This window comes from Carettochelys insculpta, chromosome 18 (genome assembly GCF_033958435.1).
Source record: "Carettochelys insculpta isolate YL-2023 chromosome 18, ASM3395843v1, whole genome shotgun sequence".
NCBI classification, from domain to species: domain Eukaryota; kingdom Metazoa; phylum Chordata; order Testudines; family Carettochelyidae; genus Carettochelys; species Carettochelys insculpta.
This window is the reverse complement of record NC_134154.1, coordinates 4,745,967-5,030,694: the sequence shown is the minus strand read 5'-3', so window position 1 is coordinate 5,030,694 and position 284,728 is coordinate 4,745,967. Positions and strand designations below refer to the sequence as shown.

Here is a 284,728-nt window from a genome sequence, read left to right as displayed (position 1 = left end):
CCACCACCTCTCCAGCCACACAGCTCTGAAACCAGTACCACTGACTGCAGCAGCACAGAAGGCAGTTCTACCACAACCCCCACTGCAATAACCTTGTGACCCTCCCCTCCCCAACTCTTTTTTGGGTCAGGAGTCCTACAATTACAAAGTGTGAAATTTCTAATCTAAATAGATGAATTAAAATCATATGACCATGAAATAGACCAAAATGGACCATGAATTTGATAGGGCCCTGTTCATCTGCGCTGGTTCTTGTACAGAAGGCAGCACAGAGAGTTGCCAGCCAGCTGTGAAGAAGCTAGGCAGGCACTGGGAGACAGGTACGAGATGCTGTGCTCCGTTTCACAGGCATCAGCGAAGTCCTGGAAACCAGCCAGCCCTTGGGCTGTATCAAACCGTGGCAGGACCTATTTCCATGTTTGAAGACGGGGGGGCAAAGGAAAACCTCCTCTTCTTGTCTCAAACTCCGGGAATGAGAAGTGGTGCTGAGGAATGCCCCTCGTGAGTGGCTAAATAAGGTCCTTTTCCCCCCCCACCCTTCCTCCTTCATAGGACTGTAGGGCTGGAAGGGACCTCAGGAGTCATGAATTCCAGCCCCCTGCCCAAAGCAGGATCAACCCCAACTAGATCATCTCAGCCAGGACCTTGTCAAACCAGGACTTAAAAACCTCCAGGGATGGAGATTCCACCACCTCTCTAAGTAACATATTCCAGTGCTTCACCACCCTCCTGCTGACATAGGTTTTTCTTACTCTCCAGCCTAGACCTCCCACTCTGTAACTTGAGACCATTGCTCCCTCTTCTGCCAGCCTGTCACTACTGCGAACAGCCTCGCTCCATCCTCTTTGGAGCCCCACCCCTCTCTGTGGAAGTTGAAGGCTGCTATCAAATCACCCCTCAGTCGTCTCTTCTGCAAACTAAATAAGCCCAAATCCCTCAGCCTCTCCTCATAGGTCATGTGCTCCAGTCCTCTAATCGCTTTCATTGCCCTCCATTGGACCATCTCCCATGCATCCATATCCTTTCTGTACCTTGGGGAGGGGAGGGGGGTGCAGAACTGGACACAATACATCATGGTCACTCTCTAATTCCATTTTCACCATGTTCATGAGCAAACTCTGCTGGCTCCCAGTCTGTGGCTCTGACCGCATCTTCCTTTTTCAATCTATTACAGGATGACATGCACAGGGTCATTGACCAGCAGCTGATGGACAAACATCTGAAGGAATGGAGCCAGCCTGCTTATTCCTTCTCCAATGGCTACAGAGCAAAGCGGTGTGCAAGACCCTCCCCGGGGGTCAGGCCGGAGCAGCAGGGGGATGAGCCCATTGGGGCAGAAAGGAACCGTCTCTTCTCCTTTTTCAAGAAAAATTAACATGAAAGGAGAAACCTTTCCAACTAACTTGCTTAGAGCTGGGAAGTTGGGGGGCAAGTGCCCAGCTTCCTACTAGACCTTGAATCTGATCCAAAAGGAAAATAGAAAGGGTGAACGAATTAACCCTTGAGACTGCACTATTTACAATCCACCTGGTCTGAACAAAATGTTTACATGGATATTTGCAACTTGACAATATGATACCAACCGAGAGCGACTTTTGTTATTCCTTAAGCAAAGTGATAAACTTCAGGGTACGTTTAGGCGCTTTGACAAAGGCCACTCGGTTTCTGCTGTGAAGAATAATCCAATTGTCTTAAACTCAGTCTCTCATGCTGGAGAAGGAAATAAGCAACCCCAGGACAAGGCAATACAGAGGACTGATTACTAGTGTCACAGTAAGTAGTGGAAAGGTGTGGCCTTCATGCACTTTCCAGTTCTGGCAGCTGGGCTGTCCCTCAGATTGCACAGGCTGTAGTTGCACTGGTCCAGGGAACATAACATGTTTACATGGCTGTATCTTATTCTACGGAGGAAGTCCTTATTGTCCTCTGCTTATGACTGGTAGTCAGCACCAGGCGCCTAGATCCCTGCAGCTCAGGGCAGTTGTAAGTATGCTAATGCTGTGAGCTGAATCTAGCTCCCTGTTGCACAATTCCAATCCCCTGAATATGGAGGGCTTGCTCACCAGGGAGGCTGAGCACATACAACTCAACTTGCAGTGAATTGGAATTGTGGATGTTCAGTACTTCTCTGGTACCAGCTCATCCCTTAGCCTTAAGGCTAGCTGTAGAAAGGCAGCGTAGCTCAGACATAGGCCCAAAGGCCTTGTGCATCTTCCCAGTGAAATCAATAGCCAGAAAGCCAAGACACTTCCGTGGGATGACAGGTTTGAAATGATCTGCCATGTCAAGGTCCTGAACACCTAAAACTGATGCATTTGGAGAGGAGGGGGTTGTTCAGTATGTCTCAAAATCAGGTCCTCCATGTAGCTCTTCCACTGCTCAGCACTGCTGCAATAGCTTCAGTTACAGGGCTGATCTTCAGGCCGACCCTTTAGCTCCTGTGTAGACACAAGCGTTGATGGTAGAAAGTTGGATCTGCTTATGCTCAGTATGATTGTAGCCACTACCAACTGGTTAGAAGGCTTTGATCAGCCTGTGGGGAGGAGAAAGGACATGCTGCCACTTTGCATATATGCACTCACTTTGGTGCTACAAATCCTGATTAATGTCTGAAATTATCAGAGGGTAGGTACCTTCTGCAGCCCCTATAACCACTTGGCGCTCTTCCTTTACAACTACTCTACCACCAATAAAATAAGTACTTCCTCTTTAGAGAAAGATCTTGCTGGGATGTTTAAGCAACAGCCTGTTCTAGAAGGGTTTTATGCTGCTATCACCTTTTCTGTTCCCCTGAGTTCCTGCCAGTCTCCTACAGTCCTCTTCAAGCTACATACCCAGCACCCATGTGGGTTAGGAAGGGAAATCTATAGCCATGATGTAGTCTATGTATGTCGTCCTAAGGAAGGAGGCTTAGGATATGCAATGAAAATGCAGCAATAAGAAAGGTGCCTTTTGTTGCATTTTCGCTGGGCAGGAGAGTGGAAGTGAGTCTTAGTTGCTTAGGGCTGTGATTGAAATTCACAGCATGTCTCATCATTTGAGGAAGAAGCTCGTCCTTAAGCCCTTTGCAATATTTTTGTTCAGTGGGAAGGCTGAGCAGATGATAGGGGTATAGTTTCTCTTGGACTTGAAAGAGAAACTCCATTTGGGCATGGGAGCTAGTAAACCCAGAAAACAGGGAGAATGAGTCTATGAACAAGGCAGAAAAATTGTCCTTATATTGAGCTGCTGCTACTCAACAGCAACAAAAACTACCTTAACACCAGATTGGTTTATGCAATCAGTTCAATCCCCTCAGCAGGGTGTTCCCAAACTGTCACCTAGTTAATGCTGTGCTTTAATTGTCCTAAATGTTTCGTCTTCCCTTTAACTGCCATTGAGCGGTCACCATCAAAGACCTAGCTCATAGTGGATTAATTCCAGGCCCCTTTTGCTGCCTACGTGTGGGTTGAAATTGCCAGTGTCCCCCATTGCCAGGGCTCTAACACTTAAAACCTATTTGAAAAAGACCAGTGGGAGGAAGCACGGAAACAGAGAACATTCGGTATTCCAGGCAATCATCAGCACACAGATTATACCACTGCCTAGGAAAGACTAGTACAAAGCATTTATATCCTTCAGTACTTAAGGGGTTGTTCCAGGCAATATGGCAGGGATCAGATATGCACCTTGTACAACAGTTGCACATCTAAAGAATAGAGGCTGCACCTTTTACAATTACAAAGCAATCACACTGCCTCTGTTGGGAAACAAGCTTTGCTGTTTTTTTTAATGTTAGCTAGGGCAAACTCCAGAGCTGGGGCCTACTGTTGTATGTGAGACTCTCACATAGTACAGAAAACATTAATACAAATAACTGTAGGTACAAGTCAAGTCACTAGCACTTTGCTATCTTAACACACACAGATCAGCAAGTCACCTTAACAAGAAAATGAGATTTAAGAAAAGAAACCAAGGAGTGACGTCTAAGGCACAGTTTGTACCAAGAAGCAATAAAGTGGGCTTACAGGTAACAGTGCGTGTACAAGGACTTCAGGGTGATGTGTAGGCTTTATCCTGTCTAGGATTGATGGTGGATTCTGGACATACAGCAAAACCTCTTACCAGTTCCGCTGCAACCATTACAAAGCATGATTGCTCTAACCAAAAAGCTCAAGGTATATGGGATGTGTCTGGGTCCGGCAGTGAAGTGACAGTCCCCTTAGACTGAAAGGGAAAAAGCACACAGTAAGGACAAGCAGAAAGAATGTATCTGTAGATATGTACATACCAGTGCTGTAATTTTTGTACGTGGCAGTAATGTAAATACGTGTATGGTTTTTATAAAATACATATAGAAAATCTATAAAGGCATATTTTTAGTAAAAAAAAACAATGCTCCACAGCTTCTTTTGTAAATAGTTATCTTCAGAATAAAATGGATCATTTCTATTGTACTGTCTCTGGGCTTTGATCATCATTCCGTGAGCCTAGAGAGCCACCTCATCCTGACTGCGTACTCAGGACATCTCAATCTCAAGCAATTCAGCCACTTATGCTCTTCCAGGTAAATAGAGCAGATAAGCAGTAGTAGCCACTCTATTTGGAGCATTCACATCTTCAGCTGCCTGGGAAACTAAGGGAAGATCTATACTTAAAACACTGCATTGGCACAGTTGCAGTGTTTAAGCCGCTCCTATGCCAACAGGAGAGCGCATATCAGCATAGTTAATCCACTTCCCTAAGGCTACACCCACACTTACTGCAGAAGATCTATGTTTGGGTTTGATCTTCCAGGTTAAACAGGGCAGCGCGTTCCAAAGTCAATGTCGACCCCAGAACACCTTGTTAGCGATGAGAATTAAGGAATGTCGATGGGAGGAGCTGTGAAGACAGCCACCAAAGTCGACAGCTGAAAAGTCAATTTTAGATATGCAACTGGCATACCTAAACTTGCGTTATCAGCCATCGACTGTCCATGCGAGTATAGCTCTAACCTAAGAAGCAGATGCTATGTTCACAGACAAGCTCTCCCATCAACAGAGGCTGCCCTTAAGGGGGCAGGAGATGAGGGGGTGAAGGCTTAGATCAGTACAGTATAACAATGTTGCTCAGAGTTGTGGATTTTTCACACCCCTGAAAGACTGTTATACCTAGGCAGGTCTGTAGGGTAGCTCTGGACTTAAAGCAGCACCAGCTGTCCAGGCACTAGCATCAAGTTAAGGTGCTGTTGTAATTAAGCCAAATTAACAGCAGTAGACCCAGTCACTGCCAAATAATGTACCTGGAAAAACTTGTTCAAGCAACAGTCAGTTCAGACACAACACAAGGCAACATTGAATTATGAAATACCTATACCTTGCACTACTGTAAGTAAAAGACCTTTTAATATTTCACTTCAGGTTTCCCCATTTTACATGAGAAATCACATCTGACTCCAGATTAGTATTCACAGGAGGAAAAATACCCTCCAGGGCCGAGTTTTTGTTCTGCTTCTCCAGAGGAAACAGACACAGATGCCTGCCGAAGTCCTCAAGTTTGCATGAAGGAGAAACTAAAAACCAGGCAAAAGTACAGCCATGGCCGTGAATCAGTCAGTCAATGTAAAAAAAATTACAGTAAAGAAAACAAAAACAGTTTCTCATTCTATTACTTAATATTTGTCCTTTCCAACCTCTAAGAAAGAGCTCCAAACTGCTGGAGCCACCAGCTTTATCTTGTGTAATTACAAGTGAAGTCTTCAAAGCTTAACCTTGGGACAGGAATGACGGAGTAAAGCACAAATCACCAATTTTCAACCCAGACTGTAAGAATTAATACACAGTTCTACTAAACAGACTGAAAAAATCCCAGGGCAGCAAGATGATTGAAGGCAGCCATTGTTGCTTGCTAACAACCCTCTGCAGAATAGCTCCGCATATAATAAGAGGATGGAGCAAAACCAGGGAGAAAACCCAACTCCAGATGCTGGACAGCAGAGGAAACAGACCTTTCAAAAGGAAGATTTGGCAGCTTGTAACCTTTATTTTTAGTTTTTTAAAATTATTTAAAAAGCATAATTAGAAACTGTCAATACAGAAATAATCCTAGCAAACCAGTTAGACATTCCATCGTTTAACATTAGGAAACCACATCAGCACCACTAGAGACGCAGTCCCCACTCCCCACCATCTTATTGTTTAATACTCAGTGACAGCAGCAGGTAGACAGCTGCTCCTCTACAGCCAGTAGAGTCAGAAGTAAAAAAATCCCACTTCAAGCCAGGAAGTTGGACTGCTGGATTGGCAAAGCTCACGCCTGTGCCACTAAGTCCTGGACCCAACGAGGACTAATCTTTCCACATCAAAACACTCCAGACCAGGTGCACCATTTCCTCATTTTATTGCATCAGTTCCAACAAATTCAGATTTTTCCTTTACCTTTGCCTCTCTCCCCTTCACCCTACCTACATGTGCAAACTCCTCAGCACGAGCCCCATCAATGTAATTCCAGTCGCACCCACAGAGCGGTTAACGGTGGCACATCAGCTCCATTTCAACTGGAAGGTTGACAGAGCTCCTTCCAGGTACATATACTATAATCCACACTGAAAGCACATAGGCTGGATGTCTGGTATAATTTCTGCTGTCACCTCCAGAAGCACCCGATGCATGTCTTGTCATTCATGCAGTGCTCACTCTAGCAGTATCACCCCACTACTCGCAGCTTGTTTTTTCTCTTGGGTTACCAGTGAAACACGTGGATATGCACAGAAGGGAGAATGGGGATGGGAAAAGGCAGCCGCTACACACTCCCAAACTTTGCTCTGGTTAAAAATCTGTCACACATTCATGGTTTGCATTGGGGGAAAAAACCTTTCAAGTCAGACTGACCTGTGGTGTGATTGTATGGTCAGGCTTTTACTGCAAGCCAGAAGAATCTAAAAAGACAGGTTAAAAAATAGCAGATTTCAATTTAGCCTTTCTTGGGTGTGGAAGGGAAGTTTCTGAGCCCATGGATGTGAGTGGGACGTGCTCTACTAACCCTCCGACCAGTGATTCTGGAGGACCACGTGCTGACACCCGAGTGCTGTGCCATCTTAAGGGGCAGGAATGAGCCAACAACCACAACACCCACCTATTTTGAGGCAGTATTTCAGGAGAATCTCTTATTTGCTTAGCGACACTGTTGATGAATGTGAGTTACTCAGTAGCCCAAAGCCCTCCTGCTCCTGCTAGGAGACAGGCTGAGCCTCTGAGCATATCTATTTCAGGGACTGATAAACTGAGCCCTTATTCCCCCACAAAAGTAAGTGAAGGGCAGGAGAATGCTGTTTGTTCAGCCTGGTGAGATCACAGTATATTACCAGAAAGATAACCCCTACCCACAACCATCACCACATCATGCACACAATAACTTTCCATTTATGTTAGAGAGAGCTGTTCTCCACTGACAAGCGGCTCCTGGGAATGACAGTGCAGTAACAATTGCATCCAGGTGCCAACCCAAAGAGCTGGATTCACTAGCACACATTTCATCTTTCTTGAAAGCAACACTTTGCCACTGACAACCACATCAGAGTTCAGGTCTACCTGCAGACACAGCAACATGAGCAGCTTTTTTTTTTTTTGGCAGATTCACTGTTTTGTTGCTCTCAAGAGTCTGGACGCTAGCCTGGAACAACCAGCAGACCCAGAAGTAGATGTCACAGGAGTTTAGTTTCATTTTGGTTTGTTTGGGTTTTTTTTTTTAAGCTTAAATCCACATCCCATTTTTGCAGGTTTGTTTTTAAATATCTTAATACAAAGTAAAGAGCACAGGTACAGCTAGGCTGTACCACAACGTAAAGGTGAAAACCAAGGCCCTGACCACAAACCTGGAGCATGGCAAAGTGAAACCCAGCACCAGCCGCTAGCCCAGGGGTTGTTAAAGTGAAACCCCAGGCTCCAGCAGCAACCTTGAAACCCAGAAAAACGAAGCCAAAGCCCAGTAACAGCCAGGCTGTGACTGGAACTCAAAGTGAAGCCAAAGGCCCCCGGGGCACCAGTTGCCAGCCTGGAGCACAACCAAAATGAAGTCCAGGTCCACAGCAGCAATGGCTGCCAGTCTGGAAACTACTAGAGTTAAGAACTCTGTATTCTATCTTTGAAAAGATACTCTGCAGTTCATGATTGGTTGACATCAAGAAGGCATAAGCCAAAGTGACAAGAGAAGAGCGACTGGTTAAAGCAATATACATTATGTACAAACTCTTGGGTTAAATCAGTCCACTTGGTAGGCAACGTCCTTTCGCGTCCACAAGGCGCACTGGAATGAGCAGGGGAGGAGAGAGGGGGCGAGAGTCCATCCAATACTTTCTTGGCACTAACATGGCAATGTGCCAGCGCCTCTTGATAGAAAACATGGAGGAAAATCTTTAAATAACGGCACAAAACTGAGAAAGTCCTCCCAAAGCCTGCCCCAATGAAGTAGCCCAAGTCTAGGAGGGGCTGATCTATCAGAGCAGAGTCTCTGCAACAGGGAAAGGGCATTAGCAGCACCGCTTCTTCCTTTTACTGTTCTTAGTTAGCTTCACCACGTCATTCTGTTGCTGCTGTTGCTGCTTTGCTAAGTTTTCTTTCTTTGCTCGGAGAACCAGCTCTGTAATGCAATTGAACATCTGCAAGAGAAACACAAGCAAGTTCAGGCTGTCGGGGAGTGCAGGATGGCTGCAGGAAAGTAGATGAAACAAAGCAGGACCCATAATGCCATTAAAGCCAGCGAGTCCAATTTCAGAGCGTTCTCTCTCAGCCCCACCACAGGCCAGCAAACCGGGGCCCACCATCCTCCAGCCCCACATTTCACTCCCTCCCATTAAAGCTAGTGAATGAGGGTCTAGCCCCGCCATGCCATGAACAGCAAGCCAGGGTTTGCCCGCATGTCCACCAAGGCCAATGATTCAGAGTCCAGCATGTCCTTCCAATGAGGTTGGCACCTCAGTGAGATTAAGATCTCTTGGGGAAAAGATCTAATAGGCTGATGCATTTTTACTAGTTTAGTCATCCACCTTTAACCTTTACTGCACTTGAAGAAAAGTCATCTTACATGCAGCACATCCCCTCCTAAGCCCACCTTTCTCCCTCCCACTGCAAGTGCTCATCTGCTGTTTGCATACTCAGAGGGATTTTACTCCTCCTTCCATGGCATAATAAACACTAATAGCAATGATTCCGGCTCCTGCTTTTGTTGGAATGTGGCCTCCAAATAGCAAAATTTACATCTCCCTTTAACAGCTGCAATATTTTGCTACTCCTAACCCATTACAGCTGAACAGTAACAATATCCCTGTGCCTCTCAGGGTATTACCTCTTCCACATTAATGTTTTCTTTGGCACTGGTCTCAAACAGTTGGATCCCCATCTGCCCAGCAAATTTATAGGCATCTTCCGTCTCCACTACTTTCCGCTCTGGGTCATCATTCTTATTTCCCACTAAAAAGGGGAAAAAGATCAGTCAGAAAAAACTCCTTCACTGCCAAGCTGCTGTAGCAAAGGCTCCACAGAACAAGCAGCAGCAGAACAGGAGCTTACCCAATATCCGGCAGACATCATCGCAGTTTTGGTTAATTTCATGTAACCACCGTTTTACATTCACAAAGGATTCTGCACTGGTGACATCATAGACAACAATGACCCCATGCGTCCCCCTGTAATACCTAGGGAATGGGAAAAGGACACAGGTGGTAATTCAAACTTCAGGGAGGTTGGCCTTATTGTAACACACTCCTTTGGAAGGGGTCTCTTGATAATTTAAATATAAATCCCCAAACCTGAACAAGAAGTCCCCACCCCCACTTGCCCCATTGGGAGTCATTTAATGTTGGCAAGTATGAGAGAGGTAGTCATGTTAGTCTATGTTCAAAAACAGCAAGTCCTATGGCACCTCACAGACTAACATATTTTGGAGCATAAACTTTCATGGGTAAAGACCCACTTCATCAGACTCATGCATCTGACGAAGCGGGTCTTTGCCCACAAAAGCTTAGGCTCCAAAATATCTGGTAGTCTATAAGGTGCAGTTTAATGTTGGGCAACTCTCAGCCTATGCTCTGCCCCTAAACATGCACAGTTCTCTGCTAAATGATAAACCTGTTCCTACAGTTACTGTTCTGGCTGCCTGGGACACAAACAAGGATAAGCATCTTCCAGCTGTGGGAGCAGCCAGTTGCAGGCCATCCTCCATTGCCTCCTATTTCACGTGAATCTTAGTTCCTGCAGAAATTAAAGACTAATCAATGGCTGCAGTCAGGAGAGGAATTTTGCAAGCTCCCCTCCATTCCTCCCACACCATTAGGTACCTCCAAGTCCTTTCTAGCAATACCACCCACTATTCCAGCCATAGGCCTTCCAGCAGAGAGTTAAATCATCCCAAATTCTGCAGTGGTTTTGGAATGTGAAATATGCTCATTAGGGACTAACATCTGAATCAATCTAATTTGTGATCAGACCCCCAGACAGAAACTATTCGGAAGTCTGTTTTGCAATTTAGCCCCCCACTTACTCCCTTTGCTTTTAAGTCCCATTCTACTCTGAAAAGCAACTGTGTACTGGTGACACCTTCCTACTCAACAGATCTGCTCCATATGTACATTCAGAGTCATATCTGCTACCTTTAGTGATTAAAAATAAGTAAAATGCAATGCATTTAAAGCTAGTCAGCCCTAGAGAACCAACACTGCTAAGAGAAGAAGATGGATTCAATTTCTTTTTGTGCAACAGAATTGTTCATTATATTCTAATTTGTTTCACCTGGGCAAACACTGAAAAAACCAGAGCAGTGCAGGCATCACTGAAGACTTTTTCTGACACACACAACTTTTAATCTAATGATATGCATGAAGGAAAGAATCTTTAATGGTCAGCTTAAAATTCAGATCCCATTTGAGTTTGCAGGACTGACAGTTCAGAAAGAAAATTTTTTTAAAAATGATTTTTCTGCACAGAAACATTCCAGTAATTATTTTACTGGATACACTTTTCACATTTTCTTGTCTTTCCCCTTCTCCTCCTCTTCTTGTGTGTCTGACTAGTATTAGCTTTTAATAGTGCGGACGCTGACATTCACAGCAGCCAAATTGAGGCACTTCCCTTAGAAATGTTTCAAGCTTTCCAGAGACTAATCTCTTGCTAATAATATTTCCACAAGAGCTCTTCCTCCCTCTGCTCTTCAGAGAACACAGCTGGAACCAAGGCTTTGACTCTAGCGCTCCCTTTGCTGACTTAATCCTTCTCCAGAGCAGAAGACACAGCAATCTGTGCACTGTGACACTGAGCAAGAGCAACTGGGCTACACTTCAGATTAGTTCTGATTTCTATTTCCATTTCCGCCAGGAACTGTAGCAGCTTCAGCAACTCACTTAACATCTCTGCCTCAGTCTCCTCATCTGTAAGACTAGAATCAATGATACTATCCATTTGCAACACACAGTGCTTCTCGCCCAATGAAATTCAAAGTACCTCTATTGGCACTTTTTAAGCCCTGCTTCTCTCCCCTCCGTCTTGGCCTTTCTTCCACATTGCCAACTGGTAGCAAGTGGATCCTGTGCCACTCTAAGCATCGGATCGCTGCACTTCACACGTTTGCCTATGTGTTCTCATCTCCACTCTAACATCTCCAGAAAGAAACCTGGGCAATTTCTTGCATTGCTTTCTCAGACACATATGCCATGTGTTCAATTTCCCTAGCATCAAACAGCTCAGACCAAGAATAGTCAGTCCCAGACACTTTTCTAGACTGTGGTGTACTTCTAAACCATTTAACCAGTTCTTCCAACCAATCCTTTCATGATTTTGAAGCTTGTTAGTGCAATTTAAGTTAATTTTTTCTTCACAGAAGACAAATAAAAAGAAATTTCCTTCAACTTAGATTCTTTCGACTGCAAAACATCTTTACCCTCAGATGCTGCAGTCTACATCAAAAGTAATCTTACATGGGAAACGGTGACTTGGTCTACAAGTGCTGCTCCAGATGGGGGCCTAACTTGTAGAGGCACAGCACTCTGTTTTGTACTCACTCGTCCTGCTAGCAAATCTAATACAGTACCTGGCTTGGTTTCACTGCTGCTGAGCAATGAACAGGTGACTTGCATTTAAATCTTCTCCTTGATCCTGTTTTGAAACACTTTGGTATAACAGATATTCTTCAGGTTGTCCCATTTCTTCCCCCATGATGCCACATTAGTCTATGCTAAATTGCAATTTTCTTCCTTGTCTGAGATTTGACTCAACATTTTATTAACCTGATGGCTTAATCCAGGGGTGAACAAACTTTTTACATTGGGCCCCACTTTTTGTCCCTGCAATTAGCAGGGCCCCCCACAAACCTGTCTAATGTCATCCAAACAGATGGAAGTTTTGGTTATGCTAAAAGGGCTTTTATATGAACATGTGCAAGAAAATAAGTATATAGAATATAAAAACTAAGATTGGTATATAAATGTGAATACACATCCCTAAAAACAGTAACATAGTTCAATATTTTTAATTAGATGGATGAGCCTGAGACCCAGCAGCTGATCACACTGCATCCCGCTTACAAAATTTCACGCCCTCTACTTTGCACACCCCTGGTTTAATCTCTGATTACCTTTATTTCCTGATATTAATCCCTTTTTTCAGGTTAGTCATCCAGTTTAACACTATCCCTTAATTTTATCTAAGACCTTTTGTTTTAAGCAGCATGCTAGACACAACTGATGCAGCACAGGTCCTACAGCCCTTCTGAACCCAGGCCACTTTGTCACTATATGAGCTCATCTTTACCTTATGCATGGCCATACTTTCAATTTTCTGCATGCTTCACTAAACACACAACCGCTTTATAGAAATTGCCTAGGAAAAGTTGTAGACTTTGGCAGCTGGTATCGGGCAAATGGGGGTTTTCACACCTGTGAAGGAGTGGGAGTCAGTTTTGTGCTTTTGACAATCAAGAGTCAACTGAGGCTTTTGATAGCAAGGAGCAGATGCATCTCCTTTTCCCTCTACTTATCTTGCATAGGATGGAGGCCATTTTAAATTTGAAGAACAGGAGGAAAGTAATTTTCATTCTCCATCCCTACCAACATTGACAACTAGCTACCCCTCCCCCCGCAACTCAGTATTTGCCACTACATCCAGCAACATAGAAGCATACTAACTTGATGTTTTCCTTAATCAGAATAGTCATAAAAAACCTGTTGATATTTAAAGTGTGTCTGGTTTTTAGGGTCAATGTGCTATTGAGACGAATAGGGCTACTCACACCTCCAAATTATTATTTCAGGATGCCTGCAGAACAAAGATTATTGAGTGAGTTTACCCTCTACAGGTTACTTTTCAACCACAAAACGAGACACTTTAAATTTACAAAAGCTTAAATTCTGGAGTAAGAAATTCAAATAAAAGAATGAGAATCCTACAGTTTATAGAGCTTCATAAATGCATTATCCTGATCTTTTCTACAAAAATATTCTAAAATCTTAAGCTGTAAATACAGTACATTATTATGGAATCATTATACAATAGTGTGGGAAATCTTCACAAAACTCCCCACCTGGTTGCTTAAACAATAGTATCTTTAAATCAACCTGCTAAACCTTCCCAATACATCTCCTCTAAGGCTACTCCTATAACAAAAAGGTAACATTTTAGAATTAGTACGCGGGACTCCCTGATACAGGATATGATTGAGTCAGAAAGCTTAAAACTTTTCAAAAGGGCTTAAGCATTTATCAATGGCACCTGCAATTTCAGCAGTCTGTTTTATATTACAAGGGCAAACAGAGCTCACGTTTCAGGACATGAGCTGATCACCACTTGAGACCAGGAAAAACCCTCTCTAATTGCTGACAAGTATCAGAGGGGTAGCTATGCTTATCTGCATCTTCAAAAACAAGAAAAAGTCCTGTAGCATCTTATAGATTAACAGATATTTTGGAGCATAAGCTTTCATGGGCAAAGACCTGCTTCATGCATCTGACAAAGCGGGTCTTTGCCCACAAAAGCTTATGCTCCAAAATATCTATTAGTCTAAAAGGTGCCACAGGACTTCTTGTTCTCTAAGTGGTGGTTCTTTATCACAGGGGTATGCAAAGTGGGGGGAAGAGTGGGCCCCCTAGCAGGGGGAGAAGACACTTCCTATGCGGGCAGGGCTGCAGCATGATCAGCGGCTGGGTGTCTGGCTTATCCAACACATTAGAAAGATTTAAATATTTTGCTGTTTTCACATTTTATGCAGATGAATAAAAGTTTTTACATTCTACAGACTTATTTTCTTACATGTGCTGAAGAGCATTTCTGTCATATGAACATAACCGAAATTTCCATAGGTTTGAATTACATTAGACACGTTGGAGTGCCCTGCTAATTGGGCAAATGAGAAGTGGGGAACAACAATAAAAAGTTTGCTCACCTCTGCTTTATCATAGTTAGATACAGTCTAGAGTTTAATGCCTTTCTGCGGCATCCATAACTCACCACTGTCAAAGACAGGACACCCAATAAGATGGGCCACTGGTCTAGTCCAATACAGCAGCTCTAAAGCCTTTATTGTCAGGTCACTAGTTTACATATGTCTCTTTCAGTCTTTTCAAGTCTCACTTGATTGTTAAAGTTAACCATTTCCTTGCTTATTTCTTAGTCAGATCCATGAATGCATATTATCTGAAATCAGAACTTCGTTGCTTAAGTACACCTAACCTTTTCAAAGCTGTATCTGTTGCTCAGTACACCGTAGCTCTATTTCTGTTCTCCTGGACATTTCCCTGATCCAGACGGAATATAAACTACCAACCCTATTAAAACAAACCATTCTATGTTCACAAATGTACATGAGCAGACAGAGCACAGAAACATGCAGCACAGACTACATGTAATCTTTTTTGTGATCTGCAATGTCCCCAAAAGATGTGCCGTGTGCACATATGGGATTATTAAATCAAAATTAAAAATTCTGTTTGATTTTAGGAGAAGTCAACCCAGTTCTCTACCTTCAACTGACTAGCACCAGTAGTCACTGCCCCAGCTAGACACCAATATCTTCAAGACCACTCCTTATTTTCTAAGTACATGGTCTTGCTTCTTTTGACATTTTGCTATTTACTGTTGGAATTTTTTTTTCAGTTTATTTTACTTTTCCTGGCTTTATAAAAAAATTCGTCTGCTCATCTTCCTTGACATTCCTAACAGCTTCTGTCATTTTCAGCTACTGTAACTTAAATATGTTGGGATGTTGCACAGAGATGATATGACTGCAGCTTCTTACCTCTTCCATTTTATACTACTGACTTCCACTCATTTCAGTCATGTTGCAATTCTAAGTCTTCCTAGCAGCAGACAAGCTCGCTACTATTACAACCAAAGTGCTCTCTGATAATGTGCATGGTGGTTCGTGTGGATGTGCACCACCCACAGAAACATGTTTCTGGCTGGGAGCTCTCTGCTGATCAGTGGGGCAGCACCTGCATCTCTCCTGGATGGCTGCCAAGCACAAGGCTTACAGAGAACACTGAATGCAACCAGATCCTCCTGGACTTCAAGCTTATTTACCATGCTTGACCTGATATCTAACTGAAGACTAACTGCAAAAAACGTGTTGGTCTATAGAAATAGCCAAGGATCACTTTTCCCCCATAGCAGGGGCAGTTGCAACTGTGGCTAAAGATATAAAAAGGGGAAAAAGTGAGAGAAAGGAGTCATCTCAGGGGGTAGGGGGGCAGGTTTGGTTTTCTGCTTCTCACTTGTGTGGCCCCCACTTGTTTTTTCTGGGGGTCAATGGCCCCAATTCAAAGAAGGTTTCCTAGCAATATGATCAGCTACTCAATGTCTTGGTCAAAGCAAATTAGTTACTCCCTGACAATAAAATTCTGAATCTACCTTCTTATTGTTCATTATCTATATCAGGAATATGGTCCAGCCCAGAAGAGTCTGCCTGATGCCTACTGGCCAACTAAACAGGAAGCAGCAGTGTACTCAAGGAGCCACAGCCAGCCCATCTAGCTGGAGGAAAAAGTTTCTCTACTACAGTGCAAGGCATTGGAGCAGCTTATTCACTTCTTCCCTAAATCAAAAACCAAGAAGGGCTGAAAGCAAAAACGTGTACAGGGCTGGAAATTTGTATTGCTTCTCCATGGAAGGCAGGTGGGTAACTACCCCCCAAATTCTGCAATATGGGAAAGTTTGGGAGCTTGTTACTCCCCAATTTGCCTTCCATGCTCTCAGAGAAGTTGTAACCACAGCAATACTATATACATCAGGAAGTCCAAAAGCATTCATGTAGAAAGCATCTTCTATGACTCTCAAAAGCTCTTATTTTTAAATGATTATGAGTGGATGGAGAATCTTTGCATTAGACAGTCACTTCTGCAGCTATTCCTGTCCTCAAAAGTTAAATCTCATTTCCTGGTATTCCCCTTTAATTACTGGTTACTGTGGTTTTCGGATCTAGCAGACATCTACCCCCGCCCCCGCAGCAACCAAAGCTCTAACTCTGAGGTGAAGTGTGGCTGGGAATTCTGAAAACAGGAAGATGCCCTGCTGACTCAGCACAAATTCAGCCTCACTGAGTGGCCCATAAGCACAGCTGATAAGAACTTCAGCAGCGCCTTACTGCCTCCCCCTCACCACTTCCTTTCTGCACAGGCCACAGCATTGAAACAAGAAGTGATGTCATGCACAGCAACACCATGAGAGGTAACAAAGTCTGTAAATGTTTTTATGAGATAGATCTCAAAGCAGTATCAGTGAAGAAATGTAAAGGAAAGAACTGGAGCACGGTTCACCAATTTCTAAACATCTAAACCTCCCACTACGCTTTTTATTTTGGAGATAATTACCAGATGTTTGTTTGTTTGTTTGTTTTTAAATTACCTGTCACAGTTAATTGACAGATGCCTTTGGAGAAGTCAGTTGTGAATGACTAACTAAATGAAGGAGGCAGGGAGATAGGATTGCCTTCTATAAATACATCAGAGGCATAAATACCAGGGAAGGAAAGGGGTTATTTAAGTTAAGTGCCAATGTTGACGGAAGAAGAAATGAATATACACTAGCCAACAAGCAGCTTGGGCTTGAAATACGATGAATGTTTCTACCATCAAAGTTCTGAAACAGCCTTTGCAGGGAAGCAGCAGAGGCTAAAAGAAAAAAATCTAACTGGCTTCAAGACTGAGCTTGGTAAATTCTGTGAACAGAATTGATGTGACAAGACTACCTACAATGGCATGTGGTTTATCTGTGATTGTTAGTAGTACATATCCTCAACTGCCAGAGATGGGATGCTAGTTGTGGAGGACAAAATTCTTTTTCACGCGTCTGGCTGGTGGGTCTCACCTTTTCAGAGTACAACTGATTACCATATTGGGGGTTGAGAAGGCATTTCTCCTAAGGTCAGATTGGCAGAAACCTGGGGGCGGGATGGAGAGTGTGTTTGACCATACTCAGGAGCCTAGGGCATGGGCCACTTGCAGATTTAAGCTTGAGTAAATTGTGGATGCTCTGTAATGTGAAGTCTTTAAATCACGATTTGAGGACTTCAATAACCCAACCAGTGATTATGGGACTACTACAGAAGTGGACGGGTGAACTTCTGCAGCCTGCTATGCACAGGACGACAACACTAGATGATCATGATAATCTTTTCTGGCCTTAAAGAGTTTAGGAACAAACCGGCACGTAGGTCCTCTCCACTACAAATCTATTTTATACAGAAAGGAAACAAAGGATCCACTTCCAAAGGTCTTCCTTCAACACCACTCTGAGCAGCCCCAAATCTTCTGCAACCAGTTAGAATAAAAACACTTCATTCTCCGGAGCACTTAGTGCTACAGCTGCAACTCACGGGTGTGGTTTCTTCAGGAACAGGAAAAGCACTGCAGTTGTTCAGAGGACAATGAGTGTGAACTGACCTCAGATTAAGAAGAAGGTTAACTTTCTGTTGGTGTCTGTTTCAACAGCACACTATGTACTTTAATCAGAATATCCCCTCACAATTAAGCAAAACAGCAGTCATTTAGCGCTTTAAAAGGCACAAAATGATTTATTAGGTGATGAGCTTTCCTGGGACAGGCCCACTTCATCAGATCTAAATCTGATGAAGTGGGCCTGTCCCAGGAAAGCTCATCACCTAATAAATCATTGTTAGTTTTTAAAGTGCTACAGGACCGCTGTTTTGTTTTGTTAGAATACAGACTAACACGGCTACCTCTCTGTTACCCTTCACAATTAGCAATTCTAAAAAGAATCCATGTATTTGAAACTGAATTCTTAAACCTCGAATGCCTCATTAAAGCTACAAAACTGACAGATGATTAATACTTTGGATTTCTATAGCACATTTTAGAGAATGTTGAGAGGCTAGGTGTGTAAAATAAATATTCCCATACAATTGGGAAGCTAGAGGCAGAGGAGTCCTTGCCCAAGAACATACATAAAATCTGTTTGCATAGCCAAGAATCCAGGAGTCCTGCCTCCCAGTCCTATGCTGTAACCACAAAACCTTCATCCATAACCAACAAGACAGAGCTTGGAAAAGAGCCCCTGCAAACACAGATAGATCACGTGGCTGAGAAAGTCCAGTGCTAAAATAGCCAAGCACCATTCCAATAACACCATACATCTAAGCTTGGCACTTCATTCAAAAGAGCCCGCTATACTCACGTTGATGTGATAGTCCGGAAACGCTCTTGTCCAGCTGTGTCCCATATCTGTAACTTTACCTTCTCTCCATTAATCTCAACTGTCCGGATTTTAAAATCCACTCCAATTGTGGTAATGTAGCTGCCTACAGAGAGAAAAAATGTGCATGCAAGTTGAACACAAAACCTTTTTCCCTCATCAACATTCACTAGGACACATGTCTAGGCTGCAGCTGGCAATAGCCTTAGGAACACTGTCACTTTGCCCAATCTATTTGGGCTCCTTTTAGATTTGAGTCTCAGGCCACATTTTTATTTGTATAATAATTATCAATGACTCAAGGCCATTTTCCACCACTGATGCCAAAAATCAAATCCAGCGGCAAAAGAAAACAGAAAAAAAATCCAAGAAAGCTCTTCTTGCAGCATACCAGTGACAGAATAAGCACCAAATGCATCAAAAGAGGGGTACCAAACACACAAATATTTCACTCGAGAGCTTATAATGGCAATATTTATCTCAAGGGCTAGCAGAATCAGTCTTCTCTTTAACTACAATTACCTATTAATCTCCTGATAACTCTGCAGCATGTAACAAAGAATGAAATAACGATTTAACTATTAGTATTCAATCAATCCTAATCCCATAAAATCATTGGAATTTTTACAATGGGCAGAAGTTTGCATGGTATAGCAGACATTTTAGAAAAGGAACTCTTCCACAGTATTTACACTAATCTAGACATCATGGGATTTTCACAAAGTGCATGGATTTTGTGTAGGTGTGCCAAAAGAAATGGAACTGGAAGACAACAGATTTCTAATATGGCTAGCGATGCCAGGTGACGTGAGCTCTTTAGATGACAATTCTCAAATGATGGGGCAGTACTAGACCAGCCCTCAGAAAATTCACCATGGGAGGAAAGGGAGCACTCACCTGAGAAAGTATTATCTGCGAATCGTAACAGCAAACTGCTTTTGCCAACACCTGAGAGAGAAAAAAATATGCTCAGTTCTATTGAAACAGAAGTAACAGATGGTGGTGTTTTGTCTTTTATTTGCTATATTTTCTGAATCCCATTTAATTCCTTTTTCAGACAGATAATTAGTTCTAGCCATTCCTAATCAAAGCCTCCGAGGAGAACACTGGCACAAACAGAACTGCAGGTTAGAGCTCATGTGATTCACTGCAAATGCCACCAACTATCAGTTCCTGGACCAGTACTGCTACTCCAGGCAGCCCCAAGAGAACCCCTAAAACAATCCCACCTGTGATCTTTTGTGCCAGGCAGCAGTGCTCGTGTATATATCCAATTCAGTGATATGCACTTGAACCCACAATGAAATTTGGGCTGGGCCTTGAGACCAGTGGTTGATGTTGCGAAGCTGGAGTTAGCATGGACATTATTTAATGGAAGACAGCAAGCACTGACTAACACAGCCAAGGTAAACTGGTACAGCTTCTCAAGGAGGTGGGAAATAGTTATAATAATTATATAGTCATGTGACAGGAAGCAGCAAGTATTCCATATCGCAGGATCACTCCGGAGTTGCAGCATTTGCACAAGAGGTTTCATGTAACAATTGTAAATGCTTTGAACAGTATTTCTTTTGGGTTTTCCTTAATCTGCAGTCACATTCCAGCATTTCCAGTTTCATTGGAATATGCTGCACACTTTCTTCCAATAACATTCATCATAAAGAAGTGGGTTGGATTTTGGTGTGAGAATACCGCAGTAGTCATATTTGTGTACCAGCTTCTTGGAAAAAGATCCTTAGCTCCAGTTCGCTCATCTGACTAACTGAACGATTTTCCTACTTAAAACTAGGATCTGGCTGGTCAGCATAAGTAGCACTAAGTTCCCTGTTCACTGAAAAACTGGAAAACACAATCATTATGAACAAGTCTGCAAAGGATTGCTGTTCTTCACTGTCTTTTCAGATTCCTCCAACCTTCCATATCACTAAAGTGACTATTGTCTCCATATCCAAAAAAGCCAATCTCCTATCCCAAAAGCATTAGCCTAGACAGAACTTGCCTGAACATTAAGGAACAGAAAAAGTAGCCTCTCACTGTAGATGAATGTCACATAAAAGTCAATATTGAAAAGCAAAGTTACACTAGTCTGATGCTGAATATCCCAGAGCTCCATGAAAGAGATAAATAGTTGCCCAAACTTTGGAGAGGGCTGCACCAGCAACATGCTGAGAGTCCAAAGGCTTCACACAACAAAAGATGTCAACTTTCACAAAGACTCTGTGAGCTGCATCTACAAATCCTAGCAAGCAGCATGTCCCCATTTTGATCCACATGGCCTCAGCACTGCATGTTGGGTCTTACAGTCTTATCAGATAGCATCTCTATGTTTAAGATAAACCAGCTGCAAACTACATCATAGAACTCCACAGAGAGTATGATTTGCATATTGTCAGGAGGATCTTTTCAATTACTGTCTTTGGCCAAGACATTGTTCAGTCACAGAATGGCTTGTAAAGAAAAGCCAACAAGCTGCTAGAATTCAGGAAATTCTAGCTGTTCCAGAAGACAAATATCACTGAATGAGCACTGCTCATATGCAAGGAAACCACACTCACCAAGGCTCCACCTCTTATGCACATACATTTTACATTCAGGAGCAGGGAGGAGGAAGAGTTAGCAGAGCTTCTTCCACTCGTGGAAATAAGCAAATTTATGCAGTACTAGATTTCACAAAATTAGTAGGCAGTGCTTTTGAATTTTTATCACAGTTTTCAAAACAAACCAGCTTTAGCTCAATAAAAGAACACACACAAGCATACAAGTGGAAGGTGATACTCTACAACAATCTGTGTAATTAATTTTTTCTAAATTTTGACACAACTTGGACAGCAGAGTCCACAATCATCTTTTCAAAACCACCTGTTTCAAAACACAAAAACCTACTGTCACTTAAACTCTGTCACAATTCCACATCAGGAAAAGCAAAGGAAATGTATCCATATATCCAACAACACTGCATTTCCTAATACTAGGCTTTTCTGAAAGGATCAATAAACGATGCAAGTGAAATGTTTCTGGAAATTGGGACAAAGCTTTCCTCTTGGGACTACAGAGAAAACATTAATGATCAATATTTGTAGCTCTATGGTGCATTTAACTGTTAAAACCCAGAACTGCAGGCATCTGCTGTCTTTCCACAATCAGATCATGCATTTTCTGACACTGGACACTCTCTAGCGATTAGGGACCTTGCCCAAGTTAAGAAATCCCAGCAAAGGGAATTAACAGATCATAAGAAAAAAAATCTTCCCCTCTAATTCCCCATATTATTGATCTGCCTAAATGACTTAGAAACATACCACCAGGCAAGGAAGATACTAACTAGACATCTCTAGTCTAGTTTAATTAAGTCAGTACGTTACCACGTGACCCCCTCTCCTGTGGTTTTAGGATAATTCTCCTTTTGTGGAAAATAAGACCCCTGACCTTTAAAATACATCCTCTGTAAACACAAACCCTATCCTGGCATGTGGCCACAGGACCAATAATGAGATGGCCACAGTGTGGCATACATTCAACCACACTTGATAGAAAGCTGCAAGCCTGATAAGGTAACAGTTCTTGGGATCATACAGTACTCCATTTTTATCTAAATGTCCATGCCACACTGTAGTTTGGGACCTGCTGTCTTTACAGGTCACACCCCTGTTAAAAGATGATGGTGATACCCTATTCTCCATTTTAATTACATTAAGCTTCAGGTACTTGAATGGTTGCTACCATGGAACTCCAACAGGTGAAGTCTGAGAACCCCTTGTTTACAAGCAGAAACCTCTGATCACTCCTAGGGGGCTGCAAAACAGAACAACTGACAAGACAGATGGTAAATTCAATTATTTTCCCTTCAAAAGTGTTTCAAATGCTGCAAAGCCTTTTAAATTCAAGGATCAGACATTTTCCCTATCTTTAACTAAACAGGTTAAGTGTTTGGGTCTCCATGTTTAGTAAATGAAATATATACATCCAGCATACAAGTCTCCATTTTAAAGATCTAAACAAGGCCCAAAACTTATTTTTAAGTTGATAAACACATACACAACACTTCAGTAGGGCATATTTTAATAAACACTAAAGAAAAACTAAGTGTTAGAAGCATAGGAATTAATACCTTACGGCTTTCTGAGCGCAGACAAAACCCTCTAGATGGCACTTAATTGTATGTTATATTATGAGTGAATTCCTTCCTGGTTCTAGCTAGACACCAGCATATGCCCTGAAAACATGAGGTTTGATTGCCCTTGTGAAGTCCATCCTAGCTGCTCTAAATGCTTGCGCTATTCTTACTTGTTATGTCTAATTTTTTTGACTCTTATTAAAACTACTAGCCTCAACATTTTGCAGCTGCAAGTTACACAAGTTAAACAGATACTCTGCAAAAACAAATGAGGCGCCCATTTCATTCTAGCAGCGGTTGGCCCCTTCATGGGCCAGTGGTGAGAAACGAATAGCCCCCCTGGGTTAAGGCAACCAGGCAAACGCCCACCAGGAAGGCAGCCTGCCAGAGGACGTTTGACTTGGGCTGGTGGATAAGAAGCCGCAACGACAGCAGAGGCAGGCGTAGGAAGCGGCAGACACTCAGCCTACAGAGGTTTCTGCATCAGACTTGCCCTTTCTACAGGCCGCCCTACTAGCCACCACCTGGACACAGATTAAACCCGGTCAGTGCATTACAACCGGAACAGACTTTCCACCCCAGCCGCCAATGCCCCTATCTAGGCCGCCACGCCCCCACAGATAACCCCGAGGTACCTCCGCCCGGCGGCATCCCGCCCTGCACAGACCTGACCCACCCCCTCCTCCCAGACGTCCCCAGCCCCCCGCGCACAAACGACCCCCCCGCTACCCGCCAAACGCCCCCCGCACGAGGCACCACAGTCCCCTCTCCCCTCAGGCTGATCCCCGCGAGCCGCGGCCCCTGCCCCGGGGAGAGGCCTAACCCCGCCGCCCTCTAGGCCCGGCCTCGCTCCCCTCCTCACCGCTGTCGCCGATGATGAGCAGCTTGAAGAGGTGATCGTAGTCCCTGGCCATGGCCGGTGGGGAGCGGAGGCTCCGGGCAGCGGGAGAGGTGGGGGGTCTCCTCAGACTGCGGCAGCGGCTCCGGGCCGGATCCACTTCCCGAACAAACAGCCGGAACTGACAGCGGCAGCAACACCCCAAGCGCCCACAATGCGCACGCGCACCGCCTCAGCCGCGCTCTGCAGCTGGAGAGCGGCGACGGCCCGCCGCTCGGCTGCCACACTGCGCGTGCGCCGTACTTCGCCGCCCTCTCGCTCCCTCGGACCTACCGCTCGCTTCCTCTCCCTCGCCGACCCGTGCGTGCGCGCTTGGCTCCCGTGTCACTCCGAGGCTAGCCAGGGATTTGCGGACGCATGCGCTTTCTGAGTCGCGCCTGGGGTTCCGGCGCATGCGTAGAGAGGAGCGCAAGGGAGTTCCTCCCCTCCCTCAGCGGCGTTGGCGTCCGTTTCAGTCAGCCGCCAGTGCCCCTCCCCCTCGGGAATCCCACCGTCTGCCTTAAGTCACCGGCCCAGCCAGTGCCACCGCCCCGCCTTTGCCAAAGGCCCCTTCCGCTCTGCTGCTGCGCTGCCAGCTGCCTTTCCTGCCCCGGCCTCGAGCCAGGGCCCCAGCCAGAGGCGAACACAGTCGCGGGAGCGGTGACGTGCCGCTGAACGCGGGGCTCGATTCGCGCCTGGCCGCTGGGCGGGAGCGGCGGGCACGTTCTCGGGACGCCCTGCAAAGGAGCACGCGCCCTTGTGTGTCACACGGTGAAGGGATCCCCCGGCAGCTCGGGAGTGAAGTTCTCATTCCCTCTGCAGCCGGGACGGCGCCTGGCTCCTGCGTAGCTCTGCAGCTGTACCACCCGCTACCTCGTTCTGGGCAAACTGGAAGCTGCTGCTGCTGAAATCCACTGAGCGCCAAGACAAGACCCATCTGCAATAGTCCAATGTGTGGATGGAGACTGGACTTCTTGCTAACCCGCGTCGTCTACGTGATAAAAGTACAAAGCTGTGCCGGCTCTTACATGGCGATTTGGTCCATGTAAGATTTTGTATGCAACTGCATCTGATGAAACGGTACAAGTCATGCATCCATCTGGAGTTTTATATGAGAGAGAGAGAGAGAGAGTTATAACGCAGAGGTCCATTCATTAGCCCAGCAGCCACCTTTTTTCTTTTTGAGGGGGGGCCACAGATGCAGGTGACTGGGATATTTTATCTTTTCTGCTAGTGTAGCTCATACTGAGGCTTCTGTCTGAGCACACTTGCAGTGCTTATTGAAATTGCAAAGCAAGATTCACTAAAACATTCAGGTAGAGCTGGGACAGAAGACAGACAAAGACTGCCAGAATTTAAGAAAATACTTGGTTTTGTTGGTGTTACACCCAAAACTAGTGCTAATGGTGGATTTTCTGTAACTTGAAGTCTCCAAATTGGGTTAGCAACCTATGGCACACAAGTGCCAATATAAGGTGCCACAGGACCCTTCACTGCTGTTACAGATCCAGACTAACATGGCTACCTCTCCAATAAGTGCCAATAATGACACACGGGCCGATTTTCATTGGCCCACGAGGCAGGAACTCAGCCCTGTTTCTCTCCCATGCAGCCGGGAGCGTGCTCAGAGCTATGCTGCCCGTGAGTCAACAGAAAGATCAGCTAACAGGTATGGCCTAAGTGATAAAAGTACAAAGCTACCAACCACCAGCTAAATGGTAAAGCTCTGCATCTTTATTAATGAAGCCATTGTAAGTGGCAGTATTACTTTAAAAACAGCAACGAAGGGTCTAGTGGCACCTTATAGACTAACAAAAGTTTTGAGCATGAGCTTTCATGAGCACAGACTCACTTCATCAGATGAGGAAGTGAAGTGGGTCTGTGCTCATGAAAGCTCATGCTCAGAACTTTTCTGTTTAGTCTATAAGGTGCCCCAGGACCCTTCGTTGCTGTTAGAGATCCAGAATAACACAGCTACCCCTCTGATACTATTACTTCAAAAAGTATCACTAGCACTTGGAATGGTAGACAGAGGTCAAAAAGTCAAATTTCAGCAGTCTGCCTTGGAAAGGTTGCTGACCCCTGCTTTAAATTATGATTTGAGGACATCAGTAACCCAGCCAAAGTTTAGAGTTTTTATGGAAATGGGTGAGTGAGGTTCTGTGGCCTGCAATGTGCAGGGGGACAAAACTAGATAACTATGGTGGTTCCTTCTGACCTTAAAGCCTATCAGTCTGTCTTAGCTTAGCATTTATTCAGAATTTTTTTCACTTACAGATTTTTAGGTATATACTGAAAAGATGCACTAGCAGGAAGTGGGGAAAAAAGAGCTACAACCGATATTCTACATACTGTATGCTGTAATCGCTTTGAATATACAATGTCAAATTGTTTCACAAAGATTCAAGCCAAAATATTTACACTAGTATTTCAATAAACTGAGCTGATCCCTGGATTTAATTATATGGTCACAATTTATTAACTCCCAAATGCATTATCTGCATATGCTATTTAAAACTGGTGCAAATATAATTAACACTGAAAGACCATGTCTATACTACAGCAGTTTTCCGGAAGACGAGCTTCTGGCCAGTATCTTCCAGAAGATTGTGTCTACACACAAAAAGCAGCCCAAAAGAGCCATCCTTTCTTCCAGAAAAGCACTTCCACACAGCCGTGTGTGGTTGTTCGAGAGAAGGGGCCAGGAAATGCTGTGGACAGGGTTGCATGGCTGGAAAGCCCTTCTGGGAGCACCAGCCATGTGCTGTCTTAAAGGGCCCCTCCCTGCACATGCTGCTGAGCTGTGTACAGTGTGCCTGCTGGCAGCCATCCTCCATCTCTTACAGTGCTGGAGCCCCAACCCACCATGGCTTGTGCCGTGCCCCTCTACCTCTGGGCCACCCAGCACGTCTGGGTCCACCCTGCAAGCACAGACTGGTGGGACTGGGTGGTCCTGGCTGTGTAGGACGACATGCGCTGGCTGCAGAACTTCAGGATGAAGAGGGACACTTCCTTGGAGCTCTGCAGCTAGCTTGCCCCATCCTCCAATGCCAGGACACCTAGATGTGGCCAGCCCTCTTGGTGGAGACGTACGTGGCCATCACCATATGGAAGTTGGCCACCCTAGACAGCGACCACTTCATGGGGCAGCAGTTTGGGGTGGGCAAGTCCACCACTGGGCTCATTGTACTCGAGATAAGGCATGCTCCATACCCTGGCTTGGCAGGGGGAGGTGAAGAAACTGTCAGGTGAGGGGGACCACCAGAGACAGGCATGTGAGGAGTAGAAGCCCAGCCCTGGGGGGATGTGAAGTCCCACCCATACGCAGGCCAGCTGCCCCCATGAGTGGAAGGAACAGAGGACCCAGCAGTGGGGGAGGGTGGCCCTGGAGGGGACCTGGGGACCCCAATGGACACCCACAAGCGTGCCCATTCTCTGTCCCCTGCAGGTCATGAGAGCCATAAACCAGGTGCAGCTCCAGAGGCTCATGCACATTGGGGACCTGGATGTGGCTATCACAGAGTTCACCGCCCTCTGCTTCCCCCAGTGCTTCAGTGTAATCGATGGGACACACATCGCCATCAGGGCCCCAGAGCACAGTGGCCACCAATGCATGAACCACAAGGGATACCACTCATCATTCTCAGGCATCGGTGGACCACTGGGGCTGGTTCATGGATATTTACATGAACCCATCCTGATGGGTGCACAACACACACATCTTCAGGAACTCTGCCCAGTACCACAGAATGGAGGCTGGCACATCTTCCAGCAGGAGCACACCATCAGGGTTGTCGCCATGCCTCTATGCATGGTGGGCAACTTGGCATACCCCTGCAGCCCTGGCTTATGTGGCCATACATGGGCCACCTCACACCCTCCCAGGACCTCTTCACCAGCAGGCTCACTTGGGCACACTCCCCCACTGAGTGCACCTTCATCCACTTGAAGGTGAGATTTAGGTCCTCCTGACATGCCAGAACACCAAATGCAGAAAGAGTTGGCAGCAGTGCAAACTGCTGTTGCTGGAATAGCCTCCACCCCAGGCAAGCCCCATCAGAGCCTACTCCTGCCCTTCTCCCTCACACAGCATGGCACCCAACAGCTTCTGAAATGCCCCTATGCGTCATATGGTGAAGGGATCCAAAAATTGCAATGTTATGTACATAACTAAACGTTGGGTACTCCATGTATCTAGAAAATATGGATCAAAAAGTAAACACCTCAAGAAACCTTTTTCCATATATCTAGCATAAGATGGCTCAACATACAGACAATATGCTTTTGTACAAAGAAAAGCAATTTTCATCATCAGGATTAAATTCAAAGCCTTTATTAAACATTCCATCTTCAAACAATCTGCATTTAATCCCCCTTTTGCATTTGAAATTTCTCAGGCTATTTTAAATAGTTGTTTTACAGGGATTTTCAGTCTTCAGAACCATCACAAGCCGCAAGTTAATACACAAAAACATGACGTTTTAACTTTCACAGATTTCTATTTCCACTGCTCAAGATCTGTGGTAAAGATGAGTGTTGGCTCCTTTATTACAGCTTTCTCATACTTCTGAGAAGAAATAGGTTTTACATGTAGGTTTGATGCTCGAGACACACCTCACAATCAGTTACAATTAATACTGATTGATATGACTGTCTCTTGCATTGAGTTTCAAAAAAGGGACCAAATTTTCAATTTTCAGTGAATATGGGTCTAATTAAGGCTATTCTGGTATATTTTTGATATTAAAATACTCCCTGGGAGCCCTTTTCATCAGCCCCCCCAATCAGAATTAACATATTTTCAAAAATGAAAACATTTAACATTGGTTTTTGAGTTGAAATGCTGATGCAGCTGTTGGTTCAGTGTTTTCTTCAGGATCTTAAATATCACGTCAGTATAGTGTCATCAATCTGTTCCACAGAATCAGCCTGGCTAGCAAGCTTCTTCAGAGATCTTCTGCAGCTCTCATTCAGAAGCTCAAGACTGGCAGCATCTAGGATCTTAGAGACAGACTGTGGCAAGAGAAAGAAGGATAATACCAATAAAAATGTGTACTACTAATACTAAATTAACATTTGCCTACTTTATTTTTAAAAAAGCAATATGAATTCAAAATATTATAAGGTGTGTGTCAGTAAATAAAAGAGCAGCACTAGCCAGATTTGCAGCTGTATTGTAATAAAAATTCCTCCCAATAGATCTAGTGAATAAAATTCAATTATGAATCAAACAAAAATCCTCCTTTTCATACATAACTGATTTGTCTAGATTCTAGCATTCAATGCTTTTCCTCTGTTACTAAAGGCAGGTATCCATTTTTAACTTTTCTATATTTAGGACCAGAGTACAGAGTTTAACAATATCTTTAATACGGAGAACAAGATTCAGTTTTCAGACTAAACAACACCTGGTTTGGCAATACTCAGCATTGCCACAAATTCTTCTAGGTGTGTCTAATACGAATAGATGAGTAAACAATTTAACACAAATTGCTCTGCAATTTTATTTAATTGTATAATTTAAGAAAGAACAAAAACATGCTCTGGGAAACTGTGCCCATTAAATTGACAACAATTGTATGCAAGATCTTAAATTTTGAAACAGAAATTAGCTAAGGACATAGAGGTAAGTGGTAATTAGGATAAAATACAACATGGTTTTACAAACAGTAGATTGTACCAGTCCAACCTGCTTTCTCTTTTTGATAACCAGTTTTCTAGACAAAGGGAATACTGTAGATCTAATTGACCTGGATTTCAGTAAGGCATTTGATACAGCACATGAGAAATTATTAGTTAAGTTGAAGAAGATAGAAAGTAAAAACAAGAAAGGTGGGTAAAGAACTGGTTAATGAGAAGATGACAGTGGGTCATACTGAAAGGTGAATTTTCAGACTGGAGTGAGATTACCCATGGAGATTCTCAGGAAGGAGTCTCAGTATCAGTCTTGCTTCACATTTTAATGACCTTGGCACAAAAAGTGGGAGTGTACTAATAAATCCGCAGTAGACACAAAGTTGGAACATCGTCAATACAGAGGGCTGGAATATTACACAAGATTTGGATTACTGAAAACTGGAGGAATAGATACAGGATTAAATTTAACAGTGCCAAGTCATGCATTTAGGGGCCAACAAGAATAATTTTTGCTATAAACTGGGGATGCACTGGAAATGACAGAGGAAGATGTGGGTGTACTGGTTAATCAAAAGAGGACTATGAGCTGCCAGTGGGATGCAGCCACAAGAAAGGCCAATGCAATCCCATAATGTATCAAACATAGTATTTCCAGCAGAGAGAAAACGGTAACATACCTTCTCATAACTATTTTTCTCTGACATGTTTTGTTCGTGTCTATTCCAATTAGATGTGAGTGTGCCCAGTGGCCAGAAGATTTTCCCCTAGCAGTGCCTATAGGGAAGAGTCGTGTTTTGGTGCCAAAATAGAAGAAAGCACTGGGGCATTCTGCCCTGATGAGAGGTGCTTGGCACCAAGTCTCCCAGTACTGGGTCTAACTGTGGGCACAGACCTGCCTCCATTATGAGCCCTTTCGGCCGCTGTTCCCTGTCTTTTAAAGTTCTGGGTGGAATTCATGGCAAACGTGGCAATGATCTCATTGGTGATCCTCACCCAAGCACCTTAGGCGGGAATGAGAGCTGCTGTTTGGAATGTGCTTCGCACAGATCACACAGTTTTTAAGCCTTGAAGGCTGCAGTATGCCATTACTCTGGGGAGTCTAAAGAAAGGAGGAGGAAAACCCTGCCCCACCACTATCTGTAACTATTAACACTACGACTAACTTGAAAACTCTAACTTCTACTGAGGAAACTGCATACGCTGGTTAACTAGACAAGATAGCACAATAGCAAAGGAAAGAGCTAAGGAATGTTCCAGCTTACTGTCACTGGCAGTAAGAAGGAACTGAAGAGGGGTCAGGTTGCCAGGGCTGTATGTTGGGTGCCATGAAGATGCGACTCCAGGGTGCGCCTGGATCGATCCTGAAGGTGTTGCTATGGGAAAATCTTCCAGCCACCAGGCACAAACACTAACCTAATTGGAATACACATGAACAAGCACTCAAAGGAGAAGGTCCCTTTATGATGAAACAAGGGTATGTGTTAAAGAGACCTCAACTGGAATACTGTGTGCAATTCTGGTCTCCCATGTTTCAGAAGGATCAAACTGGAACAGAGGCAGAGTAGGGTTATTGGGATGATCACAGAAAAGGAAAACCTACCTAATAAGAAGAGACTTAAGGATCTGGGCTTGTTTAGTCAACCAAATGAGGCTGAAGGAAAGCTCTAACTACAGCAGAGGAAGAAACACGAGGGACATAAGGGAGTTATTTAAGTGCCAATGGTGACACAAAAACAAACGGATATAAACTGGTCACCAACAAATTTAGGCTAGGAATTAATGTTTTTAACTGTCAGAGGAGTGAAGGTCTGGAACAGCCTCCTAAGGTGAGGGGGGTGGGGGGCAACCCTGACTTGTTTCAACACTGAGCTCGATACATTCATGGAGGAGATGGTATGATGAGACTGCCTATAGTTGTATGGCTCATCTTTGACTGCTAGTAGCAAATAGTCTCAACTGCCAGAAATGGGACACTAGATGGAAAAGGCTCTGACTGGGGTTAGGAAAGGATTCCTCACTGACACACACTCTGGAGCTGTGTCTACATGGCCCCTCCATTTTGGAAGGGGCATGCAAATGAGAGTGGAAATGCAAATGAGGCATGAGTTTAAATATTATTCATTTGCATATTCCTGGGTGATCTGGCTTCCAGAAGAGCCATTTCCAGAAGCCAAAGCAGCTGTCAGGAAAGGGTTCCTTCGAAAGGAAATCCCCCTTTCGAAAGCACCCTTCTTCCTTGGCACAACTCAGCTCCCAGCCACATGCCACCTTCCAGCCTTAATTCTACTCCCAAATCCAGACATACCCATAGCTGCAGTCCCTGCCTCAGCACCTCCCTCCACAGCCAAGGTCCCATCCCAAGGAGGGAAAACACAACCCTCAAACGTTTGGGGAACACAGGACTAAATCATCATGACAGTCCCTCCTATCTTAAATTATATAAATTTCAAAAGAAGAAAAATCCTTACACACTTGCAAACACATCAAAGCATTTCAGCTAGTTCCAAAAATTCAGACACAAGCACTAAATAAAAAGATTTTAGAGCTGGAAAAGAATTCGGGGCACTGGCCTGCAAAGGAATATTTCACCCATCCTACAACTGCAGAAATGTGTTTTGTGACAGACCCAGGCCAGTGGGGTAACAGTGGAATAGTAGAAGACAGATATACTGGCCACTGGTTTAGCAGATTTTCTGTTCCAGGAATAATCCAGAACAAAGGTTACTCCAGGCTAATGTTGTCACCTGACTCTAACTAACCTGCAGATAATCATTTGGGACTCTGAGGCGAATGTGGACACCAGGTTCCAGTTAAGGTCCCACCTATACATATACTGTTCAATAGCTCTCCCTCTAGTCAGTCTCAGGGACAGGAAGCACTGCTGAAAGACTAGATAATAAACACGAGGCTAGCCACAGAGAAGGGAGCTCAGAGGTAAGGGAGAAGGCGGCACTGAGGAAGAGATGGACAGGCCAAGGGGATGTGGCCCAGGGAACTGTAGCAGCTTCTATAGTGAAGGAAAAGCTGCCAATATGGTCCCTGGCCTGGAACTCAAAGTAGAGGATGGGCCCGTGTTCCCTCCAAACCTCCCCGATAAACTACAGCAACACCCTCTAAGAGGGGAAGACAGATCCTTGTTAGGACAGGAGGCTAAACTGTTCTTATTAACCCCAAGAGAATAACAAAGGAAGCAGAGGTTCTCCCACCTCCCCACTTTGCTAGCATTTGATAGAAGTGACTCACGAGGCTATGACCCTAACCTCTAGCAAGGGAAAGGCTATGCTGAGGGTCACAGTGACCCTTCCAAGGCATACATAATCCTCCAGGAAGTATGGAACCCATGGAAAGCAAGGTCAGAGCTTTGCTAGTTTATATAGTGATGACCTTCATTATAATTAACAGCATGACAAGGGCTCCTAGCATTCTGAAAGTGTGGCTATTAATTATTGGGTACAGGAGAAAAGGTAGCATGATAAATTTTAGTAATTCATATTACCGCACTGTAATCATGAGCGGCCACAAGATAGCCAAGTGGAGAAATACAAAAGTCTGGCATAAGCATATTGGTCTTGGATGAAGAATTAGGTGCTAACCCAAGAAACATTCTCCATATTCACACACCTATCATTTATAATATTTTATACTGCAAGAGATTCCAGTACATACACTCAAAAATAGGAGGCCCCACCCCACAATGATTTCAAGGTTACTCATATACAACAAGGCAATATATGACATGACCTTCCATTAGACAGCAAAGTGTTTCTTGTTCCTACCTGAAGCACTTCTTCACTTTCTCTCATCTTCAGGAGGTTAACAATGGCTTGGTCACTGTAGGCCCTCACACTGGTGTTTTTGTCTTTCGTATTGTCCAGGAGTGCTTTGAGAATTGGTTTAATTGTCTGAGAATCCATGGAAGGGAGATGGTTTTTATTTGCCCACCAGATCATCTTTTCCGCAATTAACTTGATGTCACTGGATGGATTCTGGAGACACTGGATAAGAACAAAACACATCCTTAATTTCAGATACATCACAGGCAAAATTTTCAGAGTGCCAATTTACCTTTTTAAAAGGAAAACTAACAAGCACAAGCACCGCTAGAACTACAGATGTTCCTCATTTTCACCACAGTACATTTCTGTTTTTTACTGTGCATCAACAAATTTAGGCAAACTGTTACATGGGAATAAGTTGGGACTGTAACTTGACAATAATACATCTTTTTTAAAAGAATAGTTTTGCAGCTTATGGTTGTCTGCAGGTCATGTGGTTTCTCCTCAGCTACCTAAGAAAACAATGGTCACTCATACAGCAACAGTGACTATCAGACACCTTTGCCTTTTTAAAATAAGTTGTACAGACAAGGTTTAAATGGGAACTTGGCCCTTCTGTTTGTTTTAACCTTAGACAAGTTCTGAGTTACTAAACACACACCACACTACTTTTATCACAATGTTCATGTATACTATGAACATTACATTTATACCATAGTACATCGTAACATGTCTCACAAATTAAATATAAGGTCTTCAGATGTTGGATGCCTATAATTTTATTATATGCTTTTACATGACAGGAGCTGCTTTGAAGCAATTATAGTCTATTTGCAGTTCAGAGTTTTTAAAAAGAAAAAATTAAACCCTGAAAACAAAAATGAACACTTTTATTGCCAAATAAAGGTGACTAGAAAGAAAACAATTGGTCTTGTGTCTTTTTAAATTCCTTTATGATGTATAAAGAAGTCCTCAGAGGCTTTCTTCAATGAAAAATGGGACAAGAGGGTTTTCTGTTTAGTTTTCACATTAGAAATTCAGCTCCTGTCTACCCTCATAAAAAAGTGGCACATCACTAGACTGAAACTAGAACAAATGAGAGGAAAAGAGATTTTTAGACTTTTTCAAACTCTGGTTTGCCTGAAAGTTTTTGTTAACAGCTATGTAACTTCAGTGACTAATATTACAGAGAAAAGGCATCTTTGCTAGCATCCCAGCTATTTTAATAAGAAAGAGGTAAGAGCTGCAAAATTCTGGGAATTGCTGCAGCAAAACCAAGGAAGGTTGGTGTTAACATTCTGTATTTCCAAGGTTAAAAAGACAGAGCTATTAAAAGGGAAAACAGCACTTTCAAGTCTTCCTTATACAATAAGTAGCAGCAAAAATGACAAGCTCCATTTTTCTTTTACTTATTTCTTTTTAAATCACCATTATTGCAACATGTATACACCATTTTATGTTACAACTAGTACTGAGATTTTACTGACCAAACCATCAAGTGGCCAATGACCCTCTGCAGCTGACCCAAATACAGGTCACATTTCATTGGTTAAAGTTACTGTAGAATAGTTCAGGTAGCAAAAATGTTGGAGGACACATTCCTGGGCTTACCTTAATAAAAAGGTTGATGAGTTTGGGAGGCAGATTTCCTGCTTCTGTTTCTATGTGGTATTTCATAAGAAACCCCATCCCTCTGATACCACTAACTGCAATGGGGATCTGCAGCACAGAGACAACCAAGGCACATTCATTATTACAGGACTGTGTAGAAGCCACAATGTACTAGATTCAGCATATGCGCAGAGTAAGAGAAAATCCCTGCCTTTAAGAGCTTACAGAGAAGACAGATAAATGAAAGGAGCTAAAACAGAGGCACAGAGAGGGCCTTAGAAAAGCAAAGAACAGAAACTATATATCCAGAGTCCCATTGCTAAGGATTACTCCGCCCCCTCAAAGCTAAATACCCACAACAATTATTTTTCCTAAATATTAATTAGCCACACTATGATGGTCAGGCATTCTTCATAAGATGAAAGAGCCCCTAGTACTTACTCTACTAAGTAACCCAAACCTGAGCCATTATCCTAGGAGCATCAGTTATTTGTTCACACTGAAAAGTGCTTCAGCAACTTAAAACACTTTCACTAAACTAAGCATGGAGGAAAGAGGAATGTATATAATGTACTTTCCAAACATTTTCTGGGTTGCTCAATACATAAACTGCAGTAGTGTGAAATCAAAATTTAGACAAACCCTTTCAAAACTTGCACACAATCACATACCAACCACATCCACGGACAGTTGAAATCAAAAGAGAATTGGAATAATCACAGAGCCCTAGGCCAGAATTGTGTGTGTGTTTAGGGTACATGCTTCAGAGTGTGCTTGAGGATTATCCCTGTTTTACTGCAGAGCACTGTGAGCATGCAAAGCTTTTAATTGTTTACAATGCAGCAGAATTTTTGGGAAATGTTCTGGATGGCCTTCAAATAGCACTTACCCTGTCTGCTGTGGCATTGCTGAGGATCCTCTCCTGAACGCTGTCATAGTATTTTGGAGCACAAAGTCTGCTAGGAGCTACATTTATAGCCACAGAGAGTGCCACGCTCTGTCCATGCCTCACCATCCAGTCAATCCCAGAGACATCCGCTACAAGACAGAGAAAGCACTATTGAGCCTTGCTACTCAGTATAACAGATATAAATTAATTTTGTCAGGCTGATATTCATCTCCATTTCATAAAAATAAACATCAGTAACACCTTCCTTAGAAAGTGCTATGCAAACATTAATACTAAACCTCAAACCCTATGATGGAAGACCCATTTTGCACCAAGGAAAGTAGAACAAATAAGTGACTTATCTAAGGTTACAAAATGAGTCTGTGGCATAACTGGGATCAAGTTCAAAAGTTCCTGGTTCCCAGTCCCAGGCTCATCCCATTGTCTTGGATTATCTCAATCAGGTATCATTCTCTGACATGTAACAACTTTAAAATATGAAGGATTTCGTCATCATTACTGAAGCTATGTCTCTTGAATGAAATAAAAACACATTCGCTGGCAATTCATAGATTCACAGCAACCAATCACTAAATTCCCATTTCAACATGCTACTGTCGTGTCCCCAGATTGCTAACCATTCCTGGAGAATTAACATTTTTGCTAGAAAACAAGACAATGGAGTTAATTCTCCAAAAGCAATTACAAGCATCAGGGCATAAGTATGTTGCTATCTTTCAATGTTACAGCCAAAAGTCATAGAAAATGAAAGCTGCTTCAAAACTGCCTATAAACGGTTTGGGTGGTTTTTTTTTAGTATACTCAATTTTGATCTACTGGACCAGTATGCTAGACCCCAAAAGAGGTACTAGAACAGTGGCTTACAATTAAGAATCTAGAATACAAGTCATTAAAGCCTCTGGAAACAGTGCTGTTCTATCATATTCGGGTGTCTTTTCCAGTTTAAGATTTCATACTTAATAAAACTTGCTATTTATTTCAGACCACAGTTATAACTATCTGCTAGATATACCCAATAAGTGTTGCTGGAGAAGAACACTGAGCTCCTCTTCTGACAGAAATGCACACAGCTCTGCTAGACAGCCAGCTGATGCCATGCGGGTAGCATCCTAAAAATGAAAGGAGGAGAAAGGCAAAGATTAGGAGACTTTGATACACAGACAATTTTCACTGAGAAGGCCAAGTGACAAAAGAAGCTGTGAAACAAAACACAAAGAAAATTAAGATTCCACGATCAGCTGCCCACCCCTACTATTCGTTGATTTCAGTCAACCCCAAGTTTTCCTGTTTACTGCAGTGGAATTTAAAAACGAAACCCATAATCAAAATGGTCGGTACCACTGCTGACTTGATGTAGGCAGAGTTATACATGGAAAACATCTGTTTTCAGCTTTTTGATTTAAGAGGATCTTTTACAGACGTGGAAAGGACAAATTCTTGATTAACAGGCTGGGAAATGCAGCAGTAGCACCTGCTATCTGCCTCCAAAATACCATCTTGCTAGTGAATACAGCTTGTTTCAAAACTTTTAGCACCCCTTGTTGTCTTAGCTTGCCAAAATGAGTTTGCCATTACAGTTCTCTGCACATTTATATTTACAACACAATGAGATTTCTTCCTTCTCTGACACGACAGCAACCTATGTTTTAAAGATGTAGAATGAGGATGCAGTTATTACTGAATGTGAATTTTGATCTTGTGGTGCAATATTGAGTTGGTTCAAGAGCAAGCGTTGCAATCTGTCAGATGCAGAACATGCCTCCCTAAAACAGGACAATTTCTTTGTCAGTGAGAATGGAACCCTTCCAGAGAAAGAGAAACGTATTACCACATTGAGGTTCTCTCTACCAATTGAGATGTTAAGACTATACATATGCTTTTACAGTGCAGATGGTACATTTCCTACTTTCACCTGATGGTAAATTTTAGCGGCCTCAACAAACGTGTTGGTGAGGATCAGAAGGTCAAACACATGAAGAAGCTCATAAAACACTAATTTAACAGAATTTAAGTCACAATAGACCAATGAGGGAAATATCTTATTCTTGGATAAAATTTGCTTCTCAATCAACATGCTGGAAGGTGTCATAGCAATTTCAGTTTCATGGATTAAATTCAGTTCAGTGAGCAATGCATAACCTCAGCCTTTATATAAGCTCTCTTTCCAACGTATTATTAGTTACTCCCCCACAAAGTTATTTTAGGAAACTTCTGTAAGAAAGCTCACAGTCTCAGTTAAAAAACAGTGTGCACAAGACAACCCCCCAGTGGCCCTTTCCTGCAATACCTCATCATGGCCCAGCATTCCCAGAAGCGCTAGGGTGATGTTCTTCCGAATTGTTGGATCCACTTTGGCACCAGCTCCTTGCGTTACAAATCGCAGGGCCTGCAGCATGGTGTCTCTGCAGCGAGCAACAATAAGTTACAATTCAAGGCTGCAGTTTTGCCCTCCCCACCGCCCGCAAAACAAAACAAAACAAAAAAAAAACCAGAACATCAACGAAGAACCAGGAGCTGTCTGCCAAGAACAGACTCACAAAAATGATTAGTACAAGGGTGGGTGTGCCTATATTTCAAGGTGCTGGGGCTTCTCTAATGGCGGGAACCATCAGCACCAAGCAGCGCCTGTAATGGTTCACATCTGGTTGTCATTCTTACTGCTGGGAAGGATTCTGCACCCTTCACAAAGGGAAGATCTCCAGGAGGACACTCATTTCTTAAGGAGCTGCAGGTTTCACTGATATGTTGGCTTATTCTTGGAACTAGAAAAAAATACCATGTTCATAGGGCCTGAAACAAATGCTACATAAAGGAACAAATTATTGGAGTTTTTCCATAGTATTCATATAACTCAGATAATATCTATTGATTGTTTTTTAAAAAAATAGACTTGTCTTTCTTCCCACTAGCGCCAAGTATTTCACATCCTGCCTGTCTTCTACAGCTTACCTGATGCCAGAATCCGCACTAGAACGGATTCCATTCAACAGCTCAGTAAAAAGGGGATCCACCTTAATATGGATGGCAATCAATTTACCGAGAGCATCGGCAGCCTTAAGGCGGACAGCACGGTTTGAATCTTGTAGCGCTTTGGTGAAGGTAGTCTGTAGCTGAGGTAGGAATGGTTTCAGGGCAATCCCAACCTGTGCAGGAAGAGATTTCAGAGGTGAGAGGGAATCACACATACTCAAATGTAAAACAAAATCTAGAAAGACAAGATCTGGGGAAAAAAAAAAAAAAAAAAAAAGGTGCGGTGGTGTTATAGCACTCAGCTAGAATGATAAAATCAGCAATTGCTCAAATGTCCCTAATACAGGTGAAAAATGGGAGAACCATGCAAGAACTGAATTCAGTTGTCACAAAACAGAGCATGAAGCACTTAGTCTGTGTTTGGTTTACTTTCATGGCTTCCTCATCAAGTTTTTACAGTTACAAGGAGACATCACTGAAGATTTTCACACCCATGACATGAGTGTTCTTTCTAATTAAACACGGTACACAAAAGCCCAGGGCAACTTGGTTACATAGACAAGGTTAGCAAATCTGGAGAGTTCAGAGCTGACAAAAAGGAAATACAAAGCAGTTTACCAGTGAGTTGGAATCTTACCTTGGCCAACAGAAGACTTAATGTTTCAAGCAAAGCCACCTTGACATTCCAGCTGAACCGATCTCCCAAGATTCGAATAAGGGGTCCAGTAATGCTCACAACAGAGGGCTTCAGGGCTTCAGCAGAGGTCAGTTTGATAACTAGTCCTAAGGCCTTTGAAGCCTCCTCTTTCTGCTCTGGATTACCAGTCAGAACACCTTCCCTCAGCACCGGAAGAATAGAAGTCACTCCCTGTCACAGGAATAACACAAGAATAGACCCAACAATGCAGACAACACCAAACCTATTTCCTCCACACACTTCTCACTGGAAGTGCAAGCTAAGTCTCTACATCTGAAAGTCTGGAATACCCCAGGATTACAGTATTTTGATAGCTACAAAAAAAAAAATCACATCAACTAGTTTACTGGGAAGACATGACAATTATTGTGGTAAATCACAGCATCACACTATATACTAATCACTTACCTTCTTTGGAATACAGAATCCTGGCACGTGTTCTCCTTTGGCCTCATTTCCCACCATACGAATATCCCTGTGCAGGTCCTCAATGAGGGCCAGCTGGCTTCCAGCATCTAATTTCTGTAAGAGTGACAAAGCGGGCAAAGACTGTGTAACAACATTAATCACCACAATTCCTGAATTCTTATCATGTTTATCAAGCGATAAGTCACTAATACAACTGGTATTCATTTCCTTCGGCTACAGTTACACTACAGCACTCTGTCAACAGAAGTCACTGTCGGAAGAGATTTCCAGACAAAAACTTCTGTTGACAGAGTGCAGCCACACACAAAAGCCAATCTTGAGAGCACTGCGCTCTGTCAACCGAGCAGCCGGACTGCACAACTTCTCTCTTGACAAAACAGGCACCTGGAAACACAGCAGACAGGGCTGTCCTTTGTTGTAGATGCTCTGTCTGTTGAGAGAACGCCCTTGCAGAGCATCCACGCAGCTTTTTTATAGACAGACTCTCATGGCTGAGAGGCACAATGCTGCTGGCTAACGTGCTGAGTTTTGTTGACAAGCTGTCGACAAAATGTATTTTGTGTGTGGACGTTCCACCGGTTTTGTCAGCAAAACTTGCTAGTGTAACAGCAGCCTTTCTGAATGTTTGGCCTTTCACCCCTACTACTGAAGTCTAGTTCAGTTCTGAATATACTACAACCTTTGCAACAAAGACCTCATTTCCACTGAAAACAGAGGGCTCTCCTGGAGAAGTATTTGACCCAGTCCATTCCCTCCCAGACTGTATTGCTATAACAGCCCCGCCCCACATCTCACCTTGGCGATGGAATTCAAAGCATCCCAGCTTTCATTCAGAACCACAGGATTGGTATCATTAAAAAGTCTGATCAAGCCTGAGACCAAGTTCCTGAGATGGGCGCTACAATCCGCTTTCGATTTAGAGCAGTAGATGTTTAGAATGACAGCTGCTGCCTGCCTCATTCCCACCTCAGAACTGCGAGTGGCTTCTAATAGATCTTCAATGATAATTCTCTGCCCAGCGTCATCTTCCACAGATAAGATCACAGCCTGGCAGTTAGCCATCTCCTAAAATGGCAAAATAAACTTCAGGCTAACTTTCAACCAGAATAAAAGCCACACATGCCTCAAGGTTTCATGGTATTGTGCTACAGACCATTATCATCCAGGATAGAGTGTACAACTGTTCATTACATTCACGGAAATCAGTCACATCAACAGGGTCTCTGTTGTTGCAGTTCATCTTGAGCCTAAAATCAATTTTACTGTTTAGCAACTATTTTTAACCATGGATTGTCCTTATTTAATGACAAATTCAGTGCATAAACTAAAGATGGAACACCATTTATGAAGGATGGACATGAGAGCACCTGGTAGGTTCACTCTAAAACTAAGAATTGCCCAAACTTTCCCCAACTAAGAAGCTGCATAAGTAGTTTGCAAAAAGCCAAAAGGCAGCCATTAATTTACCCTAAATGACCGTGGCTGCATTTTGATCCATCTTCAGCCCAGAGATCACAGACCCCAATACTTCAGCTTAATCCAAGCAGTTCCAGAGTCTGTGTCCGCATACTGAAGGAAATGCCGGCTACGGATAACTTTGGAGACAATTTCTGCACTAGGAGATCAGTTAACAGACATCTAATAGTAAACAATGAATCCATCATTTTAACTTGGTGTAACTAGTTATTAGACAGTGAAAACCAATCAAATGTAGCTGACAGAAACATTCTGGACTCTGTATATTAGATATTTTTGAAACGAAGAGCTATTGCAGTCTCTGCATACATGCTGATGATGCTTCGACCAGCACGAAATGCAGCGTCTCACACTAATTCATTCTCATCAACCAGAGGCTAGAACAAAGAGACAAACCGGAATAAAGTGCAGCTTTCAAAGCGGAAAAAATACCTAATAGATGGCACAAGCAACAGTGTACGAACAGAGCCACAACATATTTTTTAATCTCTGATCTAATAGCCCAGTGTTCTAATATTTACAAATAGAGCCTGTAAAATGGACACACTGATGGCCAAACCCACTGAGACTCAGGTAGTCTACATTTCCCAGCTCCTGATCAATCACCAGCAAAAAGATGATTCAATTGAGGAGCTAATGGATTGACTTAAGTTAAAAACTCTTATTTAAAAACACTGAAACATTGTTTATAACTGAACACTAGTTTTCTTTACTTACCAAAGCATGAACTAAGCTACTTACCAGTGGCTCATCGGCAGTGCCCAGCTTCTCTTTCAGTGCAGACATCATAGCAGGTAGGATTACACCTAGATGCCGTGTCAGAGCATCACCTGCCACAGATGAGAGGAATGCTAGCACTCTGGTGTTTACAGGAGGAGAAATTAGCTAAAAGGAAACAAGGAGAAGCAACAGGATTTTACTCCAATAAGACTTTTCAGAAAGTAGCACACGTAATACGCACGCATGAACAACTCTCAATCATGGGTCCATCGTAACTCAGATTAAAATTAGCGCTTCTGGCAAGTAGTCTGTTCATAGTCTGAAAATTTGTTCCCAATTTTTTTAAAACATCTGCACAGAGAATGAATGAGGCCAAAAGAAATAAAACATCCTCCAAAGTTTCGATTTGTTCTGAAACGTACCTTTGGCACCAAGTAAGGCAGCACCACACGGCTCTTAACAGCCATAACCTGCTTAAGACCATCCAGAGCAAAGTCAGATGTCTCTTCAGTATCCTGCAGAGAGAGGCTGGGGAGTTAGCCAGCTCGCCTGAAAGATTCTCTCTTTCCACAGCAAAAGAGACTTTGTTTCAAGTGACAAACTGTAGAACAATCATATAACCAACTCCTATGTGAGACCTCCCACCTGGGACTCTCAAAACCCTCTTCAGACACATAATCAATACTCATCAGTTTGGAAAGAATCTCCATAATGAGGCACTGTAGCAAAGTGGGGGACTTTTGGGGAGTTCAAAGGGTTTTGCATGAAGAAGGGTGTGGCACTCAGTGTCCCCAGGTGTTACTGGTTTAACAAGGTGAGGGGAGAGGGAGTTTGCTGTTGCAGGGACCAGCACAGAATGAAGACCCTCATGACTGGTGACCAGGTCAGATGGCACAGCTAGTTCTGGCCAGTGAAAGAACAATGGGCTGTGGAGGAACCACTGGAAGGAGCTATCAGAAGCTCAGCTGGAAAGAGGGGACTTCTTGACTGGGAGGAGGAGAGATCAGGGAGAGCCCACCTGGATGCAGGGGAGACTCAGACATGCTGTGCTACAGAGGCCAAGCCTATAAGCCTGAGATTTCCTATCCTGTGTTCAAAGCTCAATGAACCTTCCTGTTTTATGCTTGCTGAGACTCACTCTGGTCTGGAGAACAGGGTGCATTATTCCCTCTGGGAGAAGAGGCCCCAAGACTCCAGAGTGTGGAGTCTCCCCGAAGGGACCCACAAAGTGCTGAAGACTCTGAGAGGTGTGGTCCCAGGAGACAAAGGGGCTACCCTGGTGACAGTGAACACCCCAAGAAGGGGCTGTCACACTGAAGGGGGAACAAGGACTGTAAGTCAAATTTGTGCACAACCTGGGAGTCTGACAGGTACATAGGGTGAGTGATTTCCCAAATAACAGTGGAGACCTGTAGAGGGGACAGAAGAGTACCCAGATGGTCCAACTCGTAATCCTACACTTTACCTACAAGACCACTTCCTTCTCTTCTTACAGAAGAGATTAATCCAGAGATGAAATGAAATCATTAGACTGGTGGCCCTCTCCTAGTATTAGATCAGCTCCTCCTTCAGCCCACAGCAAGAATTTCAAAACTTTTCCTACAACCAGATTATTAAAAAATGTGTTTGGTCATTTCTGAAATGCTTACCAGCTGCTTCAACAAAAATGGCAGGATGTCCTCAAGAGCCTGGTATCCAATTGTTGAGTGAAGCTGTTCAAAGGTTTTAGCTGCAGCTTCCCTGACTTCTTCCAGAGGATCACACAGAGCTTTTCTCACTGTAGGAACTAGGGACTCTGAGAAGAACAGCACCTGTAAGATACATAGATACAGGTACAGGGCATCTGTTTATTGCAGCTGGAACACAGCTATAGCTAAACACAGCAAGCAGGAACTCACAAATTACATGTTAGACACAAATTTCTCTTTACCTGATGGAAGATCTAAACAGATTGATTTGTGTAAAAAATGTAACCTCCACAATGAGATAGATTAATTTAAAACAAGTTTTCAACTCTTACACCTCATAATCTGAAGACAGGTTGTAGTTTTAAGACTGTCAATTGCAAGCATACGTACAAACAAAAATAAATTGTGTGTGCTTTCATCTGGACAGCAAAATCAATTAGTTACAAGATGTGAAATTCAGATCCTTTTATAGCAAGTTTGCTGCATCTTTTCCCCTTAACTGCAAGGCATAGGCTAAGGAGTTTTAAATTTCCCCTCTGGAATTTAACTTACTGCATCCCTGCTGGTGGACTTCATGATCTCACTCAAACCAATGCAGACACCTTGCCTTTCGTCACTCTTCTCTGACCTCAAGCCCTCCTCCAGGATAGGGATGATTTCTGGAAGGATTTTCTCTCCCAACTTTCGAACAAGATCTCCCAGCGTCCGTGCTGCAACCTGTCCCCAACAATTGTGCAACAGAGTCACTCTGAACAGTTACCTCAAACAACTTGGTAGAATGTGCCAACCTCAACTGAATTGGAATATTCTATTCTAACTAGGAAGAGATCTAAGGTAGTTAACATTATGTACCTCAGACCACGAGAGAGTTTCAGACAGATACGGACATAGTACATCCAGACCTGGTACATTCTCATTAAATACAGCCCCATACTACCAACTCCATAAAATATAACCATGTGCATATTTTCGCTTCCTTTTAAACTTTAAAGAGTAAGAGCATCTGAAACCCATCACTTCCATTTCTAAGCTGCATGAAACTTAATGACTGAGGCAATTTTTTAAAATCTCTACTTATTGTATTTTATCCATAAGCAAGTGTTCACAGCAGAGTTAGTGATCAATGAAGGTGAGAACACAGCTGTGGAAAGGGAGGTTTAAAAGAATGGTTATTTTGCTGTAACAGCTTTGAATAAACAGGGTCTGTGTCGAGAAGACGCCTCTGTGTGTGTTTAAGGCGGCTAGGTTAATGGTAGCTTTGGGGCAGAGCTTATTCAAAAATTAATCACATTCCTCAAACACCAGTCATGAGCACTTTGTTAGAGTACCACATGTGCAGAACCCTTACCGTTCTCTTGTCTGCACAAGTACTGGCCAAGAACCCCAACAGAAGACTAAAGAGAGTGGGCAAAATTTCACGTAGTGTGCGAGGTGTGTTTGAAACCACAATTTTCCAGACGTGCAAGGATGCCTGGCGAACTACAAGCTGGGTGTCTGATCGACCCATGTACAGACCTGCCAGAACTCTATTCCGCCGTTCTACACCAAGAGCAGTAATAATGGCCTGAAATCATAAAAGGAAACCAGTGAAGCCAACATTGGACTTTTCATTATAAGAAACTTGAAGTAGTATTGCCATCATAAAAAGTATCCCCACCAGTTCTTGCTACAAATGGGATCACAGCAACAGATAACAGCACTTACTTTGTTTGACTGGGCTGTTCCAAAATTGTCATCCTCTGAGGCAGTTTCTGTTGTCATTTTTCCAGTGACTCCTGAGATATGGAATAGAAGATCCCCAAGGAGCTGAACTGAGCTAAACCTGACAAAAGGAGTAAGAGAAGAGTTACATGCAGAAAAAAGAAAACAAGTGCAACCTGTTATCCTAGACACTACCACAGGAGCAAATGGGGAGGAAGAGAGCCAGGTCACTGAACTTTCATATGAAATGCATAAAGATCATCCTGTCAATCTGTCCAAGAAAGATCGCTAGAGAGCTGATGGAATAGTAGGAATTCCACACTAAAGTGGAGATACGCCTTGATCTGAACTAAGATGAGCAAAATAGCCCACGGATACAATCATTTGCACACTGTCTATGTCCACTGGCTTCTAAGATATGAAGGCAGAGTTAAGCTGTCACATGACTGCATGCATCACTAGCCATTTTATTATTAACTTTTAGACATTAACAGCTCAGACCAATGCTCTTTCTACTTCACGTTTCCACACAAGGGCGAATGACTGTTTAGAAACCACACTGAAAAAAGAAACGCAGTATGTGTATCTGAGCACTAAATATTGCTACAGAAACTGCTGGGGAAAAATATTTTGAAATTGTCAGCTGACTAAGTCATCTACCAGGAGTGCTTTGCAATATCACATGGGAGAAATTACATTCAGTATTCCACTCCGAAGTCTTAGTCTGAGAGTACTACTACAAAGACACCAAACTTTGTCCCTATGTAAAAAGGAGAGTCTGTTATTTCAATACAGCCCCTATGATTTATTAAATAGCAACACTGGGAGGCTTTCAACCCACCCAATCTTCCACCCATGGGAGCATATTTACTGCAGAGTAAAAAACTTGTTCCCTACCTTATTCGCCAAAGATCATCAAACAGGCCTTGCTCCAGCTGAGGCAGGAGAAGAGCTATTGCAGTCTCTGCGTACATGCTGATGATTCTTTGACCAGCACGAAGTGCAGTGTCTCGCACAAATTCATTCTCATCTGCCAGAGCCTAGAACCAAGAGACAAACCAGAATAAAGTGGAGCTTTCAACATGGAAGAAAATAGCTAATAGATGGCACTTGATTTCCACACAGAGACATGGTGAATTCCTCCCTGTCATCCATTACAAGAAATGAGTTACAAAGCAATGAAGCCCTAGTGAAGGCCTCTTCTCATTTCCCATACTCTTCAAAGTTAAGCATTTACTAAAAGCCATACACAAAACCCAGCACACAATGCTATCAAGGACCTGAGAAGAGGAAGGAATAGAACCCGCTATGGACAATACCATCCTCAGTTGCTCTCTTAGGCATTTAGAAATTCCTGAGGGCTTTTCTTCCCTAAAACATGAACCTCCTGCCATATGCCTCCTACCTTAAGGATACATGGTATGATTGGCCCAACATAGGGGGTGAACTTGTCTCCAAAGGTGATGGGTAGATAGTTGAACATCATGATATAACCATCTCGGACATGGGGTGCAATGTCCACTTTGCTGGCTGTAGCTACAATTTCTGGCATAAGTTTCTCCAGTTTTTCTACCCCCAACCCTGCCATGACTTCAGCCAGACCTGAAAAAACAACACTTGGATTCAGAAATAGTAAATACAGGATGATACACCCAAATTACTGTTTCAGCCAAGCCACGAAACTATGCCACCATTGCTCGGCACCTGTAATATTACCTTGAGCTGCACCAGATCGATCCACTGAACTCTGCTCATACGTCAGTGTCTCCATCAGCCATGGCAGCAAATCCTCAAAGCATGACTCCCCCATACCCTTCACCATAGCTCCTAATGCCTTTGCTGATACTGTACGCACCTGTCAATAGAGAGAAGTGCAGAGTTGCAAAACCTTTAGTCCAGTGTTTCCCAAATGGGGTTCCATAGAGTGAAAATAAGGGTCCCGCAAGAAAATTCCTCTATGGCTCCTTGCCCTGCTGCCACTGAAACAGTAGAACTGAATTCAATTGGTTTAACGGTCAACAGGATGGCAGAGGGGTCCTGCTGTTAAACTAACTGAATTTAGTTCAATTATTTCAGCGGCAGCAGGAAGCTGCAGAGAGCCACTCACTCACCCAGCTAACCAAGTGGTCACACCCCTCCAGTGGAACACCTCCACACTAGCCTTCCTTCCTCTGCACGTATGCAGCCACCTGGCATAGGCTCACCAGCCAGAGCCATGGAAGGGTTAGTGCTGGGGTCCAGTTTGGGACTAAGGTAGGTTACTCATGGGAATGGAGTGGCAGGTTTGGGGATCAGAGGGGTTAAGCCCAGGGATAGGAAGGGCAGATTTGGCTTGGAAATAGGGGGGCAGATTTGGGGGCAGAGGTGGGTAAAGTCTGGAGATAGGGTGGCAGGTTTGGGGACAAAGTGTGGTAGAGCCTGGGAATGGCGTTCCACAAACTTCCTTCAAGTTTAAAAGGGTACTGTAGCCAAAATAAACTTGGGAAACACTTATCTAGTTGTAAAAAAGTCATCAGGACAGAACAATATGGAGATCTTACTGCCCCTCCCTACTCTCTTTCCACTGCTTCTCACTAATCTCACTGCAAATTAGTGCTCAGAAAGATTAGAACTATTCCTAATTTATCAAGTAGAAGGATTCTTCACATGAGTAAAACTGTAGTTCCACCAAGACTCACCTCAGGCACAGGGTCCAACAGAGACGTTTTCAGTCCAGGGGTCACACTGGGTAGGTAAGGAGACAAATCCTGAAACAAAGAACCCAGTGTTCAAGTGCTGAATTCAAAAACAAAACAAGACCCCTCAGAATCTCTTCTTTGTCTGGTACCACACTTAGACAAAGCTCAACCCCAGGATCTTAATACACTGCCTCCCCAGCACAGACAATACACAAACTGACTCCATTTTCCCACATGTTCCTTACAGAGTACTATCATATTAAACCTCAAAAGCCTTTCACGATAATTCATAAAAATAACTTTTTGTTTACTAAATTAAATCCAGCTCTTCCCCCCACAATGCAAGGTTTAATTTTAGAGAGTGACCAGCAATAAAGGAACCAAAGGGATCTTATGCTACAGTCAGTTCAACTTTTCCTTCTGAGAGCCAACACTGAAAGTCCCTAAATTCATTCAGGAGAAGCAGATTTACAGGAATATTCCTCTCAGCATAGAAATATTCAACTATTCTTCTACAACACTTGGTTGAGGAATGTATATGGCACCAGCATTATACTGTAGATCACTCGTGTCCCAAAGAAATATAATGGATCACCACAGGCCTCTCCCTTCCCACTGAGCCAGGTGCTGCACACACTCCCAGATTACTCACTAAATCCTCGCTGAAGTTGGAGCCACTGCTGCACAAGCCACCCTGGGCTGGAGGTGTGCCGCAGCTGAAGCCTGCTGGGGCTGGAGGAGCTGCCTCCACCACGGCCACCATGTGTTTGTCCCACCACATGATGGGGTGTATGCATGGAGCAGTCAGAAGGCGCCCCACATGTGCATCTCTCCTGAGCCACATTTCACCACTCTCCACTGCCCCATTCTCCACATGTGGCCAATGGGGAGCACATTGGACACTGCAGCTGGAGCTCAAAGGGGAAGGTTTAAAAGTTGATGGTCTCAACCACTCTAGAATTTTCACTTTGCAGAAGTCACTTGGCTCACTTAATATCTGTGTTTATTCAGTGGAACTACTCAGAGTTCTCATACTACCCATATCGTGAATGCAAACCCAGACACCAATAAAATATTCCTAGTCTCTTGCTCTGTTAGTCTATGTCTCCTCTCCAAAGTAAGCAAAGCCTCTGGCTGGAAAGATCTCCCCAGCATTATACCTTCTGGTCAGTCAGGGAGTACATGTTTCCAATGATCTGAGCAGCCATTTTTCTGGTATCTGTGGAACGATCTTGAAAGGCTCTCTGAACAATGGGCATAATGAGAGCTAGAGATGGAGCATCGATGAAATGGACAAACTTGGTATCCAGCAAGGTCTGCAGGCACTCCTGGGTCTTCCTGGACGGGTCAGTGAGTGCATCCAGCAGTACTGGAGCAATTGCTACACATTTCAAAATGGGAAAGAAAAGGGCATGTTTGTACAGGGCATGGACAAGGAAGACTGCTTCAGCCACAGCTGGTGTCCTCGCGCCCACCCAAAAACGTGCTAATCCTCCTAAAGACTGGCAAAGTGAGAAATGCCAAAGACAACCTTGTTAACATGGATTGAGACTATTCAGGCTATGTCTACACAATAGGCTTATTTAGAAATACCTTCTTTCCAAATAACAGGTCTAAACGCAAAAAGCGCGTCGAAATAGTGATTGGCTGTTTCAAAATAGAGCATCCACAGGGACTGTCTCAAATAAAAGGGCACCCAGAAGCAGTTCAGGCAGGGCATCAGATCAGCAGTTGCTTCCCATGGCTGTTGCTTGATGCTGTCTGAGGCTCATGTCTTAAGTAAAACCCCAGGCAACTGTTTTTCTTGGGTTTCCCCTGCTTGCTTGCCTACTGCTGTGAGAGACAGCAAAGCATTCTCACTGTGTGCTCCAGCTGCCCTGATTCAGGACACCAGTGGAATCCCCGCTATGGAGCCGGAGTCAGAGCTTCCCCTGTGCTGTCTGGAGCCCCTGCTCTGCTCCCGCTGCAAGTTATGCAGCACTCTGTATAGGCTGGCCCCTAACCCCTGGACCCCAGCTGGCAGCCCCTCTTCTGGTATTTAGGGGACAGAGGCCAGCAGCTGGAGCCCACCAGCCACAGACCGGACCCCGTGCCCCACGGCATTTGGACACCAGTACAGACTGGTTGGACCATGTTGTTCTGGAGTGATGGGGGGACCAGCAACCCTAAAAGTTTGAGGTTTACTGGTTTCAGAATAACACGCCCATAATTCAGTTATTTTGAAATAGTGCATGCATCATTTAGACAATGTTAGAGTTATTTTGAAATAACTCATCAGTGTAGCTATAGCCTCAGAAAACATTTAGAAAGTGTAAAAACAGGCACTTGTGTTGCAGTTTTCAGGTTATACCTTTCTAAAAGCGGATTTTGTTTCAAGTTTATATGATTCAATGTGAACATAAACTAAAAGGGACCTGTTCTATGATACTGTTATAAAACTGGACTCATATCAGAATGCAATGAGCAATCAAACAACTAGCATGCACAGGATTCTTACCCAGGATCTCCGGATTCCTAATAACAGAGCCAATTTGCCTAAGAGCCTGCTGTCCTGCCTTCTGCACTTTTACATGGGAGTCTGTGAGCACTTCAGTGAGCTTTGGCACAATATTTGGCAGGCAGGAAGAGAGCTGTTTTGGGGCACAGTATGCCATAGCCCCCAGCAACTCCACAGACCCTGAACATAGAGGAAGAGAAAATTAACAGAAGAAACTGGCAATGGCACCATTCAACACAAATTGAGCCTCGCACAGAGAAACAGTCCAGAAACACATCCATTGCTGAGGTGTTCAATTAATGGGAACTCTTGGGGGAGGGGGAGAAAGATTCCTGCACTTCAGCTAGCTCTATAGTTGCAAGAGAATTTTTCTTAGAATCCAGCCACAAGAAAATGCTGCTTATATATGTTCTGAGACACATGCTAAAAGAAGAATTAATTCTAAAAACTATATGCTCCACTATAGCGAAACAAAAAGAACAAAACCTGGCAGCATTCACAAGGATGAAAAAATAAGCCAGACGAGTAGCGTTCCAGTGAACTTCAAGCTCCTCTGAACTACAGCAGAGCCAAGCACTAGTCCATACCAGCTTTTGTTCTCCAAGACTCCTCCTCAAGTGCTGCCAAAAGCGATGGTAACACCAGCTTCACCCCATGAGCGCTGAGGTTGCTCATCACTGCCTTGGCACAGTCGTCTGCAGCCTTGAGGGAGGAAAGAGGACATTTATAATCTGCCACACTGCTGGTTCCTCCCACTCCTTTAAACAGCCAGTGGAACCGTGGTCCTGGTGTACAATAGTCTGCATGTCCAACAGTACAGCTAATTGAAAGAACCCCATTCCCCCAATGGAATACAGAGCTATTGGTTATCAATGAAATCAAGTTCTACTAGTCTGTGGTTTGTCCAAGGGTTTGTTGGTTTTTTAAACAAACTGTTAAGCAGAACAAGAATTGTTTTTGCTACCAGCTCCCATATTCCTGGTTCTCAGGAACCTCTTACCTCTCGTACGTACTGGTTTCCATCTCCAAAACAAAGCAGCAAATGGGGTAACACGTGAACCACATACGGCTCAAAGAGCTTCCCTAGCATGGTGCAGAGCATCTCAAAGGCAAATAGAGCCCCTGGAGGAAAAGACAGGATAATCAGGAAATAATACAGCCCACTAAGTGGAGTCAGAAACAACGACCATATTTGCACAAGAAGCTCATAAATAATTTTTGTGGGAAACTCTGATCTGGAAGCTTGGGGACATCCCTTTTCCTTGAACCAGAGGGGAGTATTGTGTCAGGGTCTCACGCTCTCCAGAGACAGTGCAGTGGCTGATAGCATTAAAAATGCACCATAGTAGCCTTCTGAGTTCCAGCGTAAGTTAGGATCAGGGTGAAGAAAAGAGAACTGAAGATGGAAAAACATGCAGCAGCATATGTAAGTTTTAAAAACCCACTGTCACCTCAGGGCCATCTAGCACTCCTATACGTAATACCCTGAGGGAAACAAAAGCCTCCTTAGATAACACCCAGAGATGTGAGACAGGATGCCAGAGACTAGTGAGGCAGTGTTGCGGGAGTGGGGGAGGCATTTCAAATATACTGTAAAAGAGAAATCAAGGATTCAGAAGACCCACATAATAGTATCTACTCAGGGAACAAAGAGTCACAAAGCACAGGATTTCCTAAGCAAATCAGACAGTGCTAAGTAAATGGGTGAAATACAGGTATCAGTATGTCTGGTACCAGTGTCAGCAGATCAAATATACAAAACTTGAAAGAGATGGAGAGCAAAGTGCCTACCACTCACCCTCTCGCCGGCGGAAGTTCTTCTTATCTTGAATGGCATCAGTCAGTGTGGTCATCATCTTCTGTTGCTTGAGAGAGAGGATGCCAAGGCCTTTCACCAGGCCTGCCAGGCCATACGCTGCACCTTTGCGCTCAGCATACTTATCAGACTCTAAAAGCAGCTGCATTAGCTTCTGTATCATTCCTCCTGCATCATCTTTAATGGCAGGCACAAGAGGTGGTAAACAGCCGGCCACAGACTCCTGGACCTACAGAATAACCCACCAGTTATAGAACAGCTCACAAGATGTAATGTCACTAAACCAATAACTGGTTCCTCCTCCACGCTGCACTCACCTTGCTGATCCACTGGTGTGTGCCCCCAGAGACAGGTTTCTGCCTTCTCAGGTTAAAAACCTGAACCCATACATGAGACTCAGGAGTAGGAAATCTTTTTTTCCCCTCAGGGTCCATTGACCCACGGGGGGGTGGGGGGGGAGTCAGGGGCCACATGCAATAAAAAGTGCAAAAAAAATGTGAGAAGCAAAATAAATAAATAAACCTTATTCGTACTCAACTCAGTGCAGCAGGACCTGCCCCATCCCAGACAGTCAGAGCTCATGCTCTAGTCCCTTGGAGGAAGAAGGGGAGGCTAGGGGCTACTCCCTGCAATGGGTCGAGGTGGTGACCATGCTCCAGCCCCACAGGGATAGGTGAGGCTCAGGGCTTCCAGGCCATAGCATGGACACTTTCTGGCTGTTTCTACACATGCAACATTCGAAAGTGGCATGCTAATAAACGGCCTGCAATATGCTAATGAGGCGTGCATGCAAATTCCCCACACCTCATTACATAAGGTCACGTGGTTTGGAGTCCGAAAGACGTTCTCCCGGACTCTAAAACGCCGTTTAGAAGCACGGCCCCCAGGGGGTCTTCTGGAAGGAAGTCCTTCTTCCGGAGGCCTCTACTTCCTGAAAATTTTTGGGAAGAAAAGGACTTCCCTTCCAGAAGACCCCCTGGGGGCTGTGCTTCTAAACAGTGTTTTGGAGTCCGGAAGAATATCTTCCAGACTCCAAACCACGTGACCTTATGCTAACGAGGCACGGGGAATTTGCATCCCTGCCTTATTAGCATATTTTTGGCCATTTATTAGCATGCCACTTTCAAATAAAGTGGCCTGTATAGAAACGGTCTCTGTGAGCCAGATCAAATTAAGTGGGTGGTGAATCCAGCTTATAGGCCAGGAGCTTCCCACTCATCGTAGAGCTGTGTAAACAGTGTTTTCCAACATTTTTCCACATTTGGACTCCTAAAAAATTTCAAATGGAGACGCATACCCTTTAGAAATCTCAGCTGTAGTCTACAGACTCCAAGCTTAGAGAACATGCTCCCCCTGTAACTCTCTGAAGACACTGCTCTAACTCACTAACGCCTTGAGTCAATATTTCCACACACATGGATGGCAACAAATCATGAAATCCCTGGAAGTGTCAGAGAATTAACCTGGCTCCTGAGAGATTCCAAAAGGAGGTACCTGTTGGGATGGAGTAGACAGGGCTGCTATCAGTTTTGCAACAATTGGTTTCACTTTAGGGTCACTCTTGTCCAGATGTTTTGCCAGAGAGCCCATCAGAATGACCACACTCTGTCTGACAGCATCATAGTTAGCATCATTTGGAGCATTTTTCAGGAATTCTTCGAACACCGGCAAGAGAGAGTTAACATTGTCCTGAAAAAACAGAGGTATATCTTGTCACCTGCTACTATAGCCACTTTCAGAACATGGTTTGCTTTACTCTGCAGGACCTGGTTACCTTTATAAGAGGCAAAAACTATGCAAAATATGCAATCAATGTACACTTCATATTCCATGCATTGACTACAGCATTTAGAACTATGTGGCATCCTACAAGCTAGGACAGGCATTGGCAACCTGCACCTCTGGAGCCACATACAACTCTTCAAGCATTTCTCTGTGGCTTTTGATAAATAGTGAATGTCTAAAAGCCCAACAATGAACAACCCATATCTAAACAACATAGAATATGTGATCTCAACACATTGGATAACTTCCCATTTAATATGTGCTGTGCACTGTGGGATATGATCCTGTGTCTGTGTTTTGATCATACTGCTAATAAAGTCTTGATTTTAAAAAGAAAAGGAAGCTTGAGGCATTCGTGCTGCGAAGGGCAACGTGCTTTTTAAGAAAGAAAACTGAAATTAAACATGAAGTAAAACTGGCATAATTAAAGTATCAGAGAGGTAGCCAGGTTAGTCTGTAGCTTCAAGAACAAAAAGAAGTCTTGGATTCGGGAGTCTAAGTCAGGAAGACCATAGTAGAAAAGCACACACACGCGTGAAGTGTGAGGAACTTGAATATGTAAAAAGTTTGTGCACACCCAGCAGTAAATATGAACTTGCACGACTGTGCCCTAAAGGTATGGTTTGACATTATTAAGGAACGCCTCATATTCACATGCATTGCAGTTCCTGAATTACTGAGTTTTGACCAAATTTGAAAAAATTACTTGTTGCTATTTTGGTTGCTGACCACTGAGAGCTAGAGCTAGTTCCCGGTAAAGAGCAATTAGTTCTTAAGTATTTAAAAAAAAAAAAAAAAAAAAAAAACAGCCTGCCAGCCCAGTGATCTGGTGAAAACAGTGTTCATTAGCCCTGTGGATTTCAGCACTCTTTCCTTTGCGTTCCCTGAATTAGTAGAAATTTGGAACACAAGAAAGTACACCGTATATTGCTCCTCTGGAGACAAAGGAGGAGCATGAACTAGTGGTGACAATACTGTACTCAAGTTCTTTCTAACTCCTGGAAGGAGTCACAAGCAGACCCCGAAGGATTACTGAGGGACCTCCAACTCTTTCTCCTTCACCCCGCCTCCACAATCTAAGCAGGATGCAAGAGCATTGAGTTTGACAACTCATCTTTTCTTGACAGCTCCATACTCCCCATGTGTGAAATACCCATATAGTTTTACTACAACAAACATGCATTTTCAATTCATTTCAAAATGTCAAAGGGTCTGAAGTTGTACACAAGGCTCCCTACATTTTGTACAGAGATGTAAATATCAATATAATGTCAAGGGAGGTTGTGGAATCTCCATCGCTGGAGATATTTAAGAACAGGTTAGACAGATGTCTATCAGGGATGCTTTAGATAGTACTTGGTCCTGCCTTTGGGGCAGGGGGCTGGACTGGATGGCCTCTCGAGGTCCCTTCCAGTCCTAGTGTTCTATGATTCTATGATAAATATTGGCTGCTGTATATGCAGTTCTTGAGTGCTTGCGTCATGAGATTAAAAATAAGTTACTTTGGTTCGAAAGATATATAGTCCAATTCTCCTTTTATTAGACCAGTTTTACACTATTTCAATTCCAGACACGTCAGTTGAAGGATTCCTGCTTTACAATGGTGTAAGTTAAAGGAGAATCTTAGGTTCTTAGTTCGTCCTTGCCACTACTGGAATAATTTTAAAAAAATACATTAGAGAAAGAAATTCTCATTAGAAGAAAGTTTTTAATGGTAGCTTTGAACCATTGGTTTACCTAACATATAGGCTTCAAAACAGTATCCAGTATCCACATCCTTACATTTACTCCCATCTGTAAGGGAAGAAGAATCTGAGCTTACCTTGCCATGGGTATTGAGCGTAGAAAGAGCAGCATCTAGCATGCACTTCCGGACCTCAGGATTGCGGTCATTAAGGGCATCAGGTACAAAGAACTGAAAAAGGGGCTTCACCTGAGAACTATCCAGATACTGAGAGAGTTTGTTCAAGGCCAAGGCTATGCCACATCTGTATAAAAAATGTGTTTGTGTGAATTGGACTTTCAGGATTTGTACCAGAGATTTTCGTGAACACTCTTTTTTTTGTAGCTATCACACTTCCAGTTTCAATAGTTAAACAGAGAAAACACAATGGAACCGTAACACTTCACATAGTTCAGAAGCTGTGCCAATTTCCACAAAGTGATGGTCCTAGCGCAGCAACAACCATTTTGCTTTCAGCTCCGGGCTGCAAGTTCCCAAAGGAACAATAATCTGCCACCCATACAGCAGCTTGCATGTGAAGGATCTCGAGCACTTTACAAAATCACTGAACATAAGGATCGCTTATCCTACCATTGACATGTGTAGCAGTGCACATCAGCACTGAAAAACAAAATTTAGGAGGAAGCAATGAACAACCCGCTGTCCAATTAAAACTAGAGAAAGCATTTAAGTGGGCAGAATGTAATTATCCAAGTTGGAATTTCTTTAGTTCCCTAAGGCCAGAATGGCTATTCTTGAAACAACTAACTGAGCACAGAGCAGAGACTGCAAATCTGTTGACATAAGCCACAAATTAGACTGGGAAAGATTCTGCTCTTATGAGACTGACAGATAAAATTCTGCAGCCCAGCAGTAATGAATCTGGAAATGTTCCTGTAGAACATGTAAAGTTGTATTGGCCTGCAAAGGCTGGTCCAGGACAAGTGTCCCACAACACGGGCAACTATGTAATCACCAGCTGGGACAAATGTGAAGGGTTTACTCTTCAAACACTTCCCTGAACCAAGCAATGCCTTCTCACTTACCATAAGATGGGCAAAAGCCTGAAGCATGTCATTTATGAAGCACCAAAAGTGAACAGAAGAATTTGAAGAGAGACTGTACCTTGCTTCCCACTGGTCAGGTGGAGACTCAGATATCACCCGTCCCAGAGCATCCAAAACTGGAGGTGGCCTCTGTGAGTGGGGAGATGCATCCATTTAATAAGTATGTTTTTCCAACAACACACACAAAGCAAGAAGGGACAAAAACCAAAGTTCTACAGCATTAGTTTTAGCAGCTCAGGTTAGCTTCCTCTCCTCAGCCTACAAAACTTAGATCCACGATGCCTCCCCCATCTACGATGCCTCATATAACAAAACAGAAGACATATCAAAACACCAACAGAAGAATGTAATGTGTGTGCAAACTGAGTAAGAAAGGGACATAACACTGAGTACATACAGCTTGTCCCTATAACTTCATGCAACAGTAGTATCTACTTACATAGAGCTTCTCCTGGTAAATCTCCATAAGTTTACTTAAGACTTCAGGGGCTTGGTTTCGATACTGCTCTACAGCTTTGGAGAGTGCCTCAGCTCCAGCTTGACGCACAGCTTCTTCATAATAGATTACATCTTTGATCAGCAGGGAACAGAGATCAGGCTGCAACTCCAGGCCCATAGATTCCCACAGCCTGCAGGTTACACAAAAGGATCATTATACAGACAGCTAGAGATCCTCCTACACATAGAACACCAGAAAGGTCCAAAATTGCACCCCTTTGGGGAAAGGGCCCACCCAGATCCATGTGAGAAGGTGAATAAGCATCACTATTACAATCCACTAAATATAGCTCTCACCTCTCTGCAAGTTTTCTAATCTCATCTTCCACATCAAACTTTACCACCCAGAGCCGGCGCAGCAGATTTAATCCATTCTTTTCATCACTGTCAGGTGTTGGTAGTACCATCTGCAGCTCCATTAGTCCCTGAATGAAATGATAGGCCCGTCAGTACAAACATCTGGTCTCTATAGACATTCTTAGCAGAAATATAATACAAGAAATTTTACATGCAAAGGAAAATTAGGGGTGGATTAAATAAACTCTCTGCTGAAAGATGTCTTGACGCTTCATTGGTTTTGCAAAAAGCTGTTGCAAATTGCACAAAATGAGTGCCAGAGACTGTGTAATTGGTGGAAGCAGGGAGTGGTGGGTCAGGGAGGACTATTTCGTTTTACTGCGCATGCCCTCTCACAGCTGCACAAAGAGACTAAGATCGATAAAAGAACCATTTCAGGACTCTCTCATAAAACAAGTGTTCCATGCACCTTTCTGAAGAACAGATTTTGAAATTTAATGGGAAAGCCATATTGCCAGAAGTTGCTCAATAATCAACAGTAAAATAGTGACTGATGACTAAGAAGGAGCAGGTGAGTGAACATCAAACCAATATAGTTAGGTACTGCAGCCGAGCAATAGCTCTCAGCTGCTTAGAAGTCCAGGTAACTGCCTAGAAGAGGAGCTCAACAGAAATGACACCTACATCGAACAGGACAATATACTCTAATTTACAATTGTTGCCTTTGTGAGAAATACCATAAAAGGAGAAAGAATGATCTCTGTATTGCTGTGCACACATGGAGGAAAATGCTTGCCTGACCTTGCTTTTCAACCATCAGCCAGTTTCCACCTCTCTCCTTGTCTAGGTGCCCCGGGAAGCAAAGGTGTTACCTGGTTGCCCAGGTTACAAACCGATAGACCTGGTCGCCTAGGTTACAAATGGCCAGTCACAGCTAGCAGGGACCTGGTCACCTTGGTTACAGATGGCCAGGCCCAGATCACAGCTAGCAGAGGCCTCACACCCCATGTGAGCTACTCATACACACACAGCCCACTTCGTCACAGGCCTGCTTGGCTCCTGCAGCCCTGGGATACAGGATGCCCCCCATGCAAAGAGGGACATCAGAAAATCTGGCTGGCAAAATGCTAACCTGTTTCTATCAAGCATATGGAAAGTTTTTTCCAAGGCTTATAACTTGGACAATTTTTTTTTTAAATGTGAACAGTAAGAGACATCCCTGATACCAGAAGGACCCCCTCTTGCCAAATTTCAATCTTCAGTTCATGGCATGGAAAATAACCTCTTGCCCTGCTCTTCCATTCTCAGAAACGGCTGACCTACTTTCTCTGAAATTCTCTAAAAACATTCAGCTTGAGGCAGATGTGGAAGATTTCAGCCCAAATGGCCCAAAGTTTGGCAAAGATATGAGCAACCAGAAGTAAGGTCTTGTTATGTTAAGCATCAGGTGGTGCTACCAGCTCCTCCTATGATGATTAATGGCAACCACAATGTTAAAGATTCACACCGTTGTAGGGAAAGGAGTCAGGGACAAGCTAAAACTGATATTTGAAGCACAAACCCAGTGCAGACCCTTTAATGTAATTAATAATGTTCTGACTGTCCACAGTGGAACACTTAGTAATCACTGTCTCCTCTTGCAGAGTTTAGCCCAGAGATCCATTTACCACATATTGGGAACTATCCCAGTCAGAAGGCTTGTTGCCTCCACAAAGGACTGGAGAACTGAGAGTTTAAGTGGGATTTCAGAACAAATGTTTCACACCTACCCTGAGAGCTGCATCTCGAACATTCATACATGGAGACTGCAAGGCCTGGAGTAACACATCGATCTCCTCCTGTTCTGCATAGGCACAGCCATCCTCTCCGCTGCTGCTGGTGCACAGAGCTGTCAGTGTATTAGATGCCAGAACCTGAAACACAATACAAAGCATTAGAGAGCCTATTGCTAACCTTCCATCCCACTGTACTTGTCATAAATAAAATGTAGGTAAGTCTACATTGCAACAAAAAAAAAATTAAGACTATCCAGTGGCAATGAAACATGCATCAGACAGAAATCTGTTTGCTTTCTAGCTAAGAAAGGCACTTCTACTTCTTCTCATCAGCATCCTGACTAGTACAGAATGGCCACTTCTACACTTCTTTGCTGAAGGGACAAGGACCAATACACAAGGTCTCAGAGAATAAATAAAAGGTACAAACTCAGGAGGAAATGAGGAAGAAATAGTTGGTGCAACAGAGGAAGAACAAAGGCTTGTTCTCCTCAGATACCAGTTCCACAGAAACAACTGGTGGTATGTGAACAACAAGCATCAGAAGTTTAGAACTGATGGATATTTTGCCTAGATTCAGTTGCTGATGTAACTTTGCCTGGGGCCATATTGCTAGACCAAGTGGACAGCTCACCTGTAACCGTGGAGAACCTGTTCCAATCACCCTGGTCAGCAGGCGCAGCATATCTGTGCGAGGCAGTAACTCAGGGCCATTCTATGAAGGAGGGTGTGGGAGGGAGAAGAAAGTAACATCTTGTCACTCTAAAAAATTAATTTGTTCAAATGTAACCTGAAAAGCTAACATACAGAGAAAAGTCCATGCCTAGCAAGTTGCTGGGCAGAAAGGAAACCCACTCCAATGCCAGCTGCATTATTCCTATACTGGTGAGAAAAAAAGACCTTGAATCCTTACAGCTGACACACAAATTCGCTTTACCCATTCCAGAATTTAACATTTCTAGGAATTAATTCAAATTAAATTAATCTATATATGAATTAGCTATCTGGCAGGTGCTGATAGTGACCTCACTGAGGCAAATCAGTACCAAGAGGACAGGCACTTGAAAAATGTCAGAGGCTCTGAAGGACTTCAGAAGGGAAAATAGTATTTGACTAAGCTATTTGCAAGTTGTGTCGATTAGATCTTCTAACATCAAATGAAGACTGGGAAAAGTTTATGAACAAAGAGAAATCAGATTTGTGTAGTTACTGGACAAACTTCTGTTAGAGAGAGAAGCTTATGAGCTGCATAGAGCTCTTCTTCAGGTCTGGGCAAGGTACTCCACGTCACAGCTAAATATAGAAAGAGATGTGCTAACTGCTTAAGCGAAACTATCTGTTCTATCATGTATTTAGCTGTGACTCTAAATAGTTTTCCCAGGCTGAAGGAAGAACTCTGTATAAGCTTGTAAGGATGTCTCTCCCACCAACTGAAGTTAGTCCAATAAAGATATTACCTAGTAGATGCATAAAAAACTCTTCATCCCCAGGATTCTCACTATCAGTGCACCCATTAGCCACCCCTCCACAACTCTCTAATCTTTAATGCCAGTATCTTCACAGTGAGATCTTTACAATTCTCCAGTTCCCACCCGAGGGAACATATGAACACTGACCTCATCCACCAGTGAGGTTTTGCCACTCGCCGATGATCTCAGCTGAGCGTGGACTGTAAGGATCTGCAGAATCTTGACCATGAGTGCTTCCTTCTCTTCACTATCGTTTGGCATCTCAGTGAGCACTGTCTTTAGGAGAGGAAAGACTAAGGAAAATGCTGGGGCTGATAACGATGCAGCGCCTGCACAGGACAGAAGGGAAGATGAAATCCTGTGAGCACAGCAAAATCTCTTGGGCCTTCATTTACTCTGCAGATATGCAAGAAATTAATGCAGTATGCTTTGACTCTTAAGCAATACCACAATAGAGAGACCACAACCAGGCTGGGGCCCACTGTGCTACATGTTGTACAAACATACACAATAAATGCCCCAAAGAGCTTACAGGCTAAAATAGGCAAGATGTAACAAGCAGACCTGGGCAACAGAGTAAGAAAGGTAGCAGGATGTACACAGTTCTTACCTAGCCTAAGCAACAATCACCACTTGCCTAACCACTGTCACACTGCAGTTTCATTTTAATGACACTGGCACTCAGCCCATAGTATTCTGCAGGGGTGAGATTCCTGTTCTCAGTGCTTGTGCATTTTATTTTAGTGTGTTGGGCTCTCAACTAAGTGACATGAGAAGCTCATATAACATCAATCACTTAAGAATGTGCAGGAAAAGCACAGAATAAGAAGAATCACTGAAATTCAGTGGTCAAAACAGATGAGCATCAACAGCTACACTGTTTTTATGCAGTACCCAGCATCCTACCCAGACCATCCTCCCAAAACCATCATGTGGACTGCAGGGGACAGGACCCTTTAACACTAGTTTGAGGCTCAGAAACAAAGAAAGCATTCTGAATGCCATTTATCTGTCAGCTGGGCTTTTTCCTCTCATTGTGAACCAGCTTTCGAAGGGTGTGAAACACACTCATCCCAGCTAGTCCAAACAGTGAGGCATTAGACGATAAAGCACTAGAGAGACTAGCAAAATAATGGCCCTAATCCCCAGTTTCAGCCTATACTGCCTAGTGTTGTTTACTGCAAGGTACAGCATGAATACAGTCACTGGATCAGTATTCACAAGAATCCTCCCATGGGACCACAGTTACCATGTTTTTCCAAATACTGCTAAAAATAGAGAGTGGTTTGAAAGCACGAACACCCAGGAAAAACGTATGCCTTCTAGCTGCTCTGTGGGTGAATACATTTATTCATTTTAAATGGAAGCACGAAGTGCTCTGCAGAGACAGCACTGCAGTGTTATAGTCAGCTTCTCCCATATAGGGCATAGAAGTGGTCACGGCATGTCACGGAAGAATTATTAATGATCCTTTTGCAAAGCTGCTGATTATTTAATACCACTACAGAGGGAGCATCGATGAACAAGCCACATCTATGGAATCTGGTCCCTCAAGAACCAGAATATGGTTATTTAACAGCAAATCTCATCATGGCTCAAACATTGCCTTGACTATAGATTTAACCAAGGAAGGTTCTTGATTTCTTTAGTTAAAAGGAAAGAGCTTTATCAGAGATGAAAGCTATTTAGCATTCATTGCAAATAATACCAATTGCTGTATTTAAATATGTAAAAATGTGCTCAGATGCTTCAGAAATAGATGATTGTGTCACATTTTGAAGGGAGCAATTTCAAGGTAAAGCAAGGAATAAACCTTAATTAAAAAGATTAAAAATATTTTGGCTATTAAGGGACATTAAGCATGTAAAAATCGTAAATACAGTAAGACAAGCAGTTAAATTAAATTTCAAACAGAAAAGCTGGGAAAGCATTTAGCAGTGAAATAGAATTTGTACATCACTTTACTAATGAGCAAGTTCTCAAAATACTTATTAAAGTAACTGCTGAGGGGAGGAAAAATGCTTACTGAGGTTGCATCCAGCAATGGCTATATATGTCTAGCAATGTATCCAGGAAGTTTGAAAATGGGTTTAAATATAATTGAGACAGTAAAGTTGAAGCACAGTCATAGTATAACTGAGATGTTAAACAATGTATTGAAGTGGAAAGCATCGTGGTCAATTGCTTGCTGTGAAGAACAAGTTTGCTACAACCACAGAGTAAGGACTATAGCACTGGGGTACTAGGTGTTTTTAAAAATATGAATAATGCTGTATCCTAGATTCCCTCCAGACACCTGTTATTGCTCTATCCCAAGTTATTCTGGTGGTCATAATGGGACAGAAACTGAGAGGATAACTAGGTGAACAACCCTAGAAGCCAGGATGACCCACAGCTCACATGACAAGCAAGCAGGCCCAATAACACTGATTTTTTTCTCTGTACTCTTAGTCTAATATTTGCCACACTTAGACAACACTTACAGTATTCAGCACGGCTTAATAAGAATTACTGTGCGTTTGCACACATTTAAAAGCAGTACTCACAGATTCCTCTGCAGGATGTGGGCCTTAGTCTAAATTCTAGGGTAGCATTACTTGTTTGCATTACGGGGTTTTGTTTTAATTTAAAAAATGAAAAAAGAATAATTGATAGCAATTGTACCTGTGTGCTTACTGTACCTATGACAATATGTATTACTGCTATTAATGGGAAAAAAAAAAAAGCCTTAGGACATTGGTGGGGGGAGGGGAAGAGCAGAGAAACTTATCTAATTAATCAAACGAAAAATAAATGTGAAGGTTTAAGCTCACCACAGGCTGTGCAACTGTCTAAGAAAAATCATCTGGAATCCCCCTCAGCATCTCTCACCTGGCACTCCCTTGCAAGTCCTGCTGGGGATGGTATGTGCATGCAACAAGCTAACAACTCTGTTAATGGCAGTAGACAACTCTTCCTGGCACCAGGATTCATCTAATTCACACTCTGGTTTCAGCAGGCGTAAGGTCACATGACTTACTAAAGTACCTAGATATAATAGAAGAGAGTGGACTAAATACAAACAATAACATTTATTCCCAGAGGTAAAACAAGTCCCTGAGCATTACCAACCATTTGCCCTGGAACAGTTTTTATAGTGTGGATGCTGAGAAGCCATTGAACAAAATTACCAACCCTGTATACAATGGAAACTACTTCAAGTCAGGGGTTGCTGCCACACTCCCAGTGCCTCTCATTCCAGCACCTGTTACCATGTTCCAGAGAGAAGGAACTGCTACCCACAAAGCTAAGGGCTCTCACACCAGTTGGAGGAGAGTAGAAGGAAGAGTACATGCTCTCCTACTTATGAGAGGCGCCTTCACTTGTGCACATTTCAACCAGATTTCAGGCTAAGCCAGAAAACTTAGCTTAATTCTCTGACCAGAAAACAAGCCTGTTTCTGCAAGAGCCATCAGGAAATCAAGAAAAGACATCTCATTCATCCAAACTCTCTCAGAGTTCTCCACATAAGGGCCATAATTCAGCTGTGACTGAGTTACTGTCATCTGATGTCCTGCTATGAGCTGCTAGTTACTGATCATTTCCACATCCCATGAACAAACATCAAATGCAACATTAGTTGGTATGCCCCTTGGCAAGCTCAACAAGGTAGCCAAGGACTGAATGATGAATGTGTGCAGATAACGTAGCACACTGGCAGATATTCCCATTCCAAGACAGTCTGTGACATATCTGTTTTATTGCTAAAACAAATCAGAGTTCAGGGCTAGCTAACTAACAATTAGAGTGTCACAAACACTCTATTCACTTTAAAAATCCCAGAAGAAACATTTTAAAATCCCATATAATAGAAGAGGTCCCTGAACAGGAAATCTTTATACAACACACAACAAATGGCAGACACTAACCAAAAGTCTTCAGTCGAGGTGGCATGACACAAGAAGCTAAGGAAAGGAAAGCAGTTTTGATTCTGGGAGCAGCCAATGGGGACTTTAACAGTGGCAAGAAGTTGCTTATGAGAACTGGGATGTACTGCGTTACACCAAGAGGGTTTCTCTTTAGAACAGCATCCAGGAGGCCCAGAGCTGCTTCCAGTTCATCATCAAGCTGCAAGAGAAATCGTTATAATGGTTACTCCCAAGATGATCTACAAATCAAAGAGGTTTAATTTTGTGTTTCTGATGAAAAATTGCAAATGGATTGTTGGTTCTTACATTTTCATTAACCTTTTCTTTTAACTTAAATGACTTGTTTGTGTCAGTTTACAGAGGTGACGAAAGTCTGTTGAGTTTGAACTATCAGAATACTATCCCTGCCCCCAACCTAGATCTAGCAGAGATCCAGTTTCAGGCAAAGTCAGTAACTTGCCTCCTTCAGTTGCTTTCTGATCTGAGCCTCCTTCTCCAGCTGCGCATGCAGCAATTCCTTCTGTTTAGTAGTCAGCTGCACCTCCTCCTTGATTCCTTTTTTCTTCTTTATTTCCTGCAAGAGACAGTTATTGAAATTATCTGGGGACTAGCACCACTAATCTCCCTGCACAAACTGTGAGATGGGAGGGAAGGAGATAGAGAATGAAGGCATCATCTCAAAATTAGCTACTTCTACCAATGTAACAACTGTTAGTATTTGGACACCAATGTGCATTTCTACCAATATACACACAACTGATCCATGCAATGAAATTGATGAGATAAGCTGGTCACTAAAACCTTCACCATTAGGTTGTCCAGCTACTACTGTCTCACCTCCTTCAGTTCCAGCTCAATGATCTGCTCTTTGAAGGAGTAAGCCTTATTCTCCCTCTTCATGTTGGCCTTTTTCATGCTGTCTTGTTGAGCGCTGAGGAAAAGGTATTCAGAGGAATCAGCACAATGTAAAAGACTGAGAACATCCTGTGACAAAGCCAGGAACACTCCTCTATGAGCAGCTCCCAAAGCCACTTGCCCCAAGGGTAGAAGCCACTGGAAATGGATCTCTGAGTTCCAATTTACATGACAATTGAAAGCCCTTACCTCTGTATGATGGATTTGTCAAAGAGCTCCCCCTCTGGTGTCCGCATGATGGCAAACTCTTCTCGAGTCACATGGTGCAGCGCTGGGTTCTCCAGGGAAGCTGAGATGGTGCTGACCAGCTGAGGGAGCACTCTGCCAGGTGAAAGTACAGAGAGCGATCCCACCGCGTTCCTGGATGCCTGCCAAAAAACCCACCGTGGTCAGTGTTGACTGAAATAATCTCACATCTTAGTGACAAGAGCATGTCCCTGCTGAGTTGGCCCAAACTATTTTCCCACCCTAAGCCATTTCCTCTTACCAAAGAATTTCTTGTCTAAAGTGCTCCGGACAACTCACCCAAGCCTACCGCTCAGCCAGTGGCCCACTTTCCCTTAGCTCCCAGCTCCTTCCTAAGGAAAAGGTTCTCTCATCCCAGCACTCTTTCCCTCCCACCCATAGCAGAATAGAGTTCCCTCCCTAAGGACTGCTCTCACTTCCCCATCACCTCTGCCCTTTGCCCCTAAGTAGTGGTGCCAAAAGGCACCATAGGCCCCAAGGCAAGATCAAAGGGGGCCCTGGCTGCATACCCCAGAAGGGGTGTGGCCTAGGGTGGAAGGCATGCGGCCTAGAGCATTCAGCCCTCAGTTCCACACATGCAGCAACTGCCCCCTTTGCCCCCACCTGTCGGTGGACCTGCTCCTAAGATGTCCTTGGAGTTACTGCAAGAAAAGCAAACGCTAGTCACCTGGATTATGGGGGTCTGGGTCGTGATTCTGGGTAGAATTTTATCCAGATGTTTGGTAATGAAGTCCTCAGGGTTTATCTTCATCTTGATAAGGAGGGCTGACCAAAGCCCAGACTGCACCTCCACTGGAGAGACGTTTATGGGAATACATATGCACAATCAATATAGAGCAGGGTTTGCTAAGAAATCTAACCAGCTACCCCTTGCCAAGACCTAATAATCCATAGGATGGTCTTGTCCCTCCACTCACCTAAGGAAGGATGATGGCTCACTAACAACATCTCCAGTGCTAGATTTTCTGTCTCAGTATGGTCCACCTCCAGCCCTGCTACATCAGAGATCACACACAGTGTCTCCTGAAGCACACGAGGAGGTATGTATACTTTCCCCAGCTCAGAGAGCTCTCCAGCCTCTGTCATCAGAGCCTCAATGGGCAGCACCTAAACAGACAGAACTTGCAATTAATACATCAAAGTAAATATTCCAGGGCTTTGCCACTTCTCCCCCTCAACACAAAAAATTGTACTGGAAAAAAATTAACTGCTGGAGCTAATATTGTGAATCTGCAGAGTATGAAGGAAGAACAGATAAGAGCTTGTGCTACGGCTGAAGGACAGAACTAAAAGCAAATGTAAAGGAAAGGAAAATTCAACCAGAAGGAAGAGGCAGGAAAAAAATAACACTTTCCCAGATGATGGATTTGGGGATATTCACTTTGCAAGCACATCCAATCTATATACATGTGTAATTCCCCACAATGGCCTTACCTAAAACCACTCCTCAGCATCTTGGAATCATCTGATATTGGGAAGGAGAGCCTAAGTGACTTAGGAGCAGAAGTGCCACTAAAAACACGTAGGTGCTTTTGCAAATCCCACCAATGGTGGTTGGATAGTGCAAATCAATCTACTTCAAAACTACACACAGTCACAGCATAGCAGATAGCATAGTATGTTTAATCTGGTCTCATTGTATTCTTTTTAATTTCTAAATAATTTACAATAATCACTAATATTACATACATATTTTTAAAAACAGCCTGAACAGAGTATCTCAATTATCCGCTAGGGGCAGCTACTAATTGGTACACCAAGAAGGGGAACAGAATATTTTGGCCTCCCAAAGACAGAGAAAATAATAGGTAACATCTTAGACAAAAGAACATAGGCATATAAAAAGCAGAAGTCTTCTTTCCCAGATGCTCAGGAGGGATGGTGAGGACAACAGTGGTCACAAAGAAAGATAACAGACCTGAACATTCCTGACATCTGGACATTCACTTATGGACATCTAGCAAGGGGTGGTGTTATGTGGGATCATTAACATCCTTAATAAAGCCAAAATTCTGGTTTTGACATCATGTTGTGCAGCAGCATTAATAGCAAGGAGATTACAGGGATAAATCTGCATAACACCAGAATACTAATAGCAAGAGAACAGAGCTACTGCGCATTCACCTTGTGAGACTTGAGAACCATTTTCAGCTCTTCCAAGATCCCATAAGCCAGCTTGTACCCTCCAAGTGAGGACAATAGTTTCCTAACCGTCTTCTGGGCATGCCTTCGAACATGCCAGTTCCGACTAAGCAATACTGCAACAAGGGCTCGGTGATACTGTCTGAAAACAGAGATAAATTCAAGGGAACTAGTCAAGCAGTATATTTAGACATGTGGATACAAAAAGTCCAGCTTCCTCAGCAAAGTCCCAGGACCTCCCTCTCTACTGCCAGCATTACTATTTCAGGACGTTAACTGCATCAGATTAAAAACAGACAAGTTCTACGTACTGAACTTTATTTTCAGAGAGTCGATGCGCATGATCCAAGAGGAGGCGCTCTATCAGCTGCAATACGGTGCACACAGCTATAGAGAAACACAAGAAACAGAAGACAAGCAGGGTGAGGGCTTACTGTGCATCTAAAGAGCCTGAATCTTAACCTAGGAGTAGATGAAAAGTATACAGGACATTTCAGAACAACAGACCTCAAAACAAAACAAAACAAAAAAAAAAAAAAAATCCTTCCTTACCTGCCAAGACTCAACCTGTATGAATAATTTGTAAGAGCCAACAGTAGCACAAGCAACCAAAACTCTGTCTACACTGGAAGTACAAATGTAAGAGAACAGGACTGTTACTAGCAGGGTTCTAGCACAACTTTGCTCAGCTATGTGAGGATATTTTTTTGTTTAATATTGGATTATAGAAACCCAGCTATTGACAAGACCCTGTGTACTCTGAGACACAATCGACCTAAATTTTGCAGCAAAGCTGGAGTATCTGTGGCACTCTGGTGCAGCGTCATTCATAAGTGAAGGCCTTTACCGAATTCAGATTGAGTGTAAAAAACTATTGCTATAATAGCTCATGCTACTTAATTTATGCTGCCCTCAGATTCTGTTTCAGCACACCCTTGGTTTTTCTCTCAACAACATACAACTGCAAGACAGAAGATGTCAAGAGAAGCTAGAGGTTTAGAACTTGAATAAGGGGAAAGGGTGGTTTTTTTGGACCCAGAAAGTCATGAGAAACGGTTTGGCATTGTTAAGGAAATTTAGTTGGCTATTTCTGCTTACAAAATCACTAGCAGAATATTTAACATTTGATCATATACACTGCCTACATTAGGATCCAGAATCAAGATGTATTGCAATTAATGATGGCTGTTCAAATATCTGAGGGATATTATTTTAGGTTGTCTGTGTACTCACAAGAACCTGTTCATGTTTCCAAAGATTCCCTTGCAACAGTGTGAGCAGAAAACTTCTGTTTCAAGTGAAAGCTTAGATTCTGAAATAAGTTCCTATAATAAAGGTGGATTCTGCAGCAGACGAGAACTCATGGGCGCTAGCCACCATCACATATGTATAGTATTGTTTTGCTATCATTGTCCTGAGGAAAAAATCCCTTTCCATGCTAGTCAGGGAAACACAAGCAATTTGTTAACGAGAACCATGTTCAAACAGTTGTGTGCATAGCTCTGCTCTCAACAGCAGCACGATGACAAGTACAAGCACTTTGCAGCAAGACTATTATCATCAGGAGAAAAGGAGAACTCTGACTCTTGAACTGTGATCATGGCAAGTAAAGGAGAAATAATGTTACTTCAAATTAAGAAAAATTTACATCTTCAAAGCTCTTCAAAAAGATAAAAATCTCATTGAAATGTAATTGCTCATTTTCAAATACTTTGCTTGAAAAGGTCATGTTTTCCTGGGCAGAAGTTAATTTTCTCTTAAATCTTTTACATTCATTTTGAACATGAGATGACAAAATGGAGAAAGCATTTACTATAATTCATAACACCACAGATTCTGTCTCCCCAATTATTCCTGCTCTACAAATATCTCTGCTTTTCCCATACAGTTTCTTCACCAACACAACACTTCTCCCCTTTTTCTCTTTTCCCCACCAGATTTCTTCCTTTGCATTTGTTTAGACTAAAACTTGTTATAATCTACTGAATTGATTTAGATACTCCAAATTATTTTTCTCAAAGAACACAGCTTGTGAAGTATCTAGATTATCATTCAAAAAGATGTTTGAGAATTCAAAGTAATCAGCAATCAACAAATTCATGTAGAAAGTGGATGAGTAGATTAAACCCTTAGAACAGTCTGAAATCTGACCCTGTGAGTGTCAGACACCATGGTTAATTCCCGCACAATAGGATTAAACAAGAATTGGAGGTTGAAGAATGAACTCTGATCACAGTTAATAACTCACCTTCCTCTGAGGCGGACTGTAAAAACTTCTCAGAAGTGAATATTTGTTTCTTCTCATCCAGAATCAACTGCCAGAAGCCACTCAGCTTGGACTCTGAAATGGAGAGAAGATTCTTCCATTATGATCATTCAAAATAAGCCATGATTTATCATGCAACTATTTCTTACATTGAAACATACAGTTAAACCCCAAGATACATGCAACTTGAGTACACTTATCTCAGGTTAATGCAAATCTGAGTGGTGGGGAGCTGGCACCTCACTCCAGGCAGTGCTGGTCAGTTTCCTGGCTCCTGCACATAGTGGGCAGCCCAGAGCCAGACACCAGCTCCCAGCCACTCAGAGGAGTGGGGAAACTGACCAGCACTACTGTGCTGGTCAGTTTCCTAGCTCCCTGGGTTACACAAAATTTGGCTTATGCAGGATTGCGCAAGAAGGTAAACTCCACCTAAATTGGAGGTCTACTGTTCTGTCTCTTAAACTGAGGTTCTCCACCTTCACCGCTCTTTGGGTATAAAGCTTCCACAACTATTTTCTACCACATTCAGATTGTATGCTACCTACACAGGCAGTCACAGTAATTTCTACCAGACACTTTTATTTATGAGTCAAGAGATAACAAGAATTAGAAAACACCATTTACACATGCATCTGCCTCATCCAGCCTTCCCTCTGACAAGTCTATCAACACTGACTGGGGGGCTGGACCTGGCATGTTACATTTGATAAGCAGGGAGCAAGCTGTATGGAGGAGAGTTTTCCACTAGCAGCTACTTGGGTTTGGACAGCTCGTGGAAGGAGGCTTTGGAAGTATACAAGCAGGACAGATACCTTTGCTACTCTTGAGGATGGTGGGGCTCCCAGATGCTTCTTTAGCAGGTCACTTTCAAATTTTCCAATCCTACCACTATCCAATGAAAGGGTGTTACAAAAGAAAAATGATGATCTTAATGCTGGTTTAATCGATGCCTTAAGATATTAGGTCTGGGAATTTTAGATCTAAGTGAAGATTTTCTGCAATGAGGGAGGCCACTAAAAAGGCACGCTGCATCAGCTAAGCCACTGGAGGCTGGGATTTTCACAGCTATGGCATAGTGACAATTCTTCCGAAATCTGTCTGCACTGACTCCACATGTGACAAATCTTATCAGAGTTTTTACTTTAATTGGCTTACAAGCGGACATGGATTCTCTAAGAAGAAGAAACAGAGATACTAATAATATGACAGTATCACATCAAAGTCATGAAGGAAACCCCATTCAAACCCTTAAAATCCACAGTCAACGTCCTGGTAGCCTCTTCATTTCTGTGCTCTTACCAGTTATTGCATCCACCAAAGACATCCTACAGATCAGCAAAGCAGAAGCAGCTCCCTCCATTACCAGGGAAACCTGAGTACTTTGAGATGCTGACTTTTCAACTGTCTGGATAAGCATTGGCAATAAGTCCATTGCTTGTAATAATGTGTCACCTGAGGAAACAAAGAGGTGAGAGGCAAGACAAGTTTGACTTCCTTGATCTGCATTGAACAGCTCTTCTGTTGTCATGAATTCAGTTGTGGAATGAACTATAAAGGGTCTACATCTCCAGAACAGATAGTCTGCACAAAGAACTCTAGGACCCTACATCCCCACCATAATTAATTGTTTGGACCATGGAAAACAGAGGCTCTTTCCCATTCCTCCCCCCTCAGCAACATGCTGCCTTTCCAACCTGAATTTCTGTTCACTGGAAGCAAAGCAGATTCTGATACAATGCTACACAATTACTCAACTGCTCAAATTCCAGCCAGTTTCCTTGCATTTGACAGAGAATGTTTCCTGAACAAAATGCAAAATCCATTGCAAGGTCTGTGTGTACCTCTCATCTCCATCAAAAGACCAGAGTTTTGAAATTTAAATAACCTTTAAATTAACACACACAACAAAAGAAAAAAACAAAAGTACAAATATGTAACCTCACAAAAATTCGGTCAAGAAATAGTGTTCTAATCATAAAAAATCCAAAAATTAAATCAAATATCTTTATATTCTTCATATTTATCAGTGGTTTGGGAAAAGAAAGTCTTTTAAGTTTCGCCCACTGGGTCAAACCAACAGCACAATCAGCAACTTGGATGGGTAATTTTTATCTTGTAATATTAATATCTTGGTCCCGGACCCCATACACAGCTGCATACAAGATAACCCATAAACCTTGATGGAGCCCCAACAACCGGAGCAGTCTGCCTACTTGGGTCTGATTGCAGGATCATTGCTTTGGCTACTAATGTAATAATCAAAGTATGTGCTTCTGCCCTCATAACAAGAGACACATTCCTCATAGCTCTTACTATAACAGATATGTAGGGTTCACTTGGAAAGTTCAAACTCAGGCTCTCACAACGAGCAAACAAAGTCTGTTCCACAGGATCTATAATTTATATTACTTAGAGTGTCAGTTATTCTACTGTAGAATAGATCAAATTTTGGGTGCACAATGATGAGGGCCAGGGAAAGCAATTCTCAAGGGGGCTACAAAAATCTGGGTTTCTGAAAACCCTTACTTTGGAAATCGTTTGCCACACAGAATAAATCTATCTATACCCCTACAGTAATATGTTTACATCTAGAAGCATGAGACTCAGTGACCCTTCTGTACCTTGCATAACTGTAAGAGTTATGATCTTAAAGTTTACCTTTGAAAGAAGCTAGCATACACTGCAGGTAGGCATGTCGCACGGCTGAGGTGGAGGTTTTAAGGCTGAAGACTTTCTTTAACCACTCTACAAACTTCTTGGGAACTTCTGTGGTGAACCGATTACACCAAAGTGCAAGGACAGAGATAGCATGTACCAAGGTGCCTTCATGGACTGGGAAAAAAATGCAGAGAAAGTCAATATAACTGTCTCAAACCCATGAACACATTGACAAGGTAGCCAGATAAGCAGGAAAAAGCTGGGAAGAAATTGAAAAGGATCCCTCGCTACACTTAAAACTTTATCTACACAGCATATTCTGCTATTCTTTAGCTTTAGTACTATAGAATAAGGTATACATGAACAATCCTATAACTCAACAGAATAAGAGTCAGAGTATCTTCAGCCACATATGTTCTGCTCTGGCTTGGAGAAAGCTGGGCAAAACCCAGAACAAAGAACATTGTGCCCTCACCTTCTTGCTGCAGGAAGGGGATGAAAAGTTCTGCCATGGTTCCACTCAGTGCTTGACTTGAAGATCCAGAAACCGCATGATGACTAAAACTGCCAATTCCTAAAATCACAAAACACTCATTGCTGAGCACCCCGCTACAGGAGTTTGCACAAAACAAACAACATAGGCTACACCCGACCCCAGCAGATCAGTGTCATTCACCTCTGCCTGTCCAAAAGCTTCTCCCGCCTGCTGAGCTTTTGGCTCAAGGGAACTTTGACCAGGAGCAGCCTTCTCCATCTGTCTGAAAGATACCCATGACTTTTCTCTGACACAATTCTGAAAGCTCATTGTTGCTCTACCACCTCTGGATTTAGCTGCCCGCCAGGTTCTGTAGCTGAAGGACATCTCTTGAAACTTCAATCATTGCTGCAACCACACAATCCTCCTCCTTTGATTGCACATTTTAAAGCTGTCTGAATTTCCGTTAGACTCTAAGGGCCACCAACAGACATACTTTAAGAGCAGGAAGCCATTAGCCTGCAGGCAATAATATGTACCACCACTCAAAACCCCCTATCCATGACTGGTTAAGAATTACTGGGCTGGGAGTTCTCATCCCAGACACTGAACTACTCCACTTTCTGATAAATCTACTCCACTGCTAAATATAGGTCTCCACTTTCTTTCACTACCCTTACCTGAAAGGACACTTATCTTCTGAGCCACAACCGTCAATTTCCCCTCTGAACCTGTCACCAAAAAACAGGGTGGTGAGAGAGTTAGTAGCAAATTACCTAACTGGGCAATGATTAAATCCATGAGATAGAGAGAGAAAGACAGACAGACTATTTTTACAAGAAACTGTTCAGCCTTCCATCTGATCCACACCATATTGGCTCTATGCAACTTAAATCTGACATACAACAGGGAACAATCCTCAAAACAAGCAAACCTCAGCTGATCTGCACTGAGGGACTCAAAGTTACTTACCCCCCAGGATGGCAAACAGGTGTCTCCCCAGTGACTCCACAGCTGATGGATCACTGCACTGTCTAGCCAGGTTCTTTAATGCCACCACTGCCTCATCCATCAGCTGTGGATTGTTGGATTTCAGCTGACCTAAAAATGAAATAGGCAAGCTAAGATTATTCAAGAGCTATGCACATCTCTTCAACAGGGTGTGGAATCATCTTTGTGCAATTCATGCGGCCTGCCTTAGCTTCTGGCCCAGTGAGAATTTCCTCTGTCACATTTGGGCAGGGTATATAATCAATATTCTTACTATTAACTCTGCACTTTACAGACATTAACAAATTTACACTCCACTCCTCTCTGAAATCAGAATGATGCTTCTCCATTTTACAGACGGAGATATTGAGGCAGAGGGAATTAAGTGAAGTGTCCATTGTCACAGACTATAGCAGGGCTGGAAAGAAAAGCCAAGCCTCATCTCTGTTCTGTGCCTTACCGCAAAACCAGCCATCCTCCTGATACTAAACCACTTTATGTAGCCCTAAGCTTCCTAGAACCGAAACATCACTTCTTTTCAGAAGTGCAATATGCACTATTTCAATTCCATATCACAGTACGGCCTTCCACCCACAATCACAAAGACATTTTTATAATCTAGAATAGCACTAACAATATGACAATCGTAAATGCAGAGGCACAGTCAGAGTTGTAGGGAGTTCTGCCAAGAATCTGTCAACTCACTCAGCGGTCATGGTACTTACTGGCCAGTCCTTTTACTATATCCAGAGCATACTGGCTGAGATCAAGGGTCACGGATGCTAACAAGCAAGAAATTGCTGGGGATAGAAAAGAGGTTATGGTGTTAAACAACTGGCTTTTGTCGGACTTTCAATAATCTCACCATAGTTCAAGTTCAAAACAAAAAGCAGTCAAGTAGCACTTTAAAGACTAGCAAAATAGTTTATCAGGTGAGCTTTCGTGGGACAGACCCACTTCTTCAGACCATAGCCAGACCAGAACAGACTCAATATTTAAGGCACAGAGAACCAAAAACAGTAAGCAAGGAGGACAAATCAGAAGTGCCAACAATGCCTAGATGCTTTGTGTATTGGACAGACTTCTAACTCCCTTAGACAAAGGGTCAATGGGCACAAAACAGACATCAAAACACTCCAGATCCACAAACCAGTTAGTCAACATTTTAATGGAATGGGGCATTCTGTCAATGACCTAAAGGTATGTGTGTTACTGAAGAAGAATTATCGCACTGTTCTGGAAAGGGAAACGGCGGAGCTGGCTTTTATATTCAAATTCGGCACATTAACACATGGTTTAAATCGTGATGGGAACTTTCTGAGTCACTATAGGGGCTCGTCTGCATACTTGGCTCAATCTAATTCTTGACCTTCCCCCCCCACCCCTCCACTCTCTGATTTGCTCACCTTGATTATCTTTTTCTGATTTGTCCTCCTTGCTTACTGTTTTTGGTTCTCTGTGCCTTAAATATTGAGTCTGTTCTGGTCTGGCTATGGTCTGAAGAAGTGGGTCTGTCCCACGAAAGCTCACCTAATAAACTATTTTGCTAGTCTTTAAAGTGATACTTGACTGCTTTTTGTTTTGATAGTGTATAGACTAGCACGGCTTCCTCTCTGTTATAGTTCAAGTTGTGAGAGATGAGTAGAAAAGAATTGTTGCCAGGAGAAGGGGAAAGAAAAATCAAAGAAGCTGCCTCCCAACAAATAAATGTATTCACAGTTATTCTAGGGATTCCGCTGTGAAATTCTGTGAGCTGTAAGCAGAAGCTACCATACACCCACCCACTTGGGATCATATCACCAATGCTACCTCTCCGCATCCACCCTGTACGAGCCAGCCGTCCTGAGCCTGCCTGAGTACAGTCCCAGAGGGAGCATTCTATCACTCACACTAACGCCTGAAATCCAGGTAAACACTCTTCATGCCCCTTCCCCGTGTTGCTTTACAGCAGACTCACTTTCAATCACGTTCTCAGGGCTCCGCAGCAGAGATTTCTGAAGCGTTGGTAGAACCAGGTCCTTGAATTCAGAGTGAGTCACATATCGGAGGAGGGGAGCACAGTTATCCTGCAGAGAGAACTCAGTCAAGCACCCAGCACAACAGCAAACATACATGGGACAAAAGTATAAAACAATGTCTCTCTCACCAGCAAGTGCTTCTGAGGTTTTGTCTTACTCATCACAATGGTCTTCATGTAGAAATCCAGAAGGGCACTCTGAACCAATCAGAACACTTGTTACAGTCATACCACACCCTGCTCACACTCCCTAAATGCCACCAGGGAGCCCCATCTTGTTTTCCCCAAAACATATAGTCCCATTCAAGCTGAGTTTCAGTTACATTACCACTCCTCCACACACCAATTCACTAGAAGCCTGGTTCATTGCCCTATCTGCCAGCTCGAAAACAAAAAAACCTATCAAGTGCTAGAGCCTCAACTCCACTCCTTAAATGGGGATACAGAGATAAGGAAAGCAGGTGTCCTGGCCGTCTCCCTAAAAGCAAGAAAAACACTGAAGAGCTGAGTATACCAATGGTCTCCCTACACACAACTCAGATCTGGGTATTTGACCTTAATCAGAGCAATCTCAGTATCAGACCAGCAGCTGTAAAGTAGCCTTGCTGTAATATTTCTGCCCCTTCTCAATGGAAAATCATTCCGATTATTACGGAGGAGAAAGAGTAGTCAGTGTTCTTATTTACCTTGTGTCTGTTAACAACATCCATCTCTTTTTGGCTTGTGCAAAATTGAACCAGAAACCCCAGCATTGCAGCATAGCTCTGGTTTGGTTCTAGACTGAGAATGACAGATAGGTACTGATCCACCAGTCCTGTGTTCTGTTGAAAAGAATCATAAGACACAAACTCAAATGATGCTCAAAAACTCAGTGAATAAGATCATATTCTGTCAAACCATATGTCACCTCCTTCCAAAGCCTGTTCAATTTCTTCACTGCTCCAGCCACTGCATGCTTGTGAGAACCTCCCAGAACTTCTAACAGAAGCAAACACTGAACTTCCACCTGCCGAGAGAAACAGGAAAAGAAACATTCACCCACACTCTTACCACATGAGAAATAGAGGACATCCACTCTCACTTTGAACAAGGCCTCTAGGATCTCCATGAGCAACTTCCTTACCACAAATGACTTTAAATGGGACTTTAAATAATTTTTCATGTGATCATTATTAAGAGAAGAGCAGTTTCATGTCTCCACTTGGTATTGTATTCCAAGGTGGCAGAAATAAGGTGCACAGGATAGACCAACCAATCGAGAGGAAAAGTGAAAAGCTTCTTTACACTATCCCAAAACGTGGCAACTGGTTAGGAGACAGACACAATGAAACCAGCATAGGAAGTATCCCGCAGGTTGAGATTCAGCTGCATTACTAACAGATCTGGGGAATATCCAAGACCACAACAGCAATTCCGTTGAAATTCCTGACAGAAGCGCCCAGAGTAACTTTGCCTGGCTCTAGCCAAGGCTATTGATCTGACACTGGATACCTCTTGCCTCTTCTACCAGAATACAGGACACCAAAAACACTATGCAAAGCATACAGGGTAAACAAAGCAAAAGAGAAAGGCCCTAAGAATATGGGTTTTAATGTAAAATCAACTATTACAATCAGCATTAACAAGCCCAGAGTGACGTTCAGGATTCTTCACACTGTCACATTAGCCTCTCTCTTATCCCTGAGGTACAAGATACCTTTCCAGAGCCACAAAAGTAGGACCTACCAGCTTTTTCCATATTTCGCCTTCTCTCTTGTCACGTGTTGGGAAGACTATGCGCACCAGCAAACAAATCCAGGAGAGAGCCAGTAAAGCGGCAGATCCACTGCTCTTACTGTCACAGAAAGGGGAAACCGAGTGAGTCTATAATTCCAGAGATATTATTCAATGCTATTAACTTAAGACACACACATTAATATTCCCAAACTGGAACTGTCACCTTGTTAGCAAAGTATCTTCCCTGGAGAAAAAGAGCCGAAGTCTTGAGTTTTAAATCAGTTCTCAGCACCACTAATTAATGCATTTAAACATTCAGAGTCGTCTGAAGAACACTAAGGCCAAGTCTTGTCTTGTGGGGATATTAAACCACAATATGAGAAAAGTCTCCAGGGCCAGTACCAAAGGGAGAGAAATATTTTGCAAGGTGAAAACCTGAGCTACAAGTATTGCAGCCCTGTCATCAGTTGCTCTCTTTTACAGACAGACCGGATGGCACTGTCTCCGATTTCTGAAAGACAGGTCTTTTGTCATTCACCTTCAGCTATTTTGGCACAACAGACTTACTTCTGATTTGTGCCAGACCGATTTCCTACCCTGCTGTAATCCTCAGGTCTCTTCCAAAGTGATGGCAAAAGATGGATCCTTCATATGACCTTGGCCTGACCCAGTATGGCCATTCTTATGATCTTAACTTTCCCTGATTCTGCCTAGAAAAGTAAGTGTTCATGCTTCTCAATGGTAAAGCTTCCCTTCTGGATGCAAAAGGCTGATTGACAGTATTTATAAATTGGTATCATGCAAAGCAAAGGGAACATGAATGAGCTCTCACCTTGGAACTCCAGCCTTGCCACTGATCCCTGAAGACTGCAAGGATTGCAGTAGGTTCTTTGCTGTTGCTTCTGGCTGGGATTCTGCAAGCTGTTGGAGAGCTGACTGCAGGGCTCTGCGGGATGCTGCATCTCTATAGCGAAAAAGAAACATCTTCTGTAAACGTTACAAATTTTGTCAGTTGTTTCCTAAAATAAAGTCTATGTTCCATACATAAGGTTCTGCTGCCTTCCTAATCAGTCTTGCTAACAGGCAAAGAAGGCTCAACATCATCTATATAAATTAATTCATCATGGCAGAATTCCCCACCTCTACAGTCTAGCCTGATCAGAGGAAACACCACAACAATTCATATGCCATGAAGCCAGATTAACAAGGAATTTTAGCAACCCAAAGGGAAGTTTCAACCACTTCTTCACCTATAACCTATTATAGCCCAATCCTGCAACTCGTGGAGCACTGCAAGAACACACGGCAATATGCATACAGAGAGAATTGCAGGATCAAACGCTTCATTTGTTTTTAATTTGAAAGATGCATTTTTGTTATCAGATGTTGTAAAACTTATTTTTCTACAGAATTTAAATGTCGGACCTATATTACTGGACAGTGTTTTTTCATGACAAATCTCTATACTATACTCCACATCAATACTATTTCCATATAAAAGCTATTACAATAAAGCTCAGCTACCAGATACACACCCTTCCCAGTCCCACATACTCACCTGTAACGATGCAGGGTGAGGCAGAACAGTTTGCAAAGGCCTTTAACAGCACTCTCTGGCAGATCTGAAATAAATTGGGAATCATGACAAAGGTCCCAGTTCTGCAAACATCCACAAGCTTCATTTTACAGTTGTGAGTAGCTCTAGTGAGTCCAATTAAACTACTCACAGCAGTAAATTTAAGTGTTTGCAAGGTCAGGGCCATAGGCTGACCAACTATCAAGACCCAATAAATAAAAATGAGAATCAGAATTTTAATTTTTAGACTTTGGAAAAAAATTAGAGAGTACATAATACTTTAATATAAAAGTTGTTTCTCATGGAAAATGGTGATAAAAGTCACAAACAGCTTATATTTATGAAGCTATTTTTTAATCATAAAATGCATTTTAAATTATTTAAGAGCATGTGAAAAAAAACACTACTTTACTACTCTGGCCATAAAGCAACATTTGTAGTAATGATTCATGAAGGAGTCTTATTTAGTACAGATGAGGCAGGAAGACAAAGAAGCTGAGTTTACACAAAACTTTGTAGAAAACCCTAAAAGTCATGTCTGTGACAAACATACCACCCTGAGGCCTGATCCAGAGCACACAGATACAAAAAAACCACTTTACATGAACTCCATTAAGCTTTGAATCAGGTCATGAATCATTTGCAGAGGGCAATTTAAAACATGTAGGTTTGCTTTGTAATCAAAAGGCATAATGCAAGACCCAGCAGCCTACATGAAATATTGTAACACTAGTATGAGTAAGACTAACGAGACATCAGCATCCCTCCACATCTCAAGTCTTCTAAAATATTTGTGGACTAGCTGCTTTTCTTTTCAACATCAGACACCAAGAAACTCCCTTTTTACCACTGAGATGACGGCTAGAAACACCTAACGCTGAATGGGGAAAGGATCCTGTCTGAGCTAGGCAGCTGCCTAGCTTGTGATAAAAGATTAGAAATACTATTAAGGTAAGAAGTTGTATGTAACAAGTTTAATAGAATGTTATGTTTAGCTGACATGTTTTATTTAGCTTAGTAACTTTATCTGTTGTCATTTGCAACCCTCAAATCCTCCTTTTTATATTTAATAAAATCACTTTTATTATCAAACCTAATGTAAATATTTGATATCTGGGAAGGGCAGGTCACACCTGTGCATCTCTCTCTTTCATTGACAAAGGGAAGGAACTCCCGAGCTTGCACTGTATAAAATTTGCATTCAGAGTAAGATGGATATATCTGGGCTTTTAGTCTCACTGGAGCTGTGCCAAATTCCCAGAGCTGTGCTGCTCTCTTTGTGTTGTTCTGTTGTGGGCTGTGACTCCAACTCTGTGTTTGCTGGGGGCAAGGAAAGGAGATGACCAGCAGTTTTGGCTCACCATGCCACGATGGCAGGGAGCCCCAGAGAGCAGGCAGACAGGCTCACTGGTATGATCAGCCCATCGGGTGACAGTCCCAAGGGGATCTCTGTGACTGAAACCCATCACAATGTTCTAAATTAACAGCACAAACACCTTTCTAGGAGATGATACTGGAAAACAGATCTTGCAGAAGAGAAGGCCTGAATGACAGGCTAATAGAGGGAGTTGCTTTGTTTGAAATAGCAGGCAGAAGGTACATGACAGTAATGAAAAACAGTGGAATGTAATATGTAACTTGTCTGTATCAATGTATAAATGGGGGAAGGAAAAGGAGGGGTAACTTTGTATTCAGTAAGGTGACAGTATCCTGGTGTGTTGACTGAGCAGCTACCTTGTTGCAAGCAAAAATGTTAGTATACCTGTGGCTGCTGTGTGGCACTAGCACCGTGCTTTGTCAACATTATCCTGGCCAAGAACCTATGCCGCTGAACCAAGCCTTTCCTTATGAACAACACATCAAGGTTTACTGGTGTTCAAAGCTGGTTAGGAGGAAGAGAGGGGCAGGATAGGGAAATGGGCCAAAATCTCCTGGTCCAGCTGCGGACACATCTTTATTTTAATCCATGAAGTTTTTGATATTCATATTCTCTCTCTCTCTCTCTCTCTCTCTCTCTCTCTCACACACACACACAGTATTAATCCATTATATAGAATTTTACTATCTTTTCATTTAGAATGTAAAAAATTTGTATCAAGTATTTTCGTATAGAACTCTTGTATCTTTCCATTTAGAATACAGAAACTCTCTATTAAGCCTTTTGTGCATGTGTGTGTCTTGTAGAATAGTTCCTATGAATAAATAAGGTAAAGAAAATCTCTGTACCATTTATTTCTGGCTTGCTTAATTGGTTGCCCTATCGAGTGAATGAGGTGTGAATGGAAAGGCACGGACAACAAGCACTCCAGGCACTTACAAGGGTTGGAGAAGGGATGAAAGCTGGATCCAGGACCAATAACAACAATGCAACCTGTGAAGTGGGCCCACTCAAAGAAAACTGCACATAAGGACACCTGGGGAGTGAGTCATCAGCAAATGCCTGCTTTTGGAAGCACCCCCCCACTCTTTGAAGGTGAAGGAGACACCACACAGAAGGTGCCATAGTTGCCTAAATGCATATTCATAATATTTTTCTCCCAGATTATGCATATGCAAGAGATGGCTAACTGGTGGCCACCTGCATGAGAGCGCATACACTATAAATGGAAGACATCTTGCACAGGGACACTAGATCTGTCTTGTCAAGACTGGAGCACCAATCCAGATCAGCAGAAGCCCAGCTCCACCCCTCCCCCATATAATTAACCTGGCCAGTGCAGTTGTGGGGAGCAACTTTTGGTAACAACTGCAAGACGGAGTGTGCTTGTGTATGTGTGCATATTATATTGTATATATCATATGCGTATTATAAGTATTGATTGTTATACCATGCACCAGTAAATGTGGTGTTTTGCCTTTTCCCCCTGAAAAGATCCTGTGCAGCACTTTTCAGTATAACGCAACAAGCCATGCTTAAAGAGACATGAACCTCAGTAACTTGTGTATACACACACACTGTTGTTAGAATTGCCTCTCAAGGAAAGCGCACACTGCACTAGCTCTGGTCTCGGAAAAAGGGCCACAAATTACACAGATCTTTTTTAAATTAAGTGCACTGAAGAGATTCATAATTTGTGGCAAAAGTACCACTGATGGTACATGAGCTTGATGATACATCCAAAGATGGTGATATATGAATCAATGAATTTTGGGAACCCATGCTTTAGTATATCCCTAAAGCCATTCCACGCTCTGAAACAAACAGCACATAAATGGTTTGAGTAGATAAAATACAAGTACCTTGTCCAGTGACACATCTTCCCAGTTCACTGAGAATCTCTCTTCGTTCCTTCACACTGGCTGTGGTCACTTTTACTGCAAACCTCTTCAGTGTATCGGAAACCTACAACAGTCATTCATACAAGAAAAGTTGTCACTCTTGTCAGCATCAACATCAAGACTGCACATTCAGGACACACAAAAACACTGGAGACAGGAAAATGTGCTCTTTTGCAGACAGCCACCTCCTCTTACTAACTAACCAGTGTCATTAAACACAGTCATCCAAACCATGGTACTCCTTGGCAAACCAACAACTCCTGCATGAGGGAAAAGAATGATCTGTATATCATACTATATATATCTCCTCTACTTGTATTTGATCATTCAAAATCTCTTTCATATATACAGTAGGATGACCTTCCTCTGGACTCCAACTTGCTTATAAGACACTGTATCCACACTCAGTAATATCCAGCACCAATTATCCCTTTGTAAAGTGGACAGACTGTATTTGCAATGCAATGTATATTATGTAAACCTCTCAAGGAACCAGTAAAACCAATTACCTCATACATGTGCTCTTTAAAGGCTGAAAAATTTGTACGAGAACAGAATGCAGATCTTTTGCTTTCCAGAAATGCCCTTCAGCTCCTAGACTCCACAAACTTATTTAAGGAGAGCTTCCACAAAGAGATAGACTACGCTGCAGACTTAATTTCATACCTAAGTGTTCCATGTATTTCATGCTGTCAAATCTCATGAAATCACTTAAGACTAACAAGTGAAAAATTTCTCTTTGTGTGTTAACAGACACCAGTCACTTGGGCTATGTCTACATGGCAGAGCTATTTTGGGAAACCTCAGTATCCCAAAGTAACTACTCTGCATCTTTGATGCAGGAGAACCACCTAATATAAAATTCCAGCCCCAGCATGCAGATCGAGGAGTCCTAAACTGCTTCATATCCAATACTACAGCTTCAAAGCTAGAATAGATTGCATACTGACTGCAGCTCCATTAGAGATGTCAAATCCCATTTACTTAGGTAAACCAGTTAAATGTTAAGTTTAACCAGGTCACCAATTAAATGGTGTACCAGAGCACCGCTGACCCTGGTACTCACAGTTACACTGCAGACCAGGGCTGCTCCAGACAGACTAGAGACCCCAGCCTGCAACACTCTTGGGCCCGCTGCAGATGAGAGCTACTCTGGCCATGCTGGAGCACCCCCGCCCCTGGGGGAACCAGCAGGGCTGAGGTAGCCCCTTACATGCGGCAGGCAGAGGGGATGCTGCATCCCCTATCATTTAACCATAACCAATAAGCCTCATCCATTTAGGGTGAGGCTTACCGGTTGACCAGTAAACTGTTAACAACAACAAGAAGTCCTGTGGCAACTGTTAACATCCCTAATCTCCACAACATGGGGGGTGCCTCTTCAATCCACTGTCTATAATCCCTGCTATACTGGAGCACACAGGGAGCCCAACTGAACTGTGCCCAGCCCTCTAATGAACACATGCATACACTTCATAGACTCCCCAAAACCTGATCCATCTACTCCAAAGGTGAGTGACACTGGTTGTGTATTAAAAGTTGCCTTCATATGCATGCGAAATGGCAGGATTTGCTGCTGAGAAGTATGAATTGCCTCAATTCATCTCAACGAAGCTTTTGTCTGTGTGCAAGAGGCCCTTCAAAATTGCTAACTGGAATTTCCAGGAGGTTCTTGCCTCCTCTTCCCCCTAGTTCGGCCATCCTAATCCCTGTGCTCTCTTAAAGGATGGGCAAAAGGTAAGGTAAATTTCTGGCTAATCAATCTGCAGGATTTGTAAAGAGATGGTGGCTGGTCAATATTAGCTGCTCTTCAGGCTACCATGTAAGGTAGGAACATGTGAGAAATTTTAAAGAAAACTTTTCATGGTTAAAGGCAAACCCAAGGTGCCTAGTAGGTACTGATGCTGATCAATTATATACAGGTATTACAAATAACAAGCAGTCCCGTAGCACCTTAGAGATTAACAAATGTATTAGGTCATGAAGTCTCACTTCCTCAGATGACTGGAGTAGACAAATAGAATCTACAGTTTATAGAGCATGGGGGTTACCTGTCACTAGTGGGACCAGTTGATGAAGCAAATTAAGGAGGAGGCTGTGGGAGAACTCTGAGGTAATCTGCAAGAGTGAACACCCTCTCGCAAGTTTTGTTTTGGTGACTTTTGGGTGTCAGCTTAAGTTCTGTTGAAAAACTTAGTAGTATAGACAAGGCCTTAGCTACTGGCTCAGCTGGGAACCAGTGGAGTATAATGTAGATTAATAATTACCCCAAATGCCTGAAAACAGAAAAATTCTATGAAAAAAATTAAGTCTAAACATACACATATCAAGTCAGACAAAACTTGACATAAGAGGGACACTCTCTGAAGCAACCTTCCTAAAATAACAAAGTGCGTCACCAAAAGCATAAGGAGAAAAGAGAAAGATATCTTAAATTAAAGACAAGCGTGAATAGTATAGTTATCACTCTGCAACACGTTACAACCATTTATAATTTCACAGCATTATGAGGGAAGGAATGCATTTTCCCACTCCTAAAGCATAAGCCCACACCACTTGATAATTAGCTGACCAAGTGAAGCAATTCTTATTCCACGTAAAAATAGCTGAGCACACGAGAGCACATATACAAGCTTCACTGCAATAGCCTACATGACACACAGAAGTATTTCATATTTAATGATGTACATTTTTCCCATGTACTAGGGACAGTCATTTTTGCCAACATTTGCTGATTTTTTTAATCTTGCTCACATCCCAAGGAGCACTCAATACCAGAGTAACTGGAGAAGTAAAGAAATATTTATCAGTATTTTTCACTTTGTGCTTTTAATAGGTCATTCCATAGAGCCTGTCTCACTGGCTCCCCTACTGAACAAATTTCCTCTACTGTTTGCATGAAAAATGAAGGAACAACAAAAGACAACTGTGTAAAACACGCCTCACTACAACCACAACTGACAAGGGGTCTGGGTGGGGCCCAAGGCCACGCAGGAGAAAAACAGATTTTGCTTTTTTCCTTAAAAACTAAGGCAGTGTCATCTTGACAGGGGGCGTTCTAACGCTGATGTGAAGCGCTGGACCAGCCCCGGCCTGAGCCCAGCCCAGCGAGAGAGACCCGGCTCCAAGAGCTCCTGTCCCCCACAGCCTCGGACGACGCGACAGTCACGCCCTAAACCCCGCCCGGCCCGACGCCCCGCGCGGCCTGGGCGAGAGCAGACCGGGCTCGCACCATGACACGAGGCTGCCTGGGGCAGGCCCAAAGCTCGGCGCTGGCGCAGCCGGCCTAGGAACCCGCTCTCGCTCCGCCTGTCAGAGGATGCAGAAGGGGACAGGCCCGCGCTCGACCGGGCCGGCTGCTCGGGGACACCGGGGAACGAGCTAGGGGTCGGCGCCCGGGGAGGGACAGGGCCGAACAACTGCCACGTCCCTTCTCCCTCTGATAGGGGCCGAATCCCGGGAGCCGCCGCCGCCGCCCGCCCGAGCGCGGCCGCCTGAGAGGAGCCAGGCTCAGGGACCCGGCCTAAGAGCCAGCCGACCCCCCACGCCGGAGCCAAGCAGCAGGGACTGCACCCCGCGAGCCGCCGCCTCACAGCTGGGCCCAGCCCCCCCCCCGCACTCACTAACCTGCGTGTCGGCCGCCATCGCGCCGGTCTGACCCCGGAAACACTATCGGGTTCAGTTCCGGGTCACTCGCCGACACGGCCAGGAAGTGAGGTTCGTTCGTTGCCATAGAGATGGCCGGAGGTCGGAGCCTACCCCGGCGAAGAGGGCTAAGGCCTGAGGCGGGCCCGACTCTGGGTGAGTCGGAGATCGATAGGCTCCAGGGCTGGACATTTCCCCGAGACGGCCCCGTTTGACCTCCAGCGTCCTGGGACCGCGCCGCGGACAGGCTGGGGCCGCGTGACCCAGCACAGCGGGGGGCCGCTCCCTGCTCTTACTGGGCCCTTCTCTCGGGAAGCCGGGCACCGCTAGCCGCGGGCCGACAGGCAGCGGCTGAGCCTGGAGCAATACGAGCCCCTGCAGTTGCTGTGGTAGAGTAGCACCTAGTCATAGACCTGGCGCCACCTGAAAAGACAGCTCTGCCTGCAGTTTTGAGTCCATCTTCACTCCTCCCGGGGAGGGCAGCTTTTTCAGAAGGCCTCCCATAAAACTTGTGTGATTTTTTAAATTAAAAACCTTGTCATTGCACAGGGAGCACCCAGCGAAGAGTCCTGGGATGAGAGAACCCTTGCAAACTGGACCCTCTCCTATCTAAAATGAAAAAGCAGGCATGCAGCACTCAGACTATAAAATAAATTATTAGGTGATGAGGTTTTGTGCAGCTGACCTACTTCTTCAGATCTAAAAATAGTCTATTTCCAGATCTGAAGTGGGTCTACCCCAGGAAAACTCATCTCCTAATAAATTATGTTGTTAGTCTTTAAAGTGCTACACCACTTTTTTTTATTGTGAAGATAGATTAACGGGCAACTGTAAATTAGGCCATTAAAATATTATCTTAATCCAGTATCAGTATGCAAGTGCATAAAAGTTATGATCACCCACAATTTTTGAATTAAAAGGAGCGGTCTGCAAGTCTGCAACATTTTGGCTTGTATCTTACCTAAAGAAAACTCATCTCTACACCATAGCAGTGTCAGCACCAAAATCTCAACAGTCTAAGTAACCCCAGGCTCACCTGTCTTAACTTTGCAACGAAAACACTGTTGAATTACTAAAATTTGTAGCATAACTGAAAGATTACCAATTAAGTTTCAGAAGACCAGGTGACCACCAAGAATGTTCTATTGGTAGCGTCATGAACAGTTTCTAAAGCTGCAACAGCAGCAGCTTAGTAAACCTCACAAGACCTGGTCTCTGAACTGGTCCACCCATCACTTATCTAATTTTCCAACTATAGAAAGACTGCTCCTTAGGGCACCAATTCTACCTATTTGCCCAGAGATAGGAGTGATTAATTGAGCACATTTGCTCCAGACTCAAGCTAAACCCTGTGCTATGTCTACACTACAGTCCTGTTTCAAAAGAGTAATGCAAATGATGCAGTGATTCACAAATCATGCACTTCATTTGCATAAACTCACATCATCCTGTTTCCAGAAGAGACTTCTATGAAAACAAAAACAGCTGTGTAGACGGAGTTCCTTTGAATAGCCTTCTTTTGAAAACAGGGTTTTATCTACCTGTAGATACCCCATCTACAGAGCTGTTTTTGTCTTCAGAAGACTTTTGGAAACATGATCACACGAGATTATGCAAATGAAGCACGAGATCTGCAAATCAGCACTTCCTTTGCATTTTCGATCTCCTTCATTTGCTTTCCTCCTTTGAAAGAGGAATGTAGCATAGCTGTAGCAAGATTGAGAACCTGAGCCACAATATCCACTGTTGTGTCTAATTAGCATGCTAGACCAAATAGCATCCATAAATTGAATCATTCTGGAGTATTTCTTACACTTTAAATTCACACACTAATTTGATTCACATTAAGCCTGAACTGCGTACAGTGGCATGAATAGTATTTGACATCTGTAACTCCCTCTTGCTCTCAGCTGCAAGAGAAGTCATTTCAAGGTTTCTGAACATTTTATGGCTGTTTAGTGTATATGATTGAAGGTAAGATCATAGTAATATATATTTGGAATTAAAATCTGAATACAAGTTTCACACCACAGGAAAGTTCATGCATTATGATTCCTCCTCACCCACCAAGATAAACACACAGAGGATGTAAGACAGCACTTTATTTCTCCAAATAAACCAGTTGATAAAATGGCTGGCTAGCGTGTGGCGGGGATTAGTCAAAGAGACCGAATCCCATGTCCTCATCAGACTCCTCTGATTCCTCCTTTACTTCCTCTTTGGCTGGAGCTGCAGCAGCAGGAGCTGCAGTTTCAGCTGCCACAGGGGCAGCAGCCACAAAGGCTGAGGGATCAGCCAGGAAGGCCTTTACCTGGAAGAGGATGAAAGCATATAGTAATTTTAGGGAACAAAAAAAAGACAATTTAGTATCCTACTGCCAGACTGAAAAAGGTGGCATATTAATGTAATTAAGAGCAAGGAGCACAACCTTTGAAACCCCAAAGACCACGCAAGCAGCTTGCCAGCAATTCAAAGGATCTATTATACAAAAACTGAAGAAAAGCCAACAAAGGGCAATATTGCCTTTATCACGAGAGAAGATGGCATGGGATGCTCTCTGAAAGCACACTCCCTACCCTCCTTGCCAATAAAGATGCTCCTGGGATCGAGGAGTATAGGCAGAACTGCAACTCCATGCACGTCACACCATTCACCCCATAATAAAGCTCTGCACTTTAATGACAGAGAAAGCTGCAGCATCAATTCTGTCACACCTCAACAATGAAGGATCTAGGAGCACACATCGAGGCCTCTGCAATGCAAATCTATAATATACAGCCTTCTCGGTCTTTAAGGGCTCATGTTCAAAGACCTGTTTGTCAGCCTTAAGTCAGCGCACAAACTATTCAAATTTGTCTAACTCATACTTTACCTTTTCAGCCAGTGGGAAGGTGTAGTCAGTCTCCACAGCCACAGCTAAGACTCGTTTGTACCCATTGATGATGGAATGAGGCACAGACGCAATGGTTGGATAGCCAATTTGCAGACAAACACTAGCTACATTGCGAACGCCCTGGAAAACAGAGGAAAAAAACATGTTCCAAACATTCAGCTCCAAGAATTACAGGGAAAGTAAACATAACCATAAACAATAAATGCAAACACAAGAAAGGGTTCTAAGGTTGAGAAATTGCCTAGTTCTGGCATGAGACAAACAAGAGGCAGCGATAACCACATACTTTTAATATTGTTATAAGGTGTTTCAAGAGTTTATATTATCTGCTTTTTACACATAACTGATAGCCAACAGAATGGAGCATTGCTCCCAGGAGAAAACATCTGTTACAAATCAAAATTCCCGGCATTCAGGGATGCAGGATAAAACCCACCATTAAAGACCACTGGCTGGCAAAGCCATGATTTACAATACCCCCATTTTTTCTCAAAGGTGGCAGGGAACATCAAAGCACCTTGGGAAAACTGGGTTTCTGGCCAGCTGGCTTAAACACTCTTGCCTTTTGCATCTCCCAACTCTGAGTGCAATGAAATGGCAAAGACCAGTTTTTAAAGGGACCATACCAAGCAAACAGCCTTGTTATTCAGGACTGTAAAATCCCTTTCAGAATTCAAGTATCAGAGGGGTAACCCTGTTAGTCTGTATCCACAAAAACAACAAGAAGTCCTGTGGCACCTTATAGACCAACAGATTTATTAAGCATAAGCTTTCAGCAGCAAAGACCCACTTCATCAGATGCAAATGACAAAGTAGGTTTTTTGCCCACAAAAGCTTATGTTCAAATAAATCTATTTATAAGGTGCCACAGGACCTCCTGTTTTTTCAGAATTCAGTTCTATTCTCCTTCACAAAGTCACTAGAAAAAAAAAAGCATGCACACCCCCCCATGAACGTCGTATTACCTGAGCATATAGTACTTTCCCATGGCTACATGGATTACAGAATATATGACATATAGCAGAGATAAGCAGCTCTTACTTCCAGGAAGCGTCTGTGCAGAGTCTCCTCGGTGATGTCCAGCACTTCAGGATTGTAAATGCTGCCATTGTCAAACACTTGCTGGATAATCAACCCAAAGGAGAATGGGGAAATATTCAACATGTTCAGCAAGGTCGCTTCGCTGGCTCCCACTTTATCTCCAGTCTTGATCAGCTGCACATCACTCTGAGAGTCAAAAAGGGAAAAGTGAGCAACAAACTACTACTGGGAAACTGAAACAGAGATGCAACAGGGTTCAACTTCACACTACCAAACACCTGTAGATGGCACTCAAGAAGCTAGACCAGTGATGGGCAACCTTACTGGCATTCCACCGGCAGCCTGCACACCCCATCTGCCCTCTTACCCACAATGCCTCTTGTGCTCCAGGGGCCCCTCACTTCCTAGTCCTCCCCCACCCTCTTCCATCACTTCAGAATGCCATTAAGCCACTGATTTGTGCTCCATTCCTGCTCCTCCCCCTCTCGCTCAGGGCTTAACAACTGTACTTTCAAGGTCCAGGAGAGTGGGGGAGGAGTTGGGACAGAGCACAAATCGGCAGATTCATGGTGCTCTGCAAGTGCTCGGAGGGAGGGGGAGAGGTAGAAAGAGTATGAGGCTCCAGTGCCACACCGCACAAGGGGGAGGGGGCACCCAGGCTGCAGATGAAACCCCAGTGGTTCACAGGTTGCCCATGCGGCCCACTGAGATGAAGGAGGCCCACTCACAAATCTTGTTGCCTATCACTCAGTTAATACCCAGAAATGATTCTGTGTCAAAACAAGTCCAAAGCTCAGCCAAGCAATGTGCCTAAAGTCTGAGGAACAGCTCACCCAGCAGACGGCACATTTCACAGGAAGGCCCACAATTAGGAGAAGTGCAAATGGAATCAGCTGCACTTAACACATGAGCTAGATACAGGCTGTCCGATTCTCATATCCAAAGTAAAGGTGTGCCAAACTAAAAGGAACTAAACACTTCTTCGGGAGTCAGACTAGACATGGGGCTTTAAAGATTACCTAAGGTGGAGCAATAACATCACCACAATTAAGGTTATGTCAGAGTTTTCTTAATCTTTATCATTTCTATTCCTCACAGAGCAGCAATAAAATAGTTTACGTTTGTGAGGCAGATCTGGATTGACAGTTGCTGACAAACCTTTCAAAAGCCCCCCCTTCCTTGGAACTTTTCAGAGACCCTTTGCCAAAACTGACAGACTTGGTCTTGACCCTCCTCTCTCACATTACTCAACATGCACCATCACCCATATGACTAGTTGGCAGACATGACCCCTTTTATTTTCCCAACTTTTCCAAGTAAATGAGAATACTGCTGAAAACTAAGCCAACATGTAAGCGTAAGATACATCTGAAGTGATGGAGAGAAATCCAATACACAAGCCTTCAGAAGCAGCCTCAAGCCCCATTTTCCCTGCCTCCAAGAGGGCAGAGAGCACAAGGAACTTCTCCCTCAAATTGTCCCACAGCAAGTTACTAGCCTGATCCTCAAAGAGCTCTTTGTCATCACACCTGCTGTATTTCACAGGGCAGGAAAGCACAAGTCTCGTAAGCAGGAGCAGGAGACTGGTGATGCCACTCTTACAGAGAGCTTCAAGCAGTCATTCCTGCATAAAGCCCTTGACTTATACTTCAATTACAGCATGGAGTCATACAGATGAACGTGTGGAGATACCAATAAAGGCAAAGCCACCTAATAGGTTAGGGCTGGGAAATCAGAGGCTCAAATAACCCTTCCACTTGGCAAGAAGCAGAAATAACTTACTCTGTCACCTTCCTATATGATTAGCACTTTTGTCATACAATGTCCTATTGTTGTCATATTACTCTATTTTCTTTTTAAGATGCTTTAGAGATGTGCCTCTGAAGTTCTCAACAGAAGGTGGGGATCAATCTTGTGCCACAGAAAGCAACACAAAACATGGGGATGTAGGGATGAACTAGCTACATACGTACAATCCCAACAACTGCCAAATTATCTGACCAAGGCCATCCAGTATATAGAAGCAGGTAAAAGCTATGAGTGATCTTTCAGACTTGCTAGTAGCACAACACACTTTGCTCTACACTCACCAGGATTTCAATGGTACCCCTGGAGATCTTCGTGGTGATGCCCAAAGCCTGGAAGAAGGAGGTCTTCTCAGGACCCAAACCAGTGTTCTGGGCTGGCACAGTGACATCACAAGGAGCAATGGCACCAGCTCGAGCAGCTGCCGGCACCTAACATAATAATGCAGGAAGAGAAAGCAAAATAATGCTTGGTTTCAGACAATGCTGTATGGACAGTAATTCATCCTCATAGCACTTCTAATGAGATCAGCATCTCCCTGTTATTCACATGAGAACTCTTGAGGTCACAACAAAGGAAATGCCCAGTTCCTAGTTCTTTCTACCTTCCAAAATCATATAACCACAGAGAATGTATTACACACTCTCCTTCCGTCAGATCAGGGCAAAGACTTCCCCGAGCAGACTATTACCAATAGTGTCCTGCTCCCTTACCTTGTTAGCCAACAGCATGTCCCTGATCTCAGTCAGATCCTCCTTGGTGAACACAAAGCCCACATTCCCACGGATATGAGGCAACAGCCTGGAAGAAAGACAACACCATTCAATTTTGCTCCTCCTCTTGAGCATTTAGTCTTCCCCTGGAAGAAGAGCGCGGTACCATACTATTTTATTTACTTTTCGAGAGCAGGATTATTCTCTAGATGACCACGGATAGCCTTGCGCATCATGGTGTTCTTCCCCATCAGCACAACAGCTTTCCCACGCAGGGACATGCGGATCTGCTGCATCTGTTTGGATCCTACGTTGTCTGCTCCCACAATGAAGCATTTTGGATAATCATCCAGGAGTTGCTACAGAAAAAAAGAGTTTTACAAAGAAACTTGGACCAGGGTACAGAGTAACATTAGGTCCCATATTACTATGTGCTAAGCTGAGAAACCCGACCCATGTTGCCAACTGGAACCTGTCCCAAATCAACCAAAAAACTCCTGTCCCCCAACTAGGGCTATTAAACAGCTGACAATGTATCCATGAACTGTTCCACTATCTGCTACAGACTCAATCTCTCTCTTCCGGGACCCTTGGGACCTAGTAGGTGCCAAGCCAGAGAATTTGCTAGACCACAGATCAATATTGTCTAGCAGCACAACCAACACTTCCACCACTTACTGAGCTCTTAGAAGACACTTAGGAGAAAATCACAGCACAAAACACTGAGAGCCAAGATTGGTGGCTCTCAGGTGGACATCCAGCTAACTAAAATCATTCCAGACTACAGAGTGCTGGACTGGGGGCAGGGGTGTTTCACCTGTGCTCTGATGTACTCCCCATGCCCACCCAAGTCTCCAAGACAATGCTGATTTGACAATTTTCAGTCTCTTTAGGTTGCTGGGAGGCCACTGCTTAAAATCTTGGGTGTCCAACATGCTAGCCACTAGCCATAGGTGGCTATTTGGCCAGTTGAGTGTGGCTAGTTAGCTTGAACAATAAATACATTTTCAGAATAACAGCAGTAGCCATTACACCACAGACTTAAAGTATGACAAGGCTGCCAACTCATAGCTATAGAAAATGCAGAGTGCAATTATTTCTGAGAAAAATTACATATCGGCATCCCTCTGAGAACCCTCAGAGAGGAAATACAGGAGTCCTAGGGCACATTTAAGGAAGGCAAACATGACAGCTGAGATGCATTTTAAACCCTCATAATAAAGCAGTCAGGATTTACAAGGAACTGAGATGTCATGTTTATGCCTGTATTAGCACCAGTTTCTCTGAAAGAGTAACTCAGCACATTAGCAATGTTCTATATTAAGGAGACTTGGAGACATGGCTCTTTTGTAGATGCTACTTTTGCTTTCTCTGATTGTAAAAAGTATCTCGCTGCCAGACAACATATTGATCAATCTAAAAACAAAAACACGCATTATAAGCTTAGAAAGCAACACTAACATTTATAGGGCTCTTAGGCATGATTTGTGACTGCAATGGATGCCACTTTTTGTAATCTGGTTTAATTCTTTCCAGACCCGCTATCCTGGGGATCTTACTCAGATTGCTTTCGCACGTTCAAAAACCTCTCAATGGCCGGTATATATTCACGGGCTACAAACACCCATCTAGCACACACCCAAAGGCAGACACTTACGATGATTTTCAGGAAATAGTTGGATTTCCACGTAGCCCTGTCTTCCCTGGGCATCTCGACGGTGCTTCCAAGGATTGCCACAAAGGGTTTAAAGACAAGCTGGTATCTACAAGAGCCAAGAGTGGGGGGCCTGGGTTCAGCCAGATCGCGACAGCCACATCACGTCCCCTCCTCTCCCCACCATAAGGCCAGGCAGCAGCCCGGCCCAGCCTCCCAAAGGACAGAGCGACGCTTTCAGTAAAAATGCGTTTCAGTATCTTTCACCGCGAGACTCCCCGGCGAACTGGGGATCTACAGGGTCTGAGCTTCACCCGCACCGCTACGCCAGAAAGGCGTGGGGAACGTCTTTGGGCTCCGGCTACCCATGCGCCTCCCAGCCACGCGCTGGGGTGGGAGGAGTATGGGCGGCGACCTTCCGCCTCCCGCCGTCCCGCGGCGAGGGGGGACGTGGGGCCGGAAAGGAGACGGAATGATCCGCACAGGGCGGCCCCGTGCCGCCGCCCAGGGGCTGAGCCGGCCGCGCGTGGCCAGGGCCGAGGCCTAGCCCCATCCGGGGCCCAGCATGGCGGGCGACCGTGGAGCGAGGCCTCCCCGTTGGGGTCCCCGCGATCTCCAACCCTCCCGGGGGCCAAAGTGCGGCTGCCTCGACAGCTCCGCGGGGCCCCACGCTCCGGCACCCACCTCCCACGAGGGCTGCGGGAAAGGAAAGGAAATGCGCCCGCCCCTCTCTTTTTTTAGTAGTCACAGGCTCAGCCAATCAGCGATCGGCAACGGCCGGATGTGATCAGTGTATTGGACACTCATAGATGTCAATCCAAGGCGCTCGTGAAATCCTCTCTTCGATTGGACAGAAGTCTTGTCATTCCCAAGAAGGGAGACGGAAGGAGCTGTCAGTGAAAGGGGCAGGAGCAGCACGTCGAGAGCTGACTCCTGCTATGGCTCCCCCTGCTGGATGAAAAGTGTTTCGTGCCCGGCCTTCCCCACATTTCCACCTCCCGACTCCCAGCTCAGGTCTGTTGAGATATTGAGCTGCAGGCGCTGGGCCTAGGGCTGTGACCCACCAACTCCTGCCCCAGGGTGTTCCCAGTGGCACCTTGTAGTCCCTCCGTTCACTATTAGAGCCAATATCATGTAGGGCGACGAGGTGCCCAGGTTAGACCGGATCACCCACTCAGAGGAATCCTGAAGGCTCCACTCAGCACCGTTGAGTGGGCCATTGACTGTCCAGTTCACAAGTGCAGCAGGGCTGGCAGGTTCCCTGCTGTAGTCTGCATGGCCTGTGGGCAAGCAGCAGCCAAGCTGGCATGTCTGGCTCCTAGTTGAATAGTAATGGAGCGGTAGCCGGGTTAGTCTGTATTCTAACCAAACAAACCAGCAGTCATGCAGCACTTTAAATCATCATCAACATCAACCATGGGCTCAGAGCCCCTTGGTGTCAGATGCCTCCCTCACTATTTCCTTCCATCGTTCCCTGTCCCACACAGAGTGGCTTAGTTTCTGTAGATTGACTCCCCACTTCTTCAGACCCCACATTATCAGGAAAACTCATCACCTAATACATTATTTTGTTGGTCTTTAAAGTGCAACAGGACTGCCGGTTTGTTTTGGCTCCTAGCTGTAAAGGTGCTTGGGGGGGGGGGGGGGGGGCATTTCCACATTCTGTCCCGCCCAATGCCCACAGGCGCAGCTCCAATTGGCTGGGTAAGGCCATGGGAGGAGCACCACTCCAGCAGACACCTGCGGAGGGGTTGTATGGTGGTGCACACCTCTCCTGCTGCTGCAGAGAGCGGTCCTGTTCTTGCACTGCTCATGCAGCAGTTCTTGAGCTGCAGCACATGCGATCTCTCTCTAGCTCTCAGGAGTTCCAGGAATGTGTATTCCCATCCCAAGTCCTGGGAATGGGGCTGCTCCCCAATCCCCCTCACTGGAACCCTCCTCCTAAACCCCACCACAGCCCATCCCCGCCCTGCACCAACCCCCCTCTGTCATTGCATCCATCCCTGTCCCACCCCCATCTCCCTCACTGCGTTCCTCCCCGTCCTGCCCCTCTGACGCCCACCCATCTCAACTCTGTGCCCCTTACAGCGCTATCCTACCCTCCCTCTCCACCTCCCAGAGCCACCATCCCAATGGCCCTCACCCACACGCTGCATCACCTCCATACACTGCTGCACGCCAAATAAATCCATAAGAAACCCCTGTCCCCCCAACATCTACAAACGCCTACAGTTTGCAGCCTGCCCCATCCACCCCACACTCCCTCCCCTCCTCCTGTGCCCCCTCTCACCTGGATCCAGCTTGCTTCTTTGAACTCTTTCATTCCTCATCCTCTGCCCCATCTTTTCCCCTCCTCTCCACCTTCCTCCCAGCTGGGTAATGTAGGCGGCCCCTGGAAACAGAACCGGTCCTCGGGGTGGGTGAACCAGGCAGTCACGCGGGGCTGCCAGTTTCAAGGGGCTGCTGAAATGGACCAGCCCATGCAGGGCCGGAGCCAGCAGGCGCTTGCCATGCAGGGATGGGAGAGAGCCAGGGATGCAGCAGAGCGCTCTGGTGGCTGGGGAGGGGGGGTGCTGCGGGCAGCTGGGGCTGCAGCAGGGCCTGGTGGGAGGGCACAGGAGCTGGGAGGGTGCATCCAGTGCCCTGTCCCCCCACCTGAGGTCCCCAATTTCCCCAGGGCTGCTGGTTAGGTAGGACCAGCCCTGCTGGAAAAGCGTAGGAAAAAGTGGGTGTGTGCAGGCACACGTGTGCATGCATCCACTGTGTGCGTCAGAGATGGTGTGGCTGTGTAGGGAGAGAGTGTGTGTGGGGGCGGGGCGGGGGAGGTATGAATAACATTTGCAGCTTAATTCTTTTACTATTATTCCTAGGGCAGCCATATCTCCCTGCCCCAAATAGAGGACAGGGAGAGATGGGGGGGTGGGGAGCTCCTCCCGGCTGGACCAAGCCCCAGGGAGCTGGGGCTCACCCCTCCCCATCCCTGTGGAAGTGGCAGCCCCTGGACAGTGGCAGCAGCAGACGCTCCCTCACATCCCCCCCGCCCCCAGCCCCTGAGGGCCTAAGTAGGGCACAGTCATCCCTTGTAAGAGAGAAGTTGGGAACGCCTTTTTTGGTCCCACCCAATAGGGGCCAGATGGTCACCTCACTGATTCCTTTTGCTGGCTTGTGTGCAAAAAAAAAAAAAAAAAAAAGATGTGTGTGTGTGTGTGTTCATTATCCAAGAAGTTGTGAAATGAGAGGGGAACCTGTAAACGCAAAGTCTTGTTTCTTTAAAAGTAAATGCTGTGGACCTGAGGCCTGGGCTCTGCAAGTTACGCTTCACCATAGTTGTATCAACATAAGCCCCCTCTTTTTGGAAGGTGCATGGTAATGAGGGAGTTTGGAAGATGCTAATTAAGTATTCTCATGAATATGCAGCACCTCATTAGCATAATGGCAGCTGTGGCAATTCAATACCTGGTGTTAGGAAGAAGGGGCTTTGGAAGACAGGGGGGAGGGACTTTCGAACACCCCTGGCTACACAGGTGGTGCACAATTTGAAAGCGGCACTTCTGAATCGCCATGGCCGCTATTATGCTAATGAGGCACTGCATATTCATCCCTATCCATGCTGGCTAATAGCCACTCCTGGACCTGTTTTCCATAAACTGACCCTTTGAGTTTAGAAGCACATTTTGTACATGTGCCCAGAGGTTTACAATAACGCCTCTCGGTACTGGAGCTAGCTGGTCACTTGGAGCCACAGAACTGGAATACCACCTGGGGTGGGGGGGACTGCTGAGCGCTCCTGGCTGGGGAGATCAGAAACACAGTTTGTGATTGGCTGGAGAGTCTAACTTCACCTTAAATCCCGCCACTGCTTTTTGTTCCAGGCCTCTCCGCTCTAAGCAGTCATAATTTTAGGTTCAAGAAACTTTGTCCCCACATGCCAGCCTGAGGTGACCAGTAAGCTGGGACTAGCGGAACTCTCCTGTTACATTAGGTTTAGTTTTGTTTTTTAATAGGCCTGCTAACCCTCATGAGCATTTCACAGTCCCGCTCACCATTTTGCCCAGGTGGTCAGCAGTTTATTCAGTGAGGAAGCCTCGCTAGCAGGCGAGCTTTGGGAGGGAGTTCTCCAGTTGAAGGAGGCGCAATTATATGACTCCTGGGGTGAGCAGGTTTGTGTTTGTGGGATGTTTGCTGTTCTCCAGCTGAAAGAGGAATGACTGTGTCACCTTTGGGGTGCACTTAGAGTGTGTCCCTGTTTGGGGTGTATCACAGGGGTTGTGCGCAGGCTGGTGAGTAGGTCAGAGCATGGGTAAGAGAGGAGCGGAGGAGTTGGCCCACAGGAGCCGCTAAGGTGAGCTTTGTGGGGCACTTTGCCAGGGGAAAGAGGAGTACATGACCCTGGGGTGAGCACATGTCACTTAACTGCCGTGTACAGTAGTGCCTCGATTTACATGAGGGTTGCCTTCCCACGCACCCTCACGTAACTGGAATTCTGCTTGCCAGGGGCGGGGGGGGGGAAGGGGACTGAGCCGGAGCCATGCATGGGGGGTGGTGAGCTGGAGGGGGGTTTTGAACTGGAAGGTGGGGTGAGGCAAGCCATGCGTGGGTGGGGAGGGGGTGTTGAACCAGGGTCAAGGGATTGAGACAGGGCTGGTGGGGGGGTGGGCTTTTTAGTTGCACGTCGCTTGCATTAATGCGCGTTGAGCACAACTCGACAGTGCGTATTTTGAGGGTTTACTGTACAGCATGCTCTGCTCATTCACTGAGCCAAGCAGCCTTTGTGTCGGGCGGCCATATTACCGTGTGCTGAATATGGGCCATGCGGGAAAATGGCTCAAATTGAAGCGAGTTCCATGGCAATCGGTCAGAACAGTGCAGTAGTCCCCCCCCCGCCCCCGGCCCCCCATTTCCCAACATGCTGTTAAAAACCTTCAGGGCCCAGCAGGGGAAGGGGGACTGTGACGTCCAGGCTGGGGGATCCCTTGGAGCATAGACGTAGGATGACTTCTATATTGGACACAAAGTCCAGCAGGGCTCAGGAGAGCTCTGTATATGGGGTCCTGGGAAGGATTCACCTTTGCAGTGCACCCAGCCTAGCTTGCTTGTTGAGGGAGAAGTGAAGGCGCAATGAAAAATTTCTGCTGAAAGTGGTAGGGGGCTCAGCTTACCAAGTTCGAAAACAGCTCACACTGCAGGCTGATGGGTAGCTCTCAGGGCTGGGTGCAGTCGGACAGGTAGTGCAGGGTGCGAGTCACTCAGAGCGTAGTGCAGGCAGACGGGTAGCTCGGGGCAGGCAGTTAGTTAGGAGCAGTGTGCAGGCAGGTGGGTAGCTCAGGGTTCGAGGAGCAGATATCTAGGGGCAGTGTTTGGCCAGGGGAATAGTTTAAGGTAGAGCAGCCTTGAGGGACAGCAGGGTCAGGGTTACTGTGTGTGTGCTTGGCAGATGGATTAAACTCCTTGGCCTGGCATCTCCCCTGCCAGGCGTCACCAGTGACATCATAATACCCGCTGCTTGCATTTGAAGGATGGCAGCGATGACATCACAATGCTATGGCTGCAAGCTTTCTAATGCCCAAAAGGGCTTCGCAATGTGAGACATGATGCCACTGTACCAGTCAATGCCCTGCAGAAGGAAGCACTATTTTGCCCAGTCAGACATTTCTGACTGTTTTTAAAGGAGGGGATCTTTCACTGCTGCCCAGTGAGTGACTGATGAGGCAACAACCGGGGAAACTGGGAAGAGACACCTTATGCAGTTCTCTGATGCCTTTCTTCCCCCTCTCCCCGCTCCCCCACCCACACCCAAGTTTTGTCAGTGGGCCCTAGGGGGGCCATGAGCCTTCTCCAAAGTCAGTCAAACTCAGCCCCGGGAAAGGAGAACGCAGGGTGGCTCTGGAAATTAAAAAGTCTTTTTTTTCCCCCCCAGATGAATACCAAGGTGCCTCATCTAGGAGAGAGCAGGTCACCAAAGATTAAATTCTCACAAGTCCAAAGTTATTTGGTTGTTGTGGCTCCCCCACATTTCTGCAAAATATTCAGAGGTTTGGCCCTATTAGTCTTAAACCTCAGGCTCAACCAGCTCTTGTACATGCTGCACCTGTGCTTGTTAGGGCTGTAAGGCTATGTCTCCACAGCAGCGTTATATCAGAATGAACTACTCTGAAGAGATTTTTCCAAAGTAGCTTAGTTCCAAATAGCGTGTCTACACACAAAAAGTGTGCCGAAATAAGCCTCCACGCTGATTGGCCAGCAAAGCACCCTGGGTGTGGCTGGAGGCCCCCGCCCCCATTTTGAAATCGCCCCTATTCCAAAATATCTATTTCGGAACGGGCATTATTCCTGGTAGAATGCAAAATGAACCAATTCTGCTATTTCGAAATTATTTCAAACTCATGGTTTTGCTGTGTAGATGCTTGCAAAGTTATTTTAGACGGGGACGTTATCCTGAAATAACGTTGCTAGTGTGGACACACCCAAAATGCCTGGAGCAAGTTGTTGCTGGGATTAGATGGTAGGGGTGAGATTGCATTTGCCATACTTTCCATTAGAAATCTCAGTCAAGGCCGTATTACGTTTATTTATTGAACTCCATGCTAGGTGCTTAGTGTGCAGCACATAGAGAAAGTTACAACTCATATGCCCAACAGAAATGCCCCAGGACTTCTCTTCCAATAATTATTGTATTGGAAATACCTTCAACTAGCTCAAGGCAGATGGGCAGGTATTTACTGCACAAGCAGGTCAAATCCCACCCAGTGCCATTAGTAGGAGCCCCAGCCTTCAGCACAAGTAGCAGGAGACAGAGCTTGGAGCCTCTCTCAGCTTTCTGGAAGACCCCACCTAGCACAAAAGGCCAGTTGTTCCACCTACCCCATTCACAACAAGAGTGGGAAGCACACAAGGGCCAATTCTCTCCCTTGGGGAATTCTGTATATAGTCATTATGGTATAAGAAGAAAGTTTGTCAGGTGCCACAGGACAAGAGATATTTTGGAGCATGAGCATTCATAGGCAAACACCTGCTTTGTCAGATGCGCATCTCCTGAGACATGCATCTGACGAAGCGGGTCTTTGCCCACGAAAGCTCACGCTCCAAATTATCTGTTAGTCTATAAGGTGCCACAGGACTTCTTGTTGTTCTCGGAGATACAGACTCAGATGGCTACCTCTCTGATGCTAGTCATGATGGTAGTCAATGACATGCCCACGAGTGAGGCAGGGTATGGCACTTTTTAGAATGGAGGAACGGTTAGCAAAAACACCACTTGTTAATTGTCATTAACCACTGCGAAGCTCTGCTATCTGCTGGTGGGCTTGGGGCCAGTGGAATGAATTGGTAGATGAGAATGGAGCTCCTGGTCACCAGCTGTCAGCATTGCAGGTCCCCATTTTCCAACGGGCACCATGAAAGAGCCCATCTTGAGCAGGGTGGCCAAGGACTAAATGGAATGTGTATTAAACAATGCCAGTGCTTTCTGCCTGGGGAGGCTGCTGCTGTGACTACAGGAAAGAGTTTGCAAGCATCTCTGTGAAACAGCAGTTGATTCCTCTCTGCATCCTTAGAAGTCCTACTGCATTATTGAGGGGAGGAGAAAATACAAGTGCAAAAATAAGAACTGGGGAGGGTTATATTTTAGTCTTTCCCCATACTGTGTCTAATTGAACATATCCCATTGCTCATGGCCAGGCAAACAGGAATTAGGTGGGTGGTTTGGGGTCCTGTGTATGTGCTAAACCAAAACAACAATACATCCAGCTACCTATTTAACAAGAAAGAAATCAGGAAAAGAGAGAGAGAGAGAGAGAGAGTGTGTGTGTGTGTATATAGTATATATATATATATATAGCAGGGCCCAGTTAATGGTGCAAGGAGAATCCTAAACTTCTCCATGTTGTGAATGTCCGTTCTAAATTAGGGACCGTCACACTGAATTGCTATTGCCATTTGGATTTCAGAGCTACATGTGCACAACACACAGGTAACATCAAAAGTTTAGGATTAGCCTTCTTGGGAGAATTTTAATGAGCAATTCCTGCATTTGTACTGCTTCCTGCCAATGCAGATGCTGCCTGTATGCTGTGCTGCAGGATAACAGGTTTAGGTTTCAGAGCTATAAAGGCCACTTAAATTTTCCTCACATCGCCTGTGCTCAGAGATCTGATCTAGCAATCAGAGCAGTCCCTCCAAGCGCCAAGTAGGCAGGCATTAACTCAGCTTTCCTTTGACCTGAAGTTTACTGCATTATTGTGCACAAGACCAGGTTCATGCTCTAAGCTTTGTTTTCATTTGCTTTTTGGTGATCGTTTCTTGTGGAGGGCAAAGTCCCAAAGCCAAGACCTGTTGTCATTTTCTTGTGTTACTGGGCTGTACAAGTCCCTTTCGACTGGGATCTCTAAGACAGGGATGACAGGTTTTGTTCAGGGTGTGTGTGTGTGCATGTGTGAGAGTGCAGTGGATTATTGCTATGACTGCAAACACTCTATACATCTGCAGTGTTACGTAAAATCAGTGGTATGATTACAAGAGCTTTGTACAGAGGTGCATCAGGAAGGTTAATATGCAGCCCAGACATTTCAAATGTGTGCTGTGATTTCCAGCTGCTGTCAGCAAGGTCACTGGGCAGAGGTTGAGAAGGACCCAAGGGTAATAGCACGTTTCATGACCCAGTGTACAGCAGACACTGCACTGTGCTGGGGGTGGCAACGCCAGTGTATTGTGCCAAGGCAGGTGGCTGAGGACTCGTGCACTTATTGCACAAGTGACTGTTTTAGCACCTTCAGTTTTTCCATCTCTGCCTTGTTCACAGGAGATTTGCACTTTGGCCTCATCCACGTTCAGTCAGAAATCAGACTCCTCAGCGTCACCCTCCTCGGTTCTTGACAGGGTGGCCTTTGGTTTCTACACCATGGAAGGACAGAGGAGCTATAGACGACAGATGATCACAACCATTTCTCCAAGCTTTGAGATTAGAAATGACTAGAACCAAATCAAGTGAAAATGGTAAAATTTTATTAGCATAATCACAGGAATTTTAAATGGAAAAAAAGCAGAGTTACAAGTTTACAAGGGAAAACAAATCAAATAACTGTCGACCCAGAGGGAAATCCTCCCCCAAGCTGAGGCGTGATTTGATTGAGACCCCAACTCATCTGATAGCTCAGTGATTGCATTGCAAAAGTTCATCAGATTAGGAGATCATTGTAAACAGAGCACTAAGGTCTTTAAGGACAACATTACAGTCACCCCAACAAAAAAAAACCTTTCAAAGAAACAGTGGTGAGTCTAGAGCTGAACTACCCTCCGAATGGGCAGCTGCCAGGCCTCTGACGCACCGTCCTTTAGCTCCTCAGAGGTTGTGTACTGTACACACCTGCCTCCTGTGTCCAGTTTAAGCCCTAAACATCTCACCTTCCAAAGACACATTCTCACTTAACCCCTCTCCTAGCCCCACCTGAACACGTCTCAGTACCTGCACCAGCCCAGTAGTACAACTTCCTGGTCTGCACTTTAGCACCATCTGTATCTATGAAGTCTGCTTGCTAACCACGCAGGGTAATCTGAGCCCATCCCTTTCCCCAGTTTGCTCTGTACAGCATCTCAGATGTTCAAGTCTAAATTGTACATGAAATTACAAAATTTTAAATGGACATTTCTGACCCTCCTACTTGCTGCAGCCATCTTGAGGGAAAGTAACATTTGGAGGCCTCAGTGAGCATAGAATCCATCCCCAGTGTAGAAGGGCAGAAATCAGTTTAAGTCCCAATTTATCAGGAAAGCTCTCAATGTTTTGCTAAGGCAGTATTGCTCATGGAGACAAACCATTATTAAAAGGGGATGAAACTCTTTTGCTCTGACACAGGGATACTGTTAACAAGATTTTCCCCTTCTATAACAACTTCCCTCCAAGGATCTCAAAGCCCTTCAGAAAGATTGGTGAATTAAGCCTCAACACCCCAGTGAGGTAGGTTAAGTATTATCCCCATTTTACAGGTAAGGACACCGAGGCACTGAAGGTTATAAACTATGACTCAGAAATGCACTGATGGAGCCACTTCTGGTCCTGTGCATTGGACACAGAACCCTTCTCCCCACCAGGGGAGTCAGAACAAGTGTCCCAGTCAGCAGGAAGCTCAGAAATCCCATTTGTAAGTCAAACTAATTTCAAATCCAAAGTGACAATTTAGATAGTTTCTTGCCTTGTAAATTTACCAAAAGCTGAGCTCAGCCCAGCTGAAGTAGCTTTCAGTTTTACCACTTGTTCTGCAAATCCCTGCTTTCCACTGCTCAACCACAGACTGAGGCTCATTTCTATGGGAAACCAGTGAAAAACAGTTCTACTTACTCAAGTCGGGTAGTGAAGCATCAAGACAAGGTTAATTAAAATAGTAAGTGAGAATCCCTCTGGTAAAGTGAGGGTTTGTTTCCTACAGTTATCCCAGAACTCCCCGTGCCTTTTCCATGCTGACCACTGTAACCACCTTAATGTTATATGCCTTAATAATCAAAAGTCTATTATATTCTAGAGTCCTTTTAAAACCCTCTTCTCGCTGTACTGCTGTGGCCAGTACTGTAGAACACTGTAGGGTTATTTCTAATACAATCCTTTGTCCTTCTGTAGCACCCTCCTTCTGAAAATCTGAAAGTGCCTTTGCCTAATATGAACTAAATCTCAAAATCCCACAAGTGGGACTATTGCCCCATTTTGCAGATGGGAAAACTGAGGCACAGAGTGGTTAAGTGACTGGCCCAAGGTTACACATCAAGTCCAGGGTAGAATCAGGAACAGATTCCAGATCTCCTGACTCCCAGCCCTTGTTTTTAGCCCCAAGACCATCTTTCTCCCTAAGGCGAGGATTCCCCTTCCCCAGTTAATCCTCTAACTTCATTTCTGATGATTGAAGAGGAATAAAACTATGAAGGTGGACTTTGAGTTCTCTATCTCTGCAGCATGCAGCACTGAATTAAGACTCACTTTAACACCCTGGAAGTTGGGCTTTGGGAGAAAGGCAGGTAAGTCAAATACAGCAGTTTACAGGTTACAAAATAAACTTTTCAGGTGATCTGTGAAAATTAAAAGAGCTATTCACAGCTCACCTGCTTGTGCTAGAAAAAAAAATACAAGTCACATTCCCTTCCCCTGCAAAACCCAGACCCCCCACCCCTCAAAAAAAAAAAGTTAATACTTTGTTAAACCCAAGCATTGAGGTTATAGATACAGTACCCAGCACAACTGGTACACTGTCTGGAACAACACAGTTTGAGATATAAAAGTAGCTTTCTTAAAATCACTTCAGAACCAATTTCTGTGTAAGAGGATTAAAAGTAAGTTAGTAATGAATTCAAACCTCAGTGTAGAAATCCACAGTTTTTATCAAAGCATACAGTATTCAGGTTTATAGCAAAACTCTAAATGTCACACACACCAGACCTTGGGGACTTGTTAGACGGGTAACAGTCAATATAAAAGGTTATTGCTCCAGAGATTCCCAGAAGAACATGTTTATCAAGAGCAAGGAGTAGGAGAGTATCAAAGAAGAGGCAAATGCAGGCCTGGTTAGCAAAGAGCGGAGAGGATGATGAACAAGCAATACAACATCTGTAGCTTTATTTTTTTCCTTGATTAAAAAAAATGAGAGGTTTTCCAGACCCTTCTCTTAGTAAAATGCAGGCCATCCAAACAGCATAAGCTGCATTTGCTCAGAGGGGAGGGCTGCACCCTAACACTTCTCTGCATTTTCTTTTAGAATTAGCTGGTGCCAGCCTCCTCTTGCCTCTTGGGTGCAGCACAATTAGAAGCATTTGTATTAACCCCACGAGTGGAGAGGAGCGGGAGTCTGGCACAAAATGGGACAGTCCATTCAAGGAGAGAAAGGATTTTCTCCCTCACAACTACTGCCCCAGTGCGTCGGGGAGGGGGAGAGAATCACAACCTAGAAACACAGAGTAACCCTCTACTCCCCTTTCTAAAAAAGAAGTGGCATCAGTTCCCTGCAGTGTCACTGGGCTGGAAAAATCCCACTGCAGGCTCGTTACAGCTTCTGGGGCTGCTGGTGTAATCTTAGTAAATCCCACATGCCCCAGGACTGGACCATGCACGGCCAGGGCAATGCAGCACTCAAGCGCCCCTGCGAGAGAGGAGAAGTGTCCCCCAAAGCCAAGGAGGTTTGGTTTGGAAGTGTCACACGTGGGCTCAGGGAGAGCTGACAGGTCGGAAACAGGCGGACTTTACCCAGGCCCCTCCATGAGAAAGGAGCCTCAGGCCCTGGGCTGTCAGCGATCACACTACACTGTAAGGATGGGGCTCAGCACCTCCCCACTGACAGAGCACGGGCATTTCCAGTTTAATGGTCCGTCTCATCTCCCTGGATCCACGGTCTCTCTGGAGCAGCAGTGAGCCCTCCGCACCCTCCCCCCACCCCCAAACGGTTTTTGAATCACAGTGATGCTCAGAGAGACGGGCCCCGAGGAAGGAGGCAGAAAGAGGCCTGGTTCCCGTCCAGCCAGCACGCGTCTAGCAGAAGAGCTTGAGGAAGCAGTTCTGACAGTAGGGCTTGTCGTTCTGCTCCTTGAAGGTCCCTTTGTTGAGCTGCTTGAGGCAGAAGGCACAGACGAAGTGTTCGGGGTGGAATTTCTTGGCCATAGCTGTGATGCAGCGCCCCGTGATGGGCTTCTGGCAGCCGGAGCACAGCGAGCCGCGGCGCTCATGGTAATGCACCTCGCAGTAGGGCTGCCCATCATGCTCAAAGAAGCTGCCATTGATGAACGGCGTGAAACATTCCTGAGGGGGTGGGAGAAGCAAAATGGTGCAGATTGAGAGGGCAAGCTGGGGACTCAGGCAACGCCGCAACGCAGGCCTCTGCTGGCCCATGCCCCTCGCCGCCTCCTGCAGGAAGTGGGCAGGGGAGTCACCTTCCTCCCGCAGGAAGAGGGTTGCAGAAGTACTGCTGCAGAGACTGAGCAGTGACCAGCAGACAGGGAAACTGAACATAAGCAGGGCAGGTACAGCAACATGGAGGGAAAATAAAGCCCTAGCTAAATTCATGGAAGACAGGTCCATCAATGGCAGGGAGGGTGTCCCTAGCCTCTGTTTGTCAGAGTCTGGCAATGGGCAACGGGGGATGGATCACTTGGCAATTGCCTGTCCTGTTCATTCCCTCTGGGATCCCGGCATTGGCCACTGTCAGAAGGCAGGATACTGGGCTAGGTGAACCTTGGGTCTGACCCAATGTGGCTGTTCTTATTCAGTTCACACTTCCAGAGCAAGTACATGTGGAAGCTCATCAAATCAGAGTGCTGAGGCGAGTGCTTAGAAAGCCGAACTCACAATTACAAAGAAGCCACTGGAAAAATTCTGCACCTATCCCTGAACTGCTGTCGAAACGCCTAAGTGTGACGGGGACGTGGGGGGAGGAAACAGGCAGAGAAGCAAGCGGGTGCCAGGTCACTACCACGTTCGGGCCCTCAAGGTGCTGGCTGTCCTGGTCTGGCACAAACCCCTTGTTCCGGGGGACGGTGAGGGGGTCAGGTGACAGTGGAGCTGCACAGGTTCCCTTACCCGACATACAAAGCACTCCGGGTGCCACAGGGTGTTGAGGGCAGAGATGTAATTTTCCAGGATGGCCCGGGCGCAGCCCCCGCACTTCGGCGCGAACATGTCGAAGTAGTCCTTGCGGCAATAGGCTTTGCCATCCTTCTCATGAAATCCTGCCAAGGACAGCGGGGAGAAAAAAAACGAGAGCATCAGCTTGTAACTTTTGTCCACGGGAACAGCTACTCTGTGGGGCTAACAGGTGGTCCCCTATTCGGCTATAGCAGGAACACACACTTTGCCTCCTGTAGTCTCCAGGTGGAAACAGCAATGGCTGTTGGCCGCCCATCTGCTAAGTCACACCACAGGGCCCTTCCACCCTCAAAGCATTTGTTTTAGGTCAGCAGTCCCCAGATTTTTCATGTCGTGTCTCCTTCCCCCCTGTGGTTGCAGCCTCCTCTCCCCGCTGCTCCTGCAGGGAAGTGTGGATGAGGTAAGGTGGCCAAGGATAGGCCTGGAGCCCTCGCTGGGTGTGGAGCTGCAGCCAGGTTGCAGCTGGGGGCTGTAGCTGGGGCTGAGCCCAGGTTGTTGCTTCCTGGATGTAGAACTGTAGCCAGGCCAGGCATCAGAGGCTGGGACTGCCTCTGGGGGCTCAGCGAGATTGACTGGCCCCCTCACCTGGCCCCCACCACTCTCCCCAAGCCTTTCTCTGCCCCTCCCTGCGGGGTACACCCCCCAGTTTGGGGACCACTGCTGTACGGGTTCCCCAGAACGGCTTCTCTTTGCACAAACCTTCAGGCCCAAAGAAAGCGCCGCACTGTGCACAGAAGAAGTGCTCTGGGTGCCATGTCCTGTCCAGGGCCGTCACCACTTTCTGTTTGGGAGAAACCAGGAACAGTGAGAACTCCAATGCCTGTGCTGAGCACAGCACACATCAAACGTGCTTCCAGAGCTGAATCAAGCCCCCTCCTGGGCAATTCAACCTCCTGCCCTTTACCCAAAAATGCTCACACACCCCACTCTTCCTCTAGACTTCCAGGGGAAACAGTCCCAGGCCATACTCTGAAACCTGACAGAATGCCTCTGACCTGGGAGCCTACTGGATGATCCTTATTGCTCTGAAGTTCTCCTACCGCTGAGTTCAGCAGAGCAGCAACAGGGGCACATTTTGCTCAGCAGAACCTGCCCTCTTATTGCCAGACCCTACAGCAAAGGAGGGAGCTAGCTGGGCTGTGTCCAATTGTTTCCCCTGCAGCACTAAGGTAAAGGAAGAACAGGGGTCCCAAAATTACAGGAGAAGAACTACGAGGGATAAATGGATGTGCACTTTTCCTTTTAAGACCCTACTTGACACTACAGCACCAGACGCCCCGTGCCCAGACGAGATGAGACTGACTCTACCCAGCACCCGTGCTAGAGGAGGGACTCACGTCGAGGATGGGCCCGTTGCAGTAGTAGCAGCGAGGGGAGAAGAGGTTGTGATAGTCCTTCTCACAGTAGGGCTGACCATCGCGTTCAAAAAAGTTGCGTGACCCAATCTCCTCCTGGCAGTGGGTGCAGACGAAGTGTTCTGGGTGCCAGGTTTTCCCCATGGCCGTGACGACCTGCAGAGAAGATGGAGCAGGGATGAGGGACGACTCTACTTCTTTGCTGTGGCAGCTCACGTGACAACACACCAGGTCAAGTTGGGCACTAACTACATGTTCTACTACTTGAGTGAGCCCTGGACTGGGGTAGCATGAAAACTGAATTACCTATCATCTCAGGACAGGGCAGTCCCTCAAGGGCAGGGTAGAGGTCACTGGAGGAGCTTACAGCGTACCTGGCCAGTGGATAAATAGAGTACTTCAGTTTCTTCAGCATCGCCAGTCCCTTCAGCCTCATGACACAGCCCTCCCAGTCACTCCTTGCTGTAGCCCAAGGCTTTGCTACTAGATGGTGCCTTCAGACTCACCTGTCCAGCAATTGGTTTTTTGCAGGCTCCACAAACACCTTTGGCAACAGTAGCGACACCCAGTTTGTTCAGGTCAGACTGGAGACTTCCCAACATGCTGTCCAACTGGCTGCCGGGCTTTGGGGGTGCAGACGGAGGGGAGCTGCCCCCAGTTTTCCCCTGGGTCATGAACTGCAAAGAAAAAACCCAGAAACGGTAAGGCAAGTGCTGTACAACACCTCAGATTTCTGCAGTCTTGGGACATAAGAATGGCCACACTGAGTCAGCCCAGAGGTCCACCTAGCCCTGTATCCAGTCTCCTGACAGTGGCCAATACCAGAAGCCTCAGAGGGAATAGACAGAACAGGTAATTGTGAAATGATCCATCCCATGGCCCCAGGCCTCCTGCTGTCCTGCATGCAGACAGACGACGACTCGCTCGGAAGAGCCAAATTTATCTGCAGAAGCCACAAAATGCACCCTGATCAACATGAGGGTGTGATCAAAGTGTGGCCTAATCAAAGACCCCAGGAGCTATTGCCTTAGAGCATTGGGGGACAGGGATTTGGCTCTCCTTAACCTCCCAAGAAAGCAGAGATTACTACTAGCAGGCCACAAGCATTTTTTGCAGTGGAGCCTCAGAAGAAATCTTTCCCTTAACTCATAGGGTCCTGGCAGGCTTACAAAGTCAGACTCACGCTCTCGGAGTGGTTCCCAGTGTGTGTCCCTCCCCTGACAAACACAAGTGTTGCTGTCTCACCGGTCTCGCCTCACTCTCCCACACCTTCTTGTCCTTTTGGATAGCTCCTGCCCTTTCCTTCTGCATAGTTTTGCTCTTGCTCCTGTGCCCTCTGGGTGAGCTCTGACCCCACTGCTATGGGAGCAGGGAGGGAAGGTGGGGAGCATTCCCCTACTGCTTTAGTTGCAGATGTGGCAAAGCATTAGGAATGCACATATGTGCACGGGGAGGGAGCGGCAGGCCAGCTAACACTGCATGATCCCCCTGAGAGTTACACAGGAGAGAGTGGAAAGAGGATAAGAAAGGTTGTGGGAAGCCCACTGTGGGAATTGCCTTAATCAATACTTTGAATCCTGTTTTCTGGGAGGGGGGGGCACAGAGGACGGATACATTCTCTTTATTGGTATAAACCTCAAGCGCAAATGGGGAAAAGGAGAGAAGAAGTGTGCAGAACTATGCTCTTCATGGTCTATTCAGATACTCGCTTCTATGAAATATGGGCAAACTCAGGGTGCGTGCCCTGGTATACAGTAAAGCAGGATCAGCAAACCTCAGCTCGGGTACCAAGAGCAGCAAAGGAGCCGATTTTCACCGGCATGCAAGGTGGGAGCTCAGCCTCCTCCCCCATGCAGCCAGGAGCTTGCTCAAAGCCATGCCGCCTGTGGATTAACAAAAGACCAGCTCATGCCACCCACCACCACCTAACCAGTAAAGCTCGGCATCTTCACTCATTTATTAATGAAGCTGCTGTAAATAGGACTAATAGTGACTTTAAAAAGTATCACTGGCACTCGGAGGGTACATAGAGGTCCAAAGGTCAAATTTCAGCACTCAGCCTAGGAAAGGTTGCTGACCCTTGCAGAAAAGAGTAGGTTATTTTGCTTGACCCCGCAGCACGCTGGTGGCGGTCAGGCTTAGAGAATTCTACCGAGCCATCTCCTGAAGGCACATTTTGGATGGGTTTGCTGTGGCCATTATGCCATGTCTCTGCTGAAAGGGAAACGTGGCCACAACACTATTTGTGACAAAGGCGCAGGGTGGAAGGACTGAAACAACGCCGCGTCTCTGCACCTGTACTGCTAGTCTCCCATGGAGTGCCAAAGGGAACAGATACATGATGAAGCGCCCAAGAGCCCTGGGTTTACGGAAAGGCACCTTCCACCGCACATGTGAATGCTGCCCACCAGCCTGTGGCCACTGGCCTTAGACATCATCCATATACGCTAGTCGCATACTAACACTCGCTTCCATTTGTTTCTGAGGAAGTTGTATACTACACGCACACCACAGACCATCGTGCCAAATAAGCAGCCCAACTCTCGAGATCAGCACCACTCTGCTCCTAACGGAACAAACACACCTCCTTCCTAGCACCCCGGACCCTTCTGCACACAGCTGGTTCTAGCAGCCCAGCACAAGAGGCACACACTGAACATAGAGGCCTCTCTCTCTGGCCCTTTCACGCTCAAACTATTCCTCTCTGCTGTGATGAACAAGGGGACTTTTCTGTCATATTTCCGGGCATCCTGTGTAGAACTCAGTTTCCCGCTGGGCTCTGCACTGAGTGTAAAGATAAGGGAAGGGGTGAAGTTTGTTGACTCAGGACTCTTGTTGTTTTTGAGTCAAAACAAGCTAAATTGAGTCCACAAGTGTGAATGGAGGATCGGAAAAGACAATGGAAACTCCACTGAGTAGAACGCTCACCCTAGCACAAACAGCCGAGAAGGAAATCCCCTTCCCGCTTCTCTACAGGGAAGTAGAGCAAAGGCCCCCTGATTCTTAGGCAAGCACTGCACAGCTCATCTGGGAAGTTCTGCAGTGTCTTTTCACAGCTCATCAGCTGTCCTGCATGCAGACGGACAAAGAGGAAAGGTATCAAGTGACCGTGCTCACTGAGTTACACAGCACACACGCCTCACCTGAAACCAGAGAAAACAGGACACAGAAGGAGCCAAAATGGATTCTACTGCAGCTTGGCTGGATAGACCTCTGGCACTGGCCACATTGAACTGTCTCTTCACCTTTGCTTCTCTGTGCTCCCTGAAGGACTTTCAGATTCTGTGCGCCAGCTAACTGATATGTTACCTTGTTCACAGAATCATAGAACAATAGAGCTGGAAGAGACCTAAAAAAGCCATGGAGTCCAGCCCCCTGCCCTAAACAGGACCAAACCCATTAGATCAGCCCCACCAGGGCTTTGTCGAGGCGAGACTTAAACACCTCCAGGCATGGAGACTCCACTACTTCCCTGGGTAGACCATTCCAATGCTTCACCACCCTCCTAGTGAAAAAGTTTTTCCTAATGTTCAACCTGGACCCTCCCAACCGCAGCTTGAGACCATTGTTCCGTGTTCTGCCATCGTGACCACTGTGAACAGCCTCTCTCCAGCCTCTTTGCAACCCCCCTTCAGTAAGTTGAAGGCTGTTATCAAGTCCCCCCTCAGTCTTCTCTTCTGCAGACTAAAGAGTCCCAGTTCCCTCAACCTTTCTTCATAAGTCATATGCTCCAGCCCCCTAATTATTTGGTTGCCCTCTGCTGGACCCTCTCCAGTGTATCCACATCCTTCCTATAATTGGGGGACACAGTACTCCAGATGTGGCCTCACCAAAGCCGAATAAAGAGGAACAATAATTTCTTTGTTTTGAAAATGCTCCCTGGTGTCACTAGTGCTGGAGCTAAGGACATGCCTCCTACGGGATTTACAGCAGGGAGCCATGGTGGGAAACAGATTGCTGGTGCCCAAAACCCCAGTTTTGGAGTCTTGAAGGTCATGGGCCTGCCCCTGTGGAGCTGGGTAGGGTGTTGGGGCCCGGCACATTAAAAGGATCACCCCCAAGGAACTGACCAAAGGGTGGGGTGGAGATGAGGCCCTGTGGGTCTTACATATGGGCACACACACATTTGTCACTTACACTACAGTGCACATTCCCCAAGACAGAGTTATGGGGAGGAGACATCTGGCTGGACCCAGAGTTTAGAAGTCTCCCTCTCTAAACTGCAGGCACCTGGGGCCTGATCCTGAGAGGTGCAAAACAGAGTGAGGACTGGGGATGTTCAGCACCTCTAGCAGTTAGACCAGTGAAATCCAGACTGATCATAACTCCGAGCACACAGGCCACAGGGGTGGGCAGGTAAGCTGACATGTCTAGCATCTCCCAGTCCTGACATCCAGGATTCTCCCTGGAGCGGATCTGTCTGATGCATCAGCACCTTTCCTACTCTGAACCCTGTAGCTCTTGAGTGCCAACACACAAAAAGGAAATGCCACAAAAGCGTGGCCCTGCATGATGCAAAGGGACTGTATCATGAGAGCCACAAGGCTGCAGAAGACAACTGGGAACAGAATGAATAGTGTTCATTAAACAGACTAATTTTTAAATCTCTGACTAAATTATCTGCTTCCTGTGACAATATTCGGCATTTATTGTTTTAATAAAGTCAGCCAGATTTTGGCTCCCTAACTAAAAAAAATAAAAATTACCTGTTGGTTCAACAGACTGACAATTTCTAAATTAAACACCCTCCATAGTCAAAAGAGTAACTCTTACATGATGCTGGCTCATAGCTCTCTCTTTACATACCTTACTGTACTACTTAGCTATCTGGACAATTAGAAAATTCTGTGTAATACTATTTCCCCACCCTTTTTTAAAATAAGAATCATGAAATAATGCTTAGTGACACATCCCCTCTCCCACCCCACCTCAGGACCAGCCACTGCCAGCTAACTTCAGTGCAGCCATGGACATCTCAGTGTGGACAGCTGGTGGTACTGCATTCTTACCAGCCCAGGAATGCAGGTCTTTTTGGAAATAGTCCACACATGGCCAGGGTGCACACCCAACGCCTGCGCTCTCTGAAGGCAAACACTCGTGAACACAGCCCCGTTAGGAACACTACAAATGCAAACCACCCTTGGGTGTTACAAGTGCTTGTGCAAAGGCTCTCCAAATTCCTGCCCTAATTTAAAAGGTCTGCCACTGCTGTCAGGTTCAGCAACAACATGCCTGCAAGTAGCACACCATGCATAGAAAAAGAGCAAGCTGGCATTCATAGCAACGGGGACCCCCAGGGAACAGCTCAGAGGGCCATGCCAGAATCACATTTCTGGCAAGAGCAGCCTTAACCGCAAACCATGCGGAGAGAGGAAAGAGAAAGGGCATCCTGCCTTCTCGTGGGTGGACGGCGCAAGGGGTGGCCGAGCAGCAAGTGGACTGGTGTGTCGGACCAACGGCGGAGTAGGGATCACCTGCGAAGTATGAGAACAATTCATGATGCAGAGGAGTCACCTTGACTGAGTGATGCTTGTGGACAGTGAAGCTATACTGCACTGGCTTTGTATGTATGAGGGTCACTACATGGAATGGATGGAATCAGACCTGCTCAGGCACTGAGTCTTCCCAGGCTTTTCTGGCAGTATTCTCCCTGGATTCAAGAAGCCGGACGTACACAGCATCTATGTATTGCCTCTGTACTACCCCCAGAATTCACAGAATCCCAGCTAAGCAGTATCTGTGTGGGTGGGGTTCGGTGACAGATGGACTCACCGTTCAGCCTCTCATTCTGGTTCTCAATCTTTTCCACCCCCGGCTTTTTTTTTTTTTGGTCCCCCAAGCCCTCAGAGCTACACTATGGAGCAGAATATCAGGCTCTAAACTAATGAACTTGATTCCTTCGGGTCAAAGAGAAACAAAGATCCTGGTCCATTCCCAATGCAACATGAGGCCAGCAAACAGACACAGGATCTGGTTACATTCACATGCACCTCATGGTGCTAGAAGGAACAAATCTGATAGAAAAATCACCCACTGGCAGTACTAAAGGCATCTTCCACAGAGAGCCCAGTACCAGCCTTCACCCAAACATTCTATCTAAAGAGCTACCAGACTAGGAGATGCCGGGCTTGGGCTGGTAGCTGCTCTGTTAAATGACGCGCACAAGGAAAAGCATGCCTGCATCGGTGGGAAGAATGGATCTTCATCAGTCTGGCAGCCAATGGAAGACAGTGTCTTGGCAGGAGAAGGTGCTGCCACTGGCTGAGTCAGCACAGCAGGGGGAATCTGGGCTTGGGGAGAATGGAGGAACCTATGATCTTCAGATGGAGGAGTGCCCACCACAGAGAGTTCCTGGTAGTCATCGGAAGAAGTCTCCCACTGGAACAGAGGCTGGGGAGACAAGCTCAAGTAGGAAACAGGACTAGAAGCTGCTCCAGCAACAGCAGCAGCAGAGGGTACATAGGAAGGCTGTGGTGGGAATGAAGGAGGGGATGGAGGGAGTGATGAGGGGAAAGGGTGAGAAGAGGTAGAAGCTTTGGTTGGCAAAACCTTGGCAGCTTCTTTGGGACGTTGGAGTGGGGGTGAAGCTGGCACAGAGACTGTTCTTCTCAGGGGCAGAGGAGATTCTGGCAGAATTACAATCTAGAAAGGAAGGAGGAAGAAGGTGAAAAAATCCAAAGACTACCGAGAAGCACTTCCTGCAACAGGAGGACAGGCAGCATGAAAGAGAGGTTGACATGGCACTCACAACCTAGCGCAGCTCATTTCCTTTCCAAACAGTTGGCATTTCTCACCACAGCACAGAGTGCAAGCAGGCCACCCTCCCTGCTGTAGCCAACCAGAAATGGCCATTTTCAACGGACCTCCTTTGAGGCAGGGCCAGAGTCTCAAGGAGAAGGGACCTAGCAACCCATGCCCAGCAATAAACACTTCAGAGCAAGTTCCTTTATCTTACCTCTAAAAAACCCACAACCCCTTGTGATGGAGTGGGGGATACCTGTGTGTATGTGAGTGGCTCACAGAGGGTGTGGGGCTCCTGCTGAGGGTAACCTTGATGACCAGGTAACACCTTTGTACTGCAGACAAAGGAGGAGGTGGAGCCTGAGGCGTTTGAATTGGAACTGGGAGTTGGAAGCAGTTAGTCTGGGCTGAGGCAGAGAGAGACAAAGGAGGGGGCAAGGCCCCAGCTCTGGGGCCCCCTCGGGGCCTCCTCTCCTCAACATGGATTGGACTGGCTGTCTCTGCCTGCTGTACTGACTCCTCTGCATGATGCTGTGTCCTGTCGGCTAATAAACCCGCTGTTTTCCTGCTGAGTGAGAGACTCTCCTGCCTGCGGACAGGGTGCAGAGCTTGGGGGACCCCAGAACCCCATCACACCCCTATATCGCCAGATAAAGAAAGACATAAGGTCTGCTTATTAGCTGACCTCCCCACTGTGGAATGAAAATAAACCTCACTGTAATGTCTGGTCTTAGACAGCATTAGGCTCCCCATTGGTCACAGTACGCTCCTAAGAGACTGCTTACTCCAATTCCTAAATAGGTGGGATTCAGGTCTCCTAGCTTATCTGAAAAGTGAATAAGTGTGTGCTAGGACAATGGAATCAGATTACAACCCTATCTCAGGCCTCTCAAGAGACCTGCCACTCCCACCTCCGACTCTACATCTCCACCGAGACCTTCTGAGCAGAGGGGCACAGGGAATGCCCTAGTACGCAGTTGGCTCTCTACCTTCTCTACTTGCTGTCCACCATCCTGCTCCTTCCTTTGTGGCCTGGCGGTGACAATGACCCCCTCAGTCAGCCAGTCTTCCTGGCTTTTCCAGTCCTCCTCTTCCTGCTTGCTGATTCCCAATCTGTCTTGCAGCTCTTCAATCAAGCGATCCTGGGACACAGTCTTGTGAAATATAACCGGCCCTACCTTCCGCCTTGGTGAGCGCTCGCGATGCATTGGGTGCACATTTACAGTCTGTTTTGTCCTCGCAATTACAGATCTTATCTGAATGACAAGGTGAGAGTTTCAGCATAATGAGCACTGCGAGAGCAAGCCCTGAGATGCAGCAGAACAAACCCAAGCTATTAATGACAAGCGTGAGCAGGAAGGGTGAGGGTATTTACCGCACAATGCCAAAGTTCCTCTTGGAACAAACCAGAGCAATGACTCAGTGCTCGGACAATCCTAGGCAGGCCAGTCGTAGCAGCCAGAAGAATACTCCAGCTACAAATGGAGAGATTATCCCGCAGAAAGCCATGATTTGAGGCACAAGGTCACAGTCCAACAAGATCACCCCATTAGGTGTTATGGTTTCACTAACACCACAGGGATCCCTGTCAGCCTCTCTTCATCCCTCCCCTACCCAGTTCTGGGGGAAATACAATTCCCCGGCAGAGAGGATTCTGGGAAGTACACTGCATTTCTAGGGCTGGACAGAACACTTGGCGCTCCAGCGTCAATACCTTAACAGGCTCAGGCCTAAGCCAACAGGGAAGAGGGAGTTGCCATCCCAGTCTGGACAGTCATTAGGATATCGCTGCTCTTCAGAGAGCTCTACGGATCATATACTGCCCCATTCTACCTATGAGACAGCCTGCAGATTGTGGATGATGTTGACATTCTATGCTGCAGAACCAGCCAAACACTGATCAACATGCAAAAGGTAGCACAAAGCTGCTGCCACAATAGAGCAGAGGGTCTCAGACCTCTGTGCCATGCAGCTGCCTTACAGTGACTCCAAGCACTGTGGAACAGCATGCTGTTAGTCTGGAGAAAGCTATCAGACTGCTCTGGAAGAGCACAAGCGTGTTCACACCATGCACAGGTGGCTAGCTAGGACCTGCCCACTCCTGCATTCACTCAATGCCTGCCTGGCCCGATGCAGAAATCCTCTCAACAGGTGGCTTCGAGGCACACTGGAGATCCAATTCATCCTTCCAAACATTTTCAGAAATTTCTGGGGTGACACTTGAACTTCGGACTTCCTCTCTTTCCTGGTTTTCCGCTGGCTTGCCCTTACAAGGATCAGCTTTCCTAGTTCTCTCTCTGCTCTGCCTCTTTTCAGTCACATCAGAATAGCCATCTGTCCTGATTTCATGCTCAACTTCAGCATCTTGCTTCTGTCCCTGTCCTCCTCCAAGACCCAAATGGCCTTTAGTATCTGGGAAGACATCCCACCGGTCCACAGCCACAATATCAGGTTCACACACTGACTGCAAGACATGGTTCTTCTCAGAACACAGCTCTGGTATAAGCTCAGATAGCTCCAGAGCCCACAGCTGATCTAAAGCTGCTTCCAGTACTCCATTCTTTTGGGAAGGAAAAGCTGAATAATCCCTTAAGATGTCCTGCTGTTCTGATTCCTTCGGTGTCTTCACCTTCATTTGGCTGGTTATGCTAGGGCCAGAAACAGGGAGAGTGGAGAGCTTGGTTTCAGATCTATGCTCCTTTTCAGTGTGCTTTCCTTCACTGAGTCCCTGACTGTGGGTCTCTGCATTAGAGGGAACAGAGCAAGATTCCATCTCTGAGGATATCATGGACTGGGACTTTTTTCTAAGAGGATCTAAGTTTTTGCTTAACTCAGCTGAGCTCAATGAAAACACATGATCCACAGAAGGAGCAGAACTAGCCAAGTCCTCTGGAAGGGACTGACCCATGTGAGCCGCAGAGGGGAGCTGAGGAGTAGTAGCAGAACATCCTGCAAGACCTGCAACTGCATTGCTGCTGCCTTCTTCGATATGAAGGACTTCCAAGGTGGTAGGTGGCTGCAGGGCTGGTAGGTCCCTGCTATGGCCTGTACCATGGTGTTTGGACGGGGGCAGCAGAACTGTACCAGGAGTAGTGTCGATTGAGTCTGGGCTGGTTAGGCTGGAAAGCAGTTCCAGGGAGGGCTCTGAAATCAGTGACATAGTAGAAATAGCCTGTAAAAACGAGACAGAAAAAAAGAGGAACAGAGAGGGGGAAAAAGATGAAGACAGAGCTGAGAAAAGGAAAAGAACAAGGCACAACATGGCAGAACAACTGAAAACTCCAAACTACAGATCCTGCCTGACATAAAGTCATCAGGATGGACAAGTGGGAAGTTAAGAGTATGGCATGTGAACGTAGTTTTGGCCCACCTCTACGCAGGGCACTGGGACTGAGGGAAGATCATGCAGCCAGGGTATTTTTTCCCAGGCTCTTCAAACCCTCAATTAATTCTTTCTCCAGCAAATGGGGCTGGTGCGTCTGCCCTACAGGCTCAGCCCATTAGCGTAAGAATCCCTAGACCAAGATGGAGTCACATTAAAAACTCGCTCTGAATCAGACACACACATTAATTTGCATTTACATGACTGCTTTTTTGTTTTAAAATACAGACTAACACGGCTACCTCTCTGTTACTATTAATTTGCATGGATATTTACATACTTTTGAAGAAAAAACAATGAAGCATGCAAGCCACAATATTGGCCTCCCTGTACACTAATAGGATGTTCCTGTTGGTTGAGCGGACCAGCAACAAAAACAAAGCCTCAGGGTATTCACAGCAAGGAGGAGGACATGACTCAGGCTCTGACCTGCTCAAATCACAAGGCTCTCCTCTGGATGAGTATGTGATGAATCAGAGGGCAGCATTCTAGGCCTGTGGGGGCTGTCCTTGGGAGCCCAGTAACGCACTTCTTCCTCACCCATTCTACTTGTCTTGCCCCTTTCATATTTGGGTGACAGAAGTATAAAAACTTTGTTCCAACACATGCTCTGAAATGATCAGTGGCAGGCAACACTCTTTGTATTCTCCATTGCTGATGCTTTTAACCTGATACATAGATCATGGCTCTTGTCCTGTCCGCTGTGTCAGCTGCTGCATGACAAACAGGAGGTCTTTCCATTTCCTTAATGGATTAGAAATTAGCATGGCTTATTTTATGCATTCCCAAACAAGCCACTATGGCCTAAGTCTGCCACTGTACCCAATGACGCCTGATTTGGGGAATTGATCCACACAAGAGCTTTTTTTAAATTAAATTTATAGCCCATGTCTTTATAGAATTTGCCTATATTACCAGGACTGAAAGCCTGCCACTTATTTTTCCTAAAGATTACTGGCTACTCTTGTCTCTTACCAAGCCCACCCAGACCAGGATTGGTTCCATGGAACCTATAGACCACCTTTTTTTTTTTTTTTTTGGGGGGGGGGGGCGGGCGGGGGGGAGAGGCAGGGGAGTTAGGAGGAGAAAAATAATTTTTCCCGAGTTGTTAAAAATATTAACACAAAATGAGAGCAGTGGTTAATGGACTAAGGGCTGCACTATAATGGGAGGCTGGTTAGCGCACACACTACATCACAGTACATCACAGATATGCTAATGGAGCAAGAATCAGGCACAGTGTGACCTCAGTGCCAGCAGACTGACAAGGCGAACACCACAATCAAATGGACCCTGCAAGAGAACAGAATGAGCCGCTTACGTAGGTTAATCCATCAGCTGGCAATAAGCACCTTTTACTCCACAGCTTGAAAAAAAACTGAACTAAAAGCAAATAAAAAGCCCGCACTCCCCACCCACGTGGTGTGATTTCTGTCCGGACTTTGTCCTTCTGGCTTTAATTAATCTTCTTCCTTAGCATGTTGGCCTTAATGTTCTCCACCCCGCTTGTGTCTACACAGGGCTGGAGCTCAGAGGTAAGGACAGCCTTTCACCTCTCAGGTAGAGTACCCCACAGAGCAGGACATCAACCACCTTTGACACAGAAAGACCTGCTGCTCTCTGCCTCTATTCAAGGTACCAACAAAGTGAGTGAGACCAGAAACCCTGCCAATTCAATTTGGCAGCTGAACTAGCACAGGGGGGTAGAACTGAGAGGCTAGAACCAAGAAGGACTTAGAAGGAAAAGTGAAACAACTGGGAAGTGAAAGAAAAGGGAAAGTAACAGATAGGAAGAGGTGCTGATGTCAACAGAAATGGTTTAGGAACAAGTAATAACGCTGCTGAGAAAAGAAGCTTTGAAACAAACTGATGAATTAATCAGTAAAGTGTCCTGGACCAGACTCTATCCACCAGAAAGTTGTAGATCTCCTAACTGTGGTATACAATCTATTGCTTAAATCAGCATCTGTACCACAAGCTCGGGGAGTGGGGGTCACCCTGCCCATTAACTGGCTGAGAAGTCTAACTTCACTAACAGGCAAATTGGTTGAAAACAGAATTATCAGACACACAGATGAACACAGTATGTTGGGGAAGAGAGTCAACATGGTTTTGTAAAGGGAAATCGTGCCTCACCACTCACGGTGGTCAACAAATATGTGGAAAAGGGTGATTCAGCGAATAGAGTGCAATCGGATTTCCAGAACATCTCTGATAATGTCCCTCACCAAATGTCCTTAAACAAAACAAAGAGTCATAGAATAAGGGGGAAGAGCCTCTGATTGACCAGTCACTGGTTAAAAGACAGGAAACGGTTAGAATAAGTGGTCGGTTTTCACACTGGAGAGAGATAAATAGCAGGATCTCCCAAGGCCTTGTACTGGAACCAGTGCTCTTCAACATACTGATAAATGCACATGGAAAAATGGATAAACAATGAGGTGGCAAGGTTTGCACATGACACAAAAACAACTCATGGTTATTAAGTTCACAGCAGACTGCAAAAAGTTACAAAGATCTCATAAAATTGGGTGAGACTGGCAACAACATGGCAGATGAAATTCAATGTCAATAAATGCAACATAATGCAGATTGGAAAACAAATCTCAACTAGACGGACAAAACGACGGTAGTATAAATTAGCCAGTAACACTCAGGAAAGAGATCCTGGAGTTGTAATGCACGGTTCTCTAAAAACATCTTCTCTGAAGACATCGAATTTCAGCAGAAGTTAAAAAAGTTAATGTTAAGTACCATTAGGAAAGGGATAGATAGATATGCCCACACCTTTAATACTGTATGTAGTTCTGGTCAACTCCTCTAAAAAAGACAGAATATTAGAACAGGAAAAAGGCAAGGAGAAGAGCAATGGAAATGACAGATTCCATAAGAAGAGAGATTAAAAAGATGGGAACTGATCAGTTTTGGAAAAGAAACAACTAAGGGATATGATAGTTGTCTATAAATATAACAAATGGTGTGGGAAAAGCGACTAAGGTAGTGTTATCTTTTTACATAATACACGAACCAGTTACCATCCAAAGTAGTTAATAGTCAGCAGGCTTAACACACACATAAGGAAGCACTTCTTCACAACAACACAGTCAACCTGTGGAACTTGCTGCCAGAAACTGCTGTGAAGATCAAAAGAACTGGGTTGAAAACAGCATTAGATAAGTTCATGGTGGAGGGGTTTCTCAATGACTATTAGCCAAAATGGTCAAGTTCAATGGTCCCTAACCTTTGCTTTTCACAGTAATTTCCGAAATCCAGATGCATGGTCCAGATTTTCTGGTTTGCTCCCTGCGTTCAGCCACCAATACAGCCAAGAAACATGCAAGAGAGACAAGAGTATTTTGAGGCTCTAACAGGCCTGTGAAATATTCCCCCTCAGCCAGGTAGCTTTTACTAGTGCTCTGATAGTCTCGCAGACTTTCCAACGAATACAGACAGTCAAGCCCCTGGGCTTACAGACTCCAAACCCCACGTGCTGCTTCTGCAGGAAGTCCTTAGGCTGCATGAGGAGGTTTCAAAGTCATGAAAAGTTCTTCTGCGCATACCTATGCCTGATGCCAGCAGCCATGAGATTTTGTTTGCTAAACACTGACAGTAGTTTCCTGAACATGGGGCTGCTGAATAATCCTGCAGCTTCTACCTTGTCTGTCACTGGCATAAATTATTTACCTGGGCCTATGAAAGAGGAAATTATTTTCTACCCTCACTGCACAGTTGAATAAACCTGGCCAATTGTCAACATATGAAAGGTTAGTACTGCTCTGGACTAGGAATGTTACTGTTTAATATAATATAGATGTGAAAACAAAAGATGAACAGACAGGTGGCAAAATTTTCAAGTGATGAAAGATTAAACCCGTAAATACTAGAGAATACTGCTGAACTTCATAAGATCTAAAAAACCAGGGCACACGATGGCAGAATAAATTCAGTGCAACAAACGCAAAATAATGTAGATTACTCCATCCAAATTTCAAGTGCTCACATCCATTTATGGTTCTAAATGAACTGTAAACACTTAAAAGACACAAGCAGCTCAATGAAACCTTCTTCTCCATACACAACAGCAGTCAAAAAGCAAACAAGATGTTAGGGTGCACAAGGAAAGAAACTGCTGAAAATCTAATGCCACAGAAACCCATGGGACCCTCTCCCACATCCTGCAATATTTTGTTCAGCTCTACTTGCTTCTTCTAAAATCTGCACTGGGAACAGATGTCATTCAGGTGCAAAAATGGTCAGAAGCCTGGAGAAGCTTCCATATGAATATCATTTTAAATGACTGGGAGTTTATTAGATTAGAAAAAAGACGTAAGGGTAAAATGCTAGAAGTACACAATGAGCAGCAGGGCAAACAGCCACCGTGGGCCATGGGACAAGGTGTGGGGGGACCCAGTTCCTGTGCCCCAAAAGGGGCAGGGCCTAGGACAGTCAGCCCTTAGTGCCTCCCAGACCATGAGGCTGGCCCCCAACTCCCCTCACAGCCACGCAGAGCAGAGGTGGCAGACAGCCCCTTTGAAATGTCAGGTCCCTACACAACTGCCCCATGACTCTCCTGCTCATCAGCAAGCATGAATGAATGCTCTAAAGGTAAGCCAGGCACTCCTACTTTACCCCTCACTTGTAATACAAGACACTTTCAAGGAACATTAAAAAATATTAAGAACTGTAAGAGGGAGGTTTTTGTACTCTTGCTTAGACTGGGGAATAAATGCTATCAAGTGGCAATGAGTCCTAAGGAAAAGTTTTATACATCTGAAAGGATAAGGCCATCCAGTGTGTGCACATGCATGCGTGAGACTTGTATAAAGTTTTATGTAAGAAATACAAATCCTCCCATTCCAGGTCACAAGGTAATCACTAACTGAGGAAGAAACTTCCCTCCTCCTGGGCAGGTTATTCCTAAATTTGTCCATGAGGGTCCCCCTCCTTTTTTTTTTTTGCAACCTGCCTCTGAACCAGCTGGTACCAGCCACTGAACCAGTTGGATCATTTGTTTGATCCACCATGAAACTTCTGATGTTCCAGCAGACATACTGACGCAGCACTTCCCTTTCTCCTGCCCCAAAAGGCTTAGACATCAGCCCAGTTCACCTGAATGGTAGGAGGTTCTTCAGAACCCAACCCTGAAAACTTCCTGCCCATTGCAATGGCCAGGTCATGTGCCTGGAGCTCTCAAAAACCTACCACCATCTTCTTGATTGGGAAAAATCAAGGGCAACGAAGCAGGTCTCTTCCAGAGCAGCAGGTTTTTGCCAGTAAATAGGTGGAAGGTGGGTTCCTCTTATTAAATGGCAGCTCACCAAAACAATGAACTCTGCACTTAGACTCAGATCCTGTCTGCTGACAAAAAGGCATTTCCCTTCACTGTGAATCCATACAGCTGTCACACTGCCCCCAATCCCACAGAAGACATCCCCACCCTACAAACATGTGTTTCTGGGCAACACAATTGCAATTAGTAATTATTTGAACCAAGGGTTTTTCCTGAATCTGACCAAAGAATGGGCACTAGCAGCTACAATTTGACAGAGATAGACATTGCCTGGATCCAGTGTCTGATACGGGGGGATATATCACTGAATGTGCTTGGTATGAAACATGTCAGCAACAGTTATATCAGAAAATCCTCCCTTTTTCTGAGACACTTCTGGACTTTATGATAGGTGCATTTTGCACCAGCGAATCCTATCTATTGCTCACCACTTCAGTAGCATAGGCTAGTCCTTTGAATGCTCTACTAGGGAAAAACCCCGACAGATTTAAATAGCAGTAAACTTAGTTTACAAGCCTCTGCATCATCTATGCCAGGTGCAGGACTTCATCACACCAAACTCATCTGCAATGCTTTGACAGCACTAATACACCACAGGGAACTGACTGGCACCAGGAATGAAGTTTGCCGGCGTGATTTGAGGAGAGGTGGTGGTCAGCAGAAATGGAGGACAGACAAAGGAGTGAAGAACACAAGATCAGAAGTGATTACGGTTAGGCACCTTGAAGTCAGAGAGAGAAGCCATCAGCTCATCCAGTTCTCGTGTGGCTGAAGAAGCAGATATGCGAGTCTGCTGCTGGCTGGAGGTGACCCGCTGGGGGCTGCTCACCTCACCCTGGTTCACAGTGATGGCAGGGCTGACAAAAAAACCAAAACAAAACAAAAAACAAAACCACATACGTTATATTTTAATGTGCTGGTGACAAATCCCAGCCTGACAGCCTCCACTCTTGGGATTCTGTTTATCTCCAAGACAGATCTGGCATGGAAAGCAGCACGGCCAGATACCCCACCCATATGCCTCAATATGCCTTCCAGGAGACCAGCTTTTGTGGTACTTCCAACCCTCTGCTCTCTAGTGACACCGCCAAAGGTGCTGACTGGTCCACGTGTGGTAGTTTCTGACGTGGGCAAAGAGCCATTAGGAACGGGAATGTGACCGACCCACCCACCCAAGTGATTTTGTTAGATAGTGACAGTTTTCAATCAGCATAACTGTGTTTAAAACAGAATTAGATGGGTTTGTGGAGGACAGGTCTGCCTGGATTTGAACATGTACCCATAAATGCTCAAATGACCCATTAAACAATTACTTGTTGTTTTCCACCATTAGCAACTCTGACTCACTGGCACTTGCAGTACATCTGACCTCAAAAAAGAAGCAGATATTGCCACTGTCTTCACCTTCCCCCTTGACCTTCCCCAGTTTGGAAAGAGCAAATCCCTTTACCAAGAAAACAGGAAGCCATCTGCCCTGCTAGTACCGCACTCTACTAGCTGCTGTCATTCTGCCGCACGGCATCATTAACCCCCCTCTCTGCCCCTCTGCTCCCTGTGCCCAGTAGTAGCTGGCTCAGTACTCACACTGGACTTGGCACAGAGCTCTCCAGTTCATCCAAAAGGCTCTCCACACTGGGACGTACATCCTCAATGCCACGCCCTCCATTGCGCTTTGGCTTCTCTTTTGTAGGGGGTGCTGCCTTCATCCCCACAGAGCTCGAGCTCTCTGGGACAACATAGTGAGGTCCAGTCCCACTGGGCAGGGAGGGACTCCTTCTGGCTTCATCTTGCAGAAGAAGAAGAAGAGTCAATTAGACCTCACAGCCTCTTGCTTGCAGTGGAAAGAGAGGTAGGTACAACATGGGGAGGACAACAAGGATGATGAAATTTGCACTGGAGAAATAGTTACAGGAGAACTGACACATGAGCTACGTCTACACGTGAATGCTACATCGAAATAAGCTATTTCAATGAATAACGTCTACACGTCCTCCAGGGCTGGTGCCGTCGACGTTCAACGTCGACATTGGGCAGCACCACATCGAAGTAGGTGCTGCAGGGGAGCGTCTACACACCAAAGCGGCCCACATCGAAATAAGGGTGCCAGGAACAGCTGCAGACAGGGTCACAGGGCGGAGTCAACAGCAAGCTGCTCCCTTAAAGGGCCCCTCCCAGACACACTTGCACTAAACAGCACAAGATCCACAGAGCCAACAACTGGTTGCAGACCCTGTGCATGCAGCATGGATCGCCAGCTGCAGCAGCAGCAGCAGCCAGAAGCCCTGGGCTAAGGGCTGCTGCACACGGTGACCACAGAGCCCCGCAGGGGCTGGACAGAGTGTCTCTCAACCCCTCTGCTGATGGCCGCCATGGCGGACCCCGCTATTTCGATGTTGCGGGACGCGGATCAGCTACACGTGCCCTACTTCGACGTTCAATGTCGAAGTAGGGCGCTACTCCCATCTCCTTATGAGGATAGTGACTTCGACGTCTCGCCGCCTTATGTCGATTTCAACTTCAACATAGCGCTCACCACATGTAGACGTGGCGGGCGCTATTTCGAAGTTGGCGCGGCTACTGCGAAGTAGCCGGCACGTGTAGACGCGGCTATGGAGAGAGGTGTGAGATCCTGTCATTAACACATCTACCCCTGACACCTGAGTCACCACGTCCTACCTGTTGGGAAGCCACCGGCAGGACTGTGCTGAACAGCATTCAGTTCCAGGAGTAATCGGTCCAGTTCTGACAGGTTGCTGCCCAATGAGGAGCTCATCATGGTGGGAGAGGGTTCTGCAGACTTCTGCTTGTTGGGAAAACTGGGTTGAAAGAGAGCAGAAGAGTGTAAAACCAGAGAGTGATCCTCGCTTCAGGTGAAAGATAAAGCAGAGTGGGATGTGCGAAAAGCTGTCTAACAAGAGCCCCATGGGCACCTGGTCAGGAACGCAAAAGAATAATATACACATTTAAGTAATGTCAGCTGGTGCTTATTGTAACAAAGCAGCTAAGTCCTCACTCTGCAAAAGCAGCCCTGGACAGGATCTCAGCCTTCCATGGCTGCCTGTAGCAAAGAGTTAACAGACTGCAGATCCAGGATATGTGGAAAAGAGACAGAACCATTAGCCTAGCATTGAAGAAATTCATGTGTTTCCACTGATACTAAAACAGCAAGAAAGAAATTCTCTCCTAGAGGAAAGAGGTTTAGAGCAAGCATATCAAACATGCAGCCTGATCAAATTTTTTTGCAGCCATAGGTCTGGGAGCCAGATGAGGCATGGACCCCTGCCAGTGGCTCCAGTGCTGGGGACCTAGCTGGGGCCAGGGGAACCCTGGCAGGCCCATTGGCAGTTCCAGCTAGGGCTGCAGGAACCCCCGGCAGCACCGGGGCTGGCAGTCAGCCAAGGAGCAGAGTACCTTAAACTCTGAGCAAATAATTTTACACATCAAATTTTTTGAACTATTAATAAAATTATAAACCAATATTCATATTAAATTCTCAATTAAAATTATTGTATTATACTCAAACAAGACCTGAAAAATATTATAATATACACCTAAAGCATAATCTGTAATAATAAATAATTACAACTTTGAGATAGAGATTTTCTTTGGTGGCCCTGATAGCTATCAGTTTTCATTTGTGCGGCCCTCAGTAGGCTGTGAGTTTGACATGACTGGCTTAGAGGAAGGGAAGGGAACTGAAATACATACCCCACCCAGGACTCTGCTGTCTCACTTCCCTGAGTGCTAAGTGATAAAAGAGCATCCTACAGGGTACATGGTGACAAAAACACACCAGCAAGGCAGGAGATCTCTCTTCAAGCTCCAATAAACCACTACACAGTCCTGTATCTTCAAGAGTGCTAATCCACTTTAAGAAATCTTAATGATCATATAACACTACATTAAATAGTACGTGTAATGTTATTTATATATATATATATATATACACACACATATATATATATATATATTTTAGAGTGCATCTCTCTGCCCATGAGTCCGTTTGTCTGTGCATCTGAGTCCATTTATTCAAGAACTCCTCCTGAACTGTAAAAGCTAGGACCACCAAAGTCACTATGCAGCTTCTGCTCACCCTACTTGAAAGTAACAGAGCGGGAGCCCAGCTAGTCTATATACTATCAAAACAAAAATGCAGTCAAGTAGCACTTTAAAGACTAACAAAATAATTTATTAGGTGAGATCTTGTGGGACAGACCCAGTTCTTCAGACTATTTTGTTAGTTTTTAAAGTGCTACTTGACTGCTTTTTTGTTTTGATACCTGAAAGTAAGGTCAGGGTTTTGTTCCGCCAGGAAAACAGGAAGTGTCTGGAATGTTTTCCAGAATATGGAAAAGGAGGAGGGCCAATATACTGCAGGGTGGTCCCTGGGGGCACCACACCACCCAGAGAGTACACAGCCATCTTGGGATGGAGCTCCACCAGACCTCGTATCCATCTCCCCCTGCTCCAAAAGTGCCAGACCAATGGAGAGGGAGGGAGCGACGGGAGGGGAAGAGAAGCCTCCACAGAGCAGCCCTGCTGCCCTGTAGCCCCAGAACCTAGCAACACAGCATGGTCGCCCCAGGAGCCTCACCCCCCGACCAGCTGCAGACCAGAGTGCAGGAGGAGGCTGCTGCTGGAGGTTAGCGCCAGCTCCCAGAGCCTCACACCCTCCCGAGACCAGCTGCAGGCCAGAAGAGCAGCTGAAACCTGTAGACAGCCCAGGAACAGCACTGGGAGGAGCCGCCATCCAGGGAGCATCTCCCAGAAGGAACAGCAAAGCACAACACCAGCCCCTTGAGAGGAACTGCTGCTGCAGCACCACCCTCACTGTCCTAGTAAGCTCCCCCCATTTCCCCCCCCAGCCCTATTCCCTGGGCCCCCTGCCCTGAGCCACCCCTGCCACTAAACCCTATGCCCTGAGCCCCCCAGTCCTTGCCCTCACTGCAGCTAGTACATATAAGGGAGTGTGATCTTTGATTTAGACACTACCTACCCCTTAAGGATATTCCCTCACACAAACCCTATCTTCCCCACCAGCACTTTGCATCTTCAGTGGGCTGTAGGCATTAATCTTTACAACACCTCTGGGAGAGAAAGAAGTGTACTCCAGTGTCTCGGCTAGGAAGCAGAGAGATGTAACCCCTCCCTTGTCACAAAAGTGAGTTACCTTCCAATCTGGATTAGAAATCACCACTTCCTGACTGCCAGTCCTGTGCCAAGACAGTCACACCAGTTATCTACTTCCCTGCCATAACAGAATGTTATTGTTACAGGCTTTCGGACTCCCTAAGTGACAAATGACAACCTTGGAGTTCTATAGTATGATCTGTGCCTATCTTGCACATCTGGAATCTGAAGGTGAAGTGTGCTGACATCGTAGCCTCAGTACGCCTTCTGTCACGCTGATCCACACTGCCAGCCTGCACCTCTCACTGGACCCTGCCAGCCATGTCCCAGATTAACAAACATGGGAAGCGGCAAACTGCTCCATTTTGTGCCATTTGCATGCACTCCTCAGGCTGCTGCCAAAGGGCCATTACTGTCTTTTGGGTTGCTACCAAGGCGCCAGTGGGACTCTTGTTAAAAAAAGCTGCCTCACCCTTGCTGCTTTCCTTCTGCAGTCTCTTAATATAGGAGTTGGGGCTATATTAGTGGCTGTAAAGATGTGTTTACATGTTTCTGACCCCTCTGAACAGAGGGGCTGGACATTCCCTGGCCTCAACTTCTATTGCCTCTCTAACAAACTGCATCTGGAATGCAGAGCATGGGACTGAAACAGATTATCCTTTACAGTTTTACGGAGTTGTTCACGCACACAGCTCAGAGCAGGCTCAGGTTCACAGTACAATTAGGGAAACAAACATAGTAAGGTTAAGTGACTTAATCAAGGTCAGACAGCAAGTCACAGGCAGAGCGTCAGACAAAAACCAGCTTTCTCCAGTTCCTTTGTGCCCTGTTCACTGGATCATACTGCCTCCCAACCTGCCTACAGAGAGATTAAACCAAATTTCCCATTTCAAAGCCCTTCCCCAAATTTTGCCTCCCCACTGCACTTGAAACACGGTTAAATTACAGGAGCTCAATGAAAAAGAAGTCCAAAGAAATTTAGAAAGCCCTGAGCCGTAAAACTGAAACAGGAAGGGCGGGTTCAGTATCTGTGCCACCTCCTATAACTGTAAGCAGAGTCACAGTGCTTACTACCCCCAGCTGCCCTAACCCTTGATTCAGGCTTCTCATCTCCCAAGAACGGGCAACAGGATACCTGTAGATGTGCTCCTCTTCACTGGCACGCGCGGAAGGAGAGCAGCCACTCTCTCGGGGAACAGAGGCACTGGAACTTTTGGCACTAGAGCTGTACGCAGAAGACTGGGATGGAGGCTGAGGAAATGAGATTTGTATTGGAGACTGAGAATGCTGAGCAAATGCACACACTTTAGTGAAGACACACACAGCTAAGACAGCACAAAGCATACCAACAAACAGCTCTGAAATGGACCAGCCTCAACCCCCCATCGCACAAGCTAGCCCAGCAACTGGTCTCACACTCCCTCTAGCCTTGCCCACAAATTTCACATCTGAGCTGGAAACTCCCTCCCCCATCGCCTTTCTGTGAGCTTCAAGGTGGATGATTAATACTAGTCTTTTGTACTGTACTGGAACACTGATGACGAGGCTTCAACTGGTATTATATCACTCAGTCAAACAGAAATCAGTACCTAGACGCTCCCTACAATTTCTCCATCTTGCTGGGAAACATCCCTCATTTTCCCACCACCTGCCAGCCAGCTGAAAACCCAAACTGCTCCATACCCCCTGCAATCCCCTTCCTCCCTAGATATGCTCCACATCAGATCAGAAGACACGCACAGACTCCATCTCTTCCACCTAGCATTGCATACTTACTTGCTGGTGGATATATTGGGAAACACTGGGTTGCCACTGGTCTAAAGGGTCAATCACAGTTCCATTTAGGGCTTCGCTAGAAGGTGGTGGTGGCACCGGTGGGGGCACAGAGATCTCCTGGTATGTATGATTTCCAGTTGGATAAGAATAGGGTGTTTCCTCTGGCAGGAATACTGGCCTTTTGGAGATGTGAGAGGTGGTAGACTCCAGGTCAGCTAGCAAAGCATCTGCAGAAGAACAACAATAACAAGATTTTTTTTTTTTATTTATTTTTATCTTGGCTAAGCAAGCAAACAGTTTATTCCTTTCCTCCTCATCCCAACAAATGCAAAGGTGAATGCAAATATGGCCAACTGGAAATCCAAATGAGGTGCTGATTTACATACTGGGTGCCTGATCTGCATAATGACAGTCACTTGCTGTTCTGGAAGTGCTGTTTTCGGAAAAAAACAAGCCGTGTAGATGGGGTTCCTTCAAAAACAAGCCTTGATTTCAAAAGAACACTTCTTCCTGAAAAGTATGAGGAAGAAGGTGCTTTCAAAAGTGGGGTTTCCTCCTGAATGAGCCCCATCTACAGTGCTTGCTTTTTTTTCCTGAAAACAGCACTTCTGGAATAGCAAGTGGCCGCCTTTCTGCAAATATGGCGCACAATGTGTAAATCAACCCCTCATTTGCATTTCCAGCTGGCCGTATTTGCATTCCCCTTCTGAAAGGGGAATGTAGCGTAGCCGCAGCCACGGTGTTGCGTTTACAGCTACTGCACATTCTGCAGAACACTACTGGGCCCGGAAAGATTCCATTCTCTCCAGCATAGCACTGCATGGGGCAACAAAACCTCAGCTGGGAAAGGACACCCTGAGAGGCACCAAAGTAGCCAAAAGAAATCTCAGTCTGGAATTTTGTGCTACGCTGGGAAACAGCCCAGCAGCAAGGTGGAGCTTTAGCTCTCGCTGTGCATTGCAGTAGATGAGCTCAGAAGGGATCTACATCAGATATTAACATGGACTAATTGCAAGCTCCTTACCGTAAAAAACCTGACTGAGTGCCCCTACCAGGAAAGTAATTTGCTGGAAGTGATTTTCTCTGGATTCTCAGGAGCCTGAACTGACACAAAAGTGACTTAAGTTCCAATCAGTGTATCAGTGCATCAAGCTAGCCTTTGCTTCCCCTCCCCAGAACAAGCTTCCTCCTCAGCACACAGCAAGCCACACAAACGGTTACCTGGATTCCAGGATGTTACAGGTTAACTGGTAGGGACTGGAGCAGCCCCCACCTGGCATGGGCAGGGGGTTGCTTGAGCCAGGCAGGGCCACTGCAGGTTCGGGGGGGGGGGCACTCCAGTGTGGCCAGAGCAGCCCCTGCCTGTGGTGGCCCGGTGAGGGAAGCCACTAGGGAAGCCGCTCACTTCCCCAGCCAACCCCCCTCCCACCCTCTGTGGCATGCCAACGACTGGAACTGCTCCAGCTGGGCTGGAGCATCACTGGCCATGGTGCGCCCAGGATGGCAGGAACTAGGGCTGCTCGAGGCATATCGGAGTGTTCCCTTCCCCCAGCAATTTTAGATTTACCTACCATTTAACTGGTTAAACAATGAACTGGGATTTCACATCCCTAATTCTGGGGCGTGCCAGGTAATACAATTTCATCTCCTGGAAACAGTTCTTAGCTTGCTGGGTAAAGACTGCTTACAAATTCCCCAAGGGAAGAAAAACCCTCCACACAGCTAGAAAGTGCCCACCAGCACCAGTCGGGAAGAGGGAAATACTACGAGAAGGTAAAACCCTTTCTGGAATCTGAATCATCATTTCAACTCTGAGACAGAGCAAGATAAAGGGCCCCCGCCACAATTCCGTCCTCCATCCCCTGAAACTTTGCTGGTGCCTGCTCCAAGGACAGCACCCTGGGCAGTGACTCAAGGACAAATCCCAGCTTGCTGGGCCTGCGATCCCACCTCCGGGAGTCTCCTGTGATACCCAATGGTAGAAACTCCAGTGACGCACTGCAGGTCTGGGAGCACTTGCTTTCTAAAGAAAGCTGCGCTGGCTGGGTGCCTGGCATTTCAGAGGAGCAAGAGACTCCAGCACACACCTACTTAAGGCTATGAGAGGAGAGAGGAGCTGGCCCACAAGGGACACGGGCATTCTTCATTACAAGAGTATCACACTGCAGCAGGCAGGACGGTTCAGAGACACTGACTGCTGTCAGAATCTGGTGGAGTAATGCAGTTTACACAGAACTAGGAGATGAGTCCCTTAACTACCGTGGTCCACCACTCCCTTCATCACAATTGCAGACCGACAATCTTCAAGAGCCCTCTCGGTTGTTCGCTCCATGCGCTACAGCACCTTGAGAACTCTTGAGGGAAAATCTCTCCCACTGGTAGGCTTCACAGAGGTGCGGGCTTTCCAAAGCACAGCACAGCTCTTCACCCCCACCCGGTCTCACACAGACCTGACCATGCACTCCGAAACAGAGACTAGTCTCTTCAAAGCCTCTTCATGAGGGAGCAGCTCTTACCAGCTCAGCACATTCGATAACCCAAACCATACTCAAGGGTCAAATGGAGGACAGGTGTTACTCTACAGCTACACTGAGAAGGAAGGGGAGACTGTCCTATGCTCCCAACGGTATCTTTCTCTACTGGCCAAGAACCATTAGATCAGAGCCCTTCCCTAGGGCAGAATAGAGAGCCCCAGGAGAGAGGTATTTTAAATTAATACCATGACCTTAACCTCAACAAGAGATATTCCAAGTCATTTAAACCACATCATCTTATAGCGGCCAAAATATCCCAGAACAGATTCCGCAAGGGAATTTCACAGCTGGGAAAAAGTCAGCCCAACCTTTTTTAAGCAACAGAACAGAGGGTGGATTCCAGAGCTGTTCAGACACGTACCTCAGAGAAGCCAAAGAACTGCTGCTGCTCTGACTGTGCGTATCCAGTGATGTATGATTTTGTGTACACAGTTTCCTACAGAATCTGTATCAGGGAGGTGTGGTTCTGGCCTTCATGCACTTCTCCAGGCCAATCAGTAAAGCAAATCAGACTACAGGAAGCAAAGAAACCACACGGAATCCAGCCTTTGGAATCTCCACACCCATGGCACATAAAAGCACTGAGTCCTGTGCAAGGCATTCTGGACACACCTTCCCACCCCTCCCACCCTGCTGCTTTTCTGCCTCTCTGAGGGGCAGACACAAGCAACTTTCAGCTCCTCACAACAACCATCTTCTCAGACCACTTGCCCCTCAAAGGAGAAGCTGAGCAGAGGTTACTACATTTCCTCGTTACATAGCACTGTATTAAGTGAAACTAGCTAGCTGCACCTGCTTGGTCCTGTGTGTACGTGCATGTGACAAGGTGAACAAGAGTTGGTGGGAGACAGAGAGAGAAAGGAGAGCAGCTGATATAAAGAATTAACAAATCCTTCCCAGCTGCCCACTGACAAAAGAGAGCCACACCACACAGAAAGGAAATATGGACACAACCATTCTCCACCCAGCTTGTAAAAGGGTTACCCGGCAGCTAGTACAGTTCAATGATTAACTTCCCCCACTCCATCCTCCCCTTTCGTGCTTGAGCAAACACTGCAGAGCTCAGGAACAGGAAGCTAAGGGAGGAGAGGACAGCGGGGAAAAAGGGCTGGCAGGGATCATTCAGTTACTAGTCAGAGCTTCCAGTCAGGAAGACTGGTGAGGAACTTTACAACTGCTTCCATGGCAGTTCACTTACACCAAGCGAAGACTCCCCCAAGAGGTGTCCACGCTGCATGAGGAGAAAGACAGAAAGGGAAATAAGATAAGGATCTACCCTCCGAAGAACTCAGACACACATTGTGATGTCAGCCTAAGAGTAATGTTCAGTTACTAGACTAACCCTCACCCGCAAAAGGTGGCCAAAGCCTGCTGAATTATACCAGTTTGTGTCACTTTCATCACACAGAAAAGTGTCCCCTACAGGTTATTCCAGCCAGGCATTTACAGACTAGCCCACAATGCATGCAAATGTTACAGGCTGGACTGATTTCTTGGTGAAGGAAACACTCTTTCAATATGCCTCTCCTGCTCCAAGGGAAGAAGTACTGTGTGGTGCTGGAGAAACAAATAAAAAGGTCCATCTTTCTCAACCAACAGGGAAGTTTCACTAATCTGAACTCACCAGGAACCAACCATTTTTACAGAGCTGAGGGCCAACAGAGGGCGCCAGGACAGCTCTACACACAGCTACATGGCGCCTGACAGAGCAATTCCCAAACTTGGCAGCAACCCACCACTCTGCTTGTTCAGCTGCAAAGAGCTGCCCTTATTTTAGATTTGCACAACAACCTTCTGCCAGGCATACTTACTCTGCACTTCTCCTGTCCCCAGAACACACTGTAGCAGCTCTAGGACCGGGGCAGATTTACAGGTGGGACCCTGGGACAGCTCAGTCACAAGGGCCTCCCCAGCACGAAAATGCTTATTATTACTCATGATGCATAATACAATTACACTTAAATTACTTTTAAAGTAAGAACGACATAACACATTTCTTTTGTTCCATCAAAGTGAACTGTTTAAACGAAATGGAGTTATGGTACCTTGGGGCCCCCTCATGCCTCAGGACCTTGAGGCAACTGCCCCTTTGTCCTTCTGTTAATCTATCAGTGTCTGGAACCACAATTTGACATCCCAGTAACAGCTGCAAATGTTGCAACAACGCTACCGTTTTAGTATTGCTCTGAACAGTCTCCAACAGAGACTTTCTACCTGCTAGAATTCCTCTAGTAATCTTGTTACCCACAAGGTGAAAGAGAGGCCAGAGGCTTCCTCCAGGGAATGGACTCTTTCCCAAGGAGCATACTTGATAGGAATGAAGCGAAGAGCTTGTATTTCATGTGTCTCAACCTGGACTCGCAAAGATTCAGGGCACATGGACATGGGGGACAGTGCAGATCAGTATTTATTGGGTTAAAAAAAAAAAGCCACCTTCTCTTGGTGACATGGAAACTGTACATAGGGCCATAGCTGCCAATCTCCAACACTGCAACACTGGGACAACCATTTTCCATTGTGTTACTGTCAAAGCTGGTGTGGGAAGAATACTGCAGGATCGGGGGGCGGGAAAAAGGGAATCTCTCTTACCTCAGTACTACTCCATGCCATTCCTGCCTTCTGTTCTCAATTCATTCCAGGCACAGAGCTTGTAAAATGCTGAATCAAGATGACATGCACAATAGCTTTACTAATTACTTGATGAGAGTCCTTAGCAAGCAATACCTGACTCTTTGCATGGCTGATTCTCTAAATTCAAGAGATCATCCCGAGGCCAGCACTGAACCTGCGGAAGCAGCTTACGGGACGAGGAGCAACTAGATGTGCCAAGGCTAGTCAGACTGCAAAGAGAAGAGTCTCTCTTGGTAAGCCCAAGCAAGGGGAATCTGATTTCAGCTCAGGGTGTAGCTCAAACTGCATCTTTCGCAGAGGACACTATTTGTTCCACTGACTATGTTATACCAGCTTCCCCCATGTGATTCTGTGAATCTTTAAAAAAAAGAGAAATTAAAACATCATTGCATATAGTACCTAGTACATTGTGGCATCTGAACACCAGGTCCTTAGCTTCCCCCAGGAAGCTCGCCAGTGAAATAATTCTGAGCTGCAATGCCCCTGCTATTCTGGTCTTCAAATCCTACAGCTCTGCCAATGCCATTTGAGATGAACCAGTGCCAATTAAAATGGACAATGATGCCTCAAGATAGTTCCCAGCAACTGCCAAGATTCTGTCAATGATTTAGACTGCTTGAGACAGTGATTTTCAAACTAAAAGCAAGAAGTCCTGCGGCACCTTATAGACTAATAGATATTTTGGAGCATAAGCTTTCGTGGGCAAAGACCAGCTTCATCAGATGCATCTGTGTCCATAGCCCAGCTTGACAGTCTGCAGAATAAGATGTGGAGCAGATCAAGCCGTGCAAGAAAGGGAGGTTGGGTCCACTATAAAATCCCTTTTTTATAAGATCCACCCAATGAAAATGCTGGAAAACAGCACAGAATAAACTACCTTTGCCAGTTCAAGCAGCACTGAGAGAGTTAATCATCTCTATAACCAAGGAGAAGCTGTACACTGCACATTCCTTCCCTATCTCTCCTGCACTAGACACCCATGCACATCTGTATAACATGGAGACTAGCACACACATTCCAAGACTCTACTGCAGGTTCCCTTGCCATTCTCTGCATGTCAGCACTTGCTGCTCTGCAAAGAATGCAGAACCTTCAGGTAAAGGCACCTCTACAAGCAGCCACAGAGGAAAATGCCTAAGCTTCCTACCTCCCAGGTACATCTGACAAAAGCAGTAAGTCCAGGCTGAGGATCACAACACAGCAGCCCAGGAACAGTTATCATAAGCCCCCTTTGCACATTTACAGTGCAGGTGAGTCTCCTCTTCAATAAAACTAGCAGCTGCACGTTGGCTCGGTCAATAGCTTCTATTTAGCAAGCCCTTCCGAAACATGTGCAGCTAACATGTTCAGAGGCATTCTTCCTATGGCATCCAGGCTTTCTCTGTTTAGCTCCCCACTGAAAGCCTCCTAAACATCCTAGGAATGTCCTTGACAGAGGAGAGAACATGAAGCAGGAGACAGCACTGAAAGAGCTACAGTAAAGCCAAACTCACGGCATGCTGGCAAAGCTCGAGCAGGCACAAACTGTCCACCCTGCACCCCCAACCCCACAACATGGGTGGTCTTCCACTACTCATGAGCAACCCATGAGGTTTCCACAAACCAATACCCTATTCCTCCTGCCAAGCCACCCTCATGCCCCACTGCAAGATAGTCACAAAAAGAATTACCAGAGAAGTCTGCAGTCCCATTCTAACAGGGTCAGGCCTAGCGCTTGACAGAAAGGTGCGCGCTTGCTATGTCACAGAAGCTTCCCTGGCTACTCCTTCAGAAGGAGGGAGACTACACCCAAGGAGAAAGAGGGAAGCATGCACTCCCTCGCCTGCCCACAGAGATCCTCCCTCGTTTGCAACAGCCAACAGCACTAACTCAGGTCTGTGCTACGGATACATGACCTCATCACTCAGAGTTGGTGCCAGAGGGTAGAGGGCTCCCTCGGATTGCCACAGGCACCTCATCTTCTTTCACGATGGAGGGTGGGTCGTTATTAAGGTAAGTGGACAGAACACCAACAAGGAGCTAGTTTATACCACAGTCCAGGCTGGTAGGTGGGAGGGGTGCCTTCGCACTGCCCCCCACTGTGGGCCCCCCACCTGTCCCCTGCTCTCCCCCCACCCTGACCCCTGGCCTCCTTCTCAACCAGTCTGGCCAGGTGGGAGAGGGGCCGGGTGGTGGGCAGCAGCAGCCTCAGGGAACCACCTCCACACAGTTTCTGCTCCCCCAACTGTCAGGGGAGTCCTCCAGGCCTGCTGAGCCTTGCATCTCCACAGGTAGCTGATGGTCTCCAGCGGGGCTCAGCAAGCTGGGAGTCAGAGGCAGACACAGAGCAGGGAGTGCTGGAGAGGTGATCTCCTGCAGCTGCTACTACCACCTGCGCCCAGTCCCAGGTAATCCACCTCCGAGGCCCAGCGGGGCATGGCCCTGCCCTGGTGGCTATAGACACAGCTCCAGCGAACACAGCAATCCCAGCTGTGGCAGCAGCCAGATGAAATTACCCAGCCACAGGGTCGCCTTTCCCACTCTCCAAACACTGTACCCTACCCCTCACTCCCAGCCCCCTGCCATCTCCTGTGCCCCACCCCAACACCCTGCCCCGAACCCCTCCTGCATCCTAATATCTTGCTTTGGGCCCCTCACATGCCCCAACCTGTACTCCTGAACCTAACATCCCAGCACCCTACCCTAACTTCTGCAATCCCACACATTGCAGTCCTACTCCCCGAGCCCTTCATGTACCCCAAACCTCATTCCTGCACTACCACGTGCCCCCAGAACCCTGCCCTAGCTTCTGCACCCCTACACACTCCAGTCACGTGCCCAGAGCACCTCCTAGGTCCTATTGCAACCCCCCACCCACAACCCTTCCTGCACCCCCACATCCCCAGCCCACTGCCCTGAGCCTCCCACATTCTAACCCATCATTTTCTGGAGTATTACTAACTGAGCTGTAGATTTGTTTAGCATCATAAAGCTGAGCTCTGTGTCGATAATATGCATTTTGGTGTGTCCATCAGCTTGAGTTGTTAGAAAGAATGATACTACAGGTGCTCCAAGAGCTGCTGTATTCATTTTCTTTTTCTTTTCTTTCATATTAACAAACATCACAAGCATTGCTCCTTAGTAAATTACTCCTCATTTTAATACCTTTTCTTCCACACCTATGGACTGACATAAAGACACTGTTAGCTAGGCTCTGTTCGTACTGATGGTGCACATTTACACATCCATCAGTATTGGTGCTGCACAGAACAAATTTTAACCCATCCAAAAGGAAATTCAACCTGTCCGAGGATGGAAAATCCCAGAGAGAACACTGCTCGCCTGCCCTGCATGCCGTCAGGAGAGCCCTGGGAGCAGGGCAGTCAGGATCCTGGCACACAGGGTGGGTAGGAGCTGGGGAGCGGGGCAGGGCTAGGCAAGGCAGGCTGGAGCAGGGACTGGGCGGGGGAGGGGAGGACAGCTTGCAAGCCAAGGGAAAGGGGAGGAGAAGGGCAGGGCCTGCTGTGGGGAAAGCAGTCCCATGTGCAAAAGAAAAGCACCCCCTTCCCAAAAACTGCTGCACACACACCTGCAATCTCTGCCCAGCACCCAACCTGTCGGGCAGAAAGGAAAGGTAACGTAGCAAATCTAGACACTCCAAATGCTTTGTAACTAGCAGCCTTTAATTTTCAACAGCCAGAGGCCATTTCTGTGAATTCTGATCCCACAGACTACAGCACCGCTCCATGCTTGGGCCATCCGGACAGTGAGCAGCAAGGCTGGACCAAGGACTTCAACTAGCCATAGTGCACAGCTAACGCCCCACTCGCCTCTCTACTGCCTCAACTCCCTCGTGTCCCAGAACCAAAGATGGGGTGGGCAGACGGGTAGGCAGATCCCCTAGCACCTGCCTTGCAGCAGGTTGTCGAAGTAGCAGCTTCTGCACAGCAGGGAGGTCTTGGGGCTCCAGCCTCGATGAGTACCTCCCAGCTGTTGAACTTCTGAAGACCATCAGGTGGCCAGAAAGTCTGGCCACCCCTGCTCTGTGCAAATCCAGTCCAACTTAGCTTTCAGCCCGCTAAGTCAGAGGTGAGCAAACTTTTTACACTGAGCCCCACTTTTTGTCCCTGCAATTAGCAGGGCCCCTCCAACCTGTCTAATGTCATCTGAACCAACGGACGTTTCGGTTACGCTCATATAAAAAACCCCTTTCAGCATGTGTAAGAAAATAAGCCCATAGAATGTAAAAACTTTATGAATCGGTATAGAAATGATAACACAGACATAAAAACAGTAACAGATCTCAACATTTTTAATGACATGGATGAGCCTCAGACCCAGCAGCCAAACATGCTGTGCCCCCCTCATCCGCTTACAAAATTTCACACACCCCCAAGGGGCCCCATCCCGTACTTTGCGTACCCCTGCTGTAAGTGACACACCATTCTCCTGCTGGTTTACCCTTGCAATTTAAAGACATGCCTGGATTTAGAGCCTTAAGATTTTGCTATCCTCCTGTGCAACACAGTCCTGTTAGTCTGTATCTGCAAAAACAGCAAGCAGTCCTGTGGCACCTTACAGACTACCAGATTTTTTGAAGCATAAGCTTTCGTGGGCAAAGACCCACTTGGTCAGATGTATGGAAGTGGGTCTTTGCCCACGAAAGCTTATGCGCCAAAAAATCCAGTGGTCTATAAGATTCCACAGGAGTTCTTGTTTTTACAGTCCTGATAACTCTCCAGGACCTCAGGGTTGAGAGAGCTCTCAGGTTAAGACTTCATCTCAAACAAAAGCCCAAGAGCCAAACTTTAAACCACAGCCCCCCTCCCCGTATTAGCTGCAAATGAATCTTGCCTCCCCCAACTCCGCAGGGAGACAGCTCAGGGCCGTAAGGCGATTCCCAGCAGGACAGATTTACATGGTGAGTAACTGCACAGGAATGGGAAGCCTGGGTGTATTTACCCCGTTAAGCAGTTTTTCAGAAGGAGCACTTGCAGTCCCCTAGAAGAGCTGATCCAGCACGCAGTGCTGGAGCTTCCCTCCACGGAACGTCTGTAGGAGACAGACCTGCCCATGTCCCATCAGAGTCAGGCACCAACAGAGGGCAGGATGGGGAGTAGCTCCTGAACTAGAGCATCAATGAGAGCAGTCCCGCCAAAAATGTAATTTTTGCCTGACTGCCGTTAAACCAATTAAATTTAGTTCTGTTATTTGAGTGCAGCAGGACAGGGAACCGCAAGAGGAGTCAGCAGCAGTAGCACCCACAGCCACAAGTGACTCCTTAAATAGCCACATGTGACTCCAGAGCTGCAGGTTGCTGACCCCTGGCCTAGGACCCTAGTCACAGACCAGGGGCCCTCTGTGCTAGGAGCTGTACAAAGGCCAAAAAGATGGTCCCTGCCCTAAGGGGCGTACAATCGAAGACAAGAGACACCAGACAGGGGAGCACAGAACTAAGTAAAAGACAACACTGGTCGGCGTGACAGGCTGTGGTCTCTAAACGCTAGCAGCCAAAGAGGTAGCAAGACTTTTATAGGCAAAAAGACTAACGCACCCCTACAGCCACACAGGTGCTACAGTAAGGATCAGAGATTCTGGATACACATGGAATTTTGAATTAAAACGCTTCAAGACCACTTGGTGGTAACCACCTTAAACATCAGCTACAATATAAATCTAATCAGCTCTGATCAGCTAAGCCAAATCAGTTTTCAAATTGGTTGGAAAGTCTCCCAGTTGCAGAAAGGCCCACAGAAGTCAGCACTATTGCTGCAAACAGAGGCTACTCGTTCATTTCTACACTGAGTCACATTGTGGGGTGCAGTTAAGACGACTGGCTGACCGGTGCAGCTGTAACGCTTGGGGATTCCTGACCATGCTGATGTTACTGGTTCCATCAAACCTGAGCTGAAGATTTTCCTTCAGAAGATGCAACCAGGTGATTGCAACTCACTCTTGCAGATGCTTGGGATGGCAGCAGTGTGTGGACAAAGGCACTGCCAGGCATTGCAAGTTCAATAGTTTGTTGCCACACATTTTCAGCTAGTGCAGATAGGTTCTGGGGCACAGTGCAACCCTTGTGAGAGTGTACAGTAGCTCTTGGCCTGGACCACTTCTAGAAAAGTTTTAAAAGAACAAAACTGAGGACAGATTTTGACGCTCCTACCCCCATTCAGCAATTAACAGATCAGCCTGACACAGTACGCACCCTAGCCATGGAACCAGAAAAGGGTTCATGCCCTGGCCAATGATCTACAAATTGTAAGGCCAGCCCCATTGGGCTGTTAGTAAAGGAAGCTCCCCTGCCACCTTTTGCTTGTACACCCGTCCCGTAAGTGCTGCTCACACCACAACTGTGGATCAGGTCAGTGCTGGTTTAGGAAAAGTGGAACTAAGGGTTGGTGGAGGGAGCAAAGGCAGGTGCATGCAGTGCTCTCAGTTTCACAGAGACCCATGGCAGTGATGAGAAAAGCACTTCCATTTGACCTCACACTGTTTCATGCACTGAGGAAGCCCCAGAATTATGGCATGGCTCATACAAGCGAGGCTGCACACACTGCAGAGCTGCCCCACACACTGCAAACATTCCCTTAGAAGGAGAATATGCACAATGCGCACAAGGACTGCACCTGCTTTTGACACAGACCTCTCCCCTCACCTCAACCTCATGAACAGCAGCCACCTGCAGAAGCTGGGGAAACCCTAAAAAATCCGACCACTTGAGCTCACACCATACAGGAGCCTGGTGTTGCTGAGCTGATCTCTCTTAAAGGGAGGAGTCAGGAGGACTGCTCATGCAGCAAGCTGATATACAAAGGACTGTTCAGAAGCAGTTCCTTCCACGTTTACACAATTAACTTGTGAAACTTAGGGCAGCTCAGCAGCTCAGTAATGATACACTTGGCAGCATTAGCATGCTGAAGGTGCTCCAGGTTGTCAGCTCCTCCAAGGGTCAAGATTTTTACTAGCAGCTTCCCACCAAGATTACACATATGGGCACTGCAAACCAGTTGGCCATACTGTGGCTATGTTTTCCGGCAGTTCCCGTAAACCATAACCACTTTTCTAAAGCCAGCCCCTCCATTCTCCCTCCTTGTGTCAATGAGGCAATGGACTCAGTATTTTTGGGAAATGTTGGTCCCACTCATGTCAATATTTGGACAGGTAAATGAGCCCAATCTTAACTAGACTTACCAGCGAGGATGGCACAGGCTCACAGACAAGAGTGCACAGGCTGAAAGAAATTGCAGCTACCTCAAAGATCAGCCAATAAAAATCCACACCACTTAGTTAAAATCCAAAATCTGAATGGTACAAGCAAACCACAAACGGAAAAAATATTTCCTAGCACACCAAAACTTTTCCACTTCATTCAAACTCCAGAAGCTAGATTGGACCTAAACTCAAACAAGCTCAGAGATTTCAGCAAGTGAGTGTGTTAAAGAATTAAAATCAGATTATGCATTTCCCTCATATATGCACTAAGAGACCCCATGGCTCCCTTCTACTCAGTCTGCTCTCTGCCGGACCATGAGGGATTTCACAGTGCTGTGTAGGCATCTTTCCACCAAACAGACTAAACTGAACTAGTTGCCCTCCAGGCTTCGGAAGCGCTTGAAAGTACAAAGCTGAAGCTCCAAAGTGGCTGGATAGCACTTGGCCTACACATGCCATGATAATGCTAATCAAATCTCTCAGGCGTTAGATGATGGCTTACAGGGGTCAGGAAGTAACATCCCCTAACTTCTGCAGTGCTACACAACTAAACAATAGAGTTATCTGGGGTGGGGTTGTCACTTTTTCTGAAACACTGGGTATTGGCCACTAATAGAAAAAGAATGCTAAACTTGAAGAATTAACGGTCTGATCAGATATCACAACTTATCAGTTCTTTTATGCTATTTGGTTGGAAAGTTGTGCTTGGATTGGAAAGCCATAAAACCAGAGGCAGTCAGTACAAGATCTTAAGACTTGACTTAACCTACACCTATGCCACCCATTCCATCACACTGTCCAGGGAAACATACACCATGAAGCCACCCAGTGGAAACCTGGGAGCAGTAATCTGCACTTTATTGGATATACATACCGTGATGAAAATCATTAGCCGCTTTGCTCACTGTATTTTGTCCCTTTAAATGTTTATCAGTCTCAACTGGTTGCCAGGCACTTTATACACTTTGTACTTTGCTTCCAGACCTGAGCATTTAAACTTAATAGGAATTATGCAAATTCTTTCCTGGGCACAGGGTGCATTAATTTCCCTTACTAATAACTTCTCTGTCTCTCTCGGTGAGGCAGGGTAGTGTTTTGTTTAAGTCTGTACTAAAAAAACAACCTTCCCCACCTAAAAAACTAAGACACTTTGAAACGAGGGGGAACAAACCTAAAGTTTAATTCTCCTCCTAACAAATTCACCTTGGCTATGTCTACATGGCAGAACTATTTCAAGATAGCTCAGTATCCCAAAATAGCTACACCGAGTTTTTGAAATGCACACGTTATTGTGAAATATTTTTCAAAACAATGGGTACGCTATTTTGGCATCTTTGTCCTCCTCATTGTAGGAAGAGTAAGGGATGCTTTCAAATAGTGCATTATTTTGACATTTGCTCCTGTCAAATGCCAAAATAGCCCATTTCCGAATAAACTCAAAATAAGACACACTGTTTGCACAGAGCAAATTAAATATCTTCTTTTGAGTTTAGGGTGCAATGTAGACATAGCCCTCAAGTCTAAAAAGGATAATCATATACTGGGTTCTTTTGGCTTCTATGCATTGCTCGTTTGTATAAAGTATGACAGTAAAGACAATGTCACTCCGTTTTACGGCAACTACATGAGTCTCCTGGTAATAAGTAACCTTCAGTTTGACAGAGTTTAGAAGCACCTGGGATAAAGGTGCATAGACATGAACCCCAGCTGGAGGTGAAGAATAGGAAAATATCCTGTATGGCAGATGTATCAGTTCTCCCCACTCATGTGGTACCCTTCCACCCAAACTCACTGCAGAGATCAAGGCCTTCATGGACCTCTACCCCAGGTCCTGAATGACAGGAAGTGAGTGCCAAAGATGTGTAAACTCAGCAAAGGAAACTCTCTTCTCTGCAGCTTTACAAACAACCTCTAAAACATTAGGAAAGAGTTCAAAAAGTCACAACTCAAGCACATCCTGTGACACAGCACATGAGGAAACCAGTAGCCAGAGTTGCTCTCTGCAGGATTATGATGGTTGCTAGAACACAGCCAGTTTCTAGCAGGCTGAAGGAGATGATCCTGGATGGGAGAAGCTGTAGAATATTCAAGATTAGTCTCTACCGTATAACAATGTTCTGTATCACAGGGGTAGTCGACCTGCAAAAACAGCAAGAAGCCCTGTGGCACCTTATAGACTAACAGCATAAGCTTTTGTGGGCAAAGCTTCGCTTCACTCCAAATATGCTTACGCTCCAAAATATCTGTTTGTCTGTAAGGTGCCACAGGGCTTCTTGCTGTTTTTGCAGGTCGACTACCCCTGTGATACAGAACAACCTCCTGAAGGAAGAAAAGCAGAACCCTCATTCAACTCAAGAACTAAGGAGATAAATGTAATGACTAGCAGATGATCACACTGTACAAGCACACCTATGTCTTAGTCAAGTCTGATACCCAGTCCACTGGGTCATCACTGCAAACATGCCACTTCTCTGAGCAGCTGCATGGGATCTAGGGGGACCCAACCACTAACCCCAAACAGTCCACAGATACCCCTGAAGAGATTCTGCAGGAAGTCTCTGGCAACAACAAGGAAGACATGGTGGATGAGGAAGAGGAGGAGGACAACAATGGTCAGCATGCGAATGAAGCAGCTAACCTCTCAGATAGTCAGGAACTTTTTATAACTTTGAAACTAGTCCCCTCCTCCCAGGACATTTCACAGCTGGACCCTGATGGCAGGGAGGGCATCTCTGGTGAGTTCTCATTTTGAATCATGCTACAAGTGGGTTAAGGCAGTTCGGGGATCTGTGACACAGGCCAGGGCCCCTGGAATAACCTGTTAATGTGTCTGGGGAAAGAGCACTGATCCTCCCTGCACATCTCCATAAAGTTCTCAGACAGATATTTTAATTCTTCTCATGAGGTTTTTGGGGAGGCCTGCCTTATTCCAACCTGCACAGTAATACACCTTTCCACACCAAGTCACAGTAAGTAATCTGGCATCATTGCATTATAGACCAGTGCAGCATACCAACCAGACTTCTGCCCACATTCAGTCAGCATGCATTCCTTATCAATATTTGTTATTCTAATGTCTCTGTTTTTGCAACCTAGAGGAAGCAGGGGAAGAAGCATTAAGTTATTAAGATAGCACAAGATTCTCCACCATACAAGGATCACCCCTCCCCTCCCTTCCCTGGGCTCCTGGGGGAAGGGACACTTTTACTGTTCCAGCCAAGGGTGTGGGGAAGCATGTGGCAACTACAAAACCCACACACACAGCCACAAGGAGGAAAGCATGAGCTGCTCTGCTATGCCTGGACCATGCCCCTCCCCTCTCTGGACTGTTGTGGGAAGGTAAACTTTTATTGCCCCAGCAAAGTGGGGAGTAGAAACGCAGTGACAGAGACACACAGCCCCGATAGCACAAGCCGTGCCTCCCCACACCCACCTCCCTTCCTCTCCCCAGGTCCAGCGGGCAAGGGAAAGGCTCAATGCCCTAGCAGAGTGAGGAACAGAAGCATGCGGTGACCGTGAGACACAAAGCTGAGATAGCACAAGCCACACTACCATCCCTGGCCGCCCACCTCCACTTTTCTCTCTCTGGGCCCCTGGGGGGAGGAGAAGGCTCAATGTCACAGCAAAATCAAGAGGAGCACACGATTGTCACTATCAGAGACCCTAGACCCCAGACACCCTAGTTGCAGTATACACAGCTGCATAAGCTGCTTCTGCAATCACAGGCTTGAAGCACGGCCCAATCTGTGCCTTGTCATGACTGGAAGCTAACAGAGTCAAGTATATCCCTCAAGATCTCTGTGTAGTACCTGCTGCACAGAGGATGCTTTAAAAGCCAAAATTTGTCCCGGAATGGAATACATCCTTGTTGTGTTCCATGGAGATTCTTTCATGAAATTCCTTTGTGTGCTGTTAAACTTATCTCAACTACAGTAAATGTATCTCTTTAATGTCTGGCCTTATGTTTTGTTGCACTGTGCTCATCAGCAGGCTCTATGACCACTGCTTGCCCCCGCACCCCCACATCCCACAGTTAGACTGGCACAGATGCAAAGGAGAAAATGAACGTGGGAAGATATATTCTTAGAGCAACATGGAAGACGTCCACACGGACCGGGCACAGTTAAATGCATGGAGAAGAACCACGCTTGAGGAGTGGCATGCTGATCAGGAAGACAGGAGAACAGACCATTAGGACAGTAGAGTTCAGAGAGCATAAAGTCCAGACCCAGGAGACGTTGCAGCTGATGAGGCAGCAAACAGAGCTACTACAGTACCTGGTACAGCAGCACAGAATACTGCTGAACCATATGCCCTCCTCACCATGGTTCCCTAACCCCTTCCACCTCCGATCAACACCTCAGAGTGCTGGGTGGAGGAGAAGTCAAAGGCAGCCTTGCATTCCACATCCAGGGACTCTTCTGAATACAGAAGGATGACATTCCTTCATCTGTGATGGCAAAATGCCTTTGCTTACCCACCTTGAAAACCCCACCATAAACTCCTTTACTGTCCCCTGAATAAAAATGATTAAGACCACAAAACCAGTGTCTTTATTGCTTGTGTTGTACCAGGAGGCAGGAGTTAAAGGATTTCCAGGACAGCACACACCATACAAGGGGATCCTCCTTAACAGCAACAGACATGACTGTCATGTTCCTGGTTGGTCATTCATAAAGCTGTTTTTCAAAAGCTCCCGGATTAGCAGTGCCCCTCGCTGTGCTCTTTGTTGCCCAGGCGTCTGGCTTCTTATAATTACTGGCCAGGTAATCTGTCTCGGCCCTCCAGTTTGGCATGAAATTCCCCCTCTCATTCTCATACAAGTTATGGAACACACAGCAGGCTGCCACCAGGGGGGTGGGGTGGGGTAGGGTGGAATGTTGCTTTCTCTGAGGTCTAACCAAGTCAGAAGGCCCCAGAACCTGGATTTTAAACAGCCAAGTGCACATTCTACCACCTTTCTGCACTTGCTTAGCCTTTAGCTGAACTGCTCTTTACTGAGGTCCAGGTGCCTGTGTATATCTTCATGAGCAAGGGGTAAGCTGGCTCACCACTGGTGTCTCCAATGGTGATTTGCTGGTCTGGGAAGAAAGTTCCATTCTGGAGCTTTATGAACAGACCAGAGCTCCTTAAGGCGAATGAGCCTTGCACCTTTCTTGACCATCCCACATTGATGTCAGTGAAACAACTGTTGTGATCCACCAATACCTGCACCACCATGAAGAAATACCCCTTGCAGTTTATGTACTCTGTAGAAAGGCAATCTGGTGCCAAGATAGGAATGTGCATTCCATCCATCGCTCCACAGCAGCAAAACCGTGCACTGTGTCCCGCTCATTTCCCAGAATCACTATCTTTTGTAGCTTAGGAGTATTGATTGTCTTGGCTACCTGCAAGACAGCAGCCCTACTTGTAGATTTACCCACTCCAAATTGCCCACTGACTGATAGTCTGACTTTGCAAGCTTCCACAGAGCTATGGCCATTCACTTCTGAACTGTCACAGCAGGTCTCACTTTGGTACTGCAGCGCTTCAGAGCCAGGGAAAGCAATTAACAAAGTTCCATGAAAGTGGCCTTATGCACGCGAAAGATTTGTGGCCACTGCTGATCATCCCATACCTGCAGAATAATGTGGTCCCACCAGTCTGAGTTTGTTTCAAGGCACCAGAACAGGTCCTCCACTCTATACAAAGGATTGAGTGCAGCCAGCATCTCCCCATTCCTCCTCACCATTGTATCACATACATGTATATCTGTGTCCTCGGAGTCTTCATCGCTCTGAAGACTGCTTAGGCTCTGCATCTACCACAGCACAACATGTGAGCGGCTCAAAATACTTGCCACAACAGTTTGAAGCAGGATAGGTTCCACGCTAGCCTTGCAATGGCCTCTGCATGGATAAGAAAAAGGGTGTGAAAAGAACTTTTTGATGTTGCTTTCCAAAGGGAGGGGGAGGAGACAAGTGCACTATGGGATACTGACAACACATACCCAGAACTACCTGCAGTACTTTTTGTCCCCTCTGACACTGGGACATAAACCCACAATGCATCAGGGCAGCAGGAACTTTGGGACAGGTACCCACAGTGCCTTACTGACAAAGTTGAAGCTGTCCACTCCAGCGAGGATGTAGTCCATCAACTATATGTGCATGGACATGCACTCTTGACTTTACAAAATCGGGTGCTGGAAAATTGATCTTAACAAATTCAAACTAACGTTTGCCAACCCTGGACAGGCTATTCTTCTGATAGAAGCTCAAAAGAACGTACATCACTCTGCATTTAGAAAAGAATGGATCACCCCCCAGGTCAACTGCTAGCATTTCAAAGACTACTTGTGACCTCCAGCATGGAGATCAAGTAGTTAGACATGCTTTTCTAGGTGCCTCCCAAGCACCGTGTTACATTAGCCAAGAACAGAGCTGTGGAGTATTGGCAGACACCTGCAGATGAGAAAGTAGGAGCAGACTGACCTCTCTGTTAGGAGTGCCAATTGTGGTTGTGGTGGATAGGGACAAATAGAACAAATACAAATATTTCACAAAGTATAAAACAGAAGAAAAATGGTCATTGACCTGAGCTGGATTTGAGCCAGCATCCTGGGGACCATGACCAGTCAACTGAGCTATCCACTCCTCCATTTACTCTATCACGGGCAAAAACACACTGCAGGAATTTCAATCAGAGGCAGGCTTACTCCCAAAAACTTTCTAGAACTGAGATCAACATCCTAATTCGGACATCAAGATTTGCTCTATCCTGACAAAACACTGCCAGGAAAACCTTTATGAAAGCCAAACAAGCAACTACTGGGTTAACCGCCCATCCACAAAAAGATTACCAGAGACAAGGTCCCTTATTAAAATGCTGGTTCCCTCATATTTGTACAGGAAGAGGGGCTCAGCCAAGCCAGTTATCTGAGGAACCAGACTCTTCCTGCTACATCAGCATGTAGAGACTCCACAAGAGCCAGGTCAAACACACAAACTATACTGCTCTCCCCCAGACTCTCACATACCTTTGGAATTGTGTACAAAGGACACATTACCATTCACATATAGCTTCTCACCTCCACCATCCAGCATCACACTAGGGATGTAAAATCCCATTTAATTGGTTAACCTACCGTTTAACTGGTTAACCAGTTAAACTGGGAGAGACTGCTCCAACTCAGGCTGAAGCGGCCTCCCCAGCCACCCGCACCTGTTGTGCGCCAAGGACCCCAGTTTGCTCTGGCACACCTGGAGCTTCCCTACTCATGGCCCTGCCATGGGCTGGGGGGCACTCTGGTGTAGCTGGACCAGCCCTAGTCCCCAGCACACTACAGGTAGGGTCACTCCTGCTGGGCAGAGCAGCCCCAGTCCCCAGGTCACCTCGAGTGGGGGTGCTCCAGCCCACCCAGAGCAGCCTTTGGCCACAGCCTGAGGGCTGCTCCAGGCAAATCGCCCTCCCGCCAGCCACTGCAGGCAGGGACTGCTCTGGCGAGGCTGCAGCAACCCCTTGTCCACAGTGGGCAGCGGGCTGCTCCAGCCCCGATGGTTAACCATAACCCTTAAGCCTCATCCTAAATGGTTAAAAGGTGAACCATTAGCATCCCTACATCACACCCATGAAATGTAGGAGACTCCCAGGATTCCAAAGTGGAAATGCCCATTCCATCCCACACAAGACCAGTGCATGAATCGGTACCTGTTTGCAGCCACACAGAAAGACTGTCCCAACACAAATAGGCAGTTCTACACTGTTTCCAAGAATCACAGATGAATTTCTTTACAGGACCATAAATATCCCCAGAAGACCATTCCTGAGTTCTAGGATTGTAAGTGGAACTAGGACTGAGCACTCTCACCAGCCAGACGATAGATACAAGCACTCTACAAGACGGAAGGAGTGCTAGCAACTACAGGAAAATCACCGAAATAGGGAATTCAGCATGTCAAAACAGGACTGCAGGATGCTTGAGTTCTCACCATGCTACCCCCGTTTCAAAATGCTCTCTCCACCCCAAACACTGGCATCAGCCTGAGCTAATTGATGTCTGTCCTCACAGCGGCTGCAAGGGCAAAGGGATCCCTTTCTGCTGGTTGTTAAGAAGAGAAGCTACTAGCAGGTTTTATGCCTCCTGGATCCTGCGGAGAGCACCATCCTTTGAGGATCTGGATGTCTTTTCTTTAGTGCTTGGACACCAGGCAATCCCCAGTCACATCTTCCTGAAAAACATGGACAAGGCACAGGGCAGAGAACTAATCAAGGAAAAACACTAGCTATATGTGTATCAGGCAGAAGGGAGAATGGTCTTGGGCAGGGACTGGCAACCAAAACAGCAAGAAGAGCCATTTTTTCCCAATTAAGTAAAAAACTCAATAATTCCAGAGTCGCAATGTATTTGAATACGAGACGGTCCTTAAAAAATAATGTCAAACCATACTTTTAGAAATGCCTATTTTAAGAACAGCGCACACACAATTTGTAATGCAACATGTTTACTGAAGGACGTTCACAAACTTACCTATTCTATTTCCTCACACATTACATGTTTGTACCACTGTCTTCCTGACTTTCACTCCTGAACCTTTAGAGAATGCTAGGGGTAGTTAATCCAATGTTTTGTGAGCACATATCGCTTGCTATTTAGATATGAGTTGTACATTTTTGGGCTTTTAGATGTTTACCATTTATCTAAAATAATCAGGAGTTTGTTTGTGTTTTTTTAATGCACACTTTACAGTTATAGTGCTGGGAGCCATAAAGAAGTCCTTAACGAGCTACATGCAGTTGCAGACCTCTGCTCTTGGGGCTGGTGCTCTACTCTCCATACTGCGGAAGACCAGAGACTCCAAGGACCACTCCAACCTGCACAGTCCAGCTGTAAAGAAGCCACATACAGGCACTGCTGGGCAGTACTCCAACTGTCCACTCAGCAGCATGTCTTAATGACGGATAGCGGGTGAGCACTTATTTGTTTGTTTCTTTGTTTGGAGCTCTGGATGGATTCTATTTGGTTACAAAACCCAAGCATTAGACGAACTGATATAATAGTAACAATACAATAGTAACAGTGGATCTTTTTAAGTACCCCAATATCAACAGTATGAAGAAGCAACTCGATGCCATACCAACTACAGGTTAGAGCAGTTTGAACACCTCCTTGGAAGGAAAGGACGCCATATGTGAATTCCCCCCAGGGAAAAAGCGTAGGAGCTTCAATATATAGTCATCACAGTAAAACTAAGTTAGATTTCACAGCAGAGGGCATCTCCCTTAAATGTAATGGTTCATCTTTAAGGATCTGACCATCCATGGTGCCAATCACCTCTAGATCCCATTGATGACACTGCAGAGAAGGGCTGACTCAATCTACGAACTGTAAGGTCTTTAGGGATGGGATTGTCTTTTCATTCTGTACTTGTGCAGCACCAAACACAATGAGTTCCTGGTCTACGATTAGGACTCCAAGACGTGACAGTAATGCAATCAAATCAGAATGGCTCCAAGCACATCCAAAGTCGGAGGTAAAAAAACTCACATTGAACAGTCCACAAGTAAATTATGTGCCTTAAGAAACCCATTAGAAATAAGACTGACTGTGAGCCTTTGAGCCAAAAAGGGGAGGCGGGGAGGAAAGAGTAAGAGACACAATACTTTGCAGAGAAATTACTTGAGATTCAGGGGGAAATAGAACATTTTACACAGTGCTAGTACTGTCCAAACATCATAAACAGATCTGAATAAAAACAGCTAGGAAGGGTGGCAGCTGTAAATTTAAGAGAGACGCACAATGACAATGATATGAAGGACAAAAATATTAATATAAATCGTAACTCCATTCAATACGTTAGAAGCACAACTGCTGCCAAAAGGACTGGGAGGCATTCCAAATCTCCTAGGGGCCAACAACAGGATGAGGAAGCAGAAAAGAAATTAAATTCATTTCAGTCTTTAGCACGGAAAACTGTGGGGACGTTGCAACTCAGAAGACTTTTTAAAATGAGACAACAGAATGCAGGCTTGATACATATTAGTCTTTGTGGAAGATATGGAGCAATTTTATAACCTCAGGTGCAATAAATCACCAGCCTGGAAAGGCCTTTATCCCAGGTTCTAAGGCATGTGAGTGTGGCAATACCCAGATGGAAAAACAAATGCATCTTTTGAAACACAATTTCACCTGCAGATTAAAAAACTGGCAGAGGAGGGCTGGGGAATCACAGATGGGCGAGCGTCATCTCTAGAGGTCAGGCATGAGAACACAAATAAAGAGAACCCGATAGGTCAAACCAGCAAGCCTCACTAACCTGCCTTGAGGGGTTAGGTTGGTTGGTTTGTTTTAAGTAGAAGGATGTTCATGCATAGAATGTGCATTAACTATTTTTTTCCTCTAAAATCTAGCTACCAATAAAGCACCTTCTAAATAGCATGGCTGGATTTTCTTTTCATTCTTTTTAAAAATATGCAAGGATTTTTCTGCCTTCCCTGCTGGTGTTTCCACCAATTGAGTGAGAAGGCTGGAGAACACCACCAAGTAGCTCCCTTTAAGAGACAAGGAGCGCCAACAATCATCACTATAAACAGCAAAGCTGACCACAAGTTTACACTACTTAGGAAAGTTTATGAAATAGTTGGGGAGGAATTAGAGGACTGCTCTCTTTTCATTCCTCTCTCCCCCACACCCCTAGGAGGGGCTGGGACATCCCCTTCCTGTCCACTCCCTGCCTCTGGCCAGGAGGGACGGGCCTTTTGATCATTCTCCTCATTACACTTTTGATCCTCAGCCCTAAAGAGACAGATGAGGAGGACTGGATCTCAGGAAAGCTGCCCTCTCGTGTCAGCTAGGATCCTTAATTACATTGGCCAGTTACAAGTCTGGACCTCCTTCCCAGGACAATCTTTCTCCTCTTCTCCCTCCTTTGTCACATTCCATCATTCCTCCTCCACTGCCTTCTTCTCCCATGCAGAGTGTGCAGCACAGGTCTGATAGAAGGCAAGCTGTACCACTTGTCAGTGGCACCTGGGGCAATGGATTCATTGTCCAGCCCCCAGCTGGGTGCTCTGCTCTAACCACCCTGTCTGGACCCTGCTTGACTACTCTAGGTACCTAAATCACATTGACCTAGTCCAGCAGGGTCCACAGGGCCAAAAGTGTGGGTGGTGAAGCTAGCAAGGCCTCAACCCATTTGAAATTGCCACAGCTTGCCTCCTCCCAGAACCTCACTGCACAACATGTGCACCTGCCACAGGGGCAATGGAGATGAATATCTCCCCAGGCACAATGCTATTTGCTGAGTTCATCAGACCTGAGTGAGATTTGCGCACACATGCACACACACAAAACCCAGACAGACTTTCGTTTCCCAGCTCACTACTGCCTCCTGAGCTAGGTCCTTGGGAAAACAAATCGGATCCATGCCTCTATTTAACCAGTCAGCTCACAAACACCTTTATGCACCCACAACACCTTAGCATTCCACAGCTGTTCAAGACTCAAAAATTAACGTGGTGGGATGTCTGAATTCAAAGAGTCTACAGAGAAATGCAGAGAAGCTAAGTCCTGGGTCAGTGTCGCAGCCACCCTATGAAGCTAACCTCCTCCACCAGTGCAGGCTCCCCCCCTCTTCCATCTCTGACTGATCCCAGTTTCACTGCTTACAGCAGCCAGAAACCAGATCAAATTCAAATTCCCAAAGCCAAAATAAAGAAAAAAAAAAAGTCTGTTTCTGCCAAGAGAGGCCTGAATACACTACATTCCATTTCATTAAAACAATTACTAACGATCTAGCCAAGAATTACATACAGCTTCCTCCCTGCACCACCCCCAGACCCTTCCTTCTAACTCCCCCACCCAATGTTGCACATCATGCAGCCTCCCAGCTCGGCAAACAGCAAGTCCATGACACATCACTCCATAGTCCAGTCATGCCAGAAGAAGCAGTGCAAAATAACTCATGTGTCACTGGCTGCTCCATCCCACATCCTAAAACATATGCAAGATGAAAAGAGGGAAAACATCTGAATGCCCCCAATGCTCTCTGTAGCCACCAAAATGGTGTACAGGTTGATCCTCTGTAGACGAGCACTCTCTGGTTCATCAAAATGTGTGGTCGGGTCTGACTTGAGATAGCCAGATTTCCACTTATCGTGGGTGTGGCCATGTTTTCCTTGGTCCCATAAAGTTTGTTTACAGCCATCAGGCTTGGGTCTCAGTGTTCTGTGCTGTTACTTAGCTCTAATTTATCCCTAGATGTCTTCTTAGAGCCCAGTAAACAGTGGGAGTATTGGTAATGCTGCTAGACAATACTGACCTCCCGGGGTCTGGCAAATTCTTTGGTTCAGTACCCGTAAGGTCCCCCGGGTGCTGGATCAGAGAGGTTCAACACATAGGAAGGTGCCACTTGCATCCAGTCAATACAGCAGTTTGCCTCTTTGGCCAAGATAAAGCTTGGTGGCATTTACTAACTGATAGGTTCTCTATGGGCTAGGACTTCATCTGGCCCTTGCAAGAGGATGAACTATGATCTAACCAATCTCTCTTTTCTATAACATCTATGGTGCACACAATGTTCAAGAAGCAGAGGTCCTGAATGTGCCAGATGCAAGCAACTCTTCCCTGAAGTACAGCAGCAACATGCCAGAGCAGCTATGTGCAAGAAGTACTGTCCATGGGAACTGCACAAACCTCAGACTGAACCGCAACAAAACAGACTGAAAACGACACGCGTGGGGCTACAGAATCTCGCTGATGATTCATGCCAAATGCCACAGCTCCCAGCTCAACGGACAAATCAGAGCTCCTCTTGTTTCCCAGCTAGAATAAAGGGCAGGCTTTGCCTAACACACGCCTCTCACCCAACTAGAGCACTCAGTCGACCACTGGTGAGAGAATTCATGATGTGAATGAAATGGCATTTCTCCCTCCCCTCTCTCCCCTCCTCCAGCTCTCTGCAAGGATCCTATCTAACTGTTGGAGCTGCTCACAGCCAGTTAAAATAGCCTCAGACATATATCACACTGCTATCAGACATTGACACCCCAAGATCCTCTGTGCATAAAGCCAAGGAGAGATGGATGGGAATCAGGCTGCCCAGTTCCATACCACTCTTTTCAAACAGGTTCATTCCATTGCCCAGTCTTGGGTACAAGGAACGACACCCATGAACTAGAGAGTCACAAGTCACTTGCCTGCAGAGAGGACTGGGGAGTAAACGCCCAGTAACCTGCAGTAAGAGGGAATGAAGAGAGAAGGCCACTAGATGCCACCTACCTATCCCAGCAGCTTTGTGCCCCACAACGCACAACAATGACCCCAAGTTATGCTCGCTTATTCTCAGGCTATTTTCCCTCTCCCTCTTTATGCAGCTTTTGGCATAATCCTTTATCTTTATTTAACATGTATCAAGCTGGCCCACCTTAGCGTCACTAGTGGTAAAAGCAACCTACTTCCCAGAGAAAAGCCTTGAGCTTTAGTTAGAATACTGAAAGGAGGAAGGATGGAGTCCCAAATTTATCACAACTCATCTACAGTCCACCTACCCAAAAGCTCTTCTATTCTTGCCAGTTTTACAATGTGCTCATGAAAAGCACCTTCCTAATTTAGTCCGCAGACAACCATAAATGCACCTATCACAGAGGCCAAACCCTCTTCTCATTTAGCTCTCCAGAGACGGAAGAAAAGAGAGAGAGTACCATGGAGTAAAGGATTATTTTGTCTGCCAGCTCAATTCTGTGACAACTGCGGAGCTGGATTATTCCCAGAGATCTCATGCTGTTTGATTTACGAGTGAGCTACTTAGAGCCCTGACTCCCCATACAAAGTGCCACTCTGTAAAATCAATTCTGTGGAGTGGCATTTCTTGTCTTGGACTTTCTTACTTCCAAGTCAGCTGCTTAGACTTCTAGGTGGTTCACAGGGGCTCTGGTCAGCATAGTTCAGGAGCTCATGGCAGACTCCAACTCATCATCTATAGACAGAGTCACTAGCTTGCCTAGCAATGCACTTCATACTCAGGAATCCATGACCTAAAGGGACACATAATAAACTATGGGAAAAGCAACACAGCAAACTGGTTTGAAGTCCCCAAACTACCTTAATTTATCAATAATATACACCTGATAATGAACGTGGGAAAGGTTCAACAGACAAGAAGCTGTATACAGCGAAGAGGTTCAACATGTAGGAACCATATGGGATAAGCAAAAGAGTTTCCTTAAGTAGCTGGTCACAGTATCTTTTCAGCCCTTAACAAAAGACCAAGTCTCAGGCCAGGATGGGAAACTTCCTGTACCAGACATGGATTACTACTCATTTATACAAGAGAAACTCCACCGAGGGCTCTTCTGCTCTGTCATTTAGTGTACTGTAAATTTCTTGCTCAGGGATATGAAAAACATCCCCGCTTCCCCAGCACAGCAAGTGAAAGTGCTGTCAAATGCCAGTGTAAACACAGGCTCCCAGCCCTGGTGCTGTAACCATACTGCCCTGCTAAAGTAGTGCCAAGGCTGCAATTTAAACTCACAAGTGTAGCCAAAGCCCCACACAAAACTTCTTCCCCCGAGCAACCTAAGTTTTGCCACAATAAGTGGTTGCAGGCACAGTGCTAAGCCAGTAGCAGAGCTTCTCCCCCGAAACTCTGTGTTGAGGTGGTTTTATGATGTTGACAGGAGAGCTCTCTCCATCAGTACAGCGGTGCCATGGTAAGCTCACGAGTGGACACATATCTTCAGTCATATGCTGGACTACAGAGAAATGTTAGAGAAAGAAACTTCCGTGAGAGACTAGGAAGGGAAATGCTCCAGAAGATGGGACAGCACAGCAGAAAGCTTTCTGCCCTTGTCACTTAAGAGTCCAGAGGAGAGACCCTGGTTAGGTGAGTGAGGAGAGTCAGGCAGAAGAAAGGTGGGATGAGGGGAATTAAGTTCAGAGAAAAATATAAAAGGTGAGGGTAGAGTCACACAAAGATTTGCAACACAAGGCAGAGGGAGATAAAGCATATTTTGACCTCTTCAGATGGAAGGGGTTTTAGTGAATGTTAAGCACACTTCACAGGTGCCCTGCAGGTAAGGAATTTTTACCTGTTTTACAGTGGAGGGAAAAACTTGCTCAAGGTCACATAGCAAGTCTATGGACGAAGCAAGAACACAACCAAGGGTGCCCTGGTTTCCTGTCCTGTGCTTTAACCACAAGGCCACACCAACTTAGCCGGGACAGTCTGTATCCGAACAATAAAAATCTTATTCCATACAGGTGATGGTGATCAGGGAGTAGATGATGGCCCTGCTGATAATATTACAGGTGCTTCCCACCACAGACATGCCATTTCCGAAGACCTGCAGCGTAGAAGTTTATAATGTTAACTCACTAGCAGCAAAAGGGAGAAAACAAAATCAGACAAAAATCAACTGCAAAAGGTGCATGTGGTTTCAGGGCTAGAACAGGGAACTGCAGGCCTGAGTCTCCTTTCTTTCACATTGTTTTTATGCCAGTGTAGCGTCACCGACTTCAGCTGAGTTATTCTGGATTCTCATCGGTATTAGCAAAAGGAGAATCAGACACTGGGAATAACATGTATTTTTTTCCTTGTTCTGACACAGATTTGTTGTGTGACCTTGGTCAAGTTGCCTGCCATACCTGGACCTTACTTTCTCCAGCTCTGCCTAAATGAAGGTAATCCACACAGGTAAAAACTCTTCACACATACACACAGCATCTGCATAAAGATAAATAATTAAATTATGTTGCAGCAGTGTAAGACCTAGTTTTGCACAAGCAGTGCCTATGCCAATGCAAAACTCTACTGGAAAACTACATCAGTGTAATTACGCCAATACCAATTTCCGTCACCAGGGAATGGGGATAATACTGACCCACCTCAAAGGGGGTGTGAGGTTTATTACATTACTGTTTGTGAAATGCCAAGCTACCCAGACAAAATCTTAAACTAGAGTTCATATTCTCCAGCAATAAAACAGTCTTTTTCCTGTGTGTTGTATTTGTTATTAATATAAAAGAGGGACTGAGGAAAAGAGGGCCTGGAGAAGTGGAAAGTATGATTCCCCAGGAAAAGTGAAAAGCAGGAACCAATAAGTAGGACAGGAGACAAGCACAGAGAGAAACACAGGTCCAGCGGACAATAATGTGTACAAGAGGTTACCTATTAGTGTCTCTAATAGCTGGTGGAGACAAAGTCAGAGGATCCATTTCAGCCAGGAGGGCAGCTGGACAGTTGGCTATGTTGACCTTTCCAAGTTGGAGACAAAGAGGCTAAAGACAGCAGAGTCCCGCATTTCAATAGAAATATACCAGGGAGAAAATGAGCCTCTTTCTGCATTACACACTGCTTGAGGCAAAAGATTCCCTGTCTGAGTCCCCATGGACAATACAAGCCCTGTTTTACCAGGGTCAGTGCAGCCAAAAAGCAGAAAGTCAGATTCCTACTGTGGTGGATACTATGCTATGTCTCTACTAGACCTCACCCAGCTATGCCAATATGGCAATGCCTCTGTAAGAGCCCTTGACTGAGACTCCCTCTTTAAACCTTCCTCTGAAACCCCCCACTCACGCATCTGATGAAGCAGGTCTTTGCCCACGAAAGCTTATGCTCCAAAATATCTGTTAGTCTACAAGGCACCACAGGACTTGTTGTTGTTTTTGAAGACAGACTAACTCGGCTACCCCTCTGATACTTCTAAGAGCTCTCGTACAGCCACAATGTGCCAAAAATCTGCTGACAAAATTAAATCACCCCCAAAAGAAGCAGCAGCTGTGTTGGCAGGAGCTCTCCCACCAACACAGCACTGTGCAAAGCAACACATATGCCAGCAAAACTTATGTTGTTCACGGATGTGTTTTTACACACCTCTGAGTCACAATTTCTCCTGACAAGTAATAACATAGACTTAGGCTCAGTCCTGTTTAGAGTCTTACTGCCCAACAAACCTGAACCAGCTGAGACCCAAGAGGCTGAATTATTGCAGCAATATTCCCCACTAAGACCACTTCCTGGGTGTGGGACACTATGAAACAATTTCACACTGAATATTCAGTCAGTGCAACCTAATTCCAGGTCAGTGCAACAAACTAACCTCAGGGAACTGAGTCACTCAGAACCATCGTCACCCACCATGAGAGACAGCCAACTTGTCTCTGCAGAGCTCAGCAATCTTCCTCATACCAGGAGGAACAAACAGAGGTAAACATCTGCACCCTGTTCCACACCTCAGACTAAATACCACTTCCATGAAAATTAAAGGCAAGACTCCTAACTGCAAGGGAGCTGTGAAAAACCTTTTTAAAAAAAAAGATGGGAGAGACGTGCAATAACAGAGAAAAGTTTAAAATAAAAACTCTCTCATGTAGCTGAAACTTTCAGCTTAACACCGTTCTTAAACCATCAGACAAAGTTACCAACCTGCCACCAGCAGCCAGCAAGCACGTCTAAAAAAACAAACAGAACGCATTTGAACAGTTAAAGGTCTAATGTTTATGCACAGCTAGAATGTTGCCCTTTATATATTACTTACCACCAAAAGCTGTCTGTATTTATGACACCTCTTTTACAAGCTCTGGTGAACAGTTCACATTCTTTACCAAAATGTAGTCACAATTGTTTTAGTTGGATTTTGCAAACAAAATGAAGTTGCACAGTGTCAAGAATTTTTAACCCCACAAAAGAGATGATTTCAAAAGCAGAACCCTATTTGTTTGAAGTTACCAATACTAGGATTTTTAAAGCAGAGCTTAGATGTTTTGCAGAAGCATTTCCATGCTTCTCTCATTCCAATGAAAACAGCTGATAAAGATTTAAATATCCACTTCAGTGCTTGAGACTCCAACAGTGCAATTTTGTACAAGTCCAGGAGGAAGACAGAGAAAGTGACTAAGGGCTCATCTACACTTAAAATGCTACAGCAGCACAGCTACCTGGCTGTAATGCTTCAGTGAGGACACTACCTACACCAGGGGTTGGCAACCCAAAAACCAAGAGGAGCCATTTTTTAAAAAAATTTGGTAAAAACTCAATGATTCAAGAGCTGCGATTCATGTGAATACAAGACTGTCCTTAATAAATAACATCAAGCCATACTTTTTGTAACCGCTATTTTAAGTACAGCACACACACAGGCTGGGTCTACACGTGCCCCTTCCTTTAGAAAGGGGCATGTTGATGAGCAGGTTTGAAATATGCTAATGAGGCACTGCAATGAATATGCAGAGCCTCATTAGCATAATGGTGGCCGCGGCCATTTGATAGTGTGGCTTTTCGAATCGCGTGCCGCCCGTGGAGACGGGACCTTCCAAAAGGACCCCCCCCCAGTTTTCAAACGCTGTAGGAAGAAGGGCTTTCGAAAACGGGGGGGGGGCAGTCCTTTCAGAAGGTCCTGTCTCCATGGGCGGCGCGTGATTCGAAAAGCCACACTTTCAAACGGCCACGGCCACCATTATGCTAATGAGGCGCTGCATATTCATTGTAGTGCCTCATTAGCATATTTCAAACCTGCTCATTAACATGACCCTTTCTAAAGGAAGGGGCACGTGTAGACCCAGCCACAATGATTTGAAGTGCAACACATATTTACTGTAGGACAGTCACAAACTTTTTACATCTTCTATTTCCTCACACTTTACATGTGTGTTTGTACCAGTCTTCCTGATTTTCACTCCCAAACCCACTTTAATTACGCCAGATTTACTTCACATTTAACTTCAGTTTTCTTTCTTAAAATGCATTTTGCCCATCACAGCAAGAATGCCGCAAGCGTCCTTTTCCTTTTCAAAATCAAGACTTTATTAGCATCATGATCAGAACACAGCCTCAGTACTGTATCCCTCAATGCCCTGCATATATTAAAGGGGCAGTTAGCTAACGTTTCAAGATCACATATTGTTTGCTATTCAGATATGAGTTGTTCATTGTTGAGCTTTTAGATGTTCACCATTCATTGAAAATAATGAGGATTGTGGCTTTTTTACTTTGTAATTATAGTGTTGGAAGCCACAAAGAGGTCCTTAAAGAGCCGCAGGTTGCAGACAATGATGGCAGAAGCCTACTCATTGGCATAGGTAGCATCTTTGCTGAAACCTTACAGTGAGGCAGCTGTACCACTGCAGCACAGACTGTACCACCTCTCACAAGATGGAGTAATGGTGGCAGGAGAAGCCCTCTCACAACCATAGTGCTATCTGCACCAGGGAGTTGGGTTTGTATAACTGCGCTGCTCAGGGATGTAGATTTCTCACACTCCTTATGTAGTTACACCAACATAAGTTGGCAGTGTAGTAGACAAATCCTGACAACTACCAGAAGCAAAACTGGACTCATTCTTTATTGATTAAACTGAAAGAAATGCAAAACACATACTACATACAAAACCCAATGAATGCATAACAGTATCACAGGGAAAAGCATTTGTTTAATAAAGAACAATTTTTAACTTAATACATTTTATATTTCTAAAGAGGGAAAGGATCGTCACACAGAACTCCTTTCCCTGAGGCCATAAGAAACAGAGAGGAAGCCACATAATCAAGCTGCATCTGAAGTCTACAAAACAAGCAGCACATTTAAAGCCTCCACAGGTAGCAGGACTAATATGGTATTCAAAAGAGAGCAAGAAGGAAAGAGCTTCCATTCTTCCCAGACCCTCACTGGTAGAGCCCAATAAGCAGGCCTGACCAATACATGTTTGGACAAGCTAGGTGCTGTGTTACCATTGATGATTCAACATCCTAATTTGTCATATAAAACAGTCATAATCAAAATGCATGCTTTGGTAGCCCTCATGCTGGGAATCCCCAAGCCATCCCTTCCTGCCTCACATCACACTATATTGTTCTCTGGTATTCTATAGGCAACAGGTCCAAAAATAATTCAGATCTTTCCCTCAAAAAAAAATTTCATTATCTACAACAGTTTATAACACTTTAAAAAAAAAAAAAAAAGACACCACTTACCAACCTTCCTAATCAATTTCTCTAGAATCCGCCTACAACATGTACCACTCTCTTCAAAAGGGCGAGGCCCACATATCTAAACAGACCTCTCACCTGCACAAAATCCTTTTTTGTTCCCATGTGCTACTTTAGGGTTTAGTTGCTCACAGAAAAAATGCATTATACCACAGACTTCTCATTCACTGTGATACGCAAGTTTCATCTGTAGAACCTGTGAAGTTTCTGGCAGTGTTGGAAGATAAATGTCTCCATTAAAACAAAAAAATAGCAACATTTACCTGTTCTAAATCAACAAACCCCTAAAACATACATTAACACATATTTTTCATCAAAACAAAAAAGCAGTCATGTAGCACTTCAAGACTAACAAAATAATTTATTAGGTGATGAGCTTTTCGGGGACAGACCCACTTCTTCAGATCATAGCCATACCAGAAAAGACTCGATATATAAAGCACAGAGGTCCAAAAATTGTTATCAACGTTGGCAAATCAAAACAGCAGAGGAGGGCATGGGGTGGGGAAGTTAAGAGTTAGATAAAACAAAGTATGTAAAAGAGTCCTTATAATGGGCCAGGTAATTGCTGTCCCGGTTGAAACCACGTCATGAAAATACTTTCCATGATGGCCTCATTTTCTGATCTCTACTTACAAGTAGCATGAAAGCTGGATTCTCCTCTTCAATGTACAAAAGTTTCTCCACACTACAGTAAACTCTCTTATATCCAGCACCCCTGGGACCTGGAGGTTGCCGGATATTCAAATATTATGGATAATAGAGTGGTATACCTAGCAATGCATAATACTAAAGAAAAACAAGATTAGATATTAACAAACAAAAATGTATGCAGAATACTTATATACACCAACCGCAGTAGTATTGTACATTGTAAACTTCTACTGTATTTTCTGTATGTATTTATATTTACTTTCACTATACTGTACTTATGGAAGACGTAACTAACATTTACTTATGGGTAAAATGCCAGTTATTTGAGAGTTTCTGGAGTTTACTGTATTTTTTTAGCAGATGCATATAGTTAAACTCATCCTTGAGGTAACATCCCTTCGTGGAATTGCACCAAGCAATAATTTGGAGTTCCTGAAAATCTACACATATCCACAAGTATTCACAGCTCATTTTTGCAGATATGGATGTGGATACAAATTTTGTATCCACCACCCTGAAATTTTGCAGATATCCACAGGTATCCATCCCCATCCACGAATATCAATACAGGTATCTGCAGCTCATTTTTGTAGTTACAAATCCACACAGGACTATTAAGTTGTCCCACACTGTCCAAAGACTAGCACAATTACAAAAAGCAGACAGTTTTCATAATAACTATAATCTGCAACTGATCTTGCAGCTGGTTTCCTTCTTCCCCGGTGGATACCATAGATGTGAAAAGCTCTTAAGCGGGACAGAGGATTCTACCTTTTTAACGTTAGCTATTCAGATCTCATCTGTCCTGGAACACTTTATGGACAAACGGAGAACTGTTATAATCATGACATGGAAGATGAGTGAAACTTGAGCTGCTGGGAGAGGACTGGATTTTAATTCACTTTAAAAAAAATCTGTATTTTGTGTCTGCTTGTGCCAACAAACTTAACTCCTAACATCCAATGGGCACTTGAGAGGACAGACATCCTCCTTAACGATTCAGACACTTCCACCATTTAAATCAAAGTATGACAAAATTCCCAAAGTACAGCAGAGCTGACAGCCGCCTCTGGGCAAATGCGGAGGTGGGAGCAGTGCTCCCAGAAGGGGTGAGGCCAAGGGCAGCTGGTCGTCAGCACAGCACCCCTCTCCAGCCCTTAATGCTGCTCAGAGCACACAGGCCAGGGCTCTGGTGTGGCGCTCCAGAAGCAATTATAAGAGGGGGCAAATGCCCCCTCTTCCCCCCCACCCCCATTGGCAGGCCTGACAATATACACCCAACCCCTCCTGCAAAACCAGAGGAGACTCGACCTGAAATTTCAGATATTTCTAATACAAAAAACAAAAGCAAAACAAAAAAATTAGCTTTCAGGTCTTCTTTTACATTGTGAAGGACCTCAGAAAAGGCACAGACCACTTCTGCAATTCACTTTTAAACTTCGCTTTGTATGGCTATATTAGAGGGAGGGGAAAAGTCCCTGCTGATGCAAGCAAGGAGCTATATGGCCAGATGTAAGAGCACTTTGAATTTAAAGAGTGTAACAGTTGTAGCTGGCACAGTTTAGCTCCCAGGGCTTCAGAAGCACGTAGGGAAAGCTCTAAGATGGTCCTACAAATGTTATTTGTGTGCTCGCCCACGAAGATGCTCCTCAGAAAGCCAATAAACCACCAGGAGAGCATTAGTACTAATAAAATACTGGAAACCTGGCAGTAGAAGCCAAAGGCACCTCTGCCAAAACCACATCTCTGAAAGGTGCCTTAGCTATGGAATGAGAGGAAAACCAAAAACAAACAAAAGAAAACAAAAAAAACACACCCACACAGGACTGCCTCCTCTTTAAATATCACCATCAGTTTGTTGTTGTGGATTCTTTTCCAACATCTAATGAGACTGTTGGCCACTTCCATTTGGGAGGGGGCTTGCTCTCTCCAAAAGAAACTGCTGCCCCATGGATGTTAGGCCTGCAGTGTGCTTCCCAAAGGCCAACAGACTTTCTCAACTATTTTATTCCAAGCCGGTTTAGACTCTCTTTCCAAAGGTGTTGCTGCTGGCTGGAAGCTAGCACTGTAATTCAAGCTTCTGGGTCCAGTAATAAAAACTGTGATTTTTTTTTGGAGCAGAGCTTAACAGAACACCTGGTTTCGATTAAAGTTCTGATGGATATAATGGATTGCAGCCCTTGAATCAGCTTCCTATGCAGAACTTGGTCACCCTAATGTCTCTCAGAATGCTAGGGAACTTCTGGGGATCCATGTTCCTTCCCTGCTAGGATGTGGGAAGATAAACAGAGAGTCTAGAGAGTTTTCACATGAAGCCAGTTGCGTGACATACTCCTCTGCTGAGGAGTTGTGGATGGTTCACAAGGTTGCTCTTCACCTGAGGGAATGGCAGAGGAAAGATATGATGCCAGAATGAGTTCTGAACATGGCTGTGTCGTGGTTGTAATGTGATTGCAAAGTCTGCTGGTCAGTTTCATCTCAAAGTTCCTAGGTGATCACTTTACACACATGCCAGGCCAGACTAAAAATAGAAGCCAGACACTACAGCAATGAGGCCTGGGGGGAGGAAATGTGTACGCACAAGCCTGATCAAGATGCAAACTGACTGAGAGAGGAGTAAATGTTGCAATACTCCTAGTCAGGAAACAAGCAGACAAAAGAGTGAGTGGTTGAAAATGTGCCTAAGGGAAAGGTGGGAAGCTACAGCAGATCAGTCACAGGGTGAGGGATAATAGCAGGGCACAACTTCACCAGCAGGACACAGGCCAGTGGGGACAGAAAAGCTAAGAAAGAGTGGAGTGGATACACATGGGGAAGGGGCGGAAATGGAGACATAGGCAGGTTTACAAACCAATTGGGAGTGTAGGAAAGTAAGATGCAGTGGCTGTAGGCTCTGGGAGGTGTGCACTGGAGAGTGCTGGGGGAGAGCAGGAGGCACAGCCTTATAGATGAGTGTATGATAGGTGAGGCAGGTGCAGATTGAGGCTGAAGGGGTTTGGGGAATGCAAGATCGGGCTAGACAGGAAGGCAGGCTGAGGGTGCCAAGGGAATGCAGAGGTAGAGGTGGTGAAGGCTGAGGGGGGTCAAGCAGAGGCAGGTGATGGAGCAGGGGTGTGGGCTGAGGGGGGTTCAGGCAGAGACAGATGAAGGGTTGGGGTGTGCACTGAAGGGATATGGGGGTGCGGGACACTGCAGGCTGGAGAGGAGGGGGTTCAGGGTGCAAATAGGGGATGTAATTGGGGCAGAATGGATACAACCAGGGGGGTGCAGACTGTGAAGAGAGCGGTGACAGCACCACAGGCTGGGAGTGAGGGGCTGAAGAGAATACTGGGGGAGGCTGGTGAGGGGTTAGTGGTGCAGGCTTGAAGGGGAAGAGGCTTGTGAGGTTGCAAGAAATGGGGGTGGGCTCAGGGAGACGCAGGCAGAGGCTGCTGAAAGGTTGGGGTGCCAGCTGGAGGGGAGGCAGAAAGCAGTGTGCTAGCTGCAGATGAGGGGGATGCATGATGGAGTGTAGGGGGAAGAAAGACTAAGGAATGCAGGCAGAGTGGCGTGGGCTGGAAGGGGAGAGGGCAGAGAGAAAGGCAGACAGGGCAAGCAGGGTAAACAGGCAGTGGCCTGGGAGCAAGTGGGGGAGAGGGGCTGATGGATCCAGGCTGGAGAGGATGGGTGGATACAGGAGAGGGGCATGGGGTTAAGGCAGGGGAAAGTTAGGGAGTATGAGCTCCCCCACAAGGGGGCCGAGGGAGAGGTGAATGCAGGCAGGGCTCAGGAGGAACAGAGGCAGAGGTCTGGGAGAGATTGGGGTGCAGACGGGGGGAAAAGCTGAGGGGTGCGAGGGTGCAAGTAAGGAGAGAGCCACGGGGTGCATGCTGGGGATGTATGCAGAGAGAGACGCTGCTGGGGTGTACTGAAGGGCTTGGGATGAAAGGGAGGGAGATGCAGGTGGGGGTCCAGCCTGGGGACAGAGTGATGTGAAGCGAGGATGCAGGTGGGAGGACTCCGAGGAGATGCAGACAGAGGTTGGAGAGGGGTTGGAGGGCAGACAGAGGTGTGGGGGTGCAGATGGGAGAGGAACTGAGGGCTCCAGGCTGGAGGACAGAAAGGTGGGCTGAGCAGGGAATGCAGACAAGGGAAGTAGTGGAGCTGCAGGCAGAGGCTGGGGGGGCAGGGGGTGCAGGCAGGGCAAGGTTCAAGCAGATGCTATGGGGTGACAGGCCATAGAAGGATGGGCTGGAAGAGGGTGCAGGCAGAGGAGGGTCCGAGGGCAGGGAAGTGTGGGGGGTGCAGGCAGAAGCCGGGAAGGGGCAGGGAGTGCAGGCAGAGAGGAGGGGTGGGCTGGAAATGGGGTGCAGGTGGGCGAAAGGGAGGGTAAAAGGTGGGATGGGGGTTCAGACAGAGCCTGGGGCAAGGTTGGAGTCGGGGGGCAGGTCGGAGGGGGGAGAGGGGAGGGCTGGGCTGGCTGGAGGGGTGCAGACAGAGGTTAGGGAGGGGCACGGGGTGTAGGCAGAGGCGGGGCAGACGATGGAGACGGAGCGGGCAGGCCGAGGCCGGGGAGGGGTGTGGGGGTCCAGGGGGGAGGGGTGGCCGGAGAGAGGCGATAGGGGAGGGGCTGGAGGTGCAGGCCGAGGCCGGGGTGGGCATGGGGGAGGGGCGGGCTGCCGGGGGGGCGCAGGCGGGGGAGGGGCGGTTACCGCGAGGGGCCCGGCCCGGGTCTCGCACTCACCCAGGTCGTCCATGGTCCGGCCGGGCCCGCAGCCGCCGCTCGCAGCAACTTTTCCTACCAAGCTCCGGCCCCGCGGGCGCGCCCCCGCACTAACAGTACCGCGCGCAGCGTGCGCGCTCCCCGAGCGGCCGCGCTTATGGCGCGTTGCTGAGGTTCCGCTGACCCACCGCCACCTCGTGGTGGATCTGTGAACTGCAGCGCCCGTTCCGAGCCAGCGCTCCGCGCTGCGCCCCTGCCTGGGGCCTGGGGCCTGGGGCCTGGGGCCTGGGACGGTGGGATCCGGAGGCAGCAGGCCGCCGCGGGGCTGAGCTGTGCCACAGGCTGGTCCCATGGGGGCTGTGCCATAGGACAATCCCACAGGGCTGTCCCACAGGCTGGTCCCATGGGGGCTGTGCTGCAGGACAACCCCACAGGGCTGTGCCACAGGCGGGTCCCATGGAAGCTGTGCCACAGGTTGGTCCCATGGGGGCTGTGCTGCAGGACAATCCCATAGGGCTGTGCCACAGGCTGGTCCCATGGGGGCTGTGCCATAGGACAAACCCACATGGGCTGTGCCACCGTCAGGCATCAGGGGAGCTCTGCCATAGGACAGTCCCCCTGGGGCTGTACCACAGCTAGTCGCCCCTGGGAGCTGAGGCCCAGGATGCTGCATGGGATGTATGGTGACAGCCCAGAGGCTTCATCAGGACATGCTGGGGACATGATGCTGGGGGAAGGTTGCTGAGCTGCACGTGGTGCCCGGGGTGTGCCAACTCTTGAGGTAGGTCTAAAGGCGCTTGATCCCGGGGTGACTTGTACAGCACTTTTCCTAAAAAGGAAGCCCTATGAGTTCAGGGGATGTTCTTAAGGGCTCCTTGCATGTCCCATAGTGTAATGTGCACATCTGAGACTGCAGCTTTTTGTAAAGAGAACACAAAGACCTTGTGGTTAACTATTAACAATCCCCTGCACTTTATTTGTGCACTCTACAAACGCAGGCACGCACAGTTTCCTGGCTAACGCAGTCCTGTAGACAATATTATTACTCCTAATAAGAAGTACCATTATTAGGTGGACATACGCAGCACTATCTTCTCCCTGTTTTTGGCAGAGAATTTAGAATAATCAGCAGCCTCCAAAAAGTGTATACCAGGCTTCTGCTGCATCTCTCATGAGCTGGGAAAGGCTGAGAGGGATAAGGGGATTTTGAAACGTGCGGGGTCCTTTCTTAAAGGACCGCCGCATAGCCGCGCCTCGCCGGCTCGCCTAGGACATCGTCGCTTTCCGATCGCCGCAGCTGGAAGCGTGCAAATGCTAATCAGGTACTGAATATTAATATATCATCAATGATCTAGAAAATGAGGTAAGCAGTGAGGTGGCAAAGTTTGCAGAGACACCAAGTTGTTCAGGACAGTCAAAACCAAAAGGGATTGTGAAGAACTACAAAAAGATCTCAGCAAACTGAGTGATTGGGCAGCAAAATGGCAAATGAAATTTAATGTGGGTAAGTGTAAAGTAATGCACATTGGAAAAAATAACCCAAATTACACGTACAACATGATGGGGTCAAATTTAGCTACGCCAGATCAGGAAAGGGATCTTGGAGTTATAGTGGATAGTTCTCTGAAGACATCCACGCAGTGTGCAGCGGCAGTTAGTAAAGCAAATAGGATGTTAGGAATTATTAAAAAAGGGATAGATAATAAGACAAAAGATATCATACTTCCCCTATATAAAACTATGGTACGCCCACATCTTGAGTACTGCGTGCAGATGTGGTCTCCTCACCTCAAAAAAGATATATTGGCATTAGAAAAGGCATAGAAAAGGGCGACTAAGATGATTAGGGGTTTGGAATGGGTCCCATATGGGGAGAGGCTAGAGAGACTGGGACTTTTCAGTCTGGAAAAGAGGCGATTGAGGGGCGATATGATAGAGGTATATAAAATCATGAATGGTGTGGAGAAAGCGAACATAGAAAAATTATTTACCTTTTCCCATAATACAAGAACTAGGGGACACCAAATGAAATTGATGGGTAGTAGGTTCAAAACTAATAAAAGGAAATTTTTCTTCACACAGCGCACAGTCAACCTGTGGAACTCCTTGCTGGAGGAGGCTGTGAAGGCCAGGACTCTATTAGGGTTTAAAAAAGAGCTCGATAAATTTTTGCAGGTTAGGTCCATAAATGGCTATCAGCCAGGGGTAAAGTATGGTGCCCTAGCCTTCAGTACAAGGGCAGGAGATGGATGGCAGGAGATAAATCAGTTGATCATTGTCTTCTGTTCTCCTTCTCTGGGGCACCTGGCATTGGCCACTGTCAGCAGACGGGATACTGGGCTGGATGGACCTTTGGTCTGACCCAGTATGGCCATTCTTATGTTCTTATGTAGCACCTCATTAGTATTCTTCCATTTGGCTATTAGCATGGTCATTTCGAAGTGTGGCCACAGCCTAACAGGAGTAGCTCTGTGGCTGTCTACACAAGCCCCCACCTTTTGGAAGGGGCAGGTTAATGAGGGAGTTTGAAAGATGCTAACAAGGCACTGTCATGAATATACAGTATCTCATTAGCATAATAGCAACTGCGGCCATTGGAAAGTGCTGCTTTTGAATCCCACGCTGCCTGTATAACTGGGGGCCTTTCAAAACGACTCCTCCAGCCTTTGAAAGCCCCTTCTTCCCAAAACCAAATATCCATGACAGCAGCTCATTAGCACCTGCCCATCTATCTCATTAGTATCCCGCTTCCAACAGCCAGACTAGTGCAAGCATAGCCTTTGTATTATAAAACCAATAGCGCTGTACTGGAGAAATAGCACATTTCGGCCGTGTCTACAACCAGCCAAAAGCTTCGAAATCGCCATTTCGAAGGTTACTAACGAAGCAGTGAAATACACATTCGTCGCCTCATTAGCATATGGACGGCAGCGGCCCTTCGAAATAGAGACGGCGCGTCCAGACGGGACTCTTTTTCGAAAGGACCCCACCTACTTCGAAAATCCCCTTATTCCCACAAACTCATTTGGGTGGCCATCTCGCAGTTTAGTATTCGCGTAGATGTAGCCGAACAACGCCAACAACACATAACAACAAACAGTAACAGAAAGTAAACCGTGCCAGTCAAAACACTATCAAAACAAAAAGCTGTCAAGTAGCACTTTAAAGAGTAACAAAATAGTTTATTAGGTGAGCTTTCATTGGACAGATCCAGGTGTTCAGACCATAGCCAGACCAAAACAAACTCAATATTTAAGACAGAGAACCAAAAAGAGTAAGTAACAAGAACAAATCTGATTTGGGCTCCCTGCTCACTGTTTTTGGTCGCCTGTCTCATATATTGAATCTGTTCTATGAAAACTCACCTAATAAACTACTCTGCTAGTGTTTAACCTATTAGACTATTTTTACCTTTGTTAATAATTTTTTTCTATTTTTTAACCAACGAAATTCAGTCTCCGTAGAGACTGTCAAAAATTGCCAATGCCGACTATATTTCAAGTCGTCATGGCGGGGTATTGGGAAAAGTTTTCAATTAGCAATAATCGCGCCTCGGATTAACCTCATTGGCTACGATACTGCCACTGCGCAAAGCTAACGATAGTCTAGCCCGAGCCATAACCCCTCGCCGGGCTAGGGCTCTATCAGTTAGGGAGAATCCCGCAAAACCCTGGGAACAAGCAGGGTGTAAAGTGCTGTGAGAAGAGACACCTCTAGCACCCCGGGATGCCAGCTACATCGGCGGGTTTCAGGGGTTCAGTGCTTTTGTGGCCCTCAAAACCTTCAACTTGCCGAAGAGATCTCTGGGAGGCCCTATGCAAATCAGACATGTACGTCACGAGCCTGGGGCCTGGCTGAGGCGGATTGAGCCGCGCTGATCTCGAGGAGGGGAAAGGCGGGAAACTGTGGAGCGAGACACCACAGAAGCGCAAGGGGCGCGGAGAATGGCGGCGGCTGGGCTGGAGCGCCGATTAGCCGCCTCCCGGCTTGTCAGCCAGCCGGGCAGCGGAGCGCCTTCACTTCCGTTCCACTGGGGGAGAAGCCGCCGAGGGGAGGCTCCGTCCGTCACCGGGGCGGGGAAACGTGGCTGTGGGGGGCGGCCCCATCTGTTACCAGGGCACATGGGGGATGCTTGTCGGTTACCGGGGTGGGGACGCGTGACTGTGGGGCGGTGCCGCCTGTTACCTGGGAGCTTCACTCCGTGGCTCTCAAGCGGGAGGCCTGTCCCGTAGCTGCACCCTCACTCCCCGGCGAGTTGCAGCGCGCATGGGACCGCAGGTCCCTCACGGAGACCACGGCACCTTACGGCTGGCCGCGGCCGCAGCCGCCGCCTACGGGGGCCGCCGCCAGGTAAATACGGGAAGGGGTGAAAAACCGAACAATCGATAACTAGCGTCTGGGAACCTAAAGTTACCCCCATTCCCCGAATACACTCACAGGGCCTTTTTTTAAGGAAGTAATTTCCTGAACACCACCCGTAAGTAATAAAAGAACTAGTATAAAACTCACTCACGTGGGTAATGGATATTGCCTTATAATTCACTTATACTGTTTTTATACCAATTATATCAGTCTCATGCGAGACCGTCAAAAATTGCCAATGCCGACTGTATTTCAAGTCAACATGGCGGGGTATTGGGAAAAGTTTTCAACTAGCAATAATCACGCCTCGGATTAACCTCATTAGCTATGATACTGCCACTGCGCAAAGCTAACTATGAAGCCCCGATTTTGCATGCCAATGAAAGTTCATTGCTCTTGCAGGTACAGTGAGATGCCAGGATGCCTGAATGATCTGAAAAGTTGCCTCCCTTAGCTGTCTGTAACTTGCCTTTCTTATAATTAAACAATGACATGTTACAGACAGATCTGACTTTTCCTACTTTTAGTAGCAATTTTGAGACAAGACAAGATCCTGAAGCATTCTGGGATATTTTATGCTAATTAGTTAATTGTATTGCCCCTATAAATTGCTGAAGAAAAACAAACCTATTAACCAAATCAATTTAATGTCATACTGGGTTATTAACAGTCTCTTCTATCATATAGCTTTTACTTTTTCATTAGAAAAGGGTTCTCTCATTCAGCACATTTGTTATTGAGAGAAATGTTCATTTAACTCCCAAGAAGTCTTGAAGATAGCACTCTGAAATAAAAAAAAAAAATCCTAAAGTTATTTCTGGGACTGCTTAAAACACCCATGTCTCAGTTTACATTTTCATCCAGTTAAACAAAAAAAAAAAAAAAAAGGACAATTCCAAACCTTTATTACCAATAGCAAAACACCTGGCTCAACAGGAATTGATAATTTGGTTAATTTTGACCATATTGATATTTTTGGTTAGTCTCTCCACCTCACAAACCTTAATAATTAGGAAGGGTGCTGAATAATTTTATAGAGGGGTTTCTAAGGGACATTAATCCAAACTGTAAACCCTGTATACAAAGGAAACCACTTCAAGTGCCCCTTTTTCCAGAACCTATGGTAATCAGGGTTAAATTCTCCATGCCAGGAAAAAATAAAACAAGGGGGTACTGCAGCATACCTATTAAAACAAAGATTCAGATAATTTCCACTCCCACTCTCAGAAAATATGTTAACTCTCACCTCTTCTTCCAGTTCCATTTCTCAAGCCCAGAAACATAGAGTTAACTCCCATCTCCGCCTGCATAGAAATAACAAGAACAAGGAAAATTAGTCTCCTCGTACTGACATCCCCTTCTCAGACTAGTCACAGAGGCTGCATCCCCACTAAAGCAATCTATTAAAAGATGATCTTCCAGAAGATCTTCTTTTGAAAGAGTGCATCCACACACAAAAAATCAGATTGAAAGATTGATTCTCTCTTTCAGTAGAGAGCGTCCACAAAGCCCCTGCTCTTTTGAAATAACAGGCCAGAGATTGAAAAATCCAGCACCATGACGACTGCTCTTTCAAACAAAGGGCCTATGAAGCGTCTACACGTGCTTTTTTTCAAAATAAGCTTTCGAAAGGAAGCGCTGTCCAGTAGCAGAAGAGGGCTTCCAGAAGAAGAGCCACGTTCTTTTAATTTCAGATTGAAAGAGTGCATTTTGTGTGTGGATGGTCTGTTCTTTTCAAAAAGGACCTGATTTTCTGAAAGAAATCGCTAGTGTAGACGCAGCAAGAAATATGATATGATACAGAGGTACTAAATCTCTTAAAAAACAAAGAGTGGGGAAAACATTAACATACATTTATAGAGTAATATAACAGGATTGAGTCAGCTAGCAAATTATTAAAACCACTAGAGTAACTTGGGATGACCACATTGCCCTGTGGCAAATACTGGACGCTCACCTCTGGAGATGATCTCCCATGTCAGGGCTCCTTGGCGATGGAGGCTGCTGCCCCACAGCAAGGCACTGGGGAACGGGGCTCCACAGCCTCCCAATGAGGGGGAGTGGAGGATGGGGGCTCAGCAACCTCTTGGCATGTGAGTGTGTGCATGTGTGTGCTGAGAATAGGGGCTTCACAGCATTCTAGCAGGGGGAGCCAGGGAACAGGGCAGCTGCCCCATGGAGGAGCTTCCATACAGCAGCAGCTGCCTCACTGAGGCATGGGGTACCAGGGAATGAGGCAGCCATCCCATGGAGGGGTTCCCTCGCAGTGGGAGCTGCCTCACCTAGGCACAGAGCCCCAGGGAATGAGGCAGCTGTCGCACGGAGAAGCTCTACTAAAGCAGGAGCTGCTGCCCCAAGGCACATGGCACCAGGTAATAGGGCAACCTGCCCACAAAGGAGCTCCCTAGCAGTAGAGGTACAGCACCAAGGCAGAGGATACCAGGGAACTGGGCAGCTGCTCTGCAGTGGGTTCTCTGGCAGCAGAGGCTGGCCCTCTGAGACACTGGGTGCCAGGGAACAGGACTACTGCAAAATACAAGACAATTTACCCATTTTCTTTAAAAAGTTAGGAAGTTTGTAAAACAGCTTAAATAAGGGACTGTCCAGAGACAAACAGGACGGATGGTCACCTTACGGAAACTACAAAGTGAGTCATATGATGTTCTATTAAATACTTCCTATATTTAATGCAAACTGGCCATGTAGACACGGGCACTTAAAAAATAAACTCCAGACTGTGCAATTCCCTTATTCCAAATTTGTTTGGGAATAAGGGAATATTAAAGTCTGGAGTTTATTTCTAAGTGGCCACACTTTTGAAGTGCAACTGGCAGCCATTATGCTAATGGCATACTGAATATTCATATCAGTACCTCATTAACCAATTTAGTCGCTACTGATGGATCTCTGCTCCAGGAATATAACTAATTATTTTTGAACTCAGTTATACTTCTAGCCTTTACAACTCAGGTAGCCAGGTCCTCTTACTTGGCTGAGCAGTCTGATTCACTTTCTATTCTTTCATCTCCCTCTCATGGAAACGAAGGGAATATTATGTAGCTAACTTCCACTTTCAGGAGCCACTCATGCTCTTTAAAGTGAGTGAGCATGAGTCTCACTTTAGGAATTCGAAGTCGGCTCTTCTCAAGTCTGGGGAACAAGCACCCCATAGCACTAGTAAAGGGAGGCAGAAAATCACCCCACCACTAGACTACACCACTACAGCTTTGAGGCAAAAAACAACACTTATTCCTGCCTCTAACAATCTAGAAACATGATTGATAATCCTAGCATATGTCTACACAGCAAAATTATTTTGGAATTAAGGCCACTATTCCAAAATTACTTTGCAAGCATCCACACAGCAACACTGCTATTTTTAAAAAACTTTGAAATAGCAGATAGCTGATTTTTGTTTATCTCATTCTAGCTGCATCTACACTAGCACCTTCCTTTTGGAAGGGGCATGCGAGTGAGGGAGGCCAGAAGATACTAATGAGGCACTGCCCATGGAGGGGCCCCCCCAGTCTTCAAAAGCCCCTTATTCCTACTTAATTTTAGGCGTAAGGGGTTTTTGAAGACTGGGGCAACCTTTTGAAAGAACCCCATCTACACAGGCGGTGTGCAATTTGAAAGCAGCACTTTAGAATTGCTGTGGCTCCCATTATGCTACTGAGGTGCTGCACATTCATGGCAGTGCCTCATTAGCATCTTCTCACCTTGCTCATTACCATGCCCCTTCCAAAACGAAGGGGCTAGTGTAGACAGCCTCTATGAGGAATAGAACCTTTTCTGAAATAGATACTTTTGGACCGGGGCCTGTATAGACAGGGAATGAGGGCTATTTTGAAATAAACTATTCTGGAATAGTTTATTCTGAAATAATGCTGCTGTGTAGATATAGAACTCTGGTTCCAAGTGCCTACCTTTTATTTGCTTCCAGGGGCTCTAATCTGAAATACGCTCTGTTGTGTGTGGACACACTATTTTGGAACAGGTTTTGCTTATTTTTGGGGCATCCCTGTAGTGTGGACTCAATATTCCAAAATAGCTTACTTTGGGCTAACTGCCAGAAAAAGCTATTCTGGGAAAACTCTGCAGTGCAGACATACTCCTGCTGAAAAACTAAGGCCTGGTCTACACTGGGAGATTAAGTTGAATTTAAGGGGCTAAATTTGATTTATAAACTCTCCTTCTACAACCCAGACCTCAACAGGTCGATTCTGAGGTACTCTAAGATCGACTTTTGTAATGCTGGTTTCCCCTGGAGTAACTTGAGAGGCTGAAGTTGCATGTTAAAGGAGCCTCAGCTGTCCCCTATCAGCTGAGTTTTGGGAGGCAGGCCTTACCCGCATAATTTTTCTGGGCTCCCCACAGCCTAGGCACACCACTACAGTAGTCTCCCATGGCTTGAGTCAGCTGGACAGTCTCAGCAGTGGCTTGTTTGCTGCATTTTGAGCAGGGGAAAACAGCTCCCTGACATACTGCCCTGCTCTGTGAAAGGTCTTCTTTCACCAGGGGAAAACTGAGGTACCTGTTAACAGTCAGCTGGAGCGCAGGCTTCTAATATCTGGGATTGAGAACACTCTCAAGGGTTTCACTTTCCGCAACTTTACTATCCTACTACTTCAACTTTGCCAGTCTCCTATCCTCGGAGCAGATTGGCACATAAATAGCCAGCTCTGAGTGTGGGAATCATGCAAAGTCAGGCTTCGGGAAAACTGAGGTTTGTTTTCAGAGGAAGGGAGGAGTGAGGGCAATGCACACTGGGATGATGATATCACATACTCACAACCACGTGCAGCACATTTTTTCCTGTAACAAACTGGCAAAAAACCCAACATACAACAGGACTACAGGGACTGTGGGACAGGCACCCGCAATACAGCCCTGCAACAGTTGAACATAGGCAATGTAGTAGGGACAGACTACATCAACTGCAAGCAGGTGCAGACACAACTTCAATTTTATAAAACTGAATACATTTGTTTTTTATTTTCTAGCATGCACATACCCTCAGAAAAACCCCAGCACAGGAAATAATGCAAAGAAACAACACCTTCAAAACACCTACTTAGTAGTAGGCATCCTTCGATCCCGAGGGATCATGGGTTTGTGCCCCAGTTGGACTGATTCGAGCAGCGTCTCCTTTGGCTGTGCAATCCAATCCAGGAGTGGCAGTCCTTTCCGCACTGTGAGCAGCAGTAGGCAGATGTCGCTCTGGTATCACGGGCACGGATCTTCTGTCTTCCGCTTCCTTCATCAAGGTAGTTTCATACATAACAAGAGCTTCCTTCACTCTGTTTCCAGGCATGCCTGTCTGAGGCGAGCAAATGCCAGGTGTTCACACTGATAGAGAGTGCGCTGAGGTCATGCTTGCACGTGTCCTTGTAGCGCAATTTAGGTCGCCCTTTCGGCCTCTTTCCAGACGCCAGTTCACCGAAGAGGAGGTCCTTCGGTATTCAGCCATCCGTCATGCGTGAGACATGGCCCAGCCAGCGCACACGTCTCTGTTTGAGAAGGGTGAACATGGAGGCAGTGCCTGCCCTCTCAAGCACTGCACTATTGGGGACCTTGTCCTGCCATGAGATACCAAGTATGCGCCTAAGGCAGCGCATGTGGAACGTGTTGAGCCGCTGCTCTTGTTTTGAGCGCAAAGTCCATGTTTCACTGGCATACAGCAGTGTGCTCAAAACACAGGCTGTGTAGACCTACACCTTGGTGTATACAGTGAGCTTATTGTTAGCACATACTCTCTTCATCAGCCTGGAAAACATTGCAGTAGCTTTTCCAATGTGCTTGTTGATCTTGCTATCAAGTGACAAGTTGTCCAAGATCATTGAGCCTAGGTACATGAATGCATAGATGACTTTCAATTCATAGCCTAGCAAAAACATCTACTACATCTAACTTTTTACACTATAGCTAGAAACTGGCCTCTTCAGAGGCCCCCAAAAATTGCCAATGACAGCCATGTTACAAGCTCTCAAGGCGGGATATTGGGAAAAGTTTTCAATTAGCAATAACCATGCCTCAGTTTAACTTCATCAGCTACGGTACTGCCACTGCACAAAGATAAAACATCAGCTCACATGACCCTCACTGACTTCCCAGCCAGACGCTTTACATATGGGGTGAACCACTTGCTTCATTCACATTGGCCAGTGCAGTTACTGCACTGTGATTCTGCCTTTCTCCCAGACCTAATCCCATGAAAAAAGCCCACAAGGCTGCTCTGTGTTGTCTTTTTTCCCCAGTTTGTTCACAGGGCATCATGGGTCTGGTTATGCTAATTAGTCATATCAGTAAAGCCGAGAGGGGGACACTGGCGTCTGGGCAGCCCAGGGTCCCAAAAAATTGCCCAGGCTTGTGGCTGGAGAGGTACTCCAGCATCGCTTAACAGCGTTTTTTGATCCATAGTCTATGTAGACTGAAGGATGCCTACTACTACTAGTACTGCTACTACTACTACTACAATCGTTTTTACAACCCCAGCCTCCTGTCTTCCAAAAAATTCACAGGTATAGCAGCTTCTCCCAAGACTCAAGTATCCTCAGGAGGAATTTATTTCTTCTCCACTGCCCATACCATCAGCAGCAGCAGCAGAGCAACTCCCTCACTGAGATAGCTTCGAGGATGGGAAGTTAGCCCAGTGTTCTTTATAGTAAGGCTGATGATCACCTGTGGACAGACTGAAAGGACAGACTATGGCAGGTCAGAAACAAGCAGAACTCCTGCACATCTGGTGGGCTTGTGGGGTCTGGGTGAGAATTTGGGTGGCGGGGAGTGTCAGTGTTGGGGTGAAGGGAGCTCAGGTAGTATAGCAGACTCAGGGCTGGGGCAGTGGGGTACAATGGGGGGTATGGGATGGAGTTGGGGATTCAGGGCATGAGAAGGGGTTCAGCACTGGGCCAGGTGTTGGTGTGCAGGGTAGTTACCTGGGGCAGCTCCAGTTTGTTGCGCATGGTGGGGAGAGTAACCGGTGGGTTACTCACCTGCAGGCACCATCCCCCTTGCTTACATAGGCCATGATTCCCAGCCAATGGGCACTCAGGGCAGAGCCTCCAGGCAAGGGCAGTACTGGGACAGAGCTTCCTGAAGCTCAGAGTGATGTGGCTCCAGCTCCTAAAGCCCCTGTCTTAATCCAGTCCTGCTGCTGGAGCCGGAAGAGCTCACCTCTACCCCAGCCACGGCTGGGGCCAGAGAACAGCACGAGCTGGAGCTGCCTTGACACACTTTCCCCACTGCTACCAGTGTGTGCACGTGTGCAGACTCCTGCTGCTGGGACCAGCTCTCTAGCCCTGCTAGTCCTCCTGCTAGTCCTCCTTGAGAGAGCATATGGCTCCCCACATGTTCCATGTGTCACTCCTGGAGGGAAATAATTTTTTTTTATAATAAAAAAAACCCTGCTTGAAGGGAGCAGTTTTGGGTCTGGCTCTGTTCAATATCTTCATTAATAATTTAGGTAATGGCATGGAGCCAGAGTGGGCAAAATGAAGCCTACAGGCCAAACCCGCCCACCAAACATTCTGGCTGAGGCTGGAGGAAAATGTCCCAAAGGCCAGGGGAGCTCTCAGGTGGTCTGCCAGCCTACCATAGTCCCAGCCACACTGCTCCCACAAGTGGCTGGCTGCCACTAGCAAGCATCAATTTGTCCCTTGTGGTGAGATGGCCAGTGGGTTTCCGTGGGCTGCCCCCAGCCTCAGCACCATCCTAACATAAAAGCTCCCATTGGCTGGAGAGCACAGACAGCATGCAGAGACCCACTGCCTCTTGCCTTCAACGGGTGTATACACAGAGACATGCTTGCTAGAGGAAGCCATCAGCTTTGAATGGCACGGGGCCACCATGGCATGCAAGCCGCCTCTGCACCCTGCTGCTGAACCGGTGGCCAGGAGCCACCTAGGGTAAGCACCTCCTAGCCACAGCCTGCTCCCTGCACTCACTCCTGCACCCCAACTCTTTCCCTACACCCAAACCCCATCTCAGATTCTGCCTCACATCCTGCTCCCCAATCTCCTGTCATCCAGTCCCAGCTTCTGGCAGCCAGACGTTTAGGGATACCCAGGCTACATCTACACTACAGAGATCTTTCAAAAGAAGATTCTCCAAAAGACTCTTCTGAAAAAACTTTTGAAAGAAAAGAACTACCTTCAAAAAAGCAGATCAAAAGAGAAACTTGTTTTTCTAAAAGAACGCAGCTATACAGCCCCTATTTTTTCAAAAAAATGAATCTGAAAACATTTATTTTTTCTAACTTTTTACACTATTAGCAGAAATCAGCCTCTTTAGAGGCCCCCAAAAATTGCCAATGACAGCTATATTACAAGCTGTCAAGGTGGGATATTGGGAAAAGTTTTCAATTAGCAATAACCATGCCTCAGTTAAACCTCATCAGCTATGGTATTGCCACTGCGCAAAGGTAAAAAATGAAAGCATGTGACCTTCGCTGACTTGCCAGCCAGACGCTTTACAGAATGGGGTGAATCACTTGCTTAGCTCTTATTGGACAGTGCAGCTGCTATTCCACTGTGAGTCCCTCTTGCTGCCAGACCTAATGTCCCCAGCCTCCCTCCAACACACCAAACAAACAAAAAAAATAAAACACAAGGCTGCTACAGGCCAACTTTTTCCTCCCAGTTTGTTCAAAGGGCATCACGGGCCTGGTTATGCTAATTACTCCACCATCTTTGCAACCCCAGCCTCCTATCTCCTTCCTGTCTTCCAAAAGATCCTCTTCCAGGACAACGGTATCCTCGGGAGGAATCTGTTTCTCCTCCATAGCCCATACCATCAGCAGCAGAGCAACTCTCTTGCTGTCTTACAGTCCAAATGCTAAAAAAACACCCCATTAGGCTCTTCCAGAGAGGAGACAGCTTGGAGGATGGGAAGGTAGCCCAATGTTCCTTGCAGCCTCAGTAAGGCTGCTGATCACCTGTGGAGAGGCTGAAAAAAGAGGCCATGGCAGGCCAGAGACAAGCAGAACTCTTCTGCACCTGAGGCATCCAGGAACAGCTTCCCTGATGGGGAGAGGAGCCACATGTGATTTTGGCCTAGCCCTGGCCGCTCCAGGAGGGGGCTCCAGGCTGGGACAAAGAAGATTTAGAGTGTGGAAGTGGTCTCAGGGCGGGAAGTTAGGATGGGTTCGTGGGGTCTCGGTGTGAATTTGTGTACAGGGAGGGTTCGAGGCAGCTCCAGCTTGCTCTGCTGTCTGTCCACAGCCGTGGCTGGGATAGGGACATACTCCTCCAGCAGCAGGACTGGATTAAAAAGGGGGCCTTAGGGGCTGGAGGCATGTCACTGTAAGCTCCAGGAACCTCTGTCCCAGTGCTGCCCTTGCCTAGAGGCTCTGCCCCTGAGTTACTATTGGCTGGGAAGCACAGTCAATGGGAGTTGGGTGACTACCCACTCCCTGCCAACAAACAGGAACTACCCTGGCTAACGATACTGCACACAACCAGAATGTTTTCATAGTTTAAGTTCTTAACTCAGTTCCAGGTCCCACACCCTGAGCCTACTCCAGGTAAAAAGGCACTTCAGAAACTACCAAAAATTACCCATAGCAGCTCTATTTCAAGTTCTAAGGAACAACAGTAGCAAGAAGAGATCATGAAATAACAATCCAGCATCCCTGCACCTGTAGTTTTTCTGGTACTCACTCACTTGCCTGCCAGCCACTTGCTTTCCAGCATTGGGTGAACCAGACTGATTGCAGAGCACCATGGTCTTGATTAGACTATTTAGCCTATAGCACTGTTTGTAGTACCAGCTGCCTGTCACCCTTCTATCCCGTGAAAGTTTCACACATGCTGCAACTTGTCCCAAGGTATCTCTGCTGTCTGTTATACCAGAGTCATAGACTGAAATGCAATGCCAGTATAGATCTGCTAAATTAACTGTACGAATTTAGATTCTGCTTGACTCTGTCTCTAGTCTTGTGATTTTTCCCCTCTACATTTTGAAAGGATTGCACAGTTGAGTTCGCTGGCGTTTTGAAATTAATTAATTAATTGATTGACTTGTGGGATTTGTAGTGTTCCTTTTAGCTTTGTTTCTGTGAACTACATTACCCAGAGTTCTCTCTTTCTGCAGGCTTTTTGTCTTCGCTGAAGGTCAGGCACTACCATAACATGAGAGGTGAAATTGCAAATTATTATAGAAATATTCTTGCTGATTTAACATCAAGGGGTTTATTCGTTTCTGTTGTTAATAAGCCTGTATTTTTTAGAAATGTGCATTTGGCTAAGCTGTGTGCTATGTGTCTTTGGAGTCCTGGGTTATCTCGAGATGCCTCTTTCCTGCTGATCTGTTTCTGTACTGCCTTATAGACGTTGTGTGAAACGTTCTGCAACTGTAACAGATGAAGCAAACAACTATAGATTTAGGACTTGACAGGAGAGTGAAATGGAAAATTATTTTTATCTTGTGGACTAGACAGCACTGAGGTTAAGAATCACATTTTAAAAGTAAAAAGTCCTGTTTCTCAAGTGCATTTACTTGCTTCATTAAATATTTCTAGCTTTTGCTGCTCACCTCCCCCAGTATTGTCACCATATCTTTCTCTTTCCTCTTTCACCATATTTCTCCAACATATGCTTTCTATTTGGTTTTTGCTTTTTACTGTAATTTCCCACTCCTACCACTGCAGGCTCTGCTTTGAATATTTCACCTTAATTTTGGTAAAACAAAAAAGCAGACATGTAGCACTTTGAAGACTAACAAAATGATTTATTAGGTGATGAGCTTTTGTGGGGGAGACCCACTTCTTCACATCTGGAAATAGTGAACTGGCACATGCCAGGAAAAGTTAAGGAAGATTTATTTATTCTAAGCTTTAACTGCCCAATATTCATCTGTTTGGATCCTAGATGAGCATTTACTGTGCTTTGAAGGTGCCAGAAGGTTGCAGAGCTCTCGGACGCCATCACTACAGATCTCATTCTGTGGCCAAGGCCTCTGCAAACCTGGCTTTTGTGCCTGCCAGCCCTCCTCCAGCTGCTGTGGAGGTGGAAGCACTACAGCACTTTGTGTCTAATTCCCAGAGGCTGTTAGTAATGACTGGCGCTGGCATCTCCACTGAATCAGGTATCCCGGACTACCGATCAGAAGGCATAGGGCTCTATGCCAGGACAGAGAGGCGGCCCATCCAGCATGCTGAGTTTGTTCGCAGTGCCAGTGCCCGCCAGCGGTACTGGGCAAGGAACTTCGTGGGCTGGCCCCAGTTCTCCTCTCACCAGCCTAATGCAGCACACCTGGCCTTAAGAAACTGGGAGAAGCTAGGAAAGCTGCACTGGTTGGTGACCCAGAATGTGGATGCCCTGCATACTAAGACCGGGAGTCAGCGTGTGACAGAGCTTCACGGCTGCACACACAGGTACTCTGCAGGTATAAGGAAAAGATGGTTAATGCATGGGGACCATCATATAGGTGAGAGGGCGGCTTAAGAATGGATGTGGTGTTAAAGATGGAAGGATGTCATGTTACTATATGGGCGGAACAACATAAAGGTGTTGCTTGACTGTGGGAGAGGTGAGCACAGAATTGCCATGGCATGGCAGGCGGGTGGTTGATCCCTTGATGCTCTTCAAGGGGTAGAATGTCGTATGCCCAGGTGCTCCTATGTTTCACACACCTTTTGAGCAGCAGTTTCAGTGTGTTAGAATTAAGATATTCTCCTATTTTGTCATATCTGGAGACCTTTCAGTGAGGGTGAGAAAGGGAACAGGGACCACAAGTATTCAGGAAAAGTTAAATGGGGCTGAAATCAGTGCTCTTTGCTGGAAGCACCAAAGCTGGGCGTGCGTAGAGATAATAAGTGCAGCAAGGATAGTACATGCCAAAGACATTGTATACTCTACAGATCAGCAGCTCAGCCACTTCTTGGGAGGGGAGTAGCACTCTGCACCTGGAAAAGGAGAGGGGATTTTGGCCAATGCCATTTACCAAAAGATCGCAAAGCATTTTAATGTTTGCATGGAGCAGACAGGACCACAATGTTTGAAGGCCCTGTAGGAAAGATCCACATGCACAGTAGTTTATCTGCCTTGGAAGAATGCTGGGCTGAGTTGACTCTGCTGGAAACTGAACCTGTGGTGATATTTCATAGCAATACTAAAACCAGAAAACCACCCCTTGCTGGTGAACATGGAGTGGGAAGTAGGTAGAGGACTCAGCTTCTTTCTTGCATCATTCTCACTTTCTAGAGCAGTGGATTTCAAACTTTTTCCATCTGTAGACCCCTAATACTTTTTGAATGGAGATGTAGCCCCCTTTAGGTACACTATGTGGAATACAAGGAGTGCCCCAACCACAGGGTGAAAACCATTGCTTTAGATCATGTAGTTTTTAGAACCTACCTGTGTCCACAGGCAGTTTCCTTCGGGGGCATAATTAAACACAGGCCATTCAAGTGCATGTTTCTATCATTCTTCTGGTCTGTTCAAGGCCAAACCTGCTACACTCCTTGAGTTGTGAGGGTCATATTGGGCCTTCCAGACTTCATACAGGAATGACTGGGAAACATTTTCTGGCCTGTATTATGTATGTCAGATTAGATGATCACAAACGGTCCCTCTGGCCTTAAAATCTTTGGATCAGTGAATCAATGCACTACAGCAGAGATGGAGCCCTTTGACAGACCATGAACTCTGTTTCAGGGTTCTCTGCCTTGGCTGTGGAGTACAAACCCCCCGCTCTGAGCTTCAGAAGCGCTTTGAAGCACTGAATCCCACCTGGAGAGCTGAAGCCCATGGTGTGGCCCCTGATGGGGATGTCTTCCTCACGGAGGAGCAGGTGCATAATTTCCACGTCCCGGCCTGCAGCAGATGTGGTGGGATCCTGAAGCCCGATGTGACTTTCTTTGGGGACACGGTTAGCCGGGAGAAAGTGGACTTTGTGCACAAGCGCCTGGCTGAAGCAGATTCCGTGCTGGTGGTAGGATCCTCTTTGCAGGTAATTGCTCATGTTTCCTGCCTGTATTCATCTTTTTCCGGACTACTGTCTCTGCAATGGTCCCAGTGACCACCAGCTCTCTTAGATTAAATCCTTTGCTCTGATCTGCCTGTGACTCTGCTATCCCACTTGTCCAGGTAGCCCTTTTATCTACCCAACTTTAAGTACAGGTTAGCCCTGCAAAGATCACAGTCCCACCTTTTCCTGCCCAAATCTTTTGTCTTTAGCACCCAATTAAACCTGATGTGAAATATCTGGAGGTTAAGTGCTGCAGAGTCTCTCTTCATACCCACTTCAAGTTTTTCTTTGAATTTTCTCACATATTCCTCTCATGCCCTAGGGTTACGGGAATGGCAATCTGAAATAACTGTTTCTAGTGTAAGGAGGCATATACATACCCAGCTAGAGCTCAGCAGGAAGCACACTAGCCTGCCATGCTTGGACAGAACAGCATTTCAAGTTAATTCCCCATTAGGCGACTGAAAATAAGTTGAAGCAGATGAGGGAGCAGAAAGCCTCCCCCCTGCTTGCTGGAACAGCCCTGCTGGGCAGCTTCCCTTCTTTGCTTTGCCATCACTTTTTCTCCCGGAGCTATTTCTTGCCTGTGTTGTTATTTATCATGACTCTGAGCACATCACTTAAGCTGGGAAATCATCTGGGAGACAGTTTTCATGAAAGCTGCTTTACAGAATAAAGCTGCACTAGCAAATGCTGACATATACCTTAAATAAAACAAAACAGCAATCCTGTAGCACTTTAAAGTCTAACAAAATAATTTATTAGGTGATGCGCTCTCATCTCTCCCACCCAGAAGTGGGTCTGTCCCACTAAAGCTCATCAGCTAATAAATTATTTTGTTAGTCTTTAAAGTGCTACAGGACTGCTGTTTTGTTTTCAGAAAATACAGACTAACCTGGCCACCTCTTTGTGACTATATAATCTTAAGTGAAACTAATCCAAAGGCTGATGTGAGGGGGTAAGGCCCAGGCTGTTGAGGCTCTTTAGAGCATCTGGGGCCAAACTGCTGCTTGAGCCTAAAGTAAAATCACAATCTTGTCTCTGGAAGCAATCAAGGCTTCATATACATCCCTGGGACTTCCCCAGCAGGACCGAATTGGCAGAGCAGATAGGCATGAAAGTGGAAGGAAGCATATAAGGTAAGGCCCTATGATAACTAGCTAAGGATGACACACAGTGTTCCCTGTAAGCTGAATGTTTGGGAAGCCACCCAGGACTGATTCAAGTGCTACCCAGCTGGTTAGCAGAGCGCCTTCAGCTGGCACCATGTGCTTCTGTTGGTGGTACACCTCTGCACATCCCTCGGTATGCATTAAATTTATTCTGCACATGTATGGAAAAAATTAGAGGGAAGATTGGTGGTGAGGAGAGTGACCAAAACCCATTAAAGTGGGGTATACTTTCCACAGTATTGAAAATCTGTCTATTGTGCTTCTGCCCAGGTTCCTCATCACTTTGTCCCTTTGTGTCCCTGCAGGTGTACTCTGGTTACAGGTTTGCACTTGCTGCCCATGAGAAGAAGCTGCCAATTGTGATAATTAATATAGGGCCCACAAGGTCAGATCACTTAGCATCCATGAAACTGAATTCCCGGTGTGGGGAGTTGCTGCCTTTGATTGTCCCACAGTGACCCAGCTTCTTGTATCAGTGAGTGAGGCGCCCTCATCTCTCCAAGGCAAGTACCCTGTTTGTGGTGAATCAACTCCCCAGCCTTACCTGTGACAAGTTGAAGTGGGATTGTCAGTCATACTTGCTGAGCAGCAGGAGGTCCTTATACACCCAACAAATGCTGAGCACATCTGGCAGGAGAGGGACTGAGATCAGTCAACCAAAAAATCATCCCAATAACAGGTGCCAATACCTGATTAGGTTGTGGCAACTCTGACTGATGCAGTCCTGATGGGACAGGCTGATGACCTCCAAAGTAATAACAACAGATCTGGACACCCTTTAGCTCCCATTGACTTCTGTGGGTTTGAGAATGGCTCCAAGGCTGTTAATCCTCCCAGAGAATGGGATCAGGGGAATTTTCAGTCTTGTTTCTTTAGTTTTCTGGTTTGTTTGGTTCCCAGTCTGATAGTTACTGTACCAAGGCAGTTAGCAGAAAGCCCCCAGGTAGCAGCTTCAGGGTCAGACTGGCTGATCAGCATCTTGGTGAAACTTTGTGTCAGAACATTTAAAAAAAACAGTGACTTACCAACAAGGCCCATTGTGCACTGTGATTTTTAGTACAAAGTTTACAGGACGTGGTTAATGCAAAGACTCTCTCTGGTAGGACTGCCCATAACTAATCAGGGCACTGATTTTTAAAGCATCAAGTTCCATTGAAATGCTATGGTAATACAATTAATAATCAATATAAAGCCATTTGTTTTCCTCACATTTTCAGGTACTTATTGAACTATCGTCTTTTAAGAGGAGCTGTTTCAACCCAGGAAGCTAACAAAGGGTGAGATCCAAGAATGCATCTTTTGATGAAACCAGCAGAGGGCAGCAAGCCATCATCTGGTCCAATTAGATCAGCTTCGTGCACTGAGCCGTGGTCTCCATTACCTGGAAGCCAAGGGGTGGGAGCATCTGATACGATGTTCTCTCTACCTTTAGTGCCCTACGTGTCCTTAAGAGTCTACTGTGCCTCTGCTTTGCTATCAGTGTGCAGTGCGGGGAAAAGGTGATGAGACTTTTGTACCTCCAAACCAAGACCCTTTTCTTATATCTGGCACCAAGAGGAAGGCTGGGGAACAGGAGTTCAGAGAAGAGATTAGACAAATTGGAATGGGTGTGGGACATGGAGCTGAAGAGGGTTTTAACAGCTGGGGGATCTAATGACACAAGCAGGTGAGAGGGGAGGGCATAGGACAGGCCCAGTGAAGTGGGAACGCTGCACTCCCAGAGCTGGGAGGAATGTGTACTGGAAAAGAAAGTTTTCAGCAGAACAGGGCACCTACTAAATGCAGCTGCTTTCTTGAGATAATCTGCCCCTCAAAGAAGTCTATCAGCTGAACAAGTCACCCCCTAGCAGGGTGAAGGCTGAACATTAGTGGGCCAGAGGGAAGTACTGTACAGCTTGGCAGCTCCTATTTGAACCTTCTTTACAAAAATTACTGGGAAATTGATGGAGTTTCACTGAATCAGTCTGACCAGACCTGCATCCAACTAAACTATTATCTTCTCCGTAATGCACAGTTGGGAGATTTTCAGTTTAATTAAATAAGAAGTTGTTTACAAGATGTATGTGGCTGCTTTGGAATTTTTTTTCCCTCCTATGAATCAGTCAAGTTCATGCCTGTGTTAGAATCATTCTTCCATTTCAGAAATTCCAGCTGAAATGATTAGCGTTAGATGAAGCAAAAGAGTAATACAAAGACACCTGCACAAGTGACCACCCTGATGACAGAACCGTCTGTCTAAATAGGCTGCTCCAAAGCATCCCTAGCCCTCATTTTGCCTCATCATTAAGAAAAGATCCATTTCTTTTAAGCAACCAATTTTTGTTGTTCCTTTAAGATGTTTTTCACTACAGAGGTTGAGAGGCAGAAGTGAGAACTGGATGAACATTGGGCCTTTGAGCTGACCTGCTGTATTAGAGGCTATATTAAGCCCCTCCAGTGTTGTGGTGAGTTCTTAAGATTCCATTCAGGATGAAGATTAAAATGCTCCAGTCCCACCTTCAAAAGCTGAGTTTCGTATAGTAGCCTGCCGAAAAGAATAATGATGAATACAGAGGGCAAGGGCAGCTGTGCTCACTTGCTGAAAGGGCACTGCCCCGCCAAGGAGCAAAGTAAGGAGGCCTGGGCAAGTGTCACAGAGCCATTCCCTGCTCATGCATTGTTCAAATCCAGACCAGGACAGCTGTAACTAATAAGCTGGAGCAGACCCTGGTACACATGCCATCTGAATTGATGTAGCTTAATGCCCCCTCCCTCAGATGACCAAGTCTCCCTAAAAGGCATCTCTTTTGGAATGAATCACAGGTCTGTTTGTTGATGCTTACAAGCATCATGCCAGCTCTGGCCTATTAGAATTGCCCCACCAGTCAAAGCTTCCCAAGCAATCAATCAGCTATTCCCTTTGTACCATCACCAAGGCTTCTACGCAGCAGTGTCCTCACCCACAACCAAAGCGCTCGCATGAAACTTTTATTCTCATAGCAGCATTCCGTACAGGAAGAGACAATTATGCCCCCTTCGGAGGGGCACTGGGGCCAGGTTTCTCATTATCTATGTCATCTTCTGAGCCTCCTTGAAACTTGGACAGCATGGGAGTGTCAAAAACAGAGGGTGTGGATTTCATGTTGTCAGGGCATGCCTTTTGGGGAGAAGGTTTGGGACAGGTCCCAGGAGGCCTAGAACAAGAAAACATTTCCAGTGAGGATTGGCAGGGAGAAGTAATGTGATGGGTGGCTAATACCTGTCCGTACTTGTTCAGTACAAGCACCTGAGCACTGGTGAAAGCCACAGCACCCCTCAGGCATTACTGATAAATTAGGTGAAGTCACAATCATCCAGTTGTTTACATGATATACATATAAAAACACAGCAACAGTATGGTCTGGAATGAATTCCCAGTGGTCAAACCTACCTGCATGGTGTATTATGGTGTATAACTGCACAAAACCCTGGCTTTCCACCTACTCCAAAGTAAGCATCTGATCATGACAGTCAGTCCTATAAACTGCAGTGCTTCATTTGTTAGCACTCCTATGTGACGAATCATAAGCTTTTCCTCCCTACGGAGGTTCTTGACCACAATAAGGCTGAGTCAAAGGCATTCCTTTCTGCTGAACCTGATCCAGCACTGCAGGAGCAGAAGCTATGTTATCACTGACTTCAGGGAGAATATGGTCAGAGCCAAATTCCCCTTTCCTTCTCCCAAAAGAACACCCCACAGTGAGCCAAGAGGCCCCTCCTCAAGGGCCACAGTCCCATCCCTTTTTCACATGAAGCAGCACCAGCTGCCACTTCAGTGGGCTTGCTTGTGCAATACTGTGCTACACGGAAAGAACAAGGAACGCAGAATCTGGCGCTGAGAGAGCAGGTAACTAATGAGACTTACCTGGAGAAACTGGTGTACCTCAGCTTATTGATGTGCTTACCAGCCTGGAGGGAGGCATGAAAGCCGCTAGGGTTCAGCACTATAGGATGCAGATCGACCATGCTGTTGGAAAGAAGGCATCCAGGAAGAGAGTTAAAATTCACCACAGCCAAACTCTGCAGTGCCCCGTTCACTCTGGTTCTCTGAGGACAAGGGGAACCTGAGTGGGGAGATGACAGAGTCCTATAGGAACAGACTAGAGGGAAGAGATCCCTGCACCACACGAACGAGGCTGTCGGCAAAACAGCATTACACGGGCTGAAGGCACCAAGGGTGTGTACATCCTACACCAGACAAGTGCCTGCCTCCCTCCACCTGCATCACAGGTTCACTTCCCCTTACACCATCACGCCAAGGAAATGGGGACATGCTTCCTCTCCTCCTGGCTTTCTCACTCTCTCCTAGCCAGTACTGAGCCTCCCCAACGCCTCAAACCTCTTTTGGTTCATTGTCGACACGCCAGCCCAAAGGTGCTTCAGGTCAGTGTTTGAAGCTGTCGCTCTGTCCATCTATTGGAAACAGAAGTACTCATTAGACAATGACTCAAGAAGCGTTTCTAGCTAACCCAAAACTCAGTGCTGCTGCTGGGAAAGGCTACAGCTGGGAGCCTCCAAAGATGAGCATTCTTTACAGGGCCCGTGCTGGGTAGGTAGGAGATAGGGTAGCTGTGAGCTCCCCATGGCCAGGGACTGGGAATGGAGTAACTACTAGGAGAGAACATCCTCCGACTGGGAGAGCCTGACTTCCTGCTCCGATCAGAGGCCCTGTATTAATGCCCATGGTCTGTGTTAACTCCACACTAAAGAGGCCTTCAGCCTGGAGTAGGTGGAATGTGTGGCTATCGTGAGGGTAGCACAGTGACCCCAGTCAGCCTGGAGGACAAGCCTGGCTTGAGGAGATGTCAGAAGTGGGATGCGTAGGAACACAGTAGCGGAAGACCCAAGTACAAACCTGTCTGCTCATCTGTTCAGGAAAAGGTCCAAAGACCCTGGGCATGCTGAACTTGGGAAGAGCGATGGAGCCAGAAGCCCTGGCCTGGGAAGGGCAGAATCCCCCCTCCAGAGCTTGCTTCTTCCCAGCCACTTGCCTCGCACATCGCACTTTCACAGCCTTTGCAGCTATGAGAACAGAAAACAAAAACACACCTCCAAAGCATTTCACAGCAGCAGCTTTCACTGCCCAGAGAGGCAGGCAGGGCGCAAGGTGGTTGTTCAGTTCTTGTGAGGCCATGCATTTAACAATCAACCCCAGAGAGGAACTGGATGCTTCAGGGCTTGGCAAGAGAGCCTTGATCAGCTGCCCTAATGCAGCCCATGGTGGCTGCTTGTGGCCCACAGGAAATAAATGTGAAGGGTCCCGGTCAAATTCCTAGTGGGTGACTGTCTATCTCCCCTCCCCCTGCTCCCCTTCCACTGACCTTCTCCCACCCTGCATAGCTGTACTTCCGTGCTAATGTGGAGAAATGCTAGTAGGACAGTGAATCTAGGGACAGAGGATTTTGCCATCCAGGCCTGTCAACCTAGCAGCTTTCACCAGTAGTACATTCAGAGAAGACATTCTTCTTAAAGGCCCTGATTACTCCCTGCTTAAAGACACTTTCCTTCTGAAAGAGAACAAAATCCTGGTGCCATGGAGACCCCCAAGGAATGCCCAGAGTTAAATCAGTTTTGATTTGTTGGGGTTTAGTCTAGTGCAGTGACATTCCTGTTGGTCCTGTATCTCCCCAAACCCATTGATCTTGTTTAGCCACCCATCCTGCCTGGCTCTGAGCTGTGGCAAGAATGCCAAGCAGTGTGCATACACCCACACCCCCATATGCACTCGTACTCTGTGACCGACGTAGCTTGAGTTTTTATGACTATAGAAAATAGAGACTGGCATAAAGAGTTGTTGTAGCTGTGTTAGTCCGAGGAAGAAGAGATCTTGGTAAACTCAAAAGACTGTCCCTCTCACCAAAACAGGTTGATCCAATACAAGCTATTACCACACTTACCTTGTCTCTGTAATATCCTGGGACCAACAAAGCTACACCACCACATAAAAATGAAACACAGCTACAATATATCAATACATCATTATAGGCTATTCTAGTCTAGGGAGTGTGATTTTCAAAACACCAGAGGCAAACACACGTATTTCCTATCTAAACAAAAAGCAGCCAAGTAGCACTTTAAAGACTAGCAAAATAGTTTATTAGGTGAGCTTTCGTATTTTGCTAGTCTTTAAAGTGCTACTTGACTGCTTTTTGTTTTGATAGTGTATAGACCAGCCCGGCTTCCTCTCTGTTAGTATTTCCTATCTGTGCATGTAAAGGCTAGAAAGACACACAACTAGCTCTTGCCATGTGCAGTTACCTGAAATGCAAGTGGAACCTCAGTAACTACATACACATTTTTGCTAACAACTTTGCCAGTTAGACCCACTGCATTTTAAAATAGGAACATGCTTTCTCTGAGTAAGAATGGCATCAGCAGACGCCCTGGCTAGGGGAATACTTATCAGGGCCAGCAGTTGCCCTGCTTCAAGACAGTCCCTGAGCACCTGAATTCTGTCCTGCAATGGTTGAGTATCAGATGTTAGGTATATTATGACTCCCAGGTGATACGCCTCTGATGGTTAGAAGCAGGATACCACACTATTGAGCTGTCTGTTCTTGTCTGCTGGCATTTATGATCCACAAGTGTGAGCATCCCTCTAATGGCAAGCACAGGGTGGTGTGCACAAGCTTCAGACTTGCTTCTCTGCATCTCTCCCAAGTATTACAATCCAAACAACTCAGCCAGCTTTCCTTGCTTACACAACCAAACTGTCCCCTGCTGTGGGTGTGTGTGCCACTTCAATCTCAGGATGGACTAAACTAACATTTGCCGTAAGTCTTAATCTTCCCTTAACAGCAGACCTTCAACAGAAAGGCTGCAGCTTCAGCCCATGCAGTTCTGATGTGCCCATCTCTTTCTCATCAAGGCTGTTTTGCAATTATCATTCACAATTAATTCTGTCTGAACTAAGAGCCAGACTCTGACTCCAGCCTCCCTGTCTTATAGCATCAGAGGGGTAGCTGTGTTAGTCTGGATCTGCAAAAGCAACGAGGGGTCCTGTGGCACTTTATAGACTAGTGACCTGCATCTGACGAAGTGGGTCTTTGCCCATGAAAGCTCATGCTCGTACATTTCTGTTAGTCTATAAGGTGCCACAGGACCCCTCGTGTCTTATAGCGGTGATGAGTATCAAGCAGGAGAGCGTTTCCCGACCCTCCTCTCACTCCGTTATGGTGGAGAACCTGTGAGAGAAAAAGTCTGCAGTGTGCCACACACGAGGGCAGCATTCTGAGGGAGGCAGTGGCTTTTCGCTGGAAATGTTCTGTGTGTTTCTCTGGCTCAATGGATCTCTCTGCCATTAAGGTAAAAGCTTGCCTGCGTGAGGCAGAACTTTCTCAGGAGCTGGTCCAAGATTATGGAAGTAACTCCCTCAGGAACTAAGATCCATTGCATGCCACACCACCTGCCACTCCAAGTGCAAGATTTCTTTGGCCAGCCATCTTTCGCAAACGTAGGGCAATGTGTACAGTTATTTAAAAAGCAAACCTGCCAAAACAAGACTCTCCACTGCACACAATTCTCCCTGCGCAGAGAGGATGAGAGACCAAATGACAAGTGGCGGGTGTTAACACACTGCATTACTGATCCACTCTGGGAGGACACACAGTCCAGATACTGTGCTGATGAGCACAAGAACCAACACAATACATTTCAGTGACCCTCCCTCCTCACCCACCCAGTCAGTTGGTACAAAGAAGGTGGCCTCAATGTTCTTTGTGTCTCACTAAAGTGACCCTATTTCTTAAAGTAAAAGCTGGATGGCTGGGGCTCACCTGAGCTCCCCCAGCCCCATGTGCAGGGTCACCAGAGATTACCCCTGATACAAGCCTGAGGCTGACCCCCTGAGCTCCAAGCTCCCTGCCTCCTGCAGCTGGGGCTGACCTCCTCAAGCCATCTGCAGTTGGAGGGGAAGGTGGAGTGGCATGTGGTGGGGCCCTGAGCTTCGCACACCAGTGTCAGGCAAGCTGGGGCTGGATCCTGGAGGGGGCAGGAAGCAGCTCTCCCACCGCCACTCCTCCTCCCTCTCAGCTGGGGGAATGGCAGCTCAGCACATCCCGGAGAGAGCCTTCCCCCTGCTCTGATTGGCTGGAATTCTGGCCAATCAGAGCTGTGGAGGAAAGCCTCTCCAAGGCATTTCTCTGGGCAGCTGTTCCCCCCGCTGGGGGAGGAGGTGGCAGCATATGCAGGTAAACAACCCCCATCACTCAGAACCCCCAGCCCCAGCCCACTCCTGCACCTTCCTCTTGCCCAGACCCCCTCATCCCCACCCTGCTCCTACACCTCCCTTGTGCCCAGACCCCTCACCTTCAGTCCACTTGTGAATGTCCCAACCACTGCTCCTAGCCCATTTATGCACCTTGCCTCCCACCCAGATCTCCAAACCCCAGCCTACTCCTGAACCTGCCTCCCACCCAGACCTCCACCCTCAGCCTGTTCCTGGCCACCCAGACCCCAAACACCCAGGCCCAGCCTGTTTCTGCCCCCTCCCATCTGCCCAGACCCCACTCCTGCTCCCAGGCAGACCCTTCCTGCATATTGAACCCTGAATCCTCCATTTTTGGTCCTACCCCAGGCCCTAGAATAGCTAATCTGGCCTGGGGGAAGCCCTGAATCTCAGTCCCCTATTCTCCACCCTCTCTGCCCCTGGGGAATGAGGTGTCAGGAGCCACAACAGTGAGGGTTTTGCGGTTTGTTTTTTTGTTTTTGTTTTTTGCTTCTCACTTTTATGCAGCCCTGACTGAGTTTTCTGTAGGTCAGCGGCTCCTGATCCAAAAAAAGTTCCCCACCCCTGCCCTTGGGCGCATACCTGACTTTTTTGTTAAACTGGTTATCTTTTTGTTTGCTCTTGCCAACTGATTAGCTGGGAAGAGTACACAGGAGAAACATATCCTTTTATTAAAATAAAAAAGAAGAAAAAGAAGTCAGGACAGAGCTTAAAAGGGGACTGTCTGGCTAAAATGGACATACAATCACCCTTTGTCTCACTCTAACCTCCCCCTCCCATCCCTCAAAATCCTCCTGCTGAGAAGGTCCAGTCAGAGGGCATTCAAATGGCTGGCTGCTAACAGTCTGCAGCAGCTTTCAGGATATCCTCTCCCACTGCAAAGACAAGTCACTGTTTCCCTCCAACAGGAAACAATTCACATGGTCCATATAGTTCAAGCCCAGTCAGCAGGAAGCTGCTCGGAAGAGATGGCACCCCTGGACTCTGCAAGACGTGATCTGATCCACATTGAACAAGTAAATTGCTGATCCAGTGCATACCCAAACTGGTGGCAGGAAGGAGGTGAGGCAATGCTCCAATGTGAGGCAGGTAAGAAATTCCAGGCAGTGGCACAGGCTAAAATTAGACTGTGACCCTCCCTTGCTTATTACTTGGACATAAAAGCACCTGCTGGGTTTAATGATTGACTCCAGTGTCCAGGCACAGAGGTGATACCATGGCTGCAATCCGGGTTCTCCTCTCCCTCTTTGTTGGTCTAAGTGCTTATTATTTCTACAGCCAGGAAACCCTATCTGCAGGTAAGCAAACCTGGAGAGCCTCCAGGGAATTCACACCCCTGGAACAGCAAGCGCCTAGGGGTGAATAGATCAGATCAGATCAGATCCTTCCCTGCTAGCCAAAAGCACAACTGAAATCAGGACAGAAATTTGTGGCACTTTCGCAGCTCAAAGTTAAGGGAAAAGATGATCCCCATTTGGTGACTACTCTCAGCACCCAAAGCAATTGAATATACTTCTAAAACTAAACTAGATCTATGCCAATGATCTATGTAAGAGGCTTGTGGGATGTTGGAGCTGGAGAAAAAATAGAGGCGAACAGAGAGAAGAGCCAATGTAAAATGGAGGTAGTAGAGTGGGGAGTGTTTGGCTCAGTCTCCACTGTAAGGGCAATCACCCCAGTGAATTTAGATAAGGCAAAATGGTGATGAAAACGAGCCCACCAATGCCCTAGAGAAGCCAAGTACTTTACTAAGGACCCACTATAACAAAGGAAGCTTGTAGCAGCTGCATCAGATTTCTCCAGGGGCTGATATAGGAGGAACACTGTTTCTGCATAGCAAAGACAAACCAGGGCTTGAAATAACCTTGTACCGGAGGCTGCAGAACCCAAATATCAGGAAAAGGAAAAAATACTTCTTTCTACAAGGAGCCAGCGTGTCATGAATGAATAACTGTAAAGGGTTAACTCTTAGAGGGTCTGGGGATAGGGGGGCGGCAGCCAGGTAAGCCAATGGGAGGAAGAGAAATTCTTTTCAACTGTCAACAATTGCAGTCTGAGGGGTTTTTGTCTAGGTTCTGTGACTGGAGCAGAGAGAGAGACCAAAAATGTTGATGAATCCAGTAAAGAGCCTGGCCACATCATAATCAGAGCAAGGCTATGTAAACAGAAAGGAAATGTTTAGTCAGGTTATCATTTATTTGGGACCTGACATAGAACTTCTCTGGCTGGTTAATGATTTTTTTCTGGAAGCCCTGACACAGTGCAAGATCCAACTTTTTGGTGCTTTCCATAAGCTCCCTCTGGGAACTGGAAACTACCATAGGAGCAATGCATTGGGAGAACATGCTTTCTTTAATAGTGGGCAAGGCCACATTTGCAAAGAGAAGCATTAGCCAGTGAAATAGTCTTCCAAGAGAAATGGTGAAAGCACCATCATTTGGGGTATTTAAAGCAACCCTAATAAATGCACCATATCCTGGATTGGTAGGGAGAGGGATGGGGGGAACAATAGGTTCCTTCCTTCCCTAATTTGTCCAATTCCACACAAGCCCATATCACAAGTGGTCTCTGCTGCAACAGGTCAGGCTGAGCAAAGGTGTAACAACTCCCCAGCTATACAAGCAATATAGTGCCAGGACTCAGAACTACATGGACTAACTGTACTGCTAGAGTATCACTCCCTTCGTATTGCCGATGAAGAGACAGATCCTCTTCAATGGCATAAATTGCTGGGATTTAGAGAATAAGTGTTGGAGTCCTGGGCTCCCTGATGGCTAGGATCATGGGGAACCAGTGGGGTGATTTCCTAACAGCTTTTTAAACCTCCAGACATTGTGCGAGGGAAGCGTGTGCTGGTCACTGGTTCAAGCACTGGCATCGGAGAACAAATAGCCTATGAGTTTGCACGAATGGGAGCCCATCTGCTCCTCACTGCCAGGAGGGATCAGCAGCTCAAGGAGGTAAGACTCCAAAGGAAGGCAACCCAAGTGGGTGGTGAAATAGAACATTTGGGCTTCTCTAATACCCACTCTCCAATCCCACACAGCAGGTACAGGGGTAGCCAAACGCAGGACACGTTGGCCCACCACTCGCATACAACTCTTCCCTCAGGGGAAGTTGTGTTCACACTGGAGGCCAGGCTATGGCCTTGAGCATGCTGCTGCAAATCATCACTTCTTTGCTCCTCAGCCCAATGTGATGTTTCAGCTGCTTCGGTTCCTTCTACTTCATGCAAGACCGAATTCATGTCCCATCCATTAGCCTGGGGCAAACAGAAGCAGAAAACTCTACACTCTACTCTGTGTTATGAAACAGCTGCTACGCAGAAGTCTCCTGCAGTGTCCAGTTCTTTGCTGAAAGCTGCTCTTTTCTCTTCAGGTGGCACAGAAGTGTCTGGAACTGGGGGCAAGTTCTGCCAGGCATGTGGTGGCAGACATGAACAACTTGGTTTCAGCTCAGAATGTCATTGAAGAAGCCAGAAACAAACTTGGTAAGACTTGCATCTTTTCCCTCCTTTTCTTTGCCCTCCTGAGACAGGGAAGGAGACAGACCTCTGCTGGGTCATCTACTCCAATCATAGGTGCTGCTATTCCCTGAAAGAGGCAGCTCCATTCTTCTGCTAACAGGAAAAAATCTAGGGGCTGGCCCCGCCATGCGGATTCCCAAACACCAACTTCCCATAGGGCTAGTGGAGCTCTCTTTCTCATAACTAATTACTTCAACTGGCAGTGGAAATGCAGAGAATTCCAGAGTGACTAGCTTCACTGGTCTTCCACAAAAGGAGGACTTCTCTGTGCCCCTGCTCGGAAATCCCTGCACTAAACCACAGTGGTAGCAGGGCAGCTTCACAGGGAAGTGGAACAGCAGTTAGTGTTATGCCATCATAGATGTTGAGAAAAGGAGCTTATTTTAATCAACAGCTACTGATTCAGACCAAGCCACTTGTGTTCCATGTCAAATGGAATTAAGCACTATTTCTCAAAACGGTGCACTCGAGTATGCAGTGAGTAGCTGCAAGCAAATCAGACACACAGTAGGTGCTAGGTCAGATGAATGGAGAGAAGAGAAGGAAAGTCTGAAGTGAGGGTGGGGTAGGCCTCCAGCAGTTTACATACTGGAGGAAAAAGCAGAACCTGACTGCATGTGCCTGAGATGGCTCTGAAGGTGTATGAGCAGGATGGAGTTGTGAGTGGTTTCCGTTAGGCCCTGACACCAAAGCCATCATGAGCATCAGCTGGGAGCTATGGGAACAGCTGCTGTGCATCCCAACTCTGGGAACAAAGAGTGGGAGCTAGCTTGGGACCCAGGCTAACAATACCAGAGTCCAGTTCCATTTCCTTTTAAGGCTGTGGGAGTTCAGCCATTGACTTCACTGGCAGTAAGTCCAGGTCCACCTCAGAAATCTTTTTGACAATGTGTGTAGATCCCAGTGCAGATCTCCTGATGCTGGCAGGACTCTGATTCAGAACAGCTGCTATCTTGGAGGGGACAGAGGGCAGTGTACTGCATCCACCCTGATCCCAGAACAAATGCACATAACTTCACCTGAATCTGAGTTTCCCTTCTCTTTCAGGCGGTCTTGACTACCTAGTTTTGAACCACGTGGGGGGAAGTGGCCTGTTTGGCGCATTCCGAGGTGACATGGCAGAAGTGACCAGAACTATGACCGTCAACTTCTTGAGCTACGTCCAACTGACACTTTCTGCAATGACGATGCTGAAGGAGTCTCAGGGCAGCATCATTGTTATATCTTCAATGAGTGGTAAGGCTGGCTGCTCCTTTCAATGACCAGTGAGCACATCCAACTGGCTCTACACTGTCAGACCATCCTCACAGCTAACGCTGCTAGTGGAATCATTGTCTGGTCCCTCCACAGAACACACGATTAGTTACAACCACCACCAATCTCTTCGTGCTGGTTACAAGGGCTTTTAGTTCCAGTGAACTTTTTTAGTGCATGGGTAGCTGAGGATGAGTAGTTACTACTCTCCTCTAATTTTGTCTTCGAAAATGCTCTGTTTGCTGTGATCCTTCACCCATCACAGAAATGCAGCTACCCTGAAGGTTTGAGTACTGACTCAAAGCACAATGAAGACAGCCACCTATCAAACCATCAACACTACAGGTGTTCCCTGGAGGTCTTCTCCTGCATATGGACATGTCCTGACACTGTTTCACTTGCGTGGGGTTGCCCTGTCTCAAAGAAGGCACGTTTGGTTACTGAGGTTGTGGGTTATGCAACTGAAAAATTATCTGAACAATATATTTATATCTACACAAGACACTCCAATTTGTTCTCTGACAGCTCTACTGGTGCAAAACTACTTCCCTCAGCGAATTGTTTCCTGGGTGGAACTTCTCAGTTATTCCCATTGGTTTGATTCTTTTCAGGTCGCATAGCCGCCCCATTCAATCTCCCCTACTGTGCATCCAAGTTTGCTCTGGAAGGATTCTACAGTTCTCTACGGAGGGAGCTGCACCTTCAGCAGACCAATCTCTCCATCACAGTTGCTGTGCTGGGATATATTGACACAGGTAAAACAAAAATGCTGCTCTCTCCAGGGGAAACCCAATCACTATGCTACAATACGCAGTGTAGGAGGGGATTAACAACATCCAGACATTCAGTGAGAATAGAGGGGAATAAAGGGAGCTCAGGAGACTTATTACACAACAATGATCTTAAGAGTGACAGAAAAGGTTTGGGAGTTGGCTCCTGTAGTTCAGAGAGTTCATGCTACTGACTGCATGCAGATGCTCCCTTGTTAATCTGGGATAAGGGAGGAAAGGAGATATCCTATGTGATAATTGGTCTGTGTTTCCCAGACTCTGCTCTGAAAATTGTTGGTGATAAAATCATCATGAAGGCAAGCCCCAAAGAAGAGTGTGCACGGGAAGTGGTGCGGGCCGGTGTATTGAGACATCGAGAGGTCATATACCCTTACTGGAGCATAAAACCATTTCTGCTGCTGAAGGAGTGGATGCCGACCTTGTTAGAAAGATTTTTAGACAAATACTTTATCCTGGAAAATATCCTCTAAGCCTCAGGTCAGTTCAGTTTCACATGGAAGCACAATACAAGTAAAATCCTGTTCATGCAGTGGGTCAGATGAGGTACTGGACTCATGTTTCTATTGGAGATTATCTAATCAAAGTGCATGGAAAGCAGAACCTTAGATTACAGGAGAGGGTGGGCTAAGATTCTCCTCATGAGCCCCAAAATACCTGCCTCAGAGCTGTGCAGGGCCATGATGAGCACATCTCCAGCTTTCTTCACTCGTCTCTAGCATTGGGACACCCTGAGAGCTTGCACAGTCTCCTTTAGTTAGACTGTAACCTCCAGCCTGGCCTGAGGTGCATGTGTAGCTGCCACAGACTACCTGCAATTCCACTCACTAGACCGCAGAGCAGGGATACAGGGAGCACTTCCCATTCAGGAATACCCCAGGGGTGTCCAATACACTCGCCACATGTAATGAACAGAACACTGCGTAGTGAATACAGGGGTGGCAAACCCGTGGCTCTTGAGCCACATGCAGCTCTTGGAGTCTTTAAAAGTGGCTTCTCCTGAGAGCTGCAAGCGGGGAGAGCCGTCCACCTGCTCCACACATGCATCCCACCACTTGGTGGGAGAAGCATGTGGCAGCCCCGGCAAGATGCCAGCATTGAATTAGAATGGGGGTGGGGGTGTGCCTGGCTCTGTGGGAGGGGATCAGTCGGCGGGGCTGGGGTGCCTGGCTCTGAGGGAGGGGGAGGGATTTACTTGGGGGTGGGGGCTGGGAGTGCTCGGTTCTATAAAGTTTTGTCTAATATAATGTGGTGAATATGGAAAGACGACAACCACAAGTGTGGCGATCTTTGAATTCCTATTGGACGCCACTGAACTATCCTTTCCCTACTCCTGGAAGTAGTTCAAAACTATGCAGGAGTAAAGGCCCTGGGCAGGCTTCAGAGCCGCTTCCTGCTAATTAACCCAGAATGATGAGGGAATCTCTTCCAACCTGTTTCAAACTGTAAAATGCCAATACACACTAGGGAGCTTTTAGTGTGCGGGAGCAGGGTCCACACAGCTAGTTAGCATGCAGCATGCTGAAGCACTGTAGATTGATACCCCAGCTTGCCACACAATTAGTGCTTGTACGCACATACACACGCACCATGTACTACTTGGTAACTAACAAAGAGGCAGGTGGAGTAAGAAGGACACATCAGAGCTACATTGTAACCAAGGCTGAAAATGCCCAGCAGAATCCAAACAAGCTAATTAACAAACAATCACTCCGATATTTCTACAGCGTATTTCATCCCAGACATCCCAAAACCATTCACAAACGTTCACACCTAAAACACCACTAAAACACAGTCAGCTCTGGGGTGGGAGAGTGGCAAACAGGCCCACAACAGGTGCCCTGTGAACAGGAACTTTTGGCCCAGGACAAAGCGAAGTGGGGAGGCTGGGTTGTCCAGGTACTAGGCTTGGAGACAGGAGAATCTGGCACCTTTCTCAGCTGTGCCACCAAACTCCCTGTGTGACATTTAACAAAGTCACTTCACTTCTCTGTGCCTATTTCTTTATCGGTAACTGATAACACTGTATATGTCCCCCCAGCCCCCTTGTAAGACATTCAGATCTAGGGATGAAAATCACTGGAAGATGCTAGCCTAAGTGAAATTGCCTCAGAAATGGGAAGAGTGGATTCAAGCCTGCTGCTTCAAAGAACTTTTAGCAATTTCAAGCATGTGCTTAGACTCCTTAGTTAACCATTCCCTGTAGGGAAAGGCACTATTACAACATTGCTGAACTTTTTTCTTCTGAATCACAAGCCACACAGGTAGAGAAGGGAAGCCTAAAACTGACAGGAGGAGGCAAGATGGGAAACTTCCTAGAGTTGCACTGCAGGCCTAAATGGAGACGGACGCACAGGGATTACCCTGAGCATAGTTGTTCACTTTCTGCATGTCTCGTTTCAGCTGCATCACCTTCTCTTGCATTTCTGCAATCCCCATAGAGTTACAGTAATTCATCTCTCCCTGAAGTGTCCAGAAAAACTTGGCCTAGAAAATAACATTGGGGGAAAAAGGAAGGTAAGGCACAACTATTAGCCTCTGCAGTGGATGCTGCTAATAGCCAAAGTGTATTGTTGGTTCACAGAAGCACTCCACCATCTTTCCAGTATCCCACATACCAGCTGTTACAACACTGATATTCTGTTTGTCCCTCCCACTACTTTCCCTTCCTGCCACAAGAACAAGAACAGAGTAACTGAAAACCAGTGTGTTCAATGAGAGGAGCATTAGTGATCTGCAGTCACAAAGGTGGCGTTGAGCTACCTTTTTACTCATCTGGGTCCAGCAGTGAATATAGCTGCACCTTCTCCCAGCCCCAGTGTAAACTGCAGCAGTCTTAGGGCTGCTCTAACATTCTGCTTCCCATAGCCCCAAGTAAACCCTGCTAAACCCAGAACAGCTGTGGTCCTGAGCAATCTGGTTATTACCTAAATGCATTCCTATGCTATGGACTAGGAGCTGGTTGGGAGCAGAACTTTTACACTGGTTGGGCAGCTCCCTGCACAAGAAGCAGCCTCAGAGGGGCATTTACACTCACTTTTAAAGCCTCTTTACATGGACAGGGTCGTGACATACAAAATCATCAGGTGCTTTCAGCCTTCCATTAAATTAATATAGGTTGTAATCAGGGGAAAATTAATGTCACAAAGCAGAATGAGAGCTAGAGAGTGTATCTGAGTCAGTTTAAGGATCTCTTACTATAGGGAAAAGGAGGAAAGCCAACAATAGCCAATAGCTTCAGTATTGCTTTCTCTGGCAATTCCAGACCCTATTCCCTGCACATTTCCCAGCAAACAGACAAACAAAAACATACACCTTAAAAAAACTACATACATTTTCTGTGAGGTGAGGGAAATTTGCCCCTATAATTTCCTAGCAGTGGAAATCACATGACTGGATTCATATTGACCAGATTAATGTACATCATCACAACCCTGTGACTTCAGTAACATTTAACTCCTCCCATGGCATGGACCCTTCTGCAAATAGTGCAATGAGAATCAGAGTCAGCAGAGGGACACTAGAGGGCTGGTCTCTCTCAAGATAGCACTTCATTTTCCCAGTCCCAGAAGAAACTGATCCAGGTAACAGGATGGGGCTACATCTAGGCTTTTCTACACTGGGGCAAGGGTGAACCCTGAGAGGACTGCAGGTTTCAGGAAAGCTCATGTACCATTTGGAACACACTTTTTCCTCATCTTATGGCACAGACACCAGCAATCTAAGGAGAAACAGGAAAGGAGTGGTGGTGTAAAACTACAAGGTGATTTGTCTCATTATTAGAGCAGGCCGAGTTCCTGGCTCTGAGAGACATACTGTCTTGCTGTCATTCCTGATACAATTCCCTGCCACCCCACATAAGCTCCGATATTTTGGAAGGGGTTGCACAGGCTGTTATCCAGGAAGGCAATGCAGGTACCTTTAAATATGATGCCAGGCCAGCTGCCTCTTTCTCCATCTGCTTCTGCTTCCGCATGACCCTTTCACAGATCCCTGGGCACTGCTCCATGTTTGTATACAATTCTTGCAGGCACTGCTCAGTGTAGGATAGAGACTGTGCTTCAAAGTCCTCTGGTGAAATCAGCTTGCAGAATGATATACTGAGGGGGTACTCATTGTCAAACTCATCCAAGGTCTCCATCCTATTCTTCACTAAAGACAGACAGTCAGTATAGCTACCCTGAATGGGAAAGGGAGCCAGCACTGTTACTTCCTACTGAAAAGTAGAGGCCTCCCACTCTTCCCATTCTATGGCCCTGACACACAGGAGCACAGACTTGCTGTGGTATTAGCAACATATAACTACCCTAGTGCTGGCCTCTCCTTATAAGGATCTGTGTAGGAAATATGGGCTACGTCTACACGTGCACGCTACATCGAAATAGCTTATTTCGATGTAGCAACATTGAAATAAGCTATTTCGATGAATAGCATCTACACGTCCTCCAGGGCTGGCAACGTCGACATTCAGCGTCTACGTTGGGCAGCACCACATCGAATTAGGCGCTGCGAGGGAACGTCTACACGCCAAAGTAGCACACATCGAAATAAGGGTGCCAGGAACAGCTGCAGACAGGGTCACAGGGCGGACTCAACAGCAAGCCACTCCCTTAAAGGGCCCCTCCCAGACACACTTGCACTAAACAGCACAAGATCCACAGAGCCAACAACTAGTTGCAGACCCTGTGCATGCAGCATGGATCCCCAGCTGCAGCAGCAGCAGCCAGAAGCCCTGGGCTAAGGGCTGCTGCACACAGTGACCATAGAGCCCCACAGGGGCTGGATAGAGAGCGTCTCTCAACCCCTCAGCTGATGGCCGCCATGGAGGACCCCGCTATTTCGATGTTGCGGGACGCGGATCGTCTACATGTTGCCTACTTCGACGTTCAACGTCGAAGTAGGGCGCTATTCCCATCCCCTCATGGGGTTAGCGACTTCGACGTCTCGCCGCCTAACGTCGAAGTTAACTTCGAAATAGTGCCCAACATGTGTAGCCGTGACGGGTGCTATTTCGAAGTTGGCACCGCTACTTCGAAGTAGCGTGCACGTGTAGACGCGGCTACAATGTTGCTGAAGTTCCTGGGTGCTTTAGAACACCCTCACACAGGCAAATAAGGTGGTAAGTGATCCTCTCGGGCAGAGCTTCTCTACATACATGAATATTGGCCCTAAAGGCAATGCTGGGACTGTGTGAGGGATGTGACTTCCAGCTGATGAGAGCTGACTCAGTATGACCGAGGTGACAGCAAAGCAGGCCCCTTCAGGCTGTCCTGCCCACAGGGAGGGTATGACAACCTCCACTTGTCCCCACCCCTGGTGCCGCCAGTGCCCCTGTGGGATATGTGGGAGTTAAAGTGTGACAGGCCATGAACAGCTGGACCATGACCCCCAAGTGACTGGCCCATGATGATCTCCCCCCACGCTCACTCCCCCTATCAATTGACAGGCAAGAAGGGATATGCAGAAACGTGGAAAATGTGGGGGGTGACAGACCAGCCCAGCACACCTCAGGCACAGTCCCGGCTCCAGCACTCTACTCGCGCTGGGGAAGGCGCAACAGCTGGAGGGAAACGGAAACAGATCAATTTCTGAAACCCCGCTTACGAAGAGGGGGGGAGTGGGCGTGTCTCTCTTCCATGGAGTGTCCCCTATGGGGGTGAGTAGTGAGGGAAGGGAGGGGTCCACATCACCTATGGGGGGAAGTGGGCGTGGCTCCCGGCTCCCTACCCCGGAAGCGGCCGGGGTCCACGAACTCCCGGTCCCCTGCGGAGGTGCGGGTCCTGCAGGCTCCACGTGTCCCTGGCGGCCCAATGGGGGAGGTAGGGCGCCCGGGCCGCTCACGTGACAATGCGGGAGTGTGACTGTTGGGAGAGCGGGCTCTTGCGTCACCCCTGGGAAGCGCGCGCGCGCGCACGTCGGCGGGTTGGGCCCGAGGGCGGCTCCTTTCGCTTGTAGGCGCGGGGCCAAACCCCCCCCCGCCCCCAACGACCAGCCTGGCGCGCGGGAAGGAGGCGGCGGGCGCGGAGCGGCTGCGAACTAGCGTTTATTGCGCAGGGGCGGGGCGGGCGGCCTGTCAGTCAGTCAGGGGCACAGCGCGGGGTCCAGGTCCTTGTAGGCGGGGTTGTAGGGCGCCCCCGCGAAGCAGATGGCGGCCTGGCGGTCGCACTCGCAGATGAACATCTCGCATCCGTCGTTCTTGGCTGCGGGAGAAAAGGAGGCGGCGTGAGCGAGGGGGCAGCCCGGCAAGTCGCCCCGTCCCCGCACCCCCGCTGCCAGGGAAGGCTGCGGGCAGCGGAGCTCGCCGGCGGCGCCTAGGCGAGCGCATGTGGCGCGGCGCTCGGGCCCCTCAGCTAAGACGCGGGCAGAGCGGTTCGCTGCCAGGTCCCAGCGCTGCAACACCTGCAGAGGTCCCGCCCCGAGCCAGGGATAGAGGGCGAGTGGGAGGCGAAAGAGGCAGAGGCGCGTAGAACACAGAAGTGGACGGGACCTCCAGAGGTGTCAAGTCCAGTTCCCGCTCCTCATGGCAGGACCAAGCACTGACTTGACCATCGCTGACATGCGTCTGTCTAAGCTGCTCTTAAAGATCTCCAGCAATGGAGCTTCCACAACCTCCCTAGGCAGTTTATTCCAGCGCTTGACCATCCTGACAGGAAGCTTTGCCAGAAGTCCAACCCAAACCTCCCTTGTGGCAGTTTAAGCCCGTTGCTCCTTGTCCTGTCCTCAGAGGCCACGGAGAACGATTTTCTCCCTCCTCCTTGTAACCCTCTTCTAGGTACTTGAAAACTGCTATGTCCCCTCTGTCTCTTTTTCCCTAAACTAAGCAAGGCCCGTTCTTTCAGTCTTCCCTCATAGCTCATGTTCTCTAGATCATTCTTGTTCCTCTTCTGTGGACCTTCTCCAATTTCTCTACTTCTTTCTTGAAAGCTGGTGCCCAGAACTGGACACGCTACTCCAATGGAAGCCTAATAAGTGCTGAGTGCAGTGGAAGAATGATTTCCTGTGTGCTACTCTCAATACTCACGTTAATGGGTATGAGAGAGGAAGCCGTGCTAGTCTATACACTATCAAAACAAAAAGCAGTCAAGTAGCACTTTAAAGACTAGCAAAATAATTTATCAGGTGAGTTTTTGTGGGACAGACCCACTTCTTCAGACCTGAAGCTCACCTAATAAATTATTTTGCTAGTCTTTAAAGTGCTACTTGACTGCTTTTTGTTTTGTTAATGGGGATGGTGAGCCCCAGGCAGTGAGCAGAAGGGGCACTGGAGGTGACAGGGACATTATGGGCCTAGCCAGGGTGGGGCCCATGCTACAGACAGTGGAAGGAGAAAGCCCAAAAGGGAGACCAGTCTGAATATATAACCTGGTCCTTTGTGCCTGTGTGTTTTGGGTATCCGCTACCTGACAGGGAATCATGGAACTGCTTCATGCTTTCAGTTTTTCAAAGGTTGCATTAAGAGAATCATTTAAACTAATAGGAAGTTTTAAATCCTCCTAGGTGATAAGCGGGAGAGTCTGTAGCTCAAGTGCCACAGGACTTGTTTTTGAAGGTACAGACTAACTTGGCTACCCCTCTGATACTTGTAGTCCAAGTGACTGCTGGGAGGTGAAGCCAACAACCTAAAATAGTTCAATTCCTTCTCTTCACTTCCTGATCTACTCTCTTTAATTGGAAAGGCTCTCAAGGCAATTTACAGAATACTTCAACTGCATACCAGTATTGAAATGCAGCCACCCCAGGCTAAACAGCCACAGTGAAGTAGCTGTCAACAGTGGGAGAAAAGAACATTATGGGCAAGATACTAGGGTAAATCATCTCTCCTAAGAACTAAGGATGTTATAGGCTAACCGGTAACAGAGGTAGTCATGTTAGTCTGTATTTTAACAAAACAAAAAAGCAGTCATGTAGCACTTTAAAGACCAACAAAATAATTTATTAGGTGATGAGATTTTGTGGGGCAGACCCAGACAAATTGGAGGATTGGGCCAAAAGATATTTGATGAGTGTCAATAAGGAGAAGTGCAGAGTCCTGCGCTTGGGATGGAAGATTCACAAGCACTGTTACATGCTGGGGACGGACTAGCTAAGTAGCAGTGCAGCAGAAAAGGACCCGGGGATTAGAGTGGATGAGGGCCTGCATATGAGTCAGTAGTGTGCCCTTGTAGCCAAGAAGGCTAATGGCATATTGGGGTGTATTAAGAGAAGCATTTCGATTAGAGAAGTTATTATTCCCCCTCTACTTGGCACTGGTGAGGCCACATCTGGAGTATTGCATCCAGTTCTGGGCTCCCCAGTATAGAAAGGATGTGAATGCATTGGAATGGGTTCAGAGGAGGGCAAAGAAAATCATTAGGGGGCTTGAGCATATGACCTGTGAGGAGAGGCTCAGAGATCTGGGGTTATTTAGTTTGCAGAAGAGAAAACTGAGGGTCGATTTGATAGCAACCTTCAACTTCCTGAAAAGGGGCTCTAAAGAGGATGGAGAGAGACTGTTCTCAATGGTGATGGATGACAGAACAAAGTGCAATGGTCTGGAATTGGAGAGGGACAGGTGTAGGTTGGATATTAGGAAAAACTATTTCTCCAGGAGGGTGATGGAGCACTGGAATGCATGACTGAGACAGGTGGTGGAATCCCCATCCCTAGAGGTTTTTAAGTCCCGGCTTGGCATAGTCATGGCTGGGATGGTTTAGTTGGGGTTGATCCTGCTTTAGGCAGGGGGCTGGACTAGCTGACCTCCTGAGGTCCCTTCCAGCCCCAGGATTCTATGATCTGGATATATACCCAGGCTAACTGGTAAACCTCATCCTTCAGGTTTGTTGCAGTTGGCCAGAGCACCCACCATCTGCAGGAGCCCATGGGGGTAGGGTGTGCTGGGGAGGTGGGCTGAAGTGGTCTTCCTCAACCCTGCTTCCCCTCATGGTACACTGGAGCAGGGGGAAGCTGCTCCAGCTGGAGTGCCTGTGGGCAGAGCTGTTGAGGACAGGGCAGGGGTGCTCCAGCCTGGCCCAAGCAGCCCCTGCTGCACTGTGGGGCGTGAGGAGGAAGCTGGGGAGGCTTCCCCAACAACCTCCTCCTTAACTGGTTAGCCTTTTACACTCCTAATAAGAACTGACATTAAATTTTATAACTAGCAAGAAATAGGAGCTCTGTGTCTCAGACCCAGTCCTGCTATACTGAGTTCGAATCAAAGGGATTTGTCCTTTGATGTATGTTCCAGATATGGACCTGTGATCCCAGGGAGTTGAGGCCTTTTAAACCTGGACTATCCAGTGTAGGGTGTAGTTGCTACAGTGTCTCTATGGGGAAGTGTACCCACTCCTAGCAAACCCCACCTCTGCTGAAGCGGATGAGGGTGTGGTGGAGAACCTGCTTTTAGGAACCACCTTTTTGCTGAAAGAGATGCAGCCTAGCTCAAACACTGCCCCCCCTAAAAATAAAACTGGATGAAGTGAAATAACAAAGGCAGACGTACTATTACAGGTAATGGTGCTGCCTGAGCAGCTGAAGGCATACACTTCTGTGTAGGGGTTGTCCAGGAGTCCTTTACAATCTGGGTGCTGTTTGGCCTGAGAATAGCAGTGATCATGCACCTGACAGCATCTGTGAAACAATGGAGAATACATTCAAAACCATATATCCAGACTTGAGCTCAGCTGACTTGTTTTAAGGTATCTAACGAGAGTGGATTGTCTGTACAGGGCCCTAAAAAGGGCACAATAATCAGACATCAAAGCAGGACACCTCAGATAGGAAAACAGTCTGCCAGATGGGCAAAATTCACAGTCTTGGGTCAATAGCATTGCAGTGGCATTACTTGGGTACTAAGTCCCGTGACATGCTGAACTCAGATCTCCCCTAATTTTTTTCCTCTTGTCTGCTATTTAGCACCACTACAGTAAGAGCTGCTACTAAACATTCACTTCAGCACTTCAATACAGCAACCACCAGCAGAAGAGTGAAACAAGGGGACTTGGTTGGATGATACATAATCCCTAAGAATGGACACAGTAAAATACAATGCAACCCGATTTCTTGTCGCCAAATATTAGCCAGGAATAGCCTCTGAACATGTACAGGAAGGGGCTGGCAGCAAGAGCTGCGGGTACAGCTGCAAGGAGAGGGAAGGGTTTTGAGAAGGCAAAATCTCTCCCACCTGTCAAGGGCATCCACTGGTGTTCCGCTGCCTCCGAAACCACAGTAGCAGCCATAGTTATTAAAATCCAGTAGTGGGTTGCTGGTTGGGATGGTGCATTTGATCATGTCACGGAACTGCCACAAAGCCCAGGGGGTGGTAGTGGCGCTGGCCGCACCCACTGGGAAGAAAAACACAGGTTGAAGTCATACCTGAAATTAACACATGGTTGGTATTCATGTCTTAGATCTGGATCCTTTAGAGCTGAAACCCGCTCAATGACAGAGCATACAGACAGGTCTAATGGGACAATGAAATTCTTTTTTTGTGGGTTTTTGAAGTTAAAGCTCTATTGCTCCTGCCTGTCAAGAATGGGGTTCTGCACAGGCAGCTGCTGAAAGCGCATGATCCCGTTGTCCAACTGGAACTTTCCATAGCTCACCCATCTCTGCTCCCATTTGCATAGGGCAGGTTGAGTTCTTTATGCACCAAGACCTTATCTGTGCATGATAACCAGACAGACTTAAGGTGTGAGAGTGAGTGAATGATGCAGACATACCTGAAACCAGGAGAATGAGGATGAATTTCATTCCTTCAGCAAGGTATGAAAAAATGTCAATGTGATCTGCACCAGTCTCTTTATATTACAGACTTACCTTGACACAGGTGTGATAACAGGGCAGTGTTTACATTGCTGAACACAGACATCTGTCAGGGGATAAGATGACTGTGTATAGCAATGTTGCCTGAAGGTCAGCAGTTACGTTTCCAGGAGCCAAGAGGCCAGCTGCATACTCAAAGGTTTTTCTTTCTTTCTATTTTTAAACATCTAAATTTAGCTTGTTACACAACTATTATGTGAAAAATACTGGAAATAAATTTGTGATATCCATAAAATAGCCAAGTATAGCTTGTGTCAGAGAGGTAGCCATGGTAGTCTGTATCTTCAAAGACAACACGAAGTCCTGTGGCACCTTATGGGCTACCAGATATTTTTGAAGCATAAGCCTTGGTGTGTATTTGCCCACAAAAGCTTATGCTCCAAAATATCTGTTAGTGTATAAGGAGCCACAGGACTTCTTGCTGTTTTTGAAGTATAGCACGGGCAACAGCACTGCAACCTCATCAAAACACACTGCTTGAAGAACTGTTTCCAAGCCCAGACTGCATGGGGCGTCTCTCTTAAGACTAGCGCTAAAAATGGCAGTTGTGCTGGTGACACAAGCACCTATCCTCCTATGAACTAGCCTGGCATTTTCATGGCACCCCCCTCTCCCCCTTTTTTCCCCCTAGTCCTGAAGATGCACATGGGTTTTCCTGGCCTGGTCCTGTGACATTCAATACCTTGGGGGAGAACCCTACAAGTCCCCTATTCGTATATTTGTTTGTATATAATTGTGATATATGTAACGCATGCCACGTAAGGTATCAGGACAGATAATAATATGCTGAAAGTCATTTGGCAATGCATATGCATATGCAGTTTTGAGAACTGTGTTGTATGGTAATGTCTAATGCGCTGTTTCTCAAAGTGCAGTCCATCTTATACAGGTGGACTATAAGTTTGTGGCCCGGTGCCCCCCTCCCTGCAGTGGGGAGCCCACTCTGGTACTCCAGCCATGAAGCACCCCTCCTGGCAAGGCTGGAGACTAGTGCCAGCTTCCCATTACAGGGGGAGGGGAACGCCAAGCCTGGTGGGCTGGATCCATCTTGTGGGGAGAATGTTGCTGCTCCCCCATGCCCACACCCAAGGGAAGGCCAGTGCAGGAAACTGCCCACAGGTGGTTTTCTCTGCTGCTTCCATTGGCTGCTATTGTGGCCAATGGGAGCAGCAGGGGACAGGGACACAGTGGGGAATGCACAGCCAGGTAAGCACTCCCACATTCCCAGACTCTGCACCCCATCCCCCTCATGTGGCCCCTCTTCCTAGGCCTAGCTACTCTCAGCCTGTCCCTGCGCCCTCCCTCCACAGCCAGACCCCCCTCACCCCAGCCTGCTCCTGTACCCAATCTCCTGGCCAACCCACTCTTCAAGCCCTTCTCAGCCAGATCCTTCACTCCTTTCTCCTGCCAGTACCCTACCTGCTGCCCACAGCCTGCGCCCCTTTCAGGCTGCACTCCAGGGATCCTGTCACAAACAGTTCATGTGGAGGGGCTGTGTGATGCTAAGGGATGAGCAGGCTATTCTTCTGAAAACATGAAGGAGGGGCAGGGTCACTGAATGTTTGGCAAATAGTAGGAACCTGGGGAGCTGGAATATATCTTAATTTCTTAGGGAGCAAAAACAGGAAACCACCATTACAAGGAAAATATTGGTGGTAGGATGTAAACAAAGGAGAAGAGTGCAGAAAAGAACAGTCTGAGGAGCTAGTGTCAGTTACTATGCGTGCTGTTCCAGATCAGAATTCAGAAAAGATCCAGCAGGACCTTTACTGAGATGCAAACTATGAGTCGGCCCCAACAGGCAAGTGAACTCGTTGTGCAGGGGTAGCCTTTGACTGGACAGAATTCTGGCTATATCAGCATCTTGCCAACAGAAATACACTAGCCACAATTAATATGTAGGAAATTGGGAAGATTGCAGCCAAACTGTTTTGTCAAATGGCACGCTGTGCTCCCTTCCCCCATGCTGCTGGCATCAATATGGCACTTGGGATCAACTATCTCCACAGACAGCATTAAAGCTAGATGTAGTAGAGATATCTGGCCTGTAGTTAGCCAATGGAACCCACTTTGCAACACCCCTTCCAGTGGGCATTGGAAAATTACCAGCACCTTAAAACCTCCTTTCTCCTGTGCATATAAAACTCCCCAGAAATACAAATATTTCACTCTAATTCACTTTGTAGATCAGGAAACATGACTCGATGCCCCTCATTAAAACCAATCCTACCACTACAAACTTACCCAAAGGCACCTCCAATTAGAAGCGCACCAGCAGGTCTTCCTTAGGCTAGGATCCTGCTGACCCCCGGCCCCTCTGGGAACACCTGCACCCACTGCTTTTCCATCAGATACCAACAGATTGATGACAGACTTGCAAATGGACAGAATTGTTGATATCTTGATTCTAGAAATAAGCAGGTGGCCTGATACTCACACCTTTGGGAAGAAGCCATCTAACTTGAAGAGAGAGCCCAATTTATCCCTATTCAACTTCAGCAGAGCAATTCCTAGAGGTGAATTGAGCCTACAATTTCTAACTCACCCACCTGGTTATCATTTATCAGATATATTGGTTTTCCAGGGATGCATTCTGAATTGGGATGAAAGTGTCCAGTCAGTCAGCTTTCCCTCTCTAATTTTTTCCATCGGTGTGAAGAACACATTTTATTATGTGCACCAGGGTATGTGAAGACGTGTACCACCAGTAGGAATACAGCTGCTGGTTGTGGATGTTATGCTAATCAGCTGGATGGTATTTTAATCTCAGCTGGGTAGCTGCCCAAGTGCTCAACTTGCAAAGAACTTTGATCATGACTCAATTATCCAAACCTCTCCTTTACTGAAGCCAGATTTAAAACAATTCAATATCTCAGCTGCTTTAGAATCATCATTACTTTCCCCTTTTCCCCATTGACTATCTTTCCCTCTATTATTTTCACCTCTGGTTGGCACAGCTATTTTTGTGTGTCCCATGTGTATGAACAAGGCCCACATGTGGCAAGGATACAATTCAACTCTCCGAACACTTGTCTCCGGTTATTTTCAGACAACCAATCTTATTATGGGCACGTGAGCTAGTGAGCACCAGACACCAAGCAAGGAGAAATGGTATACATTTAATTCTATCACAGATGGATAGTAGATTAAAGCTATGGTCTCCATGAGTCAACCTTAATAGATGGCTGTAAGCACACAGCAACATTTGCATTATTACATGCAGACTCCATCAGGCCTCTTGGGATTATCTCCACCAGCAGAACTTTGAATAGTATTTCATTAAACTACACTACCTGTTTGTTGATTGCATTCTTCTCTCAGCAGCACTGTGGCCTGTTGTGTATTATTAAAGTGCTTTTTAGGATTCCTCAACTTTCTTTTATGCTGGCAGATTTTAATATTTCCTCCCAATGCTCTTTAAAGTGCTAGATTTCTTCATTCTTCACAATTTACTTTCTTGCCATCTAAATCACATGTACTGCTGCGTTCAGCAAATCCAAAGAACATCTCCAGGCGGGTTTCTCCCTTCCCAAAATCCAAACACCTCTATGCATGACTCCTGCGAGGTGGAGAAGAATTGTCATCTCTGTTTTAACTGATGGGAAACAGATGCTCAAAAGACAGTTAAGGGATATACCAGAGCTGACAGTTAACGTGCCAGGACTGTTGCTCCCACACTAACCACAAGGCAAGATTTCCAGCATCACCAAGCCTGGGTGAAGCCTTCCCCAAATCCAAAGCCACTCATGCACATACCATAACAGAGAAGGACCATTTTCAAATAATTTATTATGAATTTAAAACTGAAATCTGGAAAAAGGGTTACAGATGTGGAGAGAACAAACACTGGAGAGTAATAACTTACTGGCTTCAAACATAGCTTTAGTTCTTTTAAAAAAATGCCCACCCTCAAACCGGAGCCCCAGCCTCTGGGCAGCAGCAGCACCGGCTGGACAGCAAATCCCAGCCCAGTGGCAATACAGTGGGGCTGGGAATGTGTGGAAGGGGGCACAGAAGCAGCTCAGCGCATGTACCAAGAGGAAGAAAAGCACTGTCTGCAGACCCAAATCTGAAGTATACAGAATAAAAATAAACCCAATAAAATGCAGCTCTTCTTTCATTAGGAAATATTTAAAAAAACAGACATACAGACTCTTGTCTCGGTAACAAAAATTATTGCTTTGTGTTTTCAGTACTAACCCACTAAGTATCTCTCACTAAACAGAACTCTCCAAAAGTATTGCTCTGTCAGGCATGGCCCACACTGCTGGCCTCGGGACTAGCCACAAGGCAGCAAGGGAAGTGGGAAGTGGAAGGGAAGAAGAAGTCCATTTGTATGCTATAGCCCCTACCCCTGCAAAGCCTCTCACCTACTGGGAGAAGAGAAGGAATGATTTTTAAAACTTAAGATGAAGCTACATTATTTCCCTGGGAAAAGTGTTGGGCTGCATCTTAATAAAAGGCTTAATCACCCCCTTCAAACGAGGTCTTTGGTTCACTTAAAACAAATCCAGACCCAAACCTGCCCCTTAAATCCCTCCTCAAGGCAATCGCACAGCAGAGGCCACTTGTCAACAAGGGCTTGGGCAGCCTCAGGAGAAGAGACCATATAATCAAATTACAGAACAGAGGACAAATTCCCACAGATTTCAGGTCACAGAGGAAAGCAAATGGGAAGCTGTTATTCTAGAATTCATATGATCCCTGAGAAGCCCTTTCACTCACTCTTCCCCCATAAATCACCACCCCCAGTGCTTTTTTCTCCCTACTTGAAGACTTACCCCACCCAACGCTGTGCCCTTCAGAGAACAACTACCCCAACATCCCACCCCCTTGACAAAGAGCCCTTCCCAATACCCTGCCCCCTTGAGATGATCCTCTTCCCCAGACCACCTTGACACAAGCGATACTACTTGGAGAGTCAACCCTTTCAAAGAAATGAAGACCAGCAGAGGCAGTAAAGCACTTTGCTTAGCCAAACCAAGATGCTGGCACTTAGGGAGTCCAGTGGTGGAGTCTGTACATTAAGTGACTGGAAGCAGCTTTAACCTGCTCAGCAAAATAGCTGATGGCTGGTAAGTTTCATTCCCCAAGCCCCCTGCTTCATAACAGAGGTCTTAAAATCTTACAGTAAAAGGTGTACAAAAAAGAAAGGAGTCCTGTCAGGATTCTGCTGGACAATATTGCTCACACTGAGGTGCCAGGTTCAAGAACCTGGAGCTGCTCCTTGGAATCAGGCTGCAGCCAACTTCACCTCTCGATATTTACATATTATACACTAGGAAAAAGAAAACCCCACGTAAAACTAAATCTAGGAAAACAAAAATACTTTCCACTGTAAGGGTAGCGTTTTTACTTAGCAAAATATACATTTGTTTTGTTGTGAAGCAATGTCCCGCCTTTTCAGATTCTTGGTGCGTCACCCATTTGAAAGCTTCACATTTACAAAACAGAAACAATTAAAAATGGTTTCTTTAAAAAAAAAATTATAATAAAATGCATCAGTTCTGCTCAGCCTTCTCTCTCTCTGCGTCTCTCTCCCCTTCAGAACTGAATTCACATCACAAACTGTCCTTTAAAAATGTTGACGACAACAACAGAGTTGAAAAGATTCAAAACAATTTCAAAGCCAAATAAAAATACACGTCATTAAAAACTACCTAACACAATCACAAAAAGCCAATTCATAAAATGTGTCTACTAGCTCAGGAAAGAGCAAACATTGAAAAGGAGGGTCACCCCCCCCAAAAAAAAATAAAGATAAAAAAATAAAATAAAAAATAAAACTACCAGCTAATAAAATAAATAAAGAAGAATCAGTGGGCCAGGGAAGGGAGAAGCGTAAACCATTGGTCGTTAGTAAGAAAGCGAGATGACCTCCGTAGGTTCAGTCCAGTGTGGTCTGTTCAATGGGAGAGATCAGGTCAGGTCAGCAGGAGCCTGGCAGCCAGCCGGCAGTGTGCAGTTTTATTCAGTAAAAAGGAAACCTTGGCTCATCCCCCAAGGTTAACCAGATCCTCCAGCCCGCCGTCCTGGGTTAGGTCACTGGGGAATCTGCAGGAGACCAGCAGAGGTAAAGGGGTAGGGGGGGTAAAAGGAGAGAAACCAACAAAAACTAACCACTTCTCTGTATTTTTTTATTTTGTCTTCTCTGATAGCAACAGGGGGATTTGTGCTGGCACCCTGGGAGCAGCAGGAAGATCACCCCAGACTGGCAATGCAGTGGGGCACAATGCAACTGCCCATATTGTTACCATGAAGGTGTGGGCCCAAGGAAGTGGCAGCGTGGCTTCTTGGGTCAAAGAGCAGTGCATGCTAAGACCTGCAGGCTCCCTGCATCACACTTCTGTATCAAAGACTGGGATAATCACATGCTGCAGAGGCAAATACACCTTTTCCCTGGTGGCTGAAATGAACAGGGCAGCTGCTACATTTCTCTTGTTAACTTACCAAACTCCTGCCACATCTGAGGTGTGCCCTGGACCCTCCAGCAACCCCGCCTCAACCCCCACCTAAGGAACATGGCTGGAATGACATGTCAGGTTTTCCCTCTCCTCTCTGGATGCAGAAGCCTCTGTTCTCCACTCTGCCCGCTGCCATGGAGAGGACACACCACTCCAGAGAGGCAGCACTCTCGGCACCAGTGAGATTTGCAGAGTTAGCTGCATGCAGGGTAGTGCAAAGAAGGTGGGGAGGGGCCTATCTGTCCCGAGTGCCAGTGCAAGGGCTCAGGTTGCCTTAGGAATCTGGCCACCCGTACATGTCTATTTCCTGAATCTGTCAATTCCCCCTTTTCTACCAGGTCTCTTTACTATGCCCTCCATTCCCCCCCACAACACCACACCCTGTGCTCCCACTTCTCCCTGCCATCACTGGGCCACAGCCCCTTATTCTTCTGGCCTCGGTGACCTGGATGAGCTTCTCTTCAGAGCTAACTGGCCAAAGAGGTCGCTGTAGCACAACACCATTTCCTTTCCCTTCCTGCACACATTCAGGGGATGCCTCTGCAGCACTTCAAGCCTGGGGAGCAGAAGTCTGGAACAATGAGTTAGAACCTGGGTCACTGGCTGGACAGCACAGACTGCAGCTTCTCACCTGGCCTCCTTGCCCTCCTCTTCGGAGAAAGGCCCCAAATGCCAGCCTGACCAACAGGAAACTCAGTGAATAAAATTCCCTCCTTTTCAGGCTGAGGAAAGGCCAATTCCATAGCTTCACTCCTGTCACCCCCTCCTCCTGTGCCCTTCCATTCTGACATCTTACCTCCTGCCTCCTTGGTTGCTAGCTTCAGTGGTACCCATTGGTAAAAGCCGTTGCAATCAAGGGACCCTACCAAGAAAAGAATTCAGATCATCCGATTAGACAATCAAAGGAAAAGGGTTCAGTCCATGAGTGTGATTTGTCCAAACTTCCCTCCCTACACAGGAATGCATTGGGATGTCAGTGACACAGCTCCCTGAATGTCCTATTCCAAAGCACACTGTGACCCCCTCTAGATAGCTGACTGCAATCAATTAGCCCACAAGCCACAGTGGCGAGGACTCTCAGCACCCTGAGATTTACAGGGAGTGATACAGCCCTCATACTGTCTCCCACTCAGAGACATGCAGTCACCAGACCTTCCCTTCGGACCTACCCAGTATTTCCCAGCAGAGTCATATGGAATCCCCCGTCCTCACCCAGCTGTAGCCACACACATTAGAGAAGCTGTTGTCTATTAGCAGATACTTGTTCTGCACTCGCCCCCTCCCTTCCCTGCCATCTACTATCCCTGGGCACCCTTGGGAGCTGTGCATTTCATTCTGACAGTGAGAATGACTGTGGTCTCTCTGAACACTTGGAGGGGTCAGTTCAGTCATGGCCCTGGTGCTGGCAAAGCTGTTTCCATGGCTCATGAGTCTCATCTGTGAGGTGCCAGTTCCAGATGCTCAGGGGAACCTAGCTGACCTGTCAGGCTTTGATCAGGGAGAGGTAATAGGCCCTTGGGTGGCTTGGGCCAGTTCTGTGGAGGGCCTGGAAGACTGGAACCATGATCTAGCACTTGATTTGGTGTTCAGTGGGGAACCAGCATCGAGAGCAGAGCTCTGGGGTGATATACATGCAGCAGCCTGTTCTGTAAGCTAGGCAGGCTGCTGCATTAGGAACCAGTCGGGGTCCTTTTAAACTCAGTGTTTTTATGCCTAGGAACAGTATATTGCAGTTACCAAACTTTGAGGTTGCCTCCAGCCATTACCATTTGGATATTCATAGTTTTAGAGATCACCATCCCAATTTCACGAGTGACACACACCCCACCTCCTTCTACCCCCAGCTTCAACAGCTGGCACGAAACACTCACCCCTAGGCTGTGGCCAAAGCCTGTACTTGGAGCTGGACTTGCAGCACTGATGTAACTGCTGACTCCTGAGTCCTGATTGGCTGCCCCGTAAAGCTCTGCCATTGGCCCAGGACTGGTAGTGCCCAGAAACCCACCAGTGCGGCTCGGAGTAGACCCTAAAGGAGGAAACAAAACTATATGGTGAAGATCCCAAAAATGCAACCCCGTCCCACCCCCCTCCCGTAGCCCAGTGCAAACCTCAGCCAGGTTGCTTCACCGGGTGGGAAAGTGGCAGTTACCTGTCCCTCGCACTACAGCTGCTGCAGCTGCGGCTGCTGCCATCGGTCCATACGCAGTAAGGGGAATTGCTGAAAGAGAAGGAACAGGCACCTCATAGGGGCACCAGAGCAGCTCCCTGAGCAGACATCTTCATTTCCCTCTACAAAACACAGCTGCTGAAAGGTACATTAGTGTGGCCTATGTCACCTCCTGCACTGGGGATGGATAAGTAGGACGAGCACACAAACCTGCACTTACAAGACCATTTTCATTTAGCAAAGCCTTTCTGCAACTGAGCTGACCAATTCCACACCCAAGAAACTTTCCGTTCAGAGCTGAAACACAGCGACATTGTTAAGCTGCAACTCCCCATGCCAGCTCAGGGCAGGAAGTGACTGAGAATCCCACAGCCAGTTGAACCAGCATGGGGAATTCTGGCTGGCAGTTGGCATTTGGCTCCAAGGCTAAAGGTTACCACCAACTCGGGACTTTTGATGTCCAGAGAATCAGCAGCTTGGTTTGATATCCAAATTCAATGTTCATCGTCCTTTAGTCATGCTGGGGCATAGCACCCTCCCATGGCATTTTTCAACAATGGTTCAATAGTGTTGCAACCTTCTCCGCCACGGCTCTCCCTCTGCTTAGATACATGATCCTCTCTATGCTTCCAGCTCTGCTGCTATTGCACCTGCTCCCCAGCCCACTTTAAGAATGCTCAGCATGTGCCTGGGAGCGCAGAAGCCAGAAGAGGCATAATTAAAACTGGATGCCCTATTTGTAGCAAATGTAGTCCACGGTTCTACTGCCATGAGTGCCCAGTCCTGAGGCCACAAGGCAACTACCCAATACTGTTCCTGCTGCTCCCAACATGACACAGTCCCTGTTTTAAGCTATAACGCAAAATTCACTGTGATTCTGTTTAGAGCAGTGTAAAAAGAGGTCAGACCAAATCAATTGAGTTAGAGGGCTGACATCCAGATTAGCTCAGGAGGAAATGTTTGGTAGCAGGCTCCGTCTGGTTTCAAGTGTCCAGAACATCAGAGTTTAGATTTAGGTTAGGAGTTTATCGTCAGTTTTCAGCAAGCATAAGCACAGAGCTGCTGGTATTTTTCTCCCAAAGATGCTGTGGCGAGTAAAGGTTGGTCACATCCATCTCCCTGTCCCAGGGCTGCTCCGAGAAGTTAACAAGTATCTGAGTTAATCAATCTTGACTACACTAACTAAGAGGGGAGGCCAGTTTTGCTCAGAAAGAATCCAATTTTCTTTTTTAGGAAAAAATACGGTCCTATAGTTTATACAGTTCAAAACCAGACTTCTGACTTGCCTCAAAAGCACCCGCCTTGTCAGCTCTTTGACACAGCAGCTGCACCTGAGTACCACCCTTCTAGCTTCAGTGCCACACAATATAGCCCCTGCTGAAGGTTTCCATTAATAGAGCCCCGTTTAGCCAAAAGGTTCCTGAAGTGCTTCACAACCTACTGGTCTGGTCCTACAAGCTGCTGAACGGTCTCAGTTCCCACAGAGGTCTCGGCAGGAGCTGTGGGAGCACACATCTGGCTGGCCCAAGATATGCACATGAATCTGAACCTACCACTGACACACTGCCTTAACAGCACCCAGCAGGGGAGGGAGGAATGCCACTATCTCCATCTGAAACTCGGGGGCGGGGGGCACCTAGGGACAGAGGCTGTGTTTACCCAATATAGCAGTTATCCAGGACTCCAGAATTAACAGTTCACTGCTGGGAAAGGTACCAGTGTCTCTGTATTAAGCACTAGTGAGCTGGACTTAACTTTGTGCTCCACCAGCAGCACCATGGCCCCTTGCAACCTGCTGGGGCACTAGTCCCATGTGGGCTTAGAAGGAAGAGCACTACTGACTAAGTTATCAACTCTTACCTTGCAACACCCACTTCAATCTGGGAAATACAGATCTACTCCAACCCTGCTCCATTTGAGAAGTGACAGGATCACAGCCACAGGGGGAATTTCAGAGGTGTATTCAAATGATATATGTGGCTCCAGCGGATGGCTTTATGAACTTAACCCTCCCCACCGCCCTTTGAGTAATTTGTTTTAGCAACCTCAGCTTTCTTTGACAGACACATGCTACAAGGGTCAGGGTTATCCTGAGCCACTGGAAAACTCCCCTTCCCATCCTCCCCAAACCCACTGTAGCTAGCAACACTTCCAGAGATTAAGCTCATTGCAGAAGTCTGCATCCTCACTACAGACAAATCCAGTCCTTGAAGAAACAGATGGAGTTAAAGCAGCGTCAAAGTGAAAGGGGATAACATAGAGGGAATAGGAGGCCAGCCTACTGCTAGACAAAGCTACTTTTCTAAGACAAATACTATGCATTCTAGAGAGCTTGGGAAAACATGGCCATGGAAGGAAAATGCTACGGAAAAAGTGGCATGAAGAACAGATGCTACACAAACTCAGAGGCCTGGGGCACTGGGAGAGAAAGCAGGTGTTTGTACTTTGGGAAAACAGACTCCAGACCAGTTCCTGCAGAACCTGCCCCCACGCCACACACAAACACTTCTCTTACACCTTGCTCAACAACCACTACTGATGAGCGCAGCTGAGAGCTCCACGACACTCAGTGGTCCTATCCCATCTCCTGCCTGGAGAGCCTAGGGCCTAAGTAGCTGTGAACTTCACCAGGCCCAGTGCTGAAATATTATTCCCTATGCTTACTCCCAGGATCAAAGCAGCTGTGAGCTCCCCCAGCTCCAGTGCCCTGGGATTAGAGTTGTGGAGTTCTTAGAACTCACCTTGCGAGCAAGAAGTTTGCGTACATGATTCAGAGACTAACACCTGGCTAAAGAGCAATTATGGGATCGGGAACAGCAGCAGCTCAGTAGCCAGAGAATCTGGGGATTCCAGCCCACTTGCCCTCATCATCTATGACCTGCAGGTCACGTCTGCTCCTATGCGACAGGAGTGGTTATACCCTTCTCCACCCCTCGCCCCCAGCCCCTGCTTTTGATGTAGCTCGTGCAGATGGAAGAGGAAATGAGGAATGTTTCCAGTCTCACTGCGCCAAGCTACGGGGCAGCGACGCCACTGGAATAACCCAAAGCCCCTTCTCCCCTTCCAGCTTGTGAGTTTTAGGAAATCAGTGGGACTGACCTGTGAGCTCAGGGAGGACGGGGGCACTCGGGAGAGGGGTCCGCTCTACACGGAACTCTAAAAATGAAATGTAAAACAACTTAGGCACTTGTACAAATGCCCCTGAGGGGGCTCTGGCAGAGAGACAGTAATGCTGGGCCTTTCTGAATAGAACCCAAGGCCTGACAGAGTTGGAGGAAATCACTGCAGCAGCCAGCCTTTGACTCCTTATTTTAAATGAATTTTAAGCTGGTGAAAGGTGCTGGATTGACAGCGCTGGAGACTGACAGCTTCTGCTTCCCCCCAGAAAAGGAACAGCACATGCAGGGGAAGTGGAAACTTTCCTTACCCTGCCCAGCCCATGTGCCTTAACACTGCCCTGGTGGGACCATCTCTAGGACTGAAAGGGAAGTTGTCTCTTCGGCTCAGCCACTTCTTGGTCTCTCAGCTGGGACTGCCAGTTGAGCTGGTGGTGACTGTGACATAAACACCTGGTTCACTGGTACTGGGACACAGTGACTGGGTCCACACAGACTCCCAGACAGCAATCTTCAGTCACTGCCAATGTAGGCTGGATTCAGAGTGGCAGACTTAGGGTAAACGCCGCCACAGCCTGTTGCCAATCCCCTAATATCAGACCTTTCTACACAGTCCACTTGGGGGGCGGGGTCAGAGGCAGGTGGGGGACACAGAGTTGCCACTCATCCTGAGAACAGCAGTGCAGTCTTTTATAGGGTGGCCCCGCATTCCCCTCTTGGCTTGTGCGGGTGGGGGAACTGGGGGGAAGCAGGCCAGCTGAAAGCTCAGAGCAGCTGCAGTGAATTCATCAGTGTCTAGGCAGCAAAGATCACATCCAGGCTTCAACACAAGGCCTGGGGTAGGTTGGTATTTACAAATATACAGTGTTTTGAAGAGGGGTTTCCTGGGGCCCTACAAGAGCTGGGATACAGCTCATGGCATCTCCAACTTTCACATTTAGTAGGCCGAGGGAACATCAGGCCCATTTAAAACTAGCACAGTTCAAGTCCTGCGCTCTGGTTTCAGAAAGGTGGCAACTCTGGCAGAGACAGAGACACACTGAGGCAGCAAGATAGGCAGAATGGCAAGGGCCCTTCTGGCTAACAGGGACCCCCACAGAGGAGCTTAGCAGAGAGGGGGGCCATGAACCTAAGACTTTTCCTGTCACAGGAGTGAGAGGATAACAGCAGCAGACAGTCACATGGCGGCAGCCTCCTTTCTAACCAGCCAGCAAGCTGTTCCCACTGATTCTAGGCCTCCGCCCCCTCCAGCCTTTGCAGATTTGAAGAAAAACCAAACTAGGGCAAGAGTAACCCAGGCAGGGATTGGGTCACATGCTTCAGGTTTTCCTTAGCGTGAGGACAAACTGGCTGAATGGGCAGAAAGAGGCACTTACCAGGAAACTGATAAGTGTAGCCAGGCGCAAGGCCCGTGTAACTCCGACTGGCGTAAGTGGCAGCTTGGAAGCCTGGATAACCTGCCAGCAAGAAAAGGGGATTGTTACACCAAAATACACAGCGTCACCTGCCAGCTGCATTCTGGCTGCTTCCTTATAGCCTGATCCAATGAACACACACGAGGCAAGAACCACACGACACAGCACTTGAACAACTCACATGTGCACACATGCATATGCAGTGCATACAGGGCAGAAAGCTGGGGAAGAATCTTAATGACATTTAAATGCTCTCCCTCCTTGTGGTTCCAGCCATTGTTACCTTGAAAAGACAGGTAGACTTCCTTGTCAGAAAGTTCCATCTCCCACAAACTACAGCACTAGCTGGCTTTGTGAGAAGATCTGAGACACGATGGGAGCAGATGGCTCGCTGGTTGGTACTCAATCACCAATTGTCTACGTTAGCAGTCGAGCTGCTGGCTAACATTCTGAAGTAGATACTGGAAGTACAAGTGTCTGAAAATGTGGAGGCCCCATACAAAGGTGGAGTTCCACACACATATCGCCGCTACATGTTTTCGCATTTCCTGAGAAGCTGTCATAGCTAATCACCTTTAAACACAGCCAGGAGAAAGCCAGTGGCTGACTTGGAGCTGAATGGTTTGAGATCTCCCATGACAAGTGTACCAGGATTTCTCATGGACTCATTTGAAACTGCTGGTTTAAAATACAGTTCTGCTTAAAAACCACTAAACCAAAAACCTGAAAGCGCCTTGTGGGCAGTGTTCCCTCTGATTTTTTTCCATAGATGGGTAGAATAAATTTTGTTATGTGCCGTGAGGTATGGGTGGATGTGCACCACCAGTAGAAACACATGCTGTTCTGAGTGGCTGCACCTGAATTTCTCCTGGGCAGTCGTCCAAGCGCTCAGTTTACAAGGAACACATTTTGTGGGGTTCCAGATCTATTTTATCTCAGTATCTCCCACGAGAATGTGATCAGTGCAAACATACAAAAGAGAGGTGGTGCCCTCTACCTGCCATCCCTGCAAATTCAAGCTGGGATCCAAATGCCAGGCTCAGCATTCTTCCCCCAGAATCATCCCCGGGTCCCTTGGCCCAAAAGGACACATGTGTTTGTTGTTCACCTGAACCACACCTATAATGCAGGTTGGAATGGCTCAGGTTGTGGGTGATGAGGTTCAAGCAAGAAAGAACCAAGCCTGACTCACAGTTCTAAAAGGAGTTAATTGGGCTGGCGGGGGAGGAAGGGGGGAAAGGCGCTCACAGCTTTTCCTTTGTAACCTGAGCACATCTGCTTTGAAGTCATAGAGACAAAGTCCCCACAATGACACTCCTTTGTCAGAAGTATCCCACATTAAGTGGCTGTTTTGATTTGTGACCCAGAACATTTGCTTTCCTGAAAGGAGGGAAGTCAGTGGTATACAGATGGCACCAGAGTCTCAAGGACATTTTTATCTCCCTTAGAAAAACCAGTGAGCCTGTCTGCTAGGATGATACACAGGGAACACGCTCTGTCTGTGTATCTGAAGTGATGGCACTCTCCTTGCCAGCCAAAAGGAGCAGAATGACAAATACTATTTGGAGCTTGTAAAGCAAACACGCATTGTGAAAGTCAGATCAAATACAGCAGTAATACCCTTGGATGTGGAAAACTTAGCTCTTGAGTCAACTGTGTTGCCATGGCATGCACAGTCTGCTACCTGTGCCCAGTCCAGGGTCTAACTTGTTCTACAGGCACTGCATTAAATATGATACAAAAGGACAGAATTCCGATTGCGTATTAGAATTTCTCTCCTGTTCTTTTTGAGACTCCATCTCTAGAATGTCTGTATCTGGCACAGCTACAGTCCTCCCTTGTTGCCACCAGATGGCGACCTGTGATCAGCCATTAATCCCAGCCCTCCTCGTCCCAGCTTCAGCGTGGCTTTTCAAAATGGGGTCTGATGTCACAGATCCCCACAGCTTGAAAAGCCTGAGCTACCTCCTGCTGCCAGGGAGTCTGATGTGGGATGTAGAGAGAAGGGTTCTCAATTGCAACGCTTACCCAGCATGCCAATCCCAAGCATGAAGGCATCCATCCCATAAGGCATCACTCGGGACCGCCCTCTCGCAGAGCCGGTGGGGGACATCACTTCCTTTGGCTGAGCTTTTTTACATTCCACCTGCCATGCGAAAGAGAGTCACGTCAGCCTGGCCTTGCACAGCACATACCGAACTGCGGCCAGAAGCGCTGCCTTATTGCACTGGAGCCACTGTGCTTGCTCTGTCTCACCCGCCACCCCAGCCCTTACTCCCATCCTGCAGCCACTATCACTGCCCACAGCTTCCCCTGCACTGTTACTCTAGAAGAAGCAGCATGGTGTAGGAGCTCAAACAGGAAACATTTTGCCCTTGGTTTGGCCCTTGACTTTCTGTGACCTTTGGAAAGACAAGCTCAGAGCTTGTGTCCTCATTTGTTAAATGAAGATGCCTGCGCCTCACCGGGTTGTGGAGAGGGTTAGCTAATGCTTGCACAGCACTTGGGGGTCACATTTCCCATTTCTGGTTAGATTACGCTTCCTTTTGGGGTTCAAATACCAGCAGCGACTCGCTTCCTTGTTGAGTGTCTCTGCCCTACATCCATGGCCGTGATTTCAGGGTTTCATCTGCCTCCTAGCAGCAGGCCCAGAATCCTAATGCTTTGCCCCATCCCTCCACTCCCGGCTGTGCTCTTTACACTCACCATTTTGTTGTTGATCTCATGGAAGTGGATTTCACACACCTTCTCCACTATGTCTTCACTCTCAAATGTGACGAATCCAAACCCTGAAGGAAGGGGAACACTTCCTGGTGAGGGCAGAACTATGTGTGATCAATACCTGCCCCCTGCTTGTCCCACTTGCCCAGGAGAGCAGAAGGCAATCCAGATGTTACCAAGGCGGGACACTATGGTTTTGGCAATATTTCCACTCTTCTTTGGCAAGTCCTGCATGCATTCAGCACTCCCATGAGGAACACAGAAATCACTGTCGTCGCTTCCCAGCTCCATTTCTGGGCCATCAACCTTCATTAAAGTCCATGGTACTCATTGCTGACGGATTTATTCTGTTAAACTTTGCTCCTTTTCCAAGACAAACTAGATGGATTAACGACTGATACCACAATAGAGGAGTCCAACCAGGTCCAATCCCGCAGATGTTCATATGAACAAAACTCTTTCTTACCAATGCCTGTTCACTTTGTGAAATGAGTTTGGTGGGTCCTAGACCAGTCCTGAACAGGCTAGCACTCGCTTCACAAGCATCACCATCACAACAGGGGATACTCAGCATGCCATCTTCAAAGCCCTATCTGTACGTTAACTAGTACTTACAGCCCAGTGTATGACAGGCGAGCACCCGCGTCACTATTTCTGGTACAAAAATCAAGGCATGGAAATGTGAAATGATTTAATCAAGTTCACACATCCATCAGTACTAGAGGTAGGATTAGACTTTGGAAGTTCTTGCCTCCTGGCCCTATGCCCAGGGGACATTTCTAACTGACTCCTCTGTGGCCAGTCTTGTCAAAGGACTGACTGGGCTATGGAACCCAAAATTCCTTTTCACCAGCAGGGTAGCCCTTCAGGGGAAAAGCTGAGGCACAGCAGTGAGGGACTTTGACTGAACTTGCATCGCAGCTGCCCCAACCGTGGCTAGATGGAGCCTTCATCCTCTAGGCCTGGTAAGTGAATCAACTTCACTCAGACACACACACACTTTCCTCTTTTTCAGGCCTTTATATCACCTTATCATGATCCAGTATCGAGTTCCAAGGGACCCAAAAAGAAATGACCCTACAACTAAAGCCAAGAAGTTACAAATACCAGATAGGATTATTGATCCTTCTAGCCTAGCATCCTGCTTTAAGCAAGTACCAAAACCTGATGGCTTAGAGGAGGGAAGTCCTCCCTACCTCTTCTGTAATGCTCTAAATAAGAGCGTAAGAATGGCCATACTAAGTTAGACCAGTGGTCCATCCAGCCCCATATCACGCCCTTCAACAAGGCCAGTGCCAGATACTTCATGGGAAATGAAAAACAGCACAGGGCAATTACTAAGTGATCCGTCCTCAGTCATTAAGTCTCAGCTTCTGGCAGTTGGAGATTTAGCGGCAACGGGCACATGGGATTGTGTCCATGATCATCATGACTAACAGCCACTGATGGATTTTTTCTTTATGAAAATAACTCATTCTTTTTGAAGCCTGTTTCAGCTTTCACAACCTCCCTTGGTAATGGGTTCCATGGGCTGACTGTGTGTTGTGTGAATTATTTCCTTATGCTTATTTTAAACTTGCTGCCTACTAATTTCAGGGGGTGACCCCTGCTTCTTGCATTATATAAAGGGGTAAATAACACTTCCGTACTCACCTACACACTATGAATGATTTTATAGACAACTAGTGTACCCTTCCCTTAGGAATCTTTACTCGAATCTGTTTAACCCCTCTCTTTTTAATCTTTCCCGGTCTGTTTTTCTTGCCTTCTCTGTATCCTTTCCAGTTCTATACACCTTTTTAAGATGAGGCATGCAGTACTCAAGGTGTAAGAATATCACGGATTTTTATTATGATATTTTGATATTTTATTTCTTATTTCTCTTTATTTATCTGTTCTTAATATTGTTAGGTTTTTTGACTGCCACAGCAGACAGCGTTTCAAGAGAACTAATTTCAGTGACTCCAAGATCTCTTTCTTGAATGGTAATGGCTAATTTAGACCCCATCATTTTGCATGTATATTTTCCAGTGTGCATTAATTTGCATTTTTCAACACTGAATTTCAATTGTCATTTTGTTACCTAGTCACCAGGTTTAATGAGAGCCTTTTGTAATTCTTTGCAGTGATCTTTGGAGGTTACTATAGTAAGTAATTCCATAACATCTGCAAACTTTGGTGCCTCACTGTTTACTTCTTTTCCAGATCATTTACTAACATGTCAAACCACACTGGTTCCAGCACAGACCCTTGGCAGACCCTGCTATATAACCCTCTCTATTGTGACAACTAATCCTCTATTCCTACTTCTCATTTCCTACCTTTCAACCAGTTACTTTTCTTATGACTGCTTACTTTGTTCTAGCTCGTTTCTGCAGAGGGCAGAAGTGAAGGATTTGATGACTTATTATGGGGCTAGAAATTCACTCCCACCCCAAGGTAAGTCTGCAGTGGTACTTCTATTAACCCAGGCAAAAGAATCACCTAAAGAGTAAGAAAATGGGATGCACTGAAGGGTACTGTGGACTACAAGAGTGAGCAAGTGAGTACAGCTGGGAGAGAGAGAGTTACGAGCAGACAGTGCTCCCCGTGTGGCTCTGAGGCAGACACACACATCATGTAAATCAGGAATGTGCAAAATGGGGAGAGGGCCCCCTTGGGGGGCATGAAATTTCATAAGGGGGGCACAGCATGTTTGGCTGCTGGGACTCAGGCTCATCCATCTCATTAGAAATGCTGAAATATGTTATTGTTTTTGTGTCTGTGTATTCACGGTTATATACCGATTAATTAAGTTTTTGTATGTTACTTACCTACTTTCTTACACATGCCAGAAGATTGTTTTTTTTTTGCATATGAACATAACCAAAATTGCCATCGGTTTGGACGACATTAGACAGGTTGGAAGGGCCCTGCTAATTGCAAGGGATGAAAATTGGGGCCCAGCGTAAAAAGTTTGCTCACCCCTAATGTAAATGCTTAGCACTGTACGTGACAGTGGGAGTGACCCAGCAAACAGAGGAGGCAGATGGAGGCTTGCAGGACCCTTTAGTTGTGTCCTCAGCATGCATATGGTGTCCTCCCAAGGAGGGTAGCCAATTAGAGAGAACGTGTACAAGAGAATCAGGCACCTCCAGAGCCGAGGCTCTAACTTCTGTCTGATCTGAGGAGGCTGAATACCAAAGTCAGGCTCCCACTCTGTAACCAGACTCCACAAACGCGATTTGACAAAACAGTGGCTTAGGAGCACAACTAGGCCCTGGGCTGAGGAAGGGTCAGAGGCAGGCCCTCTCCTGAGTCTGTGTCAGCTACCCCAGGGCTTGGATTACTCAAAACAAGGTAAGATGCACGATGCACAACACACACATGCACACACACACACACACACACACACACACACACGTCCCCTCTCACATATCAGCCACTCGGCAAGTTTACAGCACAGGAAACAGGCTGGACAAAAGCTCTCTGTGCTGCGAGGCACTGTGTTAAAGGATGTGGATGCAAAGGGATGGGGTGATGGGAGGTAAGATAAAGAGCAGCTGTGACCTGATGCCCTGCTGCTGGCCCCTGGACACCAGCTCCCCTACTCCCCCATCACCACAAGCACACATGCTACTCCTGTGATTACTCAATCCCCTGCCAGCTCTCCCCACGCAGCCACATGCTGCCAGAGTGCGGCCCTCACCTCGGTGTCGGTTGGTTGTCTTGTCAAACATCAGCATAGCATCATCCACCTGCAAGGGACACAAAGGAGGAAAGGGCTCAGATCAGGCTATTACGGAGAAAGAGCTCTCCCCCGCTCTCCCTCCTTCTGGCCACCCAATGCCATACACAAACAAGACACCCCCCTACACACATGAAAAGCAGAACTTGACATAAAAATCAACCATCCGCTCCCCCTCGGGAGGCCCCGACCCAACAACAGGATAGGGCCCCCCCACTTAAAGCTTTACTGAGGCCAGGGGCTCCCAGCCTGAACCCGCAGACCTGGAACACGCAAACTTTGTGGGACTAGAACAGGTTCCCACCTAGCCATGCTCCTGGTGAGAGCAAGCACTTTCCTTCCCACTGGCTCCGGACAATGCGCCTGCAGCGCCACAGAGGGGCACAGAGCTCAAAACCTATCGTTCAATGCATTGTTCTGAAACCAGGGTCTCAAAAAGGAGAGAGAATGAGTGTGTGTGCGTGCATGCGTGTGTGGGTGTGTGCGTGTGTGCACACCAAAGGCTGAGAGAGGAGAAGGCACAAGGGGCCTCACAGAGACAGGGAAAATGGAGGCCCCAGACAAGAGAGGCTCTGCTTGGGGACTCTGGGAAACCACCCCCACCCCAGAGGAGCTTTCCTCTCCGTGAGGTTTCCCACTGCTAGAGGGTGTAATTAGAGCAAATTTACTGCAATGACTGAGCTAGTGCTGCCTACTGAATGGGGGGAGGGGAGGCAGACACCAATCGTCCCCTCCCCCCACCCTGGGGCCACTCTCCCTCTTCTTCCCCTCCCCCCGCCCAGTGCCTGGCGCAACTTTCCCTCCCCTGTCTGTGCTCTGCTGGGTATTTCCTTGTTGAGAAGCAAATCTCTGCAGCTCCCCATCAGGCCAAGCGGAGTTAAAAGTGCACTCCAACCCCCTGTGCGTACACCCCCCGTAAACCCGTCCCACTGACCTGTGCCCCTTGCTCATACCACTGCCTTAATCTGACTATGAAACTGGCTGTGCAAGTGCTCAAGCGAGGGGCAACTGTACCTGTCCAGCCTCTAGCCAGGGCCTACTTCCGCCTCTGTCAATGACAGCCAGGACCCAGGCAGCCTCCATTGCTTGGGATCAGCTACTCCTCCCACCCTCAACTACTCCGTCCTATTTTCCAGTCATTGGCCCAAAGGGAACAAGGGGCAGTGTCCATCTCTACCAGTCAGCACTGCCAGATGGCCAAAACCCAGACTTCATTCACAAAGAGAGCTTGTAGTTGGAAAGAGATCAGGGTGTGTGTGTGGGGGGAGGGTTATCAACATTCCCCCCACCCAACAAACTAGGGGGCTTAATCAGCCTCAGCTGCTAGGGAGATAAAGGGGCACCCTTCTCCCACAGGTAAGATGGGAGACTGAAAGGAGGCCATTACTAAACACAATGCACAATGTCACCTGAGAAGGGGGGGACCACATGTCTACAAAAATAGAGACATCACCAACATCCGCCAGGCCCAAAGAGCAGAGTGACATATAAAGGACTCAGCTACCATCCTATGCTACAATGGAGCAGAGGAAATGGGACCTGAACTTTCTCAGATAGGTTCAAGATCCATCAAGGTCAGCAAGGCCAAGACCTGAGAAACTCACGAGTGAACCAAGCCGGAATGGGGTCTAGTAGATTAGATGGAAGATCTACAAGCAACACTGTCTGACATCTGTACTCCCTGTTTCTCTCTGCTAAAGCACCAGCACAAATATACACAGATAAATAACAGTTCAAAACACAGTGAAATGCATTCCTCAGACTTTCACCTTTGGAGACCTTGAGTTCCACCTTTCCAATGTTAACAGGCTGAATAAGTTTGGGGAGCTCAGACCGGTTTGGAAATCAACCCACAGTTCAGCACAAATGGTAAATTCATTTAGAAGAAGGTCAAAATGGAACTCTTGCAGACTAGGATGAAGATCTATCAACTCAGCGCTGGCTGAGCTAGAGTTACAACTCCTCAGGATATTGAGATGCACTGGCAGAATACTGAGAGTGATCCAGGACTGTCCCAGCACGGGCTGGCCACTTGCACTTCACCACCCATTGGTCAAACTCCCTTGTAATCATCCTGTTGTATGAAGAGTATCATGAAGAGCTATCAGGTCAGCACCACCCCAGTAACTCATGGGACACTCCAATAACTTCAGCTGGCTCTGGTTCATATTCTCAGCCTCATGCTATCCTGGAGGCAAAATACGCTAAAATAACTGCAAAGCCAACACAACAGAATGGAAGGGGAGTTCACAGCAGGATAAGCTTTACTGCAGCAGCTCAGAGCAAACACAGTGCAGGGACTCTGCATGTCACGAAGCCCCCTGACAGGGTTTCTCAAACTACACAGCACAGGACACAAACAACACCACCCCATGGAGAATAAGGCAGATTGTGGAAGATAAACAAGAACAAAGCAACTTCCAGTTTACAGAGGAAAGATTAAGAATTCAACCACGGAGCAAAAAACTAAGCAGTCCAGACAATATGGCAGAAATGCAGGGACCCCTGGATGGAAAGTGCTTAGCTGTGTGCTCAACCGCGGCCTGCTGTCACTAGGCAGGGCTGGTGTTTACAGGGGGGCTCACACTCTGCCAGGGAGACACACCTAGGAATGCCATACATGGGGACTTTACAGACATTAACCAACAAAAGCCCCCAGCCTCCCTATGAGGTGGTGCAAAATTGTTTGTCCCATTTCACAGACAGAGACACTGAGGCCCAGAGCAGCAAAGTGACTTGTCCAAGATCAGTGGTGGGAATGGAAGCCAGGGATGCTGAGCTTGCTGCTTCTGCAGAGCCAAAGGGCAGGCTCCTCTTCAGCCCTCAGCACATTCCCAACGGCTCAGGCCCTTCCTAGCACCAGGCACACATTCAACTCACAAACTGCTAATGCGTGTGCTTAATAGGCTTCTGTGTCCATGGAAACCTGGGGCAGGGGAGGCGGGATTAGCAGGGCCAGCTGGCCCCAACAGCCAAGTTCATGTGGCCAAGCGCTAAGTGTGAGTGGCAGCCCTTGGCGGGCGGCTATTGTTGTGGCTGGCTGTTGGGTGCCTCTCTGGGCAGAGCCCCTGCTGGGAATCCTGCCACTCCCTGGCCCATTCTCCGGGGCCTTTCTTCTCCGGGCTGCGCTAGCTTTGCCAACGCCGAGTTAGGCCTGAACAAAAGAGGCTGCTGGGGACAGCTTCTCTTGGGGCCTGATCACCATGGTAACCCTGGCCCCTCCAATCCCAGCTGCTGGATCAGATTAGTGCGAGCTCTAATGCTCTTCTGCAAAGCGCTCAGCACAGACACAAAGACACCCTGCTGCGGCCGGTCTCACCAGGAGCCGGCCTCGCAGGCCTGCGTGAGACAGGGCCGCCGGCACACACAAAACAGCCTTTCAGGGCCATCTTGCTCACCTGGTGATGCCTGCGCATGCAGTGCTGGTGCCGTGCTACACCTCATTTAGCACACCCAGCTCCATGCCCATCCCGTGCTGGACCTCCAGAAGGGAGGCTGGGAAGAGCCGCTCCAACACCCCCACACAAGCTTGTCCAGAGAGGGACAGCAAAATGGCCACCTGCGCCTTTTCACATCGAGGGAGAGCGGTGCACAAATCTCCCCCGGTCTCACAAAAGTCAGAGCAAGAGGAAGACGGGGAAAATACAACTTCCCCAGAGCTCCCGCCCCAACAGAGGACAGAGCCACCCCCCATGTCTTCCAATGTCACCAGTGGGACGTTGGGCGGATGAGGAGCAGAGTTGCCCCAGATTTCTCTGTCTTACACACACCACTAGCAAAACTCAAACCAGAGAGGGCTTATCTGCTATAAAACAAAATCCAGTTCAAATTCAAACAGCACACAAAAGGCATTGCCATGATCAAGGGAGGCTAGGATGTAGTCTCCTTCCTCCCCCCCAACCAAAACACCACATGGTAAAATATTACAGTTAAGAATTGAGAGACTGGCAGCAAATTCTCAGTTAAGGCTCCAGTGCCAACATGAATCCTGTTCCAGCGCCCACCCCATACAGGCTAGAAACCACACACACACCCCCACGCTGTTGCCATATCAACTTGGCCTGCCCTCTTGTGCTTATGTATTAGGATAAGTTATTTCATTCTGCAACCCTGCCCAGCGACCACATGGCTGGGCGGGGAGATTCTGGCCCAGCTTGGGAGGGGTCTCAACCCCTGGTTGCGGTGATGTGAGAAAGGGATGCAGAGAGGAGTGTCTCTGGGTACCTATGGGGGAGCAGAAAGGATCTCCACTCTGAATGATGAGGATAGGTAGGGATGCCTAGAAGTCTGGGAACTGGGAGTTGCTGGGAGATGACAACTAATAGGAAAGCCATAAAGAAAGGGGCAGGGTTAAAAGTGGCTTAGTGCGGGTGTGGGGTCCTCTGGTCTGAGAGGTGTAAAGGCACAGAAACATTTTGAGGGAGGGATTTCTCAGTAGGAACAAGAATGCAGGGCGTGCTCTCCAGCCCAGGTCTGAAAAGTGGGCAGGGATACTGGGACAGGACTAAACTTAACTTGAGAATTTTCTGATTTTTTAAAATATCATTTACAGTTCCAACAAGACAGTGACAATGCATTTGTAATGGGAGCGTGGACATAACCTACAACCGTAACTGGGCCTTAACTGAAGTTTTGCTGGGTAACCTACCCTGGTTTTCCGTCTTAAATATTTGTTTTAATTGTTGAAACACAGCAGATAAGTGCTTAGCTCAGTGATCGGGGCTGCGGTGATCCAACCTTTGAAGTAAGACGTCCATGGCTTAAGTTTCTTCTACAGCTTTTAGATAATGCTCCTTGTTCAATCACTAGGCTCAGCTGCATCCAAGGTAGAAAAAGGTTAATTTACCAACTCCAAATGTACTGCCTCCACAGAGCTCTGCCATAGGAGTGGCATGACAATGGAACTTTATGAGCACTGCTGGACAGTTACAGGCCTACCAATGTCCTCTGAGCCCCATGGGCATAACTACCATTAACAGCTCTTCAGTTCCTTCTGAAATCACCTCTGGAGCTGGGTACCAAATCAGTACCAAATCAGTGGGGATGTGGGAGGAACAACGTGCCTTTGTGCAGGAAATACATTCAGAAAAATGTACGCAGCTGGCAAGGAGCCCCCTTTTAATCCTAAATGTATGGCATTGCTACTGTTGAGCAGAGAGGCTGGAACAGGTTTGATAGTCGAGGTACTGAAAGCCACAGAACCCAGCCATCAGCTCTGTACGCAATGGAAAGCACTTCAAAATGGGGATTGGGCAGCATCCTCAGCACCTAAGCCCTACTTTAGGGAGCTTTAGTAGCAGCGTTGTCCTTGGGTAAATAGGCTAAGGAGCTCGGTTAGCTGGCCAGGAGCTATCTTGCTGCAGTAGTGAGAGCAGCCCTACATGTTTCATGGATGAGCCTGTGCCAGTGAAGCTGCCTTCCATCAGGTGAGTAGGCCCTGAGCCGTGCCAGAGGGATGTTACCCAGTTCATTAGACTGAACATACGATATTACCAACTTCAATAGCCTTTGAGCGGCTATGCATTGGCCTATGGGTTTTTCCTCAATAGGCGACAAAACAGTCTAACGTTTTCAATAACTATATCCCATCAGCTCTTTTAAAAACTCACCTTCCTAGCACAGTAACAGGACTTGTGGTGGAGGGGCTGCGGGGTCGGGGAGAGAAGGGAGTGTAGAGTAATTACAATGAAAATCCAGTAGCACTATGGAGCGAGCTTCTGAAGGTGGACATCTTGTGAAAGCAGCACACCTTCAAATGAGAGCTTTGAAGGTGGAAGTGGAGAAAGCTACCCCAGGAACAGCAAATGAACATGGGTCAGCTGATCTGAAGTCATAATAAAAAGAGTGATGGCTGCCCAGACTGAGACCTTTCGGAGAGACGGGGCAGGAAGTAGTAAATCACGATGAACTAGAAACCTATCAGCCATGTTACCAGGCAATCTGACATAAGCTCCTGATGTATGAATCACCTACGCTATTGAGACAGCAGAGCTTGATTTAGGGGAGAAGTAAATGGCTGCTTGACCCATGCACAAAGGGCCAGCCTATGGGTGGGGTGGGAGGGCCCCTACCCAAGGGGGCGCTGTGAGCAGGATTTGGATTCCCACCTGATCAGCTGAGATCCGCTGGGCTGACAGAGGCAGGCAAGCCGCAGTGCTGGGGGTAGGGAGCCCCGAGCTACAGGGGACAGCTGGATGACCAGCACTCCTCTGGAGCAGGAGCATCCCGCCCCCACACCACCAGCTTCACATGGGTGGCTATGGCTGTTTCTTCCCCTCTGCCCGGAGCCAGCCAGACCACTTTGGACCAGGCCCATCCTCCTGTCTGCTGTGGTGCGGGTGGGTGATCCCCTTCCTAACTCCTCAAGCAAGATGGGATGGGGAGGGGGGAATCTGTGTGTGTTGCTGCCTCTCTGGGCCTGAAGCTGTTCTCAGTTGCTTGTGTTTGAACACAAGCCTTCAGGCCCTTGATCCTGAGTGCTCTCTTAAAGAGATAGCACACTCATATACTCAGGTGTGCATGCTCATGCGCTCTCTCTCATTCCCCCCACCAAAACAAAACAAAAAGAAAACACTAGGGAGCGAGCGCTTCATCCCAGTCACTTCCTCATTTGGACTGTGCTGAGGAATCAACAGCTGTGCTCTGCCACTTTCCTTGGGCCTCCCCTGGGCTGATTGGGGAAAAGGAGCAGCAGTCCAGTGAAGGAGCACGTAGCAGTGCCAGCTGCTTTGTGCATCCAGGTGGGTCAGTCTCCCCATGTGGGTGCAACAGGGGGATATCAAGGTTGGGGCAGAGGAGGGAAGTGCAGGGAGTAGGAGTGAAGGGATCACAGTACAGGAAGGAGGTGCAGGGGCTGGGTGGAAGGGAGGATGGGGAGTCTAGGGAGCCCATGGGGGGGCAGCATCAGGGGCTATGAGGGACTTTACGACCTCAGAGGCCAGGGGCACCAAAATGCAAATTTGCCCACAGCTCCATTTTCCCTAAGGCTGGCCCTGCATGCACAGAAGAAGAAATTCTGAAAAAGCACATGTGCTGTGTCCATGTGAGTGCTTATATGACCACCCTGTGATCGAATGTTGGGTCACTGCAGCCTTGACCATTAAGCTAAACACTCATCTGTGTTCTTCTGCCTGGTCACAACTTGTCACTGCTCCGAGGAGGACAGTAAAGTGAGGAGAGAAGCCCTCTCCCCAGCGTAAGGGTCTGAGAGGCATGCCTGTGCCTGCCTGCTCTTGAACAGGTCCTTGAAAACCTGGCAAATATCACATAAACCACCATGAGAGCCTGGATGATCATCCATGTTGATCTGTGTCTCTTCAACTCAGGTCATTGGCTATAGCACCTTTGGTGCCATGCCTTCCAGAGGCAGAGTAAAGGGAATCCCTTTGTCCCTGCTGGTGCAATGGAGGTTATCAAATTCCCCCATCTGTTTGGGATGTAAATTGCGACCATGTTGTGAGTAAAAGTTTGCATCAGTTGCCCTTTGATCTGGGGAAGGAAGGATTTGAAAGCAAGCCTGACCAGCCTTGACTGTAGCAAGTTTTTGTAGAGCTTTGATCCCTAGAGTGGACTGTGGACAGGTAAGGATTCTAAGTAAGCTCCCTCACCCTAGAGTGGAGGAAATCATGCCTATCACGAGTGGAGGAGGAGGACATTATTTTAAAACATTCTCCAGCAGTGTGAGCAAGAGTTTAGGATTAGGGGAGTGCGGAGCACTAGATTCCCAGCTGGGAACTACTACTTTGTAACTGATTCAACTATCCTTGTGAGGGTCATATCCTCTGTGTGTGTGTGTGTGTGTGTGTGTGTGTGCGCGCACATACACAAGTGTGAGTGAGGCATGCGCGCACACACACACACACACACACACACACACACACACACACAAAGATGAAAGTGGCTACGTGGCCCATTGGCAAAAGATAAAATTTCACAGGGACTTCTAGCTTGGATGTGGCTAGGTTGACTGCCAGGATGAGATCTCAAAACTTGCCCTGGGAAGATCTGAAGAAGTGGGCTGTCCCATAAAAGCTCATCACCTAATACATCATTTTGTTAGTCTTTAAAGTGCTATACAACTGCTGTTTTATTTTGCACTGTGATGGGCAGGTTAGAACCCTTGAAGAATTTAAGGTGGCCATTATGAAGGTGAGACCACAGGCTGGACCAAGGTAGGTTTTTCCTTGTTTACCCTCTGACTAGGAGATATACAGAGGGAGCACAGGGTATACATCACCTCACTGAAAGACTGAGTTTGCATGAGCTAGTCATCTAATTATGAATAGTTTTGCAGGCCCAGGAAACATAGGCAAGCTACAGCCACCTCCATGTATCTGGTGAACACCTCAGCCTTGTAGTGTAATCAGCCTGAAGGGCTGAGTATCTTGGACGGATTGTAATTGTCAACCACAACCTTCTGAGGTACTTCTTGTGCTTTTTCCCTTATCGAAGTGTGAAAGTAATCATTGTGAAGATCAAGGGCCTCAAACCAGCCATGAGAGTTAGGAGACAGGATTCATCTCTGCAGAGAAGACCGCGCAAAATTAGATTGTCCTGTAATTGCTCAGTTGTTCCAATTTCTAGAATTGGATGCAGACCGCCACTCCTTCTTAAGAAAACAAAAAGTACTTCTATGGTCCTTGTTTAACAGGACCAAGAACTGTTCATGAAGCTCCTCATTAGGGAGTTCCCTGAAATGGGAATGGGGCTTGAGCTTTCCCCTTGTCATGAATGAGAGGTACCACCCCCACGAAGCAAGCTCTAGGACCCAGCAGTCCAAAGAATTTGGTCATATTCTTCTTGAAAAAAAGTTTTTCCCAAGTGACAAGGTAAAAGGGGAGGAAGTTGTGGAGCCAGGTCCTCCAAGTTTGCTTTGGGGTCCTCTGGGTATACTTCTACTATTTGAACTAGATACAGCGCCAACTCTGGTTGAGGAGGAAGATATTTTCATCCCAATGGTTTGTTTTTTTAAAAATTTCTCTTTAAAAAAAGACCATCTTCTCAAACCCTATTGCTGGTGGCCTGATTCCAGCAAGGATTGTTGAAATTGTCCCTTGTGGAATCTAAACTACTTCCTGCAAACACAAGATAACCCAAGCTCAGAGTCTTCTCCATGACCTTAATCCTTTCCAGGACCTCTGTTATAGAGCTGAAAAGGTTGTATGCTTTAAAAGGTAGATTCATGACCCTGACTTTCATCTCAGTGGAGACAAGAGTTTTGGAGACAAGAGTGTTTCTTTAGGCACCCAGACATTTTCGGAGACCTAATTAATATGAGGGCGTCTGAGACACCTCTGGAAGCTTTGGGAATACGTTTTGGCATCTGACCTTCATCAATTCTACACACTCCTAGATCTTGTCCCTTATAAAGGGAGCTGGGCCAATATTTTTTATTCACAAAATTTTTATAAAAAATAAAAAAATGGCCTTTGAAAGGAAAAGCTTTTTTAAATTTTTAATTTTCCGAGTTTTTTTTTTGTCAAAAAACCTCAAACATTTGAAATTTTGGGTGTTGTTTTTACCTTCTCCCTCCATTTTTTCCTTAATTCGCATAATCCTTAAGCAATACTATGATTTTCGTCATGTGTGCATTTCCCATTTTTACTAATACCAAAGGTCAGAGAAAAAAATCTTTCATATTCTCATTCTCAGGGGCAAAAAGGACAAGGAAGGGGGGAAAAAAGTCAAAGATTTGAAATTTAAAAACAACTTGTGACCACAATGGAAAGTTCCATTTCAAAACCTGCAACACAAACAACTTTCAGATACTCTCATTAAATTGTTTTTCCGTTTTTCTGTTCACAGATGCACTGAGCTCAAGATACTGCCTTTGATTAGATGGAAAGCCAACCTCTGGCAATGTCAACCTTGGCAGCCTTGTCAGTTGGCAGTTCATAGATTTTCAGACCCGAGAGACCACTGTAATAATCTAGCCTGACTCCCTGCAGAACACAGGCCATAGGATCTCACCTAGTAATTCCTGCATCATGTCAGCACTTTCTGGCTGAGTAGAGCCTCTCTTTTAAACAGACACCCAATCCTGATTTAAAATGATGGAGACGCTAATGCACTCTTAGGCTTTCCTAGGAATTAACCTTCCACCTTAACACATTCACTTGTTTGAACCCCTTGTCCCCACCAGAAGTAGAGAACTTCTCAGCATTAAGGGTTTCTTCTGCAGCTGAGAACACACTTGAGTTTGAGGTAGGTACAAGAGAGATCTTAGAGGACCATCCTCACCAATTCCTGCTTCCATGCATACCAATGCATTGTGGAGCAGGGTGCTGCTGGATGTGGGGGTCACACAAAGGTCAGGTAGCCCCTAAGGTGACTGCTTTCTTTGGAGACCAGAGGAAGGGCCTAGGTCACCTCAGTTTCCTACAGATGCAGGAGGACCACATAGCCAGACAAAACAAGAGGTAGAATACCCATAAGGAAGAGATCCTGCACAACACTGCAATGGGGTTCTCCAGGATGACACATAAGATTTCAAAGATGTTACTGTACTAAAGTAAGGCTCCCCCTGAGAAGGAACTACAGCTGACTACTATGGAACAGTCTTTTTCTTAAACCTGGATACCACATCATGCTGAATTCAGATCTCATGGGAGCTGAAAGACCCCCACAGTGCCTTAGAACCACAACGCCGAGGAAGCAACCACACCTGGCCAGAGGAAGACCATGCTGGAGAGAGCATCTTCCAAAACTACCTCTTCCATTGGGAGAAGCAGCTGGTGCTTGGCTCTGAGAGCGGTGACCTCCCTCACACAACACCTCTGACAGTGTGTATCACTGTTGGAGCAGCCAGATGAATAAGAAGGATACACTGAAGCAGAAGATCAATCCAATACAATCCCCCGGGCAGAGCAACTTGGACACTGCTAGGGCAGGGTGGTTAAGCCGTGGCGGGGGTGGGGAGTGCAGCTCTGGCCCTGCACAGGGGGGTGGCTAAGCCACTGGGATGGGGTGGGCCCTGGGGTAGGGAGCAGTTTGGGGCTTGAGTTCCACCACGATTTTTTCTAGAATAGTAGTAGTAGGCATCCTTCAGTCTGCATAGACTATGGATCACGCCCTTTATAGTTTCAATTGAGGACTTCATTTACAGAGTCTACTGTGACTACGAAGACCCACACGAGAGTGACAGTCCTTGCTGCATCTCTTGCAGATGTGGTGGGTGCACATGCCTCAAGTCACATAACCAAACTGATTTCTGCACATGAATGTTAAAAATACAGGGACCACTGCTAGACACTCCACTATGGAAGGCATCCTAAAATACTGGGCCTCCAAAGCCTACAGCAGTAAAGCATTCTGCTCTTTTCTCTTTTGGCCCTTTCAGAAGGGGGTCTTACAAGCCATCACAGCTTTTCTCCAGGCAGGAGAGTCACTTCTGGTGCTTTTATGGAGTAGGGAATACAGGACAAGAGGAGCACTATTTAAAGCCAATCTTTTCAGTAACATTCTCTCTCTAGAGCAAGACCCAGGGTAACCCTGATAAAATCAGTCACGAAATTACAAAGCAAACATGGAATCATAGAGCTGGAAGGGACCTCGAGAGGTCATCAAGTCCAGGCCCCTGCCCTCAGGGCAGGACCTACCACCATCCCTGACAGATTTTTTTTTAAAATCTAACCTGCCCTAGAACCTTGGAAGGCCCCTCAAAGACTGAGCTCACAACCCTGGGTTTACAAGGCCAATGCTCTAACCACTGAGCGATCCCTCCCACCAGTGCACCATCCCTAAACTAAACCTAACTATAAACACAGGGAGCTGACAGCCCCAGTGGGGAAGGCATGACGTGGGGAAGGCAACTCCACACTCCCAGAAGGGACAGGGCTGGGGGCCATCAGTCCTTTGAATTGCGATGGTGGCAGCTAGGTGCCTGGGCAACTGCCCCTTTGCCCTCCCCAGCCCACCCCACCTGGCAAGCCTTTATAAAAGTGTATTAAAGCTATGCACAAATGCTATGAGTCTTACAAGACTACAGGGAAGGCTGGTTCTGTGACACTCTGTTTGGAAGGCAGAGCGATGGTTACCAGACATGGGGTATCTGCGCTTTATGAAACCTAAGGCTAAAAGGAGATGCACATGCTCCTGACTTTCAGCTCCTGATCAGATTGGTTTGGTGGCGCACGACTCCTGCAATGGCGTTCTGGCAGCAAGACCAAAGAACAGGATATATGGCTAGAACTCATTTACTTTCTGTGTTATACCACAGCAAATTGCAAAGAAACGTCTAATGCGTATATGGATTCCCAGAGCACTTCTCCCAAGACTGACCAGCCGTGTTGAGTAGCTGCAAGTTACTGCACTGTATATTTTGTTCACCCCAGGAAGCAGATATCCACCATTCTACAAAGGTAAAGCAAAGGTACTGGACACCACTAATCCAAACAGAAGATTCCAGCTCGACAGGTAATGAAGCATTTCTGAAAGTAGTAGGGATAGGACATAGCTGACTGGTGATGACTCCCTTGTCCGATCCTCCTTCTTCTCTCCAAAAGTTAAGGCATTTACACGCCATAAAACTAACACTTCGTGGCACTTTCTGCAAAAATTAGGGTGCTAAGCCCTGAGTCCTGGCCAAATTCCAACACAGATAATTACCTTCTGCCTCTCTAAAATCCCCTACAAGTTCTAATTGGCTCTGGTTTCATTCAGTTCCTGTTCTAAGGAATTCTGCAGTGGTTTTGTGCTTTTAGTTACTGTGCTCCTCCTGAGAAGTGATGCCATATCAGCTGTAGAGCAAAATAACTCCTAACTTTCATTATTTCTTAAGTGCATAAGGTAACATTATATAGCACCTATTATACCACAGAATGCACTCCCTTCTCAATGAATAATATTGTAAGACCAAAGTTCTTTACCACTTCAAATTCTACCCCACTTGTTTTCCAGCATATGAAAGGCAACGTGTGTTCAAGGACTGATTGAATTGGAGTTAGAAGAGCCCATCTGGTTTTGAATGAGCAGCTGACACAGAACAGTTACAGTAAGATGCAGCCAATCTGGGGCTGTCGGCAGTTTGCACGCGAGATTTTTTTTTCCAGCTTCCTAAAAACATCGTCTCTCACCCAAGACTCAGCAAGAGAAATTTCAGCCCAACGGATTTCTTTGTAATAAAAAGTTACAAAGGAGTCAACCATAAAGGTGAGAATCAGGAACAGGCCAAAGCTATACAATTTGCTTCTGGAGCAGAACAACCCTTAGTTCAGGTGTGTTCTGCTCTAGGGTTCAAATGGAAGCCACCTTCGAAACACATCAACTATGGCTCTATGCCACTCCCCGTTTTGGAGAGACTCAGGGGAGAGCGACCTGGCATGCCGCTTCCCCACTACTCCATAACCAACAAAGGGATTTCTGTGCATAATCAGTTCAGGACAGGCACGAAAATTCCAAAGCCAGGAGGTACCTGCTCCTCAGAAACTACCCCTTCCTGCCCAGCAGACAACAGCCCCTATCCAACCATCAGACTTACCTTCCCAAACTGCTCAAAATACTGTTTCACATCCTCCACAGTAGTGTTCACGGAGAGACCCCCCACAAATATCTTCTTCGTCCGCGTTACCATCTGGAAAAGGGGAGGACAAGGACAGCATTAGCAGCAAACAAGGTCTGTCTCCAAAGCCTTCCAGCCTGGAAGCTGAGGAACACACAATACATTGCATTCCACTGGGAGCCTGCCCCCAGGAGTGGGAGCAGAGAGTCCCCTAATGGAACACTGTATCTACTGGAGGACATGTTTCAGGCTCCAGAAATTTCATGCTGTGAAACTCCATCCCTCAAGGGCAATCTCAGACCTGGCTCAACGCACATCGTAGCGCTGTCTCCTCTCCCTTCCCTCCCTAGCCCCCAGCAGGCTCAAGCATGCCAGCTGTCCGTGGGACTTGCCAGGCACTGTCACCTTCTCCATGGCAGACCCCTGGGGACAGGTACAGCCTGTTAAAATCTCCCCCTTCGCTCACCATGTTCACAAGCAGACATGCAGAATGCTGCCATCTCCCCCCCAACCCCCCCACTCACACAGGGCACTGCTGTCCCTCCCGCCAACCCCCAACTCACCCTCCCTGCCTGCAATTTCCTAAAAGTGGGAAAGCAGAGTCTGGCTGTGACGGGATGTGGAGATGTCCACGGCTCACAGGTCTGCAGTGTCCAGCCGTGCCTGCTTTGCTCCACTCCCTTTCCCAAGCCATCAGACTTAAGGAGACATAGGAAACCCCACCGTTCCACCTCCCTGTGCATTTGGGAGGAGGCAAAGGAAGCAACCTCCCCCTTTCTCCTCCTCCAGCCACAAAAGCCAGAGGAGGAATGACAGACTGAAGGGGGAGATGGCTGCTGGGATGAGGCACACTGCTGTTCTTTGAACAGATGCTCCAGCTGCATCCTCCCCTCAGCCCCATGGCCACACCCCTGCTCTAGCAGAAACACATGGTCCTAATTACCCCAAGGAGCACAGGGCTAATCCACAGCAATTCCGTGGCTTGGAGAGCAGCCTGTTCTAACACTAAAGCACCTTCTGTCACCAAACTGCTTAATGGAATTAACCCAATTCCTACCACGTGCTTCCTGGCTCCAGTTACTCAGGATACCTGCTCACTAATTGTTCTCAGCTCCTGATCCCCCCGTGCTTTCCTCCCTAAACTGTTCTCGTCTTCCATTCAGCAATTCTTTCCTCTCCTTCTCTTTCTCACCAGCCCTTTCTCCTGCTGTAGTACTTGGCAGTTGCTGTAGGCTCTTCTTCACCAGCCCAGTTATGTGAGGCACCCCCTCCCCCAAATCTCTATTCCCCTTTGAAGGCAAGTTACGAATTAGTTCTTCACTCCACAGTTAAAAGTTCCCCACTGAGCATCTGAACTCTCCCAGCTGCTCTCTTCTACCAAGCACCCACCCTCCTGGTGCAGGTGAGGTCCAGCATCCTTCTCTTGCTAGCCTTTCCTGTGCTGGTGTGCACCTGCCTATTCCACAAAATGAAGTTCTTTCTCCCATACCTCTCCCCAGGTCATCCCACACCTCTTCTGCTACAGATTGGAACAACTTCACGTTTCTTGCAGGCCCTAAGGTTCCACAGGCAGACTACCAAAGAGCAGAAGGTGCTACGTTCTTGAGCAGAGTTCTGCATTCATCAGCTCCTCCCACCAAGCACACTCTAACCACACTGGAACAGAGCTTGGGCTGTTCTAACCCCACCCTGGCAACCACAAGGGCATCCCAAAGCTCCATAGCAAGCTAGATCATGCAAGTCTGGAGGTGGGGCACCAAAGTGCATCATTAAGGTAGGGAGAGATTAAGCCTGAGAACCAGTGCCAGGGGACGTACATAGAGGCCCCGCCAGCACCAAGGCACAAAGAGGATTTAAGTTCTTTGGGTTGCCCCTTTTCAATTTGTAAAAGCTGCATGTGCTACCTACCTTGGGCTGTGCTCGGCGGGGGAACGCTACTTTTGGGTCGATCTGAAAGAGACATGGGGGCAGAGAGCAGGTGAACACACTTTAATTGCCTACCTTTCATTTATTAACATAAGCTCTCCACAAAGTTTGCCCAACTGAGAGCTTGCCAGAAACCCAAATAAGACATCTGATGAGCACGAAGCAAACTGCAGACAGCTCTCTCTTCTAATAGAGGTGTGATCCCTAGAGACTACACTTCCCAGCATTCAATGTTCCAGGCACATGCAAGCAGCAGCAGTTCAGAACAAGATGGAACACCACATGCTGGGATTAGCCGTCTCTGTTAACCAATCCTCTGTGTTCACACTGCACCTTGCACCAGCTACATTACATTAAAGTGTTCTTTATTCTCCCTTTCACTCTGGCTAAGTGTACAGAGCTCACCTGCTTAATAGTGGAGCAGGAAATGGTCAGCACATAAAAACCCAAGAACTATATCCCCAAAAGCATGCCCCGCCTCAAATTCACATGAGAAGGGATGGTGTGAATTTAACAGAAGAGTCAGACGTACAGTGATACAGACTCCTGCCATCAAATCGCACAGTACACCACTGCCCTTCTGCAGGTCATATGCTGTACAAGGAACAATCAGTTCCAATTAGCCTACTGTGCTAGATATTCCTGTCTGTTTGGTTTATTAATAACCCTGCTGTCCACTGGAGTGTTTGTATCTCAGCACCAATATCCAGGTGGTGCACATTCTGCTGGGCTCAGCAGTGGACTAATGCATGGCTGTACTATTCTTAACACTGCCACAACATTAACTAGGAAAAGACTAATGCAATGAAAACCAAACTCCTCTCTTCCCCCCTCAAACATACACACCAATTCTTGTGATGCCACCTTTACATTAGAAATGATCCACATCTACAAATCAAGGTGAAGAGACCTGTGCTAAAGGGGGAGGGGGCGGGAATCTGGTGTATCCTCCACCTGGAAAGGCTGTAGCTGGCAGGGGAGCTGAGAAGTTTGGTCCATTAGCCCAGCAGCTTAAACAGCCCATAAGGAAACTGTGCCTCTCCAGCTTCTCTCCCTGCTATTGTTCTGCTTTCCAGACTGGCTTTCTCCTTTCCTTCATCCTTTCACCTGTTATACAGAAAACCCAAAGCTCAGCATCCCTTCAAATCACTCCCCGGTGCCTTCCCATCTCCATCCTGATTAACAAACTACAACATAAATAAACTCAGCACATAACAGCACATACGTAAACAGGCAAAAGTGAAGAACATAAATAAACCTCCCCTTAGGAGAGCCAAACAACATACCCTCTTGGTGCCTCACAGGGACATCTGAGCACCTTCCCCTCCTCCTCCCCCCTCCTCCCACTCCAACCCTCTGGCTTCCTGGCTAGTACAGAAATCCTCAGTGAATTCTGAGGACAGAGGACAGCAGGAGACCAAGAGGCTGATGGCAGATAATAAGCAAAAACAATAATCTACTGTCTTTTAGTTCTCAGCCAGTATCATTCAGCTTCTGCCAAGAAGATGCTTTCATACACAGCACAGTAAAACCTAGGCCTCATTTTCTCATTACCCTGAGCATGATGAACTGGGCCGAGATAACATATCCACCTGGCTAGAGAGGGCAAGGCACTAATTTCACAAATTCTTCTGTACAACTAGCTATTGTTGCTGGTATAACCAGGCCTGACCAACTAGCTACAGATGCGTAGCTTAAAGTGCTCAGAGGGGAGAGTTCGATACAAGACTCAAGGAATTAGAAGGGGGTAATTCCTCAAGGGCAGGAATTTTCATCATGAGAGGAGAAGAGGTGGCAGCCTCTTCCTGTATCCCTGGTATTAAATCAGGAAGGGTTTTACTTCAGTGTCAGCCACGGATGCAATAAAGACTGTACACAAGGTTTTCAGAGTTCCTCGGATAACATCCTAAAAAATTAAACCAGTATCAGATAAGGGTTATGGGTGGTATTTAAATGCTCGGCACTTTGTCGTTTTACGTTATGAAGCTTTAGGGACAAATTGTGGCCATGGTTATGGCCATGGAATCCCACAGTCTTCACAAGTGTAAACAAGGGCACAACTGGACCCTTCATTACCACTTTTCAGGCCACCGGACGCTGTCTATTTCCCAAGTAAGCTCATGCGACTACGTTTACCTTGATGACATCATTATCCATGTTATCTATATCCAGTAGCTGGGATCTGAAGTGATTCAAAAAGGCGCCATTGTCATATCTCTAGTGCCAGCTTTGTTATCTTGCTTACTAGTGAATTTGAAAAGGCCGACAGCACCCTCTTCACGCGCATAAAAAAGGCAAAAGCAAAAAGAAAACTCAAGCAACAAAACCTCAAACACATCATTGTTTCTAGGGCACACAGAGAAACTGAAGGCAGCAGCCGGCTGCAGCTTTACAAAGACACACAAATCTTTTACCTTGAGACGGCAAAGCCAACTCTCATATCAAGCCTTTCCATAAATAACCTCTGTAGGCTGCAATCTAGCTTACAAACAAAGAGACATCTGAAAGGCACAAGGTTTCCTCCAGAGAATCAGGCCAACAACATTAATTACAATAAGAAGAATCAGAAAACAATGAAGCAACAAGTTGGGAAAGACACTGCCTACCAGGTGCTGTTTACCAGGTGACACCAAGGACAGAGAATGGGCTGTAGTTTGAGACACTGAGCCTTTTCCCACAAAGTTTTACAAAACTCTAGGTTAAGGTTCAGATGAGCTGGTGTCATTTAGTCCATGACTGGCAGCAAGGATTTTCGACTAAAGAGGGAGAAACAAATGTAAGGCTCCACACAGGGCTACAAAATCAGCATGTTTCAGGAAACTGAGAGCCACTGAACAGCACATAGAGATCAGACTTAGATCTGAATCAAGAAATTACCAGCCAACACACTCCAAAACATTCAGCCTACATGTACACTAACCAAACAAAAAAAGTTCCAGACAAAGAATGGACTCTAGAGAAATTGTCACCATTCTTCCTTCTTCCTCAACATACAATCAGCAAGCCAGATGCAACAGACAATTTCCATGGCTGGCCAACCCCACTGTTCTTTACACCATGAGGCCCTGCTCTTCTCCTTGGGCACATTTACTCATTCCCTAGCCCCTCCCATCCCCTCCCCTCCCTCAGCCCACCCAGTGAATTGCAGGATTGCTTTAAAGAAGCAGCATTGGTTTACATTGGTAAGAATGGAGACCACAGATTGCAGCCTACCTCTGTCTCAGAAATGCTCTTGGGATTGCTGCCACCATCCACATCTGTCACTCACCTCTTCAAGAGAGAACTGAACCAGTCCCACAGAGTCACCCTCAGACCTCGTATTTACAAAGATTATCAAATAAAACAAGCCTGCTCCCACCCCAGCACATTTCATCACAATCCTCCCCCAGAGCAAAACTAACTTTGTGCCTCTCTCATGAGAGGATGATGTTTTTAAGACTCCTGGCAATCTGCATGCTGCAAAGAAGCTGGAATAGGTTTAACCAAGAGTTCCCAAGGGGGGAAGGTCCTGTATACATCAAAGGGAACGATCCATGCAGTTAAGCAGGAACAGACATAAATCTTACGGCAGCTCATGCTGTAAGCCTCAAGAAAGGGGTCTCTCTTTCTCCCGCTCTCTCTAGTCAACTCAGATAAAGAATCTGAAGCCTGAACTGCCTCACTAAACATCAGGCTACATGTGGACTTTTCATTAGTTCAGAATTCAGACCTCTTCCCGCTCTGTGCCCCCACCACTTGCACCCTAACCCCTGGGACAATGTTAAGAAAGAGGAATCTGACAATACAAAAGTCATTAAAACTACTCAAATAAAAGATCTCTAACACCCACACTCAGAGATCTAAACAACCAGCCCCAGCAAATGGAGATCCTAGAGCCACCCCCATGCCAACGGTTTACAATACAGTCTGTGTTGAGAGACCCAATGATTCTACAAAAAATTATCTACAGGTTCACCAACTGGTTAGAACAGTGAGGAACTGCAAGAACCGATGCCCAATCCTGGGGAACGGAAGAGCCACTGATGTCTCAAAGGACAGGAGATGGCCCAAAAATGTACCTTCTGAGCCCACTAGGAGCTGATAAACTTCAGAAATTTATGGTCATTGCAAACTTGTATCCTGAGGAAGCCATAAAAGAGCCTGAGGCTACAACTCCTCACCCCTGAGAGGGATATGGGTCTCTAGCAGAGGTTTTCAAACTGGGGGGGGGGGGGGGGTCATGACCCTTGAGAAGGTTGAAGGTTATCACATGGTGGGGTACGAGCTGTCAGTGTCAACCCCAAATCCCACTTCATCGCAGAACTTATAAGAGTATTAAATATAAAAAATATGGCTTTAGTTTATAAAGGGGGTTCTGCACTCAGACGCTCGCTGGGTGAAAAGGACCACCAATGCAAAAACTTGAGAACCACTGGCCTATAGCACCACCGAGAGAAGAAACATAGCTCTCTGCAAGGGTCAAGAGCCCATCCTGGGGGGGTTACACTTAACAGCAAAACAACAGGTGACTGACTGCTGCACACAAGAGACAAGCCATGCCTACCAAAGCTTGTGAGGTACCTTATTTCCATAAGGGACTAAGAGGGGACACAACCCGAGAGCGGGAGGCTCTGCATGTGCTCTTCACTGTGGGGCGGTTGCCCCCTGAGACACTGTTAGTTTCACATGGACACACCTTTACTTGTGCAGTCCTGAATGTATCCATTCTTTTCAATTCTCCAAGGGCCACAATCAGTTTCTCAAAAGGGATCTTGCAATCAATAGCCAGAATGGAAAATTATAACATGGGATTCATAATCAATACTCCAATGTTCACAGACCAATCCATACTTGGTAATCCACCGCTCAGAAGAGCAGCTCATTAACCACCCATCACCAGGCTGCAGAAGGGAGGAATAATTCTTTATCAGTAATCAATAGTTTATAACTCCTCCTTGGGAATCAAACCACAATCAATCAGTGCTCTAGGCACTGACGCTCAGTTGACAAATGAATCCCCTTAGAGAGAAGAAGAAACCTCACCGTTTTGGAGTCCAGTTCATGTCTGGATTGGGCCAGAACCTTGTCCACACCGGCCTGGTCCATGAATGTGACGAACCCGAACCCCCTGCACCCCGAATCCCCAGCGGGAGATGGGGGAAGATGGAAAGAAGAGGGAAAGTGGGTTAAAGTCAGGCCTGGCTCTGGCAGGGCCAAAGGAGGAGGAGCAGCAGCGGCCAGTCTTCTCACCTGGATCTCTTTGTCAGGGGGTCCCGCATCACCAGACACTCCTTCACCTCCCCGAACTGGCTGAAGTATTCCCGCAAGCCCTCTGCAAGCAGAACACAAGGCCATGGACCCCTGCCCGGCGGGCAGGAGCAGACCCCTGGTGGCCAACAGAGACGCGCCCACAGCCACACGGGGCTCCCCCCCCCGCGGCCCCGCCTTCCCCGGGAAGCGGCCTGGAAGGAGCCCCGCAGACCGGGGGCCCCGGGAGTGCCAGCCCCGGGCGGAGCGGAGCCCGGGGAGTTGGGAAAGTTTGGGCGGCAGGTGCCAGGTCCGGAGCTCGGCCGGGGCCCGCCGGGCCTCACCTTGCGTCGTCTGCCAGCTCAGTCCCCCGATGAACATTTTGCTGCGGGAGACACAAAAAGCGCCGTGAACTGGGCGGTCCGGACCGGGCCGGGGGCCGCGCGGACGCAGCAGGCGGGACGAGCTGCCCGGATCCAGCCGGGCACCAGCCCCGGCCCCGGCGAGGATGCGGGACGCGCTGCCCCATCTGGGGAGCGGGCGCGGGGGCAGGGCTGCGCAGCCCCCGGGGGCGGTGCGGGCCGGGGCCGGGGGCCGGGGTCAGCGCGGCCCGATGCCCAGCGCCGGGCGGGCTGGCTCGGGGCCGGGCTCGGGCGGCTCGCCGGCGGCAGGGCGAGCTCGCCGCGATCGGCCATGTTGGCAGCGGCCGCCAGCGCCCAGCCCGGCCGGGCCACGAGCTGGCGGGGGGCCGGCTGCAGCCGGGGGGGGGTGGGAGCGCCCGGCCGCCGGCTCCCGCACGCCCGCCCCCCGCCGCGCCGGGCGGAGCGGTACCAGGGGTCGTGCGGGGAGTCCGGCGAGGCGAGGCCGGGCTGGCTGGCGTCCGTCTCCATTCGGAGCTGCTCTCCCTGCGAGGCGCCGCGCCGCACTCCCGGGGCAGATGAGCGCTGGGAAAGGGGCCGGACGGACAGGCCATGCTGCCCCCTCCCCCGACCCCTCTCAGCCAGGCGGGGAGGGAGGGAGGAGGGCCCGGCGGGGACAACCTGCCCGGCTCCTCCCACCCCTGGCGGGCGGGCAGCCGGCGTGCGCATAAAACCCGGCCGGCGGCTGCCTGCGCCCGCACCGGGGGGACGGCGGCGAGCCGGGCTCGGGGAGAGCCGCGCCCAGGCCCGGCGGAGTCCAGCCGCCCGCTGCCGGGGCAGCCACCGCGGGACGGGAGCTGCGGGGGGCGCTCCCCACCTGCCCCCTTCTCCGGCCCCGGGAGGGAGGCAGCGGCGAGGCCGGAGCTGCGGCGGGGACGAGTCTCACCTGGCCCCGCCGGCCGTGCAGCGAGGGACAAAGGGCTGCGGCGCCGGCCCCGGGGATGCGCGCGGAGCGGCGGCGGGGGAGCCGAGAGCTGCCCGGAGCCGGGCCGCGGGTTGTGCCCAGAAAGAGGCGTAACGAGAGCCCCGGCGGCGGCGGGACTGGGGCGGCCTCGCTTCAGGCCCCCGCGTCGGAAAGCGGCCCCGGAGCCCGGCCGGGGGAGAGCCGGGCTGGGTCGGCGGCGTGGCGCGCTCTGAAGGCGCCTGGGACTTGGCGCTCCGCTCCCGCCCTGCCTGGGCGCCGAGTGCCTCCCCGAGCCGGACCGGGGCGGCGATGTGAGCCACGCGCCCCTAGGGCCTCCGCTCCCGCCCGCTGCGGCAGGACACCGAGGAGAGCTGCTCGGAGAGGGGTCAGTCCCCCCGGCATCAGTAACAGCCGCCCCGCACCCCGAGAGCTCCAGGGGCAAAGGCTGGACTGGCCCCAGCAGTTGAGCCAGTAAAAGAGCCACACGCGTCCCCAACACACACACACACACGCACTTTCTCTCTTTGTCTGGTTAAGATCCTGGGACCAGCAGGGCCTACAGTAACATGACACAAACAGCCTGAAGCAGGACCTACCAGTTGCAGCCTGTACTCTCTTTAGACTGATAGACTCCTTCCCCTGCTTCTTACTACTGATGCTTCCGTGGTACTTCTAGCCATAGTAAATGATGATGTACGCTTCACTAAAATGATAATTCACAGGTGTGCCTCACAGTCCACCAGCACATTAGCCCATTTTACAGAGAACGGAATGAGGCACAGATGTGAAGTGACTTTGCCAAAGCCACACAGTTAATTTCAGGCAGAGCTGGACACTAGGAATTCCTCAGTGTGGCCTTTGCACAGTCTCTTGAGGGCATCTAGTGAAAACAGATTTGTGATCTACCCTCCTTTCCCATCAGAATGAAGACAAACTAGTGTAATTTCCACCCCCCCACACAACTCCTTAATGTGTTTCCGCTATCTGGACTCACGCGCTTGTGCCCATCACTCTATTACTTGTACCCTGGCACTTTACACAGCTGTTACAGCTATCCAACCAGACCCTCAGTGATCACCTCCCTGTAAAATAGAGGCAGTGCTTTTCCGAGCTCCCATCACTACCAGGGACTGTGCTTACTGCAGACTTATACTTTTAATTAGGCCAGGAATACAACAGGAAGTCTGTGTTCTACAACGGATCATCAGCTCAATTCCCATTGATGGCAGAGAGCTTTGTATCAAAACAGGGTGGAATACAACCATAGTTTCTTTTTCCAGCTGTTTTTCTCAGAGGCACTGCACCGTTGTCTCAGCTTTGATAGCATCAGAGGGGTAGCTGTGTTAGTCTGGATCTGCAAAAGCAATGAGGGGTCCTGTGGCACCTTATAGACTAACAGAAATGTATGAGCATGAGCTTTCGTGGGCAAAGACCCACTTCATCAGATGCAGGTCACCTGCATCTGATGAAGTGGGTCTTTGCCCACAAAAGCTCATGCTCATACATTTCTGTTAGTCTATAAGGTGCCACAGGACCCCTTGTTGCTTCAGCTGTGATAATGGCACAAAAATCAAAGCAATTTTACACGGGCATGGATTAATAAACTGATTAGACCATGAGCCCCCAGCCTGATACACGTGCCATATTCTAAATCTTCATCACAACCAAGGCAGTATGTCCTGCATGTGTCCCTGTTTTGATATTTTGGGAAATCAAGTGAGTGCTCTCTCTAGGTCAGGGTCTGGCAATAAAAAGCAGCAACTGTTTGTGGCCAATGAGAGTTGTGATAGCCAGATACCTTGGCAGGTACAGGTAAATCTAGACATAGGGGCCCACCAGCAACCACATCCAGCCTTGTATTTGGTCACCCTGCTCTAGGTCAAACAATAAAGTGTTAGTGTCAACATTTAGTTGTCAGCAACTGAACTACTAGCTTATCCAACATGGACCTAGAAAGAACCTCTTCACAGCTACTACTCTGTGCATGTCACTTAGCAATGGAACATTCATTCAGATCAACAGAATGTCACAACCTAATAAACACTGGGCCAAGGTGCCCACTCTACGTGCTAGGTCATGCGATATGCATGTAAACATTTATTAGACTCATTCTTCTCACCAGTTTATCCAGAATGGGCTTGCCTTTTATCTCCCTATTCCCAATCATGCTACGCTGCCTGGTTCAGAATGATAAGATAGATACCGAGAAACTGAAATCAGTTACATAGTGTGAGCCCAAGCAACTAAGTATCCTAAACTCTCATGGGTGTCAATGGGAAATGAGCGTGCACACTATTTCACAGGGGCCGTGTCTAAACTAGGCCCAAACTTTGAAATGGCCACGCAAATGGCCATTTCAAAGTTTACTAATGAAGCGCTGAAATGCATATTTAGCGCTTCATAAGCATGCGGATGGCCACAGAGCTTTGAAATTCCCATGAGCAGATGGGAATAAGGGGACTTCAAAGTAGGCGGGGTCCTTTTGAAAAGGAGCCCCATTGGGACGAGCCGCGTGGCGGCGAGCCGCATCAATTTCGAAGCGCCACGGCCACCCACATGCTAATGAAGCGCTTCATTAGTAAACTTCAAAATGGCCATTTGCGCGGCCATTTTGAAGTTTGGGGCTAGTGTAGACATAGCCAGGATGAGCAGCTTCTGGACAATAACATAGTGATTCTATACTGTGTTCCCCACATACAAATAGCAAACTATTCTAGTGTGTCCTCTATGTAGGTCTGCAATTTAACATTGTTTCCACCCATTATAATGCCTTTTTATTTAAGGGATGGCTAGATAAAGGAGGCCAAACTGGAAGACCCAGAGAACATGAAATATTCATCATCATCATCATCATCATTACTACTCCCATAACCACATTAGTCATTGGGCCGCTATAACTGATGATCCATCAACTGATTGTCTCTGCCCATGACTAGTGTGTGCCAGAGTTTGAGTTTCCACAAAGTCCCATCTTGTCAACTATTCTATATTGTCAATTCACCTCATCTATTCCCTTGTACTGGCCCTTGGAGGATGATCATGGATAGGCCAAACAATTTTCTTACATGGCTGTACCACTTCATCTTGTGCTTCTTCACAGTCATCAGGAGGTCTTTCTACGACCCAGGCTATTCGGTAATCATATTGCAGACCTCTTCATTGGTGATGTGGTCAACACAGGAAATACCAATGATTTTGTGGAAGTATCTCACCTCCATCTGTATTTCCAATGTAAGGTCTGTTGTAAGAGTCCATGCCTCGCATACAGAAAAGTGGAGATGACCAGTGAGTGGTTCAGCAGACTCAGTTTGGATTCCAGGAAGATGCTCTTGTTCCTCCAAATCAGCATTAGCCTTGCCACTGCTGCTGCTGTTTGCACAGTTCTTGCCAGAATTTCTGCCTCTGATCCTTCATTAGTGATGAATGCCCCCAAATAGATGAACTGTTCCCACTGTCTCCAGCTCTTGTCCACTGATTGTGATGTGTGAGCTGATCCTGTCACGTTTGTTTGTCATCAGCCTTATATTCTCTGCACTGCTTACCATGCCATATTTTGTAGCGGCTTCATCCAATAATTTCACAAAGTTCGCAAGTTCATCATCTCTACCTGCTGGGCTGTTAGTGTCATTGGCAAACAAAAGATTTGAGATTTTTGCCCCTCCAATTGCGTGGTCTTCTAGGGCATCAGTTGTTTTGCACTCCAAACAAATGTTGAACAGTGTGTGTGTGAAAGAAGGCTGCCTTGCAGTGCTGACCTTCGCACACAATTGTTTAATGGTAAAAATAAGTATACGACCAACGCAGTATTTCCTCATGGCTGATGAGAGCTTCATATCATTCTCTGTCAAATGCCTTTGTAGAGTTAATAAAGAGGTAACTAGCTCTGTGGACATGGGGAAGTCAGTGGACGTGATATACTCTGACTTTAGCAAAGCTTTTGATACAGTCTCCAATATTCTTGCCTGCAATATAAAGAAGTATGGGTTGGATAAATGAACTGTAGGGTGGATAAAAAGCTAGCTAGATGGTTGGGCCCAATGGGGAGTGACCAATGGCTTTATGTCTGGTTGGCAGTCAGTTTCAAGTAGAGTGCCCCAAGGATCAGTTCTAGGGCTGTTATTGTTCAACATCTTTACTAATGCCTGAATGAGGGAATGGATTGCACCCTCAGCAAATTTGCAAATACTGCTAAACTAGGGGCACAGGTAGATGCATTGGCAGGTAGGGATAGGGTCCAGAGTGACCTAGATATATTGAAGTATTGGACCAAAAGAAATCTGATGAGGTTCAACAAGGACAAGTGCAGAGTCCTGGACCTAGGATGGAAGAATCCCAAGCATTGTTACACACTGTGGACCAACTGGCTAAGCAGCAGTGCAGCAGAAAAGGAGCTGGGGTTTACAGTGGATGAGAGGCTGGATATGAGTCAACAGTCTGCCTCTGTAGCCAAGAAAGCTAATGGCATATTGGGGTGTATTAAGAGGAGAATTTCCAGTAGATCTAGAGAAGTTATTATTCCCCTCTACTTGGCACTCGTGAGGCCACATCTGGAGTATTATGCCCAGTTCTGACCACTGCCCCCAGCCACAGTATAGAAAGGATGCGGATGCATTGGAGAGGGTCCAGCGGAGGGCAATTGGTGTTCCCTTCTTTGTCTTATATTGTGTTGGCTTTGGTCTGCCTTTCCTTCATCAGATCTTTTACAACCTGGAAGGCCCATTTGCTATTTTTATTACAGATACATGCTTCAATTCTAGAACATTCTTTTTTGATCCTAATTTCCTTGGCCACCTTCATTCCTTTCTTTAACTTTCTGCCAATAGCTCTGTATTTATTAGCTCCCTCAGTGCTATTCTTGTCTCTCTTGCAGTTCTCTTGTAATGGCACACATTTGTAGTCGTTTATTTGTGACCCAATGTTTCATCTTTTTATGGTGTTTCCAAAGGACAGTCATTTCCGCCTCATTCATTACAGTGTGTAAACATCACCTGTCACTGTTTCTATATTTTCATCTAGAGCAAGCAGCAGGGCAAATTTTCTGCCAATCATTGCTTGGAACGACTCTGCAATGCTTCAGCCTCTGAGTCTTTCTAAGTCAAACCTGATTCTGACGAACTTTGGTCTGAAGATTTTCCTTAGCTGCAGCCAAAAGTTTAGATCAGTCAAGGGAAAATCCTTGTTTTATCTCTGTTGGTCCCAGAACAAAACTGGTTCACACCGTGATGTAGTCTACCTGACTGTGGGTTAGACAATTAGGTGCATGCCATGTTGACTGTCTGGGTGGCTTACATGCTCCTAATGTGTTTGCAAGAACCAGATTGTTAGAGCTGTCAAAAGTCTCAGTCCTATCTCATTGGCTACTACATTACAGAAAGGGACACAATCTACCAATGCCCACTTTAGGGTTCCAGTCTCCCTATACCATGGTTTCCCAAACTGGGGGGCATGCCCCTCTGGGGGGGGGCGGTTGAAGAAATTCCAGGGAGGGTGTGGGACAACCCAGCCCCCCCCATCATTTCCCTACCCCAAAAAAGAGCCATCCCTTGCTTCCAACTCTCAGCCCCTGACATTCCACATGGGCAACCCGGCACAGCCGCTATAAAAAGCAGGCAGCAGGTGAAGGCCCATGCGGAGCTAGCTGCCTCCTGCAAAGGTGAGTGAGTGTGAGTTGGTGGGAGGAGGAGGATAGGGTTAGATGAGGGACTAGGGGTGCCTGGCTTTGGAAGAGGAGAGGGGCTCGGGCAGGTAGCTCGTGGGTGGGTGGGGCAGCTGGCCCATGGCTTGGGTGGGTGGCCCTGGCAACGCAGGGCTTGGGCGGGCAGCCAGCTTGGGCTGCATCAGATACCCACAAGTTGGGGCTCATGCCATTTTCCTGGATGGTCCATAGTTGATCTCCTAGGATTTCCCAACTTATGAAGAAAATGCAGCATCATCTTTCACATTAAATTCACTTCTTTCTGCTGTTAAATTACATTTTTATTAAATTTTTGGGCCAAGAATATCTTTGTGCTTACTTTTAATTTTAAATAAAATTTTTATATCATGATTTTGTGTTTATTTTAAATTATGAATTGATTTTTTTTAAAAGGGGGGTTGCATGATGGTAAAGAAGAAGAAGGGGGAGCAGGAGGTTTTATCAAAAATCAAAAGTAGAGGTGCAATGCTGAAAATGCCCTATAGAATCAGGATATCTTTCTTGTGACCTTACCAATGATGTCTGGGAGTTGATTGTAAAAATCTTCAATTTGCTCATTGTCCTAGTCTATTGAAAACTTGTAACACTGTGATACTGAACAGTACTTCCTTTAGACATATGGAAACAAGCCTACTGGATGTTGGACAGCATCCTAATACTGAATTCTTCATATCTTTATGCACAAGAAAGCCTATATCATTGACACATTTGTCCTCTCCACTGTAACACAATTCATGTTCCTCTTCTTATAGTGCTTCTACAAAGTTCTTCCATTTGACCTCGGACATTCCTAGGAGGGTCCAGGCATATTAGTCCATTTCGCATGTGAGTTTTTCAACGTCACTATTTGTCTCTGTGTCCATAAATTATGTGTAACTATGGTGATGTTATCTCTTCCATGGATCCTTTTTGTTGGGGGTACACCAGCAGTATACTTGTCATATCCACCCTAGTGGGAGATGGATTGCATAGTCACTATTAATCTGGGCTGCGACCAATTTGGTATGGATGTGATTACCTTGCTCATCACATGGTGTGTCTTGGGCAAATTTCTATCTTGACAGAGTCCATCCTTCTCCAGGCAACCCCCCTTTTAGTCACCTCTTACAACATAAAGGAGGAGCACTGGGCCTATTCTGTCTCCAAACCCAGAGGGTTAAATGTTAAATATTACATTGCATCATTGGGGTGTTACTCATATTTTACTCTCTCTTCCCTGTCAAAATAATGTTAGAGAAAGGAAAGAACGTATTGTACCGTTCATTAATCCTAACATAACAGAGTAAACTACTCAGTAACTGACACATTAAAGTTGTAACCGTTTTGAGTTGAATGTTTCTGGTCAGTGCTATAAACAGTTGCACTTCAAGCTGCAACTGAATTCCTTCCAAAGGGACTGATTTGTGGGAAGCTATGAACCTCTTTATTCACTGATACAGAATGAAGTCTGGTTTTGAGCTGTAACTCTTTTCCACTAGGGCATCGATTTGTGTAAATGTTTAGAATTCAGCTTTTTGTGCTTTTGCAAATTGGGCAATAAGTTGTTTGAAATAAAGTTTTAATGCTATTTTGTGTTCCGTTGAGATGGTGGCCAGTCCAACAAGTCCCTTGTTCAGCATGGAAGAATAAAAGTGTGTCTTTATCAATTTTAACTTTGAAAAGCTACACTCCCACCAACAACAGAAACTGGAAGAGTCAAGAGAATTTGGAGAGCAATTAAGATGTTGGAAAACCTGTTTGTAAGTCTATGTTCAGAAATAAACTTCAGTATATTTGCCTTCGCTAAGTAGCAAGCAACTCAACTGTATGACGTGCTGAGTGACACTGGCCTACTGAGAATGACTGAACTGGCAGGCCCTGCCCCAGGGAGCAAACCCAGGCGGTGCTCTTTTGAAGCTATGTTATGACACATTTTAACTACATTTACATACATAGCAATGCCTCTGAGACTACATACCTAGCTATTGCTCTGAGACTATGTCTACACTAGGCAAAGTAAGTCAACCGCAGACACGCAATTCTAGCTATGGCAATTGCATGGCTAGAATTGTCTTACTGGCACTCAGCTTACTTGGCCATCCTTACAGAAGAAGGTCAATATGAGAGTTTCTCCCATCAACCTCCCTTACTCCTTCTATCTCATGAGGAATAGAGGGGTTGACTGCAACCCCTGAGAGGTCGATTCCACACATCCCTACCAGACATGTGAAATCAAGCTCCAGAAGATCGACCCACTAAGGGTCGATCTTCTGCACTTTTGTAGACCTAGCCATAGACTACATACATAGCCATGCTCCACAATGTGAAATAAATAATATAACTTCTGACATGGCTATGTCTACACTAGCCCCAAACTTCGAAATGGCCATGTAAATGGACATTTCGAAGTTTATTAATGAAGCGCTGAAATACATATTCAGCACCTCATTAGCATGCGGGCAGCTGTGGCCCTTTGAAATTGACACACCTCACCGCCGCGCAGCTCGTCCCGATGGGGCTCCTTTTTGAAAGGACCCCGCCTACTTCGAAGTCCCCTTATTCCCATCTGCTCATGGGAATAAGGGGACTTCGAAGTAGGCGGGGTCCTTTCGAAAAGGAGCCCCATTGGGACGAGCTGTGCGGCGGCAAGCTGCATCAATTTCGAAGCACCGCGGCCACCCGCATGCTAATGAGGCGCTGAATATGTATTTCAGAAATTCATTAGTAAACTTTGAAATGAGAGTTGGCTTAAGTTGAAAAAGCAGTTGGCTTAAGTTGAAATCAGTAAACCTCATAGCACAAGGAACAGAACCTATTTCAAAACAGCTATTTTGAAACAGGAGCTGTTTAGACATAGGGTGACCATCCGTCCCAACTTATTTTTAAAAAGGACTACTTGCCCCATATTTTGGCCCTCCCCCCACTGATCTTTTCCATCAACAGCTGCACAGGTGCTGCCACTTCTCCAGGCTCCTGGGGAGTGCTAGGTGCTGCTGCTTCCCCATGCTCCTGGGGAGGGCCGGCAGCTGCTGCTTCCCTGCAGTTCCTGGACAGTGTAGTGTAGACACAGCCCTAGAGAATGGGGTTGCATTCCTACCCATCTTGGCTTATAGCCATTTATGGACATTTCCTTTATGAACACTAAAGCAGAGGCAGAGAGATACTGGAATTCTTCACAAAGAGGAGCAAGACCCAAAAATTAAAGGATGAGGAAGGAACAGAGTAGCAGGTGCTCTTGAACATCACTATTGCAGAAGGCTGAGAGAGAGAGCAGTTTGGAGAGCCATCCATTCACAGAGGGTGGGAGGCTCCAGCAGAGGGATAAACAGAAAAGCCTTGCTTTATATTTAATTTGGCCAGATCACAAAAAAGCTTGAATCAAAACCCAAATAATGTTTGCAATATTTGTTTTAATATAGTGAACATGTAAGCCTGGAAAATATTAACTGTGGCTCTTGAACCACCCTGGGGGCAATGCCAGTCTTCTGGCAGTGGCTTCCAATGACACTCATGCCTGCTTCAGAAATGATGCTTGCTCTCTAGAGAGAATGATGATAAAAACTTTCTGCTGGCCAGCATGTGAGGCATAGTGGTGTCTACTTCAACAGAAACTGCCTGGCCACTCTCCGACACGATGGAACCCGACTTACGGCAAATGGGTTAGGTATATAAAGTCAAGAATAATTAAACAGAAGGAAGGGCTGAAAAGGAGCACAAGGGCTCTCAGACCGTACCCTCAGGGACAGGGCCACACAAGCACACTGATAAGTAGAATTATTTGGGTTTGGTTCAGTTTTGGACATCAGTAACAGTAAAACAGAAAAGATAAAAAAGCATAAAACTTTTCCCGGTTGCAAGACACTTCATTAAACATTGAGTAAGATTGTTATCCATCAGGTTGTATGCTGCATGGTATTAAAAGAAAGAGGAAAATAGTGCACAAAAGGAATAGAGATGTGGATGGAAAACTGGCAGAGGAGAAATGCAATGATGAATAAGAAAGAATGGGAGACAGATGGGACGTGAAAACTGAAAGGGGCCATGACAAGTAAAGATGAAAGAATCATGGCAATAGGAAAAGGGGGATAAAGCGGGAGGATACACCAAATAATGCAAGAAAGCACGAGTGAGCAGGACTGGGACTCTGGAAACAAACAGAAAAGAAGGTTCAGTGTGGGAGGCAAAGCCAGAGCTTTACGGGTTGGGTACCAAGACAGGGGAGTTTGTACTTAGCAGATTAGAGACTGGGGAGTTCAAGGTAGGAGAACCAAAAGGAGGGGAATTTTGAAGGACACAAAGGGAGCTTTGTGTAAGAGGAAAGCGCTGCGCCATCTGCTGCCCTGGAGGTGAAATGGCAGATCGACCAAAAGGCTTTCAATCTTTCACCCATCTCACAGACCCAAGGCTAAATGATGAAAACTATTCAAGCGTTGCTCAGACTGGTACATTATATAAACGGAGTAAGGTGTAACTGTGAAGCTTAGTCTATCTGATTTGTTTCACACACCTGAGTACTTACAGGTCTGAGGGATGGTCAAGCTGCTTCCAAGTTGTCATGCTTTAATGTCTTCCATAGACCCATATGGGCTTTGTTCCCCTCCCTTCTCCAAAACAGTGTGCACAGGACTCTCTTTTCCATAGAGGAGCATAGAGATTCTTATCCTGGAGCTGAGAATGTATTTCTGCACTGGTACCATATCGTCCACTTTCCATTACACCAGATTTTTAACAAAACAAGACAAACGCTGAAGTGTTAACAGTAAAGGCAAATTAAAACAATTTAAATAGGTCCTCTGCTCCTATCAAAAAGCTGTCTGAGCTCACGCTCACTGTCTTTACTCTGTCCCTTCCATTGTGCCATTGGCATAGATCTAACACAGTTGATGATTTTTGTACTACCTTTATTCCTAGCTTGTTATCTCCAGTTACTCTCACTCTATACCTCAGCCCAACACTTTGTACTGGCAGAACTGCTCCCAATGGTTCTCCCCTGTCACCAGACTGCTCAGCAGCCTCAGGTAGGGGCACAGCTTCTCTCTGCCCCTCCTTCACTGGGCAGATCAGAGCTGGTCCTGAAGGGTGAAATTAGACCTCCCCTCTTCTACTGTGAAATCTGACCAGCTGAATTTGGCAGTAAATGAAAAGTTGTAGCCAATAAGCACCCCCCAGTTCTAGGATCAGCTTCAGAGCTTTAAAAAGTGACAAGTGAAAATACTACTTCTTACATTAGAGACTGACTGACAGTTTCATTGACCAATCCTTATGCTGGGGGTCTCTCTCTCACACACTCTCTCTGCTACTTTGTAGAGCTGTCATGTCCTGATGTCACCCTATCTCTCTACTGCTGCCTGCATCATATAGATAACGCTCCAGCCAGGCATTCTGGATATTACTGGGCCACGATGGAAGGACGGAACATGTGCCTTGCTGATGCCCCTGCCATCACCATTCAAAGCAGTTGCAAAGCTCCGGTTTTCACTCTCCACTTCTTTCTGTGGCCGCACCTTTTTCGGATCACAAGTGCAAGTATGTATTTGGCATGAGACAGAATGTTTTGGAGCAAAGTTATGAGAAAGCACTGGTTAGCGAGCGCATTGGTCTTATAAACCCAGGACTGCGAGTTCAATCTTTGAGGGGGCCTCCCCAAGGCTTGGGAGTGGGTTATATTTGAAAAAGAAAAATCTGTCAGGAATGGTGATAGGTCCTGCTGCGAGGGCAGTGGACTGGACTTGATGACCTCTTGAGGTCCCTTCCAGTTCTGTGAGAGATGCATACCTCCATGTTTCACAAGGGGATTAGGAAGGAGTAGAGGAACCACAGTGAAGGTATGGTTGGGGAGAAAAGGAGTTGGGGGATGTAACAGAGATGGGATGGCTAGAGAAGAGAAAGAAAAAAGGGGAATGGAAACAAACCAGGGCAGGGTATAGTGACAGGCTGGAGTCTGGGTCCACAAGAAGCTACAGAACATGGAGACAGGAACAGAAAAGAGGAGTGTGGGAAACAGCAGAAAGAGAAGGCAGAAGCGGAATGGGGATTCATAATGTGCAATCAGACAAGAAGTTGATTGCAGTTTGGGACATGAATCTTATTCCTAATTAGCAGATCATACAATAAGGGCTTGATTCTTGTGCCACCGCATTAAAATGGCAGTTTTACACTCACTTTACATTGACATACATGACTATACCAAGGGAAGGGCAATGGAGTAGTGGGCCCAAAGAGCACAACTCTCCTGTATTTTGGACAGTATTTGCATAGTGCTCAGCAAAAGCTGACATTCAGAGGAACTGGGTCATATTAAAATGCTCAAGAAGGTCACGAATGTCTCCCTTGCAGAACAGTTCAGAGGGAGCAGATTAACATGAGTGTTCCCGGCCCTTTCCCCAGCAGAAATGAGCGACCATGTGCATGGACAAAGAAGACAAGAACAGTCATAATTCATTGTATCAATCCATGGTCCACCCACACCTTGAATATTGAGTGCTGTTCTAGTCACCCCATCTAAACAAAATGCATTAACATTGGAAAAGGTGCTGAGCAGGGCAATGAAAATGACAAGGAATATAGGACAGCTTCCATGTGAAGAAAGATTAAAAAGACAGGAACATTTTCGACTTAGAAAGGAGATGAGTAAGGGGGACATCACAGAGGTCTATAAAACCAGGAATTCTATGGGGAAAGGGAAAAAGGAAGCATTGCTTAGTCTTTCACATATCATTAGAACTAGAGATCACCCAATGAAATGAATAGGCAGTAGGTTTAAAACAAACAAGTATTCTTTCACACAAAGCAGAGTTAACCCATGGAACTCATTGTCATGGGACGCTATGATTGCCAAAGGTACAATTAATTGTGTTCACAAAAGACAGATCTATCAATGGCTTTTAGCCAAGTAGGTTAGGGGTGCAACCCTCATGCTCCAGGTGTCTCTAAATTTCAGACTGCCAAAAACCTGGGAGTGGATGACAGAGATCACCCATTAATTGCCCTGCTCTATTCACTCCCTCTTAAGCATCTGGCACCAGGCACTGCTGGAAGACTGGATACTAGCTTAGCTCAACCACTGATCTGACCCACCACAACCACTCTTACTTGCAAGGATTAGAATATATCTGGCACTGCACTTCAGCATATTCTGAGTGAGCAGAAGCTGTTCTTCTGCCCTTCTCAAAAGCATTCACTCAAGATATAGTCCGGGGTCAGCAACCCCTAGCATGAGTGCCAAGGGTGGCCTGCTAGTCAATTTTTATCATCAAGAAAGGCAGAAGCTCAGCATCACACCTGCTCCCCCATGCAGCTGTGAGTTTACTCAAAGCCATGCTGTTTGTGGATTAATAAAAGACCAGCTAGTGCTACCAACCATCACCTAAATGGTAAAGTTCTGCATTGTCATTTATTTATTAATGAAACTGCTGTAAGTAGGACTTTAAAAAGTATCACCAGCATTTGGAGGGTACACGGAAGTCAAAAGGTCAAATGTCAGCACTCTGCTTTGGAAAGGTTGCTGACCTCTGTGATAACATAATCTATCATTTAACACTTCCACTTACTTTCAAATCTTCAATCATGGGACTTTTGTTCCCCAAATCCCACTCTTTCCACCTTTATAGATCCCCGTCACCCATTCCCAATTTTTTGGCAATCTGAGATGGTGTTAAAGCCACCCGGGCTGCACTGAGATTTTAAATAACAAGATTTTGGAAAGTCTTTGGTCGTTTGAAGAAAGAGTGAACAGAAAAAGAGCAGCTTCTTGTACACTCAAACTCCTGAAAGAGGGCAGGTTAAAACCAAATCCAGTGCCCAGGACAGAAATACACTTCACAAACCTTCTTAAGCAGCTCAGATTGTCCTGTTTTCTCAGGGCTTTGTCAAGGTATTTTGTTTGTATCTGTCACATGACTTATCTCACCTATCATATCTTAATCAAGACAGACATTGGTGTCTTCCCAGGCAAAACCCCATCTTCATACTGTAGGAACAGCTAAGCAGGCTGTGTGATCACTCACTATCTGAGCATCCTGCCCTTTGTGTGAGGAAGGGAAAAAATAGTTCCATGAGCAAACACAAAGTAAAAAGATCCAGGTGTTTTGGGGCTTTAAGTGGCCTTGATTTAGCTGCAAGTATTGGAGACAGACATATAGTGCCCATTCTGTGTTCTCCACTCTGATAGGAATGATAGGAAAAAGGGAATTTTGACATTCGCAGGGTCCTTTTGAAAAGGACCCCCATGTAGATGACTCACACGCAAGCGAAATGTGGCCACAGCCGGCAGCATGCTAATGAGGTGCTGAATAGTCATTTCAGCGCCTCATTAGTATTCTCCGATTTGGCCATTAGCATGGCCATTTCGAAGTTTTCTCCTAGTGTAGACATAGCCTTTGTCCTGGTTACAGCCTTCCTGTCTGCAACATGCCCATACAAAGCTTTCCACTGCTGCTGAAGTGAACTAGCAAATTGCTTCTTTCCCAATTTTCCACAGGGGAGAAGCAGGTATGAAAACAAACAAGAATAACATGGGGACGTGCGCCTCCAAAAACACAACAGTGCAGGTGAACCCAGGAAGATTCTCTTAGAATGAAGGAGTGTTGTAAAATACCCCAGTTATTTACATCTCTCCTTATGTAAAAGATAACAATTCAATATAAAATCCACAATTAAATGTTCTTCAGACAGATGTGTTAATATACAGGAGATGACTGTGGTAAATCCCTCGGCTTTTTGGGAAGATAAAATCCCAAAGATTTCACACGCATTTAACATATAAAACAACAAAGGGCTTGATCTTGATTTCCCAGTAGTTCAACACTGGAGCTACTCCATTGACTTCTTTGGAGTAGCTCCCAAATTATACTGATGTTAATGGAGTCATGCTCGGGCTTGAAACATCTTGACTCACTTGACTTGTCATCTGCCTACATAGTTGTAACGCCCTAGTTTAGTGTGATGGTTTTTGACATGTTATTTAATGTTTTATGGCCTTCCTTCGCACCTTCCATCTGAGGATCACAAATACTCTCCAAATATGAGTCAAGCCTCACAAACATCCTCTGAGTTTTTCTCATTACTCACTTTGAGCAGATGGGAACCTAAAGCAGTAAAGACCCACTTTTCAAATGTTGCTACTGCTTTGGGTGCCCCTGCCTGAGATACCTCGGACCTGATTTGCAGATGCACAGGACATCTACAGTGACATATGAAGCCAATGGGAGCTTTAGGTGCTCGACCTCTTCCAAACTCAGGCCTAAGGTATCTTACATGGAGCATGACAAATCAGTGCTTACTTTTAAAAACTACGGCTTCAGGGATTTGCCCATGATCACACAGCAAATCTGAAGTGAATGGAGAAATACAGCCTTGACATTCTGTTTCCTACCTTTTTCATTAGCTGAAAAAGCATCCCTTTGTCCCTGCTCAGTTCCAGGGGAAAAAAGTCAATACAAATATTTTTACAATACAGGCATTCATCAGAGTGTCTATGTTTTTGTTTGTAATTTAAATATGTATGCAACATGAATCCGAGAAAAACCCTCTGGTCCCTCCAGCAAGCTGAGAACGAGTGTGGGGTGGGGGAAGGGAGGCTAGAAGGTTGTTAATCCATGGGGGAAAGCAGATTTTAAGTCAGGAGAATTCTTGTAAGTGGAGATCACCCTTACATATGCCAATGATTTCTACTAACTGTGTTCAGGATGGTTGATCATTACGGAGTCCTGAAAGCTGTGCAGTCTGCAAGGCAAATCCATTCCTGGAGGCCGGGGATAGCAAAGGGCTGTGGCCGTGGATTTCCCACTGCAGATGTAGTGTGCAGCAGAACAGAGAGAAATCAGTAAGTTTGTTCAGTCTTTTGGACAATGTTAGTTTTGTGTTCATTTCACTTTAAGGACAGAAATGCTGCAACCAGAGGTATTTGATACCTTTGCTGGCTAATTAGAGTGCAAGATTCCCAATGTCCTGATAATGCCCTTGTCCCTGACCTAGAGGGGCCTCTCTGTCTCAGGGTCAGATGTAATTTAGTCTTAGGTCAGACCTGACTCTCCTTCCAGACTAACTGCAATTTGTTTTGATGTGGAAACCATTTTCCGGTATGGAATGGGTTGAGTCCAACAAACTCATTTTGCTGATGAGAAACAGGACACCAATGCAATGAACCAGTATGTTCATCAGCATGAGGAGTGGCAGTGTTCTGCTCATCTGGCTATAGGAGCTCAGAGTTAGTATTTCCTGTCTCCATCCATCACTAGGCAGGTTTACTACAGAAGTGGCTAGGGCAGGGAGGGGCAATCCAGGCTAGTGACTGGGTCACGAGCGGCCATCCTTCATCTCGGTGGGCCGCAAGATTGTCATAACCAACATGGTCTCCTGGGACAGGGTCATTTTGCTAAAAGCACAGGTGCACCTAGAATGTGGGGGTGTGCCAACTGACCTGCAGCAATGCTTCAACTGGCTCTGACAATGTTGTGTGCAATCAGCACACGCCTCCCTTCACATGCCCTTGCTTTAAGTCTATATCACTTTTGTAATGCCAGTAGGAAAAATGCAATGTGGACAGAAACCAGCAGAATCTGACAACCCTCTGCATGGGCAATGATAAACACAATGTCTCATGAGCCACAAACAGACCTCCAATGAGACACATATATAACCCCAATGAGCTGATGGCCCACCATAGGTCTAGGGACCAACTCAGAAAATGGCCCGATGGTGCTAGGCACTCTTCAAACACAGAGTGGTAGTCAGTCCTTGCCCTGAAGAGCTTACAATTTAGTAACTACAGTAAAGGAAGGATGATCACTATACAGTGCCAGGCAAGAGGTCCTGAGATCTCAGTGCTATTCTTAACCCTCCCACCTGAATTGCTGAGTGACTTTTGGGAGGCTACATCACCTTTCTGCATCAGCGTTAATAATTCTAACAGAGAAATTCTTTCCAGACTCACAGCAAAGTTGTGTATAAAATGCTCTGAGCTCCTCAGTCATGAAGAGCTGTAGAAGAGTAACATAATTACTAAAGAAAAGTTGTTTCAGCTCCAGAGATGTTCTGAAAAGCTGTTGGAAATACGACTCTCTCTCAAAGTTCACTACCTCCCAGCAAATGAAGATTTTTAAAAAAAATCTAATGAATCCAGTTCCCATCCTCCTGCCTGTTTCTGTCCATATCAGTTGGCAGAATATGCTCAGGCTACAACTAAGCTTGTCCTCTGGCCAGAATTTGCGGGGGCGTGAGTTCCAAAACGTAACCTAAGTCATGCTGTTTGTATCATCACATTCGGTGGGTACTGGACAGATTATGACACTGTAACAGAAATGTGACTGGTGCCCAGAATTAGCCCAGCACTTACAAAAATCATCCTGCACACCAAGTATAGGATGCGCCTCTCTAATACGGAATGCTCTCATATGGCAAACTCCACAATCTGGCATAATTTTAGTTAGCCAGATGACTACATATTATGGCTGTGGCCAAGTTTCCCACGGTTGGAGAAAGTTTGTTCATAGCCACCAGTCCTGGCTCTCAGTGTTCTGTGCTGTTATTTAGCTGTAATTTACCCCAAATGTCTTCTAAGAGCCCAGTAAGCAGTGGAAGTGTTGGTAATGTGCTAGAAAATATTGACCTCCCATAGTCCAGCAAATTCTCTCATCTGGCACCGGTCAAGTCCTGAGGGTGCCAGATGAGAGAGGTTCAACCTGTATGTTAGTACCTGCAAACTAGGTATGTTTTCACATTTTTGTTGTCCCCCCTTTTCTACATGCATACTAACGTGCAATTAAATTTGCCTATGAAACACTTACAGCCATACATGAAGAATTAAGTGTTTTGGGTATGCAAGCCACTATATGTAAAGGTGTGCAAAGGTGTGCTTATCCAAATAAGATGGTCAAGATTAAAACTGGGACTAAATATCTGAAGTATTTTGAAAATGAGATTATTTGGTATCCAATTCCATTTGAATAGGGAAAAAGAAGCAGGGGCACAGAACCAAACATACTATTTTGTAACATCTCTACCAGCAAAAATATCTTGTTTGCTGCCTGGGTAGCAGCTGGGCTTAGCATTTCCAAATGCCCACCCATGAGTGTATATATGAATAAAGCAACGAAGGGTCCTGTGGCACCTTATAGACTAACAGAAAAGTTTAGAGCATGAGCTCTCGTGAGTTAACTCACTTCTTCAGATGCTGAAGTGAGTTAACTCACGAAAGCTCATGCTCTAAACTTTTCTGTTAGTCTATAAGGTGCCACAGGACCCTTCGTTGCTCTACAGATCCAGACTAACACGGCTACCCCTCTGATATATGAATAAAGGGACTATTACAATTTCTCTCTTGTTTCAGAAGAAGGTGAGCCCTTCCCCCTACTTTTATGGGTAAGGGGAGAGAAAACGCCTGTCCTGGCAGGTTGCCATTGTTGCAGGATATTGTGAGGACTGACACAATTTATAATATGAGGATTATATATTGTGATATATCTGTGACCAAAATAGAGTCTCCTTTAAAAGGGGAGGGTCCGATACAGGAGCCATCAGCTCATCTAAGCACACATAGGACTTACCAGCCTCAGTGTAACCGGTAACACTCTCTCCTTCTCTAGTTGTTCTCTCATCACATTCTCCAAGTTTAAGTTCCAACATTTCTTCATTTCCCACTGCCTTCTTCCTCAAAGGCATTTTTTAAGTTTATGAAAGGAGGTCGCCAGCAGTAATGGCATCTCACAGACAGACAGCTAGAGGAGTGATGCCAGAGGCTGAAGGGATGTCACAGAGAAGCAAGAGGCAGCCAGGGTTGCCCTAGGTTTGCTGAGGTGGAAGTGGCTGGGGTCCAAGGTGCCATCATCAACAACCCTGGGCTCAGCATCCATTGGTGTCTGATGCCTCCCTCACTATTTCCTTCCATCTTTCTGTGTCCAGGATGGAGTGGCTTACTTTCTGTAGAATAGCTCCAAACCAATCTACTATATCATCTACCCATTCTCTGTGGGGTCTGCCTCTCCTGTGCGAACCATCCATTATGCCAAATACCAGGGTTTTGATTTTTCATTTGTTGTTCATTCTGCAGGACAGCCGTAACTTCCGTTGTATAACCTTCTCCAGTAGGTGCACTTTTGCCTGTATCTGCCTATATAATTCCTCGTTGGTGACCTTCCGCATCCATCCTACTCACAGGACCTTTGTACAATTCCTCTTGAATGTCAATATCCTCTTTGAATCTTACGTTATCACCCATGTCTCACATCCATACAACATGCTGCCGAATACACACGTTTTCAAGACTCTCAGCTTCATTCCTAAACTAATCTAAGGTAGTCAGATGGTATTTTACTTGTTTCACCCTCCAAAGGAACCCACAAAACCTGAGGCCAGCTTGTTCATCTCATATACCTTTTTAAGTATAGGGTCTTTGCAGTTGGAAACCACAGCTTACCTGCTTTCTGAGACACCACACCTAACAAGCATTATGACACTGAAAATCCTTTTAGAATAGGCATTTATATCATGATCTTTTTTTCTTACAAGATGCCAAACTACATGATAAGTTTTGATATGGCTTGTGGAAATGTATTTGCTGGCTCCATGTTGGAGGGCTTAACAGACCCTGCCTGAGTCTCCTGTAATTCTTAATGATCTCCCATGAAACCAATAGTGGGCTTTACTCAGGCAAATTGGATTGTAGTTCCCAGAAATAGAGGGCCAGATTCCATAATCCCTTACACCATTTTTGCTCTAAAGTAATTCCATCACCTTCAGAATTAGTCCTGATTTATACTAAAGAATAAATAAAGAATCAAGCCCAGAGATGTTCTAAATACCAAGGTGAAATTTTTGAGACACTCTGCTTTGAAGCTATTGAATACAGGAGCTCATGCATTCCTCTACTAGCACAGTCTGCATCTTTATATACCTTGAGCTCACCCCTCATTTTTTTTTAAAACTGACCAATTTCTCTCCAAATGGAGATTCAAAACTCACCCTATGAGGTTCATTAGCAGCTGGTTTCATACTATACTAAAGCACAATGGAAATCTGACTTCAGAACTAAGGTATTCTTTGTGTGCAATGTATCTGAGGGTCATTCTGGATACTTCACAACTTTCTGTGAAAAGCTGGCTACGAAATAGCACCCCATCCTGTCTGATTCAGATTTGGCCACAGGGATATAGCCTAAATGTCTGGTAACTTCCAAGCTGGGTAACTGCAAGCGTTGTACCCAGGAATGGAAAGGCCAATCCTGAGAAAGCTCCAACTCGGTAAGTTACAGCAGTCCAGCCACTATACAACCCAGGTGACCAGCATCACAACACCTAGCTGCTCTGCTCAAAACATTGGCTCCCCACTTAATCTCAACACAGCTCTCAAGTTTGGACCATAATTCTCAGAGTTCTTCATAGGAATGTCCCAAACTACCAAAGAGACCACTCAGTGGTTTGCCCAGTGAGAGGTATGTCCTTTAGATACTATCTACATGTCTACAACAAGGATGAGACTTACGAACATTGGAAATAATGGCTTTCATGACTCCCCAGACCTGGAACTTTCGCCCACAAGCAGCAAGAATGTGCACGTCCTTTGACACCTTCATAGGCAGCAGGTATAAGAGGCAAGGTGAGGCAATGCCTCTCCTGGATCTTAGAGTTAAACCTCTCCCCTCTTCCTGTTCCTATTCTGACTGTTCCTGAAGGCGCCCACAGCAGGCTGGTGACTCTTCCCCAAAGTGGATTTGTTAACTTAAAAGTGAAAAGGCTTCCAGATTGCTGGATGTATTATCATAATACTGAACCTGTGAAAGAGCCATTAAGTGGTAATGAAGCCACGTAACACGCATGTACCAACGCTGGATTTAGTGACAAAAACAGTTGTAAATTACTTTGTGTATAAGACCTTATCTTAAAATTTGCTTTAAATATTTCATTAGTTTGTTGCTCTGACAAACTTCAGGGTATATCAAAAAACCTGTGTCTGACATTTTTTATTCCCAAATTTAGTGCTTTTAATTAAGTACCTTCCATGTCCAGTCTTCACAATCTGGCATACAATGGAAAACATGTTCCATTTTCTTTAGAAAGAAATTATAGCTGAGAGTTCTTTTGTTTTTGTTTTTAAACAAATATTTGCTACAGTTGAGTTCAGGGATTTGGCTCGGAGGGAGTGAGCAGAGAGGGGAAGGGAAGAGAACAGGAAGACAGTGGGGAAGGGGTGGGCCTGGGCAGAGTGGGGTATGGCCTTGTTGAAACAGGGACCGAGTATGGGCAGGGCCAGAGGCTCTCACAGTAGCAAAAATAGGGCAAAAACACCTGACAATTGGGATCTGGAAGCTGAGGCACAGAGATGCTTGTTAATTTAACCAGTAGAACTTTGTAAAGCGCTTAGTTAACTGTGGTTGGTAAGGGACAGATAGACTTTGAATAACAAATACTTCACATGGGGGATAATAAACTGATTTTACCAACTCTGATCAGGTATTATGGCTACATCTGTATGGCATGATTTTTTCAAAATAATTTATGCAATATGCACTATGCAAATTGTGTAAATTATTTCAATATAGCTTATTCCAAACTTGTTACTGTCTAAATGGCACCAAATTTCAGATTAAGGGGCTATTCCAAATGTTCTGTTACCCCTCATATGATGAGGGGTAGCGGAACTGGAATAACTGGTACCTGCATGCAAAAAGAGTTCTACAAACTGTTATTTTGGGCACTGTGAAAAGCCACGGCATTGCTATTTTGGGATACCTTTGTATCCTGAAATAGCACCTGCCATGTAGATGTAGCCTATGTTCCTACATAAGATGGGCCAAAGATAGCTCTGTGGTTGAAAAGTTTTGTGGTGACATGTTAACATCTGTGACATAAGGTAAATTAAATATAACATGAAAAATATTTCATGTCTCAGGCAAATCACCTAACTAGCGCCTCTATTACTATTTTCTACATCTGGCAGTGGAAAGGAATCATCCTCTGCTTCCCTGATCATGTGATTTATACGCTGAGCAGGCCAGAATAACTTTAAACTCCCTTATGCCTGGCCTTCATTGGGAAGATTCTCTGATGCCAATTACTGATGTAGTTAGATTAACGTCACTGCAATCCTCGCATAAGCAAGGAAAACTGATTCACGCATATAACTTATCCTAAATGTCTATACGAGTAATTTTGTAGTTGGTTGAAATCTGGGCTAACTCTTAAGGTAGATACAGTTTTAGTCTCTCCACGGTTTACAGGGGCTGAGTTTGAGACTCCAGAACACCAGTGTGTAGAACTCTTTTTGCATGCTGGTACCAGTTATCACAGCTCTGGGTTACATACACAGAATTGTCTTCCTGTCCTCTACTCCTCAGATTGTTGCCACAGGACCAAGTTTGCATAATGGAGGGTGAGGTGGAGAGTAAAGCTCAGGGATGGGCTACATTCAAGCAGGCAGTCTTGGCCTGGGAACTCAGAAAGGAACAAGGAAGGAGGGGATGCTGGAGTGGAAGTGATCTGAATTAGAACAAACTTGCTGCTGAATAGAATCTTTTATCCCAGCCTGGAGAAGTCTTTGTTAGTCAAGCACATGTGATGCACAAAAGCCTCTCCTTGAATTCATGGAGTTTTAATTGGTTCTCAGGTGGGGGAGGAGACGGGTGTTAGGAATTAGGGATTCCTTAAAGAGACAATATCATTAAAACTTCACCCCTACAACTTGGGAGTCTGGAGCATTTCATTTTTTTTATGGTCAGTGAGAGGATCATAACAATTGAGAACAAGTAATTGGGGAGGATCAGTAATGGAGAGACAGTAGAAAAAATGGAGCGTTAGGACAGTGAAGGAAAGAAGAAATTAAAAAGAGAGGGGAGAGAGATCAGGAGAATGAAGGGAGGTCCCACACGGGGAACATGGAGAATGGGAAAGGGAGAATGATGCTGTTTGGGGACAGTGGTTCCCTTCCTTGCCCTGTAACACAGAAGGACCCTACTGGTCACATTTCCTCCTTTACTGAATGCTTTAAGACATCCTGACTTCTAGATCCTCTTCCTCACACTCTATGATTCTGTGCCCTAAAGCAAAATAACAAATGACTGCAGCAGTGTGAGGAAGAAACTGCTGGGACATGGGTGAAACGTGGACAAGGGCAGAGAAGTGATGGGAGGACAGAATGTGATCCAGGAATACTGTCTGGGAGATGGGATCATTCTCTGTGCCTTAAATATTGAGTCTGTTCTGGTATAGCTATGGTCTGAAGAAGTGGGTCTGTCCCACGAAAGCTCACCTAATAAATTATTTTGCAAGTCTTTAAAGTGCTACTTGACTGCTTTTTGTTTTTATATGTACTTATCAGTGGAAGAAGAAAGGTTAGATCACAGTTCTTGCCAACAGTAGCAAGGGGAGGGAAAGGATAGCCAGCAAAGGCTGGGCTCCAAGTTTAACATTTACTACAGACATGCAGAACATAGACTAGCAAATGGAGGACACTGTAAGTGCATGATGGGCGGGTTTGTTGATCCAGTCAGATCAAAAGCACTGGACTCTGGGCAGCCACATATCCAGCATATGCAAAAAGACAGCCATGGTCCTTATAATGATTTCCATTATTGCGATGAATTTTGGAGGAATGAAAGAGAGATATTAGAAGGTTAGACCAGGGAGAGAATTTCTTACAGCGTCATCACTTTTGGGCTTTTCATTTCTCCATTTGAAACAGGAGCTCGCATATGCCACACCATAGAAAAATCTAGTTCAGCTTTTGTCAAGTGAGTTTTTGGCCAATTCAGCTTTGTCTTTTTAAACCAAACTGGTTCATCAGGAATGGACAGTCACTGTGAACAAGACAACTCAGGTGCATGTCCCTAAAGTTCAGCCTGCTTGTCCATAACTCCTTATTGTGGTCACTGGCTGCCCTAGGAATATCCACAGCAATTTTTGTGGCAGCAGGGAAATTACACTGTGTTACGCACAATACACTGCATCTGGTATAAGACCTATTGGCGCTCCTTCTGTAACTTCCATCCTAAAATGATAACCTTTCCAAGATCAGACTCCTCAGAGTCCATGGAGAAGCTCTACCACAGTGAAGCTAGGTCAAGCCAATTTCTCTGCCAAGTATCAGAGGGGTGGCTGTGTCGGTCTACATCCACAAAAGTGAGAAGTCCTGTGGCGCCTTATAGAGTAACAGATTTTTTTGAGCATAAGATTTTGTGGGCAAAGACCTGCTTTGTCACATCCATGTAGTTATTAGCTATGTAGTGATTTGTTAGTCTATAAGGCGCCACAGGACTTCTGATTGTTTCTTTGCCAAGTTACCCTCTATAATTTCACTAGTCCTACTGCTCTTCTTCTCATGCCCCCACCTCATTCCCCTCATATACTAGTACAAGTCTTCTTTGCAATTATTATTTTTCTCTTTCAATGTGTCCTTTTTCATTATCGCAATTGTGGAATCTCAACCTTTGCCCCTGCACATTGATTATGAATAACCCTCCCTGCTGCCTCTGGTCACATCTAATAGGAGATAGGCACCTGCCACCTCTATAGTTATCTTCTGAAAATCTTCCTCTTATGCTTGAAAATTTTGCTGTTATCTTACAGCCTTTGTTGAGGCATACAGCACATGACGTCCTCTTACCACAATTTTCATAGAAACTCCATTTCCACAGCCTTCTGTTGTATGAGATCAGGCTCCAAACACAGGCTCTTCAAAAGCTGCCTGATTACACAGGCCACAGATCTGCCATCACAAAGCGTGTTGTTTTATCACAGCATCAGATTCAGTGTTCTAAAGGCCGCTGTAGAGCTGCCATATATTGGGAACCTGATTCTCCTTTTTTTGGTGTCTTACAGAACAGGCATCATCACAAATAGGCTTGGAACAAAGTGTGCCTGATGCATCTGCACAATTGGTGCATTTAGTTTTGTTCCTGGTCTGCCTAGTTGCATCAGAGTACACAGTGGGGAGAAGTTTCACCTTCCATCACTCTTTGGAGAGAGGCTACAAACTGGCACTTAGATAGGGCAATATGGGCTGTTAAATATTTCTCATTTTCACCATAGAATACAGCACCACAGCATAAGCAAAACAGCTGCAGTGTCTGTTTGTAGCTCCCATTACAGTGATTAAAAAGATACAAACAAGTATCTTCAGAGGTGCTGCAGCAAGACTTACCCACTTCAGCAATCCCTTTCCAATCTCTGGATCTGCTCCCAGTCAGGTTTCCTCCTTCAAAGCCACCTACGGAAAGAAAAAGGGAAAACTGTCAGTGTCTTTCTCCCCACCTCCTGCCACATGCACCTCTTTTTAAATTACAACCATAACTACCACATTTATTTCGCATCTGCATGGAGAACTTTTCCCTTCAGGGACCTATTTCCTTTCAATCCAGGACCAGGGAGATTTGGGGCGCACACACAGGCCAACAAACTAAACAGATTTTGCCTACCAGATCCTCCTGAAGCTACAAAATTGCTTCTTCCTTGCCACAACTCAGGACTAGATGCTCACATAAGAAAAAGCATCTCAGGTCACACCCATCCTTAATAACAACTCTGCTGAATTCAGTGAATGGCACACAAGGGATGACCTTGGCTAAAGGGCTGGTCAGCAACAAGTCTTACTATACTGTGTTTTCCTCCGTGGGGAAAAAGATGTGTGATGTCTGCTGTCATAGTTCTAACAACTCAAACTATGGTGCAGTACTTTTCAATGCCACTTAGAATCACCAATATGTATAGGAGCCCCTCAGAGTTACAAACACGGAGTTATGAACTGACTGATCAATTGCATGCCTCACTTGGAACCAGATGTACACAATCAGGCAGCAACAGAGACAAAATAAAAGTAAACAAAAAGATTTGATCGGGTAGGGAATCTGTTTCATTTAAATTAAGATGGTTAAAACAGCATTTTATTTCTGCATAAACAACAAGAAGTCCTGTGGCACTTTAGAGACTAACAGATATTTTGGAGCATGAGCTTTCATGGACGAAGACCCACTTTGTCAGATGCCCATGAATGCTTATGCTCCAAAATATCTGTTAGTCTACAAGGTGCCACAGGACTTCTTGTTGTTTTTGAAGATACAGATTAACATGGCTACCTCTCTGATATTTCTGCATAGTAAACATTCAAAGTGGTACTAAAGCAATGTTCAGTTTTGAACTTTCAAAAGAGCAATCTTTATTTGGAGTTACAAACATTTCAGAGTCATGAACAGCCTCTAGCCCTGAGGTGTTCATAATTCTGAGGTTCCACTAGCATACAGTCAAACCAACCTTCCTGGGAACACTTTTGCTTGTGCTTGAGTGAATAAAGGCCCTGCAAGATCTTCAGAAACACTCCTAATTGTTCTTAGGACCACAACAGCAACTTATGTGGAGCCCTTGCACTACGGACAACCAGCAGAAAGATAACCTGTTTACAGATTCTTGTATTTTTAACTGAATTACATTCCACAAAAATGGCAGGTTCCCGCATATTGTGCTGTATCAGAATCCACATGGCTACAAGTCTCTTAGACTGTGACATCAGGGAACTTAAAAGTTGCATTTCGGTCTACGCCTGAGCTACAGTGCCCTGTATGGATGAGGACAAACTTAGCAGTACTGGAATAGGAAGGGGGTTTCATCCTACATAGACAGAATGAGGCTAGGATGACTAATGACAGAAACCAATGCTGCAGGAGCTTTCCAGCCCAATGCTCTCAATTATGGGTTTCTCTGTGAGATAGTAATACTGTTTGTTGCGTATCAATTGTATTTCTTTCCTAAGCTTGCTCTGATACAGGCCCCTAACTATCCCTCTTACTGGACTTTGCCTCAGAAGATCTTTCTAGATGAATTTCATTGTTGACAAACACTACAGAACTCACCACTCTGCACTTCAGAGAAGTGCTTTGCTATTGGTTAATCTCTGTCATTTTGTCTAAGCACATGCTATAATCCACTTGAAACATGTCTCTCTGTTTATGGTGCACCCTTTATTCCCATGTGTTTTGTCTGGTAAGTAGGAAAGGTGCAGTGTCTCTTTAAGAAGGTCATTTGCACTGTCCTGGTAGTATAATTAGCCTGCTAAAGAAAGAGCAGAGACTGGAAATTGGATTGACCAAGCCAGGCTTTAGCCCCAGGATGAAGCCGGATCTACAAGGATTGTTATGTTAATCATCTGAGATCAGCAGTTCCAGTGTCCTTCAAACTCCCAGGTAGTTAAAGGCTGAGGAGACCAGACTGCTTTTCTGTGCTTCTGCAGCACCTTTCTCCTGAAGATTTCCAAGTACTTTGAAAACATTTTGGTTTTCATTATGATGGGAAATGAGTATGTCCCATTCTACAGATGAGGAAACTGAAGCAAGGTCAACTCCAGATGTATCAATTTCAGCCCCTTGCTTGGATATCCTAGGGAAGGCCGCACATCACATTTATTTATACAGTTCATTTGATCCAACATACTGGGCAACAGTTAATAGGTGGGAAAGAACAGCAGGTTTTATAGTGACACTATTGCTAATGGATCTGTCAATTTACACCAGCTGGGGACTTGGCCCATGTAGATGATATATGGTGAATAGTCACAGAGAGGTTGCTGTGTTAGTCTGTATCTTCACAAAACAAAAAGAGCAGTCCTGTAGCACTTTAAAGACTAACAAAATAATTTATTAGGTGATGAACTTTCATGGGGCAGAAGATACGAAGAAGTGGGTCTGCCCCATGAAAGTGCATCACTTAATAAATTATTTTGTTAGTCTCTGAAGTCCTACAGGACTGCTTTTTTGTTTTGAGATAATACATGTTGAGTCAGTATGCATTTTGCAAAGATTTGCTTGTTAAGTGCTATTTTGTTAACATAAAATGTTGTTAAGAGCAATAGGCTAAATTAATCTCTGACTTAGGTTAATTTGGAGGAGGGACCCACCCCATCCCTGCCCCTTTTGGACTGCCAATACCTAGTAGTGGGAATTAGCAGGAACAAATCTCTGCACTCAAATCAAGAGCATACAGGGCTGAAATTTTGCCCTCCCCCTGCACAAGGAGTCCAAGGGTTGGTGGGAGGAAGAGGCTGTTTGCATCCTCTTACCGTTACGCATCTGTGCAAGAGTAACACACAGCCTGGCTCTCAATATAAGCATCGCTTGTTACTTGAGGGCTGGTGGTAAGTAAGTACTGCTGCTTTCACCATTTCCAGGATGTTTCCTTTAATAGGCGTTCCCTATGCTCACTATGCATGAGTGACTGAGAATCTTGTGGTATGTCTGAACTTTTGTCATGGTTACTAGTCCTATTGCTCTTCCCGTTTTCAGATGCAGCTCATGAGTTTGGAGAGGCACCTCTGACACAGAGCCAAATCTGTCACTATCCTAAAATGGGACAATTCCACTGAAGAGGGTGGTGTGTCAGATTACCCTAGTGAATTTGGTCAGAATGGCTGCTAGTTTGCTGAAGTGACGTTTGGGGCAGTTGTGAGAAAGGCTGGCTCTGCATTGCTCCCAGCTACAAACTGTCTGTCTGCTCTTTCAGCTTTTGTCTCCTCACTCACAGAGGAGCAAGGCTAGAAGTTCAGTCATCCACGTTTTTTTTACTGGTTCCTTTCCTCACAGGCATGCCTGGATATGTGTAGCCTCTCTCTCCCCTCTAATCACTGGAAACCTGGACTAGAATCCCCGCGCCCCCCCCCATCCTTTACTATCCATTACTTTTAAAACAGAGAGTCCAGCCAGAAATGACCTCTTTCCTCTGTTGCCTTTTCCTAAGGGATAAATTGTTTCTTTCCCTCATTCCTCCAGCTGGATCTCTGTATTACCTCTCTTGTTCTTTCACACATTTTTTCAGTGTCTCTCCCTTGCATGGAAGTGGGGGGATGGGTGGGAGGGCCCTGTATCACTCTGTCTCCAGAGCACCGGATGGCATGGTTTTGGAGAGGCCTGGCTTAGTGAAGTTATTCAAGCCAACTGCAGCCTGGCAACCAGGCGGTGACAATGGGAGTGCAGGAGGCGGAATGTTTCCACATGCCTGATCAATGGGAGTGAGTGAGACAGCAGAGCAAACAGAGGCTGGGAAAGAGACACAAAGAGAAAGCAGCCTTTTCTCTGCTCAGTTCCTTTCATTTATCACAGCTCTTTGTGAAGCTGATGACAACGGAGGCCCTTGGGAGGCTAGTTTTAGGGAGTTTGGTTTTTCTAATTAAATAAAATGCTGTGTCCCTTTTCTTCGCTTGTCACCTTCCAGCTCACCAAAAATGTAAAAGTCCCATCTGTGCTAAAGCTTCCATCATAGTGTGCTCCTGTGAGCCCCAAAGAGTTCTGCCTTCCTGGAAAGGCATCTTTTCCCTGAGTGTGACTCCCTTCACAAACAAAGCAAGAGTTTGCTGAGGCAACTTCTAAACTAAACAGGGCTATCATGCTCAACGGCCACCCCCTTCTCTAACGTGGCTACAACCCAGGAGCAGATATTGTCTAACAAGCAAATATAAACCATGACATTCCAGACCACTTACTTTCAAGAATAAGGAAATCACGGCAGACATCAACTTAACAAAAAAAACAAAACAAAAAAAAGTGGCAACAGCAGCCATTAGAAACATGCTTTTAACAGTCTTCAGAGGGCAACTCCCTATGGGAAATTGGCAGCTTTCAACAGAGAATTACAAGGTAGTTGCTACCTAAAAAGACTGGACAGTTTCTCATGGGTATAATGTTCCATTACTCATCCCAGTCAGGACTTATCTAGGACAGGCTGCAGTGTATGGAACAGCCACTTCTGTGGGCTGACCCCTTGCAGCCTCTGGAAGCTGCTCCCAAGGAGAAGTTTTTTCTAAGGAGGAATGCAAGAGCTAAGAGTGTTCAGCTGCACTGTAATAACTAGCTGGTTCCAGCAGCACTTTGTAAGCAGCTTGATGTTTTATTTCTGAGACAGCCAAAAGCAACAGGCCACATCTACACAAGAAATATTTACTAAAAGTTCCTTCCTGGTTGAAAGCTTCAGCTGAAGGACCAGGTATTTTGGAGGTAAATTTCCCTAGTGTAGATGCGGTCATAGAAAGAAGGACCTAAAAGTGGGTGTTTGGAATTAAATCTCTCCAGAGGAAAGAACTGTTGATTTCCGTAGCACCTGAACATACGGAGAACTTCTGGCTGCCGGGCATCATGAAGCAGAAACCCCTCAGTCTCTTCGGTCTGCTGAACAACATGCGGGAGCCCATTTCAGCTTCACCTTCCTCTCCAGATGGCCAGTGCTCCCACAGCCCAGACTAGAGCACCTCGATGCCATGCATCCAGGAAGAGAATTAGTAACCTTACCCACACCTTGAGTAAGGAGGAGACACTTAAATTGTAAACAGCGGATGATCTGGAGACTCAATAGCCCCTTTGAGTCACAATTAGACCACTCAAAACTGTGACCTAAATACCAGAAAAGGGAAAACCTGGCAACAAGTGACAGTAAGAGCCCAGTGAAAAACTCAAATTTGATTCTAATTATTTCTTTAACAAGGAAAAGGAAAATTTCTGGTCAAGATTGAAAACAACAACAACAACAAAAACAGGTGCTTAATAGGTTTTTGAATCTACATTTAGGTAGCTAAACATGTGGTCTGACTTTCAAAAGTGCAGGTTTCCCCAGCTGCCACATTCAAATAAAACG

The 284,728-nt window shown here is 46.3% G+C and overlaps 10 protein-coding genes and 4 non-coding genes across 30 annotated transcripts in view; 3 read left to right on the top strand and 11 right to left on the bottom strand.

The window, feature by feature from the left end:
- Positions 1-2,172, top strand: part of BICDL1 (BICD family like cargo adaptor 1) — a 67,961-nt gene extending 65,789 nt beyond the window's left edge. For both annotated transcript variants that reach the window (XM_075012699.1, XM_075012698.1), the window contains one exon: positions 1,175-2,172. In XM_075012699.1, coding sequence (XP_074868800.1) covers positions 1,175-1,375 — 201 coding nt within the window. In that variant the 3' untranslated portion in view covers positions 1,376-2,172. The remainder of the gene's footprint in view (positions 1-1,174) is intronic.
- A 5,520-nt stretch (positions 2,173-7,692) lies between these two features.
- Positions 7,693-24,465, bottom strand: RAB35 (RAB35, member RAS oncogene family). Its single transcript, XM_075012789.1, has 6 exons — positions 23,624-24,465; positions 19,545-19,595; positions 18,630-18,753; positions 9,528-9,652; positions 9,304-9,428; positions 7,693-8,617 (listed from the first exon to the last, which is right to left on the bottom strand). Exons 1-6 carry the CDS (start codon positions 23,673-23,675, stop codon positions 8,489-8,491), a joined length of 606 nt encoding a protein of 201 aa, XP_074868890.1. The 5' UTR covers positions 23,676-24,465; the 3' UTR covers positions 7,693-8,488.
- Positions 24,466-28,111: 3,646 nt separating this feature from the next.
- On the bottom strand, positions 28,112-86,703 carry GCN1 (GCN1 activator of EIF2AK4). 3 transcript variants are annotated; one of them, XM_075012432.1, is made up of 58 exons: positions 86,674-86,703; positions 83,008-83,110; positions 79,750-79,813; positions 79,024-79,155; positions 78,201-78,309; positions 77,383-77,481; positions 77,162-77,296; positions 76,605-76,673; positions 76,416-76,524; positions 75,184-75,258; positions 74,441-74,569; positions 74,149-74,199; positions 73,469-73,567; positions 72,994-73,167; positions 71,635-71,787; positions 70,318-70,410; positions 68,381-68,456; positions 68,052-68,211; positions 66,845-67,034; positions 66,595-66,719; positions 65,871-66,049; positions 65,604-65,697; positions 65,227-65,340; positions 64,767-64,965; positions 63,730-63,885; positions 61,006-61,187; positions 60,024-60,104; positions 59,384-59,527; positions 57,615-57,742; positions 57,259-57,448; positions 56,878-56,948; positions 55,852-56,017; positions 53,739-53,933; positions 52,227-52,473; positions 51,429-51,550; positions 51,016-51,130; positions 50,429-50,608; positions 49,092-49,312; positions 47,932-48,000; positions 46,970-47,108; positions 46,659-46,855; positions 46,151-46,293; positions 45,257-45,374; positions 44,901-45,116; positions 44,105-44,269; positions 43,514-43,675; positions 42,287-42,379; positions 41,886-42,029; positions 40,464-40,733; positions 39,648-39,761; positions 39,180-39,410; positions 38,522-38,715; positions 37,860-37,974; positions 36,585-36,681; positions 35,552-35,700; positions 34,663-34,770; positions 33,052-33,270; positions 28,112-28,651 (listed from the first exon to the last, which is right to left on the bottom strand). In XM_075012432.1, exons 1-58 carry the CDS (start codon positions 86,689-86,691, stop codon positions 28,526-28,528), a joined length of 8,016 nt encoding a protein of 2,671 aa, XP_074868533.1. In that variant the 5' UTR covers positions 86,692-86,703; the 3' UTR covers positions 28,112-28,525. The 3 variants fall into 3 exon arrangements, 2 of the variants coding, with proteins under 2 accessions (XP_074868533.1, XP_074868534.1); XM_075012433.1 differs by lacking the exon at positions 86,674-86,703 and adding an exon at positions 86,279-86,298; XR_012647980.1 differs by lacking the exons at positions 28,112-28,651; positions 33,052-33,270; positions 34,663-34,770; ... (4 more) ...; positions 39,180-39,410; positions 39,648-39,761 and adding an exon at positions 40,822-40,915 and having other exon boundaries at positions 40,601-40,733.
- A 2,075-nt stretch (positions 86,704-88,778) lies between these two features.
- Positions 88,779-94,960, bottom strand: RPLP0 (ribosomal protein lateral stalk subunit P0). Its single transcript, XM_075012439.1, has 7 exons — positions 94,802-94,960; positions 93,328-93,503; positions 93,145-93,232; positions 92,716-92,862; positions 90,626-90,811; positions 89,564-89,704; positions 88,779-89,002 (listed from the first exon to the last, which is right to left on the bottom strand). Exons 1-7 carry the CDS (start codon positions 94,853-94,855, stop codon positions 88,847-88,849), a joined length of 948 nt encoding a protein of 315 aa, XP_074868540.1. The 5' UTR covers positions 94,856-94,960; the 3' UTR covers positions 88,779-88,846.
- An 8,837-nt stretch (positions 94,961-103,797) lies between these two features.
- On the bottom strand, positions 103,798-169,881 carry PXN (paxillin). 7 transcript variants are annotated; one of them, XM_075012317.1, is made up of 16 exons: positions 169,784-169,881; positions 132,085-132,311; positions 131,444-131,559; positions 127,855-127,994; positions 126,763-126,964; positions 125,900-126,035; positions 118,629-119,678; positions 117,496-117,762; positions 116,315-116,407; positions 115,943-116,155; positions 115,159-115,239; positions 110,272-110,442; positions 109,748-109,921; positions 109,110-109,191; positions 108,345-108,493; positions 103,798-107,567 (listed from the first exon to the last, which is right to left on the bottom strand). In XM_075012317.1, the coding sequence occupies exons 1-16, from the start codon at positions 169,794-169,796 to the stop codon at positions 107,301-107,303; spliced, it is 3,381 nt and encodes a 1,126-aa protein (XP_074868418.1). In that variant the 5' UTR covers positions 169,797-169,881; the 3' UTR covers positions 103,798-107,300. The 7 variants fall into 7 exon arrangements, with proteins under 7 accessions (XP_074868418.1, XP_074868417.1, XP_074868419.1 ...); XM_075012316.1 differs by having other exon boundaries at positions 115,943-116,407; XM_075012318.1 differs by lacking the exon at positions 116,315-116,407.
- A 3,336-nt stretch (positions 169,882-173,217) lies between these two features.
- Positions 173,218-173,358, bottom strand: LOC142022914 (U4 spliceosomal RNA). Its single transcript, XR_012648077.1, has one exon. It is a non-coding gene; the product is annotated as a U4 spliceosomal RNA (small nuclear RNA).
- A 976-nt stretch (positions 173,359-174,334) lies between these two features.
- LOC142022915 (U4 spliceosomal RNA) lies at positions 174,335-174,475 on the bottom strand. The gene has a single exon (XR_012648078.1). It is a non-coding gene; the product is annotated as a U4 spliceosomal RNA (small nuclear RNA).
- Positions 174,476-180,060: 5,585 nt separating this feature from the next.
- Positions 180,061-180,201, bottom strand: LOC142022908 (U4 spliceosomal RNA). Its single transcript, XR_012648071.1, has one exon. It is a non-coding gene; the product is annotated as a U4 spliceosomal RNA (small nuclear RNA).
- A 2,206-nt stretch (positions 180,202-182,407) lies between these two features.
- Positions 182,408-182,548, bottom strand: LOC142022916 (U4 spliceosomal RNA). The gene has a single exon (XR_012648079.1). It is a non-coding gene; the product is annotated as a U4 spliceosomal RNA (small nuclear RNA).
- Positions 182,549-184,216: 1,668 nt separating this feature from the next.
- Positions 184,217-190,317, top strand: SIRT4 (sirtuin 4). 3 transcript variants are annotated; one of them, XM_075012471.1, is made up of 5 exons: positions 184,217-184,261; positions 185,167-185,498; positions 186,781-187,075; positions 188,571-188,768; positions 189,483-190,317. In XM_075012471.1, exons 2-4 carry the CDS (start codon positions 185,179-185,181, stop codon positions 188,721-188,723), a joined length of 768 nt encoding a protein of 255 aa, XP_074868572.1. In that variant the 5' UTR covers positions 184,217-184,261; positions 185,167-185,178; the 3' UTR covers positions 188,724-188,768; positions 189,483-190,317. The 3 variants fall into 3 exon arrangements, with proteins under 3 accessions (XP_074868572.1, XP_074868570.1, XP_074868571.1); XM_075012469.1 differs by having other exon boundaries at positions 184,993-185,498; XM_075012470.1 differs by lacking the exon at positions 184,217-184,261 and having other exon boundaries at positions 184,380-185,498.
- Positions 190,318-191,224: 907 nt separating this feature from the next.
- Positions 191,225-207,887, bottom strand: LOC142022472 (uncharacterized). The gene is made up of 7 exons (XM_075012334.1): positions 207,769-207,887; positions 205,998-206,220; positions 204,442-204,565; positions 193,139-193,305; positions 192,623-192,696; positions 192,149-192,250; positions 191,225-191,438 (listed from the first exon to the last, which is right to left on the bottom strand). The coding sequence occupies exons 2-7, from the start codon at positions 206,217-206,219 to the stop codon at positions 191,270-191,272; spliced, it is 858 nt and encodes a 285-aa protein (XP_074868435.1). The 5' UTR covers position 206,220; positions 207,769-207,887; the 3' UTR covers positions 191,225-191,269.
- Positions 197,286-203,122, top strand: LOC142022630 (hydroxysteroid 11-beta-dehydrogenase 1-like protein B). 2 transcript variants are annotated; one of them, XM_075012682.1, is made up of 6 exons: positions 197,286-197,599; positions 199,340-199,470; positions 199,889-200,000; positions 201,084-201,272; positions 201,902-202,045; positions 202,337-203,122. In XM_075012682.1, exons 1-6 carry the CDS (start codon positions 197,581-197,583, stop codon positions 202,549-202,551), a joined length of 810 nt encoding a protein of 269 aa, XP_074868783.1. In that variant the 5' UTR covers positions 197,286-197,580; the 3' UTR covers positions 202,552-203,122. The 2 variants fall into 2 exon arrangements, with proteins under 2 accessions (XP_074868783.1, XP_074868782.1); XM_075012681.1 differs by lacking the exon at positions 197,286-197,599 and adding an exon at positions 197,655-197,808.
- Positions 207,888-208,128: 241 nt separating the features above from the next.
- On the bottom strand, positions 208,129-212,803 carry PLA2G1B (phospholipase A2 group IB). The gene is made up of 4 exons (XM_075012335.1): positions 212,773-212,803; positions 212,235-212,394; positions 211,554-211,681; positions 208,129-208,278 (listed from the first exon to the last, which is right to left on the bottom strand). The coding sequence occupies exons 1-4, from the start codon at positions 212,801-212,803 to the stop codon at positions 208,160-208,162; spliced, it is 438 nt and encodes a 145-aa protein (XP_074868436.1). The 3' UTR covers positions 208,129-208,159.
- A 4,482-nt stretch (positions 212,804-217,285) lies between these two features.
- Positions 217,286-254,669, bottom strand: MSI1 (musashi RNA binding protein 1). 5 transcript variants are annotated; one of them, XM_075012333.1, is made up of 16 exons: positions 254,441-254,669; positions 253,480-253,520; positions 253,139-253,220; positions 252,932-253,016; positions 252,585-252,659; positions 247,892-247,933; positions 245,963-246,055; positions 232,447-232,495; positions 228,744-228,826; positions 228,066-228,183; positions 225,999-226,079; positions 224,606-224,662; positions 221,489-221,557; positions 221,211-221,383; positions 220,136-220,201; positions 217,286-218,929 (listed from the first exon to the last, which is right to left on the bottom strand). In XM_075012333.1, the coding sequence occupies exons 2-15, from the start codon at positions 253,514-253,516 to the stop codon at positions 220,160-220,162; spliced, it is 1,086 nt and encodes a 361-aa protein (XP_074868434.1). In that variant the 5' UTR covers positions 253,517-253,520; positions 254,441-254,669; the 3' UTR covers positions 217,286-218,929; positions 220,136-220,159. The 5 variants fall into 5 exon arrangements, with proteins under 5 accessions (XP_074868434.1, XP_074868430.1, XP_074868431.1 ...); XM_075012329.1 differs by lacking the exon at positions 254,441-254,669 and adding an exon at positions 253,967-254,172; XM_075012330.1 differs by lacking the exon at positions 254,441-254,669 and adding an exon at positions 253,967-254,172 and having other exon boundaries at positions 221,211-221,365.
- Between the last annotated feature and the right edge of the window lie 30,059 nt (positions 254,670-284,728).

Excerpts from the sequence above, each read along its gene's own strand:
- LOC142022630 (XM_075012681.1), top strand. The coding sequence starts at position 197,727 with ATGGCTGCAATCCGGGTTCTCCTCTCCCTCTTTGTTGGTCTAAGTGCT. Across the intron at positions 199,471-199,888 it reads GGGATCAGCAGCTCAAGGAG|GTGGCACAGAAGTGTCTGGA; the intron begins GTAAGACTCCAA and ends TTTTCTCTTCAG. Across the intron at positions 200,001-201,083 it reads AGAAGCCAGAAACAAACTTG|GCGGTCTTGACTACCTAGTT; the intron begins GTAAGACTTGCA and ends CTTCTCTTTCAG.
- MSI1 (XM_075012329.1), bottom strand. The coding sequence starts at position 254,025 with ATGGAGACGGACGCCAGCCAGCCCGGCCTCGCCTCGCCGGACTCCCCG. Across the intron at positions 252,660-252,931 it reads ATGAACTGGACTCCAAAACG|ATCCCTTTTGAGAAACTGAT; the intron begins GTGAGGTTTCTT and ends ATTGATTGCAAG. Across the intron at positions 224,663-225,998 it reads CTACACTTATCAGTTTCCTG|AGTTCCGTGTAGAGCGGACC; the intron begins GTAAGTGCCTCT and ends TTTCATTTTTAG.
- PLA2G1B (XM_075012335.1), bottom strand. The coding sequence starts at position 212,803 with ATGAAATTCATCCTCATTCTCCTGGTTTCAG. Across the intron at positions 212,395-212,772 it reads CCTCATTCTCCTGGTTTCAG|TGGGTGCGGCCAGCGCCACT; the intron begins GTATGTCTGCAT and ends TTTTCTTCCCAG. Across the intron at positions 208,279-211,553 it reads CAGCACCATTACCTGTAATA|CCAAGAACGACGGATGCGAG; the intron begins GTACGTCTGCCT and ends TTTCTCCCGCAG.
- SIRT4 (XM_075012469.1), top strand. The coding sequence starts at position 184,993 with ATGAGCATTTACTGTGCTTTGAAGGTGCCAGAAGGTTGCAGAGCTCTC. Across the intron at positions 185,499-186,780 it reads CTTCACGGCTGCACACACAG|GGTTCTCTGCCTTGGCTGTG; the intron begins GTACTCTGCAGG and ends ACTCTGTTTCAG. Across the intron at positions 187,076-188,570 it reads TGGTAGGATCCTCTTTGCAG|GTGTACTCTGGTTACAGGTT; the intron begins GTAATTGCTCAT and ends GTGTCCCTGCAG.
- LOC142022472 (XM_075012334.1), bottom strand. The coding sequence starts at position 206,219 with ATGGAGACCTTGGATGAGTTTGACAATGAGTACCCCCTCAGTATATCA. Across the intron at positions 192,697-193,138 it reads CTGAACAGATGAGCAGACAG|ATGGACAGAGCGACAGCTTC; the intron begins GTTTGTACTTGG and ends TGTTTCCAATAG. Across the intron at positions 191,439-192,148 it reads AGGTACACCAGTTTCTCCAG|GCCTCCTGGGACCTGTCCCA; the intron begins GTAAGTCTCATT and ends TTCTTGTTCTAG.
- GCN1 (XM_075012432.1), bottom strand. Across the intron at positions 79,814-83,007 it reads AAGATGTGTCACTGGACAAG|ATCTGCCAGAGAGTGCTGTT; the intron begins GTACTTGTATTT and ends AATTTATTTCAG. Across the intron at positions 73,168-73,468 it reads CCCCTTCCTGCAGCAAGAAG|TCCATGAAGGCACCTTGGTA; the intron begins GTGAGGGCACAA and ends TTTTTTTCCCAG.
- RAB35 (XM_075012789.1), bottom strand. The coding sequence starts at position 23,675 with ATGGCCAGGGACTACGATCACCTCTTCAAGCTGCTCATCATCGGCGAC. Across the intron at positions 18,754-19,544 it reads CGCAGATAATACTTTCTCAG|GCAGCTACATTACCACAATT; the intron begins GTGAGTGCTCCC and ends TTCTCTCTGTAG. Across the intron at positions 9,653-18,629 it reads TTCCGGACTATCACATCAAC|GTATTACAGGGGGACGCATG; the intron begins GTGAGTATAGCG and ends CCCATTCCCTAG.
- PXN (XM_075012316.1), bottom strand. Across the intron at positions 127,995-131,443 it reads GAAGAGGAGCACATCTACAG|TTTTCCCAACAAGCAGAAGT; the intron begins GTATCCTGTTGC and ends CTTTCAACCCAG. Across the intron at positions 115,240-115,942 it reads CATTCTTCCCACCGATGCAG|GTGATCCCTACTCCGCCGTT; the intron begins GCATGCTTTTCC and ends CATACTTCGCAG.
- RPLP0 (XM_075012439.1), bottom strand. The coding sequence starts at position 94,855 with ATGCCCAGGGAAGACAGGGCTACGTGGAAATCCAACTATTTCCTGAAA. Across the intron at positions 90,812-92,715 it reads GGGGTACCATTGAAATCCTG|AGTGATGTGCAGCTGATCAA; the intron begins GTGAGTGTAGAG and ends TTTGACTCTCAG. Across the intron at positions 89,705-90,625 it reads TGCACAGACGCTTCCTGGAA|GGCGTTCGCAATGTAGCTAG; the intron begins GTAAGAGCTGCT and ends TCTGTTTTCCAG.